Source organism: Rhipicephalus microplus, chromosome X, assembly GCF_043290135.1.
Source record: "Rhipicephalus microplus isolate Deutch F79 chromosome X, USDA_Rmic, whole genome shotgun sequence".
In the NCBI taxonomy this organism is placed as follows: domain Eukaryota; kingdom Metazoa; phylum Arthropoda; class Arachnida; order Ixodida; family Ixodidae; genus Rhipicephalus; species Rhipicephalus microplus.
Window position 1 is genome coordinate 222,526,865 of NC_134710.1, and position 288,358 is coordinate 222,815,222.

A 288,358-nucleotide genomic window follows, 5' to 3' on the forward strand; every position below is an offset into this window, starting at 1 on the left:
GCATATATATATATATATATATATATATATATATATATATATAAATATATATATGCTTTTGTCTCTTGAGGAGACAAAAATAGTACCACGAACTATTTCAAGCGGTCTCGCGCAGAAGAAACCGATCGCCGAAAAGGCCGACCCAAAAGAGTCATCTCTCACAGCTGGATACGAAAAAAGAGGCTAAAAAGCATGCTACAATGACAAACATTACCAACAGGACAGACATTTTGGGATCGCTCTCTTCAAAACAAGATTCTCCCAAAGGTGATCCCTCGTCAACTTTCGATGACCATGCTTCCGCCGCCACAGGAGGCAGCCCATGTCCGAAAGACTCCATCACCAATGTTGCAGTTAAACCAGGGAACCCTATCTCAGTTCCGCTGGAGCTTCAGCACCGTACAACACTAGCTCGTCGTCATGAACACCACTTGGAACGAGGTTGCTGACTGGATTGGTGCGCTTCTCTCGGGCCTTCATCGTCAAATGCATCAATATGCAGGACATTCCGAGAGAAGGACGTGGTTCCGGTCCCCCTGATCCCGAGGCTTTGGACCGAGTCTATACAGCCACCCAGCCCTCGTCGCAGAGCTGTCGAAAGCATTATCCCTCTATGAGACCGACGCAACAGTCGCTGTGCAACAGTGCTTTTTGAAAAATCGAGGGCATGCATACCTTCCCCACGAGACTGGCCGTTGTTGCCAAGGTGTGTGTCACGTGTCATCCACGCGATGACGGCCACACGCAACTGGACGAGCTCAACGAGCACTCCTCGGCTCTCGTGATATGCTAATTGAAACTGGATGACGTGGCTTGGCACTGCCAGTCGTTGACGAATGTGTTGTAGCGGCGTTCTATCACCAGCAGAGGCCGCAACTTCGCGGCTCCAGGAATCAAGCAAAACATGGGGAAGCAAACTATCGAGGACAACCTCACTGCGGGGTAGGTGCCCACAAAAAAATGAACATTGGCCTGCTAGCTGTCGTCGATTTTGCATCGACGAAGGGCATGATTTAAGCTCCTGAAAACGACATGACCGACAAACCGTGACCATATCAAAACGAAGCGCAGAACGAGAATGTGGGGACAACTCGTGGCGTCCGTTGAGGTCCGCCAGTGATAAGCAAGACTGCGCGAGTGAACTTCCGAAAGGCGAAATGCGCAGCGAGCCGCCCTCCGGACTCGCAAGATGTTAAACTTTATGCATCAGTGCCACTTGTTTGTCTATGTGTGATGAACCTTTGGTTACTTATGCTTGTTATGGCGAAAAGCAGTCTTTAAAATTAGAAAAAACGTGAGCAACCCTGGAGATTTACAACTGCTTTGTCTGTGGGCTGCACGCTGACAGGCAGAAGTTCCGCTGGAGCTTCAGCACCATACAACACTAGCTCGTCGTCATGAACGCCACTTGGAATGAGGTCGCTGACTGGATTGGTGCGCTTCTCTCGGGCCTTCATCGTCAAATGCATCAATATGGAGGACATTCCGAGAGAAGAACGTGGTTCCCGTCCCCCTGATCCCGCAGCTTTGGCCGATTCTATACAGCCACCCAGCCCTCGTCGCAGAGCTGTCGAAAGCATTATCCTTCTATGGGACCGACGCAACAGTCGCTGTGCAACAGAGCTTTTTGAAAAATCGAGGGCATGCATACCTTCCCCACGAGACTGGCCGGTGTTGCCAAAATGTGTGTCACCTGTCAGCCACGCGATGACGGCCACGCGCAACTGGACGAGCTCAACGAGCACTCCTCGGCTCTCGTTATACGCTACTTCCAGCTGGATGACGTGGCTTGGCACTGCCAGTCGTTCACGAATGTGTTGTAGCCGCGTTTTATTACCAGCAGAGGCCGCAACTTAAAAGTCCTTTCGCAGTTCCGGAGTGTCGCGAACAGTTTCCGGCCATAAAAGAACACCTTTCTATAAACAAATTCTAGAGCGGAGGAAGGCCCGAGTGACGCCGGCGTATCTTGGCGGTTCGACACCCCTACAGCGCAGTACCCGACTGGCTCCTCCACCCAGCAACTCACGCACGTACGTGAATTGACGAGGACCTGGACCAGGAAGACACGTCCGACGACGCTGCAGTGGAAGGAGCAAGCAAGCAGCAGAAGCTTTCAGAGCTGGACCCTGCTCTCTGGGGTCAAGAAAACTCAAAGATGGAAGAGCGACGTGACGATGCACCCACAAAGGGGTGCGACAGCATCGTTCTCAGAGCTCTATCAGAGCCGGACTTGTTGGCGCCAAAGGAAGTGGATGGACTTGTGCGCATAGTCTTACAGAAAGCCACCCACGACGACGACCTTCTTGAGCCGGCGGCGAAGTTTGCACCCACGTCATCATGATATTCGGCGTCCTGCTGCTCGCACAAGCAGGAGGCGAAGTACCAGCTCTGCTATCTGGATACGACGGCGCACCACTTCCAAGTCATCAAGCACATCATGTGCGCATTGCGCACTTGGAATCTACGCTCGACGATTTGCCTGGAAACAGGCCTGCCTCGGTGACTTCATGCGCCGACGCTGATCGCCACAACGTGAAGACGGCGCTGCTGGCAGACTGGAGTGGTATAAAGACTGGACACCCCTCGACTCAGGCCATAGGGCACGGCGGCACTGCCAGGATGCAACATTACAACCCGTTTGTTTATCTACCGCAGGTGAGCAGGCGTTATGACAAATGTATTCGTTCAAATTACCTATGCCTAATAGTGCTGCCGTGCCCTAGGCAGGTTTGTGCCCTATGGAGTGACATGTGTACCTGTATCAAGGAATTACTGTTGCTTAGTGGCGACATTGAAACAAACCCGGGACCCGATATGAACAAGATCATGAAACAGCTTCAAGTAATTGCAGATGACATAAAAGAAATAAAAGAAGAACGTTTAAAATCTATTGAAGCAAAATTTGAACAAGTAACGTTACTGGAAAACAAGATCACGTCCTGTGTCTCCCAAGTAACCAACCTTCAAAAAACCGTTCAATACTTGGAGTTGAAAATAGACGACTTAGAAAACCGGTCTAGAAGGTCAAACTTACTTGTGTATGGCGTACCGGAGGAGGCAGACGAACACCCCGAAACCCTCGAACAAACCATAAGTGAGCAGATACTTAAGAACATACTAAAGATCAAACCCGTTCCTATAGAAAGAATCCACAGGATAGGAAAACAAAACGCTCAAAAACCTAGACCAGTGATGCTGAAACTCCTCGACTTACGAGACAAAGTAACCATTCTTAGAAACTGCACGAAACTAAAGGGCACCACTTTCTCTGTTGGAGAGGACTTCTCAAATAGAGTAAGATACATCAGAAAAATGCTTTGGCAAATTGCAAAAACCAAAAAAGAAGCCGAGACAAAGTATTTCTGGTCTGTGACAAGTTAAAAGTGAATGAAGATCTGTACCGATGAGATGACGATACAAATGATATTGTGCTCGTAAGCGCTGGCCGTCACACCATTAACCATGAAAAAAATGACGAAGCGGAAGCACCAGGCGAGCCACAACGCCGCAGCCAACGAAAGAAATAACATTTCTTACCATAAACACTCGCAGCATGCTTCCAAAATTAGTACCGCTTGAATCCTTACTTTTTGGAATTGAACCTGACTTCGTAGCTTTGACAGAAACATGGCTGCCAAATGAGATAAAGGATTTTGAGGTAACACCACCCAACTACGTCATCATTCGTAAAGATAGGCAGACACGCGGGGGAGGTGTGGCCATCTTACTTAAAAAAGAGCTTTCCTTTGAAATACTTCCTGAGGTTATCGGAGTCGAGGCAATATTTTGCAAGCTTCTCTTCACTTCTCGCCCAGTATTTGTTGGCTGCGTTTATCGCAGCCCATCTTCAGACAAGGATAGCTTGCAGGCATTGCACACGTATATGCATCGGTATGTTGTCGGAGCCAGGCTAATTTTGCTCGGCAACTTTAACTTACTCGATATAAACTGGCAAACAAGGCAACACAACAGCGCATGCGCGGATGCGCTAATTGACGTCATGTTGACATTTAATCTGTCCCAAATCGTAAAACAGCCTACCCGTATCCAAGGGTGCTGTTCTAATATACTCGACTTGGTGTTCTTAAGCGATCATTTTCCCGCAGATAATTCACAGGTTGAAATTCTTGAGGGCATATCAGACCACGAAGTTATTCAGGGCTCCGTTTCTATAGTTGACATTCCTATATCGTCCAACTCTTTTTCTGCCTATCTTGACTTTAACCATGCCGATGACACCAGTATACTTGATCATCTTTTCCATGAACTTGCTTCATTTGAACTACTTGCGAATGATTCAAACACAAATCTGAAAATACTATGGGCAAGTTTCAAATCAGTCGTAACACATTGCGTTCTTAACTTTGTGCCATCTAGAACAAAGAAAACACGAAAACATAATCCCTGGATAACGCGTAAAATTATTCATTGCAAGCGTAAAGTAAAGCGGCTCAGAAAAACTTTGAAGGCAAAACCTACTCCACAAATTCGGAACAAGTTGAGTCAAGCAATTACTAAGATGAAATCCCAAATAAAAATGTCCAAAGCAAACTATTTTACAAGTACGCTACCAAACTTTTTGAAAACCTCTCCCCAGAAATTCTGGAACTACCTTAATCCCCAAAACCGTATTAGGCCCGCGGCCCCGGAAGAAAGCAAAGATAAAGCAAACTCGCTAAATAACTATTTCCAATCTGTTTTCACGATTGATGATGGAAATGTGCCTGATGTTGACATTTGCAACACCCGACATATTGAACCACTTGTTGTGACAGAGTCCGGAGTGCTTAATTTGTTGTTAAAATTAGATACTAAGAAGGGTGCCGGTCCCGATAACTTGCCAAATGAATTTCCTAGGCGATATGCTGAATGGGTAGCCAAATACTTGTGTATACTTTTCAACAAGTCCCTATCAACCTGTTCCCTCCCCCAAAAGTGGAAAATCGCAAAAGTTGCTGCTGTTCACAAATCTGGTAGCGAAGCTGACCCTTCAAATTTCAGACCCATCTCACTAACCAGCACAACTTGCAAACTACTGGAACACATTATTCTTAAACATCTAACGTTGTACCTTGACCAGAATCGCATCTTATCGCCACAACAACACGGTTTTCGCAAAGGACTATCTACAGTTACCCAACTGGTTGAACTAATTCACGACATCTCCCTGAATGTAGACTGTACAAAACAAACCGATTTAATTCTATTAGATTTCTCAAAGGCGTTTGATTGGGTGCCACACAAAAAACTTATAAAAAAATTAGAAGCAACGATAGGCGCAGGCCCACTTACTGACTGGATCGACAATTATCTGAGTAACCGAACACAGTATGTGGAAGTCAATCGCGAAAGTTCTTCCATAGCCAACGTTACGTCAGGTGTACCGCAGGGCAGTGTTTTGGCCCCCATTTTATTTTTGGTCTTCATTAATGATTTACCTGCTGGCATTGGTGTTAATGTGAGGCTTTTCGCTGATGATTGTATACTTTACCAGGAAATAAACGCCCCAGAAGATCATGTAAAACTGAACAATGCCTTGCAGTTCATATCTAAGTGGTGTGCTCTTTGGCAAATGACCCTGAATGTTAAAAAATCTGCTCTCTTGAGGATAACAAGAAAAAAGCAAGTATCTGAATTTGTTTACGTTATAAATAACTCTCCACTTCCGGTAGTGACTGAACACAAATATCTAGGTTTAACTTTAACGCAAGATTTTAGATGGGATATCCATGTTAGTCATGCCACATCAGCTGCATTAAAACGGCTGTTTTTCCTTCGTAGAAGTCTCGCTTCCGCGCCACCTGAAACGAAACTTCTAGCCTACAAAGCATTCGTCAGACCTGTCTTAGAATATGCAAACGTCGCGTGGTTTCCCTTTACAAACAATCTCATAAATGCCCTAGAACGAATACAACGAAAAGCGATAAGATTTGTCTATAACAAGTACAGAATAACTGACTCACCCACAGAACTTTTAAAAAAAGCAGGTCTCTTAACAATAAAAAACCGCGCTAAACTGGCACGCCAGAAATTCCTATATCAGTTAGTTCGCCAACAGCTAAACATTGACAGTTCAAAGTACATGTCATTTAAAGAAACAAGGCCAACACGACAAAAGCATTCTCAGACACTGAATGAATATCAGTGCCGGACGCACTGTCTGAAATATTCATTTTTTCCACTAGCAATTCGCGAGTGGAATAACTTGCCAATCAGTATAACAAACAGTCAATCATTGAAAACTTTTTCATCTCTGCTTGAATGTTATTTATTGTCTTCAGAACAGACGAACCCTGTTTTTTTCTTGTCCACTGTTTGAAGTGCTCACTTTTCTTTTTTAAGTACTAGTTGGAATTGATGACCTATGCTACTGAATGTATTTTAGTGGTACAGATGTAGTCATCAAATGTATTTCTGTCGGCTTTGTCTCGCTCGTTATTATAATATTTCAGTGAGTACCCTCTGTATAATCTTGCCCTTTCACAATGTATGTGCCCTTCCTGCAATAATCCCTATTGGGATTGACAGTATAGGTAAATAAATAAAAATAAAAAAAATAAAAAAATTTAATGTGTGTCTTCTTCTCCATCATTTTTGACCGAGAATTGGTAAAGTGAAGGAAAATGAGGGCAATAATTGCCTTTGTTGCACTCCCAGAGGGCGTTCGTGACTAAGCATTTGTGAGGGGAGCCTTACGACTCGAAAATGGGGAAAACCAGTCATCAATATGAAGGCGTAGAATTCATTGATGTGAATTTTAATGGTACTTTGTTCTCCCGCAGCACTTTGCGCGTCCGCAATCTCTTTTCTTTTTCCTGGGCGGAGTCCCAGATTCATTCCCTAGTGGTTCGATAGGTCAACCCGAATGGAAAAACGAAGCAGCAGTCGTTGGAAGATTTCAGACCGAAAAAATTCGGAGCCTTTTTTTCATAATCGAAAGCCCATTACAGCAAATGGAGACCTGAGGGACATCGTATACAGGTGTACACAAAAGGCTCCATGAGTCACCATAGTTTCCTCTTGGCTGTGGTACGTTACCGTAATTCAACCGAAACACTCCACCATAGCAGTGCACCCCCTTTTGTAATGCCGTATCATTTCAAGATGCGTGAAAATGGTGATGTTCTGGCAATGTACTGTCTGTGTAGTACGTGAGCTTAATGGTTCCTCATCGATTATGTGCCTGCAAAACACTACTGTGTTTAAGAAACCCTTCCTCTTCCATTGGAAGGATTTCTTCTTGTAGGACACATCCCCGAGGTAACATGTTTACTGCAGGATGTTACTTGGCAATGAACCATATGTTACCTGTTACCTGCAAGTGCGCATGGGTTCACGAGTTAATTGCTAACAAGTCGTAGTACTAAAACAGTTCCTACCAGTGTGGCGGCCTGAGGGGTGAACGACTGCGCCAAAGCTTCACTCCCCCCCGTTTTCTCGGTATGACACACACGCACACCACTCGTGCACACACATAAAAACCCTATAATATATATATATTTCGAAAGGCGAAATTCGCAGCGAGTCGGCCTCCAGGCTTAGAAGAGTGGTTAAGAGGACCGTTCCATTGATCTCTGTTAAACTTTATGCATGAGTGCAACTTAAGATCTATGTGTGATGAACCTGTTTTTATCTATGCTTGTTATGCGAAAAGGCAGTCTTTCAAATTGAAAAAAAAAAAAAAACTGAGTACACCTGGAAAAAGAAAAAAGTGAGTGTACTTGAACTCAGTGTTATATGTGATATAGTATTCTGAATATATATATATATATATATATATATATATATATATATATATATATGCTTTTGTCTCCTGAGAAGGAGACAAAAAATGTACCACGGACTATTTCAAGCGGTCTCGCGCAGAAGAAACCGATCGCCGAACAGGCCGACACAGAAGAGTCATCCCTCACACCTGGAGACTAAAAAAGAGAGGCTAAAAAGCATGCTACGACGAGAAACATTACCAACAGGACGGACATTTCGGGACCGCTCTCTTCAAAACAAGATTCGCCCAAAGGTGATCCCTCGTCAACTTTCGATGACCATGCTGCGCCGCCACAGAAGGAGGCCCATGTCCGAAAGACTATCACTAATGTTACAGGTTAAACCAGAGAACCCTATTTCAGATACTGTATTTAACAAGCTGAAAAGAAGGATAGCAAAGTCTAAATACACCCAGGAAGAAGATATCAAAACCGAAGAAATGAAGACAGCGGTTTCATCTGAAGAAAACACTGCGCCCGCCATAGAAAGTATATTGAAGTGCCACCTGAAAAAAAAAAAGAAACCAATGATCAATATTGCAAGCATTCAGAATTTTAAATTGGCTCCAGGAATCAAGCAAAACATGCGGAAGCAACAGATCGAGGACACCCTCACTGCGGGGTAGGTCCCACAAAAAAATGGACATTGGCCTTCTAGCTGACGTCGGTTTTGCATCGACGAAGGGTCAGATTTAAGCTCCTGAAAACGACATGACCGACAAACCGTGACCAGATCAGAACGAAGCTCAGAACGAGAATGTGGGGACAGACTCGCAGTGTCCGTTGTGGTCAGCCAGTGATAAGCAAGACAGCGTGAGTGAACTTTCGGAAGGCGAAATTCGCAGCGAGTCGCCCTCCGGACTCACAAGATGTTAAACTTTATGCATCAGTGCAACTTGTTTGTCTATGTGCGATGAACGTGTGGTTATTTATGCTTGTGTATGTCAAAAAGCAGTCTTCGAAATTAAAAAAAAAACGTGAGCATACCTTGGAGACTTACAACTGCTTTGTCTGTGGGCTGCAAGCTGACAGGCAGAAGTTGCGCATGAGCTTCAGCAACGTACAACACTAGCTCGTCGTCATGAACGCCACTTGGAACGAGGTCGCTGACTGAATTGGTGCGCTTCTCTCGGGCCTTCATCGTCAAATGCATCAATATGGAGGACATTCTGAGAGAAGAACGCGGTTCCCGTCCCCCTGATCCCGCGGCTTTGGACAGTCTATACAGCCACCCAGCCCTCGTCGCAGATCTGTCGAAAGCATTATCCCTCTACGAGTACGACGCAATGGTCGTTGTGCAACAGTGTTTTTTGAAAAATCAAGGGCATGCATACCTTCCCCACGAGACTGGCCGGTGTTGCCAAGGTGTGTGTCACGTGTCAGCCACGCGATGACGGCCACACACAACTGGACGAGCTCAACGAGCACTCCTCGGCTCTCGTGATATGCTACTTGAAGCTGGATGACGTGGCTTGGCACTGCCAGTCGTTGACGAATGTATTGTAGCCGTGTTCTATTACCAACAGAGGCCGCAACTTGGAAGTCCTGTCGCGGTTCTGGAGCGTCGCCAACAGTTTCCGCCCATAAAGTAATACCTTTCTATAAACAAATTTAATGTGCGTCTTGTTCTGCATCATTTTCGCACGAGAATTGGAGAATAAAGGAAAAGGAGGGCAACAATTGCCTTTGTTGCGCTCCCAGAAGGCGTTCGTGACTAAGCATTATTGAGGCGAGCCTTCCGACTCGAAAGTCGGAAAAACCAGTCATCAATACGATACTTGTTGCAAGAAGTTGTATGGGCTCTGTGCAGTACTACTAGCGCCATCTGTTCTGGTTAACAAGAAATAAAGCAGTAAACAACCACTTCCAAAATGGATGCCACCACATTCTACGGTGATGCCGGTAAGTCCCTTACAAAATTGAATTTTTCTTTAGTATTGATACTCTTAGAAGGTAAGTGTCTGGATTTTTTATGCTGTTTTGTACCTAAGGAACACAGAAAAACCGCAGAATGTGTTAGAAGTATTATTTTGAGATAGAAAATTGATTGTGAAATCTTGCATACACAATTTTGTATGGCGTGCGCCAAGCAGCACAGACCGGCTGCTAGAGTTTCTCGTAGTTGGCAATTTTCTAATAAACATTTGGGTGTTTCGCCATTTCGTACTTGAAAAATCATGCGAGAAATCGAGGGAGGCTTGATTCTGAGAGGGCTGAAAGGCTGCTGTCCCGAATTGCCGATGGCAACACGTTGGACATTGGTCTGTCTGACGACGACGATGAGGAGGGACATACAAATCAGCTGGTGAGTGTAGAAATGCTGTGGCTTCGTTTTTCTATCCCAATTCATTACTTACCTCACTCTACGTTGCTTTGCTTTTGTACTGTGCTGCTTAGTTGGGTTTCAAAAAAAGTATTTGTTTTTGCGGCCAGTAACCCTACAGTAGGTATGAGCTATTCTTTTGTGGATCAGTGGAAAAATGATAGGCGCGCATGAGAGCGCAACCCATTTTTCAGGACAGTAATAGAATAATTGTCTTTTGCAGGCCGGCACCACAGGCAGTGATGCTCATCCGTCCGGATTAGTGAACTGTGATGAACATGCAGAAGCCATCAGTCGACAAAAAAGGAAAGTGGTTTGGACAACTGCGGCATTTGACCGGCCCCCCACAACATTTCATCGGTCCATTGACACTGGTGTCAATCTTGTGAGTGAACCACCTGAGTACTTCCTACGGTACATCACAGACGACATTTTTGAAGAAATCGTGCGTTGTGCAAACATCTACTCACTGCAGACAGGTGGAGCCATCTTGGGAACAATTCCAGAAGAAGTGAAAACGTTTTTCCGGATGCTAATGATAATGGGAACCCTGAAATTTCCACGCATCAGGATGTATTGGAATCCTGCCAAGCAAGTACCGAGCGTGTCGAAAGCCATGAGCGTGAACAGATTTTTCAGGTTGCGGTCAGCGTTGCACGTCACAGAGCCAGATGCGAACCATACTGGTTCGCATCTGGAAGGTACGACCGCTACTTGATGCTGTAAGGAAGAGGTGCTTCCTAGCGACTGAAAAAAACAGCATCGATAAGCAAATGATCCCATGATCCCCTTCACAGGGAAGAGTTGCGGCCAAACAATTTGTTCAGAAAAAACCAAACCCCGAAGGGGTGAAAGTGTTTCTTCGGTGCAGCTCCAGTTGGATAGCACACGACTTTGAGATTTATCAAGGCGAAGGTTCTGGCACATCTGCCGAGCACAAGCATCTTGGGCTTGGTGGCTCTATTGTCATGAGGTTGGTAGAAGGTCTCTTTAAACAAGAGAACTTCAAATTGTATTTTGACAATTATTTTAGATCTATTCAGCTACTCCAGGAGCCAGAAAAATGGGCATTTGGGCCATTGGCACTATGTGCAGCAACAGATTGCAGGGATACCCATTGAAGCCTGACAAAGTGTTAAAAAAGGAAGGACGCGGCAGTATAGATGCGAGGTTCACTCAAGGAGGTGATTTAACAACTGCAAGGTGGCAGGACAATGGCATCGTGAATGTTGCGTCAACGTTCGTGGGTGTTGGGGAGGCAACAACTGTGAGGCGGTGAAGTGAGTGCACAAAGCAGCATGTTGACATACCATGCCCAGAAATTATCACCAAGTACAACAAATCAATAGGCGGAGTCGACAAGATGGATTTCTTGCTGTCCTTGAACCCACTAAAACAACGAACCAGAAAGTTGCCAGTGCGAGTAATTTCTCACTTTACATCATTTGCTCTTGTAAATAGCTGGCAAGAATACCTGACCGACGCGAATGACAACTCCATCCCATGCAGGGAAGTCCTGGACTTTCTAGCTTTTCAGAACAACGTGGGATTGGCGCTAATCATGTCTCTCTAGAATTGTGCCAAGAAATGCGGTCGACCAAGCAACAAAGCCAAGGAGCCACCGAGAAAAGTGCGCAATGCTGAGCTTCGGCCTGTAAATGCCGTACGGTATGATGGCCTACACCACTGGCCAGCACACACAGGCAATAGTTTTACTCAGCGTTGCAAGTTGGAAGGCTGCAGGTCAAGGACGCGAGTCCGGTGCAGGAAATGCAATGTCTTCGTGTGTCTTTCGGCGACGAATGACTGTTTCTATATTGTCCACAACAAGTGAGACAACGTCTTCATCTTAATGGTCTCGTGCAAGGACAGCATGTGCTAATAACATTTTTCTGTATGAAATAAACCAATTAATTGTCTGAGACATGTATGTGCCTCCTGTCATGTGTGCTGACAGGAGGCCCAAAGACATATATATATACATATATATATACATACATATATATATACTTTTGTCTCCTGAGAAGGAGACAAAAAATGTACCACGAAGAACTATTCCAAGCAGTCTCGCGCAGAAGAAACCGATCGCCGAACAGGCCGACACAGAAGAGTCATCTCTCACACCTTGAGACGAAAGAGAGGCTAAAAAGCATGCTACGACAAACATTACCAACAGGACGGACATTTCTGGACCGCTTTGTTCGAAACAAGATTCTCCCTAAGGTGATCCCTCGTCAACTTTCGATGACCATGCTTCCGCCGCCACAGGAGGAGGCCCATGTCCGAAAGACTCCAACACCGATGTTGCAGGTAAACCAGGGAACCCTATCTCAGATACTGTATTTAACAAGCTGAAAAGAAGGACAGCGAAGTCCAGATACACCCACAAAGAAGATATCAAGACCGAAGAAATGAAGACATTGGCTTCATCTGAAGAAAACGCTGCGCCCACCATAGAACGTAAATCGAAGCACCATCTGAAAAAAAGAAACCAATGATCAACATTGCAAACATTCGGAATTATAAATTGGCTCCAGGAAACAAGAAAAACATTAAGAAGCAACAGATCGAGGACAAACACTGCGGGGCAGGTGCCCACAAAATAATGGACATTGGCCTGCTAGCTGACGTCAATTTTGCAACGATGAAGGGTCACATTGAAGCTCCTGCAAACGACATGTCAGACAAACTGCGACCAGATTAGAACGAAGCTTAGAACGTGAATGTGGGAACAAACTCGCAGCGTCCGTTGAGGTCTGCCAGCGATAAAGAAGACTGTGCGAGTGAACTTTCGGAAGGCGAAATGTGCAGCGAGTCATCGAGAATGCAAGGGGATTCAGCGAATAATAGCCCCCGTCCTGACAATCTCTGGAAAAAAAAAAAAAAAAAAAGCCGGAGGTCTTTTCAACGAAGAAACAACGCAAGGGCGGGAAAATTAAGAAGACAAATAGATCGCCGGTAATAGAGTCTGTGCAAATAGAAGACTCTGGCATTGAATCCGGTTGAAGCGAGTTGAGTACTTACTACCAGTTAGTGAAGAAGCCCGTGAAGGACATAAAGAATTCAGTAAAGAAGAAGACGAAGGAAGACACACCAAGGATGTCACCGAAGGCCGTCATACGCAAGTCCAGGCGTCTCACTTCCAGTCATTTTTAGAGGAAGAAAATGACTGCGACAGCGAATCGTCCTTGATGTACGACTCTCCACCACCAGCGAAGCGCACCAAATCTTAGAAGAGCAAGAAGCAGCGCATGAATGCCCATAACATTTAAATAACTTCAGTGTTTAAGTGCATCGACCTGTCTAAGATTTGCACTCGTCTCCCTGTTCAACCGGCCGAGTGGCTGCGAAGCCTAAGTTAGTTATTATTATCCTGTGGCGTCAGTCTATTTTCGGCATAAATAAAGAAACTATACAACTTGGTTGCTAGATGGTACAAGCACTGTCTATAAATTCACAGATGCATTAGAAATCAATGTCCTTCGATGCTATTTACGAGTGAATTGCGCGGTTCTGGTATATTCAAGGAGTCCTTTAGAGAAAGACACAATTTCGCAAAGTAAAACACGTCGACTAGACATTGACTAGACACTGCGCGCCGCTCGCACCGTATGCATCTACCGACTTCCCTTGGTGCTGTAACTCCAGGTTGGAATCAAGCCTACAGGGCAAAATGAAAGTACACCAGGAAAGAAATATGCACACCGGAATTGCTCAGTCACGACTGAAAAATTATTGTAAGTGTTAACAAAATGGGGGTGCACTGCGCATGTCGCAAATAGGTACAATAAGACTAACAACCGAGGAGCCTGTTTACAGTTGAATAATAAAGTTAACCTTCGCCATTGCTGTAACAGAAGAAATTTAATTGATTTGAGCAAGGTGCGGTGTTCTTAATAATATGTCTCCAAGATTTCTCTCGTCTGGTTAGGGGGACTGTGCAAGATTATCATGCCGTCAAAGATGAAACTGCATAACTGAAAATGTGAAGTGCGATGAGATAACACTTCAATTAATTTTGATGCTCTCTGAGGCACGTGTTGATACATAAACCAGTCTGACCGATGTATATTCGGTTAGTAACTCTTGCGAGGAATTTGGTTAGCAACTCTCGCGCAACAATTGAAAGAACAATCAGGATATCTCTCATAGTATACTTTTTTCCGCCCACTATGGATCCCAGCGGCCTTTTGTGCTCTACAGAAGAAATGTTACCAAGCATGTATTGCGGAAAACACAAGCCTCACCTGGTATCGCTTCCCAGCTTCCTCACTCGGCTATCACAGTAAAAAGCAGCCTTCACGCATTGACAAACCTCCCGCTTTTCCACCACGTGGATCTTCAGTCGCTCACAACGCGCACCTCACGTCTCACATGTTCACTATGGTTGGAATAGAGCAGAGAAGCTCGGAGCATATTCAGTCAAGCCCGGGATTTACAGTTCAGTTTCATGCGCCAGAAGAGCTCTCATCATTCGTTGCACAGAAAGACAGTCATTCCCATCTAGAATCTGACCCAACCACACCTATTGCGGTGTTGCCATTGAGAGCACAGCCATCTGAAAGCCCAAACACAGGAGGCTCGGAAGCATCTCTTACAGGTTACCAGGAGCCAGAAGCCTACGTAATGAATGCTGTTGCAGGCGCCTCTGATGTTTCTGCAGTGAAATCTGTCCTACCAACTTCACTGCCTGAAAAGTGTTACAACAGCCCACAGACCACCAGCTGCCGACTGGACACTACATCAATTTGTAAAGAAAACCGGCATGATGTTCAAGAAGCGTTCCCACCTCAGCACGTTCCAGTACAACTGCAGCAACGCCAGCAAAAGCGAGTCCAGGAATTCAAGACACTCCAACAGATACGGCAACAAGGACAACGACGCAAAGCGAGCCTCTTAAAGCAAACTCAAGACGCGAGGCATATACGCATAAGGTATCGGTGCCACAAACGAGTTTTGCACAAGAGATCAAGGCTGTGCCTACAATTACAGCTCCGAAACCACGGAAAACGACGAAAGAGACGAAAAGGCATCATCTGTAGAACGCAGAGACCAAGACACCATGCCGTCAGCCACGACCATCGCACTCTCAAAGTGGAAGCGCACAGTCTGTTCCCACCATGACACACAATTCGACGGCTTCGACATTCGAACCTGAAATGCTACAGAGACTACCAACTTTACCCGTTCCTCACAAGAACTCAACCGATGTCATCTCCAGTGCACATCTCCAAGGTGTAGTTATGCCATCCAGGACTCAACAGCCAGCCTCGTCCACCTGAGTTCTCTTAGATATGGCCGGACTGTGTTTCTCTGCTGTGGATTTCTTGTGCGAGTTAAGGAGCTCCCTTCTGAAATGGAACTACGGTGCATTTTGACATTTTTCGCTTTAACACTCTGCATTTTTGTTGTTTTGTTAAGTGTCTGAGGCGGCTTTTTCCGAAGGAGGGGGAATCGTGACGTAAGAAGGTAGCGACGGTTGGTAGAAGCCGAGAAGGAAGAAGTGACAATGGAATACACATGGCGTATGAGCCAGGCCATGTCTGCCATTCATCGTAGCATCATATATATATATATATATATATATATATATATATATATATATATATATATATATATATATATATATATATATATATATATATATATATATATATATATATGTATATATATATATATATATAAGGAGTATGATCTTGACAGTATAAACAAATTCCTAAATTGTTGTACTAATAGGGGCAGTTTTCAAGCAAAAACATATTTATATTCCCAAACACTCATGAGAGCTGGTAATACCTGCTCGGAAATTGATCAAAATGGCTGCACTTATTCACTTTCTACAAATATTTTGATGGGTAGGCTTCAGCAAGTACTGGGAACACATGCCTGACAAGGTTAATATGCTAGGCTTTCTCTTACAGCATTTGTGCTTTCCTGATGACTTTGAGGAGTCGCATTTAGTACGACTTTACCGATAAAGGCCTTGCTAGCTGACACACAAGCCTGAAGAGACTAGTCAATAGGAAAATGAATTATCGAATTACAAATACTCAAGACAAAGCAAGGCCCTCACTTCTTAAGCAATGTCTACATGCTTGGACTGATAGGCCTACCATAAAAAAATGTGGTCTTAGCAAACCAAGTAGAATGTATAGGAAAGTGAAAAAAAATGAGAATGAGCTTAAGCAAGGATGAATGAAAATACAACTGAAGTATTGTGTTTTTTTTTTTGTGTGGCATACATAAACAACTGATTATGTACAGGGGAGGAACAGCTTGAAGATAGAAATGAAATTTGTCTGCATGTTAATACCACGGTCGGATGCGATGTTCTTGCTATTTGAGCTAACAGGCACCATCAATCCTGTTCTGATGAACAACACAGCGGCTATAGGTAGTAGAGCAGTTTCGCAATAGGGCAAATACCTCGGTAAAACTGCATTTTGGGTAACTGTGCAAGTAAGACAACGGCAACAAGCAGTACAGCTGTACCCAAAGCCTGGCCTAATGCTGAGCATCAGCATAAATGGCAACTACTGCTGTAGGCAATTCAAGGCGGACCTAATGAACCACTCCAGGAGGTGCATGTTCACGACCATAAGAACAAACGCTCATGTCACTTTTACATATATACAATACTGCCACTGAAGCTGTGCATGGATTGACATGGGCAGTGCAAGCTCCGATCTGCACTGCAAGTTGTGAGCCAATGGCCACCAATCTACGCAGCAGTGGTGCCTACGGTAACACTGATCACGGAGTACTCCTTCAATTTAACGATCGCTAAGATGGGGAATGCTAATTATAGCTGAAGTGTAGTGTCAGGATGAGTACAAAGGGAGCAGATGGGCTTCGGTATTAAATAGGTATCTGGTTGGAGAATACCGCTCCAGTACATCCTCCTCACTGAAGAGCAGGTAGAGATATTTTAGTGTTTCAGCCAGGAAGAAGCTCTCCATCATATCACGTGGGCCAGTTTGCTTCGTGTTCAGCACACTCCCGATTGTTGTGTACCCACCACCAGGCACCTGCACAACCAAGGAAAGACAGCTCAAAAGGGCAGGTAAGCTTGTTTTGCCAGCAGACAATCCTTATAGCCATTTACAGTAGAATCTCGATGATACGAATCTCACGGGGTCACGAAAAACATTCGTATTAGCCGAAATTCGTATCATCGAAACAAATAAAACTAGCTAAATTAACAAAGAGTCAGACATGAACTCATCCAGGCACAAGGACATAAAAAGCATTTATTTCTTGATGAAAAAGTCTCTGATGTCCTTCTGTCTTTTTCTTCACCAGGTCACCTAGCAGACTTTGTTCGAAAGCATAAAAACACGTGCACGTGTCGTCGCTGACTTCATCCGCCGCCATAGCGCACCTCAGAACGCCGAGCGCATGCAGCGTTTCAGCCGCCGGTGGTGGTCCTTCGTCGTTGCCCACGTCTATGTCATCGCCATCATCGCTGGAATCGCCAGCCTCGCACGTGGCCTCCTCAACAATATCTTCGACCATGTGCGCACCACAGGTGGCGAGATTGTCATCTTCCGTGCCAAAATCATCAGACGTGCACTCGACGTTGAGCTGTTCCCAGTCCTCAATTGTAGGATCTTCCGGCTCTGGGGGCACCTCTTCTGGACTCCCAAAGAAGCCGCATTTGCCGAAGCCGTTCGCTACGGTAGTCGGAGTTACCCGATCCCATGCCATAGCTATAAAATGGATGGCGTCGAAAAGGATTACCCCCAAATGCAGAGATGTTACTTGACTCATACTTGACTCAAGACAGTCTTGCCGGTCACCATAAATCGTTCCCAAACTTGCAGACGACTTGAAGGTGACTTGGCGCGGTCGAAGTCAGGTCAAGTTTCAAGTCGGCTCCAAGGCTAGCTTGAACTTAGAAGTGTGGCAGCTTGGGCTAGTTGGTATGGCATGACGATAGTTATAGTGCGAGAACAACACGACGACACAGAGACAAGAGGGACACGAAAGACACGAGCGCCCGTGTCTTTCGTGTCCTCGTCTCTGTCGTCGTTTTGTTCTCGCGCTTTAACTATCGCCGGCTAGCTTGAAAGCGACTTCACGCGTTATTCCAACAAGGCCACCTCTCGAACAGACGTCGCGCGGAGGGTGGCCGCTTTTGAGTTTGCTTGCCTCACCGTAAGCGTAGCATTTTCTGAGGCGCACTGCCTGCCGAAAATTCTTGGACCCACTTTACGTGACCGAGGAAATCCGATGGAGTTGTACGCCGAGGAACAATTCCACGCTCGATACAGATTCACGAAGAACTCCGTGCGGCAGCTGCTGGGTATGTTGCCGCTCCGTGAAAGTGGGGACAACCGAGAACAGCCTGTGCCTCAAGTGTTACAGCTACTGATGGCTCTCTGGTTTTACGGTGCTGGCACATTCCAAACAGTCACCGGGAATCTCATCCGCATTCCGTAGTTGACAGTTTGTCGTGCAGTAGGAAAAGTTACGCTACTCATCGCAAAGCACCTGTACGCAATGCTGGTGCGCTTTCCGCAGCCGGCAGCACTTTCTATTGTTATGCGGGACTTTTATGAAGTGGCTGCGTACTCTGGTGTTACAGGCTGTGTCGACTACACACACGTGCGTAATAATAGCTTCGGTTGGGCGCAACGGCCATTTCTGTTTTTTTTTTAAAAACACGACAACAATTTCCACTTCTTTCGGTACAAAACTGACTCGGCGCTGTGTCTGTGCCTCGTCTATCCTTTTGTCCCGTCTAGGGTGCTTTCATGCCCCTATCACGGGTTTTTTTATCTGCTTCACCATCATGCAGCGATACACAACTGCACCCCGCGAGACAGAATTCTGCAGAGGGCAATGTCCTGACCCCCGCTTTTTCTCTTGTTTACCAAGCTCAACAAAAGGATACGAATCACATTTGTTCCCATAACTTTTTTTTTTTCATAACTGTGACCTAGCCCATTACAGGCATGCACACAGGCGAACAGAAAGGCAAATACCGTGAAAATCTCGTCACCTCGTAAGCCAGGTCAGCACAAATACATGGCGAGGCGTTCGATTGAAAAAAAAAAAAAAGAAAGAACTCAACGCGATGCTTGTTTCGCCTCCAAACAAGCAACCGTGAAGAAACGCACCGCATTTGTGTGGCCACTAAAACTAGCAAGCAACGGACGCTTTACAGAAGCAACACTGCGCATCGCTGTGGCGGCAGGCACCACGTGCCCCTCTTTAGCGGTAAAATGGCAAGAATATGCTTGTGGCCCTTCGTTTTTATAGTTATTTTAAAACATATGGTCTTTTTTTGCTGTAATGCATGCCTTACGCGAACAACTTCATTATTACTATCGTCAGCAGGCGAGCAGCGTGTTTCTGCTTTGAAGCTCGTTCTTGACTTGACCAAGCAAGACAGCCTGAGCATCTATGAAACGCGAAGGCTGACTTGGGCGTTTTGAAGTCCGCTGCTTGCTTCACGCGGACTTGCTCAAGTTAAGTTGAAGTCGCGAGCCAAGTAAGATCTCTGCATTCGGGGGTTATTCTCGGGTCACCTTCGTCCTTTCGGTCAATTTTTGCGAGTAGGCGACGCACAAGAAGGCTGTTAAAATGGTGCTTCACATTCTTAATAATCCCAGCGTCAAGGGGTTGCAGGTGCGTCGTCGCGTTTGCGGGTAAAAAGACACTTGCCTCGGGTGGGGGGCGCACTGGTCAAGAAAAAGAAGAATCCTCAGATTCTTACAAGCCATCCTCCTGTCAAGGAGTGACAGAAACTCTTCAAACAACGCCGCCGTCATTCACGCCTTTTTGTTTGCGCGATAGACGCACGGCAAATGACTCTCGCGCTTGAACAACCGGGGCTTTTGGAACTTTCCAATAACTACGGTCAGCTTAAGCTTTTCCGATCCGTCGGCGTTACAGTACAAGAGCCCAGTAATATGCTCGTTGCTTTTTTTGCCTCCTCTGCATGCTTCGCCTTTTAAACAGAGGCTCTTTTCGGGTTCAGGTTAAAAAAGAGACCTGCCTCATCAGCATTAAAAACATCACGAGGCTCACACTCTGCAATAAGTGACGGCAGCATCTCTAACCAGTTGCTGACAACTCGTCAGCTTTTTTCGCTTCGCCGCAGACGCTTTTGTAAACGAGAGCGTGCCTTGTCTTAAAGCCCTGCAGCCACCCACATGAGGCCTGAAATCCGTCGATGTGCAGAGCAAGTGCAAACTCGTCGGCTTGCTCCCGCAAAACTTTGCCATCGATATTTACGCCAGCTGCGGTTACTTCTTTAAACCAAGTCAGGAGAGTCTCTTCAAGTTTCACGTGCTGAGCGGTCTTCGCTTGCTTTGCGTTGATGTTGAACCAAAGCAAGTTTTTCATTATGGTCTCTCGCTGTCCAACAACTGTGCTCAGTGTTGACGTTGCAAGGCCTAGCTCCTTAGCCAACTCCGTCTGCTTTCTCTTAGGATCCTCACCAACCTTCCGAAGGATGTCTAATTTCTCCTTGAAGGAGAGCGCTTTTCACTTGCGCGACATAGCTCGTTGCGACTAGGCGAAATGGCACAAACACAAAGAACGCGGCCCGAAGCACAGCACTGCAGTCACTTGGTCCAACGCCACGCAGAGAAAGAGGAAAAGCACAACAGCAACAAAAGCGTGACCGCTCCAAACTCGTTGTGCCTTGCCCCACGCAGCCCGCCGCGTCGTCGCGTCCACGCCGCCGCACCCAAAAAGAGAGAGAGAAAGGAAACAGTGGCCAGCGCCATCTCTAAACCTAAACTGAAATCAAAGGGCGCAAGCGGTCTCTGAGGTCTCAGATATTGCGCATGCCGCGCGCCGATGTTGCAGACCGCCACGGGCTGCTGGCAGGCACAGTTGGCAAAATGCCAAACCGGCGGTGCAGCGCGCATTCCGGCGCGCGACTAAGTGTTGTTCTATTTCCCGGCCATCAGTGGGGCGGCGTTCATTCGTATCAAACGACGCGGGCAGAAAATAGATTCGTAACAAACGTACTCTAGCGCATTGCAAAGTAATGGGGCTCGGCAGGGACCACAGAAAACTTCGTATCATTAGGAAATTCATATTAGCCATGATCGTATCATCGAGATTCGACTGTATACAACATTAGAGCAACAGATTGCATCTTTGGCAGTAGCTGACCAAGGAATATGAACATTGCTTGATAGCATGTGCCTTGATAGCATGTGCCAAAAAATTTCTTGAAGGTTGTAATGCAACACTTCTTTAGAAAGGTGTGGAATACATTTGGTATTAAAGGAAACCATTGTACAAATAGCCATCCAAATTCTTCCACCAATGATAAACATCGCACATTGTGAATCTGGAGATGATACTGTGTCAGGTCTTTGATGCAGTTTGCAGCACATGAGACAAATGTATTATTTATTTACTTATTTGTTTATCAAGTCTGTTAGGTCCCAAAGACATTACAGATTGCATAAACTCCAACAAATGCACATAAAAGTTGGCCACACTTTCTTTTAGTCCTATGGTTACAATTCCTATGGTTACAATCTACAGCTACTGTTTGAGCTCATTTAAACTGTGGCAGCAGCTAAAGTCATGCAATCTATTGTAATCATCAGACATTTATGCTCTGGTGGGCTGCTCTGGCCCTCTGTGGGTGCTAAGGCATTTAGCATTAGCTGGTACGCTTCCCACATAGGCAGGACAATTTACCTCAATGCCAACTACTATACCGAACAGCCAGAAGCACCAATTAAATGTCTACTAGCATATTCTTATCACTGATTGCTTTCAGCATTAAATGCCTTTCAGAATATTCTTATCAATGACTGCTCACTGCAAAGTCGGACACCGGCAACTGTCATGCTGCAGTTCACTTATGTCGTCAGAGCAGGATGTTTTGAGAACTACAATAAAAGAAAGTCTTAATGGCTCAGGCCACTGCTGTTCTGCATGCGTTTTCCCAAGATCCATATATCAAATGCCCACCTTATGTTCAGAAAAAAAGGGGCTCCCATTAAATGCTTACTAACCTTGCAGTACTTCTCGAACCCTTGGAAGATACGCCAAGCCAAATCCCGATAAGTCTCGTTGCGTGTGAAATAGTACATGTACCAGAGGCTTTCCAATGTCTCTGGTCGAAGAAGGTTATGCGCATCATTGCCCTGAAAACAGAACACAATACTACCTAAACATTTATAACTACTGCTAGAATGAGTGTATGTACAAACATATGCAAAGCTGGAAAAATCCAAAAAAAACATGACTGTACACAAAATGTCAGGAAGAAAAAGATGGAAGCTTGTGATGAAAAAATCTATAAACAGAGGTTGCTTGCTCGAGCCGATGTTTTAACAAGTGAACTTGCCTACCTCAAGGCTAGAACTGGTTTTCTTAGCACTATTGTGTATATGCTTCGCAACCTCCCCTCCATCCGAACAAAGGAGAAGGAGAGGGCTACTGTGGATGCCTGGGTGTCGGAAGTGGGGAGGAGTTAAGACGTTTCGCTGTATTACGGTTGTCAGAAGAAGAACCACTGAATATTGGCAGGTTTGAAATTCCTAGAAAGAGAGCCCAACTCTCATTGGTTTTCGTTAATTACATACTATTTCAAGTGGATTCAAGAGCCCTCTAATGAATGTGTCTGCTGGCTGGAGTGCATTGAACTTGCGTATCAGATATGACTATATTTTCTGTCTCTTGCGGACTGGAAGATTGGCTGAAGCATGTAAGGTATGACATCGTCTAAGTTGTGTCTCACTACTAGTCTAATGCTGTGCTATAGCTTTCGGCAATTTCTTTGCTGTGTCCATGCAATGATCGTTTCATCTAATACAAACAGGCTGTACCGTTTTGCCAATGCACTGTTAGTAACACTATGAACATTCAATTATGTAGATAATGGTTAAACCAGTGCAGGTAGAACTAAATTTTATATGATGGATGTAATCACTTGTGGTACTTTTAACTATCATGTCATTTCGAAGGTGTTCGCATGTCTTGCATCTTGGACGACGATGATAATGATAGGTAGGTTTTAATGGTGCAAGTGTGATGCTTTGTCAAAGAGCACCATGAAAAGGAGATGAAAGAGTGGCTATGATCTGTGACTTCACAGTGGTATGTAAAGTATGTCACATATGAACTATGATGATGTTACGTGGCTGTAAAGAGGCCTAAAATTCTGTGCCCAGAGGCAAGTTAAAGTGGCCCAGAAACACTTTTTCAAGTAACCATGTAAAAAATTCGATGGGAAAGCTGATTGCCTCACAAATTCCACGCCGCAAAAATTTTAAGAATCCGTCCGGTGCAAGTGGAGTTACAAAGATTTCTCGCATGCTGCAATTGCATTCTCTCTCCTTTCCTCCCGACGAAAGCTAAGCAGGGAGGAATGGCAGGTGAAATAGAATATGTCACGCACACCTCGTGACCTTGAGCATTTCTTCTTTTTCGAATGCACGGCTTTTTCAGCGTGATCGCACGCACACGTGCGGACAAGTCGCAGCCTCTTGCGGCGATCCCTGTAACGACTGAACGTGCCATGTTCAAATCAGAAAATAGCCGATAGGTGGGCGTTGCAAGAGTGATTTTTGAGCATCTTCCGTGGTTTATCATGAGTGATTGTATTGGCCCACAAAATGCGCGAAGAATCCTTTTTGCAGCCCAAACCTCTTCCTGTTTTCTCCAGTAACAAATACGCAGGGATTGACGCCAAAGTGTTTTCCAGCCACTCGGTTCTTATGCTCCAGCGCATGCAGCCGTGTAGCTAGTGTAACGGCGGAACGCACCCTGCACAGCAGGTGTCGAACTAAATTTACTACGACGAACCCGACAACAAAAACACAGCGGCAAAATGCGGTGCACAAACGTTGCCGGTGCACAACTTGTCAGCGCGGTTGTGCTTTGCATGAACTCTGAGATGAGGATGTGGCGTAAAAATAGGCCGTATGACCATTATCTAGGAGGCCATGCGCTTTGTTTCTTGCTTTGTTTTCTCTGCCGCTGGGCTTACGCGGCGCTATAAACAGAAAAGCTTTTCTTGCATTCACCAGATGGCACTCTACCGTGAAAGGCATGACATTTTGATTGACGCCTGCGCTCGCACCTGTTTAGCATGGTTGCCTATGTTTCGACATTTTTGCATCGTTAATTTGTAATATAACGGCTTGATTTAACATTGTTTCGATCGTCAGCACGACTGGCTATCACACCAAAATAATATGAACAGATACATTTACCCTTTTATGGATGATGGGACACTTATACTCTGTTTCACCACTTTGGTTCAGCACTACCAAAGCTACGAGGTGTAAGAAAGCCACGCACTTGCGCAGCAAAACATAGTCCGACACATAACAATTAGCGTAAAATTGACCTGGTTGACTCAAATTGGCAGTTGTATGGTGTGTGTTACGTCACATCGATATTTGATATGTTTATGCTTCGCATTTAGTTCACACGCAAGAAATTATTTTTGTCACTTACGGCCGGTAACTGTGTTTACAAATCAACATGGCAGCGCCCATGCAGAAGCGACCTGCCGATTCAGTCCAAACTTAGTACACGCCCACTGCGCTGACAGCAACAAATCAATGGTGAAATCAGTCATCGATTTGTTTCATCTTACTCTGAGGATAAAACATCAGGTACGTTTTGTCGTTATTAGCAAAATATGCTGCTTGCTTAGCCACACCTGCTAAGACTAATGCGCCGAGGCAGTGCTTGGGCTGCGTCTCTAGACCGAGAACAGCTGCATCTCCAATGGACATGCAACATGATACTGCATTTTGTGAGCGTGGGGTCCTCCTTGGATGGGGACAAAGAAAAGAGAGAGAAGAAGCATTGCAGCAAGAGACGCGAAGGAACGCACCGGCAGAGAAGCAGTTATACGAGAGCCAGGAGAAGTGACGGATCGCCAGCATGAGCGTCTACCAATCTTCAGCAGAACAACAAATCCACGCTTCAAGTTCCTGGTGTGACTGCTTGTTTCGCAGTTTTACTGTATCTTCAAGTTAATAAACCAGCCTTATCTGCCACGAGTGTGTATAAAAAATTTGGCGAGCAGTCACCATGAAGACGGTGAGCAGGCGACATGGCGCGGATGAATACATGTGGAGTCGCTAATCACCTTTCTTATTGATTGAAGGGCCCTGTAGACTCCACATTGCTGAAGGGAACTTCTGAAACAGAGTATAAGTCTCACTTTTCGAGTAGTCTTTCTTTTGCTCTAAAATGCTTACATATGAATTAATATTCGAAATTTTCATATGGCACCATCTGCGAGTTTTGTGCAAAGCGCTCCGTGGAGTTTTCTGTCCTTGCCCTAACGTGGAGCTGGAGGCGCTCCCGTTACATTTTGTTGTGTTTTTGTGTTCCTGTCTTGTCAGTGAGTGCCTGTTTATGAAGATATATCAAGGACATATATATTCAACGACTGGTAAGTGAAATATTTCTTCTTGCATTACAGTATTCCTTTGAGAAATGGAATTGCCGACAAAAGTTACCCTACGATAGGAAAAAACCATTGCATGTATGAATCATTTAACACGTGCGTTTTCGCACTCGCAGGGTTAGGCTTACTGAATCACATGCGTGCACTGGTGTGATACCAGTGCCTAATTGGCTGATTTACTTCTCCCATGCAAGAAAACAAAAACGCATGAGCCCAGAGGAAGCTCTAAAACTAGTTTTCAGTTTACCAGACAGTTTCAATGACAGTACAGATGAGTACTATGAAAGTTCTGAAGACGAAGAGTTTGTGCTTGCCACTGATGAAAGCAGCAAGGAGGACGACACTTTCCAGCTGCTATTAGGGCCGAGTACAAGCAAGCGCAAAGCAATCCGACAGAAACACTACGTTGAAAAAAAAAAAAACAACAGAAAAGAAATAGAAGAAGCCTTCTGAAGAGCTTGATGACGGGACTGTTGTAAATTGTTTGAACCTCCTGCACGAATAGCGCGCGCATGGGACGACTGAGAACAAAGAGGAAGAAGAAAACAACAAATCAAACACTCTTTTTTTACCATGGATGCTCAGATTTGTGTTTTTCGTTTGGCGCTTTTAAAGGCCAAAGCGTGGTTTTCTCACATCGATTTTGGTGCCGACGACCCAAGCCTGTCTTTCCTGGTGTGGGTGAGCTGCGCTTCGAGCTAGACCGACATGGAGCGTGCAAAGAACAAGCGGGCCTCGCGGCGATCGATGAACACGATGGTCAAGATCACGCTCCGCAGTCAGCACGACAACCTTACCTTCCACATTGAAGCCATAGGGTGCCATTTATTTGTGGGAAGATGATTGAAGCCTCAAGTCAGAGTCGTCTTATTCAAGCCATCGCAGAAGAGGACAAACATCTGGCCGACGCAGTCGTTTATCCGAGCGTTGAGTGTTAGTGTCCTCGTTGGATCAGACCAGCTTTGGAAGTTTATGTCAAGCATGAGTGAAGTGGGACGAAGAAAATCCTGCCTTACTCGCCATTGTTGCGACTCCGGGTCCCGCGGGTGTCAGTTTGGTAGCGGGCCCCCGTCCAAGGACCCATCGTCGAACAAGTCAGATGAGGCGCTCGTAAAAACGACAATTTATTTACATGGTTAGTAACTGAGAGTTTGAAAGGAGAAGTCAAAAACTGTACATGAGAACTGTTGAACTGTAGAACTTCAGAACATGAAAATACACAAGAGTCTTCCGTTTATATAGCGCCGCGTTGCCAACGCTGGGCGCACTGCGGCTTCAGCCAATACGGCGCTCCATGGTCCAGGTGCTCCACCCACGAAGGAGAGGAAAGACACCACACAATTCATGTGGAGAGGGCACAGTCCACACGATGCCCAAATATGGTCACCAAAGCACTGCACCGACGTTTTCGCACACGTCACCAAGTTTCGTGCACGTCCGATGATTTTGGTTTCCAAGATACTTCTGGCAGCTGGGTGAGGTTCGAAAAACCGGCTGCCAGTACACGTGTCAAACTTGCCTGACTCTTTGGGTAGGACAATGTAACGGTGGGCCAGCATATCTTCAAAATATGCCACCCCATTCAGCCGATCCTATGGAGAAAGGGGGAAGGAGGAGTGGTCGACTAATCCCTCGTCATCGAGGCGGACATAGTGCATTATCCTTTTCTTCACCCCCACATTCCATTCCTGGTTGTTTGCTAGAAGCTGTGGCTTAGCTGCACATATCCCGGGGCTCCGCTTGACCTCGCAAGATGCAGCCTCAACCAATTTGGCTTTAGCTTGCAGCCTCAACTGCAAATACCGTGCTGGTTCCCAGATTTACAGATCTTCGGTGACCTCGAAAATGGTCCAGCTGCCTCCTTGTCTGCCTCAAAAGCCTTGTTCCCAGCAAACACAATGGCCTTTCTTGAGTCGAGCTCCCAATGGCCTCTCTTGGCTCGTGTGTTTTCTCTGCGCGAACAAGTCCCGAACCCCTCGTTCAGGTTTTGCCGAGAGGAAATTAATCCGTCTTGACGGCACACCCTTGCTTGGAATGCGTCGAAATATTTTTCGTCCCGTTCACAAAGGCCGAAAAACTTCAATAATTATGACGGTCGTAACACCATCAACACAAAGATGGGCTGGACTCTCCAGGGCCCCTTATCTGGCGTTGGAAGTGCAAGTAAGAGAGCAAGCACTCAAGTATGTGTTCTGCGAACGGAATTCCAAGAAAATGATGAGGTCGCTTTCCAATCACAAAGATTTCGGCACCTCGAAAACATCGGAATGGCTGACACGCAAACGTCTCAGTGCACCGCAGATGCTAAAGACGAGTTCAACAACACTGCTGTTACTCCAAGAGGACGATATGAAGTTGCATTACCCCTGAAATCTCCGCTTGTCGACATGACCGGCAATCGGGAAGTAGCCATTTCGAGGCTTTACAGAATCGTCCAGCGACTGTCATTAAACGACGAAACCATGAGAGCCTACGATAAGGCTATCAGCCAATACGATGTTGCCGGAAATGGTTGAAGAGGCCACTTCTCACACAAAGCACCTCATTGTTAAAAGACAAACCAGTACCTAAGCGTCCCGCATTCGTGATCTGCAACCGTTCCTGGACAATGATGGGATTTAAAGGATCAAGACCCGCCCTGACAACGTAAAAAAATCAGAAGACATGAGGTGTATGATCCTACTATCAGCTGACCACCGCTGCACATATCTCATCGTCGACCACACGCACTGGCACCTGCTTCACAATGACGTAAACGATACCCTTTCAGCGCTAGAGTGTTTTTGGGTGATTAAGGACCGCCAGTGTGTGAAAAAGGTAATCTCTGGATGCAAAGTGTGCGCTATGTTCAAGTTCCAAACTGCATCGGCTACTACCGCGCCACTGCCGACCGACAGGGTGGACAGATCGCACCCATTTCAAGTTGTGGTTGTTGACTTTGCCGGTCCTGTTTTTGTGAAAGGAACCGGTCCTGTTTTTGAGAAAGGAACCAGTCCTGTGACAGCCTATGTCGTTATTTTTACGTGTGCCGTCGAACGCTTGTGACCTCATGCCATATTACGGCACGAAGGACAACGATCAGTCCTACAAAGTTCGACCTTTGACCAACATGATGAACGAGAAGTTTCTGGCTAACTTCACGCCATCAAGTCATCTTGCCGTAGATGACAGTATGATACTGTTCAAAGGGCGTTTGAGCATCAAACAGTACATGCCCATGAAACCTAAAATCAGGAAGGGCTACAAAGTTTGGTCTCTCGCAAACTCTGAGACTGGCTATCTCATAAGTTCCAGGTCTACGAAGGAAAGAGCGCACACAAGCCAGATGACGTAACCTTGGGTAAACACTTTTTCCTGACCCTGACAGATGGCACCATGCCTGCTGGCTCACAGGTATTTTTAATAATATTTTTAGCTCTACAAAATTACGTCAGGTGCTTCGGGAAAAAGACAACCTTGCTTGTGGTACATTTTGCGTCAACAGAAGGATCTACCTTAAGTAGTCAAAGAAAATAACAAGCTTGAGAGAGGGTCTTACATTTGGAGGAGAAAGGCAGAGGTGGTCACCTATAAATAGAGAGACTCAAAGAATGTCCACCTTATGTCGAACTACCATGACCTAGAAGTCCATGTGCAGCTGCACCGAACACTCCCAAATGGCAAGAAAATGGTCGTTGAGAGCCCCTCTGTTGTGAAAGACTAGAACACCTGGATGGGAAGAGTTGAATTAGATTAGAAGAAAACCCCAAAACCACCGACCGCGGATCAAAACGCTGGTGGAGCCACATATTTGCTTCATGTTGGATGCAGCCGTAGTGAATGCTGAATATATTCAAATGAGTTTCATAGAGCCTATTAGTTATCTGCAGTTCCGCTTGATACTTGGTCGCCAACTGGTTGCGCAAAACAGCTTTTTCTAATCAAGTGTTACAAAGCAAGCTCACCACAACAAAAAGAAAAAAAAAACTGACGTGCCATGAGTGGAGTGCCCGACAAGCTCCGGTTCGCTGTAAATGGCCACCATCGGAAGTTCACCGGTGAATGTCTGCGGTGCCAGTTTAGCTCCACAGAGATGAAAGAAGTTCGCAGTAAATACATCTGCATAATGTGCGACGTGCCCCTTTGTGTAGCGCGTTTTGGCCTATTTCCCTGTCGGCCATCATTTACCTGAAGTAGATGGTGAGACATACCCTGTCCCACTTTCTTTTTTGCGAATGGTGATTTTAATTCCCCATTTGTTTTCTTTCTAATAAAACTTCCTCAGAAAAGCTTGTGTTAAAACATAATATTGCCTACTTCTTTTATTTTGCTGGGTCCTACAAAGGGTTAAAATTTTTTTCTTTTTTCAAGGACCAAGACGGGAGGGTGGGTTCATTACACAAGTAAATATCGTATTAGTCGGCAGTTTATTGATTTTCCAACAAGTTTACATAAGTAATTCGTTAGTCCAATCGGCCTGTAACTTCCTACTGAGGATGGATTTTTGCCCTACTTCAGTATAGGGATGACAATGGCCTCTTTCCAAGAGGAGGGGATGTTGTGGCAATACCAGATGGCATTGTACAAGGAAAGTAAGGTTTACAGTGTTTCCTGGAGTGAGTGCTTTTTTAACATGTCGTATACAATTCGGTCAGAACCTGGAGCAGATTCGTTGCAGCAATTCAGTGCTGCCTGTAGCTATGCTAAGTTGTATGGTTCATTATAGGCCTTATCTTTTGTAGATATTCCGTCTAGCCTTTTTCATTCCAATCTGGTTTTATATCTTTGGAAGGTGTCTGAACTGTGTGCAGAGCTGGATACATATTCGAAATGCACTCCCAGGGAGCCATACCTTGGTCTTCCAGGCTTTCCCCCTGGGCGTTCACTAAGGGTGTGAAATGCGTTCATACACCTTTGATTTTTTCACGCTCTTCCAGGCCTTATCCTCGTCTCTACTATAAGAATTTACACCCAATATGAACCTCCCCCAACTCTCCTTTCCAGCCTATCAGCGCCTACCATCCTTGAAATTCGACCTGCTTAAAACTGACAAGGTTTTCTGCTGTGAGGGAATCGCGCAGAAGGTCCCAGGCCTTATTTGTTTTTCTTCAAGCCTTGCCGCAGTCATCATTCCACCAGGGAACACAATGACTACTTGCAGTGCTAGACTCTGGTGTACATTTAGTGGCTGCATTAATAATAAAAGGAATAAAATACTCGACAGCAGTGTCAATGCTAAAACCAGACAAGACAAATCCACCCACAAGAGCTTAGCGAGGCTGTGGAATCCCAGTTGACTCTGTCAACACTCCACCGTGTAACTTGAGGTGGAAAGTCATATTGATTTTGTGTTTTGAAAAGTACAAGGAAGTGGTCACTCCCATAAGGGTATTTAACCACTTCCCAGTTAAAATCAGGTAAAATGGATGGGGAGATGAGGCTAAGATCGATGGAGGAATATGTGTTGCTTGCAAAGCTAAAAAATGTGGATTCTTTTTTGTTAATCAGGCACGCACCAGTGGAAAAGGTAAAATTCTCAATGACTCCGCTTCACACGTCGATGCGAGAATCGTCTCACAGGCTACTGCAAGTGTTAAAATCACCGAGAACAAGGTAGGGCTCCGGCAACTCATCCGTAAGAGATTTGAATTAATGTTTGTGTAGCTGGTATTGTGGGAGTATGTCTATTGAGCAGATAGTAATGAGTTTGTTTGAAATTATAGCTCAGACGACTATTGACTCTAATGCCGTTAGGAGTAGAATGTGCTGGCACGCTACTTCTATGGAGTATATTTGCAACACCGCCAAATGATGCAAAAGTGCCCTGGCGGTCTTTGCAAAAAAACGACATATTGACGAAGCAAAATTGTGCGTTTTCAATTTAGGTGTGTCTCCTGCCCACACAGCACCTTTGGACAAAATTTTCCTAAGAGCTCTTGTATATCCTCGAGGTTGTGTAGGAGTCCTTTAGCATTCCAATGTAGTATGTTCTCCATCTTGGATATGTGTATGTACTGTGTGTGTCTCTAAAGAGAAACGAGACTTATTTCGGAGAGCATTTGTCAGGCCTTCTGATTGGCGTTGTTTTTTGTTTTTTGTTTTGTTGTTGTTTTTGTTTTTTTAGTGGCTAAGAGGATCTTGGCGCTCCTTCGGCACAGCCTGCATCGGACGGTGGTGAACTTATGCAGGCTTCATCACGATGGACGAAGCGTTCGACCCCACCTGGCTGGAGGTCAATGAAACTTCTTTAGTTGGTGTGCTGCCCTGGCTGCTGCCAAGGTCCACAGGGCCCTTCAGTGGGGCTGTATTTAGGGAGGGCACTGCCTGACCACACGAGGTTGCTCCCCCCATGGGGGCTGATGGAGTTTGCCTCGACACGCTAGGCATTGTCCAAGGCATCGCCGAAAGCCGTAGTGGTGCTGACCCCCAAGACATCACTTGAGCATATTATGTGGTCTCTGCAAAGTATGAGGAAACACACTGCCGCACTTCACGAAAGCTTATGTTCAGTTTGATTCTTGTTACGATTTCTTTCTCTATCTTCCGGGCCACACAGGACCTGGTATGCCCGATGGTCACCTTCACAATCGGCGCAGTGGAATTTGGATATGCATTCTTCATCAGCGGAGTGTCCAGAGGTGGCACATTTGGCGCAGGCAAGCTGGCCTCGGCAACTCTGGGAGCCATGGCCGAACCTCTGGCACTTGAAGCAGCGCGGCAGGTTTGTGCAACGGAGGCGAACAAATGCATCAAGTCACGTCACACGTGAGACATGAACGCCATCTGGCAGTTTTCTTAGAAAACGCGTGGCTCTGAGACGGGTGTGCACGCCCATTTCAGAGGTGATAAAGTGTAGAACGCAAGGCGACGGGTAGGTGCCACCACTGTCTCGTCTTAGCAAAGCGTTGGAAACGCTCGCCTTTTCTTGCAAGCATTGCATGGTCAGCGCAACGTGATAAGCGCTACGGTCCTTAAAATTACTTATGTATGCCTTTTCTAGTAAAAGACGCACATGAAGAATATATACGTGTTGTTATGGTGCCCCAGACATGTGCAATAATTGCTTTTTACTTGACAATTACACAAGCATGAACGCTCAACCTTAAGCAACATTGATGGGCGCTGCGGATGGGGTCGGCCGTTTCAAATACCCGATGCCGTTAAGGGGGGAAGTGGCATTGAAAAAATACTTTTTAATTTGTTGACCTACAGCAATGAAATTTGTCATGCATACTCATAAGTGTCTCGAATAGGGAAATATGCAGTTTCATCGTGATAGCTTCAGTAGTTCTCAAGTTACATAATGCCATACGATCCAATTACATGGTCTGCTCGTGGAAAGCCTAGCGCTGCAACAAAACATGCCAGGAAGCTGCGAATGGTGTTGATCTTTACTCAAAAGAAAGCTACAGGGTATGGCACTCTCAGAATTTTTTAATAAGTTCTTTTTTTTTTTTTAGAGATCATCATGGCTGCCGACACACATTGTCAGAAACAGTGGCACGGACAAATCATCCTCTAGAAAAATAACCGGGCCATAAAACAGAAATTGAAGATTGCTGTACCCACAAGCAGTGTTCAGGGATTCAGGAAAAAAAAAACAGAATCAAAATCGGTCCAATCATTCCCATGCTACTCTTTCCACGAGCAATGCACAATGTTCAAAACACACTTGTGAGAAAAAGCCTGTCGAAGTTTTCGACGTGCTTTTTTCAACGAACTTTTTTGTTTCTCGTTGGATATTGATGAAAATTGGCACAGACACTAAGAATGACCTCACAGTGCTTCCATAAAAATTTTGAAGCGATACCACAAATACTTTACGAGAAACATATTTCTTCATTGAACCATGTGGAGGGACTGAGCATAATGTTAAAAAAGAAACAGTATTGAGAAAGCTGCGTTTAAAGTTTCAACTTTTCTTTACGTCTCTAAGACACCTAAAACATCTGATCTAAGGTTTGTCTTGTGATATTTGACTTCTTTTCATGATTTACTCCTTTTCATGATTTTCAAAGAACAAGTATGGATTTCAAACCAAGTTCTTTGTATGAAGGAGTGGTGTGATACGTATGACAGAAAAGATTGTAATTGAATAAAACCATATACTGATTTAATTGCACATAGTTTTTTGTGCTGAAGTTGTAATTAGCGTAATTAAGTACTTGATTACAAATATTCACTGAACTTTTCTTTATTTGGAGAGAGGTTTATTGCATCAGAAAAATGGATCACACCATGACAGCCTAAGGCTTCTTTCCAAATAACAAAGTTATGGGCAGAAGACTGGTGGCACGGGAATTTCTAGCAGTGTAATTAGTGACACGAAACAGGCATATAAAAATTCTTGCCCCTGATTCATACATGCTGTTTCGCCGCTCTAGCTGTGAAACACATCATCATACAGCCGGTCGCGGGAACTCTAATCTACAGCAATTGATTAACCTCGGAACATTCATAGACGTGCGTGGCGATATCAAGCACGGCTCCAAGCACGTGTGAATCGCATCACAAAAGCTTATTGACAGCACTCCATATGACCGTGGGGTGCGCGGCCGCGTGGACAGTGCAGCCGGCGCGTAATGCACTTGCCGGCGGCGTTCGATGCGCGAAATGTGCAACTACGAAGACAAAAAATCGGCACGCACTGCACTTGGCAATCAAGGGCCTCAAAACGACCTTCAAACATTTGCTTTTTGCTCGCTTGTTGTTAAATGGAGGAGCCAGCTGAGGCGGGAAAGTTAAACACGGAGAAATGCTCTTTCCGATGAGCCCAAGAAGCCGGCTCCCGGCCGAAGCATCGCGAAGCTATAATTTTTTGAAAAACGCCGTTTTCTCGCCATTTCCAGAAAACTTTTTGCTACCTAGGTGGGTGAAACGAATTTTCCGAAGCACTTCTGCGCGGTTTTCAGTGTAGATATTTTGGAATCAGATAGAAAAAGTGCTCCAGAAACTGAGAACTTGATTATCAAAAAATCGATTTTTTTTTTTTTTGCCATTTTTCGCGATCCCAAAGCTGCGTCCCCCCTTAAGAGTGGACAAACAAACAAATGTGCAGACAGAGAGATCAAAATTTTTGCATCGAAGGTCCCCAAGAAAGACTATCGTCTTTAAAAGAGGAACAGTGCACTAACCTTTATCAAGATATCACGAGTACCCTGTGGTTTCATGTTGAAGTGGGCAATCTCAGGTGACAAGAATGTTGGGTTGATTGAATACATGCGTATACAAGTGTCCATAAGTTCTAAAGCCAGTTCCATGTGAGCTTGTGGCATTCCTCCAACAACATGGCCCAGCATGAGTGTCCCAGGGAAATAGCACACCAAGTGGTCCTGCAATTAGCAATACAATTACATCACAGTGGTAGCCAATGCACTCCCTAGTCTTATCTACAAACATGACTCCAATCTTCACCGCAGTTTAGTGCAGCTCTTTTTCGTGCCTTTTCTTACAACCACAGTTTTCCCTTATAGAGGCCCTGCAACATCTTTCTCAGTTCAATCAGAATGACCTTGCTATTCGACCCTGTCCCATGAATTTCCTGCCCCAAAAATTATTAAAATCTGTGAGGTAGAGTTTTGAGGCGCATCGAGCCTTCCCTTTTTTGTGTTCATTGTCATGAGTGCACTGGAGGCTACATTGGGGGATAATGGCAAGGGGGTGATGAGACACCCAAAGGTTGCACCGCTGCACACGGTCTTGCCCTCTCCCGCTTTTATTGCGATAGCAATCATATGAAAAATCTCGACTGGGTTTTGCTGTCACCGTCGCCACCGCCGTCATTCACGTATAAATATATACAGCCGAGCGCACATATAACAGCACCACGGGGGGGAGGTGGCATTGAAAAAAAAAACTTTTTCATTTGTTGACCTACAGCAATGAAATTCGGCATGCATACTCATAAGTGTCTCGAATAGGGAAATATGCAGTTTCATCATGATAGCTTTAGTAGTTCTCAAGTTACATAATGCTACATGATCCAATTACATGGTCTGCTCGTGGAAAGCCTAGCGCTGCAACAAAACATGCCAGGAAGCTGCGAATAGTGTTGATCTTTACTTAAAAGAAAGCTACAGGGTGTGGCACTCTCAGAATTCTTTAATAAGGTCTCTCTATTTTTAGAGATCATCATGGCTGCCGACACACATTGTCAGAAACAGTGGCACGGACAAATCATCGTCTAGAAAAATAACAGGGCCATAAAAGAGAAATTGAAGATTGCTGTACCCACAAGCAGTGTTCAGGGATTCAGAAAAAAAAAAAACAGAATCAAAATCGGTCCAGTCATTCCCATGCTACTCTTTCCACGAGCAATGCACAATGTCCAAAACACACTTGTGAGAAAAAGCCGGTCGAAGTTTTTGACAGGCTTTTCTCAATGAACTTTTTTGTTTCTCGTTGGATATTGATGAAAATTGGCACAGACACTAAGAATGACCTCACGGTACTTCCATAAAAAGTTTGAAGCGATACCACAAATACTTTACGAGAAACACATTATTTCATTGAACCATGTTGAGGGGCTGAGCATAATGTCAAAAAAACGGTATTGAGAAAGCTGCGTTTAAAGTTTCAACTTTTCTTCATTTCTCTAGGACACCTAGGAGACGCGGCGTTTCAGCGTGCGCGTGAGACGCATGACACGTCGGCTCCGTCGGAAATCGACGAATGTTGTGGACTTTTGGCAAATATCTACCAGAAACTGGTTTCAGCGTTTCGGCGAAGCCATCAGGAACCTCTGGATACCTATTTTATCCAGGTAGGCCCATTTCCCGCCAATCTACGACTGGTTGAACATCCCGCGACGCCCGAGCCCGGCTAAGCCTAACGCCGACGAGGCTTACGCCCGGGCTCCCCAGCCATGGCAGCGTCCACGAAGACAGGCTACGACCCCAGCACGGTGCAGTGGGTTGACATCGAGGTGGCAGAAACACGGGAAGACCCCATACCAGGTGAAGACGAAAATCTTCAGATCATGGTTCGCCAACTGCAAGAGAAGCTCACTAAAATGAAGCCCCGAGGCTGGACGGCCGCCGCCCAGCCACAGGCTCGCAAAACAGGATTAACACCCGCAGCTTGCGTTGAGTCCCCGCGGCAGCTGGCGACGTGGAAGCCAACACACACGCCTCGAATCCGGTCGGACGAGTTGGTTATTGAGCTTAAACCCAAAATAACCATGGATCTACACTCTGCGTTCGGCCCAGGCGGGATTGGCACAGCAGTGCAATGCTTCACCGGCAGCACCATGAATGCTGGTATCTCCGTGTGGCCGGTGTGGGACCAAAACATCGTTGTAAGTGTGAAAACGAAAAGCCTGGCCTCGAAGCTCATTGGGGACATCACGCTGACGATCGGAGACCGCCAGGTACCGTTTCAAGGACATTTGAAATCAGGCGGGGAAACCTTCAAGGGTGTCGTCACCGTCGCAGACAATGAAACTTCGGAATCCCTTCGACGTAAGTTCGAGTAGATCGACGGCGAAATTTTGTATGTGCAGAAACTCGGAACATCCAACATTGCAGTGGTGACCTTCAAAGAACGCCGCGTTCCAAGATTCATTCACTACTGCTGTGAAAACGTGCCAGTGCGCTACTACAAGAAAACGATTCCGGCATGTTACCGGTGTGGAACGGTGGGCCACAGACCGGATGCGTGCCCCAATCCGGACAATCAGCGGTGCATTCACTGTGGCGCGAAGGTGGAACTCGCTCTGGAAGGCCCAGCGAAGCACGACTGTCAACCCGAGTGCCTTATATGCGGTGAAAACCATTTCACCGGCTCTGCGCAGTGCGTCGAAAAATTCCGGAAGACATGAAAGTCCGCTCTACCACAGTGGCAACATGGACTAAAAAACAAGCAAGAAGAGCCCTCAGCACCCCTCAGGACTGACGAAAAAGCGAAGCCCATGCACATCAAGCCCAAGCCGATCAAAGCCCCAGCCGGACAGAAGTCGAGGCCGTCTACCTTCGGCGCCGAGGATTTCCCGTCACTGGCAAACCCGCCCAAACAGGTGAGCAATTGGGTAGGGGTCCCCTCTCAGTCTCCCACCACCACCACTGCCTCCCCCTCCAATCTTGAAATTTTAAAACAATTGGAAGCCATGAAAAAACGCATTGAAACTCTGGAACGCGAAAATCGGGCGCTGAAGGCATCGCAGGCTGCTACTCCTCCACCACCGTCGGAACCGGTGGCTATGCACACCTCCGACTGCTCGGACGATGAGCAGGACACTCAGTCAGACGTATCGGGTAACACTAGTGTGTCTAAAACTGTAGTAGGTGCTTCGAACGACATAGAAGGTCGACTAAGCAGACTAGAGGCTAAACTTGAGGAGCAGAGCAAAATTATCCTAGAACAAACCAAGCTTACAGTACAAGACATTATTCCGCAGCAGCTGAACCTATCAGTTCAAGCCGCTATGCAACACCTCAAGCAAAGCGTTTTGCCAATTCTCACAGCCAGTGTACTACAAACCATTCAAAATTGGCTCACACCCCAATTGGACCAACTCAAAACTAGCATTAAGACAACAGAACAACCCCGACGCAAAATTGTTCATCGTAACCTGGCAAATTCTGAATCCGAGAGCAACATAGCCCAGTTGTTAACAAACCAAACTGAGTCCAAACATAGCCCAGTCGTTAACAAACCAAACTGAGTCCCCCACGCCTCTCCAGGCTCCCACACTGGCTGCAGTGGCGAAAATGACACCTCCTCAATAATAAATCCATGATGGCAGGCAGTTCTAAACACAATAATAAAAGCTCCAAACAACAGCAACTCGATAGTTTCCTGTGGAACTGCAGGGGGTTTAAAGATAAGAAAAAGAGGGCCACTCTTAACTTTTTCCTGCAAAATCAACATTTTACCCCTGCAGTTTTGGCGCTACAAGAAACCTGCTTACAGGCGAAATTGCCTGGTTACAACTCATTTCAGCGAAGTGCGTCCACCTGTGTTCTCGTACACAAGGAGTATACCGCTTGTCAGATAGACCTTGATCTGTCAGAGGCCCATGAATACACAATGGTCAATGTCCTTCCCAATAAAAGACGAGATCCTAGCTTGTACATTCTAAATGTATACAGTTCTCCAAAATCTAGGCAATGTGTCTTCAAGGAAATGTTTTATAAAGCGATTAAGGAAGCAGATAAGAACCCACTGGTGATTTTGGGTGACTTTAACGCCCCCAGCTATCATTGGGGTTACACCCGCGAAGTCCCCAAGGAACGGAAATTGCCAGAACTCATATCCACACTTCGTCTATCGCTTCCCACAGATCCAATGAAACCCACTAGAATTGGGAATTCTGTAAACCGAGATACTTGCCCGGATCTATCACTGACTAAGAACATTTCCTACGCAACATGAAAAAACTTAGAAGAAACGCTCGGCAGTGATCACTGTCTCCTCAGAATCACACTCTCCGGCAACACAGGCCGTAGAACATGGAGCCAAGCTAAGCTGACAGGTTGGACAGCCTTCCGCTCACAGGTGATCCCCTCTGTGCCAGGGGCGGGAGGATATACGGGATGGGGAAAACAGCTTCTTGCAGCCAATTCCAAGTGTCTTAAAACTATAAAGACAACGGAAGACACCCCCACCATCGATAAGTACCTGCTCCACCTTTGGGATGCCCGCAGAAGCTTAACTAAACGATGGCGGAAAAACAAATTCAACCGCAAGCTTAATCTTAGAATAGCCGAGTTGAGCAAGCAAGCGGATGAATATGCTGCACAACTGAACGAATCCAATTGGATAGAACGGTGCAATGTTGTAGCTAAAGAAATGAATACAAGGAAAGTGTGGCGCCTTTTTCGAACTCCCGTGGACCCCGCCCAAACCCGAGAAGAAGCGCAAAAGCAGCTCCGTCGAGCCCTGCATAGTTTTCAGGGAACCAACTCCCAGCTGGCTGATGATTTGTGTGCTAGATACCCATGTCGCACCACGGATCCCAACAGGAACGCATATGAATACGCAGGTAGAGAAAACAGTCAGCTCGATGCCCCTTTTGAAATGTGCGATCTGAAAGCACTGAAAAAAATGCGCAGGGGCACTGCCCCGGGCCGAGACCTGATCACGGTAAAACTGTTAGCAAATCTGTCAGACGATTCTTATCGGCATCTATTGCAGTACATTAACGCGATCTGGAATGGCCAACCACTGCCAACTGAATGGAAAACAGCAGTTGTCACATTCATCCCCAAACCAGGCAAGCGAATCAGCACGGACAACCTCAGACCTTTATCATTAACTTCATGTGCCGGCAAATTAATGGAAACAATGGTTAGAGACCGTCTCGCCACGTACCTCGAGAGCAAGGGGCATTTCGCAGATTCGATGTTCGGCTTTAGGCCACACCTGTCTGCGCAAGATATCCTCTTGCAACTAAAACGAGACATTATCCAACCCATTCCTTCGGCGCACAACGACAGAGCAATCCTTGCACTCGACCTTAAAGGCGCATTCGACAACGTTAAACATGAAAGCATCCTGAAGAACTTGAGTAGTGTCCATTGCGGTAAGAAAATATTTGCCTACATCAGAGACTTCCTCTCTGAGAGACTGGCGTTCATTCGCATAGATAACGAGGAACATGGACCATTCAAAATGGGGACGCGGGGAACCCCGCAAGGAGCTGTCCTGTCTCCGCTGCTATTCAACATTGCCATGATGAAGCTCCCGCAAGCATTGGCAGTAGTGGAAGGAATATATCATGCAATATACGCCGATGATATAACAATCTGGACGAATCGGGGCAGTTTAGGAGAAATTGAAGACCGCCTGCAGCAGGCCGCCTCTATTGTGGAGGACTATGTGGCCCAGAGTGGGTTGCAGTGCACTCCAACCAAATCTGAATTCCTGCATATCAGAGAAAACGTTAAAGATAGGACAACCCTGAACTTGATGGTATCAGAATCAACAATACGAGAGGTTTCAGAACTACGAATCCTTGGCCTTCCAATTCACAACAGAACAAAAAACAGCACCACGCTAGACAAGCTAGAAAAAATTGGAGAACAGGTAGGGCACATGATCCACCGAGTGTCAAACAAGCGCGGGGGGGCTACGAGGAAGGGACGCGATTCGGCTCGCCAATGCTTTTGTAACTAGCAGGATTCTATATTCAATACCGCACTTACGAATGACTAAACATGAAGAGAACAGAGTCGATGATATTCTTAGGAAAGTAATTAAGCGTGCACTTGATTTACCCATCAGCACTTCAAATCAAAAACTGTCTGCATTGGGAGTCATTAACTCTATACAAGATCTCCAAGAAGCCCACCTCACAAATCAATATACGCGTCTTACGCAGACGCCCCCCGGGCGCCGCCTACTGGACCGCCTCTTGATCCGGCACGAATGCGAAATCGAAAACGCGGAGCGTATTACTGAACTTTGGAGAACAAAACTCTGGGTGTCCCCGCTTCCCCGCAATATGACCAGGGAGGCGCACCAGGGTAGAAGGCAAGTGCGCGCTGAGGCACTTGAACAACGGCTTGGCTTCCGTAATGGGGTCTATTACGTCGATGTGGCCAGGCCGTCACCTAGGGGATACTACACGGCGGCGGTAATACATCAAGGAACGCAGGTGGACGGCCTCACTTTCAAAGCCACAAACTCAAGTAAGGCGGAGGAGGTGGCCATTGCACTGGCAGTATCCCATGCAAACTCAAGACAAATAGTTACAGACACTCGAAGAGCCTGCAAGGGCTATCTTGCAGGAGAAATCTCTCCATTGGCTAATAGACTTTTAAAATTCAGCATCAGGAACCGCGATCCATACCTAAAACGTCTTCTATGGACTCCGGGACATCAGGGTCTACAGGGTAACGAGGCTGCACATGCAGCGGCCCGCGTGCTTACTTCCCGGGAAACTCCCCGTTCCCCTGATAGACCTGAACGTCCCACACCTTTAACATGACTTCGAGAAATCGAAGAATACTACATTGAGCAATGCCGCTTATATCCCGCACCAGCGAAGGGACTCTCGAAAACGGAGTAGCGCGTCCTGCGGTGCCTACAGACAAATACGCTGCTCTGTCCAGCCATACTCAAATATTACGACAGAAAAATAAGTGGGCAGTGCCAGTACTGAGGGGAAGTGGCCAACACTTACCATATGGTCTGGGTCTGCCACATGAACCCAAAACCCCCATTCCCAACCCCACCAAAGAGGAGTGGGAGACAACCCTACTCAATAGCTCCACACTAGAGGAACAGCGAACTCTAGTCCTGCGGGCTCGGGTGGCGGCCTCAACTAATGACGACCCGGACTAGGGATGTCAACCAGCCCGGTGGGGACAAGGGCTATCTGGCAGCACAGCCAGCATCAATAAAGGTTTTTTCCTCCTCCTAAGACACCTCAAAATTGTGATCGCAGGTTTGTCTTGTGATATTTGACTTCTTTTCATGATTCACTCTTTTTCATGATTTACAAAGAACAAGTATGGATTTCAAACCAAGTTCTTTGTATGAAGGAGGGGTGTGATAGGTATGACAGAAAAAATTGTATTTGAATAAAACCATATACTGAAATTATTACACATTTTTTTTGTGATTAAGTTGTAATTAGTGTAATTAAGTACATGATTACAAATATTCACTGAACTTTTCTTTATTTGGAGAGAGGTTTATTGCATCAGAAAAATGGATCACACCACAACGGCCTATGCATTCTTTCCGAATAACGAAGTTATGGCCAGAAGACTGGTGGCACAGGAATTTCTAGCAGTATAATTAATGACGCGAAACGGCGTATAAAAATTCGTGCCCCTGATTCATACATGCTCTTTCGCCGCTCTAGCTGTGAAACGCATCTACATACAGCAAATCGCGGAAACTCTAATCAACAGAAATTCATTAACCTCGCAACATTCATAGACGTTCGTGGCAATATTAAACATGGCTCCAAGCACGTCTGAATCGCATCACAAAAGCTTATTGACAGCGCTTCATATGACCGTGGGGTGCGCGGCCGCATGGACAGTGCAGCCGATGCGTAATGCACTTGCCGCTCCGGGAGATCGTCTGCTGCTTGTGCGTCGTGAGGACATGGCACTCGAAAATCGCCACTTCGTGACATGTTCACGGCTTGATAATGACTTAAGATATAACTACGGTTAGGTTACGAGCAGTAAGCGGATGCGCGATCAGGTTACTACGGCACTACGAGCGGGCGCGCGGTCTACGAGTGCCGCACGTCATCGGAGTCGTCTTTAGCACTAACTACGCCGACAGCGAGACTGCAGGCAGGAACGACGTGCTAGCGCATTCATGGCGACGTGCTTCTTCGCAAGGAATGTACCACATCACTCGCGAGCTCCTCTGAATCACGTACGGGCATTTTACGCATCGGCAGCGGACAACACGGTCAAGCTCGTCACCCCCCCCCCCCCCCCTCACTGCCAAGGATTGCTCGGAACAGTGGCTAGCAGTTTCGCGCGTCATTCGAAAGTGCGATGCCAAGTGCAGTGCGCGCCGACTTTTTGTCTTCGTAGTTACACATTTCGCGCATCGTCATCTAACGCCACCGGCAAGTGCATTACGCGCCGGCTGCACTGTCCACGCGGCCGCGCACCCCACGGTCATATGAAGCGCTGTCAATAAGCTTTTGTGATGCGATTCAGACGTGCTTGGAGCCGTGCTTGATATCGCCACGAACGTCTATGAATGTTCCCAGGTTAATGAATCGCTGTAGATTAGAAATTCCGCAACCGGCTGTATGATGATGCGTTTCATGGCTAGAGCGACGAAAGAGCATGTATGAATCAGGGGCACGAATTTTTATACGCCGTTTCGCGTCATTAATTATACTGCTAGAAATTTCTGTGACACCAGTCTTCTGCCCATAACTTTGTTATTTGGAAAGAAGGCATAGGCCGTCATGGTGTGATCCATTTTTCCGATGCAATAAACCTCTCTCCAAATAAAGAAAAGTTCAGTGAATATTTGTAATCAAGTACTTAATTACGCTAATTACAACTTCAGTACAAAAAAATATGTGTAATAATTTCAGTATATGGTTTTATTCAATTACAATCTTTCCTGTCATACCTTTCACACCACTCCTTCATACAAAGAACTTGGTTTGAAATCCATACTTATTTTTTGTAAATCATGAAAAGGAGTAAATCATGAAAAGAAGTCAAATATCATAAGACAAACCTGAGATCACAATTTTTTGGTGTCTTAGAGACGTAAAGAAAAGTTGAAACTTTAAACGCAGCTTTCTCAATACTGTTTCTTTTTCAACATTATGCTCAGTCCCTCCACATGGTTTTGAAGAAACAATTTGTTTCTCGTAAAGTATTTGTGGTATCGCTTCAAAGGCTTCATGCTAACAAAAAAAAACTAAAGGCAGAAAGGGATTTTGAGTACTGTAAGCTGAATCATGAGAACACCAAGGGCTTTATGTCTGCTACACATGACCATAAGTGATGAGCTCACAGAGGCCCTTTCAAAATCTGCTACACTGTTTATATGGGGTAATCGTAGAAAGCTTCTGTTTTTTATGGAAGCACTGCGAGGTCATTCTTAGTGTCTGTGCCAATTTTCATCAATATCCAACGAGAAACACAAAATTTCATTGAAGAAAGCCTGTCGAAAACTTCAACAGGCTTTTTCTCACAAGTCTGTTTTGGACATTGTGTATTGCTCGTGGAAAGAGTAGCACGGGAATGACTGGACCAATTTTGATTGATTTTTTTTTTTCCTGAATCCCTGAACACTGCTTGTGGGTACAGCAATCTTCAATTTCTGTTTTATGACCCTGTTATTTTTCTAGACGATGATTTGTCCGTGCCACTGTTTCTGACAATGTGTGTCGACAGCCATGATGGTCTCTTAAAAAAAGAGAGAACTTATTAAAAAATTCTGAGAGTGCCATACCCTGTAGCTTTCTTTTGAGTAAAGATCAACACCATTCGCAGCTTCCTGGCATGTTTTGTTGCAGCGCTAGGTTTTCCATGAGCAGACCATGTAATTGGACCATGTAGCATTATGTAACTTGAGAACTACTAAAGCTATCATGATAAATCTGCATATTTCCCTATTCGAGACACTTATGAGTATGCATGCCAAATTTCATTGCTGTAGGTCAACAAATAAAAAAGTTTTTTTTCAATGCCACCTCCCCCCTTAAAGGGAGTCTACTGTACGCTGTCTTCTAATATGAAACGAAACACATGAGCGCGTGGCCTCCTGCGCTCTGCGGCAGCTGCCTACAGGACCATCATCAAATGACAGCAAAAGAAAAGAGGGTGGCTTTTAGCGTCATCTATTGGCAAATGAAACGAGTTATGGCCGCTGGACAAGCGCTGCAAGATACTGCAGGCAGCTGTTGTAGAGAGCAGGTCACGCAATCACGTGTTCCCTTTTATAAGAATGACAGTGTACTTCTTTCAATGCATTCGTTGCTACTGCTGATTCATACAAGCACAGTGTGTACATGTGATGGCTGCAGCACTTACAAGGGCACAACATGTGGCTTCTGAGACTATCCACTCGTATGCCATTCATGAAATTGATTGATTTGTGGGGTTTAACGTCCCAAAACCACCATATGATTATGAGAGACGCCGTAGTGGAGGGCTCCGGAAATTTCGACCACCTGGGGTTCTTTAACGTGCACCCAAATCTGAGCACACGGGCCTACAATATTTCCGCCTCCATCGGAAATGCAGCCGCCGCAGCCGGGAATCGAACCCGCGACCTGCGGGTCAGCAGCCGAGTACCTTAGCCACTAGACCACCGCGGCGGGGCGCCATTCATGAAAGCAGCTAATACTTGTCTCACCTACTTGCTGCATTGTTAGGCCCACTTGCAGTGTAGTTAGCATATTTCAGAAAAGAGAGTATGTAATTTTTGGCTGTTTTTGACACAAAGTTTCAATGTCCCTGAATAAAGCAGTGCAATAATTTTTCGGATCACATGTTCACAAGAGCCTCGACTACAGATAAGCAATGTTTTTGTTGACGATGTTTAAAAAGTGTTGCAGCACCTCTAAAATCCAAGGTTCACATTTAAGATTAAAACTATCACAGTAAAAAAATTCTTGGGGCAATCGAAAATCTGTGGACACAAAACTAAGTTGATCATCGTTAAAAACCGAAAGGCAGGCATGAACAAGATGAATTTACTGGACGCAAATAATAAAAACCACAACATCTGTCACGAAAGCAAGATTTAATCTAGTTTGGCAAAATTATTCAGAAGCTTCATGCTAACAAAAAAAACTAAACGCAGAAAGGGATTTTGAGTACTGTAAGCTGAATCATGAGAACACCAAGGGCTTTATGTCTGCTACACATGACCATAAGTGATGAGCTCAGAGAGGCCCCTTCAAAATCTGCTACACTGTTTATATGGGGTAATCGTAGAAAGCTTCTGTGCAATTGTTCATACTGCATTTATTTTCATAATGATAGCACGCTGAATTGAGTCACGAAAAATTTTTTTTTCTTCTAGAGTAATTGCACCTCAAACTGGCTATGATGCCGCATTCATTTGAAATTGAAGTGATTTACCACCACGTAAACTTATGGCTAGATACATTTATATGTGTTTTTGCCTATGTTCAACTTTTACTGTGTTATCTTGTTGAAATTTTCTGAAAGCTAATTTCAATCAATCATACCATTTTTGGGTAGAAGGTGCGGCCACGCACAAGCTCTCCAATAAAAAGCAACTTGTTAGGCTCTGAACGCCTAACCAAATACTTCTGAATGCCTTGCACAGCAGCCAAGTAGTCTTCTTTCAACCTGCATGAAATTTAAAAATTCTTCATTACTATTAAAGAAATACATAAATTATACAGTTTTTAACCTGTTGATAATTGTAATTACTGCTAATCACAAATAACAGTTATGGCGAATTCAGAGGGTCGTTTTCGAGTGCTCTAGAGGGCTCTGAAAAGTGGCCGTGCGTTTGGTTGGTACAAGTCGAACACTCAGACTTTGCTCAGATGTTTCATTCAGAGCATCAGCCTTCCACTCAGGATGCTCCCATACGCTCCAACTTCGAAGTGAGAGTACTGGCAAGACCTGGCTGAGAGGATGTGCTACGTGACACTAGCTGCTGTGGTTGTTGAAAGGTTACAGAGCCAGTACCTATTTATTTAGCCTTTACGCTTGCGATAGTTTCAAAGAGAAAAGTTCGAAACATCATATGGGTTTTAGGGACAACGCTTCTTAATGTTGAAGCTTGTCCGTTGGCAGCACTGGCGTACATGGTAGCCATGATGATGACGTTGACAAAGATGATGATGATGACCATCACCACGAACAACGACTGGCTTGTGCAGTACATGACGTCTCGATATGCTCTCCGACGCATTTCGAATGACTGGAAACAACCAACAACCACCAGGGGAACGTGCACAGACCTGTTACTGCCAACTTCAAGCGAGACCCGATACCAAAAAGCAGCAATAATGCAGGCAAAATAAAATTCACAACTCAACACAACATACCATTTATTACCGATAAACCTTGTATATTTCTGTACATCACTTTGTAACTCATTTACATGCAAGAGTGGCCAATGTCTTTATGGTAACGCATAATGATCCCACTGCTTCGCCCACTCATAATGATCCACTTTGTACATATGCAGTGTTCTGTGCTTTTTTCATGCACTTAACAAGGCATAACTGTATGATGTCTTGCAGAAGGACTTGTTGTTGGACTAGTTGGTGCTTGCTAATAATCATGGAGTAGCGAGAAAGCACAAAGCGGACACATGGAAAGACACACCACAGACGCCACTAACAACTTTGATGGAAAATTGATTACACAGAATATATATGCTGCGTCATCAATTTTCCATTAAAGTGGGAGCATAAGCGGCTACTAAATGCACAGGAATTATCACCGCTGTTCTCACACCACCTTGCAACTGAAAGCCTTCAGAGTAAAAGCTTAGACAACAACAATCCCCAAACAAACTTACCATATTTATTCAATTCTAGGCTGTTGGAATTTTTCGAATTTCTTTGTATCAAACTCCAGGTTCTGCTTAGAGTCGAGGATTTTGAAAAACTCAACATTTTTCATTGAAAAAAAAGTAGCGGCACCTGGATGATATTGTAGTCGCTAGCAGCCGACCCAACACCTGCTTAAAGTACACATGCGAGGCCGCCATTTTTATCTTTTTGGCGAGTGCTGAGGTATAGTAGTCGAGGCGAGCTGTTTGTCATATCGAGTCAAACTTTGAGTGGTATGTGTGCGGCGTAGCTCAACGATGCCAACAGGCGCTGTCATTATAGTGCTGCTTTTAAGAGCAAAGTTGTCCTAGCTGCAGAGTCGTCTAATGTTCAAGGCGTGCGGGACTTTGGAGCTGATGAAAAAATGTACGCCGTTCGAGGGGCTGAAGCATGGGACGACATCCCAGGAACTTTGTGTGCTCTTTTAAAAAGTGCGGCATATCTAATGTGCTTGATGGCACCGAGAATTGCGCACTGTTTAAAGACAGCGCCAAAAAAATCAGCGACGAAGACTCTGAATGAGCGCAGCATCGGCAAGCGTGACACTTTTATAGTGCAAATAACTAAAAGCAGCGCAAAAATTTTAAAAAAAGACAAGGAAACACAACAAGACTAGCTGTTTCTCGAGTTATTTGCATCATGAACCAACCACTTTGTTTCATCTTTGTGTTCAATAAATGTTTCCTCTTTGTGAACGTTGTCTTTGCTGTTTCAATCGAGCTACAATAGAGAATTTTTTTTTTTCGTTTTTCCTGGGCCTCAGACTTCAGGGGGCCAGCCTAGATTTGAGTAAATAAGGTGTGCAAACAAGTCTGCAGAGATCTCACTGCATTAAGGTAGATTAAAGATTTGATGGCCCAATTTGCTTATGTTGTGCATGAATCTGTTTGCATGACGGCTTCCCACGCAGGCAGCCAGTGTCATGCACTGCTCCAAGATTGCTTGTGCACTCAGTTGGTACACTGTCTCCCACACATATTGCAAGCTCCGCTCAGATCTGCAGACTCCAAGCCAGAGGACGAGAGCTGCCAATAGAATACGCCATCAGAGTTCGAAATGTGCACAGTACTTCAGGCTACTGATTACTGGTGCAGTTGAACTTCAATATGACAATGTGTACATGAAGCAAAAAACATTGTTATAATATTTAAACCTTATTAAAAAGAGGTATGTAAAATAAAAAATTAGTTATAGTGAAACATTACTCAATTGAAATTCGACCTTTTATGCACAGTACAGTTGCCGAATCATTCCTTTTTACATGATAAGAGTAGGCTTTCGAACGAATAGTTCGAATTCGCTTGGACTCGAGTTTAAATTATTGAAAATTTCGAAGTATAGTCGAGCCCGCTTATAACGAACCTGAGCGTGACGCCGCATCCGTTCACTGTATCCTAAAGTTCGTAGTAAATGAAACACAGCTTTTAAAAAAAGTTGCGAGTGAAAACACAAACTTTTTTTTGCCCCAAAAAGTCTGTGATGCACATGTTTCGAAGATTGATTGATATGTGGGGTTTAACGTCCCAAAACCACCATATGATTATGAGAGACGCCGTAGTGGAGGGCTCCGGAAATTTAGACCGCCTGGGGTTCTTTAACGTGCACCCAAATCTGAGCACACGGGCCTACAACATTTCCGCCTCCATCGGAAATGCAGCCACCGCAGCCGGGATTCGAACCCGCGCCCTGCGGGTCAGCAGCCGAGTACCTTAGCCACTAGACCACCGCGGCGGGGCCACATGTTTCGAAGAACAGAAGCGATAGGGGCGGTCTTGAGTTCCATTTAAAACGGCAGGGTGCTCGTTCACCGAGGCCTGTGGCATAAACTGCATGAGGCACTAGCTCCAGTTTCGTCGTTCTGGCAATCAGATTCCTCCAAATCGCTCGTCACGTACTTCATTCACAATGCCCCAATCCGTGCACAGTTCTGCAGTGTCGGCATCATCATCGGCCGTAATTAAACCATCGCAACAGATGTCCCGCCCGCTCTACCAGGTCGGAATCGATGACACGCGGCCACAAACACCGCCGTAGTTCGGAAGCTGCAGGCTCGGCATCGGGCCCGACGTAGATGAAGTCGGCCTCGCGAAAACAGTTTCACGCGCATGTAGTGACTGCCGCCCACGAAATATTAACCATCTCTACAGCTGAATGCAGGGATTCCCGAAGCGGCAAGTTGGCTGCCAGGTGGCCAACAGCTATGAGCAAGCACTCCGCAACGCAGCACCTAATGCGCTGATTACACTAAAGCCAAGCGGTTACACTTTCGATGTTTTGTTGAGCGGCACGGAAAAGCGTGCTAGTCCTCCCGTCAGCCATCATTACCACACACGCACACGAAGAGCGAGCAAGACGCGCACACGCGACACACATGCCAGAGTGCGTGGAACAGTTCTGGGCCCGTTTCCAGTCAAAAAACGAAACTAATTCAAGCCAGCGTGGCGGAGTGATGGAGACGGGCGAAGAGGTTGTGGTCAAGAGAGGTGAGCAGACTTGCGAGAGAAGGGCAAGGAGTTGCGATAAAGAGAGGGGAGGTTGCGGCGGGAGGGCGACCTTGAAAAGCAAAACGCACGGGAAGGAGGCAGGTTGGGCAGCTTGCTTGAGAGGTCCGCGAAACTCGCACGTAGAAAAATTTGGAAAGAGTGCATGGCCGCCTGAATCGGTGTAGCGTGGCCTTACGAATTTCGATATTTCGTGATTCGTTCCGCGAAAATTAACAGCAGTTTTCGCGCTTCCGCACGCGCGCGGAAGGCATGTTGAGCCGAGTGCGAAGTAAGCGAGAAAAAGTCCTAAAATAGCAAATTATCAGAGTCTGTGGGGTAGCCTACACGTTTGCACTAGACGCAGACGATCAGATACAGTCGGTGGCCAACGATGTTGGCACTCCAGGCCGGCGACGCCTCTGGTCTGGTCACTCCAGGCCGGCGACGCCAACGACAGTACCAGCGATCGAAAACAGGGTAGATGGCCGACCGGTCTTCGAAAGATCGGTGGCAGTGTGAAAACACGAGCCTCGTTTGGCGATGCGAGGTGCTCAGAGTAGCAGGGGGACAAAGGACGGAGGGGTGCGTAACAAAAAGCGGTCAAGGAGAGCGGCAACTAGAGGGGCGCGGAGGCAGGGTCGGTGTTTAACAATAAAAATGTATGGGCACCTCGCCGATGCCTGATCGATGGTCGAAATTGGTTTCCTGGGAAGTTGGCAGACCGCTGACTTGGTTCGCTGTAACCGATCAGCGGCAGAGGCAGGGTCAGCGTTTAACAATAAAAATGTATGGGCACCTCGCCGATGCCTGATCGATGGTCGAAATTGGTTTCCTGGGAAGTCGGCAGACCGCTGACTTGGTTCGCTGTAACCGATCAGCGGCAGAGGCAGGGTCGGCGTTTAACAATAAAAATGTATGGGCACCTCGCCGATGCCTGATCGATGGTCGAAATTGGTTTCCCGGGAAGTCGGCAGACCGCTGACTTGGTTCGCTGTAACCGACCAGCGGCGCTCGGAGACGTTCGTTTTAAGTGCGATTTTGTGCCATTGAACCAATGCATATTTTCACGTCACGCAGATATTGTTCGTTTTAAGTGGGGCCGTTATATGTGGGCTCGACTGTATTCGTGATGAACGAATAGTTGCATACTAATTAACACGTAACCTTATGTAAAGGTGGGTTCACTGCTGCATAGGTGTGCTAAGCTGTGAAAGCACCTATACAAAAAAATTCGCACTGCCGTGAAGCCTCTCTTCAAAGTTTAAGGTGCACTGCAACAATTTTTTGGCATGGTAGAAAAACACTGTCTATCGGTAGTCAAAATTCCGAGAACAGAAGTAAAAAATTACTGCGCAGCACACTGGCCGAAAATTACCAATAAATTTTCAAAGTAAGCTGAAAATTTCTTTTCCTTACCTTGACAAATTGCAGTACAAGCTAAAAAATCCCTCATCCCAGCCCTTGTATCAGTGATTGGCCGATTTGAGCATGGACCGTTGGCCATTACTGGGGCCGTAGTTTGTCCAAGCATATGAATGAGATCGCAGTAAAAAGCCGCATATTTGAAAGAAAACAAGAGAAAACGTGCTCAAAATCATGAGGCACGCGTGACATATTTTCAGCCCCCTTACCATCCCTCCCTGCTTAGCCTCCAGCAATTTTGTCAGTGCGAGAGAAGGGAGAATGCAATCGCAGCGTGCGGCAGGGCTTTGTAACTGCTTACAGCAGACAGATTCTAAGAATACTTGCAGCGGTGAATTCTTGAAGCAATTAGCTCCTTTAGTGAATCCATGTCTACTTGAAAAAGTGTTGCAGGGTCCCTTTAAATAAACATATTACAGTGTAGACCACTTGTGTATATTATATTGTGTAAACATATTACAGTGTAGACCAAACACATTACAGTGTAGACCATTACGTGTAGACTGACAATGCAAATCACGGGAGTTATAAAAATCCGCGCTATAAGCGGGTACCGTGTTATAACCAAAGCATGCTTTTTTCGGCCTTTGCCTATGTCAAAAGGGCAACCCACCTTTCAAAAGCAATTTACTACACTTTTCACTCACAGACACATTCAACACAATCAAAACACCGCACGAAAACAAAGTCCGGCATCAGCGGAACAACGCAGTTATTTTCGTCTGGTGATGCTTGCGAACAATTTCGTCCTCCACAAAGCTTAAGCACTGAAGCGATTTCTCGCTCAAACTGTTTTTCGCGCAGTACGTTTTCACTTTAGCAAGGTATTCTAATGCGTCTTTGAACGGGAAATCTGGTTCTGGCGTCGGGTCGACATCGTCTTCGCCGTCCGACTCGTCGTCCGTTGCAACCTCCGCACTACCACGCACCGCTGCGACAATCGTGTCATCTGTGCTCGCTTCCTCGCAGACAGAAAGCTCCGACTCCCCGGCATCGACAAATTCTTAGAAAGTGTCAGTGGCGGTTACAAAGCTGCTGTCAACGAGGCACGACCCCACGTCGTCAGTGCTGAGGGTCTCATCGGCGAGCAACGTGTCGCTCTACTCATCGTCTTCCAGAGCCTCTTCATTGCGCACGAAGCCTCTTAAAACACTTGCTTATGGTATCGGCCTTTACCTGCCACCATGAAGCGACCACCATGTCAATTGCACCTCTTAAGTTCACTCTAAGAGGCTGCTGCTGCTGCATGCTCAGCAAAACTCTCTCGCAAATGCGCTTTTTGTACAGCGCCTTTACGGTTGCGGTGACACCCTGGTCGAGAGGTTGACTTTTTGCTGAGGTGCTGGCAGGCAAAAACTTTAGGTTGACTGCGGTCAACTTCGGCTTGACGTTGTGGGCCGTGCAGTTGTCGAGGATAAGCACGACCAGCCGCTTCTCTGCCACCATATCCTCATCAAACTTGCAAAGTCAGCTGGTGAACAAATCCTGCGTCATCCACGCCTTTTTATTGGCTTTGTAGGTCACTGGCAGGCACTCTCGCTTTTTAAAGCAACGTGGCCTTGCCGATTTACCTATGACAAAGAGGCCGTGCTTGTCGCTCCCGTCCAAATTGGCGCAAAACAATACAGTTATGCACTCCTTTGAGACCTTGCGGCCGGAGCAGGCTTCGCCTTTCAGCGCAAGCGTGCGGTTGGGCAAAAGGTTACAAAATAAACCAGCTTCATCGGCATTATAAATGTCTCTGTCAGTATAGGTCGACAGCATACTCTCCAAGTTCAAGCGAAGCCAGACTTCGATAGACTCGTCGATAGTGCCGCTTTCTCCGCACACCACTTTGCAGCTGATGCTATGGCGATCTTTGAAACGCTGAATCCACCCGTTGAGTGGATTGAAGTCGTCGTGGCCTAAAAGAGCTCCGAGACACTTGGCCTTTTGTTGGAGCATGGGGCCGCTTACTGGGATGCTCCAAGCCCTAACTTCCAGAACCAACTGAACAGCGCTGCGTCCACGTCTTCGTATTTTGACGTACATATTCTCTTCCATGACAGAGACGACGAATCTTGCTGCAGTTGCTGCTGCAGTTGCTGCCGCAGTTTGTCCTTGTTTTTGTAGATGGTCGACACGGTCGTGTCAGAAACGCCGTATTTCGCCCCCAGTGACTCCTTCTTCAGGCCACTCTCAATGTCCCTTATGACGCATTCCTTCAGCGATAAGGCACCGCGTTTTTTCACACAGCTTGAAGACGCCGCCGACGCCATGGCGACAGGAGCTGTGCAACACACGAGCTCTGGGCTCTCAGACGGCAAGGAGACGGCAAAGCGCACACAGCAAATCCAAAGAGGCAAAAGAAGGAGGTTGAGAAAAAAAGAAAAAGCATGCTACCGCTTCTCACCCCCACTCCGCGCAGCGCGCACCCGGATTGGACGCTGCCACGGTCGCCACGGTGACGAAAACACGCTCCCTCCTTCCAAGGTCTCCCCGACTCCCTCCCTACTGTACCCTTTCTTCTCCTCCGCAATGTTCGACTTTTCGCGGCGGTCTCCACGTGCGCCCTCCCGCTCACACTCCCACTCACGTTCCAGCGCGCCGGGAAACCGTGCCGACCGTGCTCCGTTTGCCGATTTTATGGTCGCGCGCCTAAAAACTCCGCGCTATAACCGGTATTCTCCTTCGCACGCCTACGCAATAAACGGTCGGCCTATACATTGAGTTCTATGGGCGACATATCGGTGGTCAAAAAAACCCACGTTATAACCGGTCCCGCGCAAAAAGCGGTTACGTTATAAGTGATCTGCACTATACTCTTACATCGATTCATCTTTTTTTTTTTCTAAGTTTAAAAGCTTGTTACGCCGGCTTATATGCTCTAAGTATAGTAAACTTGAAATGTAACATTTTACAGGTTATCACTTGCATTCTATCGAAAGTCAAATCCTGCTACTACTAGAAGGTGCTTCGATTTCTTTGAACAAAAAAAGAATAGCATTTGCACAGAGGCCTTATTTTAGTTTTTAAAAAATATTGTACAGGTTAGTTAGGCCATGATAAATATGCCCATTTTTCTATATATGTCATATAGCCTATTCGAATTCGATTCGAAATTATTCGACCAAAATCACCGCCCATTTTGAATTCACTTCGAACCTGAAATTCACTATTGGCACAAGCATAGAAAAGAGCCATAGAAACATTTAACAGTACGGCAGTATGAGAAAAACTATAATGACCAAAACAATTTAGTAGAACCCCTTAAGGGGAGACACGGGTATGGGAGGCCAAAAATTTTTCAAAAAACAGATTTTTTGAAGTATTTTTTTTTCATAATCATTCAGGTCTAAGGAAGCTGTTCCTAAAATATTATAGCCCTGTAATGCGTATTTGTCGAGTTATGGGTCGCAAAGTCAGTTTGATGACCATTTTCGCTTCCGAAACCACCTCAAAAACGGTCGTACGAAACCACCTCAAAAACGGTCGTATTCAACGCCGCAGCGCGCGAGAACCGCACCAAGTAGCGCGGCCATTTTGGTCTCATTTTAAAGACGCATTTTTATATTATCCATTCCTAGTAGAAGAACGTTTTTCGTCTAGCAACAACGCAGCTATCGCGCATAAAGAAAAACTGAATACTCGCACATAATTGGTGAGTTTTTGTCACGAGGGGCAGTTCCCGGTTTCCTATTGGACGCGAAGGGATTCGTCTGCTAGACAGCGGCGTGCAAGTCGCCATTTTGCGTAGAGGCCTAACAACGGCTGTGCATTCGGTGCAATGGCAGGCGGTCATCAGAAGTTCCTGAGTGCTCATGCATTCGGAAAAAGGCGAAAACGGCGTCCGAGAGCCCGCACCTTATCACCAGCGAGACCTTCTGCCGCCGAGAACTCTGAAGAAGCAGGCTGTGCCAGCGCTATCACTGCCGCGGCACCCGCGATCGCGGACGCGATAGCCGCGTTCCAAGATCACACGAGAGCTGTGCGCGTCGACACTCCCCTAGTTTCCAACACTGAAAAAGTGGCCATCGAGTGTCATGTGAGCGATGTTTTGCAAGATCTTTCATCGAAGTCAGCCACAAAACGCAAGCGGTCTTTTTTTCGAAACTCGGATGGAGCCGCAATACCTGGTACGCCGTTCACCGTCGTTAGCTTAGAGTTGGTCAACGAACTTCTTCAGTGTATGAAATGCGGTGTGTGTGGCGGGCCTGGCAGAATCTCCAAGGAAGACCGCGAATATGGCATAGCCGCGAAACTTGTTCTCACATGTGACGAGTGCGGTAAACTGAGGACCGTATGGAGCTCGCCGAGAGCAGGGGGGGACGCAGCGGACCGCCCCTTCGAAATTAACGTGCTCGCGGTTCGCGCGGCAATGAGCACAGGAAACGGGCAAACTGCGCTAAACGATATTTTTTCCGCCCTAAATATTTCACGGAGAGGCCTGCACACCAAGACATACCAGGATTATGTGAAATTGAAAATGAAGCCTGCCGCGCGCATTATTGACGACTGACTGCGCGAACACCGTGAAAACGGTGTGTTCCGAACTCAACTATGAAAATCCTGGAAATGTCGCCGTTGCCTTTGGTAGGACTTGGCTGACCAGGGGCCACTCATCCCATATTTGTGTAAGGACCGTGATTGAACTATTCACTGGTTATGTGCTCGACTTCGTCGTCCTATCGAACTTTTGTTTGGGCTGCCAGCTAGGGCCGAAGCAGGACAACCCAAGGTATGCCGAGTGGCTAGCTGGTCACGCTTGCCAAAAGAATACCTCCAGTAAGCCAGGACAAATGGAGGTGGAAGCAGCACAAATTTTATTTGGCCGCTCATTGGAGAGACATGGGCTCCGCTACACAACCATGTGTGATGGAGACAGCCGGGCCTTCAACAGTCTGCGAGAGGCACAGGTATATGGCTTCGTGCCAATAGAAAAAGAGGACTGTGTCGACCATGTGCATAAGCGCATGGGCACAGCACTTCGAAACCTTCTGCAAAAACAAAGAGCCGAAGGAAAGCCAAGCCTTGGCGGCAAGGGCAAACTGACAGGCGAGCTGATCACAAAGCTCACGTCATATTATGGATGGGCTTTACAAAGCAACCAAGGAAGCATTGAGGCCATGAACAATGCTGTCTGGGCAACCTTTTATCACGTACCATCTACTGATGCAAGCCCTCAGCACTCTCACTGCCCAACTAGTGAAGAGTCATGGTGCAAGTACAACAAGGCTGCTGCCAAGCAGGAGACTCCTCTGAATCATCGCAACAACCTGCCGGAGTATGTGGTTGATGCCTTGCGGCCTATTTACACGCGCCTCTCTGACAAGAAATTGCTGGAGCGTTGTCAGCGAGGCAAAACGCAGAATCCAAACGAGAGCCTGCACTCCGTCATCTGGTCGCTCGTGTCCAAAAACAAACACGCGTCGCTTTTCACCATTGAAGCTGCTGTAGCCGAAGCTGTCGTAAGGTTCAGCGCTGGCAAAGGGAGAGCAGATGCCGCCATATTTGAAGGAGCTGCACCTGCAGCAGAGTGTTGTGGCCGCTGAAATATGCTCAGAAAAGGACAGTCGCTGACTAGCGGCACCGGAGAAGAAGCATGAGCATGCTGAAAACTTCAAGCATGCCATGAAAAGAAAGCGCACCAAGGAGAATGATGATGACTACATTCCTGGTGGCTTCTAACATGGTCAATACAACGATTCACACCTTTTCTTGTTAAATATAAGTGCTCAGCATGTTCCTAAACTTCTTTTCTTGTTTCTCAAAACAACATTTTTCATCACACACTAAGCCATTGACACAATTTCTTTTGATATAGCAGTCGGATTGTGATAATTCTTGCAGCATTTGAAAGCTTATACATTGATTAGTGCAAGAAAACCAAAAAAATGTAATATTTTTATTTACAATAGTGATTTAATTAGCAACAAACTTAAGCAACAGTTTCAGATTTTTAATGAGTATACTTGTTAAGGCCATAACTCTGGTACCAATGAAGATAAAAATAAAATTATGGTTTTGTTGCACTCCCTGGCCTTCATGGAATGCTGTCATATCAAATTTGTAGCAATATTTTATGAGGAAGATGTCAAAAGGCTGGGCAGAATGCAAGTTTATGTAACAGTCAATATTTAAAAATCTAAAAGTGATAGCAAAAAACTAATTGCATATTTGTTTTCAGCTGTGAAAAATACATGTTGTATTAAAATTTCAGCTGGAAATACTGAAAATTAAAAAAAAATGTTTCAGAGCAGTGTCTCCCCTTAAACAATGGCGATGATTTAATGTTATGCCGGCAAAGTCTTTTTCACAGCCGCACGTCAATGCAGCTCAGCGCACTTTTGTCGTAAGTGTTAAAGACACTGTACCTATTTTGTCACCACGGCTAGTCATCTAAACCTCAAGTGTTGCTCCGAATGGTGAGACATTGATGCTACTATGTTGATCCTCATACAGCATAGACTGCTCATAATGTAAGTCGCAGGAGTTGCAAAGACGTGCATTATAACCACAGTAACCTTTTTAAAGGGCCGCAATTGTGCAAAACATGTTGAGCATGCAGCCTCGCGTGTCCCAAAATCTAAGCATGCGATGCGTGGTGCTTACAACTATTCAAATTTCCTAATGTAAAGATGTGAAAATTAGCAACCAAAAACCGCATTGCCAACAAAATAGATACAAGAAGAGGGGGTGTTTAACAAAAGAAGGCAACATTGCAGAAATTTGTTCGCTGACTATTTTTCAGACCACCTTGATTATGGGCATTACACAGAAACTATGTCGAATCACGTCTGAAATTTCATGTGCTGAAAAGCCAATCGTTAGATTTGACGGGCATGCCCGATTTAAAGACATCGCAATCTAATCGCGAACCACCATACGAGCGGTACATGTGCCAACTTTGTTATCATTAACGATATGTATCGCTTCCCTTAGTTGCATGCGACCGCTATCGAAATGCAACCATCATTGATTAAGCTTGGCCTGCCATTTGGTACGCTGGGGGGGGGGAGGGGGGAGTGTGTTTAAGACATGAAGATCGGGCGTCGAAAAGATCGCACTCAAGTACCGATCCAAAAACTAAGTTTGCATTATACTAAGTTTGCATTCATGGCCGGAAGATGAATGACAAAAACCCACCAAGCCTATGTAAGACCGTGTACTGGCAGCAAAGGCGAAATCGTGTAATAAAGCCTCCCTCTGCCCTTTGTTCATTCACTCCGTGTCCCCTCTACCTTCGTAGCTTCCTTGTCACTCGCTGTCCAGCAGTGCACCCAATGAGTCTCCTTCCAGACGCACATTCACTACCGCCTTAGTCACGATTTTCCGGCAACCGCATTATAACCGGTCGTTTACCTTGGGGGACTGCACAATATCAAAAATTGAAGGACCCATAAGCTTCGCTTTCAAGAGTTAAACGCGATAGCAAAACATGGCCTCTAGTGCTCTCTTCAATCGCTAAGTGCATGCTTATAAATCGCTAAGTGCATGCTTATAAATATGTTTTGACATGAATGTCCTGCAGGCACTCATTGCTGAGCAAGACTGTGGAGTGTGGCCGCTTCCCTCTGTTAGAACGGCACTCTGCTGTAGTCCAGACACGTTTTTCACAATGTCTCACAGATGGCAACACACACACACACGCATGCCCGCACGCGGATGGTACATACAGGTTTTTGATCTAAAGGAAGAGTGGCATGGCACCCAATATACACGCCACGCGCTCGCCATCTGGGAGGCCGTAAAGAGTCTCACAATGCCTCGCATGGCAGCACATTGTCTAGTGTTTACTTGATCAACGCCTCTGGAAAGGCACGATCTTTTTTCGTCATGAAAACGTCATTCATCGATGTTTTGGTCTGTCAGTTAAGCTAATGGCATTGTGCATACCAAAGATTGTCTTGTTTTGCTATTTTTTACATAAGTGGGTTCATGAACACAGCTAAACCTTGACATAATGAACCTTAGTACAAAATTCTTGATAATATGTATTTAACTTTTTGTGATTTGATGTCTATACAACTCCACATATTTTTAATCACTATATAAAAAAGTGCATTTACTTGCTGCAATAAAAATACATTGCTACTGCAAGAAAAAATTGAGGCAATAAAGTGGAACTATTCCAGGTGCCAGTGGTGGAATGGCTGTTACACGTTATTTTGTGAACATATTTTGGAAATCCTATGCCATGTGATGGGGAGCAGAATCTTTCTTGAAAAAGCTGGGGATGCAAAGAAAATCTGAATGCAGTTTTCTCTCCCTCTGGAACTGGGGAGACAGAGAGATCATACAAGACTATGGCAAAGAAAGCATGCATGCCTCTCAGGTTGTTATATTGCAACTAGTGTGGTTCTACAGGTCTTCTCGATTTAGCTGCACTTTTTGGATATACCGTAGTTCCCAAAAGTGTAGTGCCAGTGCTGTGCCTCTTCCTCTAATGTTAGTGCTGCACGACACAAGCAGCTTCAATGCAGAGGTCAAATCAAAGATAAAAGTGCAACAATGCCGTATACTGTGCACTACTTGCACGTGACGAGAACTTTAGAGTAGTTAGTGCTGAAGTTCTGATGAACTTGTGCAGAACGTCAAATCGAGTGCAGTAGTGCAAGTGGCACGAGCTGCGCTCGCCACACTGAGCACCAAAGTGCAGCACTCTTGAATCAGCGCAAAAAGTGCAGCCAAATCTTTGCACCGCCTAACCTTTGCGTCAGTGCCACAAGTGGCAAGTCTGAGCAGCTGTAGAGGCAGTAGCACTCAACACAATAAGCTATCACAAGGCTCCTGCGAATAGTAAATTTTAGGTTCAGAGCAATCAGTGATTTGGTAAAATAAAGTCCAATCGAATCCAAATGCCATATAGTATCAGATATTATAAGAAAAAAACGAGCATATTTGTCATAACCCAACTAATCTGCTCAACGCATTAACTGAAACGAGGCATGTGCAAATGTTCTTTTTGGTTCACAGTAAGTGAAAAAAAGTTTGACTTTCAGTAAAATGCAAGTGATAACCTGTAAAATACATTAAGTTTTAAAATTTAGTGTACAGTTGAACCCCTTTATAAGAGACACTGATGTAAGAGACAAATGTCTATAAGAGACAGCAGTCTGCCTACAGTAAAATACGGGTTGATAAGAAAATGCATACGATGCACCCTGCTTCATTCAAAAGACAAGAACTGCTGCCAAGTGCATGCCTCTTATAAAGGGGTTGAACTGTACTTGGAGCATATAAGACGGTATAACAAGCTTTTCAAGTTGAAAAATAAATCAATGTGAAAGTAATATGCACATGTAACCTTGAAGTAAAGCTTTGTGTTTGCTTGAATAGAGGTTTCCACGTCTTAGCACATTCCTTCACTGCAGCACTGCCTTTACAGGAAGTTACATGCGGACTAATGTACGCGGAGATAGCTGCTTTCACGCCTAAACACCATTACATTGCAGTGAAACCACCTTTACAAGAGAATTGCATGGCGGGCTAATATACACTTATTCGTTCCTTTCAAATACTTCAAAATTTTCAATTATTTAAATTTGAATCGAAGGGAATCCAAATATTTGAAGCATTCAAATATTCGCACAAGCCTACCAAAGCTGACTCAGGCTCACTCAAGAAATACACATTGCACAGCTGTTCGAATAGTGAAATTCTCGGTGCAAACGAATTCAAATATAAAGTTTAAGTGTGAATTGAATCAAATAATTCTCAAATACTTTTGCAATACTTCAAAGAAAAATAACAGGAAAAAGGTCTTAAGTGTACTGCAATTTATATTTTTCAAAATTATCCCTTGTCAACAGTAACTAGGTGCTGCTATATTGGGCTCATCGGAAAGAGCGTGTCAGTCTTCAAATTTTGCATTTTAGTGCAAAATTTTACTTCATCTGTAAACAAACGTACAAAAAGCGCAAAATGTGGGCTTTTGTACGCTTGGCTGTATTTGACTTATTGCTCCAGCACACAACACCCCTTGGTCATATCCTCGCTCCAGGAGTGTATTGTCTGCTGCTTGCGCATGGCATGGTCCCGGCTGTTTAAGGGGGGAGGTGGCATTGAAAAAAAACTTTTTTATTTGTTGACCTACAGCAATGAAATTTGGCATGCATACTCATAAGTGTCTCGAATAGGGAAATATGCAGTTTCATCATGATAGCTTCAGTAGTTCTCTAATGCTACACGATCCAATTACATGGTCTGCTCGTGGAAAGTCTAGAGCTGCAACAAAACATGCCAGGAAGCTGTGAATGATGTTGATCTTTACTCAAAAGAAAGCTTCAGGGTATGGCACTATCAAAATTTTTTAATAAGTTATCTTTTTTTTTAGAGGTCATCATGGCTGCCGACACACATTGTCAGAAACAATGGCACGGACAAATCATCCTTTAGAAAAATAACAGGGCCATAAAACAGAAACTTGAGATTGCTGTACCCACAAGCAGAGTTCAGGGATTCAGGAAAAAAAAAAAACAGAATCAAAATCGGTCCAGTCATTCCCGTGCTACTCTTTCCACGAGCAATGCACAATGTCCAAAACACACTTGTGAGAAAAAGCCTGTCGAAGTTTTCGATGGGCTTTTTTCAATGAACTTTTTTGTTTCTCGTTGGATATTGATGAAAATTGGCATAGACACTAAGAATGACCTCACAGTGCTTCCATAAAAATTTTGAAGCGATACCACAAATACTTTATCAGAAACAAATTATTTATTCATTGAACCATGTGGAGGCGCCGAGCATAATGTAAAAAAAAAACAGTATTGAGAAAGCTGCGTTTAAAGTTTTAACTTTTCTTTACATCTCTAAAACACCTAAAAATTGTGATCTCAGGTTTTTCTTGTGATATTTGACTTCTTTTCATGATTTACTCCTTTCATGATTTACAAAGAACAAGTATAAATTTCAAACCAAGTTCTTTGTATGAAGGAGTGGTGTGATAGGTATGACAGAAAAGATTGTAATTGAATAAAACCATATACTGAAATTATTACACATACTTTTTTGTGCTGAAGTTGTAATTAGCATAATTAAGTACTTGATTACAAATATTCACTAAACTTTTCTTTATTTGGAGAGGTTTATTGCATCAGAAAAATGGATCACACCATGACGGCCTATGCCTTCTTTCTAAATAACAAAGTTATGGGCAGAAGACTGGTGGCACGGGAATTTCTAGCAGTATACTTAATGACACGAAACGGACATATAAAAATTCGTGCCCCTGATTCATACAGCCGGTCGCGGAAACTAATCTACAGCAATTCATTAACCTCGGAACATTCATAGACGTTCGTGGCGATATCAAGCGCGGCTCCAAGCTCGTCTGAATCACATCACAAAAGCTTATTGACAGCGCTTCATATGACCGTGAGGTGCGCGGCCGCGTGGACAGTGCAGCCGGCGCGTAATGCACTTGCCGGTGGCGTTCGATGATGCGCGAAATGTGCAGTGCAGCCGGCGCGTAATGCACTTGCCGGTGGCATTCGATGACGATGCGCGAAATGTGCAACTACGAAGACAAAAAATCAGCACGCAAATCAGCACCTGGCATCGCATTTTCGAAGACGATGCGCGAAACTGCTAGCCGCTGTTCCGAGCGATCCTTGGCAGTGAAGGGGGGGGGGGGGGGTGACAAGCTTAACTGTGTTGTCCGCTGCCGATGCGTAAAATGCCCATACGCGATTCAGAGGAGCTAGCGAGTGATGTGGTACATTCCTTGCGAAGAAGCACGTCGCCAAGAGTGCGCTTGCGCGTCGTTCCTGCCCGCAGTCTCGCTGTCAGCGGAGTTAGGCCTAAAGCCGACTCCGATGACGCGCCGCACTCGTAGACCGCCACGCGCCGCTCCTAGTAATCTGATCGTGCATCCGGTGCGGCCACTCGTAGTAATCAGATCGTTCCGCCGCTTACAGCTTCGTTGCTTGCGAAGAAGCACGTCGCCACGAATACACTAGCGCGTCGTTCCTACCCGCAGTCTCGATGTCGGCGGAGTTAGGGCTAAAGACGACTCCGATGACGTGCGGCGCTCGTAGTAACCTGATTGCACATCCGCTTACTGCTCGTAACTAAAGCGTAGTTATATCTTAAGTGATTATCAACCCGTGAACACGTCACGAAGTGGCGATTTTCGAGAGCCATGTCCTCGCGACGCACAAGCAGCAGACGACGATCTCCCGGAGCGAGCATCAGGCCAATGGCGAGGCGAGTTGAGGCAACATGGCGGCCAGGGCCAATCAAGGGCCTCAAAACGACCTTCAAACATTTGCTTTTTGCTCGCTCGTTGTTAAGGGGGGACGCACCCTTTGAAAACCGAAAAATCGCGAAAAAGTCGATTTTTTGAAAACCACATACTCGGGCAGTATGACTCATAAACTGCCTCTACTGTAAATATCAATGTCTAATTCATCGCGAAAGTACGTCACATAAATTTTATAACATGCCGCGGCAGCCGGCAAGCGGCGAGCGAGCGCCAAAAATACCCCAACTTCGCGCGCTCGCCATTTCCCAACCGCTCGGCCGATCGCCGCCATCTTGATGTTGTTTTGCTCGTGAATTCTTGCGCTTTTTTTTTTTCGCCACCCGCGGCAGTGGCGGTGGCGCTTTGAGGCGGGAGTCGCTCACGATTGGGGGGCTCGCGGAAGCTTTCGAATGTCCCGCTGCCTGGATGCGAAGCCGCGATTGGACAAAACGCGCGCCTCTCGAGGGAATGGGGGAACGCGCGGCTCCTATTGGCTGCTGCGCGCGATGACGAAGCTGCTTCTCCGGCATGCGCCGGCTCGTCGTCTGCACCGGCGCTTGCAATGCCGGCGTTCTTTGTGTGCCCCGTTTGCCATCATTCCGATCGGTCGTCACACGTGCTGCTCTATCTTTCACCGTCTTCACGAGACGATCTTCTACCGTCTTCACGAGACGATCTTCTACCGTCTTTACGAGACGATCACTACCGTCCTCACGAGACGATCTTCCGCCGTGTTCACGGGACGCGGATTGTTGCGCTGACGGTCACGATGGGCATTTCGAAGTTCAAGACTCGGCACGCGTTTGGTTCAAGAAAGCGTCAGCTGAAGCTCGTACGCATGGCGAAGCTCACCTGCACGCCCACGCGCGGCGACAGTTGCACCAATGCTTCCGCTTCATCTTTTCAAGAAGATTGCGTCGACGCTTCTAGCGACGAGACTTCTACACCATCGGCACAAGGATCCGTCGTGACGAGTGAGGCTGGTGTTTCGAGCTCAAGTGCGCCTGGTGTGTCGCGCTCGCCAACCGCATTGATTCCGGCCCCGAACAGTGAGACCACGTCGTCGACTGTGCACTTCCAAACACGTTTTCGGACGTGCGAGGAGTTGGCGACGGCAGAGAGAGAACGTGCTGCTGTGCAACGACAGCTTGGCGCTATGCCAGCGACCGAGAGGAAGTTTCAAGCGATGATGCCTGAACCCGAAGCTGCCACCGCTACGACCGAAGGCGAGAGATATTTCCTCGTGCAAGGGGATGCCCTTAGCGACATGCTGTCCAAGACCCCGTGCCCGCGCTGCCTCGCGACCGGGATGAAAGTTCAAGGAGGCACCCAGCTTGGACTTGCCACGAAGCTTGAGCTGGTATGTCCACATTATGGAATAGTTTCAAGTTCGTGGAGCTGCGGAGAAAGACTCTCTGCGTCTGAGAAAGGCTCAGAAACGGATGAATGAGAAGCAGGAAAAGCGGCAAAGAAAAGGAGAGCCTAAGGACACATCTAGCTACTCTGCAGGGTCATTTTAGACCATAATAAATGTTTGAAACTTTCGAAGTCAATTTTCTCAGAATGACTTTTTTGACCAGTGAGGCTGCTTAGTCAGGTGATCTCTCTGGAACTGCTGGTCTGATTTCTATCAGGTTTTTTTTATTATGCACCTTAATAAATTGCCCAGGGCAAGACAAGCCCGCTTTTTCAATTTATTGTGTCTGTTGTAATTTGTAATAATTAACTAAAACTTCATTGATGAGAGCCCAATTGTGAAGACTAAATTCAGTGCTCTGCTAACATTTTTTGGCAAGGAAATTCAAAAAAAGGGCTCTGTCTTGCCCTAAACCACCTATCCAGGAATCATCATAGTGAATTTCACAGTGCTAGCACATTTTTCAAATTCTCCAGACCCTGACTAAGGGACCCATGTGGACTACCCTGATAAATGGCTGTAACTTGGGAACCAGTGAACATAACTGCATGAAACTTTGTGGTTATTCAAATGGCGTTGCTATTAGTGTACCCTGAAAACTTCATTAAGATATCTCAACAAACAAAAAAGTTGCCCTTCGAAGGTAGCCTCCCCCCTTAAAGGGAGTAGCCAGCTGAGGTGGGAAAGTTAAACACGGAGAAATGCTCTTTCCGATGAGCCCAAGAAGCCGGCTCCCGGCCCAAGCATCGCGAAGCTATAATTTGTTGAAAATCGACGTTTTCTCGCCATTTCCAGAAAACTTTTTGCTACCTAGGTGGGTGAAACGAATTTTCCGAAGAACTTCTGCGCAGTTTTCAGTGTAGATATTTTGGAACCAGATAGAAAAAGGGTTCCAGAAACTGAAAACTTTAGTTTCAAAAAATCTATTTTTTTGCCATTTTTCGCGATCCTAAAGCCGCGTCCCCCTTAACTACTTCCTGACATGCTCACACTCGTCCTGTGTGCATGGCTTAACCATCTCTTGGAGTGTAATTGCACTTTAGTTTGGCACCTGCAAACAGAACCTCAATGATCAGATTACAAAAGCACACGGTGCTCATCGTGAACATCGCAGACTCGTGTTTCGGCAACGAGAGGTTCTGTTTATCGGCACTACAGACTGATGAAGACCATCGCAGAATGGCTTTTCGTATTCGCGATTCAGCCTGTGGTACTTTGAAACATCAGCTATCGCGACCATGCACACCAGAAATGAGCTCATCACTGAGCTAATTAGGCTTTGCTCTGCTCATGACGCCATTGCACAACATGAATCCAAACTTTGCGAACAGGACATCATGCTAGCAGACTAGCAAAAGCAGAGAAGCTGCAATGTGCTTCTTCGCAAGCACCAAATCGCATCACCGGTTGGCTCCTCGGAACCACGGATGGGCATTTTACGCATCGATAATGAATCTCCCAGACAAGTTCACCACGCAGCGGTCGCTCAGAACAGTGGTGGAAGCAGCTAGGAGTTTCGCATGTTGGCATCCCAAAACATGTGATCAAGCACACTGCATGTGATTTCCCATCATTATAAACCATTTATTTATTTTCCAAAAGTCATAATCGATGAAGTTTCTGTGCAAATGTAATCGAATGACAAAAACTACAGTAAAACCTCATTTATCCGGACCTCGTTAACTCGAAAATTCGGTTAACTCAGACTCGTGGCGCGGTCCCGGCAAAACTGTGTATATTTCAATGAGGTCAAATTTTCATTATTTCAGTGAGGTTTAGCCACGCACCGGTTATCTCGGACAACTCCGGAGAGGGCTATCGGGACTCCAGAGTCACGCGATCTCCGCGGCTTGGAGGGTCAAGCACCACCTGCCGTAACCGACGGCAGAACCAGAGTTTTGGAGAAACTGAAACCGAGCAAACTGCAGCAGAATATGACGATGATGATAGTGAATGAAGGGGAAGTGGCTAGGCGACGCTAGTCACCACCCGGCGGAAGCACTTGAGCCACCGGCACATCCAGTGTCTACTAACAGCTGCTCGCTACGTCCATGCTACGCCTAATGGTGCACTACTTCGTGTCTTGGTTCTTTGTGTTGTGACTTCACGTGTTGCGGCTGTATTTGTGCGCGTTGTCGCCGCCGTCGCGCTTCATGGTGACTGTCACAGGAGTTAAGCGGCCACAGCAGCCAGCAAATGATCTTGAAAGAAAGGTTATGATATCGAAAGACATGATGAGCCGACGCGACGTCACCGCACCGTGCAGCAGGCCACCGAAGCCCTCGCTGTCCTCGAGGGGTTCTGCGTTTGTTCTCGCGACAGTGAACGTGCGCACCACCACCTGATGGGATTAAATAAGATCGTTCTGTCAGAAATTCCGACGGCGAGGCAGGCAAAAATAATGCACTTTTTTTAAAAAATAAAGGTTTGTCTGTGCCATGTACGTTTTCCTTTTGTTTTCATAATTCGTTTGATGATTTGGAATTCGGTTAACTCGGACATTTTCTCCGGTCCCGTGAGATCTGAGTTAACGAGCTTTTAACTCGCTCAAACTCAGACTCCCAGCCTGATAAGAGTCTGAGTCAAAAAATGAATGATTTTGTCAAACTATGTCTGCTGCTCACCAGTCAATTGTTTTTCCTGTCTGGAGCCACTGCTTCAAGAGGTACTCATAGTAGCTGTCAGCACGAGCCCCCAAGGTCAGTGTAGAATCTGCATTGAAGTGGCCCGTCTCCGCATTGATGAACATGGGTACCAGGCCTTCCTTTTTAGGCAACTGGTGCAACAGCTCAGAGACAGCAAAAGCCTTCTTCTGCAAAATAAATGTTACCACAGTGATGTGTAGTGAACTAATACATACATATTTTACAACACATGTGTTTAGTGTTCTATAAATGCATGACTGGAGGATTCCTGCCATAACCTTGGCCTTTACACATGACAAGTCAAATTTTAACAATGACGTAAAAGTATGGTGTACAGGGAGAGATGTAAATCCATATACAAATGAAAGGTGAAACGAACAAGGAACCAAAGAAAGTGGAGGACATAGGCACAAGCTGTACACTGGGTTAATAAACAAAACAACAAGGATAAATATATAAAGCACAACCAAAATCTTTGGCTCCAGACAGACAAATTTAGGTCATGCACTGACACACAAGGCCTCAGTTCAACGCCTCCTAGAAAAACTATGCCTGAAACGCAGCTCTCTTTTCGATTGAGAGCTTGATGCCAGCACAAAATCTTTGAGGCCATGCCTCCTACCGCGTGTTGCGATCGTCCGGAACACGCGACCGCTCTGTCCCGTGGCATCACCGTACCGCTCTGTCACGTGACACTGTGTCACATTACCGCTCTGTCACGTGACATCACAGCTGCTCGGAGGCAACTGTGAAAGCATTGCTGTGTTCGCAGGGGGCGACCGCCACAGGCGTGCGCCTCCATACTGGAGGGGGAGGGTAAAATCCCAGGGTAGGGCGGCGCGTTAGCGGCTCACGTTCTAGACGTAATTTATCTAGGAGACGCTCAATTAAACCCAGTTGTCAGATTGCACCCGTGTCATCTGCTCCTTATGGTGCCTTGTTTCTTGCACCCTTCATTTTAGTAAGCCATGGTACTATACTGCACATAGTTGAGGGTAACAATTTTGTAATGATATAGTACATGGTGCAGTATGAAGTCTGCAAATGAAAAAAAATGCCTCCCTTATGACACCGCTGAACAAATAATTTGATTGAACGAACCAAAGCAGGGATCTAGACATTGTAACAAGGTTTTTGTCATACATGTCATCTTTTTTTACTAGTCACGTATTGACAATCAAGAACATTGGCAAACATTTAGTTTTGCTACAAAGAGTTCAACTTTTAGTATAATGATTGTTTTCTATAAATAAGCCTCCACCTCTTACTATAACCACAATACAGTCAAGCCCATATATATAACGATACAACTTAGAACGAACTTTTAGGTGTTAGTAAAGCTTGCAGTGCTGATTTCATAACTGCAATTATTTTTCTGATAGCTATAGTAGTTCCAGAGTTACTATAACTTTGATATCAAAAGATAGGGTTTTTTGTGCACATAAAGCTTACTAAAAATTTTCACACAGAATTGCAAAATGGGTCATTCTGCTGCACTTGAGCAGTACAATACAGAAAAGTACCTCAAGTGGAAATTTATTTGCTACATTTAAAGAAACTTAAAAGTACTAAATGCATATATTACATCTCTCTATCAGTGTATCAAGTTGCGTATAAAAAAAATCTGATGTATATTGCAACCTGAAGTAGCTACTTGTATTCTAGAGTGGCTGATTTAGCTCCGTGCAAAATTTCATCAAGATAGGACTATTTTAAGTGTAAAAAAGATTGTGCAAAAGATGAGAGAATTACCTCAAGATGGAAATAGAGAAAAATACGATTGAAAGTTATAAATATGTTTACTCATGATTACACAGTGCGATTTGCACAAAACTTGGCGAGATCATAGAAGGGACACAACTAGAGCACCTAAAATTGTCCTGCTCCATATGTGGATCCTTCTCGCCGCTTGAGAAGGGAGTCATCAAGGCGCGCTTTCTTCGCCACGTTCCGCTGATGAGCCCTTGCCTCAGATATTTCATACACAGACATTCCTTCTTTCGATTCTCCTTTGATGGCGGGATTGGCCCAGGGTGATCAGTTGATCTGGTGGCACTGCACCAAGCTCCTCTAGCACGTGTTCAAAGCTTGAATGTCCTTTATTGAACCACAGCACGGCCATAGCAGCTGCAGTTTCCACTGTTGTCTGGGAAGCAAACTTAGTCTTCGGACACAACAACCAGAATTTGCTGTTCAAAGATTCTGGAGCGTTTTGAATCTTCCCTTGAATACAACGCACCAGCAACCTTTCATCTGTGAGGCACTTGTAAATGGGAAGCACAGCCAATCCTTGAGCCTTGGTCAAGATTGGTGTGTGGTCGAGTGGGGCCTCCCCAAGCACTTCCGCTCGCCTATGCTTGCACGAAGTCGCCCCTTCTGGACAGTATCGGTGGCTGCCTGCTGTGTTGCTCGATGATGACTGGAAATATGACGCCCAGATGGCACGATGCATTTTCAGAATATCACCTCTGTTGTTTGTGATTGCAATATGGTAATAGTTCTGCAGCTTCTGAATTGTGTCATCTGTCAGCTTTTCTACTCCTAAAAGTCGTGTTGGCAGCTTCGAAATGTGGGGACTAGACGCTTGGCCACATGGTTTGTGCACTCCTCCTTGTCCACAACAACTTCACCATATACCTTGGCCTCAGCGCAGTATAAGCGTTGCTGTCCCCATCACTGAGGAACTTGGTGAAGCGCAATGGTGTTGTGTATGAGGATGTCCTGCCCCATATGCGCAGAGCTGCCTCAGTTTCCATGGTATGAGAGGAGCACTCTGTATTTTTTTCGCAGACAGGTGTGTGGAATGCTTGCCACGTTTCTTTTTCATCACCCAAGTCCTAGTGCCGGCTACAGGCAAGCAGTAATTCGATAGCACTTCAAAATCTAGGCACAAACCAGTGTCCACAGACACAGCAGTACCGATGCCATTGTGGCTCTTGTGCCCTCTTTTTTGCCATGTGCCATGATACATGACAGCAACATCAGCCCCATCCACTTTCTCTTTAGTTATCATCCGCGCCTTCGCCAGGTTTTCTTGCACAGCTTCAGTAGCTGCAGCATGAACTTTTTTGCCGATTGCAATAAAAGTCTTATGATGCATAGGTATTGGCAGTTCAACAATAGCACAAAAACGCGACAGCTGGACATTTAAGGACGGGCTGTTCGATATTTCGGACTTTCCAAGCATCAGTCGAGCCGACCCCCATCATTTTTCGCGCCGCCGCGATCTTGCTGGTTTACTTTTTTTCATCCAGTAACCTCAAACCAGTGCTGGTCGTGCGCGTGGCGTCCGCCAGCCTCTGCTAGGATGGCTACCTCGAAGTGCTGGATCGGGGCTATTTCCGCATCAGCGTCGCTGCCGAACAATATTTCTTTCTTCTCTGCTGTGACCGTTGGATGGACAGGACCGAATCGACTGACTGTGCGTGTGCTATGTGTGTTGCCTAGCTACAAGTGCTGATTCAGAATGGATAAGGGATTGCCGATGTCGTCGACCTCGAGAGCTCTGATGAAGCACGGAAAGTATGTCACCATGTTGATGGCGAAAAAAGCTGCCATCATCAAGCTCGTTGACAGTGGCCGATCGCGGGCAGACGTTGCGAAAGAGTTCCATATTTCTAAACAGACTGTTTCGGACTACATCGAAAATAAGCAGAAGATTTTGGAGGCGGCAGAAAAGTCTACTGGATGTCGTCAGAAGAATGTCAGCCAAGGCACTTACCCTAAGCTCGAGGGGGCCCTTCTCGTTTGGCTGAAGCCGACAGTGGCCAGCAAGGTTCCCGTCTCCAGGAGCCTCCTCAAACAGAAAGCTGAGACAATGGCGCTTCAAATGAACATTGAAGGATTTAAGTTCAGTGACGGCTGGCTAAGAAACTTCAAGAAGCGCTTTGATCTCAGTTTTAAAAAACTGTGCGACGAAAGTGCAGCTGTTGACCTCAGCGTTGCTGCGGATTACCACTCTGAAAAGCTGCAGTCCCTTTTACAAGAGTACTCACCAGATGATACTTTCAACTGTGACAAGACCGGGCTTTTTTTTCAAGCTGATGCCAGAAAAGACACTTGCCTTGGCTGGCGACCCTTGCCATGGTGGCAAACACAGTAAGGAGTGAGTTACTGTACTGATCGGTAGCAACATGTAGGGCATAGAAAAACTGCCGATGCTCGTCATCGGCAAGTCGAAAGCTCCAAGGTGCTTCAAAGGCGTAAAGTCTTTGCCTGTTTCGTACGAGGCCAACAAAAAGGCCCGGGCAACTCAGCAGCTTTTTGAAAGCTATGCGAGAAGACTGGACCGCAAATTTGATTTAGAAGGCCGCAAAATTTTGTTGTTTGTCGACAACTGCGCTGCACACGGGCACATTACCAATTTGAAGGCAGTGCGCGTCGAGTTCTTGCCACCGAACACGACAAGTGTCCTACAACTGATAGACCAGGGTGTCATACGCACTCTCAAAGTGAACTATCGATCACGCTTGCTTTTGCGTGCGGTGATGTGCCTCGACAGCGGAAAAGCATACTCAGTCAATTTGCTTGGGGCCCTTAGCATGCTCGCCGATGCGTGGAAGTCGATGACATCGACAACGATGCGCAACTGTTTTCCGCCACGCGGGATTTGTGTTGAATGGCGAGTCGGCCGCCTTGGACGAGGACAGCGTCGTCGACCACGTGTTGGGAAGTGAGCAGCTTATCGACGACCTTCGCACTGCGGGCGTTGATATTCCATCAGATGTCTCGTTTTCCAAGTTTGCGTGTGTGGACAACAATTTGGAACTGTGCGCTGGCCTCACGGATGAGGAAATCATTCGGCAAGTGCTTGCGGAGTCCGAGAGTGACAATGACTTACCTGCAACAGCACAGCCGATGCAAGCCGAGCTGATGCAAGCGATCGCAACCCTTTCGTCAGCGTACAGCGACACGGCAACTCTAGCCGAAATGCGGGCGGACGTGCTCGCACGGAAGCGAAACGTGGTCCAGAAGAGGATCGATCACTTTTTCTGCTCAATCTCAATAGTAACCAATAAAATGAGAATTTTTGGGGCACATTTGCTTTTTCGCACTGCCCAATTTTTCGGACATTTTCGCGGTCCCTTGAGAGTCCGAAAAATCTGTCGCCGACTGTACCTTCACATTGACGGCGAAGCTGTCGCGCGAGCTGCCGCTTCGGTAGCTCCAGTCACCACCGGCATCGGTGGGCTCTCCTTCTGGCAGAACACGCCGCGAACTATGCAGGGCAGAAATCACTGACTCAGGACACTCACTGTTATCATAGTGCAGCTCGAGGAACGAAGAGAGGCCCTTACGTTTACTTGTGGTGTCACGAACGACGAGTCCAGTGGTGTGGCATGTTGGACAAACAGCACGGCTTACCATCGATGTCACAAAATACTCCGCTCACAGAGCCACCAACACTCTTCATTCTCTCGCTCTCGAACTGTTCAATCTTTTTTCCGATGCGCTGATGAACTTGATCGCGGCATCGATTTCGTCAAAGTTCCCGCAAGCCGCCATATCCCCGCTGCCTTGATTAGGCCTAGTGGCCGGCGGCTCGCATTCTTCCACCGCTGTTTTGCGCTTGGGCTTACGTCGACGCCCTCGGTACTTGTTCTTGCTTGCTCGGAAGTCTCGCCTCTTCGAGTTATCCATGATGAACTCGGAAAAACGTAGAAACGCACGGCAAGTGCCGATCGTCGCAAGCGCTCAGCGAGCGAGACCGATCAGATGTAGCCAATGGCGACCTCGGTAGTGTACCATGTGACCAGTAAAGATGCCCGAAGCGGCTGCAGCTTGGCTGTAAACCGATTTGGAAATGACTGTTTTGTGAAATTCCTCACTAAAATATGAAACTAGGGGGACACCTGTACACTAGAAGAAGCCTAGATCTACGTCACCGAACAAACCCCGATGACGGACATCGTGTTGCCGAGTGGCGGATTTTCAAAAATAGCCATCGCATGCATGAATTCGCGACTTCGGGACCTACCTTTGCTAGCGCAGATCAAGCTTTTACCACTTTCTCGTTTGAATTCAGCTATGATAGTTGAATGATCAAACGTGATTTTAGAAACAATCTCTCAAAAGTGAAAATTTTCGCAAAAGACGCGATTTTTCGACCCGCATCTCCTCTCAAAGAGATCGATACCTGCGTGACCTTGGAAATATACACTATTTCAATGGCACAGAATCGCAAATACAACAAACATCTCTGAGTGCCGTCGATATGTTACAGCGAACAGAGTCAGCGCTCCGGCGACTTCTCAAGACGCCACTTTTTACTGCCAATAAGCCATCGGCCAGGGGGACATGAATTCTTATTGTAGACACCGACCCTGCCTCTGCAGGCCTCTAGTTGTTGCTCTCTCTGACTGTCTTGTTACCCACCCCTCCATCCTTTGTCCCCCCGCTGCTCCGAGCAGCCTGCATCGCTAGATGAGGCTGCTCAAACTGCCCTCGATGAAACTGTGTTTTCAAACTGCCCTCGATCTTTGGAAGACCGGCTAGAGTGAACAGACCATCTGCTAACATCGTCGGCTGCCGATCGTACCCGATCGTGTGCATCAGTGTCTTGTCTGAATAGGTGTCGTATTGTTACAGTACACGTGCTTGCGCTACTCAACCAACTTTGATAATCCGCGATTCGTTCCCTGTTTAGGACCTGCTCTTACTCACTTTGCACTCAGCTCAGCATGCCCCTCGCAGACGTGCGAAAGCGTAAAAAGGTTGTTACACCGAACGAATATAGAATAATGAAGTCAGTGAGGCAGAAGCCCGCTGGCGCCACAACGCGATTTTGTGACCTCAGTGCGAGCAGGCAGGCCACTCTCCCAAGATTTCCTACGAGTGATTTGCGCATTTCATGGACCATGGACTTCGCCCATAGGTATCTCGCAGCCCCGCCGTGGTGGTATAGTGGCTACGGTACTCTGCTGCTGACCCCCAGGTCGTGGGATTGAATTCCGGCTGCGGCGGCTGCATTTTCGATGGAGGCAGAAATGTTGTAGGCCCGTGTGCTCAGATTTGGGTGCACGTAAAGAACCCCAGGTGGTCGAAATTTCCGGAACCCTCCACTACGGCGTCTCTCATAATCGTATGGTGGTTTTGGGACGTTAAACTCCACATATCATTCAATCGATCAATAGGTATCTCGCAAATCTGCTCTCCTCCCTTTATCGTAACTCCTTCGTCCGTCTCCACCGTTCCAGGATGCCAGCCGAGCTGGCTCGATATTAAGAAGTTTTTTTACCTAGCTAGAAACGGGTCCAGAGCAGTTCCATGCGTCCTGCTATTTGTGCCACGCGTGCGTGTGTAGCTCACTATTGGTGTTCGTGTGTGGTCAGGACGGCTGACGAAAGGCCTTCTGTGCCTTTTGTTGCCGCTCAACACAACGTCAAAAAGTGCAACCACTTGGCTTGGGCATAATCCGCACGTATAAGACTTCTTATAGTCGTTGCGTTGTGGAGAGCTTGCTCATAGCTGTTGACCGCCCGGCAGCCAACTTGCGGCTTTGAGTGTCCCTGTATTTAGCCGTGCAGATGGTGAAGGCTTCGTAGGCGGAGGTAACGGCTACATGTGTGCAAAACCATTTTCACCAGGCTAACTTCGTCAATGTTGGACCCAGCGCCGAGCCTGAAACTTCAGAACAGGGCCACTCTGGCGGTATTTGTGGCGGCGCATCGTCGACTCAATGGGAGGGTGGGACATCTTCCGGGATGATTTCATTATGACAGATCATGGTGCCGTCGCTGCGGAACTGTGCAGGCCTGAGGGCATTATTAATGAAGTGTGCGGTTAGACCGATTTGGAGAAAGTGGATAATGACGATGAAACTTTGGAGCCAGTGCTCCCAAGCAAACCTGTAATAACTGACTAAATTAATAGCCTCAGGCAGCTCCCATATGCAAAGGGCCTCAAAGAAGAGCACGCTGCTGCGCTAAATAAACTCAACACCACTCTAATCGCTTCTGCTTTTCGAAGCACGTGCATGGCGAACTTTTCTGTAAAAAGAAAAAATTTGCATTTTCACTTGCCACAGCTTTAAAGCTGCGTTTAATTTACTAAAAACTTTGGTATACAGTGAACGGATGCAAAGTCACCCTCAGGTTCATTATAAGCAGATTTATGGATTTACCGTATTTACTCGCATAATAGGCGCACCCCTAGTTTGGTCGCGAAAAATTCGATTTTTTTTAATTCCGCGCATAATAGGCGCACCCGAACTTGGCCGTGATCAGAAACGATTCTACCCCCCAGCGGTACAGTTGGAACGCGGTCCCCGCACCCTGAAGAAAAAAAGAAGGCAAATCGACGAGCAAATAAAAAAAATTCGAAGTGCAACGACCTAACCAACGTGTTTGTCGAAATAAAACTTGAAAAAAAAAAAAAGCGTCCACGAGCGAAAAAAAAAACGGCTGTTCCATCAATTACTGATACCCCCCAAATCGCCGCGCTTTTTGGAGCTCACGTGTACAATGCCGGGGGCTCGATCGCCATCACCACCATCAGAGAAAAAGAAAGAAACGCCATTTTGCAAGCGGTGTGCGTATGTTGTGGTGTGCGTATGTTCCACAGTTTTGTTATAAAGCTCCGACAGCAGAAAGACTTCATTTTGCCCCAGATCGGCAACGCTGATCAGACCCCCCTTTGCTTTGATATGCCGTGGAACACGACAGTGGAGGAGAAATGTGCACGGAGCGTCATCGTCAGAACGTCTGGCGCTGATAAACAATGATGCACCGTAATGCTGGCGGTGACAGCGGATGGGCGTAAGCTACCGCCTTACGTTATTTTTAAACGTAAGACGCTCCCAAAGGCAAAATTCCCTCAAGGCATCTACGTCAAAGTCCAGGAAAAAGGCTGGATGAGCGCGGAACTCATGGTGGATTGGGTGAAAACAGTCTGGGGTCGGCGGCCGGGTGGTCTGTTGTTGCCGTCCATGCTTGTCCTGGACAGTTTTCGTGGGCACCTAGTAGACAGCGTACGAGATGGGCTAAAGGAGCTGCGCACAGATCTGGCAGTGATTCCGGGCGGCCTCACATCGATACTGCAGCCTTTGGACGTGTCCTTGAATAAACCTTTCAAGGACAATGTTCGAAGGCTGTACACCACCTAGATGGCTGGAGGACAACATCAGCTGACTCCAGGTGGTAAGATTAAGAGGCCGCCTGTGGAAATGCTGTGCGCTTGGATCGTGGAAGCGTGGCAGGCGATCTCCGACGAAGTCGTCAGGAAAAGCTTCAAGAAGACGGGTATCTCGAGCGCACTGGATGCGAGTGAGGATGACATGTTGTGGGGTGCGGATGATTCGGACACCGAAAACGAATCCCCGCTCGGCGAGGATGAATGTGTGATCTCCGACTCGGACTCCGAATAAGGAAAAGGAGGAACAGCTACGACTTTTGTGTAAATAAATTTTACGTGTGTGTGTGCAGTTGACGGCTCTCGCTTGTGCATTAAAAGGTACGTAGGTATGTTTGTTTTATGCTGAATTAATTGGTAAACGATAAAGTCGCCTTTTACTTGACAAGTGTGCAGATTTAAAGCGCGAGAACCGAGTTGAAAAAATTTTCGAAAATTTTACCCCGCGTAATTGGCGCACCCCCAACTTCGAGCCGGATTTTCTGAAAAAAAAAGTGCGCCTATTATGCGAGTAAATACGGTATACATGACGTTTGAAGTCCCAAAACCACCACATGATTATGAAAGACGCCCTAGTGGAGGGCTCCGGAAATTTCAACCACCTGGGGATCTTCAACATGCACTGAAATATGAGCCTACAGCATTTTCACCTCTATAAAAAATGCAGTTGCCGCAGCCGGCATTTGATCCCGCGACCTGCAGGTCAGCAGCAGAATACCTTAGCTACTAGACCACCACGAAGGGGCTTCCTTACAAGAGGGCTCAACTAGTAACACAAGTTTTTCCATAAATGTGTGCCGCCTTGTATTTTATTTATATGTTTATAAATACAGAAAATTTTTTATGTGCATATATTGTGTGTGTGTGTGTGTGTGTGTGTGTGTGTGTGTGTGTGTGTGTGTGTGTGTGTGTGTGTGTGTGTGTGTGTGTGTGTGTGTGTGTGTGTGTGTGTGTGTGTGTGTGTGTGTGTGTGTGTGTGTGTGTGTGTGTGTGTGTGTGTGTGTGTGTGTGTGTGTGTGTGTGTGTGTGTGTGTGTGTGTGTGTGTGTGTGTGTGTGTGTGTGTGTGTGTGTGTGTGTGTGTGTGTGTGTGTGTGTGTGTGTGTGTGTGTGTGTGTGTGTGTGTGTGTGTGTGTGTGTGTGTGTGTGTGTGTGTGTGTGTGTGTGTGTGTGTGTGTGTGTGTGTGTGTGTGTGTGTGTGTGTGTGTGTGTGTGTGTGTGTGTGTAGTTATAAACTTCGAGAATAGTGGAATAGTGCAGTATAGGAAACAAAACAATAAAATATTTATTTAATCCTAACAGTTTTGGCTGGTGGACCAGCCTTCTTTGGAGGATGTAAGTGAAATGGTACAAGTTCCCGTAGCAGAGGGTCACCCTCACAGTTTGAAGACCCTCAAAAAAAAAAAAACGAGACAAACGGGCGAACGAGGTAGCAACAGACAACAAGAATCAGAAGAAGGAGAGGAACTAGAAAGGAGCGACAGAGAGCCGCCGGGAACGAGCGGGTAATTCTGGCATTGTTACTGGGTATAGGTAAGACGCGCCGCCAGCGGAGGAGACCAAAAAAACGGAAAAATGTGGAGCATGTTGCCGCTTACTCGCATCCCACACATGGATCGAGTTTAAGTTCACGTGGTTCGGCGGCTGGCCCGCGGCATCGGGCCACACACACACACACACAAGAAGCATACGACCCGGTCCAGCTTTCGGAAAATAATGGCCACGTTGGAAAGCTAATGTGCCCTCTCCCCCTCCCTCCACCTGCCCTCTCATGCAGAAAACTGTATTAACCAGTCATACTGAAAATAAATGAATGGGTATTCTTGTAAAGGATGAACAAACAAAAACGTAAACAAAAAAATATAAAAATTAAATAATACTAAAAAAGTACTCAGAAATGAAAATAAAGTCTAATAATACTAACACACGCCGTTTGGATCACGTAGCATCGAATTCGTTTAGTTTCATGCACTATATTGACCAACTTACGTGTGCGACTTAACGTATGTATAAATAAATTGAGTAATATATATATATATATATATATATATATATATATATATATATATACACAGTCAAACCTCAATATATCGAACACGGATATATCGAATTATTGCCTATATCAAACGGTTCCTATATCACGCGAAAAATCGCATGCATTATTGATTTTTTATTTCGAACAAAGTTTGACATATAATGGATATATCGAACACAGCCACCCCAAACCGCACGCGCTCCATTGACAGGCGGCGAGCTTTCCCGCAACTCTCGAAAGTAGCGGTAGAGCGGCGGGCGTTTACGAATGCTGCACACACCGATGGCGCCGAGAGCGCCACTTTAACGTAGCGGTGTACGCGCGCCGCAGCCTTGCAGTCGTTGCAGTCTATGGTGTCAACGGCACACTGCGCACTTGTTGCCTCCCCCGTAGCATCGGCAGGCATCGGTCGTTGTGCTCGCAGTGTTCGTGCGTTCGGAGTTAGGCCTGTCGCGCGCTATGGTGCGCGACAGGCCTAACTCTGAACGGCGGAGCTCACGGATGTGGAGATTGTCGCCGAAGCTACCGCTGAGCAGCCAAATGAAGACTCTGCCGAGGTGGATCCCGCAAGCGCTGATGGTGCCCCGCTCCCGACATCAGCTGAGGTCGTAGCTGCCTTAGCCCTTGTGCGCCGCCACTGCGGCGCGATTGAAGGCACCGGCCTATCACTTATCACTATCACTTATCACTTTTTTTTTTTACTCCCCCCCCCCCCCCCTTGCTTTCGCCTTCCTGTTCACAGCCGATGCAATGGTCCCCAAGCCACAGGAGTCTCAAGATCTCGCATTGCATTGTACTCGTTTGTGTTTGGCCAGAGAACAGCAGAACGCTGGGAGAAGACAAAAAAAATGCAAGAGCTTGCGAGCTTCAGTAAAAAAAAACTCCTGCCCACTTTTTCTTTCTTTTTTACTAGTCTATTTTTTACTTGTCTGCCTCCCCCTCTCCTTTGTGCCAGGAAGTTCCTCATTTTTTTCCTTTTTTTCTTGGTAGCCTGAATGCACAACCAAGACTGCCATATTTGGGGCGCAGAACCGCCAGCATGTACAGTCAGTGCAGAAGTTCTTAACAGAACAGTATGAGTGAGGCAGTGCATCATAAGCAGATTTTTTAAATTTATTTAGTTTTTTTTTTCGCATAGAGGCAATGTAAAACCAAACGCTCTCATCTTATTCATCATGTGTGAAAAGTCATGCTAACCGAGTTCATCTTAATGAGAGTTTACAGTAGAAGATATGTGCAAATTTGAGTTGAAGTTATTACTATTTTAAAGAACTATGCATAATGAGAACAAATATTATATGGTCCCCTTTGAACCACATGGGTGTAAGGCTCATCCAGTACCTCTAGCTAGGGCAATATGAAGAAACGTACAGCTCATAAAAGAGAAAAATGCAATGCAAAATGGCAGGGAGGTTAACCAGAACATAAATATATGGTTTGCTATCCTGCATTAGGGAAGGGGGATACAGGAAAGTAAGGACAAAAGAAAGGAACAGAGGTAAGCAGAAGCAGAAACAGACCGGAGTGTGGGTTTAAAAAAGTGCAACTTACTTCAAACTGAGAGTCCCTGGACGCACGACTCAGAGTACGAAACTCAAGCTGCAGCGTGGCTACCTCCGAAACACTGCTGTCCGGAGCCCAAACAGGGGCATGCGCCACTCCGGAGGCAAGGTTCACGTCTGAGTAGGGCACCCCCGATGTCGACCGGAACCCAGGTAGCAAACGGTGCCCAAGTTCTAGCTGCACAATATAGCAATGATTCATGTGAAAGGTTTGAAATTAGAGCAACTAGCTCTGCCATGTACATAGCGTCTGGCTTAACGTAAACCACAATATGTGGGTGGAGGAGGATAATGGTACATATAAGGGACTCAAATAAATACAATTTAGAACAGCGGTTCTCAGCCATAGATGTGTCGGGAACCCCTTGTGGACTGGTGAAAGTGATGAGGGGACCCCTTGCAGCAAATGGGAGGGGGAGGTACGTAGATAAATTAACACAACTTTAGCACGAAACAGGTGCCTTTTATTGCTACCAAAAACATCAAAGATGCCACATCACTACATTTTGGACAGTTCATCAATACGTGGCACAGTCACGCTTAAAAAAAATGCGGGTGAGGGTTTCGCCGATCACAGAAATGGCTTTGTGGACCCCCATTTAGGAACCACTGATTTAGAGTGTGAATACCGAAATATATGAATGCAGTTTCAGTTTTCATCCATATATTACTGAATTTTTTTAATATCAGAGAAAAAAAAGCAGGGCACCCACGCGGTGCTGATATGTGTTGAGCTGTGCAAGCCTGGCACAACGGGGGGTGCCGTTTTGGAAACAATAAAAACAGTTCGTTCTGGGCAAAGGCCTCAACATGTTCTCATGTTCTTCGCGGGCCTGATGGGCCTACTGTTCATGGTAGTCACTACCGCCTGGCCATCCGTTAATCTACACATGTAACACAAGAACTGCAGATTGTCTGCGACGACCAGGAATTCGGACTCGCCGTGAAGTTGCGTTTTGTGTGTTCGGCCTGTGGGGAGACTGCGTCGTTGTGGAGCTCGCCGCGCGTACGTAGCGATGAATGCATGAAACCTTTTGCTGTGAACGCTCTGGCCGCGCATGCCATGCAGGCAACGGGGAATGGACAGGCCGCGCTGAATGATGTGTTCTCGTTGATGGGCATCAGCCGTCGGGGTCTTCACATGAAAACGTGGCAACACTACGTGAAGACGAAGTTGGCACCCGCGGCCGATCTAGCTGCACGCAATTGGACGAGCGACTGCGCGCGCTCGGTTCACGAACTTTACGCAGAACTTAATATAGGCCACATGGGAAACATCGCGGTGTCGTTTGATGGGTCATGGATGACTCACAGTCATTCGTCGCATATTGGTCTCGACACCCTCATAGAATTGTTCAGCTGGCTGGTGCTTGACTTCGTTTTCTTGAGCAACTTTTAAGCTGGATGCGAGTTGGCCCCAAAGGAAGGTGACCCTTCTTATGCAGCGTGGAAGGATCATCACCAGTGTCAGAAAGGCAGTGACAAGAAGGCTCGGGAAATGAAGGTTGAGGCTGCCCTCATCCTTCTCAGGAGGTCACTTGATTGGCACAACCTGTGCTACACCACGGTGCTTTGCGACGGGGGACAGCTGCAGTTACCTTGCATTACAAGAAGATAAGGTTTATGGGTATATCCCAGTGGAAAAAGAGGACTGCATTGATCATGTCCAAAGGTCTATGGGCACTGCTTTGCGCAACTTGATTGCAAAACACAAAGGCCCTGGTCTTGAGGAAAAGGGCCGCCTTGGGGGGAAAGGGCCGCTTGACAGGAGACCTGATCTCCAAGCTCCCCAATTATTATGGGTGGGCTCTGAAGACACACAGTGGCGATGTTGATACTATGCACACAGCAGTGATGGCCACTTATCACATCACATCCAATGATGATGTGGCAAACCACACTCTGTGCCCAACCTGGTCCTAATTCCTGGTGCAAACAAAATGCGGCAAAGGCCAAGGGGGAGCCCATTCCCAAACATTGTCGAAAGCTGCCTCCACATGTCTGCCAAGCCTTACTTTCCATTTATGAGCACTCGTCAGGCAGAAAGCTGTTGCAACGATGCCACAGAGGGAAAACCGAAAATAACAACGAATGCCTGCATTCAATGATCTGGGCGCTGGCACCAAAGGAGTGACATGCTCCGCTATTCACGGTGGAGGCAGTTGTGGCAGAAGCAGTGCTCAAAATCAATGCAGGCAATAAAAAGGCATCAGAGGACATTATGAAAGAGCTGAGCCTAAACCCCAGCTGGCAAAGCCGCAGCTGCATGGCTGAAAAGGATCGACGGCGCACGGCAGCATCAGTCAAGAAGCGACAAGCAACGGAGAGAAAACATGCACCAGTCCCTGAAAAAGCGCCACACAGGGACTCATAGTCAAAAGGACTACATGCCCGGTGCATACTGAGCATTTTCAAGTGCAGTTATGTAAATGAACGAGTTTTATTTCCTTTTCTCAGTTTTCTGAAAATGTGCTTTTTGGTGACTTTACTAGTTTGTCGGGTTGATATCTTGCAATCTAGAACAGCTAGAGCAATAATTTTTTCATTAATGTAAAGCCCAATCTGTGTATTACAAAGTGTTGAGAGCACAATTTTCGTTTGCTGCCCATATAAATTTCTTTGCGATAGCCATGACATGACTCCAACTTTTATCATCTGCAGAATCACTAGTTTTTCTTTAATTTGAAATCTGCTTGCAGCATTGCACTTTTTGCTAATTGCACTGTCTAGCTTTGCAATAATATTCACTTTTTGATAAGCACTTTCTTTTCTATTGTCTCCAAAAACAATAGAGTGGCAGCATTGTGTATCTTCTAAATTAATTGAGCTACAATGAAAATTTTTACATATTTGAAATCAGCAGGAGAAACTACATAAGCATGTGTATTTTTATCATGTTTGGTACACAAATACAGAAATTATCACCACACACCATGTCCCCCTTTAAAGGGAGATGCGGATCGAAAAACCGTGATTTTTTTTCGAAAAAGTCGATTTTGTGTTTTCTTGCGTTTTGTATTTCTCCAAGCCTTCTCCTTAATATATTAAAAAATTAAAGCTGAGAATCAGCTAGAAGTTATCGAAAAATACAATTAAAGCACTCGCGGTGGCTCGTGAAAGTGCGAAGTTACCCAATTTTCATGCACGCGGCACTTCGCTCTACGCCATCGCCGGTTCTTGAAATTTTGCGGGCATGTAGGCCTAACCCTCTTCTCCCAGAGCACGCTTTGGCAAAGCGGCATTCATGCTAAAAATACAACAAAAAATCGTTTTCCCACAGTATTCTAGCGTGGCCACTGGGCCTTCGAAGTCGCGTGGTATGATCGGAGCCCTGTCATTGGTTGCGAGCATTCCGCCGTGCAGTCGGATGCGAGCGCTTTCTTCGTTCTCCTGCTTTCGCCAAGACATCGACGAACACAACCGCCAGAGTTATTATTTCCGTGCCATGGATGCCGGCGAGAAACGCTACTTTCGTTCACGGAAGTTCATTACGCGGCACCAGTACGAGGGAAGGCACCCCAAACACAAACAGTGAGCGCCGGCGAGAGGTCCGTCTGCTGCTAGGCCTAGCCGCGGCAGCAGCGACACACCAGATTTGGATTGTTCGAGCTTTATTCCTACCGTCGATGACTTCGTCAGCGCTTCAGAGGGAAAGATAAAGATGTTCGACGACTAAAGCAAGTGTCAGGACGAACGCGGAAGCACATTTATTTGTGACCGATGCGATGCAGAACCTCGTCAGTGGCGTAGTATGCTCCAACTGCGGGCGGTGCGAGCTGTCCATTTGAGTAATGGCAAGTAGACGATAAGGACAGGCATCGCTTTCAGATCTTTAGCGCTGAAATGACGCATGTGCTGCAACTGTTGTTTCGTCCACGTATGCGTCAAGCCGCGTGTATCACTCATGCAGTGGAAGCGAGGAGACGTCCGCCAGCGGCAGTGCACGGGACAACTTCGCTGTGAGCGTGAAGTCAGTGGTCGCACCGCGTGCGATCGGCATCGGACACGAGCAGCTTGTGCGGGTTTCGTGCAATCATTGGTGTTAAAAAACCGGTGCGTCACAAGAACTGCTATTAACAAAAAAAAAAGTGCATACCACCGCCGAAACCTCGAATGAGCCCGAGAGCAACGGCCCGTCGCCGCAGTACCGAAAAAAAAAAAAAAAAAGAATGCTCGTCGGGAGGAGACAGCTTGCAGAGACTGTAAGGGTCTAATATATAGTGCTGGGTTATTCTGAAACTGTCAACTTTTCAAGATAGCTTTGCTGACAATCTCTGTGAATTTCATTCAGATTGGTTGAACAGTATAGTATTAAACATGTTTTTGAACTTTCAAACTGCTTTTTCTCAGTTCCTCATTTTTCAGCGTTTTTAGAGCTTGTGCACTATAATTTGTACGTTTTACATAGTTGGATTGCAATGAAACTTGGCATACTTAAATTTTAGCATTGCCATTTTTTGGGCGTGTTGGTAAAGGGAGCTTGACGACATATTGAGCGCTAAGAGACAGGGACAGGAGAGAGTGGACACCACAATGCGCTATGTACTAGAAATAAATTTTAGCATTGCCATTTTTTGGGCGTGTTGGTAAAGGGAGCTTGACGACATATTGAGCGCTAAGAGACAGGGACAGGAGAGAGTGGACACCACAATGCGCTATGTACTAGAAATAAATTTTAGCATTGCCATTTTTTGGGCGTGTTGGTAAAGGGAGCTTGACGACATATTGAGCGCTAAGAGACAGGGACAGGAGAGAGTGGACACCACAATGCGCTATGTACTAGAAATAAATTTTAGCATTGCCATTTTTTGGGCGTGTTGGTAAAGGGAGCTTGACGACATATTGAGCGCTAAGAGACAGGGACAGGAGAGAGTGGACACCACAATGCGCTATGTACTAGAAATAAATTTTAGCATTGCCATTTTTTGGGCGTGTTGGTAAAGGGAGCTTGACGACATATTGAGCGCTAAGAGACAGGGACAGGAGAGAGTGGACACCACAATGCGCTATGTACTAGAAATAAATTTTAGCATTGCCATTTTTTGGGCGTGTTGGTAAAGGGAGCTTGACGACATATTGAGCGCTAAGAGACAGGGACAGGAGAGAGTGGACACCACAATGCGCTATGTACTAGAAATAAATTTTAGCATTGCCATTTTTTGGGCGTGTTGGTAAAGGGAGCTTGACGACATATTGAGCGCTAAGAGACAGGGACAGGAGAGAGTGGACACCACAATGCGCTATGTACTAGAAATAAATTTTAGCATTGCCATTTTTTGGGCGTGTTGGTAAAGGGAGCTTGACGACATAATGAGCGCTAAGAGACAGGGACAGGAGAGAGTGGACACCACAATGCGCTATGTACTAGAAATAAATTTTAGCATTGCCATTTTTTGGGCGTGTTGGTAAAGGGAGCTTGACGACATATTGAGCGCTAAGAGACAGGGACAGGAGAGAGTGGACACCACAATGCGCTATGTACTAGAAATAAATTTTAGCATTGCCATTTTTTGGGCGTGTTGGTAAAGGGAGCTTGACGACATATTGAGCGCTAAGAGACAGGGACAGGAGAGAGTGGACACCACAATGCGCTATGTACTAGAAATAAATTTTAGCATTGCCATTTTTTGGGCGTGTTGGTAAAGGGAGCTTGACGACATATTGAGCGCTAAGAGACAGGGACAGGAGAGAGTGGACACCACAATGCGCTATGTACTAGAAATAAATTTTAGCATTGCCATTTTTTGGGCGTGTTGGTAAAGGGAGCTTGACGACATATTGAGCGCTAAGAGACAGGGACAGGAGAGAGTGGACACCACAATGCGCTATGTACTAGAAATAAATTTTAGCATTGCCATTTTTTGGGCGTGTTGGTAAAGGGAGCTTGACGACATATTGAGCGCTAAGAGACAGGGACAGGAGAGAGTGGACACCACAATGCGCTATGTACTAGAAATAAATTTTAGCATTGCCATTTTTTGGGCGTGTTGGTAAAGGGAGCTTGACGACATATTGAGCGCTAAGAGACAGGGACAGGAGAGAGTGGACACCACAATGCGCTATGTACTAGAAATAAATTTTAGCATTGCCATTTTTTGGGCGTGTTGGTAAAGGGAGCTTGACGACATATTGAGCGCTAAGCCCAAAAAATGGCAATGCTAAAATTTATTTCTAGTACATAGCGCATTGTGGTGTCCACTCTCTCCTGTCCCTGTCTCTTAGCGCTCAATATGTCGTCAAGCTCCCTTTACCAACACGCCCAAAAAATGGCAATGCTAAAATTTATTTCTAGTACATAGCGCATTGTGGTGTCCACTCTCTCCTGTCCCTGTCTCTTAGCGCTCAATATGTCGTCAAGCTCCCTTTACCAACACGCCCAAAAAATGGCAATGCTAAAATTTATTTCTAGTACATAGCGCATTGTGGTGTCCACTCTCTCCTGTCCCTGTCTCTTAGCGCTCAATATGTCGTCAAGCTCCCTTTACCAACACGCCCAAAAAATGGCAATGCTAAAATTTATTTCTAGTACATAGCGCATTGTGGTGTCCACTCTCTCCTGTCCCTGTCTCTTAGCGCTCAATATGTCGTCAAGCTCCCTTTACCAACACGCCCAAAAAATGGCAATGCTAAAATTTATTTCTAGTACATAGCGCATTGTGGTGTCCACTCTCTCCTGTCCCTGTCTCTTAGCGCTCAATATGTCGTCAAGCTCCCTTTACCAACACGCCCAAAAAATGGCAATGCTAAAATTTATTTCTAGTACATAGCGCATTGTGGTGTCCACTCTCTCCTGTCCCTGTCTCTTAGCGCTCAATATGTCGTCAAGCTCCCTTTACCAACACGCCCAAAAAATGGCAATGCTAAAATTTATTTCTAGTACATAGCGCATTGTGGTGTCCACTCTCTCCTGTCCCTGTCTCTTAGCGCTCAATATGTCGTCAAGCTCCCTTTACCAACACGCCCAAAAAATGGCAATGCTAAAATTTATTTCTAGTACATAGCGCATTGTGGTGTCCACTCTCTCCTGTCCCTGTCTCTTAGCGCTCAATATGTCGTCAAGCTCCCTTTACCAACACGCCCAAAAAATGGCAATGCTAAAATTTATTTCTAGTACATAGCGCATTGTGGTGTCCACTCTCTCCTGTCCCTGTCTCTTAGCGCTCAATATGTCGTCAAGCTCCCTTTACCAACACGCCCAAAAAATGGCAATGCTAAAATTTATTTCTAGTACATAGCGCATTGTGGTGTCCACTCTCTCCTGTCCCTGTCTCTTAGCGCTCAATATGTCGTCAAGCTCCCTTTACCAACACGCCCAAAAAATGGCAATGCTAAAATTTATTTCTAGTACATAGCGCATTGTGGTGTCCACTCTCTCCTGTCCCTGTCTCTTAGCGCTCAATATGTCGTCAAGCTCCCTTTACCAACACGCCCAAAAAATGGCAATGCTAAAATTTATTTCTAGTACATAGCGCATTGTGGTGTCCACTCTCTCCTGTCCCTGTCTCTTAGCGCTCAATATGTCGTCAAGCTCCCTTTACCAACACGCCCAAAAAATGGCAATGCTAAAATTTATTTCTAGTACATAGCGCATTGTGGTGTCCACTCTCTCCTGTCCCTGTCTCTTAGCGCTCAATATGTCGTCAAGCTCCCTTTACCAACACGCCCAAAAAATGGCAATGCTAAAATTTATTTCTAGTACATAGCGCATTGTGGTGTCCACTCTCTCCTGTCCCTGTCTCTTAGCGCTCAATATGTCGTCAAGCTCCCTTTACCAACACGCCCAAAAAATGGCAATGCTAAAATTTATTTCTAGTACATAGCGCATTGTGGTGTCCACTCTCTCCTGTCCCTGTCTCTTAGCGCTCAATATGTCGTCAAGCTCCCTTTACCAACACGCCCAAAAAATGGCAATGCTAAAATTTATTTCTAGTACATAGCGCATTGTGGTGTCCACTCTCTCCTGTCCCTGTCTCTTAGCGCTCAATATGTCGTCAAGCTCCCTTTACCAACACGCCCAAAAAATGGCAATGCTAAAATTTATTTCTAGTACATAGCGCATTGTGGTGTCCACTCTCTCCTGTCCCTGTCTCTTAGCGCTCAATATGTCGTCAAGCTCCCTTTACCAACACGCCCAAAAAATGGCAATGCTAAAATTTATTTCTAGTACATAGCGCATTGTGGTGTCCACTCTCTCCTGTCCCTGTCTCTTAGCGCTCAATATGTCGTCAAGCTCCCTTTACCAACACGCCCAAAAAATGGCAATGCTAAAATTTATTTCTAGTACATAGCGCATTGTGGTGTCCACTCTCTCCTGTCCCTGTCTCTTAGCGCTCAATATGTCGTCAAGCTCCCTTTACCAACACGCCCAAAAAATGGCAATGCTAAAATTTATTTCTAGTACATAGCGCATTGTGGTGTCCACTCTCTCCTGTCCCTGTCTCTTAGCGCTCAATATGTCGTCAAGCTCCCTTTACCAACACGCCCAAAAAATGGCAATGCTAAAATTTATTTCTAGTACATAGCGCATTGTGGTGTCCACTCTCTCCTGTCCCTGTCTCTTAGCGCTCAATATGTCGTCAAGCTCCCTTTACCAACACGCCCAAAAAATGGCAATGCTAAAATTTATTTCTAGTACATAGCGCATTGTGGTGTCCACTCTCTCCTGTCCCTGTCTCTTAGCGCTCAATATGTCGTCAAGCTCCCTTTACCAACACGCCCAAAAAATGGCAATGCTAAAATTTATTTCTAGTACATAGCGCATTGTGGTGTCCACTCTCTCCTGTCCCTGTCTCTTAGCGCTCAATATGTCGTCAAGCTCCCTTTACCAACACGCCCAAAAAATGGCAATGCTAAAATTTATTTCTAGTACATAGCGCATTGTGGTGTCCACTCTCTCCTGTCCCTGTCTCTTAGCGCTCAATATGTCGTCAAGCTCCCTTTACCAACACGCCCAAAAAATGGCAATGCTAAAATTTATTTCTAGTACATAGCGCATTGTGGTGTCCACTCTCTCCTGTCCCTGTCTCTTAGCGCTCAATATGTCGTCAAGCTCCCTTTACCAACACGCCCAAAAAATGGCAATGCTAAAATTTATTTCTAGTACATAGCGCATTGTGGTGTCCACTCTCTCCTGTCCCTGTCTCTTAGCGCTCAATATGTCGTCAAGCTCCCTTTACCAACACGCCCAAAAAATGGCAATGCTAAAATTTATTTCTAGTACATAGCGCATTGTGGTGTCCACTCTCTCCTGTCCCTGTCTCTTAGCGCTCAATATGTCGTCAAGCTCCCTTTACCAACACGCCCAAAAAATGGCAATGCTAAAATTTATTTCTAGTACATAGCGCATTGTGGTGTCCACTCTCTCCTGTCCCTGTCTCTTAGCGCTCAATATGTCGTCAAGCTCCCTTTACCAACACGCCCAAAAAATGGCAATGCTAAAATTTATTTCTAGTACATAGCGCATTGTGGTGTCCACTCTCTCCTGTCCCTGTCTCTTAGCGCTCAATATGTCGTCAAGCTCCCTTTACCAACACGCCCAAAAAATGGCAATGCTAAAATTTATTTCTAGTACATAGCGCATTGTGGTGTCCACTCTCTCCTGTCCCTGTCTCTTAGCGCTCAATATGTCGTCAAGCTCCCTTTACCAACACGCCCAAAAAATGGCAATGCTAAAATTTATTTCTAGTACATAGCGCATTGTGGTGTCCACTCTCTCCTGTCCCTGTCTCTTAGCGCTCAATATGTCGTCAAGCTCCCTTTACCAACACGCCCAAAAAATGGCAATGCTAAAATTTATTTCTAGTACATAGCGCATTGTGGTGTCCACTCTCTCCTGTCCCTGTCTCTTAGCGCTCAATATGTCGTCAAGCTCCCTTTACCAACACGCCCAAAAAATGGCAATGCTAAAATTTATTTCTAGTACATAGCGCATTGTGGTGTCCACTCTCTCCTGTCCCTGTCTCTTAGCGCTCAATATGTCGTCAAGCTCCCTTTACCAACACGCCCAAAAAATGGCAATGCTAAAATTTATTTCTAGTACATAGCGCATTGTGGTGTCCACTCTCTCCTGTCCCTGTCTCTTAGCGCTCAATATGTCGTCAAGCTCCCTTTACCAACACGCCCAAAAAATGGCAATGCTAAAATTTATTTCTAGTACATAGCGCATTGTGGTGTCCACTCTCTCCTGTCCCTGTCTCTTAGCGCTCAATATGTCGTCAAGCTCCCTTTACCAACACGCCCAAAAAATGGCAATGCTAAAATTTATTTCTAGTACATAGCGCATTGTGGTGTCCACTCTCTCCTGTCCCTGTCTCTTAGCGCTCAATATGTCGTCAAGCTCCCTTTACCAACACGCCCAAAAAATGGCAATGCTAAAATTTATTTCTAGTACATAGCGCATTGTGGTGTCCACTCTCTCCTGTCCCTGTCTCTTAGCGCTCAATATGTCGTCAAGCTCCCTTTACCAACACGCCCAAAAAATGGCAATGCTAAAATTTATTTCTAGTACATAGCGCATTGTGGTGTCCACTCTCTCCTGTCCCTGTCTCTTAGCGCTCAATATGTCGTCAAGCTCCCTTTACCAACACGCCCAAAAAATGGCAATGCTAAAATTTATTTCTAGTACATAGCGCATTGTGGTGTCCACTCTCTCCTGTCCCTGTCTCTTAGCGCTCAATATGTCGTCAAGCTCCCTTTACCAACACGCCCAAAAAATGGCAATGCTAAAATTTATTTCTAGTACATAGCGCATTGTGGTGTCCACTCTCTCCTGTCCCTGTCTCTTAGCGCTCAATATGTCGTCAAGCTCCCTTTACCAACACGCCCAAAAAATGGCAATGCTAAAATTTATTTCTAGTACATAGCGCATTGTGGTGTCCACTCTCTCCTGTCCCTGTCTCTTAGCGCTCAATATGTCGTCAAGCTCCCTTTACCAACACGCCCAAAAAATGGCAATGCTAAAATTTATTTCTAGTACATAGCGCATTGTGGTGTCCACTCTCTCCTGTCCCTGTCTCTTAGCGCTCAATATGTCGTCAAGCTCCCTTTACCAACACGCCCAAAAAATGGCAATGCTAAAATTTATTTCTAGTACATAGCGCATTGTGGTGTCCACTCTCTCCTGTCCCTGTCTCTTAGCGCTCAATATGTCGTCAAGCTCCCTTTACCAACACGCCCAAAAAATGGCAATGCTAAAATTTATTTCTAGTACATAGCGCATTGTGGTGTCCACTCTCTCCTGTCCCTGTCTCTTAGCGCTCAATATGTCGTCAAGCTCCCTTTACCAACACGCCCAAAAAATGGCAATGCTAAAATTTATTTCTAGTACATAGCGCATTGTGGTGTCCACTCTCTCCTGTCCCTGTCTCTTAGCGCTCAATATGTCGTCAAGCTCCCTTTACCAACACGCCCAAAAAATGGCAATGCTAAAATTTATTTCTAGTACATAGCGCATTGTGGTGTCCACTCTCTCCTGTCCCTGTCTCTTAGCGCTCAATATGTCGTCAAGCTCCCTTTACCAACACGCCCAAAAAATGGCAATGCTAAAATTTATTTCTAGTACATAGCGCATTGTGGTGTCCACTCTCTCCTGTCCCTGTCTCTTAGCGCTCAATATGTCGTCAAGCTCCCTTTACCAACACGCCCAAAAAATGGCAATGCTAAAATTTATTTCTAGTACATAGCGCATTGTGGTGTCCACTCTCTCCTGTCCCTGTCTCTTAGCGCTCAATATGTCGTCAAGCTCCCTTTACCAACACGCCCAAAAAATGGCAATGCTAAAATTTATTTCTAGTACATAGCGCATTGTGGTGTCCACTCTCTCCTGTCCCTGTCTCTTAGCGCTCAATATGTCGTCAAGCTCCCTTTACCAACACGCCCAAAAAATGGCAATGCTAAAATTTATTTCTAGTACATAGCGCATTGTGGTGTCCACTCTCTCCTGTCCCTGTCTCTTAGCGCTCAATATGTTGGCATACTTAAAGTTTACCATGTCCTGAATTCAAATAAACAACTTTCAGAGGTCTCCAAAGCATATTCACCTGGATAATTTCCGAAGCTTGTTCTTTGAGTATGCTAAAACTCAAATTCGGCATTAGAATTTTCTTCTAGGCCAGCACACAAATGTTACACAATGTTTCTTTGCTTTATTGAATTCTGCAATTCATTAGGAGCAACATTGGCTATTTTATAGAGCTTCCTTGTGCTTACTATTGTTGCCTAAGCTTGCACAAGAATGCATTGTTTTTACAAATGCATGGTCTGCAAAAAATTAAGTGAGCCATTAAAAAAAAGCACATTTGAAAAAAGGAGCTCCAACTCTATAACTGGTGAAAGTTTCATTGAGCTGTCACAAATATCTGAAGAAAGAGTTTTTCGAGGAGCATCTCCCCTTAAGAAGGCTATAGTTAGTGTGTGTGTGCTTGTACGTGAATGTGAGTGCATGTGTACCTGCGCGTAGGCATGTGTGCGGGCGTGTGCGGTTATCGCTGTCGTGTTTTGGTTGCTGAGTAAAATGAACAAAGAACTTCGTCATAAAACTTTCAGCTAATGTATCACGAAACTTGCACACGTTTTATTAAAAACCTAAATCGGCATGCTACCCTTGGCAGCTGTTAGTGCCACACAGAGTCCACTTCAGCCTCTGGTAGTGTACACAGCAAGGTATGGTGGGAAGAACTTTATTGGGTTTCGAAGGTCGACTCTGTGTTAACCCATACCACACCCATCTCAGCACTGTCGAGCCAGTGCCACCAGCCATACTTCGTGCTATTTTATTAAGCCGAGTGTACTTCAACTTGATCAAGTGCTTCAACTTGATCAGACAGTGAAAGCGAGTGCACTACCTAAGCAGTATAGTTTGTGCACCTCGTCTCCGACGCCACTGAAGCAGGACGCCGACAATAATATTTGGCATTTGATGAGCCATCTAAGGCTATCTAAGGCCTTCGCATTAATAAACGGTGTTGTGTCGTAAGTACCGTGGTCAGAAGTACTCGAGACATCCAAAAAAATGAGAAAAACTGGCTTTGCAACGTCAAGCATAGAAAACTAATTGTCATCACGTGAATATAGTGAATGTAAATATGTCACAGCTTTGCCGCAAAGGCGAAGCAATGAACGCGACAGCAACAAATTGGAAGGTCATGCACAGAACGGAAAGCAGATCGAAACGTGCCCAGCATTTCTTCACACAAATGACACATGAAACGTACTCACAGGTACAGATGCACACAGGTACAGATACAGTAAGCGTCTCAGTTGTTACTTCGCTATGTCTCGAGAACGGAGACTGCAATGATTGCAGTGACCTTTGTGGGTCCAGTAACTACAACAGAATCGTTCCAGGTGAAGCCCGAGGGCATTTAAGACCTAGGATCCTCCCCTCCGCGAGATAAGGGCGCACTAAGGAGTGTCTCCCCCTTCCTCTAAGCGGGGCAAAGTACGCATGGGGGATTAGAGCGCGCGCCACTGCGCGATGTGGCGACATGCGCTCCTTGTGCCATTTTGCTGGTAATGCTGAAAACACAATATCCCAGAGATGCCCGTCAGCAGATTGATTGATTGATTGATTGATTTGTGGGGTTTAACATTCCAAAACCACTATATGATTATGAGAGACGTCGTAGAGGAGGGCTCCGGAAATTTCGACCAGCTGGGGTTCTTTAACATGCACCCAAATCTGAGCACACGGGCCTACAACATTTCCGCCTCCATCGGAAATGCAGCCGCCGCAGCCGGGAATCGAACCCGCGACCTGCGGGTCAGCAGCCGAGTACCTTAGCCACTAGACCACCGCGGCGGGGCCCCCGTCAGCAGAGGTTTGAACACTGAAGGACGTGCTCCACGGTCAACGCCTCGTCTCACGATTCAGAGGACCCAAGTTCGATTCCGCGCGACAGAGTCTTTTTCTGTTTTTTTTCTTTCATGCATTTTCATATATATAAATATGTACACATATACGGTGAGTGATGCCGATGCCAATGGCAAAATCCAGCCGAGAGTTTCCATATAATTGCTATCGTAATAAAAACGTGGCTGCATTACAGAAATAGTATTTACAGTGAAATCTCGGTAGAACGAACCCCACATTAACGAACTTTTCAGAATAACGAACTTAAAAAATTTTGCGCCGACTGCTAATAGTTTCAATGCAAAATTATTTCGCTACTACGTACTTCAGAATACCGAACTTTTCAGAATAACGAGCGTTAATTTAGTTTCGCATTATATTAACAGCGCCTCAGTCCTACGAACTCATGTTCTGAAATCCGTCGAGACCACTGGAACGGTACAAAAGCAGACGACAAAGCGAACAGACGCCTTGCTTCTCAGAGGTGTGGCAGTTTAGGCTAGTTGGTATGACATGACGATAGTTATAGCACTCATAACAAAGAGCACTCATGCCCTCCTTGTCTCTTTGTTGTTTTGTTCTGGGGCTATAACTATCGGTTTCTCAGAAGATGCCCGCCAATGCTGAGAGGGAAAAAAAAGACTTTTTTTTTTAAACGCAGGCACAGAGGCGAGGGCAACACGGGAGGGCAAGGTCAGTGAGGCAGAGTGGGAGTCGCGGAGCAGGAATCATAGGCGCGGAAAACCTGAGACAGCGAGGCAGCAGAAAACGAAATGAGAGGATTTTTTTTATCACTTTTTTTTCTTGCGAAAAGGCGATGACAGCCGCGACACTTCGGGTTTTTCTTTTTTTGTCACTTCTACATGTGCTCTAGGACAAGGAGGCCTTGTTTGTCAGTCTTGTTCTCTTTTCGGTGATTACTTATTGCGTCCGCAAAGCAAGTCTGCGTTCGCGCTGTGGTGCTACTACGAACGAGTTCGTCTCTGCTTGCGACGAAGAAGCGGAATCGGTTTTAGCCAAGTGAGGAAGTGGATATTTTTCGGCAACTGGAAGGCAAAAAGCAGGCTGTTGTGACAAAGGAACCGAATCGCACCACAGGAATGTGGATGAGCTGGGGTCCTTTGCGATGCAAAGTTTGTGCAGCACGTGCATTTCCTGGTGTTCACTTATGAATTAGTTTTTTTTTTTTTTTTCGTTAAAAACGAGTTCGAGGACCCACCATTGTAAAGGTGTCATTTTGGTTGGTAAAAAATAAGTATGTATGGTTTATTTTTAGGTTTTTACTGTAACGACCTTTCATAATAACGAACAAATTGCCACTGCCCCCTGAAGTTCGTTATACCGAGATTTCACTGTACAATGATTTCTGTTCACTGGTTATTTTACAACATTTATTTTTTCTTGGTCCAAATAGGCATAGATGAGGCAGCTCAAAAAAGTTTCATCTGAAAACAAGACTGTATGATGAGAAACTGACTCGGTAGCGCATAGGCCACACTATCAGTGTTGTGTTGACAAGCATCCTCCTCTTCATGTGGAGGAAGCTTGTCGCTGCTGAAGTCAAAGCGTTGCCTTTTGCATGCATGCCTGTTGATTCATCATCACCATGTTTTGGAATTGCTGTCTTCATGCGCAATAAATTTGACGTACTGTCAGCGATCGTGTCAGGCACTTCAGATGCACCTGAACCTTTTGGCTGTTATCGCTTCCGAGAAGCCGGCAGTAGACACACCCGTTTTCGCAGAGCTTTCCTGGTTTTTTTGCTGCACAGTCAGATATTTTGGGCAGCCTGGTAAAATGGCAGGAACTACATCTGAAGTTAGTGTACTTTTTTTTTTTTTTTTGGTGCATGGAACAAACGTTTCCCTTGTACTATGTGTGATCTGTGGCAGCGATCTCTTCTTCCAGGAATCGCTTCGCGCACATATGGTCAGTAGACTGCAAGGCTTCGTCAGCTCTCTCAATAGCTCGTTGCTACTTATCCAAGCACTCTCGTTCACGCGGAGCTTTGAAAAGAGACACACACTCTGCACAAGTCCGATAGCCCGACTTGCGATTCAAGACAAAACGCCACTTGCCCATTTTGAACCAGCGACAAGGCCGCTGACGTGCACTCGGAGTCATATGCCGCGTCGAGATATATGTGCCCTAAACCACAAAGCCCGAATCAGCTAAACAAATGCACTGGCAAGGCTCAGAGGCACAGGGCAACGCGTTTCTGAATCGCAAAACTCCCTGCACACGAAGCTTTTAGGAAGATGTTCTTTCGCCCGCAAATATCAGAATGAGAGCCACGTGAATACCTGGCACCTCATAAAGTAGTACCATCTCAACGCACGCGACGAAACTACTCGTAGCTCAAGGTCATCAGCGAACACAATCTGCCCATGCTCTCTCCTTGCGCCAAACAGGGAGTTTCAGCACCTAACTTATTTTTACACCGCGAGACTAATGCTGACAGAGTGTATGAAACCCTGGAATTCACGCTTGGAATTCACGCTTGAAAGTAGAGTTGGAACAAGTGTGCCAGAATAAGTAAGGCAATCTGCAAGTAAAGAGACGAAAGATCAAACTGGCAGCTTAAACAGGATATACGAGAACATGGGGTGCATTATTTCTGGCTCATGATGTGTGGAAAGGTTTCTATACAGGCTGTTCTGCCATTACACTGCATCAGTTTTGTAATCAACACATGCAACGAGCACATTAATATGTACAAAAGGCATTGCTTCATGTTGGCTATGGGCTGCACACAAAATGTATTGACAGTCATTTTGCAATGTGACCCTTCGTTTGTATGACCATATAGGTAGCACTTGGTTTACATAGAACACAAGCACTCAGTGTTATACCCCTATAACACGGGCACACCGTTTAGCTCGTTCGTCCTTATGACAAAAGATGTGGTCCATGTCACACGGCAACCCTTAAGCAAACGAAGGTAAACTGATCATTTCGCAAAGGATGTTCGACAATCTCCCTTTGCAGCAGAACTGGGTACTCTCGTTCCCGGTATCGGCAGGTCAGAAAAAAAATTTGAGCACTGAATTGCCGCAGTGACAACAATAAATACATTTTGGCAATATTAAACATTCTTTTGTTGCAGTACTCATTCATGTGTCTCTTTGGCACGGTGTGAAGGGCATCGTCCATGCGTGCAGTTCCTGTCGCCGCCGTGTTTGCCTGGGCCCGGGAGAGGAATGACTGAGAGCGCTGCATTATTGTCACCTGCTTCGACGGCAGCAGGAATGGGTAATGGGACCAGACCTAATTCATGGGCGACTTGAAATGTGCTCAGGAGGTAAGGAAACAAGAACTTTGGTACACGGGCTACAAAACCAACTAGTCGCCGAGCACAGTGCAATTGTAAACAAACATAGCGTTAAGCACAAGGTGGCCAGCGTAGCTACCAGCATCGCTTCAATTAGCAAATGCGTTTCCATTTGAAATAATTTTTAATGCTTTGTTGCCTTCAGACGTACTTAATGTTGTGTTTTCGTAAAAACCACATAACAAAGATTCACAAAAAGCACCCAGGGATGAAATTGGGACACTTCTGTGAAACTCTAACAGTGCCGGCTGAGCCTTCTCACGGCAGCTATTGCAACCTTGCATTGCCGTGTGACACTGATACAACTCCATCTCCGTCGAACTACCTAGCGGAGTTTTACGGTGAAGGAGTTTAACAGAGTTCGGTGGTGGCCGTGTGACAGGGGTATTAGTCGGCCACTACCTTAACACTTTTGTGACTGCACCTATCCCCATCGATAGTATGTTTTCAATGTTCACAACTTGAAAATTTGCCTTGTTTCAAACGCTTTAGGGTCTTTTGAGCTATCTAACACGTAAAAGAAAAAGTATTTTATCAGTTTCGCTTTCGTGTTTTCCTTTTTTCACTGTACGGTGATTTTGAAGAGCCTTTCTAGCGCGTGAGTGAGTGTGCATAGTTTCAATCATGGCGACGATGTAGCGTGTGACTGCATCAAGAAAACGGCAAATTTCGGGGGATTTTCGTGAATCTGGGCTGAAATATTCAAATGACGATGACAAAAGAGGCTCAGAAGACAACATCGACACTTTCGATGCCAGCGTGGATGACGAGAGTTCGTCAAACCGCCCCGGAACATCAGCGGTCAACCACCGGTGAGTTTAGCTTTGTGCTCGGGCTGAGTAATTGCAGGGGCGCATCAGTACAAGTTGATCACACGTGTTCTGAAGGTTAGTGCTCTGATCTGCAGGATGTGTGCTTCCTTCGGGCAGGACTCCTTGCCGGCGGCAGCACAGAGAGTACAGTTCCCAGCGCGGAGGCAGCCGGGAGTGATCCTTGGAACCACATTACGTAATGCCGCGCGGCACTTGGTGAGCGCTGTCGACTTTTCGTTTTTTACTGTTCAAGTTATTAGAGAGCTAAGCAAAAGCGCAAATAAATATACTTGGACGCATATTTTTCAGAAGCTGACATGCAGCGAGACAGACGGTTCTTGGAGGTCCCACAGTCCACCTTGATGCTCCTACACGAAATGCTCCTCAGGGCTAACGACATTAGCCAAAAAAATGAATAAATAAAAAAAATATCAGGAACTGTAAATTATGCTATGAACAAAGAAAAGTTGAACAGAAAGCAAGTGTTTTTCGTAGAAAATGCTTAGCAAACCTGTGCTTTACCGCATCGCGAAACTGCTTCGCACGGTGACATGAAAGACAATACGTGTAATGTTATGTTATGTGCACAAAAACTTTTGTATTTACAGTGTTTCTATTTAGAGGGTAATTGTGTGTGCTCCTTCGCTAAAAAGTGTACGTTTCCATTTCTTTTTATGCTTAGCCTGTTCAGAGCAGTGTTGATGGTTTTATGAAAATTCTTTGTTCATGTTTACAATGTTTTTCGTTTGATCATTTTTTTCATACTATTGTTAATAAATTTCTTGTTTCGCACTGTTAGCCACAATAGATCTGCACCAACTCGCCCAGTTTTCTATCTAAATTAAATGTGAGAAGATGAGGGTTGCTTTAATGGCACCATCACTTTGATAACAGCCATACCGCAATGAGATGAAATGGACAGGTATTATCCCAGCCTTCCTGCATTACACTGCCTTCTCCTCACCCTTTTATTGGTGGTGTAATGAAGATGCATAAACTGGGTAACATTGCTAAATTCACATTAGTCATTAGTTTATTTACAAACAAAAAGTTGCCATAACTAAGTACCATGAAAGCATGCTAAAGCTTATAACTAGCAGTAATTTATTTCAGAATATTTACCAGGCTTTACATGGAGCACCGAGAAAGGAAGACAATGAAGAAAAAAAGAAAACATAAAGGGTAGAAAATGTGGAAAAAGTATATGTAAATGAAAATCACAAATTACAGGCACAGTAAATTCTAGATACCAAGATGCCTCACCGCCTTGTCAAGGTACAGCTGCTCCTCAGTAAGGGTGTGCATACTCAGCAGTCCACCCAGGACACGAATAGTAGTCTCAAATAGGTTCACATCTCTGTGCTGTGCTAGCTGAAGATTGTGTGCGACCCACTCTCGAGCAGCAGCAAGTTCTGCACAATAAACGGAATGATCAAATGTTGTAAAAATACAACTTCGTACCCAGTACCTTTAACAAATGTTTAGTGCTGTCATAAAATTCCTATTACAAATTACCAATGCTTACCTGCTAGCCATATTTAAAATTGTGCAGATTGCCAACATCACAGAATAAGAAAAAGCTTCCCCACATGAATGTTTGGAATGAAATTTTCAAATATATTCTCCCATTTGCAACTCTTCACTTCAGATTCTAATGAGTCATGGGCCCTTAAGATAGCTGTGACCTATCACTACCAGTCAGTACTTGCTGGAACATCCATTTGTCCTTTTGGTGCCAACTTTGGTGAAGGCAAAAAAAAGCTGATGTAAGGTGCAGCAGCAAGCATTCATGATACAGTGTCAGACATACATGTGCGCATCATGCAGTAGTCAACAAATTTAACAGAGGCTGCTTCATGAGCATCATTGCAGCACTCAAGATAAAAAGCACTAGCTTTGTTTTAGTACTGCTTAAGCCTTTCCCAGAGCACATGAAAAGCCTGTAGTGTACAGGCTTTTCAACAATTTCAACTTGCAACAGGCATTTGCTGAGCTTTAGGAGAAATCAAACAAACCAATAAGACATGAAGAAGCAGTGTACAATGATGTGTCAAGAGGTGTCTCATAATGTAAAGTCTCCAGCAAAACAGTGTTCAGGCACATTTTAGATTCATGAATTACAAAACAGCTCTCGCAATTACGCCAGATTGCAAGAAAAGTACTCAAGGACAAAACTACGTATTAGCCGTTAAAATGGGGCCAGACTTCCTTTGGAAAAAAAATTCACCATTTTGGGATTTTGTATCCACCAAATAAAGAATTTTTTAGATTTCACAAAATATATTGCACTTGGGCACTCACGGTTTTAAAAAAAATTTGTGGTCCTTTATCTTAGGCGCAACAAGAAAAGCACGCATACCCCGACATCATTTCTGAATTTTTCTCAAAACAACATTGTTGAGGTTTGTACACTTTTCTTTTTTCTCAAGAACTGGAGCACGTAAGCAAACAAAAATTTTCACATGTGTTAATTGGTGGCATTTACAAAGTAACTGGTACAAGAATCGGTAGCCTCGCTATTTACCGTAGCGGATGATCACCGTGAGTACACGCTTAGCGAGCCACAGGGCCGCGACTTCGTCACCTAACCGTGTGTAGCGCACCGCTCCGCGCGCACTCGACTAACAAGGCGTTTAGTGCGGAAAAACAGACAGTGTTCGAATAACTCAACTAACAAGGCGTTTAGCGCGGCAAAGCAGACAGTGTTCAAATAACTCAAATAACAAGGCGTTTAGCACGGCACGGCAAAACGGACAGTGTTCGAATTGCAGAAATACTATTGCTTTTGGCGGCACCCCGAACAAGAGTGCAACGTCTGCTCCCGGCACGCGGAGTACAAAGACTCCAGGACGCGGACGTTCACCATAAGGGGGAAACCGCAAGCATGTCGCAGCTGGCAATGGAGAGCTTTGACACTCCTGTCAAAAAAAGGTCCCTCGCGGCTATGCTGCGCACTCTCACGATGGCCACTGGTCCTGGTCGCGAGTTTGGGCACACCTCGTACGTGTAGGCCTAGGGCAAGTGCGGCTTGGTGTGGTGTGACCACTTCAAGCATTAAGCACCACTGTAGGCTTAGCGTACGGTACCGAAGCTAGCACTCAAGTAAACAAACTTCGGGCTTTACGTGGAACGATTCTGCTGTAGTTACCGGGCACGGAAAGGTCGCTGCAATCATTGCAGTCTCCGTTCGCGAAAAGCGTGTGCTTTTCAGACTCAGCGAAGTAACAAATGAGATGCTTATTCGCGTGCATCCGTACCTGTGAGTGCGTTTCATGTGTAATTTCTGCATGAGAAATGGGCGGCACGTTTCCATCTGCTTTCCATTCTGCGCGTGACCTTTCAAATTGTTGCCAACGCATTCATTGCTTCCCCTTTGCGGCAAAACTGCGACTTTTTTTAGTATAAAAAGAAATTTGATAAGTGTCAATTTTCTAACAAAGAAAAAAATTATTTTCGTTGTAAGCTCACAATTTTCTTTCCATTTCAGTGATGCATTAGTAGCTACCTTTTCACAAAATTGCAATGCTCTGCAGATAGCAGACCTTATCAAAAATACATATGTAGAAAAAAATACTAAACCTAGCTGATTCGAAACTACTTTTGAGCTCAAACCCAACCTGTGCCTACCTTCAAAATAGAACTTTCCGAATTTCCACAGCTTTTGTTATCACTGTTGTACAGCCACCCTTTGAACCTTGAAGTCCCACCCCACCTTTAGTAGCAGTAAAGTATGCATACTACAAAGTATCTCAAAAATGGCAATATCAATAAACTATACACAACTACATGTGACTAAAGATTACCGTATTTTCTTGCATACAACCTGCAACCCCAGCTTTAACATTAAAAAAAAAAATTCTATAAGCTTTGCATATAACCTGTACCCCACGTTGATTATAGACAAGAAAATACAGTATCTGAAGCAGATTTCTGATTCAGCAACAATTTTGAGGGAGTTTCTCGTACAGTAGCACCAAGAATACAGAACTGACAAAACTGGTGCAAACAGGATTGCAAAGTGGCTTGACACTGCTACTTTAGCCCATGAGAAACGTAACAAAATGACATGAAAAACAAATGGAGGACGCACTGTAATGACCTCTTGGATCACCTTCATGACAATGATATACACATTTAGGTTTTGGTTAGTTCTACAAGTGAGGCAGCTTGTATACTTGTTTAGTGCAGAATTGGCACAATTCTGCCCTAAAATACAGCTCTGCAGCCAAACAGTGCAAAGGGCTATTCTAAGTTCTATTGGTGCAGCTGCTACACTACTTGTCAACTGTAACTCAGGGTGACAGTGCAAGAAGCCTATGATTAGTAAAAGCAAATGTGAGAAGGGAAGGCTGCTATCCTGAGCAATAAAAAAATCAGGGGCACACCTTCATGAAGGCCCATAAGGTACATGGTGTCCATGCCATCAATAATTGTGAGACCCAGGCCAAACCAGGTGTGCCCTGTGCGTGAAAGAGGTCGCAGATGGTCCTGGCCCCAAGCATATGCCTTATAGCCTTTCCAAGCATGGCGAAATGCATTCACCACAGCCTCCCGGCGCTCACGTAGACCCTGCAGGTTGGCAGAAAAGATAGCATGCATTCATAAAAATGACACATGCTACTCATTCCCCTTCTTTCGTGCATGTTACATGTATCACACAAGTCGCATGAGCTAAGCTTGCAGTTTTCCAGAAGAGTGTTCAAGGGTCTGTACGGTAGAATCTTGGCGATATTGACTCTCAAGGGGAGCAAAAGTATTCGCATCACCCGAAATTTCATATCACAAAAAAAAAAACTTGTAAAAGCCTCTTCAAACCCCGATATGCACACAAAATATTTATTCCCATCCAGATAACGCTTATGCCTCTTTCTGAAACACACAATTAAATTGATAAGAGACTGCGCCGCTGACTGCCACAAACACACGTCAAAGCTTTGCGTGAGGCCATCTGAAAACTATGGTAAATGCCCAAGTCCACTCAACTATAGTCACCAGCAAACTGCAAAAGCACCAAAACATTTCATGGCTGTTACGTCTCTATTGTCTTTAATGTATCACTGCATTAGCCATGTATTTGGAGCTGTGTATTAATGGGAGTTTACTGTTGTGATGACGTTTATTGAAACGGAGAAGTCGCAACGATGTCGCAACGAAAAATGGCCGTACGACAAGTCTGGCAAAGGCGGCCCAGGTTCTCGTGCAATCAGAGCACGGGGTTTTTCCTTCTCTTTGGAAGGCACATACACGTTAGTGCGTATGCTCCACTACAATACCCCCCCCCCCCCGGGTTGAAGAGTAGCCATCCTGGCGACTCAGGGAGTAGGCACAATGAGGGGGTCGTAGTAGGGCTTGAGACGGTCGACGTGTACGGTCTCGCGTCCTCGACGGCGCAAATCTGGCGATTGTGTTAGGGGCTCGATGATGTCATTCACCGGCGAGGTTACGTCAATGACACGGTATGGACCATGGTACCGGGCCAAAAGTTTAGAAGACAGGCCAGGAACGTGCGGAGGCACTTAAAGCCACACGAGAGAGCCAGTACGAAACGTAGGCGCTATGTGATGAGCGTCATCATGTCGGGTTTTTTGTAGACCTTGAGCCTCACTTGTCATAGACCGAGCCAACTGACGGCAGTCTTCAGCGTATCTGGCGACTTCCGAAAGCGGGGAGCACTCTGATGCATCAGGGCGGTACGGGAGTATGGTGTCGAGTGGGTGGGATGGTTCGCGGCCGTACAACAGAAAGAACGGGGAAAAACCGGTAGTCGCTTGCGTCGCGGTGTTGTAAGCGAAGGTAACAAAAGGCAAGACAGCGTCCCAGTTAGTGTGGTCGGAGGAGGTGTACATCCTCAGCATGTCGCCGAGTGTGCGGTTGAACCGTTCAGTGAGACCATTCGTCTGTGGATGGTATGCGGTAGATTTCCGGTGGATGATGTTGCATTCAGCGAGAATAGCTTGGATGACCTCCGACAGGAACACTCGACCCCTATCACTGAGTAATTCCCGTGGAGCCCCATGGCGGAGAATGAAGCTGCACAGAATGAAGAGTGCAACTTCGTGGGCGGTCGCTGCTGGTAGAGCTGCAGCCTCAGCGTAACATGTCAGATGATCGACGCCAACAATAATCCACCGGTTTCCAGAGCGACTATATGGGAGGGGGCCGGCCATAGAGATCAATACCCACGTGGTCGAATGGGCGAGCCGGGCATGGGAGCGGCTTAACATGCCAGTAAGGTGCCGCGGAGGTGTCTTGTTCTGTTGGCAAGTGATGCAAGACTGAACGTATTTCTGCACATTTGCACAAAGCGATACATTCCTCACCAGTAATATCGTTGGCACAGCCTTTCGTAGGTTTTCAGGACACCTGCGTGAGCACTTTGAGGGTCTGCATGAAAATTCATGCAGATGTCAGAGCGCATATGAGCCAGGACAGCAAGGAGCCACTTCCGACCACCAGGCATGTAGTTGCGGCGGTACAGAATGCTGTCTCGCACGGAAAAGTGGGCTGCTTGTCAACGTAGCGCTCTCGTGAAAGGGACAGCAGACGGATCGGTAAGGTAGTCGAGTAACAATGCAAGGTATGGATCTTTACGCTGCTCCGAAAGCATGTCAGTGGTGTCTATTGGTGACAAGGTGGTAAAAAGTGGTGACAGAGAAGCCACATCTGGGGTTAATGGCGATCCCGAAAGTGCATCGGCATCCGCATGCTTGCAACCGGAACGATATACTACACGGATGTCGTATTCTTGCAATCGAAGTGCCCAACATCCCAGGCGTCCAAACGGGTCTTTCAATGTGGACAGCCAACATAGAGCGTGGTGGTCTGTGACCACGTCAAAAGGGCGGCCGTAAAAGTACGGGCGAAACTTCGTCAAGGCCCAGATTATGGCCAAACACTCCTTCTCTGTCACGGAGTAATTCAATTCAGCCTTCTTGAGAGCACGACTTGCATAGGCGACTACGTATTCAGCTTGGGTGCCTTTCCGTTGTGCCAAAACTGCACCAAGACCGATGCCACTTGCATCGGTGTGAATTTCTGTGGCAGCAGCGGGGTCGTAGTGACGAAGAATGGGTGGTGAGGTCAGCAGGCGGCGCAGCTGGCGAAATGCGTCGTCACATGCAGGTGACCATGCAGATATACCTTTGCTGTTGGAAAGCAGACTCATGAGAGGTGCGATGATGGACGCGAAGTTGCGCACGGAGCGACGAAAGTAGGAGCAGAGACCGATGAAACTTCTTAGGGCTTTCAGTGATGTGGGCAACGGGAAGTCAGTGACAGCCCGAAGCTTTTCGGGATCCGGAAGAACACCGTCTCTTGTGATGACATGTCCCAAGATGGTTAGTTTTCATGCTGCGAAGTGGCACTTCTTGGAGTTAAGTTGTAGGCCCGCAGAAGTTAGACACGTCAGAATCTCGTGGAGGCGAACATTATGTGTCGGGAAATCAGACGAAAAGACTACGATGTCGTCCAGGTAACACAAGCAAGTTTTCCACTTATGGGCATGCAAGATGGTATCGATCATGCGCTCTAATGTGGCAGGTGCGTTGCAGAGCCCAAATGGCATCACTTTGAACTCATATAGGCCATCTGGCGTTACAAAGGCTGTTTCAGGGCGATCACATTCAGCCATTGGCGCCTGCCAATACCCAGAACGCAGATCCAAGGATGTAAAGTACTCGGCGCCTTGTAAACAGTCAAGAGCATCGTCTATTCGTGGTAGCGGGTAGACATCTTTCTTCGTAATCTTGTTTAAGCGGTGATAGTCCACGCAAAATCGAACGGTGCCATCTTTTTTCTTTACCAGAACCACAGGTGATGACCAAGCGCTTTGAGAAGGCTGTATCACTCCACGTTTAAGCATGTCATCTACTTGCTCCGTAATGGCGCGGCGCTCTTCGGCGGAAACGCGGTAAGGACGCTGTCGCAGAGGCGAATGTGAGCCGGTGTCAATAGTATGAGTGATAGTCGTGGTGCGGCCCAAAGCAGGTTCCACTACACTGTAAACATCCAAGGACCGCAATGTGTAGACATACAATAGCGAAGATGATGTCTAGAGAGCCCAAACAAGCTTAGAATATAAACCGCATGTCTGTCCGATAAGTTGTAGGCTCTCAAAATGGCGAGCAACACGCCACGCTCTTGGAGTGAACGAACACAGAAGACGCGGTCGGTACAAACCAAACAATACACACATTTATTTAGCTAACTACTTTTGAACGATGATATCGTCTGCAAAATTATTATACATCAATTGCAGTTAACACGCTAGGACATCTCCACACATTACTACCATACACTTCATGACACACAATAACACACCCAAGGCGTCGTCGCTAACGCTTGACTTACCACGAAGGCCCCCCGACGCACAGGCAGCAGTACCACGCGCCGAGGACCCACGCTAGAGACAACCGTTCGCGGCAACCGCCACGCGCCGAAGAGACTAGCTCACATCTCGCCCGCCACTAAGGTTTGCCTTTTGCCAAGTGGTCACTGCTGGCGCTACCACTGTAAAAACCATGATGATGGATGGATGTGGCTGTACCCTTTAGATCGGGTGGCGGCTAACGATACCTAGCCGCAATACTTAGTGAACTAACCACTAGATTTATCTTTTTTTTTCTTCTTTTAAATAGTGAAGTTGAGGATTGGTACTTTGCAGTGAAGAGTTTATTTTCACTCGTGCCTTGACTTTAGCCACCAGTCAGATAACCTCCTTCTAGTTAATTCTACCCGCCTAAAGTCTATTTTGCCATCCCTGTTCCTAAACCCCAATGCTTCGAAGAACTCTGCGCCATCATCCTGAACTACACGGTGAAGCCCTTTACAGAACATTATCAAGTGTTCAGCAGTTTCTTCTTCCTCTCCACACGCACTGCATACCGTGTCTACCCCTTCGTATTTGGCCTGATATGTCTTGGTTCGCAATACTTCCGTCTTGGCCTCAAACAGTAGAGAACTACCCCGAGTATTATCATAGATCCTTTCCTTGGCAATTTCCTGCTTAAAAGTTCGATAGATCTCTAGTGTGGACTTCTTAATGATGCCAATTCTCCACATATCGGTCTCAGCTTCCTTCACCTTTTTAACCGATAATTCTTTTTGGTTTGGCCCCCTGCTGTTTTCCAAGTATTTACCAGTCAATTTTCTGGTTCGCTTCCACCATTTTGTATCGACATTCTTCATGTAATAGTAGCCGAGAACCTTCCTAGCCCAACGCTCCTCCCCCATTTCTATCAATCGCTTCTCAAATTTTATCTTGCTGCTAGTTTCCCTGCCCTCAAATGATGTCCATCCCATATCACCTTGTACTCCTCGATTTGGTGTATTCCCATGAGCTCCTAATGCAAGCCTACCTATTCCACGTTAGCTTAATTTCTAATCTTGCTTGAACTTCTGATCTCATACACAAGACCGTATTGCCGAACGTCAGCCCAGGAACCATGACCCCTTTCCATATTCCTCTCACATCATACTTATTGTAATTCCACAGTGCCCTATTTTTCATCACTGCTGATGATAGTGGTACACAACGCAATCTATCGCCCGGTGGTTGTAACTTGAAATCTGGCGTTTGCGCGAGACACGTGAGCCACGCGGCGCAAACAACTTTACAGGGCGTGTCAGCACCCCCAACCTTAATTCAAACCATGTTCCGAAACCGAAAGAAGGAGGAGGAATAAATGAGGAAGGACAGGGAGGTTAGTAAAAACTAGCTACACAAGCTTTGACGAAAAAAAAAATGACATCACATGTCCATTCATAATGTCCGTGCACCACGACACCACTGCCGGTCGACACAGCTGCACTGTCCGGCTCGACTTCACCTCAGTACCGGTCCCGCAACAGCAACGTTGCCGTCTGCACGACGAACCGTCACTAGGGAGTTTTAGAATAGTGCTCTGCGAGCCCTTGCGGTGTGGTCGCTGCCACTACGCATGCGTCGTAACGCGAGTCGGCATTCGCGGACCGCACGCAAAAAATCCGAAATTGCGTGCGGCGATCGCGGCCCGCATGCGCTGGTGTCACTGCAATCGTGCGTTGCGGCTTACAGCAGGGCAGACGCTATTCTAAAGCTCATATGGCGCCCGGAGCGCTTGCAAACAGCATGCTAAAACTCCCTACTAGCGCCGACACGTCTCCCGGTTGCGACCAGCACTCACGAGGGCGCCGGACTGCAGGCAGTTGCGCAGGTCCCAGGCATCTCCATCGCCCGACCGCATTTCTGGCCAGCGGCGCGAACGATGTGCAGAAGACAGCCAGTCGTGGATTAAATCACTCCCGCTGCGTACATTCCAAAACACTCCACCAAAACAACAGAGCAGGCCTTAGGGAAGGGAGCTTCGGGCTTTTCGCCCACGTGGTACGATGGTCAGTACTGCTAGCTAATACATCCACGGCGGCAGCGACACCCATCAAAATAAAACAAAATCCCTATTTCTAACTCGTGCATCGCAAGAAAAAAAAAAGTGAGGGAAGCAAAGTGCAACACCTCGACGCCACGATCTTTCTGGTTGTGCCACATGCGACAGGCGGCTGCGCAGAGCCTTAGGCCTAATGAGTCGCTTGGCAACGACCGGCATAGGCGTAGAAGAGGCAGCCACGGAAAGACACCCACTCTGTGAGGTGGCCCTATCGCTCACCGCACACAGCAGCTTACCGAGCGATCGGCGTCCACCGCCCCGGACGGTGTTACGACACCCCAGCGTCGAGCCGCAAAGACAGCAACGACGCCCGGCTCCCCGAGCCCAAAAGGGATAGAAACTATTCACAGAAAATCGGACCACCGACGAGGCTTCCGTACTCACTCGCTTTGGGCCTGGCCTACAATCCACGTGCTCTAAGACTTGCTCACCCCAGGCTGCAGACCGCGTGGCTCTCGGTACTAATTTAACAACGTTTTTGAAAACCAACTACAAAAACTTGCGAGCAGAAAAAAACAAAAACTCCAGTGCGGACAAGTTCAACCACGTTACCAAACCAATCTCCTCGCTCTCAAGAAAGCACACCGCCGACGCTAGCAATAAGAAGTCCCCACTGGCCCAGGAACTGCGCCGTGCTCCCGACCGGGTTGCAGAAATTAGGTGCCTTTTCTCATCTTCTAACCACTACCACCACCACCACTGGCCTACTCTTCCCCGGCTCAAACAAAAGCATGTACCGAACCGCAAAATCTGTCGTCATATACTCCAAGAATATCGTCCGCCAAGTTATTATACATCAATTGTAGTTAACACGCTACGACATCTGCACACAATGTTACCATACACTCCATGACAAACACAATAACATACCCAAGGCGGCCCGCGATACCACGCGCCGACGCTACCGTTGTCAGACGCTAGACACAACTGTTCGCGGCAACCGCCACGCGCCGAAGACTCGCTCAGTCATAGCTTCCTATATAACTTTTGTGCCCGCGCGTTGGCGCTAAATACATACGCGCCGTCCGTCCCTCATAGTTCCGGCACTTGCCGCCAGAAGCCGCACCGATCCCATAATAACAGCAGACGACGCGACCCATGCACGCTTGCGTTTATGACGGTCTAGAAACCGTCTGCATTGCATTGGATTATGCGTATACGTTAAGAGGTGCGCACACATAAAATTTTTAACACAAGCACTGTGTGCAGAATGCAATGCGAGCTTTTTTATTTGACTTTGCGCTCAAAGCTTTAGCACTTTTCGAGACAACGGTTTGACACGAAAATCTTTCGCCAAGTCGTGTTTGTCAGTCACACTCGTCGCGAAGTTCACAAAAAGTGGGCGGAGAAACTTCACGAGCACAACCTCCAAAAGTTTTTCATGGTGTCCCGGGGTCGAGCACTTGAGTTTGTCCCGTTTCTGTAGTATTTCCGCGGCGTTGTCAACAGCAGCCTTCAGTGGTTGGTTCATCTTTCTTGCTCTTGCGAGGAAAACTTCCGCGTAATTCTTTAGAGAGTGGAGAACCATTACGAGCTCAGTTGACGAATAGAGGAGTCCACCTCTGTCCTGGTGCCTAATTAAGGCATCCGATGGCGCAGAGGTGTTTGGTTTAGTCACCAGAGTGAAGCATTCATCACAGGAAATGGTTTCATGGACTGTTCTTGCAATATAGCCACCAACCATTGCTAGTGCAGCAACATATGGCGTTGGGAGCAACGTCTTCCCCTGTCGAGACTCTTCGAGGGTCGTGGTTGCCTCAGCTGAAAATGCTTCACCGTCATTCTGCGCTGCTCTTGCCGATCGGTGTAGGAGTGCTGATGAGGAGCAGCTGCTGCTGTCTGCAGTAATCACGTTGCTGCTGCTGTACGTGCAGGCTATGCCAGTCTTCAGTGCTTTCTCAATCTCAGACAAAACTGCCCTCACGTCTGTCTGGTCGTTCGAGCCTGCAGATTTCCTCAACCACCCAAAGAAGGCCTCTATTGGGTCAGAGGACATCTTCCTAGTCGGAACGAAACGGAAGCGTGTAGCCGTGAGAAGGTACCGAATGCACTCCCCGTTTGAGATGGTTGTTATCAGCAAGCCATTGTACGTTTCCTTGGTCAGAAAATTTGTAGTTGGGCTCTGCCACTTGATTTCGGCCAGGTAGTCAAAAAATGATGTTTCAAGCCAACCTAGCCGTTCGTCGTCTTCAGATTCGTACTGATTGCAGTCCGGGTTGTTCTGGTGGACATGCTGGGCGCAGTTGCTTACGTCTATGAGGGTAAACCACTGGTACATGGTGTCCATGAATACGACGGTTGGACCAACGTGGGCAAAGCTTGTGTCACATGTATGACCTGCCTGCTCTTTCAAGAGCTTCAGGGCCGCGGTCACAGGTGGCGAAACGACTCGCACTGCCCTCCTGATATTCATTTTTTCCATGCTAGTTGGATATACGTACTTTCTTGTCAAGAACTGCACTGGCTTGACAATACTGCACTGTTGCATTTTGTAGAGGTCTTTCAGGTACTGGGCGGTTATTTCGCCATCCTTTCCGATATCGCGAGACAGAAACTGTGACCGTACATTTTTAATTAAATGGCACTGATCGAAAGCGAGAAAAAGTTTGCTATCTTGATTTGTCAGATGTGGTATGCAGTGCTTGAGGTTACCCCCACATAGCAGTTGGAACGCCTTCACGTTAATCCGATGGTTGTCGGTAACGATCCGCACGATTCTAAAGCCTATACTCTCAACTTCTTTGAGTATGTTCATCATGATCTGGTGACGGTTTTCACCGGTGCAGTTTCTAGTAAAAAAAAATAGACTACGGGAATCTTATATCTCGTTGACAAGCCACTTAAAATGAAGCAAAGCAGCGAGTTTGCAAGAACTGGCTCTTCTGGCTTGCCCGGTTGCTTCTGCGGCAAGCAGTCGCCGTAGTCTACTTCGCCAAGCTGACAGCTGACAGCCTCTGCTTAATCAAGTCTGTGACGCCTACTTCATTGCATGACGAACCGAGGAAGCGCTCCAGCATGCTTCGACAGGGTAGGCGGAGTAGCCCTGAGCTCCTTATGCGTTCGTATGCCCTCGCTGAGAGGTTACGAAGGACCACTGCGTGGCGGACTGTAACTTCGGACCACGTCGGTTTCACCTTCTGAAAATTTTTGACCTGCTCCAGCAGTATTGAGGCAGCCAACTCATTTTCACTTGCCTGCTCGACAACCTGCAAAAACGCTGGGACATAGCAGTCTTCTTTAAGTTTCTGAAGCTCCCTTTTATATTTTTCAACAGTTCTTTTGAGCCTTTCAACCTGCGCCCTGAGTTCGCGTTCCTTACGCTTCCACTTCCGTCTTTCGATGATTGGCAACGAAATGCGTGAGGCTACTTGCACTGCTCTATTCACCTGCGCCGTTCTCGGGACGAAGCCTTGATCAGTCCTGCTGCTGGAGTTGGGCACTTCTTCAACAAGTAGGGCGTCCAAAGTGCACGACTGGTCATCTCGTAAGTCCGTAAACACATGTGGTGCGCCACCACCGACTGCTCTTTTTTTCCTTGCTGGCTCGGCAGTTAATACAGCCACAGCACGCTTCCTGAGCGCCACATCACTTCCTGAGGGCCGCATCACTGCTTTCGGTTTGTTTGCAAGGTTGCAAATAAGACGGGTACTCGTGGAAGACGCTGGGCACAGAGCCTTTCTTCACGCGTCGCGCACCCTTCTTTAACGTCAGACGGGACGAAGTGTCGACTGCAAACGGTAGAACAGCAAGATTTGCTGTTCGGGGTCCAGTTGTCTCTCGAGATTATCTTAAGCTACTTTTCGCGAAGTTCTTGGTCGCTCGGAATTTCGTGAAAAGATACTCCGGTTTCTTTCCGGCCGCTCCATGCTTTGCAGCGTGGTACGCAGCAGTACGGCACTGTGGAGCGTTCGGGGCGTAGCCAAACTTCTGACCATGCATGGACAGCCGCCTTTTTTTTTTTAGGGTAGTGCTGCAGATAACAAAAATACAGCGTTTAGGCACGATTCCTTGCAGCAAGCGGATTTCTTAACGATCTTTAACAAAGAACTTACCCGAATCGACCAAAAGTTGAGAGAAAGCGCACTTGCTACAGTCACGGCTCTCTCAGCGAGCGCTGCAGTTAACGAAGCTCTTGGAGGAGATGCACCATGCCAGAAAAAACATCAAGGGCAAGCAGAAAACACAATGGGCCAAGCAGAGCTTTACATCGAGCACGGCAAACCAAATTTGTGCGCGACGGGAAAACCGCGGCGTAGCGTTGTGCGCCTGCTGCTGCAGCAAGTGCGGCGCGAGCTATTATGGGATGCGAGCGCCCCTGGCGGAGCGCTGAGGCGCCAAACCAGAGACTCGGGGGACGGCGCTGAGAGACTGACAGCTCAGGCACAAAGTTATAGAGGAGGCTATGGCTCAACTCTCGCCCGCCACCAAGGCTTGCTTCCGCCAGGGGTCACTTCCGGCGCTACGACTACCATCATCCAGAATTATAGGGCTTCACCCTATAGTTCAGGATGATGGCGCAGAGTTTTTCAAAGCACTGGGGTTTAGGGACAGGGAGGGCAAAATAGACTTTAAGTGGGTAGAATTAACAAGAAGGAGGTTATCTGATTGGTGGCTAAAGTCAAGGCACGAATGAAAATTAAACCCTTCACTGCAAAGTACGAGTGCTCAACCTCACTATTTAAAGAGAAAAAAAATAAATCTAGTTTTTGGTTCACTAAGTATTACGGCTTGGTGACGTTAGCCACCGCCCAATCTAAAGGGTACAGCCATATCAATCGATCCATCAATCCATCCTGTAACAAACATGATGATAGTGGTGCTCAACGCGAACACAACAATATCTATCGCCCGGTGTTTGTAACCCAAAATGTGGCTTTTGGGCGAGACACGTGCGCCACGCAACACAAACAACTTTACAGAGGGTGTCAGCACCCCCCCAAAGTGCATTAGTGCCGACACAAGTTCCACCATGAAATGTACGCCATGGAAGCCTAACTTGTAAACAAATGCTATGAGCTAATCAAATAATCCTTGCATTCTCCTTTCAAGAATTGCTTTAAGTGATTTGTGGTACTTCTGATTAGTATGCTAACAGCTTTTATGTGAAGGATCTAAGAAAAAGACACATAAACATAAATTGCACAGAGTCGACTTACAACTATGACCTAATGCCTGATGCGCTACGCATATGCTGTAAAATAAGAAAGAACGCAACTACAGTAGACTCGTGATACTTTAAACTCTGATCATTCGCGCTTTTTAATTCAAACAAAACGCAAATTTTTGGTTGACCCGCTATGCTTTGAATGTATTTAAATGCTGCATAATTCAAACTCTGTCATTCTGTTAATATGTACTTTTTGTGTGTCCATAGCGAAAAATCTCGCCTGCTTTCCTACAGCTATTTCAAAATTTGCATGCTCACATAATCATCACAGTCGAAACATTTCTGACAGCAGCAGAAAACTTTGAGAAAGAACTACACTCTGCTTCAGCAGTTCCGTGCAGCACTGTGGAAGCTGCGATCCTTCTCGGCCAATCAGGAGGGCAAGCACATCTAAAAGCATATTTTCTTGACATGTTGGGTTCAAGCGGCGAGTGCTGCTAGCGATGAGCTTGCACACTGTTGAAATTTCCTTACTTTAATAGAAACTGTGCACGACTCTGTGCAACACACCGAGGTCAAAGTCGTTCAGCAGCTTTTCTTGGTCGTGGTCCCTGTCACTGCAAAACAGCATCTTGGGTGACTGCTACACCAGCAACCCGTGTTGTCTGCTGTGGGATGCTTCCGATCTGCTTGCTTCTAGCACCGCGTTTTTTGCGTTAAATGTATGGATCCGTGTCCTTCCCAGAAATGGTTCCAGCAGTCAACAAAGCATCTAAGTCTGCCTAGTAAGCGTAGCCTAAAACAAAAGAGCGCGTCCTCAAAATGGCACCTGGACAAATGATGTAAGCTATTAAGTATTCGAAAAAAACTAACTAACGTGTAATGTATGTCCTTCGAGATTAGGGAAGTGCCCATCGTTCCGTACTAAGCCTACAGCATCGATTATGTGAGTATGTCACTAAAAAATACTGCCAAATCAGCACGAATACGGTGTTAACGAAGCTCAATCTAAAGCAAATGTAAGCGTCAGTTCGGAGGTTACAAGCTACAGAGCGCACGGCTGCCAGTTAATAGATTCAAAACGGGCAGTGCGGCCATGTTTTTCAGAAACACTGCTGGTTCCTCCGTGGCACTGTGGAGGCTGTGGCTGTGCTGACTACGTATAAAATTTTAGGCAATATCATACCAATAGTTTGTATTTAGAGATGAAAACCTCATTCATACAGAGAACTCATTCAAAAGTACTATAGAGCCACAAAAATTGTTTTACACAAAAAATGGGGCAAAATTTCCAGGCAGATTGCAGTTCCAAAACACAGAAATGCGCTCAAGTAAAAGCCTTCTGACAAGACTGCTTGTAATGAAGATGATGGCACGCAACTGGTTCTCAACAAGGGCACTACATTTTTCTTCACAAAAATCTGCACTAGAAGATCACGTAGCCTTGGCTCTGCAACACAAAACTCAAACGGAGCAGAGCTGCACTCAAGGCATAAAGAGCTTTCTCTTGAAGGCACATATCAAATCGTAATCATAACGTCTGGTGTCATATTGCCTAGAGTCATATATGAAAACTTCTGGTGATTCAGACTTCTTAATAATTCAAACAACATGCAAGGGTCCCTTTGAGTTTGAATTCATGAGAGTCGACTGTATTTATGTTATCCTACAACATGTGTGTTATAAAGAACTTTATAGCAGATGCCAGCACGAAAATGTATTTCTTTGGCAGTAAACAGCACTTCTAATGCACATGTTTTCTACGAACAAGTGGTTATTTTTTGTTCACTGTATATCCCTTTAAGGGTCTGGGTCTACATTAATGTATGCAACTCGTTTTAGCTAGTTGTGTTGACTAGTGGCCAAGGAAGACCATACACTACAACTTGGGATGAATTGAAGCTCTGCCATATAATCAATAAATCTTCGTTTCTTTTTATCTTGCTGCATGTTGCCACAGATGACCACTTTGCTGAAAACACTTTTGATGAGTTAATCGATGTGCCACTTTTCAGGAGCCAAGTCAAAGGTATAATTTTGGTTTGCTCGAAATGAATATGACAAATAACGAATTTCACAGGTTCGGTATTTTGAGCCCTAACTATGTTCTATAGAAGACAACTGACTCCAGAATAAGAAGACCTCTAGTTACACTGAAATTAAGATTGACTACTAAAAAATGCATACATATAATATAAAAGCCTGCTTTGTAGCAATAGAATAATCAACACCTGGGAATAAAGTAGTGTAAATTCGACATATTTAGACAGTTCTACATACTTCATGCCTGAAGGGGATATACAAACAGAATCTGTCATGAAACGTAAGTAAGAAGTTGGCGAGTGTGCATTTTCTGCTTTTGTATGTTTTTTGTAGATCCTGTGCTAAATAGCTGTCAGCTATAGATTACCAATTAGTAGGCTTTTGCATATATTCAAACACTTAATATAAATAATAACATATTGAAATTTGCTTTGATACGAATTTAGTTATAGGAGAGTTTCAAGTATTCAAAATGAAAGTATAGATGTATATTGATCTGCATATAAGTAACGGTGGTTTCACTGCAGTGGAGAGGTGCTATACCATGACTACGCTTTCAAAGATAAAGTTCTCACTGCCACAAAGTCTCGCTTCAAGGTTGATAAACATATTACTATATGATCTAAGTTAAGTATATTGTTACGGGGAAGATTTATTCACCGAGAACTGGTCTTGCTAACGGCTTAGAGAGCGCACAGTCATGCAGGCCAACGGGAGAAGCTCGAGAGTCCAACCCACAACAACAACGTTGTCGTCTTCTTCATTTGGGTGCCAATTCAGCTGTGTCGGGGTGACAGTTCCATACACGTATCATCACCCTGACCCGTAAGGCACCGTCTCGGTGCCTGTTAAATGAGCGAGTCGGCGTTGTAGGGCTTGAGACGAGAAACGTGGACTACTTCCGTTCTGGGTGCAACAGCTGATGAGTTTGTGGTAGCGGCAATCTCGTAGGTCACAGGTGTGACCTGACGAATGACTTCGTAGGGCCCAGCATATCGCGATAGTAGTTTCTCGCAGAGGCCAACACGTCGAGATGGGAGCCACAGGAGAACAAGAGATCCCGCAGAAAAAACAGCATCTCTATGCCGACGGTCATAAAGGAACTTCTGTGCTGTCTGCGACGACGATAACCGAGTGCGCGCTACCGCGCGTGCCGTGACGGCCCGGGTGATCGCATACTCAGCGTACGAAGTGGAGGATGGGTGGTCTGATGAAAGCAGTGTGTCGAAGGGCAGTAAGGGATGACGTCCGAAGAGTAGATAAAAAGGGGAGTAGCCCACTGTTTCATGACGCGACGAGTTATAGGCGAAGGTTACAAACGGAAGAGCTATGTCCCAATCAGTGTAGTCGGTAGATACGTACAAGGCAAGCATGTCTGCCAATGTGCGGTTTAGGCGCTCCGTAAGGCCGTTAGTCTGAAGGTGGTAAGATGTGGTGAAGTTGTGACGGGTAGCACAAGATCGGAGTAGATCATCAACCACACGAGATAGAAAGTAGCGACCACGGTCTGTGAGCAGGTGAGACGGAGCGCCATGCTGGAGAATAATGTGGTACAGCAGGAAGTCGGCAACGTTAGTTGCGCAGCTGGTTGGTAGCGCTCGAGTGATTGCATACCGAGTGGCATAGTCTGTGGCCACTGCAATCCATTCATTTCCAGTTGTAGAAGTAGGAAAGGGACCTAGCAAGTCCAACCCCACTCGATAAAATGGCTCGGCTGGAACTTCAATAGGTTGAAAAAGACCAGCAGGGGGAGTCGTAGGCTTCTTTCAGTGCTGGCAGGGGTCGCATGTTGTGACGTAACGGGGAACAGAGTGGAATTGAGCGAACAGAGCGTCGTGGAATTGTCGCAGAACATCCTTTTGTAGGTGATGCGGTATGACGAGTAAAAGTTCCGCGCCGTCGGGGCGTAAGTTGCGGCAGTACAAAACGTTGTCTTGAAGTAGGTATCTGCTAAGAGAAGGGTCAGCATAACGCGATTGAAGGTGCTCAATGATGATGAGCAGCGATGGATCTCAACGCTGTTCGTCGGCCACGTTCAGAAAGTCAGTGATGGCTAAAACGCAGGCATCGGATTCCAAATCAGTGGAGCTAGGTGGACCAATGGGGTGCCGGGATAAGCAGTCAGCATCGCTGTGCAGCTTTCCAGATTTGTAAACAACCGAGAACGTGTACTCCTGTAATCGAAGTGCCCATCGGCCGAGTCTTTCTGTAGGGTCCTTAAGCGTCGACAGCCAGCAAAGCGCATGATGGTCCGTGATGACTGCGAACGGACGTCCGTATAAGTACGGACGGAATTTCGCAATAGCCCAAACGAGGGCTAAGCATTCCCGCTCAGTGATGGAATAATTTTGTTCCGCTTGCGACAAAAGGCGGCTAGCGTAGGCTATCACACGGTTGGTGCCATTCTGTATCTGAGCGAGTACAGCACCAATGCCATGGCCGCTTGCATCGGTGCGAAGCTCTGTTCGAGCCGCTGGATCAAAATGAGCCAACACAGGTGGTGATGTGAGGGCGGTAATTAGCGACGCGAAGGAATGTTCTTGGTCCCTTCCCCAAGAAAAGGCCACATTCTTTTTGAGGAGATCCGTGAGGGGCCGAGCAATATCCGCGAAGTTGAAGACAAAGCGGCGGAAGTATGAGCAGAGCCCAATAAAACTGCGAACTTCTTGTGTGGAACGCGGAACCGGGAACTCTCGGACTGCACGGACTTCGTCAGGGTCGGGTTGAACACCAGTGGCGTCAACAAGGTGGCCGAGTAGTTTAATCTGCCGGCGTCCAGATGAGCATTTCGACGAATTCAGTTGGAGACTAGCGCAACGAAAAACGTCGAAAATGGCCGAGAGACGAGACAGGTGGCTTTCGAAGGAGGGTGAGAAAACGATTACATCATCCAGATAGCAAAAGCAGGTCGACCATTTGAAATAGCGAAGAAGAGAGTCCATCATACGCTCAAAAGTAGCCGGGGCATTGCACAACCCAAAAGGCATGATCTTGAATTGGTAAAGGCCGTCAGGTGTGATGAATGCTGTCTTCTCGTGGTCGCGATCGTCGACCGAAATTTGCCAGTATCCGTATCGAAGGTCGAGGGACGAGAAATAGTTGGCGCCGTGGAGGCATCATCGATTTGGGGTAAAGAATAAACGTCCTTCTTAGTGATCCGATTCAGGTGGCGATAGTCGACGCAAAAGCGCCAGGTGTTGTCCTTCTTTTTAACTAGACCACAGGGGATGCCCAAGGACTCGATGAAAGACTCTCAAACACTCTTTTTTCTTGAAATCAATCTCTGAGTGGAACTTGTTGCCCCGAAACTCTACTCTTCTTTCCTTTTCACCATAAAATGCGCCTTGTGTTTCCTGGCTTTCACAATACTTGTTTGATTTAACAACTTGTTGTGTGCCTAAGAGTGTGGTGCTTTGCTTATGGATTGTGTTGCAGTGGGTGTACTCAGCCCTCTGGAAACGAGTATAATTTGATGGTGATTTCTATGTTTTTCTTACATTTCGTGTATACCAGTATCAATTTTGTTGTAACTTTGTTGTACCTTTATTTTATCTTCGAACTTGCTGTACCTTTCCTGCTTGGACCTTAAAAGGTTCGCAGTATATGATAAATAAAATAAATAAAAATAAAATAGAAAGCTCAATGATGTCTTTACTCAGACTTTTCTCGACCTCCGTCTGTATAACTTGGCGCTCAGCACCTCCACCAAAAGATGTTACGGGGAAGATTTATTCAACGAGAGCTGGTCTTGCTGACGGCTTAGAGAGCGCACAGTCATGCAGGCCAACGGGAGAAGCTCTAGAGTCCAACCCACAACAACAACGTTGTCGTCTTCTTCGTTTGGGTGCCAATTCAGCTGAGTCGGGGCGACAGTTCCATATCACGTATCAATATTAAACTTTAAAATGTAGCATATTCCACCCATTATCAGTGGCATTCTACAGAAAATCAAATCCTGCTCCTATTCAATGTTGCTTCTACTTCTTTTGAGCCTAAAAAAATGACATTTGCCCATGCCTTGTTTCAATTTATTATATATATATATATATATATATAAGGGAAACAAGTGTATACTTGAGGGCTCATTTTTCGTGTTTTACACAATATAATGAGATCTAACAGAAAATAATGCCAAGGAAGGTATAGGGGAAGTTATTAGGCCAACTGTAATGTAAATGAGAAGAAAGAAAAGTGGGTGAAAAGATAACTTGCCGTGGGCAGGATATATATATATATATATATATATATATATATATATATATATATATATATATATATATATATATATATATATATATACTGTGAAGGTTAGGGTAGTTAGGGTAGAAAAAATGTGCTCATTTTTCTTTATAATATGTCACAAATGCTATTTATATTCAATTCAAAATTATTTGAACCTATAATTTACTATTTGCACAAGCCTACCAATTAGCATGAAGCAATGCACTTCTTAGTTATTTACAAATTTATGTTTAAAAAACTAGTAAAGAGCTAAATATCAGTGCCATGATGCAGTTTAAAGATAACTGCAAGTATTTTATTCATAATGAATGCTGTTACAAAAGAATCATACTGTGCATTAATCATAACAAACTGAAAGCTCAAAAAGACCAAAAGACAATGCCTTTAGCTTTCTCATTATGTTTTGATGGAAACAAAGAAAAAACTGCATATTAAAAACAGTTTCAAGTGAAAGTTTAGGACTGAAATAAATTATTTTGGAAAATGATCTTGATATGCTAGCTAAGAAGTATTTGAGATTCACTTACATCTGCTATTTTGAGAGAATTATTTCAAGTACAGCATTAAAAATCTTTCCATGTAAGCCACGCCCCTCTCTCCCAACAAAAAAAACTGATAATTTCACTTGCACAGTGTCTAAGCCATTCCAGGTTCTCCAAACACACAAAGCCACAGGTATGTGTACCTCACTCTCTTGAGGGCACAGGGTAGGCCCTATACTTCCCATTGACCATGTTGAGGTACCATTTGCTCAGGAAACACAAGTGGTGTCCACATAATGCATATATCATTTTCTTCCAAACTTTATGTAATTTTCACAGAAGTGGAATTGCTAAACTTTCATGAACATTCTCATCCTTGCTAAATATTTTTCACTAGTACCTAAATATTGACTTACTTTGCACATTTGTAAATTTACACTGCGAGAACTCCACAGCGCAAAACTTCAATTCTGCTTTAGGAGTTGTGTACTTCCATAGAGATGATAATAAACAAAATCAGCTCGTTATCTTATAATACATTAGAAATAATGGTACCAAAGAAAGAAAAAACATAGTTTTGAGATAACAGTTTTCTTTTTCCCTTTTTTTTTTGTCTCTTTATATCTATTTGCTTCTTCCATTCTTCTTGACAACTTCTTTCTCTTCCTAGCTCTTTCTAGTAGGAAAACAAATTAAATGTAAACATTTTCACACAGACACAATTCAAGTAACTTATTTAGCAGGCACCACCTTGGTAGTCATGGTCAAAGTCCTTTTCTGATTTTCAGGCCGTCATTTTGCTCGTCTTGCCTCTTTGCTGAGCTGTCCTGCAATTCTGTTCCAAGTATCTTTCATTGTGATAAACCTCTTCATGCAATCTAACCATGCTGAGGCCAGGCTTCCAGCCTGAAAATTTCAAGATGTTCGTCTGTACAATGGTGTCGTTATTGAATGAAGCAACAACATTCAATGTCGCAATCGTCAGACTTTGATGGCCAACAAAGACATTTTTCGAGGTGCATTCCCAGAAACAACATAGCTGAATTGTTCATTTGCATTTGGGGTTCATTCATGGAGGCAATTCATCAGCAGCTCAGGCTAAGATATATATGGTTTTGAATGCCTTGAGGACAACTGCAAGCAAATTTATCTTGTGGGCATTAGGTTCGCCTTCCAAAAACATGCTGGTTCAGCGTTTGGTGCCTCAGTAAGTCGTCCGTATCCATTTATTTTGTGAGACACCTGCCTTGGTTACCTTAAACTTACACTTTCTGAAGACTTTCCTTGCCCTTGGCACCTCAACAGGCACGAAATACACTCGGTGTAATGCAGCTAAGAGCAAAAAGCATTCGAAAAATACACACACTGAAGCACAAACGTGCAAAAAATGTGTACTGTAACTTTGGATTAAAATGGCTATAAGAACAGCTACTATTACATAGTGTTCAGACCATTTCTTATTTATTACTGATACCAGAAATGCGTTTTCATTCTTGTTACAGAAAATATTCTATAAAAATGAACATTAGCTCAAGTGCATAGCACACTTGAGGTGCGTGTTCATTATGAAAAGGCAGCTTTTAGGCCAGAAGTGGGAGTTTCTATGAAAAGGGTGAATGTGCCAAATATGCCCACGAAGTTTCATTTCCCAAATTTAAAAAAATTATATATATTTTTTTTATTTTAGCTTGCCCGATGCCCACAAGCCTTTAACATGTAGATTTTTTACATGCACACAGCAACAGTAGTGCTTATCTGTGATGAACTGCACTTAAGTGTTCTTGGCTTTGACTGTGCATTGCAAGAACCTGGAACATGTCATAGAACACATGATGCAAGAATGTCAGCCATCTACCACACTCTGCTGGAAGAGACGCGAGAAGGCTGTTTCTTGTGTTGCCCCAAGGAAACTGTGCCCAAGGGTGACCTTTATATCCTCCGGGGGCTGAGGAGTTGAGTGTAAGATCTGCGGAGGTGTTGCCTCCTCAGGAGGTCGGCCAGTCTCCGCAACAGGGGCTGCTGGAACAGGAGCTTGGCCCATGCGTGATGCCACAAGTACCAGAGCGGCCACAGCAAGCACCAGCAGCAGTGACCGTTGGAGTCTTGATAGTTGCTTCCATAGCTGCATGTGGTTCCAGCAAATGTGTAAAATTAGGCATAACACTTGGCTCATGGTTTCACATCTGCAAATTAAGTGCCTTTCAAATTGCAACTAATAGGCAATAGCCTGTGTTTGTCATAGAAAAAAATGGTTTTCAAAAAAAAATCAATGACCAAGATTGTAATGTGCCTGGAATAGAATGTACATTCGTATTAGAAGGTGTTTTGTGCTTGCCTCTCTGTAAGGATGCACTTGTAAACATAACATTCATTGGTATATTCGTATTCCAGAATCAGGCCCGTAGCCAGGGAATGGGGGTTACGGTGAAAAAAGTAATGAAAATAGGTGTTTTCTAAAACAATTTCTGGCTACGGGCCTGGCCGGAGTCTACCATGCATAATTATGGATTCTTGTTTGTTTGTTGTAGTTCTTTTTATGTTTGAGTTCCAATGTAGAAAAAACCCACTCCTGGCAAACCCCAATTGGGATGCAGTATGTGAAAATAAATAAATAAACACCAGCACCCGTATAGAATTACTCAACAGCTATAAAAGTGCAGATTCAAAAACGTTTGATGCTAGTCTTACATCAAAGATCAAGCTGATAAAAAAAAGCTTATTTTATATTAAAAATCAAATGCAGCATCAATTTTTCTTTATATCAGCAACTTATACCAAGTGCGACTGACAGCAACTGCACTGATTTATTTTTTTATTTATTAATGCCACAACTCGTGTCGCAGAAATTCCGCTGTCGGCACCGTTGATTGTGAGCAAAAAATCGAGAAAGAAGCAAATAAAATAAAGAATAAAATTTTTGGTCCCATTGAGGATCGAACCCGGGCCGTCCGCATGGCAAGCAGGTGTCCTAACGCAAAGCCATGATGTTACTTGCAACGCCTTCGGAAAAAAACACTACATAAATTCCATGTAGTGGAAGGAGTCCCCTGGAAGGGGCCCAGCAACACTTTTTGAGCATAATCAGAAAATGCTGCCGATCGGTAGTAAGGGCTCCCGACAACATGCGAGTCAAATATTATAGCACAGCACGTGGCCTGGAATTCACAATAAATTATCGAAGTCAGCTAAAAATTGCTTTCTTTTCTCTCGAAAAATCACGCAATAAGTCCAAAAATCCCTCGTAGTAAGCCCATCTATCAGCAATTGGCTGATTTTAACATAGTGCACTAGGTCGTTACAGAGATCGCCGAAGGAGGCCGTCACTTGTCCACGCGTGCGCGCGCTATCGCACTAAAAAAGCCACGTATTCCAAAAAAAAAAAGAAAAAAGTGCTCAAGGTCACAGGGCGCGCGTGACGTTTTTTGTTTGCCCCTACATGCTAAGCTTCCAGCGCTTTTGTCGGGATGAGAGAAGAGAAAATACGATAGCAGCGTGTGACAAATCTTCGTAATTCACTCGTACTGGACCGATTTTAAAAATTTTTGCGGCATTGAATTTGTGAGGCAATACACTTTTCCAGTGAATTGATTCCATGATAATGTGAAAGTAACGTGCAAGAGAGGACGTGAAACGTACATGCTCGCCCCACATGTCATTTAAACATGTTGTGCTCCGCATTACAACATTTTTGTGAGCTTGTGCAGTTTTCACAGTAACGCCGTGTGTTTGCTGTTAGCTACGATTTTGAGCAGCAGTAAAATCGCATAAGCCTTTGGTACTGCCACACAAGTGTATGACATATGTAAAAATGGGTGCGATTGCATGCACATGGTACACGCATCCTGGCATTTGCTCTTCTGGCTCTCCTAAGGTCTACGCACTTCCCTGCCTTGTGTTATAATTTTTAAGGTTTCAACCTGAGGTTCCTTACTGTGATCTAAATGCATGGTTCATGAATATTTACCATCAGAATGTGGTCTCTGCAGCCAGGAGCACTCATGAGCTCATCAGAACAGCACAACAGCTATTGAACTACTGCGGTGGGTTTTTACAAATTTTCACAGACAATCATGTGTCTGTGGTACCAGCACATTAGGAGTACCTAGAGCTTGAAGTCTGCTTCTGCTCAAAAACGTTCCAGGAAGGCCCTCAACCCTGTCGTTCTTGTATGTATAGGGGGGTGTGAATGTGTGCATCTACAAATGATTGCCAAGCAAGAGGGGGCCAGGCCCTTCTTCAAAAGGTTACTGACAGAATTTTGAGGCATCACACAAAGGACATTTACGTTATCATTGGCATGCAGTGTTAGCACTCTCCACATACTGGAGCCGGGAAACAGGCATACAATATATTTTGGTTGGATAATAACGTTTTCATCGGCCGGCATCTGCAATCTAGCCCCATTGAATAATAAAAAATCATGAAGAGTCAACACAGTTTGCTGGTTTTGCGACATTTTGCTAGTTTTGCGACAGTTTGCTGGTTTTGCGAACTCTGCATGCTATTCTGAATACGGTTGAAATCACTGTTGCAGCTATTAGACAATATTTCACTCATTGTTCAAGAGCACCATGTGCAACTGACAGCCAAAGACATAGGAGCTGCTATTACATTACGAGTAGCTATACCCATAGGGTGGTTTCCTAAAATTAACTAGAGGGGACTCTGACGCTGCAATCGTTCAGCAACCATGGCAATGATGGGTAGTGCATGGATTTGCCTAGTCTTCGTACTTGTAGGAGGCGAATAACACTTTTGGCTTCGTTTACTGCTGTGTTTCAATGTTATTTTGAAGGAAAGAACGACCCTTTTGAACTTTGTGACCCGATTTGAAATGGTAAGCCTAAAAGATTAAGGTGGGAAAGCGCAATCAAGACAGAACAGCTCCAAGCCACACGAGCACACAGGGAGCCAGAAGTGCGAATATTAGACAAATCTGTGTACTACCCACCATTCCCATGCCCGCTGAAGCGCCGTGCATTGCAGCTCCCACAGACCAGCGCCAAAGTTCCCTCTAGTGTATATTTAGGAAACTCCATGGCTATACCCACATGGCTTAGATATATGTCAGAACAAGTCACTATAAAAATGTCACTATAAAAATGCCACTGTTTTTTTAAGGTAGTGGTATTAAAAAAATTGTCAATAAATTCTGAGGCACCACAATACTCTTTCTAGGGTTATTGCCCCAGTGATTTTATTCAGAGCAGAATATGTAAGTTTTTAAAATTATTTTCAGTACTCCTTTAAAGATGTCCCCTCTCACTTCCCAAGCATGGTTATTTATTTGTGGGTTGTACAGAATGATTGTCACTGACAGTTTTAGCATGGGTCAAGGTATGCGTCTCTCTAATCATACGGTGGTTTTGGATGTTAAATCCCACATATCATGGGTCAAAGTACCAACATCAAAAAATCCTTGTTTTAATCATGCAAGCAATTACAACATCAGTGTTCATCAAGGATCAACACGTAGTGGCGATCACTAGGATTCTTTGTGGTGGAAATGAAAACATCAAACATTGACTTGTGACTGGTTAAAAGTAACACTAGAAGCATTCACAGCATTACATTAAAAACAGGGATATTATTCGGTTTACTTTTTTCTACCACATTTTTTACTTGACTACCCAACAAGTGTGGTATAGTAACAAAAAGACCACTAAATCTAAAAACATGGCAGAGGCGCTGACTGCTGTTTCTGCCTCAGGTTTTTGATCACAGGGTTGCTAGGTATGGCTACTTTTTTAGGCTGGTGGCTACAGAAAAAAAACGTCTTAGCCATTTGGCTGCTTGTTCCCTCTATTTGAACAAAAAAATCTTGCGACATTGCAGCCACTGGTGCTCGAGTATGTGGTGTCAAAACATGGCAACCGAAGCGGGTTCCTGCTCACAAAAGTAAATTTGGCTTTTGCCTTAAACCAAAACAAAAATTTCTCAGTGGCTTAGCTTGGCTATGCCAAGATATAAATAGCGTGAGTCAAGTCCAACCGGCACTTTCACCAAGTTTTACCGTATAGTCAGTCAATCAGCAAGCCTCGACGTCATCGACGACGTTTTGTTGCTGCTGCTGAGATGGTCAGGCACATTGCTCAGCCTCCTAGCAATGCCACTTTGCTAGATGTTCGTCCCTTAGCTCGGTGTCTCCACAGCATGTTTAGCCTTCTTCTGTATGATCTTCCTACACTCAATCACTGATTGCCAGGCAACTACTTGAAGATCAGATGAGTTAAGCTTCTCCTGTCTTCTGTGTCGCTAAGCAGCAATTTCGCTATCCTTCTCTATGGCTATACCATACTGGCAAAGACCCTGCTATATGTGCTTAATGTCGCAGCAAATGCAACCAAAGAAGAAGAGAGCAGCGTGGCTTATGGTGCATGAGCCACAGTATAATCAGAATGCATATGCCGCGGCTTTGTCGTCAGTCCTCTGGAATTTGCAGACAGAAGAGACGCGTGCGGCGACTGAAACTCTGCCGCGCCAGCTCTGCTTAGTGCGACGTCATTGCTCCTTGCTCGTGCGTAGCACAGATCTTCAGGAGACGCACGAAACTGCTCCAACTCGGGCAGCGTAGCTCACTCTACAAGATTTTTGGACACATGGCCGAAACTCTCAGAGAAAAACTGCTGCGTGGGGCCTGATTTTACAAGTCACCTACTGCTGAACGTGACCTTAAACTACAAATGGAAATGAACCGGACAATTGAAAGCACTCTGTGTTTAAGCACTCTTCACTAATTGATTTTAGAAATTGAACATCCGCCTGTCTGAGTTATCTCTTATCTTAGTTATGAACTGCCCCCCCACCCACCTTCATGCAGACATATTAACTGCCCAAATTTTGTCAAAACGTGACAAACTTAGAAAGCAGCTAAAAATTATGGTTCAATCACAGCTGCATTCTGGATTGTTGCCGAAAGACTAGTACTTGTGGCCCTTCAAAAACAAAAAAATTGTCACACAATACGCGTCATCTTGCACAAAGTGCTTTAATCTTATGCTTTAGAGTGATTCCACGAGAGATCGACACGGGTCCAAAAGTTGATAGTTTAGATTTCATTGAGTATATTATATTTCGTGCACCTCTCACGAGGTAGCCCGAAAGTCATCTTCGTTTTATGATTAACGGCATAAATTATGAGAAAAAAACATCAAACTTCACCAACACGGAGGCACCAATTTTGTCACCTGTCATTTTCGAAAATTGCAGATGCTATAAAAAGAAAAATATTTTCGTTTAAAGGAAGATATTTTTTACCTGAAATGCATGTCTAATGAAGAATGAATTCATGCAGTTTCAAGTTTGTAGACCTTAAGAAAATAGCTTTTAAAAATGTCTAATTTTGTGACAGTTTACTTGCGCAAATGCAAACAGAGCGAATGCAAAACTGAAGTATAGTACGTTAAAATGAATTTCACAATGTTCTTGTCGATAAAATTACAGGAGGCGTAATCTTTGTCTCTACTTTGAACTATACGATCTAAAGCATTACCTCCGAGATGCGGCGCACAGCAATTCATGTTTTTGGACAGTTTTTTGTGCATTTGTGAGCGTCTTTTGGTGCCAGTCGACGCATAAAACTGCACGGACTACATCGATACCAAGTATTTCACTGTGGGTGAGCTTTTTGACCTTTTTTCGAGACTCTTCTGGTTGCCCATCTGCTCAGCTGAGTACGCTAAGCTGAGGCTACGACGGAGCGGCCCCCGGCCCTTCTCGGAAGGGTGTTCCAGCACTCTACGCACGGAATGTCTTTGCAAGTCTCTGTCGATGGGTAGGATATCACTCCCGATGATCTTCAATATTCTGGATGGTCTGTGGCTACCACTAAACGTAAACTTCGTGGGACGCATACCCCCAGGACCGAGACGCAAGGAAGCGTCTCTATGCACGGCGACGTGTGGCTGCCTCAGCGCTCCCAAGCTGCGGTGAAGTGTCTTACCACTGCTTCTAGACTTCCTCACCTTCCAATAGATCACCATCGAGTCATCGTGAGACCTAGAAATGGCCTGGACATGAGAACTGTGAGTCAAATTAAGTTCGCGAAGTCACTCGCAGTGGCTGCAGCGCTCAGTGAGGAAGAAGTCACGGAAGACGTGGTATGCCCAAATATGATGCAGAACATTGCAGTTATAAGCACTCCGGTGGAGAGGAACGCCAGACCCTCTTCCAAGATAACAGCCATTACTCTAGGTACCGCCAGTTTTGATGTTAGTGCCTACCGAGCTGCCCCAGATAACACCTGCAAAGAAATCATCAGGGGTGTTGACGCGGACATCGGTCAAGAACAACTTTATTCACTTATTGTACACCCAAGGAACCCGACTGCACTCCAAGTGAAAAGAATCAAGAATTCCACCACGGTGATCATCCTCTTTGACGGACTAAAAGTCCCAAATTACGTCATATGTGGAAATAGTTTGGTTCGCTGCACCCTGTATCCTTGACAAACGGATGTCTGTTATGCCTGTGGAAAGCTAGGTCATCGAGCCGACGTTTGTCCCCATCCAAAAGAGGTGGTCTGTAGAGGGTGTGGTATGTCATCTCCTTCGGAGGATCACGTCTGCACCCCAGAATGCAAGTTGTGTGGGGTCCACATCTCACAACAGACAAGACTTGTAAGCATCGTTTTCAAGTGCCCTACATAGTCCGTCGACGAAGACGAGAGCGACGGATGCAATATACAATGGAATTTGCGGAACAAGACACCGACAACATGAACTTCACATATGTTGGAGGAGACTTCTCATCGCTACCAGACGCTGCAGGCGGCCGCGCTACGACTGAACGCCCGAGCAGCAGCTGGCGCCCACCTGACGTAAGCCAACAGCTACAACCACCGCGAGGGCGATCCCGTTCCAGAGGCAGAGCAAGGGGCCGTTCGAGATCCAGAAGACATTCTAGATCCAAGGGCCGTTCTAGCTCACGGGTGCCTACCATCCGCATTGGTGTGCAGCAAGGAAATCAGCACCAGACCTGGGCATCCAAGATCAAGGGCTCCCAAACACAGGTAAAGGGGGGTACCAATCCAGAGCAACACAGATATATACGCGCAGATGCAAAGAGAAAATGCTAATCTCAGGGCCATTGTCGAGCAACTCAGGGCTTTTACAATCTGCCGAGGCTACTCCGGCCCAAAGTAATACCGAAGGTCAGGATCGTGCATAAGGTAGCAACCCGTAGCGTCTCTCAGGAGAGAGCTTTCGAGGGTCCCAACAATGGCGGGACACCTTAACAATTTCGTAATTTAACAGTGGAACTGCTGGGGCTTCCAATCAAAGAAGGCAGCTCTCCAGCAGTATATTGAATCCCAGCCAATTAGACCACATGTTATTATGCTGCAGGAGACGCTTACGGAAACAATGAGCCTGCCAGGCTACACCCATCACATCACGAAACCTTTGGATGGCCGCGGTATCTGCACGTTTGTGTCCAAGAAGTACACTTACATTGAGCACAATTTGCACATGGCAAATAGCAAGATTGAACACTCTCTTTTAGAAATTATACCAAGCAGCAACCTTAAAAATAGCATTTTCATACTCCACATATATAGCTCTCCAAAAGGCAGGCCCCATCGCTTCACCTCATTGTTATCAAAAGCCGTTACGATCGCTAGGAAAGTGGACGCACCCATAGTTATAGCGGGAGATTTCAACGCACCCCATCAAGCTTGGGGCTACCCTCGCACCACTGCCAAGGGAGCCGAGCTCTGGCAAGCGGTATTGGATCTGAATCTTACTTTGGTCACTGACCCCACGTTTTCTACCCGCACTGGAAATTCTTGCTCTAGGGATACTACCCCAGACCTCACCTTTGTCGCAACCACGGGGGAGGTATCATGGTTAAATTTGGGAGAAAACTTGGGGAGCGACCATTGTATTCTGAGTACGACATTACAAATTCAGGCAAAGCCCCCTAAAGCTTTCAAATTCACAGATTGGGACCTCTTCCGTAAGATCAGAGCGGAGAGCGCAGAGGAGATTAATGACTCACCGAATTTCGACAAGTGGCTGTCTCAGCTGGTCGAAGACGTCAAGTCGGCCACCAAAACGATAGAGATTGACCTTCCGGTCAATAAAATGGATAGCAGGCTTGCTCATCTTCTCGAGGCTAAGAGCGCTCTCCTTGCCAGGTGGAAAGCACACCGTATGAATTGAAGACTGCGAAAACGCATCGCAAGTCTTAACCAGAAAATAACGACTCACTGTCAGACGCTGGAAAAACAGCATTGGGACGAGATTTGCAACACGGTGGATGGTCAGATGAAAGTTGGGGGAAAATAGAAGCTCCTCAAACACCTGTTGCAGGAGACCAAGTCTAAATCCAACCAGACGCGCTTGGTAGACCGAATACTGCACTCAGAAAAGAAGGTTAAATCGGACACGGAAATAACGGAGTGTCTGGCACAGAGATACCTCCCTTTGGACACAACCCGGCCTCCTTCTGGCTACGCGCAATACACGGGATCATCAGCCTTCGAATTGGACAAGCCCTTCCAGGAAGCAGAGGTCCGGACCATCTTAAACAATCTCAATGGGAACTCCAACCCAGGCCCGGATGGCATTACAAACAAGACACTACGCAATTTAGACGATGACTCTGTCGCCTATCTCCCCAAAGAAATCAATCCTGTTTGGGAGACGGGGACTTTCCCTGAGCACTGGAAAAGGGCGTCGGTTATTCTCATACCTAAACCTGGCCGGAGTACCAGTTTTAGCAACTTACGTCCCATTTCACTGTCGTCCTGTATAGGCAAGGTCGCCGAGCATGTCGTCAACGATCGAATATCAAAACAAATAGAGAAGACTAACCTGTTCCCATACAACATGGTAGGTTTTAGACCACACCTATCTACTCAGGACCTCATGAAAATGCTGAGGCATCACATAATTGATCAGGAGACGAAAGACGTTAGAGCTATTCTCGGTTAGAGCTATTCTCGGTTTGGATCTTGAAAAGGCCTCTGACAATGTCTCGCACTCCCACATACTTGCCTCCATCTCTTCTCTGAACTTAGGAGCCAACTTTCACAATTTCACCAGCTCGTTCCTCAGGAATAGAAAAGCCACTTTACAGCTTGGGGATCTCAAGTCTGAGCCCTACGATCTCGGTTCCTTCGGCACCCTGCAGGGCTCAGTCGTCTCCCCACTGCTGTTTAACATTGCAATGTGCGGCTTTGCTGCCAAGCTCTCAAACCAAGAAGGCATCAAGTTCGCCATCTTCGCGGACGACATCACCATATGGAGTGTCGGTGGCTCGGAGGGCTCTGTGGAGAGCTCTCTTCAAGAGGCCGTCAACTGTGTTGAAGTCTACATGAATGAAATGGGCCTCAAGCTCTCGCCAGCAAAGTCCGAAGTTCTCTTATATCGACCCACGAGACGGGGACCCAAAACCAAAAACTGGCAACCACTGGCCGACATCGACATTACGCTGCACACGGCATCGGGGCAGCTTATTCCAAGGGTGGACTTCATACGCGTTCTGGGCATGATTATCGAAGCTAATGGACAGAACGGCCGCACGATCGACCGTCTGACTTCCAAGGCGGAAGGGGTCATCCGACTAATCTCACGCATTTCGGTGACACTCTCTTTCGGTGATGAAGTAGTTCTTCTCGGCAGGGGACAAAAGTCGGCTGGCGTAGGCGATGATGCAGTCACGTCCATGCTGACGCTGAGCTAAAACAGCACCAATTCCATGGCAACTCGCGTCAGTACAAACTTCTGTCGGTGCAGTCTGATCGAAGTGGGCTAATATTGGCGTAGTCGTGAGGGCTGCAATGAGCGCCGAAAATACAGCACGTTGAGGTGAATTCCAAGTAAATGGGACGTCTTTTTTAAGAAGCTCGATGAGAGGCCGCGCAATATTGGCAAAATTCCGGATGAAGCGGCGGAAATAGGAGCACAAACCAAGGAAGCTCCGGACATCCTTAGCAGAAGAAGGTACGGAAAATTGAGTCACTGCACGGATTTTGTCCGGGTCGGGCTATACCCCAGATGCATTAACGAGGTGACTAAGCACAGTTATTTCGCGACGGCAGAAACGGCATTTCGAGGAGTTCAGCTGGAGACCAGCGTTGCGGAATACTTGGAGAATACTGGACAGTCGCTCAAGATGGCTCGCAAACGTCAGTGAAAAAGCAGTTATATCATCTAAATAGCACAAGCAAGTAGACCATTTGAAGCAAGTAGACCATTTTAAAGGTGGTCGGCGCATTGCAAAGCCCTAACGGCATTACTTTAAATTGATATCAATCTGCCAACAACCAGACCAAAGGTCAATGGACGAGAAAAACTTTGCGCCATGAAGGCAGTCAAGGGCGTCATCTATTCTTGGTAAGGAGTAAACATCCTTTTTAGTGACTTTGTTGAGATGTGTATAATCAACGCAAAACCACCATGTATTGCCCTTCTTGACAAGCACGACCGGGGATGCCCACGGACTAGATGATTGTTCGACGACGCCTTTGGCGAGCATTTTCTCGACCTCTTTCTAGATGACAAAGCGTTCGGTAGTGGAGACACGGTAAGGGCGGCGATGTATTGGGTTGGCACCGCTGGTGTTGATGTGATGGGTCACAACTCATGTCTGGCCTAAAGGGCGGTTGTCTAGATCGAATATGTCCGCATAGGATGTCAAGAGACGGTGGAGGTCTTGTGCTTCGGAGGGCGAAAGATCTAGCGCTATCATTCTGGCAATGTCAATGCTTGAAAGATTAGGCGCAGTGAGCAAGTTGACGTGAGGAGTAGGTTGCTCAGTTGACAGCTCATAGATATCACACTCTATCAACAACGACATGACGCCTAGGTTAATACCAGCAGGCAGCACGTGCGCGGAGAAACCAAAGTTCAAAAGAGACAAATAGGTCTGGTTGTGGCGTACTCTCACGACGGTGTGCGGGACAGCAATGGAATGCTTTAGCACAATGTCGGTAATGGCTGAAATGACATATTCACCATCGCGCACAGGCGGTTCACACACAAGCTGCACGTAAGTCGCGGCTTGTGGCGGAAGATGCAGGAACTCGGTGGCACAAAGGCGACTTTGAGCATCACGGCAACAGCGGCGTCAAAAGGCTGTTCCAACTGAAGAAGGCCCGTCGAGCAGTCGATAAGAGTGGAGTGTGCAGAAAGAAAGTCGAGACAGAGAATCACGTCATGTGGGCACTGCTCAAGAACGGTGAACAATACGACGGTCTGACGGCCAGCAATACACACGTGAGAGGTGCACATGCCGAGAACGGTAGATGTGCTCCCATTGGCAAGCATTACTGCACACTTAAGAGGAGGCGTGATCACTTTTCGCAGTTTCATACAGAGAGCAGCACTCATGACTGAAATTTGTGCGCCAGTGTCTATGAGGGCTGTAAGAGTTACGTCATCCACCAAAAGGTCCAAAATACTGCGGTGTGTAGGAATCTTCAACAGAGGATTTGCAGACTGGGTCGTTAATGCAGCGTCACCTCCGGGAGCTGCATCGTCTAGTTTCCCGAGGTTGAGGGACCAGGTCATGCAGGGGACCTGGATCGAGGAATCATCGGCGAGAGAGATCGGCGGCCTTGGGGTAATGGTGACCAGCTGAACCTTCGGCCCTGAACGTTAGTAACAGTAGGCTGGGGATCGTACCGAGTAGAAAACGGACGAGAGTTGTCTTCAAAGCGGCACCATGCCCCAGTATTCCCGGATTAATTGGACGTCCAACGATTGCAACAGCAGTGTGCAATGTGTCCGGTGCGAGAGCAGTGAAAGCAGATCGGTCGATCATCCGACGTCTTCCATTCAGCAGGGTTCCGGTAGCGGGAAGGGTAGCGTGAAGGGTACACCGGGATCTGGTTAACCAAAGCCGAACTCTCGGTAGTGCGAACAGTGCAAATAGGTGCGATGCCGGGATTTGCTGTTTCTTGGTGAACGACGGCTTGGATGAGGGAAACCGTGGATGCGTTATCTTGAGGGCCGTTGGAAGCGATGGCTGCAGGAGCCATTGCTTCGAGTTTGCGGCAAACGATCCGGGTGACATTTTCGGATGATTTAGCTTGCGTGAACCTGGGGCAGTCTTCGCAGGTCGAAGTGGTTGCAGTATTAGGCAGACAAGCAAACTGGTAGGTTATGCAACGGTTCTTGGTGTGCTCGAAGCGCTGACATTCCTTCACCACCGTGTCGACGGTGGCGCAAACTTCAACGATCAACAGGTTGAAGGCGTCGTCGGCAATTCCTTTTAATATGTGGGCGATTTTGTCAGTTTCGCTCATGTTCACGTCCACCTTTCGACAGAGGCCCAATACGTCCTGTATATAAGATACATACGATTCCGTCGATGTCTGCACGCGACCTTCCAAGTCTTTCCTCGCGGCCTGCTGTCGCCCAAATGTCGCCTGCTGAACAACTCGACAAGCTTCATTTTGCAGATGTCCCTGCTGGTCAACTTCGGCTCATGCGTCTCATACCAAGTGAGTGCCGTATCCTCCAAGTAAAATAGAACGTTGACCAGCATCAAAGTGGGGTCCCGCTTATAGCATTCGCTCACGCGCTTGTAAAATGCGACCCAATCTTCGACATTCACCTTGTCCTTGCCTGTGCCCGAGAAGGTTCCGGGGTCTCATGGAGGCAGGAGAATCAGAGGAGGCTGCTGCTGCTGCTCTTGTGGGTAGGCCTGTCAAGCCATTGCAGGAAAATGAAGGTGGCGACCACTACGAAGTTTTGTGTTGGTTTGCCAGGAGAGCCAGGTAAACCTACCCAGCACCTCCACCAATAATCTTACAAGTAAACGTATATTTGCGGATATTTACGATGTTTAGATGTGATGGCAATAGCTGACACACTAGCGGACAGGGACCAGTCTCTATCCACTTCGTAGTCTTATCGTCCAAGCAGAGACCCTCTACCGCTTTATGCCCCAATCCCACTACTGCCTTGTGGCACTACCAATATAATCAATAATCAATATAATCAACATTTACCGTAAGATTACATCTGTTGTGGCACCCACACTTCCTCTTAATCAAAATTAAATTGTAGATAACTCTCTTAGTTTACAAAAGGAAAGTATGCAGAAAATTTAGGTAACACCAATCGGTTCCCTAAAACATGTACCCCCAGCCTTAAGAACCAAACTATCTTTCCCATAATATGCTGCATGACTTCATGCAAAAAGAAGCGACATAGGAAAAGAGCAAAGACAAAGAAAAAAAGTGACAATATGGTCAGACTAGTATGTGGCACTTTATCAGCAAAGGTGCCTAAAATTTTTACTATGCTTGCACACTGTAAACAAGCCTAGCTGAACATGTTGCTTTGTGGCGATCGTGCCTTCAAGGTGTAGAACAGCCGCATAGCGTAAAAACAGTCAAAATTTCATCCTTCCTTTCAAGAAAGCCAAACTTCCAGTGAGAGTGAAAAACACACATGCTAATGCCCTAAGCAACAGGCACTGCATAGAACATAATTGATCATGCTCCAATACGAGTGCCCAATGCCACCACTGGAAATGCACTATGAAGGGAAATAAAGAGGCTGAAATGAAAACAGCCGAAGCTCATCTTGTGATATAATGTCCTTCCTCAGCAGTGACACACATGGTATGGCAGAGAAGGTACGCCGCTTACAGATTTGCAAATGCCTCTCTACTGACAATGGTGGCTTTTGTTTTATCATGGCATAGTAATCAGACAGTTCATCGCCCTTTAACTCCTCTAGTAAGAAAACAATTTTAAATAGTATTTTGGTTAAATGTTTCCTACATGGTGCTTTTACAGCTTCCAGTGTAAAACAAAAATTGGAAATACAGCCTTGCAAGGTTCATTTATGAAATGTTATGAGCATACTCTTATGTAGGCCCACTAACAACTTTATCAAAGCAAGAAAGTTTTAAGTGGCATACTAAGAATAACAGGGTACAACATGATAAATTGTGAGTAATTAAAAAAATTAGACATACCATAACCAAACAACGGTCTTGAAAGTGATATCTCGGATGGTGATTTTGTCACAGATGCTTCTCGCAAGAGTACTATTACTTGTGTTTATTTAATTCCTAGTTCTAGCTTAGCAGACTCCCTTACACTAGGCTTAGTGCCTATTTGCTCTTACAACTAGATAATACTAACTTCAGTGAACCTGAACGTTAGATAAACCAAACATTACTTCGAGCTGACTTGAAAATTGCCTTGACGGAAGCCTACTGTCTATTCATATAAGCGAAGTAAAAATATATTTTGAAGATTGTATGAAATATTTCGTTCATTTACAAGCATGGAAGTGAAACTTCTCCTAGACAGAAGGCTTACGTAACAACATAGTAATGTTAAATACAACCAATGTAAGCCTTGAACCACTCATTCATGACCACCAATATAGGTGCATCAGCTCTGGTTGAATATGTTTAGACAGGTATTTAATGTTGTTGTGTTTGAAACAACCAAGCATGCATAGTTTTTTTTTTTTTTTTGTAGCAAAACTGAACAACTTTTTTTCTGGTTCCACTGCTCAGTATTAAACTGAGCTCACAAGTAACGTAGTAAACCAGTCACAAAAGCAATCAATGGAGCAAGCAGCGGCCCATTTCTAGCAGTGTGCTCGTGAGAACCATAATTATTGGTATCCGTAAATAATCAGAATATAAACAAAACTACCATACAACCATAATACTTATTGCCAGTGCATAAAAACAACAACAAAAAACAAGTACGCTTTCTAGAACGACACCGCACGGTTATCTTACCGAAACACCATAAACTACCCACACACACACACACACACACAACACACACACACACGAACTCGATCGTTATCGCACAGCACATTGGCCCGAAGACCAAGCAACTACAAAATCTCCCTAATCATATTTCTGCTTCGCAGCCGCACTGTTATCTCATTGAACGTCGCGAGACCCTTAAAAGTAACAAAAAATTTCTTCCCACAAAAGACTCAATAATTTGATAGAGGACATATATTTGATGTTAATGGAAGAAAAAAAAAAGGGGGGGGGGGGGGAGGCGAGCTTATTGCAGCATCTCAGAGCAAAGTTACTGTGTCTATTCATCGGTCAAATTTGTTTCACGTGGCACGACAGCTTCTGCAATGACGTGAAATGGATAACACAACAGGCGCGGTGCACAATCGTCGATCAGTTAGACCATCTTTCTACTAACAAGTTCGGATGGTGTGTTTCGTAAAGCGCTCCACTTCTTATCGCTCAGATAAAGAAAAAAAATTCCCACGGCAAAATGAAGACTTCACGCGAACAGAATGCAATACTGCGGGAATCATAAGGAGTACGCGTGAAAACAAAGTCATAAGAAAATGATGCACCACAAAACATTGTACGCACCCTCCACAGACTTTTCCTCTGACCCATCCTCCAAGTAAAGCTCTCAGCCCATGACGGCGGGGCACCCGCCAAGTTAATCAGTCCACTTTCAGCGTCACTCGGACGCATGATTCGTTCGGTGGACGTCAGGACGCCGCTCATCGTAGACAGCGATTTTTATGCTGCGACGTTGACGTGCCAGAAGATAACGAAACAGTTTTAAAGCAGACAACTGATCGACACTGCGGCACCTCAGAGGTCTGCCACGTCTGCGGCAGCACAGCAGATACGGCGTCCACGTTGGAGTTGCCACCTAGACCTCGAGAAATACACGCTAATCTGCGCATAGCGCATTTTGTTTGCAAGTCCCAGGATGAGGAACCATGAAGCACACCGAAGTGGCTGATGTATTTTAGAACGACAAACAAGACAAGCCACTGAAGAACTACAGTTACAGTGGCTAGAATAGGGAAGCGTGATGAATGCGCCGGCTAGCGCGTAACGCCTTGAGAGGAAACCGCCAGATGGCGCTGGCACACGCTTGCACGCTTGTTGAAAGAAAATGGGAAACTTTTCTAAGCTGTAGAAGGGATGCATCCATTCTGATCAATGAAAAGATTAGAAGGAAAGGAGCTCAGTGGCTGGCAGAAGTACATAAAGAAGATAGAAAGGCAGCTGCGAAATTTTGGAACCATCTAAACTCCCTAAGAAATGAGACGAGCCTAGAGCAGAGGTTTATAACTACAGCCCAAGGTGCTAGGCTAGAAGGGGACGAAGCTATTGAATATATAAGAACAAGGGCGACAGAAAAATTTCAACAAAGAAGTGCTTTATGCACCACAATAGACAAGGACGAACCAAGTGGTGCAATGGCTCCATTTTCACAACGTGAGTGGGAAAGGGCTGAGAAAAGGGTTCCGAGTAGTACATCAACAGGTCCAGATGGCATTCCAATTATGGTGATAAAGACATTAGGTCCGAAGTCTAAGCAGGCTTTGAGAGAGGCAGTGAGCAAACTAATAATCGATGGTGAAGTTCTCGATGGATGGAAACTTAGCAGGATGAGCATGATCAATAAAGGAAAGGGGGACAATAAAGCTGACATAAACAACTACCGTCCCATAACAGTTACATCAGTGGTCTACAGGCTGGCGATGCAGATTATAAAGGAAAGACTGCAGGCATGGATAGAGGATGAGGGGGTGCTGGGAGAACTGAAGAATGGGTTTCGGAAACACAGGAGGCTGGAAGACAACCTGTTCTCACTGACGCAGTGCATAGAAATAGCAGAAAAAGAACACAGGCCCCTATGGCTAGTGTTTTTGGATATCAAGGGAGCGTACGATATCGTGCTTCAAGAGGAATTGTGGGGAATACTGGACGCACTAGGCGTGGAACATGTAGTCACTAATCTTTTAAAGGATATCTATAAAGGTAACAAGGTAGTTATAAAGTGGGAAAAACAGGTATACAAGCCTGCAGAGGTAAAACGGGGGCTTAGGCAGGGGTGTCCCCTGTCACCCTTATTATTCATGATGTACCTACAAGGATTAGAGGCCAAATTAGAGGGAAGTGGACTGGGCTTCAACCTATCTTTAGTCAAACAAGGAAAACTCATTGATCAGGCACTACCAGCATTAATGTACGCAGATGATATAGTGCTAATGGCTAACAACAAGGAAGATTTGCAGAGATTGATGGACATCTGCGGTAATGAGGGAGATAGGTTAGGCTTCAGATTCAGTAAGGAAAAATCAGCAGTCATGATTTTCAATGATAACGAAGGTAGTGAGCTTAGAATACAGGAGGTCACGCTTGAGATAACAGATAAATACAAATATCTGGGCGTATGGATAAGCAATGGGACGGAGTACCTGAGGGAACACGAAATATACGTGACGACTAAAGGTAACAGGAATGCAACAGTGATGAAAAATAGGGCACTGTGGAATTACAATAGGTATGATGTTGTGAGAGGAATATGGAAAGGGTTCATGGTTCCTGGTCTGACGTTCGGCAATGTGGTCTTGTGCATATGAGATCAGAAGTTCAAGCAAGATTAGAAATTAAGCAACGTGGAATAGGTAGGCTTGCTTTAGGAGCTCACGGGAATACACCAAATAAGGGAGTACAAGGTGATATGGGAGGGACATCATTTGAGGGCAGGGAAGCTAGCAGCAAGATAAAGTTTGAGAAGCGATTGAGAGAAATGGGGGAGGAGCGTCGGGCTAGGAAGGTTTTCAGCTACTTGTACATGAAGAATGTCGATACAAAATGGAGGAAGCGAACCAGGAAATTGACTGGTAAATACTTAGAAAACAGCAGTTGGCCAAACCAAAAAGAACTATCGGTTAAGAAGAAAGTGAAGGAAACGGAGGCTGACATGTGAAGAATGGGCATGATTAAGAAGTCCGCACTAGAGATCTATCGAACTTTTAAGCAGGAAATTGCCAAGGAAAGGATCTATGATAATACTCGGGGTAGTTATCTACTGTTTGAGGCCAGGACGAGAGTACTGCGAACCAAGACATATCGGGCCAAATACGAAGGGGTAGACACGGTATGCAGTGCGTGTGGAGAGGAAGAAGAAACTGCCGAACACTTGATAATGTTCTGTAAAGGGCTTCACCCTGTAGTTCAGGATGATGGCGCTGAGTTTTTCGAAGCACTGGGGTTTAGGGACCGGGAGGGCAAAATAGACTTTAAGCGGGTAGACTTAACTAGAAGGAGGTTATCTGATTGGTGGCTAAAGTCAAGGCACGAGTGAAAATTAAACCCTTCACTACAAAGTAGGAATCCTTAAACTCACTTTTTAAAGAAAAAAATAAATCTAGTTTTTGGTTCATTAAGTATTACGGTTTGGTGACGCTAGCCACCGCCCAATCTAAAGGATACAGCCATATCCATCCACGTCACCTAAGGCGGCGCTGCGCAGAGACGGCAATCAACCACGCGCGGGGGCAACGTGAAACATTTAAAATATATTTTCTTGCTCGTGGATGGCCTCAAGTGGCGACCGAGAAAATATGTTAATTAGCTTCTGAAAAACAGGATGCCTACGCGGCTGCACGACTGAACTGAAATATCGTCAGGTCGACAGGATGCCGAAAGTGAGCGCGTAATGGTACTGAAACATTTTATCGATGAGAAGTGGTAGAAGAGTGGAACGATGAGCTCAGTTGTGAGCCATTGCTTGCAACACTTTTCACGGCGAACCACCATTTTCTCAAGCACTAATGTGTGAATAATTGATTGATATGTGGGGTTTAACGTCCCAAAACCACCATATAATTATGAGAGACGCCGTAGTGGAGGGCTCCAGAAATTCCGACCAGCTGGGTTTTTTAAACTTGCACCAAATTCTGAAACCTGTAAATGAAGCTTCATCACTCAAAGCGTCATAATCACGAGGCGAGAACCACGAGCGGTGTCTGAATGAAATCCTTCAATTTCTGCACACAGGTGATAGAACACATTTCCGAGTAGTGACTCACTATCTGTTTACAACAATGCATTCTTAATAATTTGTTGCACGTCCTTTTTTTTATCCTAAAGAAAAAAGTTTATTAGTTCACATGCGCCCCACAGAACATTGGGCTGCAAGCCTAGGTTATGTGCCTGAGCTTCAGGCATCTTTCTCTTTTCACGGGAAGATGCTCGCTTTTTGTGGAGTACCTTTGTGTAAAAACGCAAATGGGTTAGCAGAAAAAACTTGTTTACTTGATTGGTGAAGCTCGGACCATGTTGTGTGCAGCCCAGTGTTACATTTTTTTTTTTTTTAAGCAGGAAACAAGCTCTTCCAAGCTGTCACTGTGAAGCTCGTTGTAGCTAAAGCACTTTGAAAAAGTGATTTCAGAGGCGTCTACAAATGCGAAGAGCTTCTCCGAAAGGTCTGCCCATGGGCGTCCGCATGAGGGGGCAAAGCGGGCTGGCCACTTGGGAGGGGGCGCTAAATCTGTTCTATCTAGATGAGTGGCGTAAAATCTGCCTCATACACTGATTTAATATAAAGGAGACACCTTGCAATAAACATTCGCCCCCCCCCCCCCCCTTTCCTGAACGGCAAGCACGCCCATGGGTGTACCCCTTTCAATGCGGACAGTTTCGCCCATCTAAGTGTGCTCGAAGTGCCGGGAGATGTACCTCTCACTGAAGTGCAGCTCGCACACAGCCGAGTTATCTTGAAGCAGCTTGTCAGCGCGCGGGATCGCTCTACGCCACTGCGCTAACAGAGCTTCGTCCTTTGGAACGCCGAACAACGCATGCGTCTTTTTAGCTGGCTAATAGCCTGTAGTGAACCAACACCACCTAGATTTTTTAAGGCCCCTCCACGAATTCTCCTTTGACGCGTGACGTCACCACACTACGACGGCGGGAGCAACCGGTGCGGTAGCGCTATCTGACGGCAGCGGCTGCCGTTCCTGCTCGAGCGGCAGCCAGCCGCCGTTCATGCTGATTACTGTGAGCCATGGTTTCGTAGACAAAATGAAAAATACTTAATTTAACCCAACTTCTTGAGAAAACTTTTATTTCACGATTGTCAATACATCCAAAATGCTGTCAGAATGCAACTTTAGGCAAGAAAAGCACTACGTAAACATGTTTTCTAGCTTGCTCACAAAACTGTACAGGTGGCTAGATGGATACAACAGTCCACCTTTGTTACGAAAGCTGGTTGGACGAGTGAGCTGAAAATCTTCTCCTTGAACTGCCATCGTGAGTAGTGTTATGCAAACTTCGCAGTTTGTTTAAATGACACACTTTCGCGCAATATAGCCAGCAAGATCAGCCTGGAATCACTTCTAGCAATATGCTGGTTGTGGTCAATAGGTGCTTGCACAAAACTAGGCTCATTCACAGTGCTTGCACTGCCAACTGAATCGTCTTGTGGCAGTGTGTCAGTAGCAGCATTGATCTCCAGCAATGAAGCTAGCTCGCCTTGGTCACAATTCCCCTGGCTAATTGTTTTCACGAGACCATAGAATGACAGACAAGTAATGGTTAGCAAAAACTGAGTTGGCGTGGGGTGGTCGTTGGTGCCGGATGACTGACGTATAGTACCAAATAAATTTTCTAATGGGTCTTGGCTGGTCTTTGATGTCATTATGTATTTGAATGCTACTTTCCCTGTCAAAAAAGAAAGCACTTCTAGCACACTGCTTATAGTCACACGCAGTCCAGTCACGTAGATTATATGCACGTAGTCCTGTAGCACATACTTCGGCTGAAAATGAAGGTCACACACGGCAGATGTGTCGTCCAGGGCTTTGTCCGCTCGATGCAAATTTCTTTCCCATTGCTTCTTCAGGGCTGCATCCTTCGGAACGCCGAACAAAGACGGCTTCTTGCTGCCCTTCACGTGGACGTAACCTGTACGACAGCCTGGCGCAAAACAGTGGTTTTGCCACCGCGGAAGCATTTTAACCTCGTTTGAGGGTCACTGCTTGTCAGGCCACATTACTGTTCACCGAAGAACCCAGGGGATTGAGGATGCAAAGCACGACGAGTTTTCAAAGTAATAAAACTCGCACACACCGACCGCCACTCCAAACAGGCAGCAACTGCCCTAGCGCCAACGCTAGCTACATTTAATGCGGCGGTAGCGCCGCGCCGCGGAGGCGCGCCGAAGCCCGTTTGTGTGACATTGGCGCCGTCACCGCAATGCATGGCGCCGGCCGGCGAGTGAGCCCACTACCCTATTCTAGCTCACTTTACCACTGTAGAACTACAGTGTACTAGAAGAGGGCAGTGGGCTTACTCCCCGGCGGAGGGTATGCGGTGGGGTGGCTCCACAAACGTCGCCAGTGTGTGTTTCTCTCTTCGCCCGGGCGGCGGCGCTGGCATCGCCATCAATAGAACTTTGGGGGAGCGTGACGGCTGAAAGTGCTGGCCAGCTCTTGCGCAGCAGCAGTTGTCGAGCGACGTGCTATTGCTGTGGCTATTGTAGCGCCAAGTTTTTGCCGTCGGCTGTGAGCCGTACGCACCACTCAAGAAATCGGTATGTTCTTTAGTGCCTAAGCCATGCCGCGATATCGGCAAAACCACTGCTACGCGCCTGGGTGCCAAACAGGCTATGTGTTCGTGAAGGGTGGGCCGAAGCTGTCGTTGTTTGGCGTCCCGAAGGATGAGAACAGGCGTAAACAATGGGAGAAGAACCTGCGCAGAGCGGACAAGCCCCTGGAAGACACCAGCGCAGTGTGCGAGCTCCACTTCGAGCCGCGTTATGTGCTCAGAGACTATGTGCATATTATTGAGGGAAAAGAAGTGCGGATACCTCGCGGGAGACCCATTCTCCGCGCTGATGCTGTGCCGACGCTTCTACCCAATCTGCCAGCTTACCTTAGTAAAAAGCCGACACAAGAGAGGACCGCTCGTAAGAGGAAACGATCGGAATCTTCAGACGGGCAATTGAAGCCCGCATTCTGTCCTTCCGACAATGCGGTGTCTGGGCCGTTTGCACACACCGACGACGTTGTTGATGCAGGCTGTGAAGAATGTCCACAAGCGTCTACATCTCCACCATCTGCCAATGTGAATCAGTTCAACCTAGAAGTGCCTTCACCATACTGGAGTAAGCACAGTTTCCCTGGCCATGCCGGTGTTGTATACTGCACGGCCGCGTTGACCACTAATGCCGAAGTGCTCTCCGAGCAGGTGGTAATGTTTTCAGAGTCGCAATGTGCCGCATACTGCAAAGTGCTTGCTAGAGGCGTTTTGATAAAGGAAGGGCCGGTGCATACAAAAACGGAGGCCGAGGACGAGTTGCGAAAGACTGACCGGATGCAGCTATGTGCGGGTGCAATGAGGCTCGAGGACTATGATGAAGCTCTCTTCACAACTAAGCTTAGGGACCACGTGTTGACGCGCCAAGGACTGTACTTCAGCAGGAAGTGCCTAGGCCAGGTGCCTAAAGAAGGTAATTATCACTCTTTATTTTTGAACAATGACACATCACGCTGTTAGCGTAGAAGAGGCTGTGCATTACAATGCTTTCGTGTCTTTTTCAGGAACGCCATGCGTCTCCTGTCGGTACCTAAGGCGAGCTTTGTTGACACGCCGAAGCCGAGTGCAGCGTAGGAACACAAAGGCACGCCTCAACATTGCCCAGAAACTTAAAACAGCAGTAAGAAGAAATAAGCGCCTTTCCACCCGTCTCTCTGATACAAGGGAGAGCCTTGCGAAACTGCAACAGCAAGCTGCAGCAAAAAATGCAGATGTTCTCCAGGAACAGATTGGGAGCCTACCTACCCATCAGCAAGAAGCTGTTAAACACTGCTTTGCAGCAGCTAAAGTGAAACCTAATGGTCTTCGATACAGCAAGAGCTGGCTTCTCGACTGCATCATAATGAAGATGAAGGGTCCCCGCTTGTACGAACACTTGCGTAAAAACAAAATTCTTGCCCTGCCAAGCAAATCAACTCTGAAACGTTATGTATCTGTTTACCGTACACTTTTTGGCTTCAATGAGAAAATCCTGAAGAAATTGAATAGTGAAACAGCGGAGCTCGACGTCAGCAAGAGGCACGGGGGATTGCTCATCGATGAGCTGAAACTTTCTGAGAGCTTGTCTGTTAGGAGCAGTGGTACAATTGAAGGCTTTGTAGACTTGGGCCCATTTACCACACAAAAGGACAAAAGCACTCCATCTGACCATGGTATGGTGGTACTTTTTGTTCCATTCCAAGGAAAATGGAGTCAGGTCATAGGGGCTTCGCAACGAATGGCAACATGAAAGCAGATATTCTCGCCAAGGTTGTTGTAGAGGCCACAATACTAGCAGAAAAAAGTGGGCTCTTTGTCGATTTCATAACAACTGATGGGGCAAGCTGGAATCGAAAGATGTGGAGGATGATGGGAATACATGCAACTGCTAGTTCGATTAAGTGCAAGGTCCAGCGCCCTTCTGACCCAAAGCGGCACTTGTTCTTCAACTCAGACTTTCCTCATCTAATCAAATGCCTCCGGAACTCCCTGTTGAAGAGCGGCTTCAACACCCCAGCTGGCCATGTAAGTTTCTGCATGTGTAACATGTATCGCCTCTTTTAATTACTGCATATTTTGCCTAGTTTTTCAGTGTCGAGCTATTCGTTTAACAGTACAATGCAATATGATTTGTTCATTCCTCTCGAAAATTCGTTTTGCAGTAGGGACCATTTGCCTAAAGGGCAGTTACTTTTCCTGTTGCTTGTCGATCATTGGAGGGTTTACATTGTGCGTGGGGCTTTATTTATTTGGGGAAAATTAACCTGGAGGGTATCAACGAACATTTTGCAGGCTCATTTACATTTTTGCTGCAACTAGTGCGCATCGCAACAAATGTCTGGTTTTGTCTTGGAATCATATTCCAGGTCAGCATTCGGCCGGTGAGGGAAGCCTACAAGATTGATGCCAATAATGTGACCCTCAAGGCTATGCCCGGAATCACCAAGTGCTATCTCAATCCAAATGGCTTTGAAAAAATGAGAGTGAGCATCGCGTTTCAACTGTTCGGTGCGAGAGTCCTCCAGGCTTTCCACCTCTACAGGAATGAGCTGGACAAGATATTTGGAACCATCAATGCCACCCAGGAATTCTTCAGGTAACTGTACCGCTATTTAATTCAATTCACTTCGTTATTTTAGACATAAATACACAATGTGAATTATGTCCTCGAGCTTAGGCAAAAGATGACCCGTATGTCTCCTGACGAGGCCTTCACCCCAGACAACACCGTGCCCCAGACTAACCAATCTCCCTGCCAGCCAGCTTATAGAATGTTTTTAGTAAACATTCCTTAAAGTGCAAATGAAGGAGTTTGCAGTTTTTTGCCCGACTGCATGACGGTGGCTGTAATCCGAGAGGCCATGTCAACAAGAATTCAAGCAATATTGTTTTATTCTATTTTTTCAGCAAGGTGAGCCAGTTGATATCAGTGATGACATCACGGTATGCTGCTGAAGCTCTCCGGCCAGGCTCCTTGAAAGAAGAAACCCTGAAGGACTTCCTGTCGTACCTTGATCAGTGGGAAAGGCATGCCAAAGGAACTGGTGGATTTTTAAGTGACTCCACAGCAGCCGACTTGCGTGTCACCATTTCAAGCACTCTCGAGTTGCTTGCCTACTTAACATCCAAGGTTGGATACAAGTACCTAATGACATCAAGGACCAGCCAGGACCCACTCGAGAATTTCTTCGGAATTGTAAGACAAGCCTCTGGCAATAACGATCACCCGACTCCAACACAGTACCTAATCACTGTGAATTGCCTCTCATTTTATGGTCTGGTTAGGTCTGTTAGCAATGGAAACTGCGAGGAGGGTACCCTGGCCTCCTTGCTGGAAGTTGACTCGCTCAAATAATCAACTGATAGAGAGGAGTGCAGTCAAACTGCTGCTGCCACTGCAGCTGAAGAGAAAACAAAAAAAATCATGGTACACCAGCATAATGCTGGCCTGCAGGCTTCAAGTGACCATAACCAGCACGTGGTCAGAAGCGACTCCAGGCTCATTTACCATATTTCGGGCTATGTTGCACGAAAATGCATTGTCAATGCTAAAACAAAATGCCAAGATTGCGTCAAGCTGCTCACCGTGACCTCACCTGTTGAAAGTTTTCAGCTTGCTCGGCTAACAAACTATTGTGACCGAGGAGGCCTCCTCCATCCCTCTAGTCAGCTGTACGGCTTTGTGAAAAAGCTCGAAGATATCTTCACAGATTGTTTCTGCCAGAGCGAGCTGCACTCTGACAGCATTATGGACATGCTGGCAGTTGTTCAGCACAGACTTTCCATCGAAATTGGTTGCAGTGTGCATGCAGCTACTCCCACAGCGAAAGTAATTAGTTTTTACGTTGTCACACGTCTTCATTTTTATGTGAAAGGACTGAACAGTGACCAAGGAGGAAAGCGGCAGAGGGCCAAGCAGCTGAAGCTGAGCCGTTGCACATGAAGTGAATAAAGTGTGTAAATCAGTGGTTGAATATTGTGCTTCAGTTTTGAAAATAAGAGCTTCATGTCCGGAACAGAAGCTTGTACATAGGCCTCACAGATGTGTAACTGCGTAATTATAGTTATTAAAAACCCCGAGAAAACTACTGTGCCATGTGCAACAACCGAATTAGAACAAAAGATATTTCAGCTACAATTTCATTTCATCATAGCAAAGGCACAAACTCAGCCAGCACGCCTGCATGTTAAAGCTCGGCTAGGAAGCGAGCGAGGTGTTATATCGGGGAAAATACGATGTGGCCTGCACAAATGTAGTGCTTGTCAAAATGTGCAAAGAGCTCAAGCTCCCCCGCCCCCAAGAAAAAAAAAAAGCATTAACTGCGTCGCACTAGAAAGGAGCAAGCATATCTGCATAAGCTGCCATCGGACTGACTTTCGGCAAATCTATCGCAAAAAAAAGGAAATAATGGCGAACCGAGAGCAACATACGCTCTCAGTACAGTCAAAGGGAAGTTGATACAAGCAAGTTTATTATAAATATCGAAGAAACGCGCGTCGCAACTCGTACGAGCGGCCAGCGGCGAGCAGCTTCTGCAGGCGAAGCTTCCATCGAAGATGCCTGTGGCGCCACCTCTCCTATGCGACACCAACTGCGTCAGAGGAGCGGCGGAGTAAGCCCACTGCCCTCTTCTAGTACACTGTAGACTTGTAGTAGAACTTAGCATTTTGGATTGACTTGGCTAAAAAATAAAAAAAAAAACATTTGTTATCGCAAGTAAAATTATCAAAATAAAACTTAAAAACCTCGTATTTTATGCTATATTTTATTCATTTGCAATAGTTATTAAAAGTAAAAACAAAATTGCACAAATACTTTTGTTATGATTAAATTATTGTGAAAATGGCTTGCAGTCGTTTGGTAGCCAAATTGATATCGTGACATATCCAAATCGCGCTGTACGGAGGCAATGGAAAATTTTAAAAACCTGCAGATTCTACCACTTTCCAACCAGTGCAGTACTGTTCAAATTGATGGCGTGACCTGGTTTCGCCGAAGTTATTTTCGTCTGAATTATGTGCAATTTCCGCGCGAACAGCTAAATGCTGCGCATTAGATAGGCAGGGAATATCTACCAGTATTTGATTTGACATTTGTAACAGCTGCTCAGGTAGCGCTCCAAAAATTCGATCCCGGAGAAAATGGCTTTGAATAATCAGGACGATGCTTTAAAGGAATGGGACGAGCAAAAGAACATCTTCTTAAAAGCCGCGGAGCATGTTCAAGCCCACGTCGGAAACCTGGCTAATGATCAACTGCTCTACCTTTATGCCAGGTACAAACAGGTGCGTGCCAGGGATTTTGCGTTATCAGTTCAAAATAGCAATAATAATTGTTGATGGTATACTGTGTTAACACTTCACACAAGCGCCAATATATATGTTAAACTTACGTGACGTAATGTCAGGCGACCTGACGCCTTACATAATTTTTCGTAATGTCGTGTTGAGCATACACCAACAACCATACTATTGCTCCATCAGGCACTGTACTGTCAAATGAACTATACTGAGCAGTGGTGTTGACTTTTTTTTCGGAAAGTCGGGCCGGGACGCTTCCAAAAAGTTACCAATTTTAGCCAAAAGTCGCTAAACGATGACGCATGGTGAATTTTTTCGCGAGTCTTAAGTGTTTACTTGTTAAAGCACGTGAAGAGATTTTTTTATTTAAACACTATGTTAAATCAATATCTGGTGCGGTGAATAAAATCGGACAGTGGTGCTCCCTCCTGGCTAATCGACTGTAAACATGTGAGCAGTTGTAGTCCACCTGTCTGCGGCGAACCGTGAGTCGTTCAATAGAGCCGCTTTGCCCACCTCAAAATAAAATGAGTGCTGGAAACAGCCACAAGCAGCTTGATCCTGTATGCTTCGGCCTCATTTATAGAAGCTTGTTCTGAGCATCCCACTGTTCCCACATTTTTTTAATGTTCTATGTCTATTTTAGATTGCTCTATCTCAAATTTTGAAAGTCCCCCCAAATGTCGCTAGAGCTCCAAATAGACAAAATTGTCGTTAGCATGACTGCTAAGACGCTAAATTCAGCGACTTTCTCGCTAAGTTAACACCACTAATACTGAGACACCTGTGCTTGTTTGCAGGCAGCTATGCAGCACAAGACTGAAATTCAGCCTTGTTAAAAAAGAATGGTATTGTACCAAAGGCAGCACATTGAATTTTCTGATCTCTAGGCCCGATGAACTCTCGAAGAGTGAATTTTGAACCAAGCAAATTGTTAAAATTGGAGAACACATGTTTCCATTTCACCCAACAGTAAATTTTAAATTATAAAAAGTAAGAAAACAAGACCCTGCTAGGTCCTCTATGTTTTATTCTACCTACAGAATATATCATTAAGGCACAATATAGTGGCAGTGTGCACATTTAGGAATCCATGTGGTTGAGTAGGATAACGAGCCCTACTACTATGGCATCTCTTGCAGTTTGTAAGTTCCTTTGAGTTGTTGATATAATTCTGACAAGACATTGCATGTTGCCTGTAAAAGTTTCTTTAAATGATTCAATCCTGTGAAGTTAAATTGAATGCTAGGTCTTTTGCTGGATGTCATGGATTGCTCCTGGATTGATTTTCCTCTTTTTACAGCTTGCTTCAAGGTGAAAGAAACCCACAGGAAGTCACTCTGGGCAAAGAAACTTCATTTATTGAATGTAACTCTCTGGATCATGTGCTATGAACATTTGCATCACCTTTTTATGTACTCTTCTTTGTATTTGAACACCTTGAATATATTACATAAGTTTCTTTTCTACTATTTAGGTTCAACAATACAGTCTGAATTCCATATCTGGGCTTTATTTTTTAATGATCCATTTCATATTTCATTCGTCTTACTCTTGATTATTGATTTGGATGCTCTAAAGTGCATGAATTTGCTTGCCAAGTGTAAACTGACATCTGGCTACAAAATGGACCCTTCATGAAGCCCTTGAGGCAGTGGACAGTGAAAATTCCTTCACCATGCCTGTGCAGATCATTCTCAAAGCAAAAATTAGATGCATTATAATGTCCTAATGATGTGTAGTTGTTAATTACGGAAACCTTAGCACATGTATATGCAAAATAAAAAATGGCAAAGGAGGGCATGTCGAGGCGTCGATCGCTGGCTTGAAAGGATACACGTTGAGTGCACAGCCTTTGAGTTCTGTAAGAGAATATGAAAGAGGAAGAAGTTGCTAGACTCTCAGACCAAGATTTCCTTTTTCAACAAAGTTAGAACAAAGTATCCATAAAACTTCCAGTAAGGTCTGATCAAAAAATCACATTTTATTTCATAGCACAGGTATTTCTGCTGGTAAGTTTTGAAGAAAGTTTGAAAATAAATGTGCCAATTAAAGAAGAGGGGAGGGGGGGGGGGGCATAGTAGGGTAATCTGGCTACATCAATGAAAAGCCCTGGACATACCTTTGCCATGACTAGATTGCTACTTGCACAATCTTGCTAATGTCTTTCAGATGACTAAGTGCATTTTTTGCTAGCCAAAGTACAACAGCTGGTTGCAATCACCATGTGCGCAGTTGTTTTGAGCTAATGGCAGTAATGGAAGGAGATCCCTTTGTTGTCTTAAAAGAAACGATCTGAATAGTGTTATTAATTTTAATTTTAAAGAAGAGGACATACGTCTTTTTGCTGCGCAGTGTCGGTGTTTGACAGTGCCTTCTTACCAGCTGCACTCTTTGGTGTAATAGATTTCTCTTTTATGTAGGTCCTAGACGGCCCATGCAGGCTACCAAGGCCAGCTTTCTACGACTTTAAGGGCCGCCAGAAATGGTAATTAGCTGTGATGATGCGAGAAAGTCTTGATTATTTTATAAGAATATTGGGTAATATTTAACAATTATATATGTCTGTACTGTACCAGTGCTGTGATTTTGCTTCAACAGATAAGCTTCAAGCGCTTGTTAAAGGACATTTTTGCAGTATATATAATGACATCTCAGTGTTCAATCATTTTTGCACATTCTATAGAAAGCGTTATTATAAATAATCATCTAGAGCGAGTGTTAAAAAGCTTCATAAACTTAATTAGGCTGCCAGAATATGGATTGCTTTATGGAAAGTCTTCTATATTTATTTAAAAATAATTTTTCATCACGAATAAAATTTTATAGTGACACTTGTGTATACAATGGTTAGTAACGATAGGTTCGCCAGAATGGTGCAGTTCATCATTTGTTTTTATTTATCATCATAGTACTTGCTGTTAATGTAGTCTTTGTCGTAACAGTGAATAACCACAAATACCTTGTAAAAAGTTGTGTTCTATGCTGCAGGGGAGTGAACTTGGCAGAATTGTTTTTATTACAGAATAGTTCATAAATACCTGCTTACAGTACCTGCCATTCTAAAAATCTCATTGCAAACTAGCTGGCTAGTGAATCACCTTGGCATGCACTTGTGGCTGTTCTTTTGGCCTTTCCTGTAAGCGCCGTCTTCCTCATTATGTTTATTCATCACCATAGTTCTGACATTTTCACACTCGAGTGCTCAACAGAATAAAGAGATTTTTCTATTAACAGGGATGCCTGGAATCGGTTAGGTGAAATGACAGCTACCACAGCAAGGGATGAATACGTGGCTTTTGTCTCTCGTCTCTTCCCCGATTGGAGGCCTGAGGTATCGTTACATTTTCCATGCTAAGCCTTCTGCATGGGACTAAACACCCCAGAATCTGTTTTTCACTATAATGTTAATCTTTTTAACATAACTATATTTTTCATTGTGGTCTGTCAGTTGCTTCTATATATACTAAATTCAATATAAAGTTGTTGTAGCTCCATCAGGCTATTTATTGAGATAAACTGATGTCTAGTTTATAACCATTTAGAATTCGAGCTTCTTTACCTGGATAGCTCCCCATACCCTGTCTTTCGTTTCTTTTGTGTTAAAATGCTTCGCTTCCCATTTTCCAGGTTTCAGGCTAGGGATTAGTGAGGATAATGTGCATGGTGCTGATCATAAACTACGGTATTTGTTGTCTTGATAAAGAGAAGTCCACTTGTTGAAATATTGGTTCCAGTAGTATTCTCTATTTAAGATATGAGGCCTAGTGGAAAAAGTGAATTTTTGTCAAAATGTATTTTTTTGTTTTTGAATATGTTACGTGCACAAATTATTGGCCGTAATTTTGCTGCGTAAAGCATCCATCTGTGTCATTTCTTTCAAAGCAAAAATATTAGACCACCCAGTCCCCATGAAACTGAAACTGAAAGTGCCAGTTATGCATGTAGCATAAAGTTACCTTGATATGTAGCATTTTTTTGGTTGTTTAGCAATCATATAAAGTGAAAATATGTGATAGTGCTCTGAAATCAATCACAATATATCATTTTTAATGAAAAGTCATCAACTTCTTACTAGCTGAACACATAAAGTGGTACATGTGTTGTTCATGCTCAAGGACACGTATGTGAGCCTGTAAACCATCAAATTTGCTTTGTTTGATGATGTATGTCATTTAAATAATAGAAACAGCAGCACATTTGATACTTTTAACGAAATTGGGACCGAGTCTAGCCCCTACACAGGAAAAACACGGCTGACAATTGATCAGCATTGCAGCACGAAATCGTCCTGTTGTGGCACTGATGCTGCAAAACAAGCTACAAAAGAAAATTTAGAGTCGCCACTCGTGAAAAGGCACACAGTAGTAAGGTTAACTATGAAACTGGCAACAAATATTGAGAATTTTAGCCCCCCTCATCATTTTGTGTAAGCACTGCACCTGTTTCTAATCTTCCTTGTTGATTTTCTTGCAAATTTCTGGTATTCTTCCTTATGGGAACAGTTGTAACTCTTTTGTTAATAAACACTTTTCATTAAAACTTGGCACACTTTTTTATCTCTTCAGCAGACGTGCAATGAACCTCAATAAGCAAAATTGTGCTACAAGATTTAATTATGGCTGTATTTTATATGAAGGTGGCCCTAGTGCTAGTGCATACTTTCTTGGTTATTTAGTTATTATGTTTTAAGTATTTATCAGGTTTCATTTCTTTTGCACAGGCCAAAGCTTTGTTCATGTCCCTGCAAAAAATAAACTTTTTTTCAATGAGTGCAGCTTCAGTTATGAGTGTTTGTGCAAGGCATACTTTTAATTACTTTTAAAGTGTGAAAAGTAACAAACAATAGGATTTGCAAAAGGGTTTCTTGAAGGGCTAGTTGGTACATGATACTGAAGAGAACAGCGCAAAAAATGGGATGGAGAAAGATTGAACACACGACGCAAGCGCTTGTGTTGTGTGTTCAATCTTTTTCCGTCCCATTTTTTGCGCTGTTCCCCTCAATAAGATTCGCTTTGTAATGCTCACATTTGCCTAAAAAGATGTGATTTATATTGCAGGCTAATAATCTCTTATTGCTTTTTAAAAAAATTTTAGTCACTTGACCTCATACCTTAAAGGAGCAGTGACATAAAATTTATTACTCATGTCAAGATTTTTGAATCAATGAGAGCTGTTGAATCCCTAGTAGCGATTCATGAGCTATAATGCAACTGAGGAATCAATAACTATCACTGTTATTAATTTATATGACTGGTATCTAACATGATTCATAATGGCCAGCAATCTGGCCATTTTTAGCGCTGGGAGCACTTCCTCACCGCCACCTCCAGATCATGCCACAGCTGGCCACTTCTCCACTGAAAAGAATGACGTCAGGCTCAGCTGCTCCACAAACATTTTATCTGCTAGGCGCATGCCTTGTCACTTGCATTGCTGTTGTCACCATACAAGGTGTCGACTACGGTTGAATACGTCAGCTTGAAATAGCCTCGATTCATGATGTTGTGAATCATTTTTGCTTCAATCGACCCTTTGCAGAACAGTGATTCCAAAATTGGCGCCGTTACAAGCAGCAATGAGCATCCATGCTTTGGCCATGCTCGCTCGTGTGTCTCAATTGGTGTGTTTTGGCATGCACAGCATTCAGGTATATGTGAAGGGGTCAATGGAATATCGGTATAGGGAATGCACACCAGCAGAAAAATAGAATACATTCCCTGCTTGCCAGGTTTTGCATCTTGAGATAGCTCCACCTATCCGGCCTCTCACGGTTTGGCGGCAGTTACCCGGTACTCTTACGCGAACGCAAAGAAGTTTATGAATGAACTAAAATTCACTAATAATGATACCTGCGTGTTACTTGTTAGCGATGATATCTATATATAAGCTACTCCACTTTAATAGATTCTAATCGTGTTGGTGTGTAACATACGTGTAATGAAAAGGCACGAGCAGACGTTGAATCATAATCTTCTTTTTCGCCAATCTTTTATGGGTGGTTTGCATCTTGGTAATTTCACGAAATCATTCAAAGTGGTGGGAAGAAGATGAGGCATGACGAGTGAATACATTTCTAGGCTTTGGTGCCAGTGGGCGCCACGATAAGAACACTCGAATCACTACTAGCGCATCGTCACTGAGGATGGTATGCGTGGAATGTGTCACACCGAATACGTAACGCTAGTTGTATGTCGCAGGGGCGCTCCATTTTTCATGAAGCTCTGGTACACTATTTGCAGTCAAAATAAAATAACTTCCACATAACGGAGGCAATTCAAATTAGGCTAAGAGGACCTACGCACACTGAGCAATCAAATGAAGGGCACATCTCGATTCTGAAGTTTGATGTCAGTGCTCCTTTAATAATTTTTTATAGAATACCTACCCCGTATTTTAAAGCTCAGCTCTGAGCCTAGGTGTGAGTGGATGCTTTCCTATACTTTCTCAGAATTTGCTTTTATTCTTTAGTCTGATATTTAGACCTGTCTTGATTAATTGATTGATTGATTTGTGGGGTTTAACGTCCCAAAACCACCATATGATTATGAGAGACACCGCAGTGGAGGGCTCCGGAAATTTTGACCACCTGGGGTTCTTTAACGTGCACCCAAATTTGAGCACACGGGCCTACAACATTTCCGCCTCCATCGGAAATGCAGCCGGGATTCGAACCCGTGACCTGCAGGTCAGCAGCCGAGTATCTTAGCCACTAGACCACCGCGGCGGGGCTTTAGACCTGTCTTGGTCAGTGCGCATAAGCTGGGTAGCAATCGAGGAATTAGTTAAGAATATTGCATGCAATCATGGATGTACAGGGTACCCCAGCTATCGTAAGCCAGAGTATAAAGATATGCCATAGCACACTATGAGAATGTGACCAAGCGCATGTTGCCTGGAGGACATCAAACTGTTTTTTGTCTTCTTATTAATTGCCTAGTTAGGCATGTTTAGTTAGGTATTTGCTGCAGCAGCAAAGCTGGGTGAAAAATTCTAATGATACAGTTGTAGATCAGTTTGTGAAACATCCTTAATATCTACTATGTATTAGTGTTTTTCTGCTTATTACAGGTGCCCGCAAAATATAAAAATATATCATATGACATACTCAGTTGCACCTCTGTGCGCTGTGATTACAAATGATATGCTTTCTTTACGGCAGTTTAGACAATTCCAAGCAGGTTCAGCGGTTATCGCTTGTGTTACTACTAGCAAAACATGCATCATCGCACATTCCTGTTGAGGCAGCACGCTACGCCAAATTTTATGGTCATTTTCATGCAGAACATTAGGGAGCGATGCAATATGGTGCACAAGCATGCATGTAATGTGATATTAATTTGTACTTTGCAGGCATCTGTAGTAAGCAGAAAAACACCTATACTTAAACGGGCCTTGTGGCACTTTTAGGGGCGAAGCTCCTTAGGGCGTGGGCTGTGCGTCCCCTGTAGCCTGTATGTAGCCACCTCTAGTTCAGTTCTTGCAGTGTTCACTAGATGGCGGTACCGTCCCCTGTATGTAGCCACCTCTAGTTTAGTTCTTGCAGTGTTCACTAGATGGCGGTACCATCTCCTGTATGTAGCCACCTCTCATTTAGTTCTTGTAGTGTTTACTAGATGGTTGTACTTGTAGCTGATGATGAAAAGATGCAAGATGTTATAAACTAGAAAGCGGTACTTGTAGTTGATGAAAGACACGAGATCTTATAAAATAGGAATGATGTCACATATGGCGCATGTCATTGGTTGAAGGCAATCGTTCGATTTAGTGCGGCGACGTACGCTAGGGGGAGCGATGTAATAAAATCGAGTGGGCAAAATGTACAGAGGATTCATGGTTTACTAGGTTTACCTCCGGAGCTTCGCCCACTCATCATCATTCACTTCGTGGATATGGCGGAATTTTTTTTTTCTTCTGCATTCTGCAGCACTGGAGTTTGTACACCAAATTCTGAGACGAACGCAAAAATAATGATTGAAATTAGTACATGGTAACAGAAGTTATTAGCTTTCAAACTTCAAAACACCAGAACAACTTTTTCTTTCGCTATTCACTCACCCTGGGGTGTAAAATGCCATTTTCATTCACCGCGCACCTTTTGAAGGGATGTACCGTACGACTCTCCTCGTGGCCCCGCCGCAGTGGTCTAGTGGCTAAGGTACTCAGTTGCTGAACCTAAGGTCATGGTATTCAATCCCGGCAGCAGCGGCTGCAATTTCGATGGAGGTGAAAATGCTGTATGCCTGTGTGCTCAGATTCGAGTGCAAGCTAAAGAACCACAGCTGGTCGAAAATTCCGGAGTCCTCTACTACGGCATCTCTCATAATCATATGGTGGCTTTGGAACATTAAACACCACATATCAATCAATCGACTCGTCTCATGGTGGCTATTGTACAATGCTCCTAGCATCTTTTTGGAATTGTTTTAACATTTATATATTTAAAAACAAATATTGTTGTATCTGAGAAAGTATAGAGAGTTCTTTTGTAATTTGTATTTCACAATAGTGTGACCTATCGGGACCATAAGATTATCACGCGTAAGTTGTTGCATTGTACCAATCAAAACACACAGCCTATGTCATCACTCCCCCGTGGTGAACCGTTTATTCTGAACACCAAAATAGCTGCTGTGTGTTGCTCTAGTCTGAAAACAGTGTGGTTTCTCTGTAGAAATAAAATTACAACAGCTTTGTTTTTGGCATTGTCACTGGTGGGACGATATTGGTGCATTCTATGGTTCGAGTACAAGCAATGAAAATAACACTCAATTTGAATCGCAGGGCCCCAAATAGAAAACTAGAAAATGTCTAATTAATTTTAAATATTTTTCTAACTGATCTACAAGTTTTTCAGTGAAATTTTTCACCCAGCTTTGTCACTTCAAAAACGAGGTAATTAAACATTCTTAATTAAGCAATTAATAAGAACACATACAATTGTGTGATGTACTTTAGGCCAGTGGTTCTCAAATGGGGGTTCGCGAAACCATTTCTATGATCCGTGATCATTTCTATGATCCATTTCTATGATCCGTTTTTTTTCAGCGTGATTGTTCCAGGTATTGATAAACTGACCAAAATGATGTGATAGGGCACATTTGTTTGATGTTTTTGGTAGCAATAAAAGGCACATGTTTCACGCTCCAGTTGTGTTAATTTACCTACATACCCTCCCTCTCCTCCGCTGCAAGGGGTCCCCCATCACTTCCACCAGTCCACAAGTGGTCCCTGACACATCCATGGCTGGAAATCGCTGCTCTAGGCAATAGTCAGCAACCTCCATTTGTTCACATCGTCATAGAGTGCGTCGGCATGTTTTTAAACTCTGGCTAAAGACAGCTGGAGCACCCTATATAATGGGCTTTAGTCACATTGAACAATAGGTATAGCATTGTATCTGGTTGAACCCTTTTTTCTTAATAGGAGTATATTTGCTAGAGTACTTCACCAGTTGCACAAGAATGCTTGTTTTTTTTCTTTGTACACAGGAAAAAAAGAGTAGCACAAAGTCAATGCTAGGAGCTGTGGTGAGCCGGCCTTGTTGGGTAAGGGCGGGTATTTTTACCCAATTTGCTTTATTTATTTATTTTTTCATATCAGTACACATTCACTTATATTTATTTTCTTCAGAAGAGATAAGCCTTGCTCTTGAATTCCTGTATCCTGCAAGTGTGCATCTGTCTAAACCCCTATCACTTATGCTGTAAAGTGATATATGCATTAGTCTGGTTTAGCATTCATTATCTCATTTGCCCCTGCTTTCGATTACTTAGCACTTGCAGTATATGAACAATAAAATTAGATCTGTGTGATAAAAAAATTTTGGGTGTGAAGCAAATTTTATTACTAAAATGTGAGTGCAAACCAAGTTGAATATTTTTCAAAAATTTTTCTAATATTTCTAGAATAATTTTTGTGTAATTTGAAGTGAAATTGCCAAAAAGAATATTGGAGTGCATTACTAAGCATGTTTATATAAGATGTGTGTAAAGTGTTGTCAACAACACTTTGCATGTGAAAGGCACAGATGCTATTTCCTCAGCCTCTTCTCCTCTTTCAACTTCTGTGGAAGCCCAACTGATGTGGTGGACAAGGGTGTGCTCTCTTTAAGTCCACAGTTCTGAATCTGCCTTGTAGATGTCAGTATATATAAGAACATATGAAAATTTGGATGCTAAAAACATTCGGCACCTAATTTTTCGAACATCCTGAGTATGATGCGGTGAAGCATACTGCAAAATTGGAAGGGCCACTGCCAATTGGATGTTGACTGTATTTGCCCTCGGGAAGTTCGAATGGTAAAATTTCAATGCAAATTGAATCGAATGGCAGACAGTATAAGAAAGATAGTTGAGATTTCAAATATTCGCTCGCCCGTAATTTAAAGTGTCAGACATTCGCAGCATTGCCAAAAGATCAGATCAGGGTGTCCCAGTTTACTCGCAGCACGATTTTAAATAAGCTGCTAGCGTTACTCGAAAAAGAACTAATGCATATAGTTTGTAGTACAGTGGACCGAAAATTCTGTGAATGTGTCTGCCAAGCAGGCACCATCTGCCACCTCACAAGGGGTGATGGATACAAGTCGTGCTCCTCCGGTGCCTCAGATGCCGAAGAAGAGGCACAGCTCTTTGGAGCACGCCAGAAAAGAGAAACTCTGCATTACAGGGCCCCCAAAAGGCCCTGTAACCTTAACTGGCAGTCTTTGTACATACAGCGCCAAAGTACTTGCAAATGGAGACACAAATATTGCAGTAGAATGTCAGAGGAATACTGAGTAACCTCGACGATATATAAGAACTTCTATTTACACAAACATACACCAAAAGTGCTGTGTGTGCAAGAAACACACTTAAAATCGAAACACGTCAACTTCCTGGGCAATTACATTATTTTTCTAAAAGACCGGGATTATGCTGCCCGGTCATCCGGTGGTGTTGCTGTTATCGTAAATCAAGGGACAGCATGTACACATTTACCACTTCATACATCCCTCGAGGTGGTGGCTGTCCTAGCCATTATCATGATCAAAATAAATTGATCACAATCTGCTTTATTTACATACCTCTACGCTACCAACTGAATAAACACAAATTCCAGTCATTAATAGATGAATTTCCAGAACCACATCTTCTCTTTGAAGACTTCAACGCACATAGCAATCTATAGGGTGACTCCCGCTGCTATGCACAAGGTCGCCTGACTGAACAATTCCTGTGTTCTCCTGGCGCATGCCTCCTTAATCACAAAGAGCCCACATGCTATAGCCTCGCTAATAGTACCTACTCATCGATGGACCTCAGCATTGTCTCTCCATCGCTCTTACCTTTACTCATATGGAAAGTCGTAAACAATCCTCATGGAAGTGACCACTTTCTTTTAGTTTTTGAGTACACCAACATCTCATGTCTTGCACATGTTTCCAAGTAAAAAAGCTGATTGGGGACAGTTTTATAACATATCTGGGCGAATCATAGATGAAAGTGTACAGTACTTCACAGCTTTTCTGACTGATGCTGCAACCAAGTGTATCCTGCAAACACCTGGACTGTCCTGCAAGCGACGTGTCCCATGGTGGAAAACTGAGTGTCGTAGTGCAGGCAAACAGCAAAACAAAGCATGGTAGCAAGATTCTCACGAACAGCCGAGAATCTTGACAGCTTTAAGAAAATAAAGTCTCAAGGCAGGAGAACGCGCAGACAGGCCAGAAGAAAAAGTTGGCAGAAGTTTTTATCAGGCATCAATTCATATACACAGGAGGCAATGACTGGCAGTTTGGCCGCTTGTCGTTGTCGTGTTTTTCTTTACGCTGCGTTTATGTAATTTCGCGGCTTAAGTATGTCCTTAAGTTTATAAGGTAGCAGAACGACAAATATATTCACACCCCCTGGTAAACACATATGGCGGCAGCTTAGAAGATCAAGAGAACTTCCTAGGCACTCACTTCGAACAGGTGTCCAGTTCCTCCAACTGTCCTGACAATTTCCAACGCCACAAAACAAGAACTGAAAAATAAATACTGGAGCGGAAATCTTCAAGACACAAGGCATACATTGAAGCTTTGTCTTTGGCTGAGTTACCAGCATTGTTAAATTGTTGTAATAAGTCTGCCCCAGGCTCTGACTGTATAGTGTATGAAATGTTGAAACATCTTCCTTCTGAAACTCAAAAAGCCCTCCTTTTCTTGTTTAATGCAGTTTGGCTTTTTGGTCAGATTCCTTCTGCCTGGAAAGAAACAATCATCATCTCAACTCACAAAACAGCGCAAAGATCCGTCCTCAGTTTTAAACTACAGGCCTATAGCCTTAACAAGCTGTCCCTCTAAGCTCCATAACTTAATGTTAAAGGCACGTATGCAAGACGAGCGAAGGACACAGGACAAGCGCTCGTCTTATGCACGTGCTTTCAGCGCTTACATAAGTTATGGATTAGTACCAACTACCCCAAACCCAGTGCTCTCTAAGCTCTTTGAAAAAATGATAAACAGGCGACTGATGCACTTCCTTAAAAGAAACTATCTACCGGACCCATACTAGTGTGTGTTTAGAAACGGTAAATCAACCACCGACCACCTCATATGAATAGGCGTGCAAATACATTCGAACCTCGATATAACGAACACGGATATTACGAAATATTGGTTATAACAAAGTAAATGAAGAATGTTCTTGCAATAGCTGTAGTTAGGAATATACCTTTATTATGAATTTTTAGATATAACGAAGTTATTCCCGAGTATGATGCAACTTTGTTGTGATGAGGTTTAAGTGTACATGACACCTTCACTTATAAGCAATTCTCTATTTCTGTATTCCTCGATATGGAAAAAAGCGTACGACACAACATGACCCTTTGGAATACTAAGAGACCTGTCACATCTAGGTGTACGTCGAAGAATGTTCAATATAATAGAGAGTTACCTGTCAGATCGTACATTCCGTGTGCGAGTAGGTAATGTTTTGTCTCAAATGTATGCCCAGAAAACTGGAGTACCTCAAGTAGAGGTGCTGAGTTTTTCACTTTTCAGTATCAAAATGAACTCCTTGCGACTCTGCATCCCACATAGTTTGTTTTATTCCACGTATGTGGATGATGTGCAGGTTGGCTATAAGTTCTGTAATCCTGCCATGTGTGAGTGGCAAGCTCAGCTTAGCTTGAACAAGCTCTCGAAATGGACTGACAAAAATGGGCTAAAACTTAAGCCACAAAAAAGCACGTGCATCTCATTCTCAAGAAAGCAAGGTTTTCATCCCAATCCTAACTTTGGCGTACATGGCCAACGTCTGTCTGTGAAAACGGAGCACAAGTTTCTAGGCCTCATTCTTGACATGAAACTTACGTTGATATGTATAGTTCTTTATTTCACTAAAATATATAAAGAACAAGTGCATAAAGACTTTGAATATCTTAAAATACTGTCACACACTTCCTAGGGTAGCGATGAGAAGTGTTTAATCAGTCTCTATAAAAGCCTCATACGCACACGTCCAGATTATGTTGCTATAACCGATCAATCTTAGACACCATCAGCCTTAAAGATGCCCGACCCTGTTCACCATCTTGGCATTCGTCTTTCTACGGGTGCTTTTTGAACTAGCCCCATTGAAAGCCTGTACGTAGAATCAAATGAATGGTCGCTCCATCTGCAGAGACGTTACATGTCTTTTACATACTATCTTAAGGTTAACGCAGACAAAGAACATCCCACTCACCCTGCAATTAATGAATTATCCAATTATACCTTGTTCAACAATTGGCCTTCGCAGACTCACTCCGTGTGAGGAGCCTCGCTGAGGTAACAGGTGTTCTCCTTCTAGAACACCGTTTGATGGCTGCCGCAGCATATCCGCCGCCATGGCAGTGGCAGGTTATTGACTGCGATGTATCTTTCGTGGAAGTTGCTAAACACGCACTTACTGCACACACCCGCACTCACTTTCTCGAACTTCAACATGATACACTTGCCTAGAATTCTTTACAAATGCGTCAAAGTCTCTTGCTGGTGTATCCTATGCAGCTGTTGGGCCATCCTTTTTAAATTCCTATATGCTGAACTGGAATGCAAAGCTCATGTGATATTTCTGGCTGTCAAGCATATCAAGGAATTACAACTACAACGTGTGGTTATATACACAGATTTGCTAAGCGTTGTAACAGCTTTGCAAACACTCAAAAAACATAAAATCCTGTTGTTGCGTCGCTTTACTCTGTTTTATGCAAAAGCTACACTCTCAAACGACATGTTGTGTGCTGGTTGCCTGGGCACCGCGACATCACTGTAAACGTGGCGGCGAACCAGCTAGCTGCACCTGTGCATCACGACGCTGCCACCAATAAAATCCATGGCTGTCTCTGCACTTGACAAGAAGCCTGACAGGAGTTCAGGTCATGTTAGCAGCGCCTATGGGATGGGCAAACGAAATACAAATTGCAAATTATCAAACCGAGACTTGCTGATTGGCCGGCAGTATCCAGATTACGCTACACTCAAGTAACACTTACCAGACTACGGATAAAACACACACACTTTACCCATTCATACCCTTTGTCTGGCGGTGACAAACCCATCTGTGAGAGATGTGGAGATCCACTTACGGTCCTCCACATCCTCGTGCAGTGCAACGAGCTAGTTGCTGTAAGAAAAAAGCAATTTTATTGCCCTACAGACAGCAGCTTCCACTACATCCTGTCATGCTCATCGGCAGGATGTTTTAAAAAAATGCTCACGTTTTAAGAAAATGTACATAATTTTCACCCCATTTTCCGAGGTGATCCGTAGCTCAGCCTCTGTTCCAAGGTCACGGCTGCTGTGGCTACATCCTTACCATGGTTTTCTTCGCTATTCACTCTCACTGAACATATTTCAGGTCGCTGTCATGATTTTAGTACTTCTATGTTTTTACCCACGTTAACGCGAGGAGTTTTAAGGCCCCCAGACAGCCACGTACCATATCATTGTTAACATCTCTTATCTTCTGAAGTGGTGCCCTCTATCCATCAATCGTCCCTTGCGCCATAAAGCACCACACATCATCATCATGATCATCAAACGCACATTGAGAGACCTGCTTGATGGTAGGCAATAAGTTTAGCAGACAAAGCTTTGGCACAATGGTGAACACTGGTGTCTCTGAGAAACTATGTAAGTACCGCACTCGTGCAATTACAAGCTTAGCTGGTCGTGAATTGGCTGCATCTGCCATTGCCACCTCAGTGAAATAGAATACAAAGTTGCAGAAGGTGGGTCTTCTAAAGGAACTCTGTCGACTAATTATACGATGAAGCTCTTACTGGAGGTGACTCATCTGATTCACATCCAAGTGGAGCCCTTTGAAATAAAGAAAAAACTGCAGTCATTCTGTACACCCACAGCATAGAATTACACACATTTTGAGAAAGGTTGCCTGGTGTGTCAACATCGGAGTTGATTTTTGTAGCCCCTCTATTATTGAGAAATCTGCGTGAAATGACTGCCCAAGTATCTAATTCTCAGCCGAGTGCCATATGTAACACCAAAGTAAATTTTTTCTAAAGTGTGCAAATAACTACATAGATAAAATTTTCCTATCTGGTCGAAAATGGTATAATAAACAAACAGGCCAATTCATAAATGAAATACTGGAATGAGTGAAAGTACATAGTACATATGTATAACTTGTACAACATAAACCATGCAAGAGAACGATGACTTTCCACTGACTGTAGCAGATGTGCTTGGGCTTCCAATGCGCACAGCATGCAATATAACTGCAAAATACACTGGTTACAGCTAGTTTGAGATTATAAATATTAATCTTAAAGTAGGTCTCAAAGTTGTGATGAAGAATATAGTATCTTATAAATTCAAACGAAGTTTCAGTGCCTTTCGAGCAAGAACCCATGACAGATTTATTCTACCTTTTTTTTGTCTACTTCTCTCTTCCTCTGCTACATTATTTTTCTAGAGTGTGCTGTGTAAATTGTTAGAACAGAATGTGTGCATTTTTATGCATTCACTTTTTGGCATCTTCTGCAGGAACCTAGTGTAGACCCCGAGAATAAGGATGCATTTGACTGGACAAAGGAAGGATGCCTGGAGAGGCTTGCAGAGTGCCTAAACACATTGTCAGTCCATGAGCGCGATGAACAGGTGAAAGACAATGTACAAATACATGTTTCACAGATGATGTAGGTATTTTACTGTATATTTACTCAAATGTAACAATTTTTTTCTCTTTTTTGGGGGGCATTTTTGCTACCTGAAGTTGACCCTCATGTTACAATCGAATACTAAAATTCAAGTTGTATAAAAAGTGCTGTGTGGCACACAATTCTTTAATTTTCATTTTATTTTTTTTTTCTTCCAGGAAAGTCTCCTCTCGCGTTACAATTGTGGTTGCGTTACAGTTGAGTAAATATGGTTTGTGTGCTAGCAGCAATGGAAGAAACAGAATACTGTAAGCATAATACTTTAATTAAGCTCTACACTTTGTGATAGCAAGGTTAATGTGGCATACACTTAATTAGTGTGGGATATGATGCTTGTATGCTTTTCATCAACTGTTTGGCGATCACCATAATTTGAAATATGGACAGGAACAAACATCTGTTACACGTATGTAAATATATAGAACTGTAATTTGTCACTACTGTGCAACCAGCTTCCAAACATGAAACGCCAGTCCAAAGTGCATATTTCAGTTTCAATTAGGCAATCTTACAAATTCAGACGAACCTAGAAATGTAACAATACATTTGATCAGTTTTGTAATTGTTAGCAATTGCATTTATACTAATAGTACACTTCATCAAAGTTTGCAGTGCATGATGAAGCCCATAGACATAGAATATATATTGTAATATTTACTAACTGTACATGCAGACAAACTTTATCTACTGAGAAATTTAGCATTCCTGAAATTCAGAATGGATTAATACTTCAAAGCAGCAGCTGAAATACATTTTTAGTAGTCCATTGGCAGAACCAGAAATGCCTGCTTTTTGTAATATGGCAGTCAATAAACAAGTGGCCTTCAGCGTATATAATTGCTACCAGCCACTGCCTACCACAGTCCAGCCTATAAGTAGAACAGCAGCCATCCTTCTGAAAATAATTTTTATATGTGGTTCACTGTTGTAACTTGGGCATGAAATAAGCTTTTTTAAAACTGCTGTAGCAGCTTTCCATTCCCCTGCCTATGATGCAGTTTCACAAGGAAAATCGAAACAAGTGTGAATGAAAGTTCAATAACTAGCACATTAGGACACCAGGTTGGCTTATTTTGTTTTGTTTATGCTTTTACAGTTGTAGCATTAGTGTTCGCAATAACAGGAAATATGACATACGTATACAGTGGACTTCTGTTAAACAAAACTCAGTAAACGGAGAAGCCGCATAAACAAAACTATCCAGGCACGTTTGGTTGCTCTCCTATATATTTAATGATAAAGAGTTTCGGGTAATCGCAACATTCTTGTTTGCTTATCGTCGGTTAAATGGAACTAAAACGAGCAAAATTCATGAACGGCAGAAGGGGCCAGGACAGTCTAGCAACCATGAAACAAATGCCAAAGTTAGCCTAGCCTAGCTAAGCCAATCCAGCGATTGCACATGTCCGCGCATGCTATAGTGAACTAGAATATGATCTAGTGGCGCGATCGGCTGGGCTCCAGCATCGGCTTTCACGCGGATGCCGCCAGATGGCGCCGCAGCTACTTTTCATGCCAGCTTTGGCTGCATTGTCGGGCCATCGCGGGCTCCTCAAAGCTGCAGCTGTGGTTACTGAGATTGCGCGTTTGCTCCCTGGTTCAAGCAGACGTAATATTACCAGGTTAGTACGTGAACAACCATAACAGAGCATTGGCATCGGCAATAAAAACGACAACGCTTTAGGAGCGCCCCGGTAACCGCTTCGGCAACTTGGGGCAAAACAGTGACAATCTGTTCTCCGCTTCAACATGTTACAAGTTACATGTTTGTTGGTGCAGGATATCTCACGAGATACAGACTCCATCACGGTCTTTGTGCAGCAGAGTGTAATGGCACGTGTGCAGTAGAGTAGCTTGTTAGAACTGAAAATGCAATGATCCGGCCTGCAAGAGACGCTTATCAGCTCCGCTCTCGTATGCGGCCCACAAGAGCGCATTACGCATCCAGCAAGAACACTGGTTGAGAAGCGTGTGCACGAACTTGGGGAATAAAAAAGTGCGTCTCGTGCACAGTAATACCTCCCTGTGGCCAGCGTCGCTGGCTCTTTCTTCTATATCATTCGGGATAGAAATATTCTGAATATTTGTGAATGACAAGAAAGCGTCAGCATTATGCTTCCTGTTTATGGTATTGGCCTTAACGCGTACGTCTAAACGTGCGCATGGGATAAAAGTTACACGGAATAACACGATACTATATGTACCACAAAACACAAAACAAAATAAAAGCAGCATACTTACTTTTTCATGTTTTGTTGAGCTGAAATTATTCCTTAAGATAGCCCGTATCCATGCCTTCCGCGGCCTGGGTTTGTTCGAAATTCAAATACAGTTGAACCTGCTTATAACGAACCTCTATATAACGAAATTCTCGATATAAAGAAGTTTTTCTATTCCCTGTTGTTGCTTCGTAGAAACACATGTATGTACGACCTTTATGTAACAAAGTAACAGTGGGAGACAACCTTGATATAACGAATTTTCCCCACAGACAATTTAGGAATTTCGCACCGCATTTTGGCACAAGCGTGCTTCTTCTGTGGCTGCTCCACCGCCAACGAAACGCGAAGCGGCGGTGGCGTGGACTGCGCACCAGGCGAAAGCGAGCGCTCGTTATTTCGCGCGGGTGAGCGTGAGGCGGGCAGGCGGGCCTGCACACCACGAGCCGCCGTTCTCGCCACTGTTCATGCCCCCCCCCCCTCCAAACCAAGAATAAAACAAAAAAAAAAAATCTACTTTTGCGCGTTGGCAGTGCCACACTTTTATTAGTTAGCGTCACACATGTGGGGCCGCCCTGAATATGGAGGGTGCTTTACTGAATACTAGTTTTCCACCGCATCCCCGCAGGGGCGCCTGCGCAAGTAGGCGTTTGGTGTGTAGCGACACCACGGACCCGAGCTAACGGGGGAGTTTCTACTCCCTCCCACGCCTAGCCGTGCGTGGCTTTGCCGTGTCCGGGGAAAAGGGGATCCTGGGGGTTGAGCCGACGCTGGGTGATTGGACCTTTAAGGCCCCCCGGCAGAGGCAACACACCCCTTTGGCCCCGGCTTCACGTAGACGGCACCCCTGGGCTGACCCACCCAGGGGAAATCGGCAGTCGCCTTTTCCTATCTCTCTCTCCCTACATCTTCGTCTTTTGTTCTCACTTTACATCTTTCCTGTCTTCTCCTCACTTCATTTTACTTCCAATTTTTCCTGGCGGCAAGGGTTAACCTAGTGTAAATATCCAACCTTGGGTAGATATATTAGGTTATAGCGGCCATGTACAGCTGGCGCCTGCGCCTCCTTCGCGTCTCGCAGCGTCCCCTTGTTGGGCTCGGTGGTGGGTGGCTGGCATGGCCGCCGAAAAAGATATCAAATTTATGGAAACCCCTAGCCCTGTCACAACTAATCGCCCCTCTAAGAGGTGGCGCACCGATGTAATTCTTGAATTTCTCCCGAACAAAAAAGACAACTTCCCAAAATACCACATTATCCATTGTGAAAATACAGAAAAGAAAGCTAGAAACATTTCACCTTTCCTTGTATCGAAATGCCTTATAGAAACGCTGGGCGCAGGCTACAAGGCCACAAAGACCGCCAGTGGTGACCTGTTACTTGAAGTAAAAGACAACGCACAGTACCAGAGACTACATAAACTCACAGCATTTGGGGATCAGCCTATCACAATCACACCACATCGAACCATGAACACAGTGAAGGGTGTTGTATCAGATGGAGACCTGATGGACCTCTCTGATGATGAACTTCTAACAGGCTGGAAAGAGGAAAATGTCATTCAGGTGCAGCGTATCAAAATAAGAAGAGAAAATAAGGAAATCCCAACGAAGCACATCATACTCACTTTCGCATCTAGCACCCTCCCAACTGAAATAGCAACAGGATATCTTAAACTGCCAGTTAGACCATACATACCCAACCCGAGGCGCTGCTTTAAGTGTCAGAGGTTCGGGCACGGCTCCCAGAGCTGCCGAGGACAGATTACCTGCGCAAAATGCGGCACCAAAGGTCATACCGCTGACGATGACTGTCAGCTACAAGTGCACTGTGCAAACTGTGAGGGTGACCATCCTGCATATTCCAGGTCATGCGTGGCCTGGAAAATGGAAAAAGAAATTATTAGTACAAAGTTTAAATTGAACATAAGCTTCCGTGAAGCACGGCAGCGCATTTCCCTGCATTTTTCTGGGAACACATCGTACGCCGAAGTGGCGCGAGGGGGGTCAGCACCACTTCGTTTTTCGGCAATGCCTTGGACCACGCCCAGCGTGCCGAGGCAAACGCCACAAGCCCCCATGGGGGGAGCAGCCTCGGCTGCCCCACCCTCCTTGAATACAGCCCTACCGAAGGCGCCTGTGAACCTTGGCAGCAGCCAGGGCACCACACAAACTAAAGAGGTCCCCTCGACCTCCAGCCCGGTGGGGTTTAAGGCTCCGTCTGTCACGACGAAGCCTACAACGAAAACATTATCTGTCGCCTCTCCTGAGGCGATGGACACATCAACTGCACCGGCGCAGACTGCGCCAAAAGAGCGGCGGGGTTCCCTCGACCGCTCTAAAAAAGACAAAACGGTAATTACAGGGCCTTCTAAAGGCTCTGTAAGATAAGTCACTTCTCTCTTTAGACACCAGCCACACTCATTTCGTACACACAGCACTTCTTCACTCCCATAATGGAGACACAAATTATACAATGGAACGTCAGAGGACTACTTCGAAACCTCGACGATGTCCAAGAACTTCTAAACAAACATTCTCCAAAAGTGCTGTGTGTACAGGAAACACACTTAAAATCCAAGAATACAAATTTTTTGCGTCAATATGTTGTCTTTCGAAAGGACAGAGATGATGCTGTGGCATCATCTGGTGGTGTAGCCATTATTGTTAATCGAGGAGTAGCATGTAGCCATCTACCACTACTAACATCCCTAGAGGCAGTGGCTGTTCAAGCAGTTCTATTGAATAAGCTCGTCACCATCTGCTCTCTATACATACCGCCGCAACACCGCCTGGAAAAACATGATTTTCACTCTTTAATAGCCGAGTTACCAGAACCTTATCTGGTTCTAGGGGACCTGAATGCGCACAGCGGTTTATGGGGTGACTGTCGATGTGATGCACGAGGTCGTCTCATCGAACAGTTCCTCTTTTCATCAGGTGCTTGTCTGTTGAATAGAAAACAGGCAACATATTATAACCTTGCAAACAATACTTACTCCTCCATAGACCTCAGTATCGCATCTCCTTCACTTGTACCATTACTTCAGTGGAAAGTCATAAATAATCCATACGGAAGTGACCATTTCTCTTTAGTTTTGAGTACACCAATAACATATGAATATCCTCCACATGTTCCCAAATGGCTTATACACAAAGCCGACTGGGAACAGTTTCATAACAATGCTCAGTTATGTTGGACTGACATATGTGGACTAAGCATAGATGAAGCTGTGCAGTACTTCACAGCTCTCCTTATTAACGCAGCAGCCAAATGCATCCCACAAACATCTGGACAGCCCGGCAAGCGACACGTCCCATGGTGGAACACAGAGTGTCGTAATGCGCCAAAGGAACAGAACAGGGCATGGAGGTTGCTGCGCAACTCGCCGACAGCGGAAAACCTTGAGAGCTTTAAGAAAATAAAGTCTCAAGGCAGGAGAACGCGTCGGCAGGCCAGAAGAGAAAGCTGGCAGAAGTTTTTGTCAGGAATCAATTCATACACACAGGAGGCTAAAGTCTGGAACATGGTTGGTAGGATAGCAGGAAAACAAGTACAGTGCAGTCCACTTATAACGATATCGAGAAAACCTAAAAATATGATCGTTATAACCGGTGATCGTTATATCTGGACTGCCGCCAAAAAATCGTCTGCCGGACGTACCTTTTGTAGCTCCAGGCTTCATTTCGCTATTTTCACCAATTAATAAATATTGTAGATAGTAGGATGTCAAAAACAAGACTTTATTTCTTACTCCGAAGAACGCATCATGGGTTCGCTGAGGACTGACCGACGGCGGGGTGGGAGCAGTGGGAGGAAGAAAGCACAGCCAGAGGTACACAGCCGGAATGCCAACGAGGCCCCGCCCCGATGCCGCCGCGCCGCTTTGCTTTTCGCGTTTTTTATTTTCTTTCTCTTTCCTGCTTTCGTTCGGCAAGCTACGAGTAGCTTGCCGGCTTGCCGTTGTAGAAGGCGGGGAGCCGCGGAGCGCGGCGCTTTGCTTTTCGCATTTTTTTTTAAATTCTCTCAGCCTCTTCGCGGTCGACGCGCGGCGAGGCGCAAAACGTGACACAGCTCGCGCCATCTGTAGCGCGTCGCGCCAACTCGCGATGCTCTCCTCGGCTTTTTGAACGGCCGGGACGCGCTGCCGGCGCTTTTCGTCTTCTCTCGGCATAGTTCGTTTCAGAGGAACTTATCAATCTAAATGTTCCGATTATTCTGAATGAAACATGCCGTCCACGGCAAACTTTTCATCGTTGTATCCGATATGCGGTGGATAACATATCGTTATATATGGTTTTTTTCCCCATAGCCCCAATGCATAAAATGAGACTGTTAAGTCGACCCATCGTTATAACCGATATATCGTTATATGTGGTATCGTTATAAGTGGACTGCACTGTACACACACTTCCACTCGTAAACACTCAGGGTGATACCTTGGAAGATCAGGCAAACTTCCTCGGTTCACACTTTGAACGGGTATCCAGCTCATCCCACTATACTGACACTTTCCAAAAATACAGAACAAGAATAGAAAAGCAGAAACTCGAACACAAATGCACTAGATACGAGGCATATAACCAAGATTTCAGTTTAGCTGAGCTCCGAACATCTCTAAACTCCTGCAGCACTTCTGCCCCAGGTTCTGACCGTGTGGTGTATGAAATGTTAAAAAACCTACCAGCCGAAACACGAAAAACCTTACTTTGTTTATACAATGCTATCTGGTTTTCTGGCACTATCCCTACCTCCTGGAAAGAGGCTATTATTATTCCCATTTTGAAAGAGGGCAAGGACCCTTCTTTAGCTTCAAGCTATAGACCTATTGCACTTACAAGCTGCTTGTGCAAAGTCTTCGAAAAAATGATAAACTGTCGACTTGTACATATCCTTGAAACAAACAATTTGCTCGACCCATTTCAGTGCGGGTTTCGAGAAAGTAGATCCACCACAGACCACCTTGTTCGTATCGAGGCACAGATCAGAGACGCCTTTGTTCATAAACAATATTTTCTTTCTGTGTTCCTCGATATCGAAAAGGCATATGATACAACATGGCGTTTCGGAATTCTAAGAGACCTGTCCCACCTTGGTGTGCGCGGAAGAATGTTTCATATAATCGAAAGTTACCTGTCAAACCGGACATTTCGTGTCCGTCTAGGCAGTGTGCTCTCCCAAACATTTGTCCAGGAAACAGGCGTGCCACAAGGTGGTGTGCTTAGTTGCACACTTTTTATCATCAAAATGAATTCTTTGCACTTGTCCATTCCCCGCATGATGTTCTATTGTACATATGTCGACGACGTTCAGCTTGGCTTCAAGTCATGCAACTTGGCCATGTGTGAGCGGCAGGTTCAGATGGTTTTAAATAAGGTCTCCAAATGGGCAGATGAAAACGGATTTCGACTTAACCCACAAAAAAGCACGTGTATCTTGTTCTCTCGAAAGAGAGGCATGCACTCGGAACCTGACATTCGGCTGAACGGGCAACATCTGTCCGTCAAAGCCGAGCATAAATTCTTAGGCTTAATCTTGGACAACAAGTTGACCTTCGTACCGCACTTCAAGTATTTAAAAACAAAATGTTTAAAAGCCATGAATGTTATAAAAGTGTTGTCACGTACTACGTGGGGTAGTGATAGGCAATGCCTCATGAACCTCTATAGAAGCCTTATTCGTACCCGCTTAGATTATGGGGCCGTTGTCTATCAGTCTGCTACTCAAAGTGCCTTGAAGATGCTGGACCCCGTGCACCATTTGGGCATCCACCTTTCTACGGGTGCTTTTCGCACCAGCCCCGTAGAAAGCCTTTACGTTGAGTCAAATGAGTGGTCGCTTCATCTGCAAAGAACCTACATGTCCTTTGTTTACTTCCTTAAGGTGAAAGCAGACAAGGAGCACCCCTCATACTCTACAATTAATGATTTGTCGAGCTCAACTCTGTTTCAAAACAGGCCTTCGATGAGGCAGCCCTTCTCAGTTCGCTTGAAGTGTCTAGCTGAAGAAACTGAAGTGTCACTTGAACACAGTTTAATGGCTCCTGTAGCATACCCGCCACCGTGGCAGTGGCAGACTATAGACTGCGATGTGTCTTTCCTAGAGGTTACAAAACATGCACCTATTGCCCATATCCGAACATACTTTCTGGAACTTCAACACAAATACACATGTCCTGAGTTCTTCACAGATGCCTCCAAGACTAACTCCTCTGTGTCCTACGCTGCTGTCGGCCCATCCTTTTCGGATGCTGGCCCTCTGCATCCACGCACAAGTATCTTCACAGCGGAAGCTTACGCGATACTGGCGGCAGCTAAACACATCAAACAATTACAAATACAAAAAGCAGTAATTTATACAGACTCCCTCAGTGTGGTAACGGCTCTGCACAGTCTTAAAAAACAAAAAAACCCAGTCCTTGTCTCACTTTACTCCTTTTTGTGCACACTCTACACGCACAAACAACATGTTGTAGTGTGCTGGGTGCCAGGGCACCATGAGATCCAAGGCAACGTGAGGGCGGATCAGCTCGCTGCATCCGTCCATGAGAGCACCGCCATTACATCCATATCAGTCCCGGCCCTTGATCTTAAGCCGTCTCTCAAACTAAACCTCAGGGACTACTGGCAGAGCAAGTGGGATACACACACACAAAACAAACTACACGTTATCAAGCCACACCTTGGCCATTGGCCACCAGTATCAAAATCACGTCTAACAGAGGTAACACTAACAAGACTCAGGATAGGGCACACATACACGACACACACACATCTTTTATCCGGTGGTGATCCACCATTGTGTGATAAATGTGGTGAGGCTTTAACAGTTCTTCACGTTTTAATCCAATGTAAACAGTTAGAAACTCTAAGAAAACAACACTTCCCATTACCCTACCGACAACATATACCTTTACACTCTGCAATGTTTGTCGGTAGGGAACCACTTTTCACCCATAAATCATTGTTAGCTTTTTTAAGAGATGTTAATTTTTACCATGTAATATACCCAGGCATTGCGTAGCGTGACCTCTCAAGAGAGGTCGCTGCTGCTGTGATTACATTTAAAAGCACTTGCCTCGCAGCCCTTGGACACAAGGGCACTGATGAGGCAAGTGTGCTAGTGCCAAATATTTTTACATGTTTTTATTATCAAAACCTTTGTCACCCTTTTTAATATGCATATCACGCCACTGTCATGTCTTTAATACTTATGTTTTTACCCGCATTATCGCGAGGAATTTTAAGGCCCCTATACAGCCACGCAACATATCATTGTCCACATCTCTATACTCATTGAAATGGCGCTCTTTGGCCATCAATTGGCCCTTGCGCCATAAAACACCACACATCATTAGTTTTCCACCGCATCCGTGTCTGTGCCGATCTGTGTCGTTCGCTTTTCGGCGACGTCGTGTGCGCGTGCATAGTTTCACTGCGTGCGTGTCGTGCGGCCCCTGTGGACGTTCAGCTTTGCTGTTGTTTTTTATTGCCAATTATATTGACAGTCTTGGCTGTTATTTATTTTTTTTTTTGCTGTGGTCGTCGCCATTCACTGTATATGGTACGTATCTATTCTATGAAAGCTTAAAAAAAAAACACCCGTGCTCAGCGTTTAGCTCCTCACGATGCGCCAACGTGCGCTTATCTCCCATGTGTACTTTGTGCCGCGGAGGGGGGGGGGGTTAAAAGCTGCTTCCGTGCGCTTTTCTTTCGATTGGGAGAACCGCACGCCTTCAACTTTGGCCAAAACGGTTGTGTTTAGTTGCCGGGTGCACAAAGATCAAGAACACTTTGCTCGCTGGACAGGCGCCATTTGCAAAAAGAGTGAGCTTTTGAAACACAGCGAAGTAACAACTGGGGCACGTGTTAGTTCGCTCTCATATCTGTACTTGTGAATACATCGTGCATCATTTTTTTTTTTGTTTAAACACCCCACTCTCGTCCTGTGTATGTTGTTTTCGTGCGTCATTTGTGCGTGAGCAGCATGCTGCACGTTTCGATGTGCTTGCGCAGTGTTACATTCCAAGTTGTTGCTATTGCATTCATTGCTTTGCCCTTGTGGCGAAACTCATTTTTATTAATTTCGGACAACCGTGTCCTCACCACCAAGGGGATGTCAGATTAGGCGCTGATGGAAATTCTGCGAGACCTCGGTGACAACAGACCTTTAAAGGTCGACTCGTCACGCACTTCCCATCTAGTGCCACGGCGCGAGTTCATAGGCTGGTAGCTTTCGGGATCAGCGGATTAGTCTGGCAACACTACGGTGCATTAAATGCAATGCAATGAACACGATAGGGAATATAATTGTAATGTTCTAGAAGTAAGGCTGGCAGCCAACTCTTTTGGACCCGATATCGCGGAACTCCTACAAAACGCTGGTGTGAGCAAATGTGGCCGCTCCAGAGAGAAGTGCTCGTTTCACACAGTCCCTTCGCATTGAAACCGCACAGATACTCGCCGAGATAGCAAGTGTGGCAGCGATCACAACCGCCCTTGAAGTCCAAGTTCATTATTGCTACTCGAGGGATCCCCCCACCCCCTGCCCGGAATGTTTCACGTTCGTTCAAGACGGGTGCTTTACTTTCTGTTTGAGCATTCGACGGCAGTTCTAACGCGCGAGAGATGTTATCTTATGCTCTTTGCAAGCGATAGGGATGGGCAGACTCATTTGATCTCTGCTTCAATGCTCGCGCGATTTTACCCGCCCCGAGAGTTACGATGCAATGCGCGGGGGCATGTTATCAATTTGGACTTGTTACAGAACATGGCGGCGACGTCAAAAACCTGCCGAGTGTCCATATGATTGCTGTCGCAATAATAACACAGTTTTTACTGTAAAATAAGTTTTTGGGGTTTATTTTCAAAATTTTTGTACAGAACCTGCATATAATGAAGTCCTTTTTATAACGAATTTTTTCAGGAATTTATAAATTTCGTTATACCCAGGTTTAACTGTACATACACTCACGGCCCAGATTCGCGGTTTCCACAGAAATGTGGACACAACATTTCCTTGGCACCGCAGCTGCTCGCAATCTGGTCACTCACCAGCGAACATACAATCACAAGCAGCACACATCAGAACTTCGAAGAGCCCAACGGCACACTGAGAACAATGCAACATTCGTTGTTTCTCATCGAAGCGCTGTAATGCTGCATGGACTGCCACGCCGATGTGAAAGCGCCGCCGAATGCTGGCGTTGGTTGCGTTGTGTGCCACCATAGCGCACAACGCAACCAGTGTTGTCAGCTCGTAGACATATGCAGTAGAGCTTCCAGGCATTGACAAAGTTTCTTCAGGATGTGGTGGCTCAACGCGCCAAACTCGCACACATACTCACGCACACGCACTGATTACTTCCACGCTAGAGAAGACTATGCCGGCGCGCGCTTGCCTCGCGCACATGACATGAAAAGGCGCGCCGCGAGAAATCCTACCGGCCGTCTGTGTTGTTTTGGACCACCGAACAGCAGCTGCGGCCTGCTGGTCGCGCCACTAGATCATATTCTAGTTCACTATAGCACACGCCTAGCAGCAATCGACGTCTTGTCGTGAACGTGAGGACAGCTTTGAGGAACCTATAGCTGAAGTTCAAGATGGGGACCTGTGCTCAAGTAGTGATGAGATGGTGTGTGATCCCTAGCTCATTTCAGTGGCTGACAGTGCAGCAAGAGATGCTGTCATCCTGTTTCAGCGCTACTTTGAACACGTTGGTGGCACAGAGCTCCTGCCCAGACTTTGAGCAATGCACTCCTACTATGTGAGAAAGTGCTTGCAAGTTGTTACGTATCACCTCCTTTTTTCTGAGTCAGCAATATTGGAAACATTTCTCTTTCTAATCAACTATAGTAGTGTTATACTTCAAAATCTTTTTTTTTTTTTTCAGTCAGCGACAGCTATTGCTTTTGAAATAAAGTCATATTTCATTCATTTTGTAAGCTTTGCTTAAATGAAACTTCTGATAAATTGAACAATGTTTTTTGTCCCTTCAAGTTTCGTTTAAGAGGAGTCCACTGTCTTTTTCTTGTAATGCTTAATTACTTTTCTCGGACTATTACTGAAAACTGAAATCACTTGGATCTAGTAACTATGACAGTACTAATTTCCTAATCAGTATTTTCTTTGCACTGTGAAACATAAAGTATATACTATTGCCAACAAACAGAGAAGCTAGGAAGCCTGTGCTATTGTTTTATAAACACCAGTCAAGTTATATTTAATGGTTTTCATAATATTCTTCATGGAAAAATGGTACTGCACAACAATGCTAGATATAGACACTTTGGACTAAAAGTGGCTGGAGAGTTTATTTTATATGTATGAATTTTCGTCTAGCCAGACAGATCTCTGTCCAATATGTTTAGCCACCTACAGATGTCTTCGTGGAGCGAATGGGCTGTACCTGAAAATTTTGCGAGATATTTGTTTATAAGTTCAATGCTCGACATATTCTTAGTACAAGCTATCCGAGGTTAGAATGTTCCACTGTATAACTATAGATATTACATTTGTGAAGAAGAAAACGCATCGTTTGCAAGAAACATAGCCACTGCTTGGGTACTGGGTTTTGGGCTTCTCTCGCTTGCCTCGTGCTGATCTTCGCCGGCATCTGCTTGACCGTTGCTCTGTCCCTATCGTGTTTTCATCGAAGGGCCACTGTTGCAGCACACGCCAATAAACCCCTTTTTACATTATATAACTGAACATGTTACCTGATACTTTTACTGAAGCAATGTGGTGGCAAAGTTATTTTGCTAAATGCAACTCCCTTTAGCTATAAAGCTTTTTTGCCATGCAGGAAACCAGCACTGACATATAATCATAGCTTGCGTAGTGAATATAGCTTTCATGAGAGGATTTTTTTATTAGGGCACTTTTGAAATTCTGTGCGTACTGTGCATGTACAGTGAGTGAGCTGCCTATTTATGTATATAATGTATTAAGCGAGGGATGTCAGTAAATTCATAATTTAGGGGTCACTTGCAGGGTATGTGTATGCTACACTGGGCATGTGATCGTGGCCATTTGGAGATTGTCGAGTTGCTTTTGGACAAAGGTGCTGATCCTGAAGCCAAGGTTAGTTGCTTGTCCTTCTCTTTTTCATCTTACATTTGCAGATATTTTAGTGAATGAGCTGAACTTGTTAAATAAACCCTTTTCATAATTGTAAAGTTAGATTTTTTGCAATGCATTGAGCCCAACTATTGGAAGCTAGTCATTTCTGTAAATGGGGTACTAAAGCACAGTTTGCTTGTGCTATGACACAGAAAATGTAGATTCAGCTCTCTTGATATAACAATGCATAATAGGTGAGCCCAAGCTCGTGAAAGTAGGACCTTGTCTTCACTTGAAGTGCGACAGGTGCCGTTATTTGCTGGGCGTATATGCAGCACAGGGAAGCCCGCTTCTGGATTTCGAAAAGGGTTCATTGTATCGTAGTTAACACTGTATATAGCAGGAAGTATTGACCAATACAGTGCTCATAGATTTTTTTTTCATGCATATTTAAATCATAGTATATGTACCTAAACCACGCCATAACCCCAAGAATTTAGTCTCGTATAGTACTGTACGAATGAGTACAGAAGTATATGAACATTATAGATTTTAACCTCACTGTAATAAGCACAGATATAAAAAAGTACTGAGAGTACTAAAATGTTCTTTGCTTGTATTGGTGTGCAGTGAATATATGCTAGAATGTAACATTTAATTAGTGAATTCTTTTTGATTGATATGTGGGGTTTAACGTCCCAGAACCACCATATGATTATGAGAGACGCCGTAGTGGAGGGCTTCGAAAATTTTGACCACCTGGGGTTCTTTAACGTGCACCCAAATCTGAGCACACGGGCCTACAACATTTCCGCCTCCATCGGAAATGCAGCCGCCGCAGCAGGGATTCGATCCCGCGACCTGCGGGTCAGCAGCTGAGTACCTTTGCCACTAGACCGCTGCTGCGGGGCTAGTGAATTCTTTTTTTTTTATAACAAGTGAGCACAGATTAGCAAACAAAGCACAGCTTTTGTTTCTTGTTGTCGGAAACATTGCTGTAACTGCATTCTGCTGAAAAAAGAAAAAACTATGAATACTGTGGGAGAGAACATTTCTTAGATGGTACCTTTGAAGTTAGCCAACTAAAATTTTCTAACAGAAGCAGTTAAAATTGTATTAATGGCAATCTACTCCATGTACTTGTTTATGAAATTTTGAATTTTCCAGCATCAACTTTCATAGTTTGTCTACTCAAAGCATATTTGTAGAAACACAGGCTGAAAAAACCCAGTTTATTTGTTTTTGTTTTTCATTTCTAATGATGACCTGTGTATTAACTTAAGGCAATCATGGTACTGGTGGCTGTTCAAATGCTATGAAGGTAACAAAAAGGTTTTTTTTTTTTTGGTTGGCTTAGGTGGCTATATCACCCAGAGTAAGTGTGCAAAGAGATGCCAATGCATTAGCACTAGGAACATGACTCTTCCCTTCAGCAGTGTTTTTCTTTATTGCACTTTAGAGGCAAGCTTCAAGGTGCAGTGTTGCCCCACCGCGGTGGTCTTGTGGCTAAGGTATTCGGCTGCTGACCCGCAGGTAGCGGGTTCGAATACCGGCTGCGGTGGCTGCATTTCCGATGGAGGCGGAAATGGTGTAGGCCCGTGTGCTCAGATTTGGGTGCACGTTAAAGAACCCCAGGTGGTCGAAATTTCCGGAGCCCTCCACTACGGCGTCTCTCATAATCATATGGTGGTTTTGGGACGTTAAACCCCATATATCAATCAATCAATCAAGGTGCAGTGTTACTCCAATCTTGCATGTGACGACTATTTCCTTATGTCCATCTGGGAGTCGCATCCCCATCAGCACCGTGATAGACATACTTGTACTGGAGCTACTTTCCAACACAAAGTGCTTCATCTCCCTCCAAGAATTCAGCTGCACACGAGGACATGTTACCACAATCAGTTACCACGTGATTACTTCCAGTCACCTTCTCCTCTGAGCACTTACTCACTGTGACCGTTGTCCCACAGTCTTGCTATAAGCTGGACATGCTGGAAAGGCTGCTTGCTCATTTTTTCGGATTTCGCAGGAATTAAAAAAATGTCCGAATTACCCAAATGACAAAGTATCAAAAAAACAATAAACAAGTGGCTGTTACACCAGTGCACTTTAATTTCCTAAATAAATACACAAATGTATTATTTTGCATAAGAGCAGTCTAAAATCCATAATTCTCATCATTCGGGGCATCGGTCGCATTGTGACTACGACTCTAGGCCCCATGTAATATGCCATAACGTGTTCTTAACCCATCCCTTATTACGTGCCGCCAAGAGGAACACCACCACGTGCACATGATAATTTTTTTTCACCGCAAAAATGTCTGGCAACTAATTCTTTATTCATCACAGTGTAGCAAGAGGGATTTATGCTAGCATGCAGACAATGGCTGAAGCTCTTCACCCTCAGCAGCTTCCACTAGGTCTGAGTTTTATGGCGTTGTGTGCTCATAGCCCCAAGTTGAAACAAAGCTACTGAGTGCCACATCCACTGTGGACAAAACTGTGGCCACTAACAACACAATAGCGTTTACGCAGTTCTGAAGGTACATACACGGCCTACGTGCAGAGTGAAAATGAAACTGATGGGAATTGCAACTGCTGCTGAGGAAACCTGGTTTGCGGTGCAGTTCTGAATGCACGCAGCAGAAACGAAACTAATATGCTGGTTGCAGCTTTAACCCCAGTCGCTATCGGCGTACACATAGTTTGCATACTGTAAGTAAAAATGAAAACGAAACTAGTTTGTTGCAGCTACGATAACCTTGTTCACCAACAATGCAATTGTGGTAAGATTGTGGGTGGCGACCACGTCTTTGTGAAGGCCCAAAACCGTTTCGGTTGCTTGCGAATGCGGATTTTACTTCATTGTGTCACACATTTGCAGCACTCTAAGATCAATCGAAATAACAAGGTTGCTGTCGAATGTAACTGAATCAGTGACAGTCTGCCATTATGATAGACTGTCAGTGACTGACATGGCTTGTGGAGACCAAGGAAGTCATGATAGAAAAATAAAGTTTTTTTTTACTGTATTACTGAGATCTACAGCTATTTTTTCCTTATTTAAAACATATCTTAAGGTTGTCATGTCTTGTAAAATTAGTATTTCATCCACAGTTTAGTTCTGTGCAGTGAGTACAAGTTGAATCTGACATGTTTTTTTGGTCGCTTACTTAGTTTCATGTAGTTATGTCTCATGATTAAAACAGCTAGAGATGTTATTACTCCAACATAAAGGCCAAACTGTGCTGAGAGCAGAATTTTCATTTTCTGTTCATAGATTTTTAAATTTGAATTTGCTTTTTTCTTTGTAGTAGTCATTGTAAATACATTTAATTTTTATCAATTCCAGAGTGACTAGGTAGTTGTGACTTTATTTGAAAACTGTTAGCAGTGTTGCACCTATTACATATGACAGTATCTAGCTATTTAATCATATTCACTTTGTGTTGCATACACTCTTTCCTACTGTCTCTGGAAACAACAGAAAGGAAACTATGTGTATCTCATAAACTAGTTGCCTTCAAGAAAAATTATTGCATTTTTGCAATTAGCATGGCAGATCAAACAAGTCTATTTAGCTTCATCAGGTTTGGATATAAAATACAGCAAAACAACTGCACAAGCCATATTTCTCCTTATATATGCTTGCCAGGACCAGAGAACATGTCCCAATTATCTGAAATATCTTTCTGGCATAAAGATGAGGCATCGTCCATTTCATGAGGTTTATCCATGTGCAGAAAACTTGTGTAAATATACCTTTTGACCCTGGCAAATCGGTGCACTAGTGTGCCGAATCTTTACAACATGGTAAATATACATGTAGACTTTTAATGTTGGAATTTATGTTATCGTTCTCTATAAAAACTCTCTTTCTGGTGTTTTGGTAAATTCAGGGTCTTAGATGCATATATGCTGTAACTATGCACTGTTACAAGTTAATTTCATTGATTTAGCCTCTTTATTTTTACTCATTCTCAGGATGAAGAAGGCCAGACACCGTTGCATTATGGTAAGTAGACCTGCAGCAGGAATGCCACAATTGCATGTTTTTCAGTAAAAGTGTCTATAGTTATTATGCTCAAGGCCAATGCTAGTTCTTTTTTCTATGTACATGAAAAACATAAAAGCCATCTAATCAGGCAACTAGTGAATAAATTTAAGTGAAATCTAGTGTATATGAAGGAACTAAATATTTCCCATTTCTGCGGTCAAACTATTACTTGTGCAAATTGTAACGAAAATTACAGGAAGGTGCCACATTTTAAGCATGTATGCACTGCAATACTGAGCGGTTGCTGCTGTTCTTGCTCCTGCATTTTTTTTTAATTTGAGGGCAACGACAAAGGCCCTATGGCTTTTTACAGAAACACGCAATTTGTATTAGAATGCCCAGAAGAACTGAAATTGAGTAATATGTTCTGTGCAATGATCTGTCCTTGATGCATTAGTGTAACACCCTACACAGACTACTTCTTTCTCACAAAGTTTATTCTAATAATTTTGAAATGCAATTTTCATTACAACTGCTTAATGATATAAAATTATTAATAAAGTATATTAAAACATTTCTTGCTATGAACCTTTACTTTTTTTTGCTTAATGTTAAGGGTTTTATCAGGTTATATGGTTAAACTTTGTTATAATAGAGTCAATAAATTTGGACTTTTGCTTTATATCAAAACTGTTGAATCGAAATTCAATCTTTTATATATGCAAACTATAGTCTATAGTCTAAGACTTCATTTTTATGTTAAAAGTGTTACCTGATAATTCACTAGATATGGTAGCATGAACAAATCACATTTTAATGACGTAAAAAAAAAGTCGAATTCGAGATCTGGCGATCATGACTTGATCACTTGATGCTGCCCTGACAAAGTTTTTTTTCACTGTGGCCATACATGCTGTGGCAATATGGGACAAGCGAAACTATCACACATTCATCCACCATTGTTTGTCATTGGAACCTCGTGTGTAGCTTAAGGTGATGTGATGCCAACTCTATCAGCTTCACCTAACCGAATAACTAGCGCTTCGCTCGCAGTGATTCTACCGCATTTGCGCCAAACTACACCCAAGTGCCCTTGCTGTTACATCCTGCTACATTTCCTCAAAATATGGCGATTCTGCACCCAACCTGCGCCAAAGGGTGTACGCTGACTTTCAGAAACAAAACTAACTAGTTCAAGTTCTCCCATCGAAAGTGACATTGCGTGCACATGTGTACAACGAAATTTGAGCCAAGCCAGCCAAACTATGCTTTATGTCGTTGTTATAATACTGTGAACGACCTGATTCTTTGGACTTGCTAGAGACTGCAAGATTGTCCAAAAATACAAGGCCGAAAAAGATGAAATTCATGCTTTCTTATTCTGCTAAAGTTGTCAAATCGTTGTCAAATCACCGGAATTGGCCCTTAACCTCCCAGTACATTTGCTAGGTATTTTGGTGCATGCCCATGCTCTCATGAATGCCTTCCAATTTAACTACACACAAACTCCCAATGCAGATTTGAGTCTAGTGATGAGCCCTGGTGATACCAACAAACTATGAGCAGAATTAATTATGGCTGTCCTGTGTGTAATGACGTGAAACACAAAGGCTGTGACACAAGAGAGCACGACTCGTGTAGCTTTCCCCGATGCAGGCGTGCACATAAATGATGTGTTACTATACGAAAATCTGCACCGACAGGCAGAATTTGCTGCCGCGTGATGCCGATCGTTCCTTGTGTGCAGCACATCGCGAACTAAGCTGACGTCGTCAATGCCAGGGCATTGCTGTACCATACGCACGTGTTTTTCATGACTGTATTGTTAATGTCCACTTCGTTCCTGACCACACTCATGTGCAGCGATGGCCAGTTTCTTTAGTTCGTGAGGCAATGAGTCTCTGCGGCATACTTGGCAGTCTTGCACAGAGTCCGCAGGAACGGTGGCATGGCACGTTTGGGTTGTCACCTACTAAAAGTATGCAGTTTGCTCACAACTGCACTAGGCCACATGCTCTACTGAGCACTTCGCTCAAAGTGCTTGTCATAAAGGGTTTTCAGTGATTAAGCCACACTGGTGCATTCGCCACTTGGTGCTATCACACCTGCGCGCATTTCAGGTGCTTACCCGTGAAGGCACCACCACGCCGCGATAGTGGCCCCTTCGGATTTTTGGTCTGTTTCATCCCACACTACCTAAGCATTGCAGGCCAGCTGACTTTGAGACATTGCTATAACAGCAAACACATTATCCTGCGAAAGCGCTGATTCAAGCTTACGAAATAGTAGATGTAGGTGAGGCGGGGGGCTGTAATTGATGCTGTTTCATACATGTGGACAGGAAGTTCAAAAATTGAACACTGAAGCTTTTTGCTGTCTGAAATTTTAGATGTTATTACACATTAGCTTGTGACAGTGCCATGAAAGCATCTGAATTTTTATGCATGTCTGAAAAATTGTGGTGGCTGAAAAACAGTATTTGTGAATATTTAAATGGCCAGCATGTGTGTTGTTAGTTGAACACTGACGTGGCTTTAAGACGTTACCAAGACACTTGCTGCAGCGACCAAACACAACTCAGCTAACTTTAGAATTCTTAAGTGATCGTGTAGCAAATGTAACACATAGTACTTTTGTCCTTGGAACCTTTCAGGGCATTCCTTCCTCTTGGACTGATACAGCAACTGTCCCATATTCAAAAATGTTCAGACTCTGAAACGGCTAAGCAGTTTTCATGCAAAAGATTTAAAATACCCTGAACAGTTTCTTATGGTCATGGGCAGTATTTTAAAAAGCATGTGGTAGACGAGCTCAACAAGCCAGATGCATTTTCTTATATTGAAGAAACACCTTTTCTTGACAGAGGTGCAATCATAAGGTTTCTGTGATTTTTAATTGTACAAGTATAGACAAACTCATCTGTAATGATCATGTGATCTTCAGTCATTTTATAATGAAGATATATGGTTTTATATTTCACCATTGCCTTTTCCTGCTAAAGACTGTCACGTTAGCCGCGGGTGTTATCTACAATTTTATATTCGTCTATATTTGTGTTATGCCTGAATAACGTGCTGCACATTGTGCTTTTATTGGTCATCTGTCAGGAATGCAGTACGTTTTTTAAATATGCTTCTAGCAATACCTGCTTCGAAAGCCAGTTTTACTGCTCCAAAAGCTGCTTCAAAGCAGCCTACGGGACTAGCATCACTGTTAGATGGTTCAGTGTACAAAAATGGGGGAAAAAATACAAAAATTATTTTTGCAAGTTTTGTAAATTATGCTAGAAGTTGGATCATAAATTTTCTCATTCTGATTCATAAGATGGTCACATGTATCCTATCCAATTCTGTAGATAAAAAACAATGTTCTAAATTGTTATATTTAGCATGAATGATTAAGAAAGCTATTAGTTTATTTTTTAGAAACTGTTAGTATTAGCTAATATTCAAAAGATTGCGTTTGTACTCTATTCAAGCACATCTCATGTTTTTATTTCTCTGGCTCTACTGCAAAAGTACAGAGCTACCGTATTTACCTTTTTTGGCAGAAGAACGATGCAAAGTTGGGTAGTGCGAGAATCACGAGCGGAAAACTTTACATGAAAACGTACAGAATGAAAAAGAAAACGAAGTAGCCGCAAATCTGGATTCTCACACCAGTGACTAACAGCAAGCTTTGAGAAGTACTGATAAAAACTTACCTCAACAATAAAAGCACATGTTCAACACAAGGCAAGATTTATTTGAGACACAAAAAGTGCAAGCAAATAGTCGAGAATTAGAATACCATACGCAAGGCTTGTGGGTGTTGCGGGCGTAGCGGAAGCATTCGTCACTCAACAGAAGCCCTCAAAATGTAAGCATAGGACAGCAGTATTAGGCTGATGGCTATTTAACAGAATAGTCTGCAGTTTCCTTCTGAAGTAATAAAGTTTACCATCAATCCCAGTTTTAAGCACACGGCAGGCCCAACACGTCTTGGTGGCTTTTATTTAGCTGCTGTCACGAGTAGCGAACAGAAAACTCGTAAACTCCAAAGGGCCTACCAGCCACCCTGTTGCCGTTGTTTAGTGCATTATCTATCACTTTCAACTTGAAAGCAGCGGTGTAGCTTCAGTATCGCCCCATAATGCGACAAGATTACCGACACAACATACAAAACACGCCGTAACGCGCACTTGCCACTTTGGCTTGAATTGGATTGAATCTCTGTGCAGCAATAGTATGCTTGATGCTTAAGAGATGGTGCCAGATGACACAAGCTATTATCGTCAGTGGCTGGAATGAGCAGACGACATTATTGCAGCAGTTTTCGGGGGTGTGATATTTACTTCAGGAAAAAAAAGAAATCATATTTTTGTTGGGTGATGTGGGGGGTGCGAGAATTATGCGAGTGCGAAGATTACGCGAGTAAATACGGTATGTGGATGACTTGGTCAGGACAGTATGTTATAGTGAACATTTTCACCGTATTGTGAACATTTTTGATGCAAAGGGATTCTTTTACAGCATCCTCATGCGGACATTTGCAAGTAGCTGAACTGCTGCTCAAACGAGGTGCCGAAAGAGACACTAAAGATATGGATGGGCAGACTCCTGCTGAAGTGGCCCTCAACCCTGAGCTAGAGGCCCTTCTCTCACCCTCCTGACCATCTTCTCCTGAACAGAAGCCTCCAACACATGTTGATGTAGCTACATAGGACTTCTCCACCTGACCTCGTGCTGCTAACATGTCTGTATAGGTTGTTAGCAGTGTTGGAGAAAATAATTTTAGGGTGTACTGCAAAAATATACTGAATGATTAATAAAGCAGCACATACAAGACACTGTTTCTTAATAAACACCGAAAAGCTCTAATTTTAGGTGCATTCTTTTCTACTTTTACAACATTGCTGATGCTGTATTTACTCGCAAAATGAACGCACTTCTCGAAAAATCGAAACAAAGTTGGGGGTGCATGTATTATGCAGGGCAAACATTTATTAAAACATTTTCCAGATGAGCGAAAAATGTCGTAATGCAAAAAAAGTTAGGTCGCTTAGCTTTTCGCAATTGACGTACGCGAACACTGTTTGGAAACAGCTTCTTTGTTGCACTTTTCTCATCCTCGGTGGTTGATGGCGCTATGTTTTGCAAGCTGTCCCCGCGTCGCCCGCACACGCCATAAAAGCGTTTCGCGGCTACCTTTTCTGGCAATCGTTTAGCCGCGACAGTGTTATCTGCTGTGATCTCGAGGGGCATTCAGAAGTGCGCGCTATGATGCCATTTCCAGCTTCGTGGCAACCTCGCACGACGACCGCGACAACACAGTTGACATTGTATCAAGTAACCGGGTGATTCCACGAGAGATCGACACGGGTCCAAAAGTTGATAGTTTAGATTTCATTGAGTATTTTATATTTCGTGCACCTCTCACCAGGTAGCCCAAAAGTCAACTTCGTTTTATGATTAACGGCATAACTTACGAGAAAAAAAAATATCAAACTTCACCAACACGGAGGCACCAATTTCGTCACCTGTCATTTTCGAAAATTGCAGATGCTATAAAAAGACAAATATTATTGTTTCAAGGAAGATATTTTTTACCTGAAATGCATGTCTAATGAAGAATGAATTCATACGGTTTCAAGTTTGTAGACCTTAAGAAAATATCTTTTAAAAATGTCTAATATTGCGACAGCTTAAAATAAGTTACGTATTCCCCATTTTTTTTTCTCCGAAAGTAATGCAAGCAGCGGTTTCAAACTTGACACGTATTAAGGATATAGTGTGTTCATTAGGTACATAAATTATTGCTACCGTAGGGCAAATGTAAACTTTTATATATTGCCTCAAAGTTCTCATACTGACAAAAGTGTACTCCACCGAAATTTGAATAACAAAAAACCCCATCTTCGATTTTTCTTAAAATCCCGTAAATAGACAACCGAAGGCCATCATACAGTAATATAGAAAAACATGTTGCATTATTTTGTTTTTAGCGACAATATTCGTGGTACAAATCAGACCTTTTCGAGAATGCGCTGATAAGTTGAGAAATCTAGAAATTGGAACGGAAGAGCGGCAACAAGCTTCAAGCGCGAGTAAACGTGACCGCATTTGGTGAAGAAAGGCTGTTTTAGCTGATAGGAGTAACTATTTTGAACACGGTATTCTACAGTATCTGAATTCACTCTTATACGTAGAGCACTGAGACTTCTAATATGTGGTGCCTCTCTATTACTGACACACAGATGGAGCTGCTGTGACAGCCATGTGTTTGCAACACGTTGGGTAAGAGAATTGAATGTTGAATGAGTTCATAAACGATTAATAACAAATTCTTATCATTTGGGGCACGAAGACCGCCGCATTAGACTGAAGAACACGCTTTAGGGCAAGTTGTCATTCGTCCTCTGCTCTACAGATGAATTGTTGTGCGCCGCATCTCGGAGGCAATGCTTTAGATCATATGGTTCAAAGTAGGGACAAAGATTACGCCTCCCGTAATTTTATCAACAAAAACATTGTGAAATTCATTTTAACGTACTATACTTCAGTTTTGCATTCGCACTGTAGATACTTGTGCACAAGTAGAGAGGTGCACGAAATATAATATACTCAGTTAAATCTAAAATATCAACTTTTGGACCCGTGTCAATCTCTCGTGGAATCGCCCAACCAACCTTGCAGCAAGCTACCACCAAAACATCTAAACAAACGGTCAATAACAAGATTAACAACAATACGGCCGCCTGCTGGCTGTCCACATAAGAAGTTACCGTAGAAAAGGTAACCTATATCTAGCGTTCCTTGAAGTACACGTGGATAGCAACTGCAACCAAAGCGAGAATCGGCAGGGGGGGGGGGGGGCTGCTACAATGTTGCGGAAAGAGTCACAATCTTTTCTGGGTGACAAGCAATCTTTTTCTGGTTTTCCGGAAACCTGCGACGTGATGGCGACAAATGGCCCTTGGCGACCGCTATGGCGACAGCAAATCCAGTCGTCGTCGCTCGAGAATAGCATGCATGTAGTTGGGCCTTAAGTTTGTTACTTGCAGAAGGCGACCGTCGGTTGGCGCGGGTAGTTTCGTTACCTTTGCTTGCTATGTGCTTATCAGCTGCGATGTCTCTATACTCGCACCATTCATGAACCCCACTGTGGCGCATAGACACTTAAAGAAGATTGTGGACTTGCCACGTGCAGATGGTTGCCACGTGCAGATGGAAAGAAAAAAAATAAGGCGCGCGGCAGCTGGCGAAGGGGAGGCGGAAGCGAGCCGAGGGGGTTGACATAATAATAAATAGGCTCTGCCTCTAGTGCCGGCATATTATCCTAGAAAAAAATTTGCCGGCAGCTTTTCTTATTGGTTGCTCATCACTATGTGACTTATGTGCTGGCAGAATAGCGGCTGCACGTGTACTGCCGGGAGCTAGCATAGTATAGCGGAAAAAAAAGCACCCAGCATTTTCTTTTCTCTCTTTTTATATGCACGCAACCACGTCAGGGTGTCTGCCGGCGCATTTCTCATAAGCCTGTCGTGCCTAACCTAACCCACTCACGTGAAGTGCTGTTACCAACTACTCGTGTGAACAGCCGACGGCAGCTACACGTGTAAACAGTCCATGGCGGCGGGCCACGCGCCTCTAGCGGATGACGTCACTTGTCGTCCTCTTATAGGAGAGAACTGTTGGCATCTGGTCGACTGATATACTCAGCTGGCAGCTGGCAAAATAGACATTACTTAATAAAAAACAGAAGAGATCCAATGGGCAAGGAGGGGCCATGTGTCGGTTAGCGGGACTGCAGCAAATGAATGTAGGCTCTAGGTGCGTTTATTACAAGGGGGAAAAAATGCAAATTTTGACCACTGAAGGTTGGGGGTGCGTTTATTATGCGAATGCACTATTACGCAAATAAACACAATATTACTCAATATTGCAAGCATAAGGTCATGAATGCAGAATGTGTTTACATTAAGTTACCTTCACAAAAAATCACTGTCAAAAATCGAGTCGTGCACAAAGTGCTGTTTTTGAATGAATGCTACTTTCGCTAGCCCCACCGCGGTGGTCTAGTGGCTAAGGTACTCGGATGCTGACCCACAGGTCGCGGGATCAAATCCCGGCTGCGGCGGCTGCATTTCCGATGGAGGCGGAGATGTTGTAGGCCCGTGTTCTCAGATTTGGGCGCACGTTAAAGAACCCCAGGTGGTCGAAATTTTCGGAGCCCTCCACTACGGCGTCTCTCATAATCATATGGTGGTTTTGGGACATTAAACCCCACAAACGAAAGCTACTTTCACTAAATAGCATGCGTACTATGCGGCCTATTGCTTTGCGTCGCCGTGAATGGGCAAGCGCGTCTTGGCAGGGTTGGCAGTTTCGGCGGCTTTTTTGGTGAGGGCGTTGACACTCCACCCATCAAAGCCGATGACACTTAGTGTGTTAATGTGGTTGCAGAAGGATTTGTGCATGTCCATGTGCTTTTTCATGCTTTCTTTGTGTGCGATCGTGTGTGGGTGGTAGCTTGCCTCATATTCCCTGTGCTCGAGTACAATTTTTCGGTACCAGCATGTGTGGCAGATGGTTTTTTAGTGGTGTGAAGTTGTGAACCTGTTGTATGCTGCTGAGCAGCTCGAATGTGAAAAAAAAAAATGCTACATTGAAGCACAACGTATTTCCGTGTGATCTACAGTGTCAAAAAGCGCATCGGGATGCGTATTATTCGTAACGGCGCACTCGTGCTGCCGCCTCCAGATGACAGCATCAAATTACCATGCCAAGCATTCCCTTCACAGGCGCGCGCAACGAAAGAAGAAAACGAGCATCAAGCAACGCCCAGGGTGCGCCCTTATCCTCAACACATGCGACAGCCAACCAGCACAGATGAGGAGAAATCGAGACATCGAAGCGGGGCCTCTTTTGAAGGCGACCATATTCGCAGATGAACCAGCGAGACGAATCCTTTTCCTCTGGCTGCCGCTCTGGTATGTGCTACGCGCAGTACAATTAATTGGAATGTTCACGAAACCGGGAAGGATCCAGACTAGAAGTGTTGGAAGGTAGGACGGGCACTGAACGTCAGCCAAGAAGTTGTGATATTTGAGTGGTCTGAGTGAGTTGTGTAGCGCAGTCAGTCAACATTGAAGAATCGAGTTATGACACCGCTGGAGTACTTTGTTGAAGAGTGTCGACGGGACGACAACCAGCACTGGAGTTCGTTTCAGTGTTTCCTTGAAGTCAATTTTCGAGATACGTTCAAAGAATTGTGGAGTACATGCATGTGGTGAACATTTGGAGCCGCTAAGTGTTCTTGCACAGTTTATGATGGGTGAGATTACATTTGTGGGGTGGTAAGTTTGTTCAAGTTGTTTTAAATACAGTCAACTCTCATTAATTCAAACGTGAAGGGACCTTAGATTTTTGTCTGAATTATCAGAAGCTCTCAGATAGATGACTCTGGGTAAGGTGACACCATACATTATGATTAGGCATCGATTTTATCACAATTAAAAATGTTTTACGTGTTTTTAAACCCTAACTGCACGCAATGAACATAAAGTAGAAAAGTAAGGTCCACAAGGTTATTGGCCATTTACTACTGACCAGACCTTTTAAAAAAAATCGTGAATTGCCAACTGCTTCTTTGCTATAGGTATGTGACTTCAGCACAAAGCTCTCTTTATACCAGTTGAAAAGCATCGCGGTTTACCATGCGTGTGCTTAGTTTCAAACATTTGTTTACTAGCAAAGCCTTTTTCCTTGAAGGCCTCAAATGCTTGATTTTCATTTTTAGTCTATTGGGATTATTAAATATTAGTGGAAATTTTTAAATATTAGTGGGAAAGCAACAGATATTTTTTGGTATGAAATTGCAAAAAGTATGAATTAACCGAATGATGGAGTTTGAATTAAGAGGCTTTTAAATACATTGAAAGAATACAGGGCCAACCAAAAAATTGAACCTTGTTTGAATTAAAACCCAGAGTATGAATTATCAGAGTTTGAAATATTGCGAGTCTACTATACTTTGTAAGTGATTTTGTGAGTTGTAATTGGTACCTACCGAGTGTGCAATTTGTGTGATGCCTTTACTGTGAATACATATTTTGTTTGTGCCATAAACTCTTGGTTTTTAACTCGGTCTTTGGACCACAACTGGTGTTGTTTGTGCACTAAAAGAACCAATATTTAAATCATGCGTGATTTTGCGGTGCGTTTCGGTGTGCTGATACATCAGCTCGTGGAATCTGCCTGGCGATTGCCTCCCCAAAAACGGAATCAGTGACGCTTTTCATTTCAAGTAAGTCAAAAGCATTCATGGAGAGTATTGAGGCCTATACTTGACAAAAGATTGGCCCTCCTAGGGCAAACTGTTTACAAATCTGGTGTAATAGATACTCCTAATAACGATTCAGAATTGAACCTGTGATGTGCAACTACGAAATGTGTTATTTGCAACCTTCTGTTGCACGTAGCAATGCATGTGAAAGCGTTTTTCCTGTGAGGAGTGGTGGCACCAGAGCAGGCACGAAGTGAACTAGTCCTGTCCCACTGCTTCGGCGGCACACAACAAGCTGCACCTTGTTTTTTATCCAGCGGCCGTGGTACTAAAGAAGCAGTGCCTCTGTTTATGTACTAAAAACACCCAAGTATTTCTAACATTATCACCATGTCAACATCCTTACAGTCATGGTACGTTAAATGGTTCAACCTAAGCAGATCAATATAGGATTGGAATTTTGTTAAGACCTGCAATCAATTTAACACTTCTTAATTTGAAGCTATATCTGTCACCTTAAGATGAAGTTGTTTAGAAGCTCATTATTTTTTTACTGTTGCAAGGAAATTTTGTAGTTGGCTAGTTACCAGAAGAACTTTCATGTCACAAAAAATAAAGAGAAGCATTTTTTTCCTTCTTCAATGAACAGCCCTGCATGTTGCAGTTGTGAATGTTTCCAAGGGTAGTAATTTTGGCATATATTTGTAATCCAGCCTCATGCTGTAGACTCACTTTTATTGTTGCTTCAAGCTGACAAGAGCATCGGCAACAATAGACAAGGGCACCTAAATAAAATTGCAACCAAGTTTGAGGCCACTTGATCCTTCTCTCGAGCACTGGGAGGCCCTGTTGACCAGCTTACACCCAGTCACTCAGACAAGGGTTGTCGAGTGGGCCACACAGGTCACCATCAACTTTAGGCTGATGGCCATCGAACACTGAATTGTCCGCAGTTACCTTCCGATGAAATCAAGGTTTACCATCCATCCATTACTCCACATAAAGATATGCACACTAAAATGTACATATACATGTATTCTTAAATACTGCCCTCTTTAAACTAGTATTTGGTGATTGCACAGATTCATCCTCTGCAGCATAACACTTGCTGTGTAGTAAAACCCTAATAATAAGTGGTTCACACGACCAAACGCACAAAAAAATGCCGGAGACTATAACAGGAACATTGGGTTAAAAACGTGATATAATGCTGCTAAACAATAAAATGGGTGCATTGCATGCAGTTCTACTTAACAAAAACTTCATCAGTTTTTCCTAAGAAAAGTTTTTAAATGAAAGCGGGCATTTTTGTCGCGCATCTTTACAGAATCGGACCCTTTCTGAGCACTTGTATGGCTCTGTGGCAGTTCACATTGACAAACTCACTGATGTATCTTCTCGGTGCATACTTCGCAATTAAGCCTCTGCAAATTGTTAATTTTAGGTTCTAAGTGAATTCAAAGCAAATAGTGATTTGGTCAAATAGTTTCCAAAAGAGTTCTACATATAGCATATTACAATGAAAAATGAGCATATTTTTCATGATTCAACTAAGGTGTACAATAATATATATATATATATATATACACACACGCACGCACACACAGGGTGTCCCACGTAACTTTAGCCAGAGTTTAAAAATAAGCCAGATGACGTAATTATGATAAAGGTGGATAAAAAATTTCAATGAGAAAGTTGTAGATCGGTTTGCAAAACAATAAATAGTTTTGAACTTTATATCTGTTAAGTATTTGTGTTTTTCTGCTAATTGAAAGTCTACAAAATAAAAAAAATACCACGTGACAAACCTGCTTGCGCGTCAGTGCACACGATAATTCTAGTGCTCCCTAACGTTCCGCCGACGAACGACAAGCTTCCCTCGCACCGGTTCATGCCAGCGATAAGCAGTCAAGGCGGTTATCGTTTTTGTGGCTGATAGCAAAGCATGTTCATCGTAAATCCACCAGCATCGTTGCGGCCCTGCCGATACAGCACAATGGGGCAAATGCTATGGTCCTTCTTACGCAGAACCTTAAGGGGCACTAGAATCATCGTGCGCACTGATGCGCGAGCGGTTTGTCACGTGGTATTTTCGGTTCCTGCCCACGGCAAGTTATCTTTTCACTCATTTTTCTTTTTTCACATTTACCTTACAATTCAGTCTAATAACCTCCCCTATACTTTCCTTGGCGTTATTGTCTGTTAGATTTCATTAATATTGTTTAAAAATGTGAAAAGCGAGCCCTTAAGTATGCACCTATTTCCCTGATATATATTATATATATATATATTGTGCTCGTTCTATATCAAGTGCACGCTGTCAATTTTCGACCATCTCCGATCATGCTGAAAAAAATCGTGCAGGTGCATATAAGAAGCAGTTGATGAGGTGTGCTTTCTCGTAAAAAAATGTTTGCTGCCTAGAGGACACTTCAAACTTTTGGCACAAAAGTAAACCTGTGTCATGCTAAATAATTTATATGATATTACTGGTTTCAGCAATTACTGCCAAACAATTTTTTCCTTGAACTCGAGATGCTACGCTTTCATGACTTAGTTCATTCATTTTTTTTAACTTTTGTTATTTTGCATTTTGGCAGAAAGTTGCAATATACTGCATCTTTAGTGTTTTTTGTAAAAAGCACATTTTTTTCGCGAGTAATGTGTTCATATTTTCTGTTGTATAGCTCCCTATGTTATATGATTAAACTACTTTGAGAATGAGTAGTAAAGTCCAAATGTTGCCAAAATATTGTGACAAAGTTGGGGAAAATGGCATTTTGATTCACATTGTGGCTTAATTTTCACAATGTTGTGGTCAAATTAAAAATATAGCTTATATATTGTTACATAGTATGGTTTGTCAGTAAAACGTGCAGAAAGTTTCAAAAGATTAAATTTTGTTTTAAGGGAGTAAAAAATTTTGCATCTGAACAACCACAACGTAGAACGAAGCATGCCATTTCATTTTCATTTTATTTATTAGTACCCTCAAGGCCAAAGGCATTACAGAGGGGAGTGAGCAAAAAATATATATAAGTAAAAGCTAACAAGAAAAGCAGCAAACAATAAGTAAAATAAAAGTTCTTCAGCTCCTATTTACACAGTGGTAGCTAATGTTGTTTTGAACAGTTGGTGGCCTTCATTAGTGGCAATGCTTCCGGGAAGACGATTCCAATCCTGTGATGTGCGTGGAATACAACTATGATAATAGTGCTCAGTATTACAGAAAATGATTCCATCTTTGTGGGAATGATCAATGCGAAAGAAGTGATAGGATGGTTTAGCGATTAGTTCATTCTGGAGATGGCTGTTACGGAAGTAAATTTTTTGAAAAAGGCAGAGTTAAGAAAAATGACGGCGTGCAGCAAGTGGCGGCAGACTGAGAGTTAACTTCATGAAGGAGATACTACTAGCAGTTCGGCTGTAGTTATGAAGAATGAATAGAGCATAGTATATTGAGCAAGTTCAAGTGAATCGATTAGCTTAGCAGTACACAGATCCCATACAGCAGGAGCGTACTCAAGTTTGGAACCGATCAAGGTTTTGTAAAGAATCAGCTTCAGTGATGCGGGAGCAGAAGAGAAATTGTGTCATAGGTATCCGAGCATTTGGTTAGCGCTGTTTATTATATGATTTATATGAAGAGACCTAGTTAAGACTGCTGTTATGTGTACTCCAAGGTAGCGGTAAGACGTTACTGACTCAAGAATGCTGTTGTTAAGCTGGTATGCAAGTGGGTTAGACGCAGTACGGGATACACGTAAGACTTTGCATCTATTGTTATTTAGTGTCATTAGCCAGTCGTTACGCCAGTCAGAAATAGCCTTCAAATCAGTTTGCAAGGTGGTTACATACTGGACGTTAGTAATTTCACGAACCACAACACAGTCATCAGCAAACAAATAAATGTTAGAAGTAACGTGCTGAGGTAAGTTACTGATGTAGATTAAATAAAAGAAGGGGTCATAAGACCAACCCTTGGGGCACTCCTATATCCACTGAGCTACTGCGGGAAGTATGATCATTACAAGTTACAAACTGAGATCGGTTGTAGAAAAAATGTTCCAGCCATGTTAGCATTTTCGAACTAAGGTTAAGTTGCGCTAGTTTTGAGAGAAGCAGTTTGTGGCAAACCTTGTCAAATGCCTTTGAAAAATCTAAGAAAATACAGTCGGCGAATGAGCGGCAGTCCAGAATTAGATGAAGCTTATGAGTAAATGCAATTAGCTGTGTTTCACCAGAGAGTGTGTTTCAGAAGCCGTGCTGTGCATACAATAAATGAAAAATTTCAGAGTAAAGCACGTGCTCCAGAATATTGCACGGGATACTGGTTAGTGATATTCAGAAGAGTTGTATGGAGAAGTGCTGTTACCTGATTTATGGATTGGAAACACCTTCCCGATTCTCTAGTTGTGAGGAATTTCACCTGTAACAATGGACTGTTGAAAAATCAGTAACAAAAACAGAGGTGAGTATTTCTTTGTACCTTTAAGAAATATTGCATTAATAAGGTCGACACCCAGACTTGCAAAAACCTTCAAGGACTGTATTATTTTTTCAATACCATCGCTGTCAATGACGATGTCATCTATGGGTAAATAGTTGTGAAGGGGTGTATAAGGTATTGACGAACTGCTGTACAGGACAAAGTTGCTGCAAAATACATTGTTAAGGATTGTTGGCCATTCAGGCGCAACGATAGGTACTCCACTAGAATCGGTCAGTGTTACCGATGTTTTTGACGCAGGATTAGTAACACGCCAGAATTTTTGGGGGTTATCACAGAGCATCGATGGCAGTGTGGTCTGCATGAAGTAACTTTAAGCTTGTTTCAGTCCCGCAACATAAGTTTTGCTAGCTTCTTTGTACGTTGTCCAACAGTCTTCTGAAGGGGTTAGTTTAGCCGTACGATATATTCCTTTCTTTCGGTTGGTTAATTTGTGCAAGTAACCATTATACCAAGGTGTGTCAGCATTGGAGATGATGTCACGATTTGGTACCCATTTTTTAATTAGTTCATAGACGTTTGTTTTAAACATGTTCCAGTTGGTATTTACGCTTCGGTCTGAAAAATCATTCGTGAAATCATCTACGAACTTGGCTAGCTTGCTGCTTATTACCTCAACGTTAGCATTGCTGTAATTGTGCATGGTTTTTGTAGTGTGACTATTTTTAACTTTGGTAGCTTTAATTTCAAACACTAGTAATAAGTGGTCACTTAGACCGGGCAAATAAGATATGGATGTCACTTGGTCTGTACACGTAGTTAAAGTGAGGTCTAAGGTATTCGCACTAAGATTCAGTGACCTAATGGGTTTAGTGAGGATTTGAATAAAAGAAAAAGTATAACAAGGACCTAAAAAGTCGCTACTCTGTGATGAAAAGGGGCTTAACACAGGCACTTTCGATGACCATTTAGCAAAATTGAAGTCACCTAGAAAAAATATTGGTGCAGTGGGGTGCCGTGTTATTATTACGTTAAGGGCATCATGAAGCTCGAAGACAGAGGTGGAAGAGTAGGAAGGGGGGCGGGAACAGACACCAAAAATAAATTTTTTGTCTCCTAGTTCTATGCAAGCCCACGTGGATTCAAAATCGGTTTGAATGTAAATGGGGTAAGAGGAAATGAATTTAGCTATCGCAAGTAATACGCCACCATCAATAGGATTGGTGCGATCACATCAATAAAACATGAAATGCGATGACTTATCTAATAATTCGCTAGAATGAACATTGGGATTTAACCAAGTCTCTGTTAGGGCGATGACGTCTGCCTCATATGTGTCGATAACAGAGTTAAGATCTTCACATTTGTTTATAGTACTTCGAACGTTAGCCAAAATAACAGACACACTTGATTTGGAAGACTGTACATCACGTCCTCTCACGTAGCCCTATCGGTCGCGGTCTCCGCGCTGTTAGGAAGCCTTTCAGGTGGGCTACGCGAGTTATTTTCTCAACGCTATCTGTTTTATATTGCCTCGCCTTCAGTCCATAGCATGTCAGCGCGAAGCTCTAGTGAGCTTCTTTGGCAGCGAGTAATGCATGTCACACAGCTTCTTGTTACTTGTTTTAGTAATAATGCTGTATGGAACGTCAAAAAGGGGTAATAGTGCTAGCTTTATGAAACGATATCTTCCTCCTTAGACCATTAAAGAGAAGGTTATATTCAACCGCTTCTCATTCGCAAGGGGCAGAATCGCAATGCAGTAGATGACCTGCAAGACTGCATTGGGGCATTGTGTTTGGCTTATGCTAATTAATACACATTGTCCTAATAATATATAATGGCATAATTATAGTATAGTTTACCTAAGCTGTTTTTATCATGTTACTGGTATAGGCCGATGCGTGATTGCTTACAGCTAGTGTGCACGATGAAATGATGTATTAGGTGTACACATTGAAGGTGATTTCTATTCATGCCTATAAATAACACTTAATTCGCCATTTCCAGTTGTCATATAAACTTTTCCCACATCTTTTTTCTTAATGGTTTTATAGGCTGTTAAAATGTTAAAAGCTTGTCTTTATTATCAAATGTGCTTTTAATTAAAACATTTCCAGCACCTTCAGACCATTCAGAAAGACGGGATGAAACTGTTGAAATTCTTGCGGAAATCGTGACTGAAGTGTTATTTATGGGCACGATATCAAATAATCCTGTAATGTGTACACCTAGGAAACATCATTTCATTACGCACACCAGCGGGATATGATCATACATTGGTCCATAGCTGAAACATCATAAAAAGACTAAGTAAACCACACCTAAGTTATATCATTATTATTATTATCATGACTTTGTGCATTAATTATCAGAACCGGAACAGAATGCCCCAATACTGTCTTGCAGGCCGTCGACTGCATGATAATTGTGCCCCTTGGGACTGAGAACTGGTTGAAATAACCTTTCTTCTAATGGTCCAAACAAAATATCATTTTATAAAACGAGTACTATTGTGCCTTTTTGATGTCCCATCCAGCAATATTACTAAAACAAGTGACAAGAAATTGTATGACATGCATTACTCGCTGCCAAAAAGCCTTGATAGAACCTTGAACTGACGTGCTAAGCAGTGAAGGCAAAGCAATGGCAAGCTTCGTACTACCATGTGGTTTTTCAGGTAGAAATTTTTTTTCTCCCTTAAAACAAGGTCTGTGAAACTTTTTGAATGCCTTAATGACAAGCCATACTATGTAACAATATATAATCCATATTTTTACTTGGACAGCACATTGTGAAACTAAAGTCGGAGTGCGAGTCAAAATGCTATTTTTCTGGCAATGTTGACGCTTCATTTATTCTCAAAGAATTTTAATCATATAGTAAATATAGGGAGCTATACAATAGATATTGTGAATACATTACTTGAGAAAAAATTTGTGCTTTTTATAAAAAAACACTAAACATGCAGCATATTGCAATTTTTTGCCAAGGTGAAAAATAAAAAAGTTTACACAAAAATGAATGAACTATAATAGCCATGGAAGTGTAGCAGGTTGAGATTAAAGAAAAAAATAATTTCGTTGTAATTGCCCCAACCATTAATAATATATAAATTATTTAGCATGACACAGTTTTACTTCGGTGCCTGTAAGCAACACAAATTTTTTTTTAACAAATATAATGCCTAATTAACTATATCTCACATTCACGTATACCTGCACAATATTTTTCAGCATGAGCGGAGATGGACGGAAATTGATGGGGTACACTTGATATGGAATGACATATATATATATATATATATATATATATATATATATATATATATATATATATATATATATATATATATATATGTGGAAACAACTTGGAGTAGAAGCAGTACTTGGCTTTTGGTAGAATAAAAGTAATAACTTTTCAAATACGTCAAGCCTTACAATCTACTATACCTAGAGCATATAAGCAAGTGTAACAAGCTTTTTAACTTAAAAAATGATGAATTGATGTGAGGGTAATATGTTTATTCTAACTTAAAGTAGGGAGCGCTGATTAATTTTGCGGGAGCGCTTATTTCTCCTGAATAGGCGTTTTCACGGCTTTGCACACGTCTAATGCGGTGAAACCACATTAACAAAATGTTACATGCAGATCTATTCGTGCATTTCGAATACTGTACTTCAAAATTTCCAATAACTTAAATTAAAATTGAAGCAAATTTGAATACTGTAACATTTGTTCAAATATTCAAAGCGTTCGAATATTCGCATAAGTCTATTCACGATATATCACGCAGAAATGTTGCAAGAACTATCTGCAAGAAGAAGATTCTAATAGATCAGTGCCTGTAGACTCATTGCTGGGACCGAATTTCAGGAACATAAAACATAGGAAAACATACAAGAAAGATATGTCTCGATAGGGTTCTACAGTAGTATAGCCTCCGACTTACTGTAATGCAGCTTCTGTGGTCAAAGTACTTATTTCATTCTGAATATTCAAATTTTTTTTTTATTGTTGTCCAGCCACATAGTATGTACACACTTCACGTGCGAATTCTCAGTGCTGGACACAGCAACCAGGAAACAATATTTTCTTACTGCCTTAAATTATCTTTTATTCGCATGCACGTGTAAAAGACAACAATGAAGTGCAGCCCTCAGACACTCGCTTTTCATTGCGCAAACTTCTTACAAGGCTTCAAAACTTGCTGTTGGCATCTATCAGTTTCTATGGTTCATTTGGCTTGGGAAAATAAGAACAGAACTCATCAACATTACCTAGGTAGGCGTTTGGGTAACATATTCCATGTGCACCGAGTGTTGTAATTGTCTTCTTATTACAAATCTAGGGGCTATGTTGGAACACAAATTTGAAGCCAGTGAGAACGCAAAAAATTTGTACAAAATGCTATGGTTAGCACCATTTTCAAGAATTACAGTCATCAAAATTTGTAATGAAATGCACTGCTATTCAAGTAATCTTTCATTGGCAATAGTAGACCCAAAGTTGATGCAAGCAAATTTTGACTCTGACTGTATTTTTTTAACATGCACAGATACACAGAGAAAAAAAAATGTCACGTGTATGTCATCTGCCATTCACGAGTGCCTGTTCGTTTGCCCAAGAATGTAGCCTCTGAACAAAGTTAGCATTCGGCTGAAAAGACTTTGAACATTACACTGATGTCTGATCTTGTGAGCAATGCTTTCTAAGTTTTTGAGTGCAGTGACACCAGCGGTGCACTATTTCCCTCATTTCTGGCCTTCCTCTCTAGGTCATGACACAGGATAAGTCCTATCCACAATTTTGCCATGAAAGTCTTGCCCACCATTCTTTGCCTTCATCTTATCTGTTATAGTTACTAGAGTTCAGGAAAAACTTAGTATTTCTGCAACCCATATGGGAGCACAACTCAGCATCGTTGAGGGGAGGAGAAAGAGCAACTAAAATAGCACAAAAAAGTGGCCAACTTCTTGAGATGTCAGTGCTCATACCATAGTGCATCAGTTCTGGGTACCTCTTTCCCCATTGGATAAACCAGTGGGTGCACTGGGGCACTGGGAATCAAACTCAGTGTCTCCCACATTGAAGGCAGACATTCTAATGACTGCTGTGGCCTTTATAATTTACTTTAGCATTGTCATTGTGACCTCACCCGTTTCTCAAAACTGATCCTTATGCTCACCTCACCAGGTTAGGGTGAGGGCAGATGAAAGTGAGAGCGCTTATGTCTTAATGACATGCAACACGCTAAGTAAAATGCGCAGATGTCTGTTTACAGATCACAACGTGTCCACAGTTTCTTGCGTTTTTTTTTCTTGTTCCACAGTTACATAAATCTTCCAAGTGGGCACCAAAAATGGCTTCATGTAGTCTAAATACATCTGCCAATATCATTTATTTCATTCCGATTGGATAATAGTTCGAAGTGTACCTTTTTTCAGTTAGCTATGTTATCTAGCTGCTCTTGCAACTAGTAAAAGAGTCTGTGCTGATGATTTACATACTTTTAAGTTGCTTGCTACTATGAAACTACATAAAATTCCATGAGTGAACTAAGAACACATGCACGCATGCTGTGCAAGGCTTTAAGTCAAACGCTGCAGTTGACATGGCCAAAAGGTGTTCATTAAAGAACACAAGATATCTGGTTCAAATTGGGCTCAATATAAGCCACAAAAAAAGGCCTATGAAGTCTACGTCTCTGCAGTGAATCGACTTTAGAAAAAACTGACACCAGGTTGCAACATTGATGCTTCACATTTGGTATAAAAATTAGCAGGCAAAGCAGTCACACAATAACGAACAAAATATAATGAGCAGTGAGCCTAGACTGCTTTCGGGGACCTGTTGAAGCGAACATTTGCAAATACAAGTGGCCATTCTGCTACCGAAAAGTAGAGTAGGTTGAAGCGATAATTATATGTTTGTGGAAAGTGTTTCTCGGGGTGGTGACTTGGTTTTCCTTAACCTTTTTCTCTAACTGGACATACCCACCCCGTCGCCCTCCTCATATTATCAAGCCATCCTTGAAGCTCTCCCTCTTATTGAGCACTATTGAGCACATTGTCACCTCTTGACCAGGGGCGTAGCCAAGTGGTGGCACACCGGGTATGTGCTCCCCCCCCTCCAATTTATTTTCACCATAATGTAAGAGAGTGATTAAGGGGGTGCCCCTCCCCAAATCAAAATGATACCCCCCCCCTCCCCCCTCCAAAAAAATTTCTGGGAACCCGCCTGCTCTTGAGTGAAGAAGGCACTAGGCTTCACATGAGTTGCTATGGGGAGTCAATAAAGTGCAATGAACTTATTTTTATTGAGGGGTAGTGCTGGCACATACATAAGATGAAGTGTCGAGTGTATTACTGGATTTCAAGGGCTTCTAAACTGTATATGATGTGTGGGGGCGACGTCATCTGTAGGCAGACATCGCATCGTGTCTGTGTGTAAGTATGTATGCACGTCTGTGCATGTGTGCATATATATGTATATATATGCACACATGCACAGACGTTCAGACTGTGCATGTGCAGGCAAGAAAACTATGCTTTGTGGGGAATTTATCATGCATGAGCGTGGGGTTTCCGATTACAAATATGACAGAGCTGCCTCATTAAATTGTTTTTTGAAGTTTTCTTGGCTGTCGCGAGAATAGACACTCCCCATCTAGTTCACTCACAGCAACCTTGGCCTTTTTTTTTTTATTGTGTTTCGGACATCACCTACAGTCTACATCGGCCATACGACACTGATGCCATCCCATGAAGCCACCATAACACATATCTCCTGAAATACTGGATAAAACATGAGCAGATTTGAAATAGAGAAAGATTATTTATTGGAAGGCACAGAGGTCGGCCTGAGATGTTTTCTGGTGCAGCTCTCCCACTTGGGCGTCTCATACTCAGAGCTAGTTAGGGACATTAAAAAGGTGCTAACGAGTAATATGAAGGGTAGCTGGAATTAACCAGGGTACTCAAGAATGCGTGAAGTTTTGGTTCAGAGTGGAAAGATGACTTATTAAAGGAGACGTTTGTTAAGCAAAGACCAAATATCTCTAACTTAATTTCTCTCGCCCAAGACTCCGTGCTGAAGTGATGTCACGAATCTCGCAGCTCTCAGCGAATTAGAAGGCACCATAATATGTCCTCACGAGTGCAGCCGCTGCACGACCGCAGCTTTTGTGATTAATACGATGGATGTGGTTGCAGACTTTGAAACTCTCAGCGAAGATCTTACCATGGAAGCAAGATTGCATTTCAGCAAGTCTAAAATGATCTCCATGCCCTTGTGGCAGCTCTTCCTGCATACATTGTGTGGCAGCAACCTGTGGAAAGTGAAGCCCCATTTTCTTCCACTGCAAACGAGGAGTCTACTTGCCAAATACTGTTTATGTACACGCTTATTTCATTTTGTGTTTTTATTAATGCTGATTTCCTTTGGGAGAAATGGAGGAGAGTCTTCATGCGGTGAGGAGAAGTGAGGCAATGCAGTGAGAGCAGGGCCACTAAATTCGTCCATGGAATTCGGCACGCATCTGAAGAGCAGGTGGTAGGGTGCCAGTGAGGAGAAATGGGCAATGTTATCAAAACCATCGAAGCCCCATTGTTCTTTGTAAGACAGCTGCTGAACACGTCTCAAATCCGACGGAGAATTACTGCGAAGCTTGCTTGTATAAACGACATCCAACATCAGTGGGGTCAAACTAGTACATCTGGCTGCCGCCATTACTAGCATGCTCACTGGCAGAAGCAAAATAAAAAAATGAGTGAAGAAGCTGTCACGATAAATAGCTCCTGACGAATTACGACCAGACTGCATTTGCGATCACTATGAGAAAGTTGAAGGGGCATTGGTAGTAATATTTTTCAGTTTTTTGCTTTTTTTATCACTAGCTAAAGCTCAGTTCATAGTAAGAATGCCATGAATGTGAAAGCAACGAGGTGATATTCCATTATAGTTCTATTTCCTCTATATATTTAGTGTTATTGTGCATGAAAGTTACCACTGGAGACATGGACACTGCCATAGTACTGACGTGTCCCGTGAAGCTACCTTGCTTCACAGAGCCATGTTCAAACAACGGGAAGCCTGAGTATGTTTTTTTTTCTCAGTTTGACTCTTCAATCATTCTTGTTTTACCAGCAGTTCATGGGCACTAGCATTCAGAAAAATACCTTGGAAAGTGTGGCCAATGTTTTCAGTGGCATGGGGCTCCAATGCTGTGTGTGCAATTTATGCACCTAGCATGCAGAGGAGAAGGGTGCAATTTTATATTAAAGGTCTCACCTAAGGGATAACAAGTATCATGGTACGTCGCTCATAAAGCTTAGAAAAGAGCAATGAAGTGAAGTCCGACGCACATTCATGCAGCAGGAACTTCCAAGAAGGTGACTTCGTCTGCCAACTAGGAGTACCAATGCTAATCTGGTGAGCAACAGTGAGCTCACGCGTAACATTTTCCCCTTCCAGTGAAGATGTCAACACTTCTAAAACTTTAAAAAGAAATTACTTCGGAAAGATCACATAGTCAACCTACACACAGTGATTGGGGAACACATTGTTGGGAATGTATCAATATGCAAAGAAAGGAGGGGGAATGCACTTTGCTAGAAAATTGCAATCTGTGAAACAGCTTCTAGTTTAAAAAGAAAATGAGAAAGCTTGGAGGAAAGCCTATAATTAATTGTCTTATTTTATTTAATCGTCAATTCATCCTAGCATCTGTCCACAAAAGCTTGAAGTATGCTTGGAGGCTGACATGTCTGATAAGTTTGTAAAAACCTTATCAATTGCAACCCCCAAGCAACAAAACCGTGGGCCGTCCTTTTCCTTTCCGACTTTTACTACAGTTATTAAGTGTGGAAGAACCAAGGTGCTGAACCAGAAGGAAACAAACATTTCAAGGGACAAGTTCATCGGCAAAGCTTGTAGGAGGTTTAGAGGGTTCATCCTGCACTTCCCTGAAATGATTATGTTTTGTATGTCTATATATATGCGCACCCATATGAACACACTCAGTAACATAGATAATGTCAGACCCCCCAAAAAAAGATTCTGGCCATTTCTCAGGACTACAAATAAAGTTATTCCATCCAAACATGCCCCAGTGTAGCTTCATCATTTAAATTGTGCACATGTGGAATTAGGCTTACACCGACCTTTTTCATCTGATAGTTTTTCGTAGGATTGGATAGGATCAAGGAATGAGGCAGAGGGCGAAAGGCATCCAAAAGTCGTGGCGTTAAAATGTGCTCCTGCATGGGCTTCAGAATAGAATGCCAGCCTTTACCTCCTCCAGAACTACTTTACGACGGAAGATGGTAGAGCCAGACAAAAACAAACAATGCTCTTTATGCAAAGCACCTACAATTAGAATATCAGAAGTCACAGGCTTCTAGAATATTGTATTTTGTTTGTTGAAAGAAAAGCGCACGCTTTAACTATTGAAAGGAGTTTGTAGCCCCACAGGTTGTACCAAGGGAGGTGGTGAGGGAGGGGAAGCTTTTGAAAATCCTTGAGTGCGATAGCACGCGTCCACTGGTCTTGCACATGTGGGTGTGCTAACCCCCTCCCCCTCAATTCCAGAGCCCCTGTTTAATAATTGGGGAAGGAGGGTGTTTCTACTAAATCAACTCTTTTGGTGTCTTGCTTTTCACTGCTGAACTCAATCAGTCTTTCTCGAATTTACATTTAGGCCATTCTGTTGGTATGCATCATGCCATGATGACACCAGTACCATACAGTAAACATAAAAAGCCAAGTTCAAGATGAAGCAAGCACCTTCATTGCCATTAGTGCCTGTAGGAGGAAGTATAATTTAGAACCACAGCCATAACTGGGAAGGCAGTACATTGGAACATTTAAATGTGGGTGCCTGCTCTAAAAAATTCATAGACCGTAAGCAAGAGACAATCACTGCTATTCACAGAAGCTGTTACTTCAACTGTGCTCTTCAGGGTCGGTACTCTCTACCAGAGGCATAGGCAGAAATTTTTTCGAGGGGTAGATGCAGGGGGGCACCTCCTAGATCAACTCTTTCGTTACCATGCCTATTCAAATAGATCACCGGTGATCGACACTTTGAACCATCAATTTCAGCATGTTGAGTGACTGAAACAACTTTATTGTTGATCTGGCATAAAAGGGGAAGAGGTAGGGGAATTAAAGAAAGACTCTAGCGTGCTCGGACGTCCCGGAACAGCAACCTACTCGCGTCGAACCCGTGGGGGCGCCGCTTTCAGCCGCTGGAGTTCCAGGATGCCAAGCGCGTGTTGAATTTCTTTCCGATGCACTCAGCACTTTCCAGTAGTTAGTTTAGCCACTTTCAGAATTTATTTGAATTTGCCCATTTTGGCAACATAATGATTCTTGACAGACCTTTGCGCAAACCAATGTGTGTGTTGTTGAGAAAATGCACATGGTTGGTGAACTACACAAAGTATGTGCCCCTCGTGCTTATGCTACAGCAACATCAAAGTTCTGCAATCAAAAGAACCTTTGCAAGTCTAATATCAAATTAAGGTGCCAACTTCGCAATCTGACTGTTGAGCGGTAATTATTGCCAGAAAGTTATGCAGGCTATTGCTGTTGCTATAGGAGTGAGGAAAAATACATTCTACAAAATATATTTCAGAAAGTCCGCCGCATGTTCAAAGTTTTGAGGTGGCCTTCTCAGCCAGTTCCCAGCAGCTTTGGTTTTGCTTGTATCATTATATCAGACACAGGGTTACATATAGTGCCGCTAGTCGCTCCTATGGTGTCATCATCACGCGCCCATGGGTGCGTACATGCGCTGCAAAAAAACACACACAGTTCTAAACTCTCTTGCAACAGCACCTGAAGTGAATGAGGACGAGCTTAGATTCCGAGGATGACAGCACCTCAGCTTCAAATTTTATGACGATGATGTTGTGCCATGAAATTGAAGCATTCGTCACACTGCATGAAAAAGAATTAAGTTATTTAGGCCAATCTTGTTTATTGCCATGAGTGTGACAACGCTACCTCGGTGCACCTCGTATTCTGCGCATGTTGTGATGTAGGCTGCCAGTACCTATATATATATATACTTTTCACCCCGTTTTTTCCAATAAACAACAGTTGTGAGTCAGCGCCGTCTTTTCTTTCTCTTTTGCTCCTTCCCGGTCCTGTATTTTTTCTGGTGTTCCACTGTAAGTAAGTTCACGATGAATCCTAACCAACTGGCCCAACTTACCGTCTTATCCACAACCATTCATGGGTTTGTTTCGTTTAGGCCTCATATTGTCTCCTCTGCTGTAAGGGCGTAGCTGCTGGCCTTTGTGCACAATCTTATAGGTACTCTGGTTACATGCGAGGTCTCCACGTCGCTGGGGGGCGGTGTGCTGGCGCAGGCTGCAGAGCTTCCCCTCGTGAGAAGGCGATTGGAGCACATCTTGGCCCTGACTATGGAGCAGCGCAAAAAGTTTTAGAACTGTACACTATATTGTTCCTTTATTTATTACGATGTGCAAAAATGCAAAGAATTATGCTTGGATACATATATTTAAATGCCAACCTATACGGAGTGATGTGCCGCATGGAAAGAGGTGACGCTGGACGAAATAGCAAAGTTCATTGCAGATCTGATTTATAGAGGGATTATTCACATCACAGGCATTCATCTATAGTGGAGTACCTGCCGGTTGTTATCACCAAAAAATAAAGTTACTGAGAAAAATGTAGGAGTTCACTTGTGTCTCACAAAAAACCAAGCAATGCTTTACCGCATGGCACAAGCAACGAAGCAGCACCTTGGTTCCAATTTTTTTTGTATATGTGAATAGAAACATTTTGTACTAAATTTTTATTTCTAATACCGTTCGTGGGTCATTAGCTTCAAAATGCATATTCTGAATTTTCTTTGTTTTGAATATTTTTGCATATATAGTGTTTTTAATTGGACTGCTCATCAGCTGGAAACCAAACATTTCACACTTTTCACATTTTTATTCATTCCATATAATTTTTTTGCCTGAAAACATATTTTTTGGAAAGAGCATTTCATTGTGGAAAATTTGGTACACTGCAATGTTGCTGGAGTACTTTTCAAACCGGCAAAAGCTATTTTCTCGAGACATATGCAAAATAGCCATTTTCACGTGGTAACGAAGGAGTTAAGAGGGGGGGATGGCAGGCAAATGGTAATTTTGCGCTATGTATGCCATGGTAAAAAAAATTTCAGGGGGCGGGGGCACGGGCCTGGTGTGCCACCCCCAGGATACACTACTGCTCTCCACCGCTCTAACAGTGTGGACTGCCCATATGTTGGTCATAAGTTTGCATCCTCGTGGCACAATGAGAATATTTTACAGTAAAGCTGTGTGTGGCTAGAAGTTCATACATTTTCCAGTCAGTGGTCAAGTGACTAATTTGCTCAGGCTCTCCAAGTGATGGCAGTCATACTCACTGAACCAAATATCTGACTTGTACTACCCCTGAAAAAAAAAAAAAAAAAAAAGGCCTCCCAGCAGTGCAAATGTGTTTAGAAGAGAAGCAGGCTTTGAAGGGATAAGTCTAACCTTAATGTTTGTAAGCTGGCTTTTTCAGTTTTCTTGCAGTGAAGCCTACTGAATAAGAAAAAAAGTAGGTGCCAGCAGGTGGCTAACGCCAGTGAAAATTGTGCACGATATGCCTGGTGCATGCAGCTAATAAAACAAAACAATACATGCTGTGAAGGGCAGAAAGCAGTCTAGTTGGTGGGCTTGGCAAGCAAGCGTACTTATGTGTGCCTCAGTGGAAATGTTGCCATTGATGTGTCGCGGTAGTCTCTGCACAGTACATTGACAAGCATGTTCACAACCTGGCCTATGATACCAAACTCTTCTCCACCATGTCATGTGCTAAACGGCTTTGCTGGCCATCCACCTTCGTAGCGTAGAATGTAGCACTTTTTCTTCATAATTTTCTCACAAAGGATTTTGTAATCGCAGAAACAGCAGCGACTGACATAAAACAAATAGAGGGAATGAGTTCACAAAAGTTATGCACGTAAAAAAATATATGCACAGTTTTTAGAAACCACAAAGCCACTTGATTAGGATTCAAGCACTCTAATAATTCATTCCTGTATGTTATGTTTATAGCCTTTAGAATGTCTCTAGAAATTTATGGCTTTTAGAAATAGATTTGAGTTTTCTAAATCAGACCCTTTCTTTTTGAAGCAGGTACTGTACTTTCAACATGTTGGCATCACTAGGCAATTTTGAATTTTGCCATCAAATCCAATTTCTCCCCAATAAAACATTTTGTGAAAACACAGTCACGAATCGGAAGACTTGAAGAAATAACTGCTCAAATCTTCAAATTAGGATCTTGATGAAGGTCATATTTTAGCTAGACTTTGTTACAACAATTATTCAGGGAAGTGCACTATGGCTAGAAGTTCTAGCTACCCTACCGTGACTGGTGCATTTCAATTATGTTCTTTTAGCATTGTGGTATAGAAAACTAATAAAAGTGTTCAAAATGATTGGGTAAACCACTAGACACAAATCAACCACTGGCCTTCACTGCAACAGCAGTATCAAAATCATTTTTGATGCAGTGAGCATCAAATGTTACGCATTCACTTTTGATACAATTAACACTTTTTCACATCTATATGTTTTGGTTACAGTGCCAACTTAGCACAGCTTCTGACTGAATGCAGTATAGAAAAATATGTTCTCCTGCCTTTATTTTTTATAGTCAGTCAATAAATTTTTTGAGGTGAAATGATTAAGCAAACTGTTCCTTACATCACTGAACTTTTTTAATAATTTGTGTATACGGTACAATTTTCGCTGAAGAATAAAAAAAAAAAAGCAGAATGCACACCGATGGGGAAAAAGGCACAAGCCGACATACAAAAACTGGCAGCCTTATGAATTTTTATTTTAAGCTAGCAATGCAACTCATCTGTATCAAATATATTATAAAAAGAATAGGCACGCCTTCAAATTGCCTAAGAGTATTCTTATGCTAACTGTAACCCGACTCAATGTGCAGCCGTCAGATAACACCCGAAATCATGTGACATGTTATGTCACGCTTCTCTTTATATAGCACTAACCCAACTGCAATAAAGTTGTTGTTAACCCGACGGAAGGCCTTGCTACACTAACTAATGTGGCTCTTCATCAAGGATGCTGCAAAATTGCATGAGGCAAAGACAGCTACCTCACATGAGAATTCAACAAGTAACTTGTACAACACTTTCATCTGCTGAATCAGTGACTAGTTGCTCCACTTCTGTGCACAAGATGAGTATGGTGTTTTGTTTTTTTTATAGTAACGCTGTTGAACAGTAATGAATATGATAGTTGCAAAGCAACAAATGCTTTGCATGCTGTCACGGCTGTCAGGATAAGTGGCCACTGATGCATGTGACTATGCCTACGATTAAAAAATAAGCCTATCGAGCTATGGTGCTATTATGGCTTTCCTTGTGTAAAATGATCCCCTCTGATTGCCAAAAACATGTGAGGCTTCAAGTTCCTATCATATGAGTAGAGCTCTTTTGTCTAGACAAAATAGCAGACAGGGCAATTCTGACACTATCAACCATATTTATATTAAACACTTATTTAGATATGGTCATTCATCAATGTAGTAGCTAACACGACTGTTATAAGACCACGTGGTGTTGTAGTATCTTTAAATAAGCATGTGCAAAGATTCAAAGCTTTCAATATTTGATGGTCTTAATTGCTGTAGTCATAGTTTGAGAGTTTGGAATTGAAAGCTTAGTGTGTGGTTGTCTGCGGCCAAATAGTACTTAATTAGAATTATGTTAGTGTGCACAGTAACAAAAAAGATACTGTAAGGTTCCCTCATGTGTGTTCATAATCTATCCCTACAGGTAACTGTACTGAGCCTATACTCAGAGGTGCCAGTTTTGAGGATAATGCTCAGAATAGCACGTTTTTCCTTTTCACAATATCGACACGAGCATGTAGTGGGTCTCTGGCTGTTGCGTGGCTAGTGTCATCATTACTTGTGCGTGTCGAAGGATTTGGTCAGCAGAAAAGACGACGACGAACTCGCGCTGCTCGATCGAAGCTGTTCCACTGTTTGCTACTCTGTAACTTGCACTGATTTTATTACCGTGACAAACTGGTGGACGTGCTGGGTACAATCCCAATTCGCTCGTTTTAACTCCAGCCGCTTCAAGCTTCTGCCACCATTTTAACAATTCCGGAGGAAAACCTGGCACTTCACCTCAGCCGCCGCTTGCTAGGACTTCCGGAGGTTTTCCGACGGACACAATTTTGTCCGGTCTCAAGTGGCAATCGTGTCTTGTCTATTTAGATGACATCGTCGTTTTTTCATCGAATTTCGAGCAGCACCTTCAGCGCCTTCGTGCAGTACTTGTCGCGCTACGGAAAGCTGGCCTGTCGCTAAAGCCCGAAAAATGCCACTTCACCTACGAGAAGCTCAAGTTTCTCGGCCATGTCGTCAACAGTGACGGAATTTGCCCAGATCCCGTGAAAACACTGGCTGTCGCTGCCTTCCCAACTCCGAAAAATAAACACGACGTACGCCGTTTTCTGGGCCTTTGTGCGTACTATCATCGCTTTGTTCCGAACTTTTCCAAAATAGAAGAACCCTTAAACCAACTCACGAAAAACAACGTTGCTTTTGTGTGAGCCCCAGAACAACACGAAGTTTTTTGCGAGATACGATGACGCTTCGAGACTCCTCCAATCTTGGGTCATTACGACGAAAATGCCGACACTGAAGTGCATACAGATGCAAGTAATGTCAGCCTCAGAGCTGTCCTTGTGCAATGGCAGGAAGGTATCAAGCAAGTGATCGCCTACGCTAGTCGTACGTTATCATCGGCTGAAATGGACTATTCCACCACAGAAAAGGAATGCCTAGCTGTCGTGTGGGCCATAGCCAAGTTCCGGCCGTATTTGTACGGGCGACCATTCAAAGTAGTCACCGACGACCATTTCTTGTGCTGGCTTGCAGGCCTCAAAGACCCCTCAGGCCGCTTAGCTAGATGGAGTCTCCACTTTCCGAAATTTGACGTTACTGTGGTTTACAAGTCAGGACGCAAGCAAACCGATGCTGACTGCCTATCACATGCCCCAGTCAAGTCGATTCCTCCTGACCAAACTGACGACGAAAGTTTCCTCATGGCCGTCATAGCCTCCGACTTGGCTCAAAAACAAAGTGATGACACAGAACTTCGCCCGATCATCAACTACCTCGAGGACAAGCTTGAACAGCCACCACGAACATTCAGGCGCACAATTTCATCATTTTTCCTTCGTGACAACGTCTTGTACAAGCGGATCTTTGATCCCAACCTGTGATGCGAGACGACATCCTTAAGGCGTGCCATGACGAACCATCTTCCGGACATTTAGGGTTCACGCGTACTCTGGCACGTATCCGCCACACGTACTACTGGCCCAAACTGTCCCGTACGGTCAAGCCCTACGTGAAAATCTGCCGAGACTGCCAGCGTTGCAAAACTCCGCCCATGAAACTTGCTGGTCTTTTACACCCTGTGGAGCCACCCTGAGAACCATTTCAACAAGTTGGCATGGACTTGCTAGGTCCATTTCCGAAATCTTCAGCGGGGAATCGCTGGATAGTAGTTGCGACTGACTATTTAACCCGTTATTGTGAAACACAAGCACTCCAGCACGGTACGGCAAGCGATGTCGCGGATTTCTTCATTCAAGCTGTCGTCCTCTGCCATGGTGCACCGGCCGTGGCTCTAACAGACAGAGGCACGGCCTTCATTGCCCAACTACTGGAAGAAGTGATGACACTCAGCGGCACCGTACATCGCCGAACGACAGCTTACGATCCACAAGCTAACGGATTAACAGAACGGCTCAATAAGACCATCACAGATATGATTTCCACGTATGTCGACGTAGACCATAGGAACTGGGACAGTGTCCTCCCTTTCGTAACTTTCGCATATATAACACCGCCGTGCAAGAAACTACAGGATTGACACCTTTCCGCCTGCTTAATGGCCGCGAAGTTACTACGATCTTAGACGCCATGCTATTACCTGACGCATTCACGATCACCACCGAAAATGCTGACCAGTATGCGCAGCGCGCCAAAGAAGCTCGACAACTAGCTCGCTTGCGCATTCGTTCTCAGCAACAACACAATTCTCATAGGTACAACCTTTGGCACAGAGAAGTCACCTACCACCCCAGAGAAAAAGTATGGCTCTGGAGTCCCGTACGCCAACGCAGCCACTCTGAGAAGCTCTTGCGTCGTTATTTCGGCCCTTACCGGGTTTTTCAGCGCGTCAGCGATGTAAACTACAAAGTTATCGCAGAGCCCAGCGCGCAGCCCTCCCGTCGTGGTGCCCAGCGGGACATCGTCCACGTGGCTAGGATGAAGCTGTATTACTCACGCTGAAGACTTGCTCTTGCCTTCATACACTTGAAAGCATCGGGTCGATGCTTTTCGAGAGGGGGAGTAATGACACGAGCATGTAGTGGGTTTCTGGCTGTTGCGTGGCTAGTGTCATCATTACTTGTGCGTGTCGAAGGATTTGGTTGGCAGAAAAAATGACGGCGAACTCGCGCTGCTCGATCGAAGCTGTTCTGCTGTTTGCTACACTGTTACTTGCACTGATTTTATTACCGTGACAATATCATCTTGTTACCAAATGTACAGCTACCAACTTAAAGCTGTTTCATCTTTTTGCTGCTTGCCAATTGTTATGCAATTATAGTTACACAATTAGAGGGAGGAGCAGGAAGAATAAACTTTATTATAAAAAACCAGGAGGTTTAGCTGGCCGGGCCTAGGCCTCCCATGAGGGGACATCAAGTGCTTGCTTCGACGCCACTTCACGGGCCTGTCGGTCGCCCAGGTTTGGTCGTCAAAAGTGGGGCTCCGCAGAAGCCTTATGGAGCACAATTATAACATCTGTTTTTTTTTTTCTGTAAATATTATGACGGAACATATCTTACAACACATATATTCTGAATTGTTCTATGAATACAACATATTTATCTAAATTTTGTTTTTTGACATATCAGCCACCATGTTGATCATGAACACATGATCCACATTTCATTGTGTAGCACACTCTTAAGATGCTGCCGTTCAAAAAGCACTGATGACACACAAGACGATTATGCGTTCATAGACATTGATGAAGAGTTGAGTAGTGAGAATGAAATAATATAAGTATGTGAATTTTTACTGGATTTTTGCTTGCCATCTCCTTTTTTGCACCCTTGGTTATGATTGTTTTAGAGCTTGCTTTTTGAGCTCTCATATCAAGTTTTGAATTCACATTATAGTCATAATACTATTTTTTTTTTCTTTTTAGAGATGCAAACTCCCCCTTTGTATTATATTCTGTGTAGGTACGGTAACTTGGGCAACCTATTCTTAAGAGAAGTTCACTGTGTTTGTACTGCAGGTGGTGTTTCTTTTTTTTTCTTATGAAAAATCAAGTGTTATATTCAATTTAAATAAAATGTTGATGTAATACACACATTCAATTGAAAAAATTACACTATTCAAACACACCCACAATTCAGGCATAGAAACTGCAACTTAAGCTTTTGGTGACATGCGTTGAACTGTACATGCATTTGAATGACATTTCAGGCTCCATCTTCACACACATCTACTAAGAATGGATGTTTTGTATTTATTACTCACAGCAAACAGCACAGGGCACAAAGTGCAAGGATAAGAGAGTGAGACACTATGCATGCACTAACAATAAGTGTATCTGGATAGCTAACAGAAATCAGAAATGTACATATTCACAAAGAAGTTCTATAATTTTTTTCAGCCATGCTGTAGCACCCTGACAGCACTGAGCACTGCCCTGCATGTCCTATAGCACAGATTCGCTCTAACCTCAGTGGTGTTGCTGAAACTGGCATGAGTGCTGAAAGGGGCAGTAATGGATTGTTTCTGAGCACTCGTTTGCCCATTGGAAAGCACATTTACTTTCACAGCAGCATCACAAGGCATGTGATTTAAAACACAGCAATGAAATCTGCTGGTATGTACATGCAATATTATATTGCTGCACTTGAGCTTCTTGCCTTGGAAACTGGTGCACACATTAGGCAACTTCCAAGTGCACTTAGTGTGGCTGGCCATCAATTACTGCCTCGTCCCATGGGCCATGGATACTCCTGCATAGAAAACAGCACCAGCTATGTCCATGCCCAAAGGCAACAAGGTCTACTGCATACAATCCCAGGTGTGCCACTAAAGAAATTATTACTGATTCCAAAACTATAGTGCCTTCTCTCTAAACTTTATTTGATAAGCTGCATGTTTCCCAAAACTACTTTTCTTTTTCTTTAACATTCTGCACAGCAATAAGCAGTTCCTAAATAATATTTTGCTCAACTTGCAACTTTATTTAAAGGTCAGTGCACTGTGCCCTCCTCTATGAAACATAACACTGCATAACTTTTCCTCCATGCTCCTATGACAAGTGTGTTATCAACAGTTTTTTGTAGGCTGAATTAAGCTACGCAATTATTTTAGGTTCACTTAAATTCAGCAGGCAAATGTGGCAAAAATGTGACCAAACAAGGTTTACAAAAGAAGGAAAGTCTTACTGTCTGTACTGGTGGCAGTAAACAAAGTGCCCTGGTAAAACCAGGCCTACAGCCAGTAAAGCTAACGCCAGTGCTGCAGCCAAGGGAGGACTCAGCTGCCAGCAGCTCGACAACGCCAGTATTCCATGAATTAGTGTCAATGCCACCTGCAGCTTAGGCGAGCGGTCCTGCAGTTAGAAAGTACAAGGGCAACCCAACAAAATCAAATGTCAATCACTTTTCTTTTTTCATGCTTTTTTGCAGTCATGAATATGACACGAGAGAATTCTTTTATCTCTGCTACACAGTCTAGAGTGCAAAAATGAGCACACTGTTTATCAGTTGTTTTATACAGCTGTAATTATTGTCTTGCAGTCTAAGTTTACTGCAAAAAAAAAAAAGTAGTTACCTGTTATCCTTTTACAATAATGTCATAAACTGCTGTGCTTTGAGCACAAGCTGTCCACAAATGTTTCTTAGTAAGCCAACTGAGTTTTCTCAGCAAATTCACCATGCCGATAGAGCTAAATGATTCCCTCTCAAACCATGCAGGCAATTAACTTTTAGAAACAGGATAGTATTTATAACTGAGAATGAATAGAACGTGACTTTATTTTTCACATTTAAGCTTGTCCATTAGCACAAATCATCCTGGATATTCTAAAATAAAAAAATGTACCAACCACTGCTGAAGAAAGAGCAGCGGCCAAAACAATCTACGTGAAATCCAGATGAGTAACAGTAACATGTACAAAGATTATCAAAGGGGCGCTATGACATGGTAACCCAACAATTTGTGGTTTTCAGCAAAAAATAAAAGTAGAGGGTTTATCATGATTATACAGATATGAAAAGCAGTCCGTAAGAAAACATTTCAGAGAAAACATGCCCTAGAAGTCCCCACTCTAAACCCTGCCCACCACCAGCGACTATCATTTTGCCATGGCGTGTGAGATGAATGTGCAGCAAGGAGTGACGCCGTAGTTTCCTACCAAAGTTTAAGCAGCTGAAAATCACTCTATCAGTGATGGAAGTAACTTTTTACTTTTTGGAGCAGACTTTAGACCAAGAAAAGTGCTGCTTTAGAGCAGCCATAAGTGTTTTCGGAGCAAAAAAAAAAAAATGCTTGTTTAGAGCAGCTATTGGTGTTTTAGGAGTAAATATTAAATTTGCCATACATTAATTGGAGTTTAGAGCATTGTCGAAGCATCTCTTAAATATGAGTAATTCCTATGAAAAACATTTAATACACAACAATCAATGTAAATTTCATGTAGCAAACAATGGCAGTTTGTCAATAATGTGCTGCAAAATAAGCTACAAATTAAAGTACACATATTTGCGGCAGAAATCAATTGAGACTGAAAAAGCTGAGCACCACATTTTTAGAAGTCACCACAGTCCTATATAACTATTGCCAAACAAGCAGTAACTGTAATCAGTGTGAGATAAAAGCAATCCTGCTCATTTCCACATTTCACCACACTAGCCTGCATGTCTAGTTGAGAAAAGAAAATGGCCAAATGAGCTATATGCTTAAAGAGACACTAAAGGCAATTACTGCAATCAGTGTGAGATAAAAGCAATCCTGCTCATTTCCACATTTCACCACACTAGCCTGCATGTCTAGTTGAGAAAAGAAAATGGCCAAATGAGCTATATGCTTAAAGAGACACTAAAGGCAAATACCACTTTATGTCAGAGTTTCTGAAAGCTCAATGTATGACAATGTCTAAAACAGCAATAATATCAACAGCAGTGCCTTAATTATCAAGAAACTAGGTAAGCTAAATATATGATACGACGTACACCATGAGTGGGACATTCGCAAAATGATGCCAATGACTTGAGTGACTGCCTACAATTAATCGCTAGTACTCAAACTAGCTGCAATAAAAAAATAACCTTCCCTGCATCAAGAGATGTAATAAAATGGTACTTGTCTGTTTGTTTGATTTATAGAAAAAAGAACTCCCTGATGTTACGATGGGAAATGGCGCAAGTAATTCAAAACATTGTGAAACCCTTAAACTTCGCCTTTGAGAGCTGAATGCGATAGCGATATTTTGTTCCTAGTGCGTATTTTAAAACCTTAGTGTATGAAATCTTTTTGAACTTCCTTTGAACCCACTATGTCGCCTAAGGGTGCAGTAATGTGTATGCCTTTTGTAGTGGGTGACTGGCTTTAAACTATGAAGTCATTATGATAATCCCATGTTCTGACGCCCAATGACAATGTAAGCTTGTATTACGCATTATTACAGCAATATTTCATGTTGCATTGTGAAGCATGTATACAGCACGCGTGTGTTTGTAAAGCATAAAAGTTACTTTCACTGCATTTTCAAGCAGTTCAGTTTTTGGCTGGTTAGGCTGGATGGATGGTGCCATCTTGCGGGCCCAGTTGAATCAAGCAAACAGAATCATGACCTCCAAGAATGCAGAAGATTGTTCAATGAATGCTGTTGTTACTATGCCTCCTACTACTTTTGCTCTGCTGCTACTGGTGTCGGCGGTCGTATAGTAAAGGCAACGTTTGGCACGGTAACAGTGACATCTAAAAGACTACTTTCAAGTGCAAGTGATTTTACATGCCCTAACGCGATGCGGACCATTAAAATGCGATTTCATCTCAAAATAACCATTTCTTTGGCACAAAACTAGCACTACGAGGTTTCTGAACTGCTAGTTCGTCAATCAACACGACTTAGTATTTACCTTTAAAGTCCCTTTAATATGCCAGTTCTTTTCGCACAAATGCGATCAAAGCCGATAATTCTGCACATTGGGATGATAGTACAGAAATAATTATAGTTTTTTTAATACTTATACGAGCCGGTCAAACAGTAAAAGTTTGTCCTCCTCCTTCTCTAGGTGCCATTTCGGAGCAGGTTTAGAGCGATTACTGACAAAAATTACTGTTTGGAGCAGCATGGAGCAGCACTTCCATCAGTGCTCTACTTCAGTGCCAAACTGAAAAAGCCTAAAATATCTCTATTTTGCGTGCAGCTGACCACGGAACAATATTGCTCGGTGAAATGCAGGCGCTCGCACAGCTAGCTGCTTGTTATGTTGCAGCTTGTGTGCATGCCAGGTCTGCTTGACTCTCATGCTGCTCACATGTTTATCAAAATATTTCATTATACTTTAAGTTTTGACCAAATGCGCAAAAATTTTGTCAGCTTGTTAAGCATGCACAAGGATAACTATACCCACATGTAATATTGCGTGTAATGGCTTCTTTAAACAGGCACTTTTAGCACCTATGTTTTCTGGTGAGCTATGTAAATCAGATAAAGAAGCACACCAAAAATACTAAACTAGGTAACTTAAAAGTAATTGAACAGAAATTTTTTACTGGGGAATTGTCATATAACGTGCAGCATTCATATCCCACGTTTTGCACCATTATTATTATGTGCCCATCAGGAAAGATGGCTAGATGTGCATTATCGTTTCAAAGATCACAGCACTTGGATACCACACTGTCTGCGGCATGGGCATGAAGTCCCTAGATTTTTCCGTTTTCCTCAAGTAATAACAGCCGCCTTCTCTCTTGGCCCTAACTCACGCGCACCAAGCGTCTACCGCCATTTCCTTCTCAACTTGGAAGATTTACAAAGCCATGATATGCGAGTACATCTGTCCATATGCCAATGCGACGGGCTTTTCTCCTCCCGTCAGCCCCCCGTCGTTAGTAAGCGGGAGAGACATTTCGCCAGGTACTCAAAAAATGTCAGGAAGAACATGGCTACTAAAAATTACTGTTAGCCAATAAGATTCGTTGATGGTGCTTCAATGCTTATCAGTACTTAACAAAGAAGAGCGAAAAATCTAGGGACTCTGCATGGGCACACTGACATAGTTGGCTGACTATGAAGATGGTGCAATATTGAACAAACAGCACTTCACCAATGAAAGACAGACCGAACAGGCTCACAAAAGCACTAACTTCGGAATGAAGAAAAGTGTAAATTTAAGGGCTCATTTTCTTTATTAGACACAATATTAATGAGAACTAACAGACAATAATGCCAGGGAAAGTATAGGCGATGCTATTACAAGTACATAATTGTAATGCAAATTTGAAGAAAGAAAAGTGGACGAAAAGCTGACGCTCCCATGTTTAAACAAACATATATGCCCTATAATGTGGATGGAGGGATGACTGCCACCATAGCTCAGTGGTAGAGCATCGGACACGTTAATCGCACGTCGCAGGTTCCAATCTTGTTGGTGGCAAGTTATCTTATCGTCCACTTCTTTCTTTCTTCACATTTACATTATAATTACTTCTGATAACATAGCCTGTACTTTTTCTGGTATTATTGTCTGTTAGTTCTAATTAACTTGGGAATGGGAACATTTCACGCTTTGTGCTCTTTATCACTCAGCAGAGATCAGAGTCCTCAAATGGCACACCTGTTGAGGTAGTCAATAACACAAAGGGTCTGTCCCAAGGTTCCTCGAATTTATTTTATAAACAATTTATTCACTATCAGTTTACAATAATTTCAGACCTCTTCAAAGTATTCTAGCCCTGGTTCAATGCACCATTACAATTACTTCTATATTAACATGTCGCCAACACTTCACTCAATCATAAAGGCGCCCTGGGAAGTTGTCAATAGGAACCTCTTTCAGCGAGGTAGCTGCAAATGCTGCTACAGTCGTCAGCATCCTGTGCCCTGTTCCTTTCAGCATACTTTTGATCCTTGGGAACAAAAAGAAGGCCAATCATGCCAGATCGAGGCTGTGTGTTGCTACACCGGCATGTTACACTGCAAATGCCGTCGAAAGATGAGGGTCTTGCGTCTGGAGAGAGTGAACAAAAAGTTTACTTGATGTTTTGCGCAAGAAAATCGGTGAATAGTGTTCTGGAGAAGCTGCGTGGCTAGCAACTCAGAAATAATGAGAGCAGTGTGGCTCCTCTTTCATGTCTCTCATCAGAACCTCTGGCACCATTTTCACGCAGACTTTCTGCATTTGAAGATCTGTCGTCAAAACACGATGAAAAATTGTTATGAGTGCTTGACACTCTTCTGTGATCGTACAAACACTTAATCGTTGGTCCTTGTGCAAAACTTGACGCACTTTTTGCACTAGTTGGCTGTTAGTGATTTCGATGGGCATCTCAAGCAGTCATCGTCATTGATAGACGTTGACCTTTCCGAAACCTCTTGTGTTACATGAAAGTTTGGCTTTGTCTCATAGCATCGTTGCAGTAGGCTTTCTGAAGCATTTCGTGTCTTCCCGCCCCATTTTTACCCCAGTTACACACAAAACTGGATTTTGTAATGCTGCTCCAAAAACTGGTTCAATCGTTGTCTTCACGAAGGTGCAGTAGGTACCTCTGTGCAAACCGTAACCAACAACCGCCCCCAAGCAAATGAAACCGGACTTGTTTTGAAGCTTATATGCCCCACTAACTTCTCTACTCGAAGAGCCACCCTGCCAGACGGCACTGCCAACTAGACAAAAACTTCCAGAAACTTTGGGACAGACCCTTCATAATCCTCAAGTAAATGGCACTACAGGTTTTCACTGATGTAAAAGAAAGCATTACATGAAAGATGACAAAAATCTCGGTTAAACCAACCTCACCAATCCCCACTTTGCATTAAAATAGGTTGCACGTAAGGGTGTCCAAAGAGTGAATTTCAGAATAGAATCAAATATGAATCGAATAGTGATGACCCGAAATCGGATACAAATATGAAACTTCTCAAATAGTTCTCGAATAGTAAAGCACAAATTTCCAAAACAGATCAACACACTTTGAAGAAGAAACATTACGAATACTTTCAACCAACGAAAATTACCAAACTGCGGTGAGCTCATATTCAGTAGTGCCTAAAGCCTTCGATGTATTTTGCAACTTTGGGCTCAACTAACGCAGGGACTACAACATCCAAGGACAACATTCAAGGTAGTCATTTGTCACCAGTTTTTAAATAAAATTGACACAGAAGAATTAAACAATCTTCAACTGAACATTACACAGACAACTAAATACATAATGATATACACAAACCATAAATCGACAATGTGCCTCAGTACCAAAGGTAGGTAAACACTAGTGTTGGTTACTGTATCGGCAAGAATATTTTGATATAACTAAAATGCTTGTATATGTCATTATTCATGTAAACATGTACAAAAATTGAATTTATGAAGATGAATGCAGGAACTGACTGGTGCACGCACATGCAGCAAAGCAAGAACTTATGAGAAAAAATAATATGAGAAAATGATACACAAGCACTTATTTTGAATGAAAATGGGAAAACAAAATTAATTTAAGTATGCAACCTACATAGTGCTCCAATCTATCATCAACAAGTTCACTTCGGTGACACTGGAGTTATAAGATTGCACCATAAACCCATAAAAGTTTGGGCTGTAGGAGTCATTCAATGACTAAAATAAAAAAAAATTACCCTTCGCTGTTCCAGCATTTCATTCCTTTGGTGTAACCCCGTCAATGCTGGTCACTCGTAAAATGTAGGAAAAGTATTTGGCATTTTAAAAATATTGTATCCAATTCAAGTACTACATTGAATTGAATGTAACTCATTCACTATTCGAAATTTTCAAATATTTGTACACCCTTAGTTTAAAAAAATGAATAGAAAGACTAAGGAAAAAAAAAAACGTGATACTTGGCAAGGCCCGTGGAACCTTAGGGTACAGATGCCCATAGAATTCAGTAATAAGGTTACTAGTTGGGCCTGTTGGTGTGCCACTGGTATGTGTAACAATGTGCATGATGAAAGACATTGACAAGTGTAACGCATATGGAAACACACAAACAGCAAAACTGAGCCATGTGTTTCTGCTACTCCTATTTGCACCTTTTATGTGCAGTGTTACATGTCCTCTAGAGTACTTCGCATTAAAGCAATAAGCCCAGGATTTCATCACCTGAAGACGAGCCAAAGATCTGCCACTGCAGTATTGCTTCAACTAATAAAGGAGCCGCTACATTATAAAAATTCTGTTCCTTCAGACAAAAGCAAGTAGAAGAGGCTTTTTAAGTTCATTTCAATTCGCTGTGGTCACGAAGTGTTGTTCTCGTTTTTTATATATTTATTTTTATTCTTTTTTGTGATTACCACAGTTGTGCCATTTAGGAAAATGAACAATGGCCTCATTAAGGCTCGCCATGCACAGCAATGCTGACATTTAGAGCTGTTACGACACAAGAAATTCGAACTTTTTTTAATAAAACCTCCCCAAACTAATAAACCTTCAAAGACTATGGTTGTTCCATCTAGACACTTGCAAGATATTACCTTTGCGCAAGCAATCAGATGTATCTAAAGACCTTTGAGAGCATCTTTACAGGGCTTACCTGCACCCAGGAGGCCAACAAAGGAGCCAGCAGAAAAAGGGCAACTGCCAGGGACGAGAGGGCAAGCACAGGGCCACTACCAGTGAGCCGTGAGGCAAGGCACACCGCACCAAAGAGGGCACCATTTAGCGATATAGCAGCCCATGGTCCACTGTACCAAGAAAACAACAGTTTTAATAAAGTGTGCAACTAAGTGAAAAAGCACAATTTCAATATAATTCATCACAAACATCAACATTTCAAGCAGTATCAGTATCTGCACCAGAGCATTTAGTTTTGCACCACTTCACTAGCACTAGCTCCTGCCATGTAGAGGCATTTCATGGCAGTTATGAATGGTGTGGTCAATGATTTAGATGCTTACAGCCAAATGACTTGCAAAAGAGAGCTTGTTGTTTGCATTATACAAGCATCATTACAACAGCCTCTTATCCTTTTCTGTTCTTCCTATGAAATAAAGTCACTCCACGTTCCTCAGCTGCCCCAATTCAAATGCTTCTTCCTGTTCCTGTCAATAAAAAGGCATTACCATGCCTGGCAGAATCCTATCTACGAACTCACCATGCCGCTTCCATCGTGCTTGCTTGGGTGCTTCAGTTGTAAGTGTTGATGAATCAAGAGACAAGAGCAGAGCATCAACACTTACAACCTTCAGTTGTAAGTGTTGATGCTCTGTTCTTGTCTCTCAATTCCTCGCTCAGGCATAACAAACTAAACATAGGATCTGATAAGCAGGCATTGTTTTTTTGTTTCTTTTATTAGGGCAGCCAAAGTGATTTAGGCACACTTTTCTGTTTGCCCCTTCATCTACCAACTTGCTCATATTTAAATTTGATGCCTTGATGCTAGTCAGTTTCTACGAATTTGAACATGTCCCATGCTACATCACTCTCAGTTAGACAATGTTTTTTAAAGTACATACTATGATCTTGCCATACTGCCACAGAAGTCTTTTTTAAAATTTTTAAACAATTCTTAGCTCTACCAAAAAGTATTAGTGGCTTGTATGGTAAAAGTTGAGTTCTCGATAGAACTTTTTTGCCCAACGTTGGAAGGATATTATAAATATGGTGAAGATGTGAGATGGAACTTAAGCTTGTAATATGTTACACTGACAAGAGCACGCTGTGTACTGCGAAACTTTCAATGCCGTGTGAGCATGTTACAGGCAGTGGTGTAACAACTCTTTGACGAGTGGGGGGACAAGCTCACCTAATTCAGTCCCGGAATATATATATATATATATATATATATATATTGTGAGCATTATTTATGCGTCCCATCTTTTCATCTGTACATACTCATCATCACCAGTCAAGTTTAGGTTGTGGGGCACATACTCGAGTCAATAAAGGAGAGTCTTGAGTGTACTCGACGCCATCTTACAAGTGGTGGAGAGTACTGCCCGGTTCCTGCGTCCTCGGACACTCCAGCGTCTTCTAGAACACATCCTTGGAGCTCCATTCAGGCCGCCGCTTAAACGACCTGGGTCCGGTAGTGTCGCAAGCTGCCCAGCCTAGCGTGCCAGCTTCACACCGCTCCCACCGCCAAGAAACCCTTCTCACCTGGTCACCAGCCCTCAAAAGGATCCTCCACTGTTCGCAGGGCTTCCGGGTGAAGACGTTGAAGACTGGCTCGAGGAGTATGACCGCGTGAGTGTTATCAACAACTGGGATGAGCCTGCAAAACTCACCCACGTTGCATTCTACTTGAGCGGCGTCGCAAAAACGTGGTTTTTCAACCACGCCACAGATTTTCCGACATGGCCCGCCTTTACACGTCTGCTCCGACAGATTTTTGTCAACCCGTCAGAGCGCTCGGATATCGCCAAAAAGAGGCTTGGTGCACGTGTTCGACGCCCTGGCGAGCCTTAGACTTCTTACATCGAAGATGTTCTCGCGCTTTGCCGCCGCATCGACAACTATATGGCGGAAAACGACCATGTGCGCCACCTGCTAAAAGGAATTGCGACTGTCGCTTTTAATGCGCTTGTGGTGCGAAATCCCCAAACTGTAGCCGATGTTGTCGCTACCTGTCAGCGCCTTGAGGAGCTTCAGACCACTCGGGTACAACCTGATATGTCTGATCTGAGCTCAAGTCATGATACAACAGAGCTGCGTGCATTGATTCGCTCTATCATCCGTGAGGAACTGCATGCACAGGCTTCACCTCGATATCCAAACGACGCCACCCGCTACTAGTTTACGCGACGTCGTGAGAGAGAAACTGGCCTTGTTGACTGGTACACCAGTTCCGAATTCACATCCCATGCCCACTCCAAGTTATGCTCACGTTGCTACAACGACACCTACGCCCCACCAAAGCCTGGCCTCGATGACTGTCACACCTGTCCCTAGCTTATATCCTGTGGCCATGCCAACGTATGCTCAGGTTGCTGCTAGGACACCTGCACCCCAGCAAAGTCCAATGCAGCTACTAGCGCCCGAAGAGCATGGTTCGCTCAACTCACTCGCACCACGACCATCTTCCCAGCCTTACAATGCCTGGCACAGTCCGCGGCCGACTTGCTTATATTGCGGCATTCGTGGTCATATTTCAAGGTTTTGCCGACGCCGTCAGCAAGACGAATGACGAAGCTACGATAACCTTGAGTGGGACGACTTTTACGCCACTGAACCACCCTATCGCCGGCTGCATCCGAACAGCACACGTCGGTCGCTGTCTCCGCAGAACTTTGTCCCAGTTGGCAGTTCCCGGTTCTCACGTCGTCGCTCACCTTCACCGATGCGGCGTTCCTCTTCTCCTCTTCGACCTTCTAATTCAATTCTCGACCGCCAAGTGGAAAACTGAACAGTGCAGCTTCGGGAGGGAAAGCTGCATCTTTCGAACTGCGTCAAACTCCTCCGGACCGCCCATCGAATGTTTTATTGGTATATGTTGAAGGTATACAGACAGAGGCACTGGTGGACACAGGCGCATCACTTTCCCTAATTCGTGCAGACTTTTGTGCCTGCTTGAAAAAAGTTAGGACGCCCTACGATGGTCCTCCCCTTCGTTGCGCAGATGGAGTCCCTATTCAGCCTTCAAGTGTTTGCACAGTCCGCGTTTTCATAGATGGCATTCTTCACCACATTCAGTTTCTTGTACTTCCTTTGTGCACTCACTCAGTAATTTTAGGATGGGACTTCCTTTCTTCGGCATCAGCTTTCATATTGTGTCATCAGCGAGTCGTTCAAATGTCAGCTACTGAGAGTTCATCCGATGTCGATCCATACAGCTTTCGTTTCGTTGCTGCCAATGATTGTTTCATTTTGCCAGGAGATGAACAACTTCTAACGATCGCTTCGCATACTATAGTTAACGGTGACGTGCTCATAGCTCCATCAGTTCGCTCCAAACCTGCGGGGCTTACCATAGCACCCGGCCTTGTGCGGTTCAACGACGGTAAAGCATTGGTCACCGCCTTGAACCCAACTTCTTCGCCAGTGATGCTGCCCGAGGGCACTGCTGTGAGCTGCTTCGCTGACAGTGAGCCCTTTTCGCTGGTTCCCCTTCACGCAGAATCACCGCCGTTGTCTGCTACAACTGATATCAAGGCTACCACTGTTACCTTAAATGACACCATAAGTCCTCACCTCACTGCCGAGCAAAAGAGAGACCTCTTAGACCTTCTCCAAAAGTACAGCCTTTCGTTTGATGTATATTGCAAAGTTCTGGGCCGCACCTCCGTTGCAGAGCACAGCATCGAAACCGAAGGCAGCACCACTGTACGCCACCACCCATACCGTCTGTCTTCGGCGGAACGGCAAATCATTGAGGAAAACGTCGCCGACATGCTCAAACGGGATATTATTCGATCTTCATCCAGCTCCTGGTCGTCTCCTGAGGTGTTGGTTCGGAAAAAGAACGGCTCTGTCCGCTTTTGTGTTGATTACAGAGCGCTCAACAAGATCACAAAAAAAGACGTATAGCCGTTGCCACGTATAGATGATGCCCTGGACTCCCTACAAGGCGCAGAATAATTCTCCAGCCTCGACCTCCGATCCGGGTATTGGCAAATACCTATGCGCGAAGCAGACAAAGAGAAAACAGCGTTTGCGACGCCTGACGGGCTTTACGAATTTAACGTCATGCCTTTTGGCTTATGCAACGCTCCAGCAACATTCGAGCGCATGATAGATACTGTCTTACGTGGTCTCAAATCGAAAACCCGTTTATGTTATTTAGACGACATCGTCATTTATTCTTCTACTTTTCCTCAGCACCTTAAGCGTTTGGACGAAGTTCTAACGTGCATTTCGAACGCTGGCCTACAACTCAATACAAAAAAGTGCCACTTCGCCAGCAGAAGCATCAAAGTATTGGGTCACCTTGTCAGCAAAGACGGCGTTCGACCCGACCCCGACAAGGTTACTTCCGTAATTAGTTTTCCACGTCCTCGCAATCAAAAACCATTGCGAAGTTTCGTGGGCCTGGCGTATTACTTCCGCCGCTTCATCCGTCACTTTGCTGCCATTGTGAGGCCGTTACACAAGCTTCTGACGTCAGGAACGGATTTCACGTGAACTGACGAGTGCGAGTGTGCTTTCCAAGCCCTTAAGCGTGCTTTGAAATTAGACCCCGTCCTCCGTCACTTCGATGAGAGTGCACCCACTTTCTTGCACACAGATGCCAGCGGCCACGGAATCGGTGCTGTCCTCCTCCAGCGCGACACTTCATGTGAGAGAGTAGTTGCGTATGCCAGCCGTGCACTAACACCTGCGGAGCAGAACTACTCGATAACAGAGCAGGAATGTCTCGCTGTCGTTTGGGCCATTCAGAAATTTCGACCTTATCTGCATCCAGAAATTTCGACCTTATCTGTATGGGCGCCACTTCACTGTGGTTACCGACCACCAAGGCCCAATGCTGGTTGTCCTCGCTGAAGAATTTGTCAGGCCGCCTTGGTCGCTAAATACTGCGTTTGCAAGAGTACACTTTTGACGTTGTGTACAGGTCCGGCAAACAGCATCAGGATGCTGACGCTCTCTCTCGCTGCCCTCTGTTACTTTCATCTCCAACCACGCATTCTCAATGCCCCTCAGGTGATCAAGCGCCTTCCTCTTCACTCACGTTATCACCCCTGGCAGTTGCTGGGTCACTATCTTTAAACAGCAGTGCCCAGTTTGTCGCGTACCAACGTGACGACCCCTACTGTAACCGCATCACCGAATACTTGAATGGCTCGCCTTCTCCACCTAATGCCAGACTACGTCGTCAGCTACGGCTGTTCAAGCTAGAGAACAATGTCCTGCAGCACTATACTTACAATGCGGATGGGCATCGGTGGGTGCCAGTACTTCCCCGTTCGCTGCGAAAACAAGTTCTCGAAGCATTGCACGACGACCCATCAGCTGGACACTTAGGATTTCAAAAGACCTACAACCGCGTTAGGAGCCGTTTCTTCTGGCCTGGTCTTTCTACCTTTGTGGCTAATTATGTCGCTTCTTGCGCACTTTGTCAACGCCGGAAACGACCAACTTCAGCTCCTGCCGGCTTATTACAGCCCATTCCATGTCCCGACACACCTTTTGTCTTTGTCGGAATAGACTTCGTCAGGCCACTTCCCGTAACGCCAGCGGGCTACCGCTGGATCGTCAAAGCCGTTGACCACCTCACACGATACGCGGAGACCGCTCCTCTACGCACTAGCTCTGCCTCAGACGTTGCCGCCTTCTTTTTAGAAGCCATTGTGTTGCGTCATGGTACACCTCGAGCATTGTTGAGTGACCGAGGCAAGGCCTTCTTGTCAACAATTCTCGACGAAATCCTAAAAACTTGGGGCACAGTTCATAAGACCACATCTGCTTACCACCCGCAGACAAATGGACTGACAGAGCGGTTCCACTGGACTCTAATCGACATGATATCCATGTACATCGGACCGAACCACGATAATTGGGACAAAATCTTGCCGTTCGTAACATTTGCACACAACACCGCTGTTCAACGAACTACCGGGTATTCACCTTTCTTCCTCGTCTATGGTCGTGCACCGACATTCACCATTGACGCCTCTTTCTTCAATGTAATGACAAAAACGTCGACGACTACGCCAGAACATTTAGTCTCCAGGCTCGCTGAGGCACGGCAACGTGCTCAACTCAACACGAAGGCCAGTAAACAAGACCACAAGCAACGCTATGACAACTTTCGTCGAGACGTCACCTTCCGTCCTGGAGATGAAATACTACTTTGGACGCCTGTTCGCACGCCTGGATTGTGTGAAAAGTTTCAGTCACGCTTTCTAGGACCTTACGTTGTTTGTGAACGAACATCTCCTGTCAATTACCTTGTCACTCCCGTCGAGGGTTCCTCGGACCGTCGTTACCGTGCCTCCGAGATAATCCACGTTTCACGTCTTAAACCCTTTGTTCGCCGTACCTTTTCCACTTAAGTCTCGGCCGGGCCGGCCGCTCAAGTGCGCGGGGAAAATAAGTGTGAGCATTATTTATGCGTCCCATCTTTTCATCTGTACATACTCATCATCACCAGTCAAGTTTAGGTTGTGGGGCACATACTCGAGTCAATAAAGAAGAGTCTTGAGTGTACTCGACGCCATCTTACAATATATATATATATATATATATATATATTGTCAGAGTTCATTAGACTTCATCTTCCTGATCTGTCAATAACCATCATCAGTCTTCGCTTGGTCCCTCTTCATCATCGGCACCATCTTGCTGTTGCTTGAATAAAGCGTCAGCTGATTCGTGGTATTTCAAGTGGTGGAAGGTGCTTCCTGATCTCTTCGACCTCTCTCCATCCAAAGCCAGCTCCTGGAGCTCCGTTCGGGACGTCATTTACGCCAGCAGAGCACCATGGTGCAAGAGCAAGCCCAACTGAACCACCTGCCGGCCCAACCACCCGCCTCCAACCCCAGCCCGGTCAACAACCGGGCTGGGGTTGAATTTGAATAGCATATATCTTGTCAATACCAATAAGCATAGGCACTTGTGCGATATGGTTATGACTGTATAAAAAAAACTTAAAGCAAGACACAGTTTTCTACTACAATGTATGGGGTATGCGCACAAACATACAAACGGACAGTGCTGGGATACATACTAACATTGTCACGTCTATATATGATGATGGGAGATATACACGGAGGATTCGTGGGTTGTGCGATCATCTCCGAGCAAGCGTCTCTTACATCACATCACTTTGTGGATATGGTGGGGATCTTTTATGCGTCACCTCACAACTCTCTGCATAAATACAATTAGTTTATCTTTGCCGAGAAAGAGAGAGGAATAAGCAGCGCTGCACGTGTGCGCTTCTTTAAGTCTACTTAGTGCAAGAAACCATGGACTTTAACTATCTTCCTGGTTCGTGGGATCAATTTTCAGGGGAAGATTATAAGCTGAGCTTCCCACTGCTTGATTTCCCTGTTTTATTGGTCACCACTTAGAAAGCTACTACCACCATTACAAGGTACCATAAGCAAAACTGCTCATTGATTTGATTGATCGAAGACTGAAGCGCAAACTTTTTTTCTCCTCTTTCAGTACGGAAAAACCAAACATTATGAAGAATTCATCACACTCATAGGCTCACAGCAGCTTCGACGGAGCAGCAGTGATGCTATTCCTTTACTACAGAAGAAATTTACTTTCGTGAAGCAGCAAGGGCTTTCATTAGTCTATAAAAACTTTGCTCATTCTCATCTGTACCTGCATCAGGCAACCAGGCACAGCAGAATAAAAGCATGAGCCAGTGATGTAATCTTATAGGGCCCTGTTCAGGGCTAGCCTGCTGTGCAATGATACAGCACAAGGCGCAAAAGCGTTGTACTGATGTAAGCATCGCAAAGAGTCTACTAGAAATATTGTTACGAGTAACTTGTTTAATGATCTATTTACAGCGCACAAAACTCGACAAGCAAGATGGCGCCAGACCAGCATCCAACGAAAACTCACTTCGTCCTCCTCTTTCATGCAGCCGTGTTTAGCGGCTGTTTTGTATCATAACCCCTGGCAGTAGAAGCACCGTCCCGGTGCTAAATTTACGCAGATGATGTCGAAGGGGGGTAATAGGGCTTTAGCCGAGCCATGTGAACGGTGTCGCTCGGAGCTGACGATGACTTTGTTGGATCGGTCGGAACAATCTCGTACGTGACGTCTGTCGCTTGGCAACGATCCGGAATGGTCCAGTGTAGGGCGACAACAGTTTTTCAGACAGTCCCACACGCCGAGTAGGTGACCAGAGGAGCACGAGAAAACCCGGAGAAAAGTGCACGTCCCTATGGTGAGAAGTGTAGAGCTGTTGTTGCCGCGTCTGTGAAGCCTGTAGACGGTTACGGGCGACTTGGCGCGCGTGGTCGGCGCGGGCAATGGCTTCCCCAGCATATTCAGTGGCCGCAAGTAGTAAAGTGTCTAAAGGTAGAGTTGGGTCCCGGCCTTATAGTAGATAGAAGGGCGAATATCCGGCAGTGTTGTGACGAGATGAATTGTAGGCGAACGTCACATATGGCAAATGAATGTCCCAATCATGATGGTCTGGCACAACGTATTTGGCAAGCATATCAGTTAGGGTCCTGTTAAGGCGCTCCGTGAGGCCATTTGACTGGGGATGGTACGAAGTAGTAAATTTGTGCTTGGTATGGCAAGACCTCAGGATTTCATGAACGACAGCTGATAAGAACGTGTGGCCACGGTCGGTGAGAAGTTGACAGGGAGCACCGTGCACTAATATTATGTCGTACAGCAGTAAGTCCGCAACGTCGATAGCGCAGCTGGTCGGGAGTGCTCGTGTGATTGCGTACCGCGTCCCGTAGTCCGTGGCAACAGCAATCCATTTATTTCCGGCTGTGGAGAGTGGAAAAGGGCCCAACAGGTTGAGACCAACCTGAAAGAAAGGCTCGTTGGGAACGTCGATCGGCTGAAGGTAGCCGGCTGGGAGGGCTCACGGCGTTTTGCGATGCTGACAGGGCTCACGAGCGGCGACATAGCGTTGAACAGAGCGGGCAAGTCCAGGCCACAAAAACCGACGTCGTACCCGATCGTATGTGCGAGAAACGCCCAAATGGCCCGTTATGGGAGCGTCATAAAGTTGATACAGGACAGTGGAACGCAGGTGCGCTGGGATGACAAGTCTGATCCGAAGGAATCAAGGTTGCGGCGATATAGAATCCCGTCTTTCACCAAAAACATTTGTAGGGACAGGTCGCGAGGCGTTGACTCCAGTTTGTCAATGATGGCTCGTAAAGAAGCATCCCGACGTTGCTCTTCGCCAATGTTTAACAGCCACGACATGGAAAAAACGTCCGTGATAGCATCAGTATCGGTTGCTTCGTCAACAGGGTAGCGGGATAAACAATCCGCATCCTGATGTAATCGCCCTGTTTTGTACATTACAGAGAACGTGTACTCTTGAAGGCGTAGAGCCCAACGAGCGAGACGTCCTGTGGGGTCCTTCAGGGAGGCTAACCAGCAGAGCGCGTGATGGTACGTGACAACACGGAATGAGCGCCTGTACAGGTATGGGCGAAACTTGGCGACTGCCCATACAAGGGCGAGGCACTCGTGCTCTGTGATGGAATAGTTGTGCACGGCAGGAGATAGCAGTCGACTTGCGTAGGCTATAACACGGTCGTGTCCGCGTTGTTGCTGCAATAGCACAGCTCCTATGCCGTGTCCACTGGCGTCCGTGTGAACCTCGGTTGGGGCTAATGGATCAAAGTGAGCCAAGATTGGTGGCGTTGTAAGCAGTGTCGTAAGTTGCGAAAACGATGACGCTTGGTCATGGCCCCAGGTAAACGAGGCGTCCTTCTTCAAGAGGTCCGTGAGCGGGCGTGCAATGGTCGCAAAGTCCTTAACAAAGCGTCTGAAATATGAGCACAACCCCACAAAACTGCGGACATCCTTTGTGGTCTTTGGAACGGGAAAGTTTGTGACTGCGCGAATTTTCTCTGGGTCTGGACGCACGCCTTGGGCATCAACAAGGTGACCGAGCACGGAAATTTGACGATGAGCGAAGCGGCACTTGGAGGCGTGAAGCTGGAGTCCGGCTCGACGAGTTTTGACCCTTTTAAAGTACATGTATATATCCTTCAGTTTTTGGCAATTTTCTCAATTTAAAGCAATAACGACATGAATGTGATTAACAGGATAATTTTCCATTATAGTGCTATTTCCTGCAGTGCTGCAGTCTACATGCAGTAACATTACGATCACACCATACCACTTTTCTTCACAGAACCTTACTCTAAAGACGGACAGCCGGCGGCCCGAGCATGTTCTTTTTATTTCTTTGTGTTTCTCCTTTAAGGTGGCGGTCCCAATCCAGCTGCACCCGCTTCGCATTTTAGTCATAGTTTGCTGACGCACTATGCTTACTGCACTCACCGTATTGATGTGAATTTTATTGAATTATAAAGCCTACATTCTCCGCTTTCTAATGAGATCTAGTAGTTCAGCCTAGACTGAAGTGGTATTTCATAGCGATCGAAACAGTGCAAGCAAAAACCGATGTTGTTGCTGTACATGCCTCCGTCGTACTGGCAGTGTGGCAAAACTGTTCAACATAACCAAATGAAATTTGCGGAGCCTCTTCATGAAGCATTATGCAAGGTTTCTGTGAAGAGATATAGCCGGTAAATCAATTAGAAAATGATGCAGGCTCCAATCAAAATGGGCAAAACAATGCAAGTTTATGAGTGAATAGCTTTTTTTCTTTTTTTGTGTAAAACAATATTGAATGCGTTTCCCGACAACAATGTACTTAATGTCTATGCAAAGTTGTTTTGCATTCAGATGAATAGCTCATGAATTATTATTACTTGAATTCAGCAATTTATGGCTCCACTTATTCCTGCTTTACCGACAAGGGGAAAGAACTATCCAAGCTGAAACTCTGAAATTTTCAATAGTCAAACCGCGAGCCTTTCTCTGGGTTTCTATGAAAAGAAAATTCTCATAAGTTGATTAAAAAAATTTGTAGGACAGCAGTGAATTGAGCTCATTTTTAGGTTCATGCAAATTTACATTTATTTTTCTTTTATAGCTAATTCACAATAATTATCGCACATTAGCAGGACTATGTCATGTCTTGTAATTACCTGCGCTCACAAACTTTAAGAAGCAGTGCTTGAAACGAAATATTTTCAAGAAATAATAAATCTTGCAAACATTTTTTTGGTGGTGGCTCCATCTCTGAAAAAAAAAACCACCCATCAAGTTGTCTCGCGTCAGTTCCAACGTTTGTCAAAAGTGGCGCCGCTAAACATGACTATGCCGCCGAAACATGTATGGGTTATTTCTCCAGACTTCAGTGTTTAGCACAGTATCTAAATCTAGTCGCTGCGTCTCCAATTCACAATGTAACCTCAAAGTATGCCACCATACACAAGGGGCTGCTGGAAAAAAAAAAGAAAGAGAGAAAGCGACAGAAAGAAAGAAGGCCACAAAGCTGTGACATTCCTGACCAGGAGGTTAGGCTATTGTGCCGAGGATTCCAGGACCAACTTGGTTGCTCTCCTTCATAGACAGGGGACTGTAGAAGCGTTTTTGCAGTACACAAAGAGCTTGACTTTGCTTTTTCCTATTTTTAAGGCCCATAGGACACTACCTAGAAGTCTACTTTCTCTGTCTCTGTGTTTGGCAGTTTGTGTTCGACTATTTCACCGGTTGAACAATAGTATAACAATGGTCCTTTTTCTAGAGACTAACCTGCATGTGCGAAGGGGTGGTGACTTGACGCACATCATTTTTTGGGGGGGGGGGTCACAAGGCCAAACAAACGTTGCGCAGTATGACGACAGGTGCAAATTGAGAGGTACCTGGCATCGTTTGCAAATCATACTGAAAAATACCAAGCTCACGAAATTTTTTTACCGGTGCACGGCGGATAACTTCGGAGGCCACTGACCCCCAGTTTTGATTTCTGTGATCTCAATGGAGGGGCTGTTCAGACTTATAAAAGGCCCATTGACAAGTTTGTGGATAGTTTGCGAGCGAGTTCGCGGAAAACAAACTTACTCGCATATGTTCAGTATCTATTTTGTAAGCCGTGAGTTGATGAGCCATATTTCCCTGACTGCAACGAAAAGTGCGGATGACTGCATGATATCTAGCGTTCCCAGGCATGCGCAGCAAAACAAATGTCACGTGTCCTGACACCTACTGAAGTTTGGAAACATGGTTTTCGGTACGTTGTCTTCTTGATAAAAGATGTGTTTGTTAGCGTAAGAATTACACTCCCATAACGGTGACACATGTGTTCCGAATGATCATTGTGTCCTAGAAAATCATTGATGTGACGCCATTTGCTTGTTGTAGTGGGCGGTGACTAACAGAAATAGAGCTTGGAGGGCGTGAAATAGACACGACCTTTAGCAAAGCTAAACTTCAGCCGAAATAATCTGTTTGTTCGTGCAGATCATGCTATATCTTATTTTCTAGGCACCCGACCTTCCCTGGCCAAAACATTACTTAGCTCATTTACTCTCTCAGTATCACCAGTATCGGTATCGGCCGCCTTAGACCCCTAGACGATAAGACGTTTGCAGAAAACCTACACGTACAGAAGCGTGTCCCTCCGATGAACCTTTTCATCGAGCACTCACTAGGTGCAGCCATAAATGTGTGAGCCGCCTATTCCCCCCATGACCCCCAAATGAAAAATGCGATACCTGGACCGGTTTTACAGCTTCCACTCGCTAAGCCAAGGGTCCCAATTAGCGAGCATGCTGTCGAGACACTCAAGATGGTAAAAGCACAAATAGGGTGGGGTTGGGTGGGGGCAATCAAAGTTAGAAAAAAAAAGATGGCTGTGCGTGAGCTTCCGTGATGGTCATCCCATATGTCAGTGCTACGAGTACTCACATCTGTAAGCACTGATAAAGCAACCGTTTCGTGTGATTGCGTCGTATACCACACCACTTTGCTGTGGTTCTGAACCTGGAATCAAAAGATCTGCAGTACCATGTCCGCGAGCTGATCAGATTCTGACAGGTGCGCTGTCGCATTCGCAGAAACCCGGAAAATGTGCAGGTCGTGTGCGGTGCCAATATAACTCCCGAGGTCCCTTGTGCATTTGTCTGAATTACCTTTTGGATGGAATACAATATCATTAGATTCGTTGTTCAAGGTTCAAAGGGTGCAATTTGCATCTGTCTTACACATTAGCTGTGGTGCGAGGGGAACACGTTTTATACCTGAAAGAATTGATTTATATGTTTCACTAAAGCTGGGCAGTGCATTCGTGTATAGAAGTTGATTCACAAATGAATGGTCTTCTACTCTTTTTTTTTTTCTTTTTAACAAGAGAGAGAAGGAGTCTGTTCAAAACCCTAACTATTCTCTCCAGCAATCCTTGCAGTAGCCTGGCTCAGCAAAACACAGCATTTACAGAAGAGAGAGAGGCTTCTCTTCTCTGGGCAGTTGCACGGGGATACAATTCTCTGGGTCTTGCTTCCTTTGTTTTTTAGGCAGGGGAAAGGGGAGGAGAGTGTCACGCACATTTGAAACGTTTCAAAGGAGAATATGGAAGCAGCAGCACCCCTGAAAAGAATGAATTAGTTACAGAAGAAACAAACTCTTCGCCATCGCATGCTACGATGGCTGAGAGCGCATTTTCATCTCTTTTTTCCAAACGTGACTTAGTGGTGTCATATGGCGGCTCCAGAAGACACTACTCACAAGGTGGCGACAGTAGAACCACCATCTTAAATCACCCTCATTTCAAAACCAGTTCATGTGTACTGGGGTCTATGAAGAAACAACAAGAGCTTGGAAAGCGTGAGGAATGTTTTTGTTGGTGCTGTGCGCCACAATTAGACCACCGTACATGGAGAAGAGCAGGTCATAATTTCACATTTACGCTTTTATGTCAAGGATAATGAACATATCACAACGTATGGCTTATAAAGCTAGCTTAGTCGGGGCAATGAGCCGAAGTCCCGCGCACATGTTGGCAGCAAGCACTTAGCAGCCAGACTAGGAACGCCAATGTTAATTTTTTGGGTAGTGATAATGAGTTAACACGTGACACCCCCCTCTACAAGTGAAGACGCCCACTCCCAAAGTCTTCTCCGAAATTTCTTCAGGGACATCATTCCTCATAGTCAACCCCATCCTACGCGCACTTAACGGGAAAAATGTGGGAAAAGTGTACCGATGCACAGGCGAAAATGGGGGGTGATGCCATTTATGAAAAATAGTAATCTGTGAGCGAGTTTTTGATTTGAAAAAAGGTGAGAAAGAAACCTCGCAAGAAAGCCAATACTTAGCCTTTTTTCTGATTTTGTTGTTTCATCACGACCTCTGCCCATGAAAGCTCGCCTTAAACTTGCAGGCTTAAGTGTCTGGTGAGTTGGTAAAAAGCTTCTCGATTGCAACTATTCAGCAATAGGACCGTGAGCAGTGCTGCCTTTTTCTGATATTCAATACTAACTGAGTTGGTTTGCCCCGACCAGAAGAAAACTAACATTTAAAGCGATAATTTCAGTTGCGAAGCCAAAAGGTCTGGGAGGTTCAACTTCCAACTACCCTGATATTATTACATTTTGTATATGTATATAGGTGCGCTCACATACAAACACCTGTCAGATCACATATAAAGGGAATTCACCCCAGAAAAAAGTTTTTGTCTACGACCCTGGATAGATACGCTCATGGTTAAAATCATGCTTATAAACAGGCTGGCCTTTTTATCTTCTTGCTTTTCATGGGCTCAGACATCAGCAAAGAGAAAGGGAGAGAACGAGAGGCATTCCGAAGTGGTGGCGCAGAGACATGCACATGCAAGGTTGGTTGGTTGACCCTGGCGCAACCCGAGCGGTTCTTTGAAACGAGTGGTGTTTTGCTATATGCATTGTTTTTTATAGCCTCAAAATGTTTAGCAATATAAGGCTACAGAATATAGCGCCAACTTTCACCTCCTCGAGAAAAATTTCAAGGTAGAGCATGTCCTGAACCAGACGAAAAAAAGGCAGTGTTGCTTATGCGGACAAAGCACCGAAAAACTGAATGTCAGAAGCCACATGCTTCCAAATGACTGTGTTTCGTTTGTTCAAAGAAAGAAGCACCATTTAACTAGCCAAAGGAGTCCCTGGCCTCACGGATGATGCCAGAGAAGAAGCTGCTGAGGAAGGGTGTGTAGAAGCAGTGTGAGGGCATGCCCACACTGGTTTTTAACCAGTAGGGGCTACCTTTCTATGGGGCACAGGACACTAGCGCCCCATATGGGTCTGCAGGAAGTCATCGAACAGGGTGTCTACCGAGTCAGCACTTCAAAATTTCCTGAGATTTCCAGATTTTCCTTGAGTATATTTTTATGAAAATTTTCTGAGTGACACATGACTTTCTGCCACGTCAATAAAAGAAGGCACCGTGGCACCCAATGCTGTAACTGTCCAGTAAGCAGGTGTAACACTTTTTGCATTGATTTTTTTAAGTTGTCCAATAGGTCAAATTACTGCAATGCAGATTTTGAATGTACTAAATGTGTAAAGTCGAGAAAAATCTACATAAAAAAATCAAGAACAGTATTTTGGTGTCAGCATCATTTATAACTGAAAACTGTATCATAGGTGGAGCTCAAAGAATTCAGCCCGGTGGCGCCAGCGAAAGTTTGCATCCTTATATATCTCCGGCCGACATTGCCGTGGTTGTTCAGCGATATATCGTATGATGTTTCGATTTCATACGAAGAGATGTCAAAAGGTATCACAACAACTAGTGCCGGGGAGGGACACCGCCGCGTGGCCAAGCACCTTGGTTGTCATGCGATGACCACCGTGCGTGACCACACTACGACGGCTGCCGCGCCAGCGCCTCTTGCGAATGACGTCATGTGAATACTTTCTATAGTAATTCAGAATGTAGTATTTCTTAAAACACAGGTCAACGCATAGCACTTTCTCACAGTCTACACAACTAAAATGTGTCTGTTCTCTTGGAGCAACGAGTCGCGTTGGCACACACAAGACACCTCTGTGTGCCACTGCCTTGGGCAGAGTAAGCTCGATAATCAAGAAGAGGGGGAGCACCTCGTGAGTGCCGATGATAAACAAGCTAAAAGCTGCCCCAATAAAGATGAAAATCGACTTCCGCTGCCCCTGTAAAGAAGTACCGATAAAGATAAAAACCAAGTGTCGCACACCTAACCGTTACAATCACGCGGGGAAACTGAAACCACGACAGTGTGTTTCCTATCAGCGCTACAGCCGACCGCGCGACGCGCTGGTGCTAGAAATCAGTTCGGCTTATTTCCGCAAGAAGATGGCACGATTCCAAACGCCTCTTGTAAGTCCTAGGAGGTGGCAGCACCTCCTAGTAAGCATGCATGATTATGTAGCAAAATTTCAAACTGAGGGTCGAAAACGTTCCCATGGGACAGACCTCATGGGACAAAAAACTGCTGCCTTACGTGTACGGTGAAAACCCTCTAAGACTTAAAAAAAAAATACACTTGGACCTCTTGAAATGGTACCATATACTGCGGAATATACATAGACAGTTTTTCCAAAAAAATGTCACGAAAAAATTGGCAGATCTCACGCACAGTGGGAATCGATGATATGCGAAGCACGAATGACAAATGTTGATATGTAACTTTAAAATCAGCACAATGTTACAAGGTGGATGTAAATGATGCCGTACATGACTTTCGTGTCATGATTATTATGTTTGGATGTGTCGTTTACCTTCGTCCTCTATTCACGTCACGTGATACCAAATTTAGTATATGGGGAGCTAGCGAAATGGCCGTGAGCACGCAATGAGCGTGGTATGTTGTCATGTTCTTACATGACACACGTGTCAAGATTATCATGTTTGCACAAGTCATAAGTCATCATCCATTGATGTCACGTAACACCAAATTTGGTATATATGGAGCTAGCAAAACGTTTGCGAGTGCATCATGAAGGGCCCAATATACTCCAATGTAGCGTTGACGCGCACGCACGCTGGGCACAGCGACGCTATACTTTAGCAAAACGCGAGCACTCTATAGTCTGATGCCAGGTGTGACCAGCGTCCGTTGGCGCGGCCCGACGGCAACCGGCGTGAAATGCGACATGCTGCATTTCGCGTGGATGCGTGACCCAGATGAAACTGCGTCTCCCTCTTTTCGTGATGGGAGGACGCCATGCGTAAAACGTGCATGCGTCAAAGCAACGCAGCACGGTGTGCGCCTGCGAGTATATGGCAGGACGGGCACCTGGCGTGGCAACACCAGCGTGACGCGACGAAATGAACCCCGGCGAGCACGCGCACCGCATCACGTCCAAATGTATTGGCACCTTGACTGTAGCATGTAGTCGTGTTCTCACATGACACGCATCTCACGATTATCATGTTTGCATTAGTCACATACCTTCGTCATTCGTTGGCATCACGTAATACCAAATTTTCATATGTGAAGCTAGCGAAACGGCCGCAAGCGCATCATCAGTGTGGCATGTAGTCATGTTGTTACATCACACGCATGTCGTGATTATCAAGTTTGGATGTGTCATTTACCTATGTCGTCCGTTCGAGTCATGTAATACCGAGTTCGGTACATGTGAAGCTAGCGAAACGGCTGCAAGCACATTATGAGCGTAGCATGTAGTCATGTTGTTACAGGGCACGCATCTCATGTTTATTATATTTGCACCAGTGCCATACCTTCGTCATCCATTCACGTCCCGTAATACTAAATTTGGTATAAGTGAAGCTAGCGAAACGGCCGCCAGCGCATCATGAGCGTGGCATGTAGTCATGTTGTTGCATGACATGCATCTCATGATTATCATGTTTACATCAGTCACATACTTTCGTTATCCCTCAACGTACTGCAATATCAAATTTGGTATATGTGACGCTAGCAAAAAGGGCGCGAGCGCATCATGAATGCGGCATGTAGTCATGTTGTTACATGACACGCATGTCATGATTTTCATGTTAGTGTCTTTCGCTTGTGTTTACCATTTAATCATGCCATACCATACCAGTTTTGCAACATGCCATGTGAACGAAACCACCCCAAGAGCCGTAGGACCATAAAATGTAAATCATGACATTTATGACATGCCATGATTTTCATGTTATGAGTAGTCAAATATGTTCTTCATACAGTCATGTTATGCCATACCAAGCTTGGTATCGATACCATTATCGAAACAGCCATGAGAGCTAACAGTCGTAGGCGGCGAGATAGATAGACAGATAGATAGATAGATAGATAGATAGATAGATAGATAGATAGATAGATAGATAGATAAGATAGATAGATAGATTGATAGATTGACAGATAGATAGATAGATAGATAGATAGATAGATAGATAGATAGATAGATAGATAGATAGATAGATAGATACGCCGAAGTTCGCTACGAAATGCTTCGCATTTAAAAAATGCCAGGCCTGCACGGAAGGCGCAGCACAGTCACAGCGAAAGCTAGAACAGCGGCCTTTCAGAGCCTTTCAAAACCCTCATTGGGTAACTACTACAAGCACACTTGCTTGATACCCACTAGGGCATTAATAATAAAATTTTTTGGATAGTAGGCTGGAATTCACTATGCTATTTTTCATCATTCTTCTGAGAAGCGTGGTATCCGCTAAACACTTGCAAGGAATTTTGTGCCAATTGTTTATGCAGTGACTGACGACCATCAGGAATTATGGCTGAAGTAGGTATGCGCTACAGTAAATAGGGGAACAAGAACAAGCTTTTGTAATAGGTTGGAGCATTGGATGACCTACTTGTTACACTATTCGCATGGTGCGACCACTGGTTGCTCTTTTGCTGTTTGAAAATGCTTTATAAGTCATATTAACGCGATTGCTTTCCTGACATCAAGCTTGCCCAAGGCAAGTTTGTCAACAAGTCGCAAGCACCGGTGTGGCTCAGTGGTAGAATACTGGGTTGGCACCCAGCAGACCCGGGTTCAAGCCCCACTGTGTCAATGGTGCTAAGCTTTTTTTCTAACAGAGACCGTCGCATGCTTTTTGGACATCAGCATCAACATCGCCTTTTCGTTCTCTGCTGACCCTATTTTAGGGGGCGAAGCTCCTTTTGGTGTTGCTTGTGTGTCCCCCATTGTCGTTGTGCATAACTTGTGCCACTGGTAAGCGTAACCCGCATACCAGTGGCAGATACTCGCCCTTGGGCATATATCCACATGTTACGAAAAACGTAGCACAGCGTCGTTATCACACTCTCGGTGTTAAAAAAGCGCTGACAGAAGAAATGTGGTACACACTCTTGCTTAGTCCTTGGATTGCCCGCTGGATGGCGGTGCATGTATATGATGACTATATAATAAAAAGAATCAAGATGGCGGTACTTTAAGTGTTCACTAGATGGACGAACGGACAGACAGACACACAGACAGACAGACATACAAACTGATGGACGAACGGACAGATGGACGCACAAACGAGCACACATACGAATGGACTGATGCACGGACGGACTCACGAACGGGTGCACATACGGACGAACAAACGCACGGACGGAAGCATGGACGCATTGACAAACGCTTCGCCCCACTCATCATCATTCGTTCCGTGGATATGCTGTGATTTTTTTCTGTTCTTGTTCATTCAGTGTTCCTAGTGACTGGTGACCTTGTCCTGCGCCCAGCTATAAATACAAGGACACGGCGCCAGTTCACTGCCGCATTTAAAAAAAAGTTAATGAATTCGTGGATGCGAATGGCAACATGGCGACACAGCGGGAGTTTGGAGTGCCCAAGAAAAGCGTCAGGTACTGACGCTATCAGAAATCCAAACTGTCAGTATGTAATGCACGGAAGACGCCATTACGCAGTCGCTTAGCTTTGCACCAGGAACTCGAGGACAAAGTGGCTTATTTTGCTCGTGAGTACCGTGTCAGGTCCTCACCAGTGAGTGCGGAGCTCGTACAATAGCCGTCGAGCTCCCCCATGAAGTCGTCGTCCACAACAGTCTGTAAACGTGAGGCAAAAGAGGTGAAGCTTTTGTCGACCAGAAGCGAGCATTCGCGCTTCATCGTTATGCTTTCCTGATGACCGACGGCAGAGTCAACCCCGTTCATCATCTCAAGTGGAAGACACTGCCGAAGGAGGCCTTCCTGCGGATGTTGTCGTCTGCGTGAATGAGAAGGGGTATATGGGAGAGGCCCTGATGCGGGAGTGCATCTGCACAGTATGGAACCGGTGGCTTGGAGCCCTCCAGCAGCACCGGAACATGCTCGTGTTGGATGCATTTCACAGGCATTTGATGGCATAAGTGAAGGAGACACTTCGCGACGGGAGGACCAATCTTGTCGTCATTCAGGGAGGGATGACGTCAACACTGCAACCGCTGGACGTCGTCCTTAACAAGCCTTTTGAAGACCGTGTGCATGCGTTGTACACTGAATAGATGGCTGGGGACAACCCACGGACCCCGACAGGGGTTGCACAGGCCTCCTCTCACGACAGTTTGTGCTTGGGTCTCAGAGGCATGGAGGTCTCTGCCTGAAGAAAAGGTGGTGCACACATTTAAAAAGTGCTGCATCAGCACCACTCTCGATGACACCAAGGACAACATGCTGTGGGAGGTGGCTAGCGAAAGGCAGTCGTCCTCAGAGGAGAGCTCCGGCAGTTCGGTGGACTGAACTGTGAAGTTCTTCTTTTGCTGGTCAAAGTAAGGGAGTGGACCTATATTAGGCCTCAACCTATATTCTGTATTATACGGTAAGCAAATATTTATTTCACACACAAAAAAAGTTAGTAAAAATTAAATGTGCAGCAAATAAAAGTTTTTGAAAATAGGAACAACACCATTAAAATGAGAGAAAGCAATATTCAAATAAGAATAAAAAAAGGTGCAACATGAGTAACCTTTTTTGAACATGGACTTTTTATCATATAATTATGACCTCATCAACTTAAGATTCGAACATTGGCACAAGTGATATTCTGTCTCAGCAGCTCAATATTCAACTGTCCTGGTACAAGTCAACCACAATACTGTGTCACTCACTGCCTTAGTCAATTTCTGTTTGTAAGAGAGGAACCTACTTCTCATTGTCGGCCAAAACTTTGTTTTTTTAGTTCTAGCTCTTTTAGACGAGCGGCGGCATGCTTCTTTTCACGCTCCTTTCGTAATGTGACGGCCCTATCTGTTCTAGTCCTCTCCAACTCTTCTTTCCAATGCGTGTCCACCCCGCAGATCATTTGAAACATCCTCTTGATTAGTTGCACACGGGCAACTTCTCCAGCTGATGACACGGCGTCGAAGACGATTCATTGGGCAACCAGAAATTGTTCTGCAGCAGCGTACAAAACAGGGCGAGTTGGTTAAACTTCATGATGTAAAAAACCAGCGCAGAAAACGGCACACAAACGAAAGAGGAAACAAGACACTGTGAAAGCGAAGCATCCGACTGAGACTGACTGCTCCCCACCACTGCATGCTTTTATAGCCTCGCGCCCGGATTCCAGACAGTTCTGGGGCCTTCACGTGCGTGCAGCACAGTGGAGGCTACCGACGCTTCCAGACTGGTACTTTCCGCTGAAGGTGGCGTCGCAAGCCGCGGCATCATTCCTTCTCTCTCGATCCATCTCAGTCTTTATAGGCGATGCCGGCGGCTGTTTGCAGGTGGTATGAAGATTGGCGTGCCGCCGCTCAATGTCTGACGTGTTGTCGTGCTGTCTTTAATGGTTGTTTTTTCGTTGTGCACACTTTGAAAGGGAACCCGCTGGCGGTGCGGCTGCCTTTTGTTGTTCGAAGGCAGTGCATGTGCTTTATAGAGCACTCGTTTTGTGACAGACTGTAACAACTTAAAGCAGATTTTAGCGGCGCTCCAGCGGCTTTCGTTTACAAGGCACATAGTTAGAGCCAGCATTACCGCGCGACTTTCGTTTCCGCCTTGAAGTTTCAGCAGATTTTTCCTGAAAGAAGCCCAAATTTCCCGAGTTTTACAAGATTTTCCAGACTAACCAAAATCCCTTAGATTGCCTGGTTTTCTCGGTTAGTGGACACCCTGCTGAGTGCATATCGGGTAGACTTGGCTCGGCACCCCCTCCTAATTGGCGCCCGGAACACTTGTACCCCGATGCCCCCCCCCTCTCTCACCTTTGTTACGCCACTGTTCGAAGGACTACAACTTCAAAGTAGGGGTGTGTAAGCATTTGAAGTTTCGAATATTTTTCTAATAGTGTTTTCAATTCCATTCAATTCGCACTCGAATTTTCCCATTCAAACTTCCCAAGGACAAATATTGTGTTTACTCGCATAATAGGCACACTTTTTTTTTTTTCAAAAATCCGGCTCGAAGTTAGGGGTGCGCCAATCACGCAGGGTAAAATTTTCGAAAATTTGTTGAACTCTGTTCTCGCACTTTAAATCTGCACATTTGTCAAGTAAAAGGTGACATTATGGTTTACTAATCATTCAGCATAAGACAAACATGCCTACGTACCTTTTAATTAACAAGCGAGAGCCGTCAACTACACACACACACACATAAATTTATTTACCCAAATGTGGTAGGTGTTCCTCCTTTGCCCTATTCGGATTAGGAGCCAGAGTCAGAGAGCACACATTCATCCTCACCGAGCGATTATTCATTTTCGGTGTCCGAATCATCCGCACCCCACAACATGTCATCCTGACCCGCATACAGTGCATTCAAGATAACCGTATTCTTGAAGCTTTTCCTGACAACTTCATCAGAGATCGCCTGCCATGCTTCCACGATCCAAGCACAAAGAATTTCCACAGGCAGCCTCTTAATCTCACCACCTGGAGTCAGCTAATGTTGTCCTCCAGCCATCCAGGTGGTGTATAGCCTTCGAACATTGTCCTTGAAAGGCTTATTCAAGGACACGTCCAAAGGCTCCAATATCGATGTGAGGCTGCCCGGAATCACAGCCAGATCTGTGCACGGCTCCTTTAACTCATCTCGTACGCGGTCTACCAGGTGCCCACAAAAACTGTTCACGACAAGCATCGACAGGAACAACGAACCACCTGGCCGCCGACCACCGACTGTTTTCACCCAATCCACCATGAGTTTCGCGCTCATGCAGCCTTTTTCCTCGACTCTGACGTAGATTCCTTGAAAGAAATTCGCCCTTGGGAGCGTCTTACATTTAAAAATAACGTAAGACGGTAGCTTGCACTCATTCGCTGTCACCGCCAGCATTACGGTGCATCGTTGTTTATCAGCGCCAGAGGTTCTGACGATGATGCTCCGTGCACTTTTCTTCTCCACTGTCGTGTTCCGCGGCATATAAAAGCAAAGGGGGATCAGATCAGCGTTGCCGATTTGGGACAAAATGAAGTCTTTCTGCTGTCGAAGCTTTATAACTAAAGGGTGGAAGTCTACGACTTTGTCCTCATATGCTGCGGGCAAGCGCTGGCACAAGGTGGTCCACCTTCCCAGTGCGAGGCCATGGCGCCTCATGAAACGAGTTGTCCATCTGGAGCTGGCTTTGAACTCTTTTGCTTCGATGCACTGCGCTGGAGCTATTCTGCGCGCCTCAGTCTGCACAATATCTAATGACACAGCACAGCCGCCTTGTCGTAGCTCCTGTATATGCCGGACCAGTTGCTCTTCGACATTCGGATACCTTGCGGTCTTGGCACCGCGGAAAGCCCGTCGTGTCTTTTTCGTCGCCTTAAGTTTTTCTTCTTGATCCCTCCAGTACCGAATACTACACCGAAATGCCTACTTGCAGCCCGGTTGCCGTGCTCCAGCGAGTACTGCACTGCCTTCAGTTTAAATCCAGCCGTGTAGCTTGTGTACTTCCCCATGGTGGAACAATAGTTGAATACACAACCACAACATATGCACACCGCTTGCAAAATGGCGTTTCTTTCCTTTTCTCTGATGGTGGTGATGACGATCGAGCCCCCGGCGTTGTACACGTGACCTCTAAGGAGTGCGGCGATTTGGGGGGTATCAGTAATTGAAGGAACAGCAATTTTTTTTTTTTTTTTTGCTCAAGAACGCTGTTTTTTTCAAGTTTTATTTGGACAAACACGTTGGTTAAGTCCTTGCACTTCAAATGTTTTTTATTTGCTCGTCCATTTTTCTTTTTTTTTTTTCTTCAGGGTACGGCGACCACGTTCCAACTGTACCGCTGGGGGGTAGAATCGTTTCTGATCACCGCCAAGTTCGAGGTGCGCCTATTATGAGTGGAATTTAAAAAATCGAATTTTCGGCGACCAAACTAGGGGTACGCCTATTATGCGAGTGCACCGATTATGCGAGTAAATACGGTACAGTCAATGCCCGATCGAAAGTGAGCCTTTCAGATTTTTTATAAGCCTCACCTTATTACTCTCGTAGTGCTGCAAAGCTGTCTTTCAGGCTCCACTAGAGTCAAAATTTCAAAGACAAATGCGGTCATAATCCATCAAAAGCGGCACCTTCAGATTATCAAATGCTTCACCTTATCACTCTCATATTGTGACAAAGCTGCCTTTCACGCTCCACTACAGTTGTAATGTATTGCCCGCCCACCTGCATGTTTGCTTGTGTGCCCGCCCACCCGTCTGTCTGTAGGCTTGTCCTTTTTACTAGTCAGCAACTTCAACGTTGACATTATGGACCTCAGGACCTAGCTCTATCATCAGCATTCACTATGTGGATTGGCTGCCAATTAAAAAAAATTATCCTCCTCGGGTTAACAAGAGTTGCACAGGGCACTTTTTTTTTTCTGCAATTTCACTTCGATGTATTAAAGGAATATGTAGAAGTATTCCAGAAATATATAAAAAATATTAGATTCGATTTGCCTTCAATATTCAAATTTGCTTTGCACTTCCAATTTCGCTGTCAGCACAGCTCTACTTCAAAGTCCAAAAGTCTACCATGTGCTTTCTCTCCAGACTGCCAATAACATCACCTGAATGAAATCGCCCCCTGCCTCCATCATTCAAAACAGCCATGTTGAATTTGTAACACAACTCATGGCACTGAGAATAAATAAATAAATAGTATGCAGAACCTACTTCATATTCAAATACGTACTGAAGTTTAAAGCTTCGACATCTGGTTTGGTCTGAGGTTGGCTCTTTAGTTGGTTTTTTAGACAAATTTATAGCTAAAGATGCAAAGGCCATCAACTTATAAATGAAACTGGTTTATGATAAGCTCTGCAATGTCATAAAATGCATCCCTTTTTTTCAAAAATAATCATCAACATGTTCAGAATAACATAAATAAAACTCTATCTTCTGAAGCCCAAAGCGATGTCACATCAGAATGACACTTTGAAGCCTTAGAACACTATAACTGGCATGTGGATTGGTGTAGCAGGGTACTTGGGCAATGCAGGCACAGGCACTAGTCAACATGACTCATGAGGTGCTCAGGAAACGCTGCATTTATAAAACCCAGTGCTGGCCCTTTCTTGAGAAAATAGTGCCGAAGGCAACAATGTGATAGCTACATTAGCTACATTGCCCTTGAGAAAGAACAAAGCCAATGACTATCTTGCAACAAGGGTTGCAACTTCGATATGGCAGAGAAATATTTGTCATGATCTGGTTTCTACAAAATTCTTCGTTTTTTACCTTTGACTTCTGAAGGTTCACTTAGGAAGGGGGGGGGGGGGGGGGGGCTTGTAAACATAGCTGATTGACAGACACACCGCAGCATACACTACCCATCATTGGCATAGCCGGTGTGGAGGGTTCAAAATCCCTGACCCACGAAAATTTTCAACTTTGCATGCACATAATATACACATGCACAAGCATACATATAACTTAGTTGGACCTTCATGTATGAATAAAATGTTTGGCTATGCCTTTGCTGTGCATGTTTCAGCTCAGCATAGCAATTTAGTTCAGAAAAGCCTTCACCCCACACAGCATACACAAAAACAAGCACAAGCTTTGCAAGAAAGAAACGTACGATGTAATATACACTCAAGTTTTATTGTTTACTTGCAAAGAAGTAAAGGACCAACTGTATGAATGTACTTCAACTACACTGGCACCCAAGAAGAGTTGCAACGAACTGCTGTTAGCTGATGGGGTCCCAAGCCTGCCCTGTAACACGGGCAAATGTGAAATTGATTTTGCAAAAACTAGTAGCCAAAACAGTATTTACAAAGTGATTGCTTTCTGTGTCAAATGCCACCACGAAGTGTTTGTGCCAGTTTGACCACTGGCAGCATGTTGCAACTCATATTGGGCACAACTGTACACACAACACATGTGCATGCCCATGTACATAAAAGGAGTGTAAAGTAACAGACGAAAAATCATATATAATACAAAAAAACTCACTCATCAGAAGCTGGTTCTTGTGCTTCTGTTGTGCAAACTCCTTGCATCCTGCGAAAAAAAAAAATAGGTATCCACATTTCCTATGGTAGCTTGTAAATGCACAAAAGTTAAAGCACTACTTCATTGAACTGGTGATGAAAACACACAATGATGAGTCAACTTTTTGTAAAAATGACTAGCTTTTCATCATCATCATCAGCCTGACTACGTCCACTGCAGGACAAAGGCCTCTCCCATGTTCCGCCAGTTAACCCGGTCCTGTGCTTGCTGCTGCCAATTGATACCCGCAAACTTCTTAATCTCATCTGCCCACCTAACCTTCTGTCTCCCCCAACCCGCTTACCCGCTTGCCTTCTCTGGGAATCCAGTTAGTTACCCTTAATGACCAGCGGTTATCCTGTCTATGCGCTACATGCCCGACTCATGTCCATTTCTTCTTCTTTATTTCAGCTATGATATCCTTAACTAGCTTTTTTAGGAACTGATAAAGCTACACGAACAATTGTTGGCAAATAAACACAAAACCTAGCATATATGCTTACCAGATTATTTTTCTGCATTCAGTTGTGTTGTGGCATGTTTTTTGCACCACATTGATATGGTTTCTTTAAAATGTTCTATGTTTGCAATTCTAACCCCTATCTAAAACAACACCAACCAGAAGCGTTAAGAGTAATCTAAGGGCAAACAACATAGCTTTCATATGAGAGAACAGAAAAATTGTGAAATGTGTACAAAAAAAATTTTGAAAAAGAAAAGCCTAAGAAATCAACATAACTACAAGCTCATAAATGATCTATTTTGCTGATGCATGTTACAAAGTAATACTACTACATGTCTCGTGTTTCAATAGCCATGCCTGGTATATTCTGACACACACTATAACATGTGGACCAGGCACATACAGTCAAACACGGTTATGCAGAACCCACATATATCGAATTTCCGGGTATATCAAACTCGTAAGTTATCCCCTTGAAATTCCTTTGTAGAAGTATAGAAATTCGCACGATTATATACAACAGTATTTTTACCCACCTACGAGCTGGAAGGTGCACTTTGGCACTCGTCCCCTCCTCTTCGCGATCTCCGCGTGCGAGTTGGAAGGTGCGCTTTGGCACACGCAGCGCCCGGCAACGTCTGTGTGGCACCACGCCTCCGCCGAAACCCGAAACGCTCAAAAAAAGGTAAGGGCGAGAGGGCTCAGACTGCACATTCTCCAACTTGAGAAATCACTTTTTTTCGTTTTTCTTTCTCTCTCTCATATTTTCTCTGCATACCTGTCGGCTCGGACAGCAGGCACGAAGGAGCCACTGTCCTCCTCCTTTCGCTTTTCCTTTTTATTTTTTTGTTGCTGTTTTGCGAGTTTTGATCAGCCAACCACAGCTCGCGCCTTTTGCTGTTGCCCTCGCAAGTTGGCATCGCCTCACGAGCGCTTTGTTGCTTCCGCTGTCGCGCCGCCTACGTACCACCGCATGTGCAGCATTTCTCTTTAGCGTGCGTGGTGTGCACAGCCGCTGCGCTTGAATTGTCGACTTCTCATGTAGCTCTGGCCAGCATCAAGAAGCGCGAGACCCTTGACTTTGCGATAAAGTTGAAGGCTATTCAGCGTATTGAGGCGGGCGAGAAATGTTCGACCGTCGCGGATGACTTTGGGATACCACAGAGCACTCCGAGTACTTTGTTGAAAAACAAGGCAGATATCAAGGCAAAGGCGGCGAAGCAGCAAACGTTGGGAGCCTGTCATATGCACGCTTCTGCCCATGGGAATGTAGAAAAGGCACTCTATGGCTAGTTTTTAGAAGTGCGCGTGAAGAACATTCTGGTGGATGGCCCGATGCTGATCACCAAGGCCAAATGGTTTGCTGCTGCACTCGGTGAAACAACTTCGCTGACAATAGCAGGTGGCTTCACTGATTTAAGCAGCGCTACAACATCGTTGGCAAAACCAATTATGGCAAAAGCGAAGCTGTCAGCAGCCAAGACACCCAGCAGTAGATGACAAAAAAGTGGCCGGTAATCTTCGCCAAGTTTTCTCCCGCGGAGATCTTCAATGCCTGGCGAAACGTGAAGACGGGCTCAGTGCTCAAGTGCTTCCGAGAGGCAGGCTTTGAGACGGCGAAGACGTCGACAATGAGCACATAGACGACGCGTTTCACGAGTTTTCGTCCCGCTTCCCGGCAGCAGTTCCACACGAAGTGTCTGCAGACGACTTCGTGGAAGGGGACTGCAATGTCCAGGCTGACAGCTCATGTGACGAGGAGGATCGTACGGATGAGGCGTTGGCTACACGCGCGTACTCTGCCGCTAAAGTGGCGGCAGCGTTCGGCATCATTCGCTGTTGTATCGGCCACATGGAGAGAACCGGGCTGTCGCACCTGGACAGCCTTTATAAGATCGAGACTAGCATCTTCAACACTTCAAAAACGAAGAAGCAGGTTAAGCTTAGTGATTTTTTTCACGAAAATAAATCATTCCGTTGTGGCGTGCATGCGGAATTAGTTGTCATTCTTGAATGCGCCTATTGCAGGTGATGATCCGCTACAGGTATGCTCTCGGGGCCTCAATTTTTTTGTATCGAATTTTTTCATATATCGAACTAATTCGCGATCCCTTTCAAGTTCGATATATCCGTGTTCGACTGTATACAGTAGACTCTCAGTAAATTGAAATCTGTTGAATGAAGCTGCTGCTTAAATGAAACAATTGCCTCTGGGTATAATTGGTTCCATTTTTGCATGCTGCACCCTTGATGATCTCTCAGTAAATATAACTCCCGTTAATTGGAACACATTTTTTTAGCCACTTGAGGTCAGGTACCGTTTAATGAAAGTCTACTGTAATAACAATTGTTTGGATTTAACTTCCCAGAACCACAATATAATTATGAGATGCCGTAGCAAAGGGCTCTGGAAAATTTTTGACCACCTGGGGTTCTTTAATGTGTGCCTACATCTATGTACATAAGCTTCAAGTATTTTCCCCTCCACTAAAAATGTGGCCACTGCCACTGGGATTCAACCTCATTACAGTCGAACTCTGCTACAATGAATCTGACGGGGCGCGGAAAAATTTTTGTTGAAGTAAAATTTCGTTCCAGTGAAATCGAAAAATATAGCCGATCTGAGCTAGCAAAACAAAAGAATGTTTATTCTCAAAATTCAAAAAATGTCCGCTGCTTCTTATTCTTTCCCAGCAGCGTCACGATGTGATTGTCACCCATCTATGGCGAGGCCATGATGAAAAGCGCGCTGAAACAACGCCTAAAACCGCTTTAGTGAACGAACCAAATAGTTGCATTAACATGTTAACACCAGCAGCTGTCCGCCGTCAAAAGTATCAGACAACGCCGAGATGGAGACAGGGTATCGTGAAGCCGCAACTTTTGCATTATTCTACGCCATTCTTCTTATCCATCACTTACAGCTATCTGATTTTGTTGATAATGCGGACGAACAAGCGCTCTGATTAGTTACCACACTGGCCAAGCTCGAACATAATGATAAGCATCGGAATTGGAAAAGGCATCGTTCCGCGGTCGCACCCAGAAGCTGCGTGAAGGAAACCTTAACCTGAGTGACTGAGCTTCAGCTTCGGATCATCCGCGGCTCAAAAGCAAGCTAGTGGCAAAAGCCGGGCAGTCTCATTGCCATCGTAATTGAGCAATGGTGGCGCCCATGCTTGCTGAACAGCGGTGGTATAGCGGCGGTTTTTGGTGGTATCAACACGTGTTTTAGACATCGTTGACACATTTTCAGGCTCTGAAAATGCATCGAAATGTTAAAGGTTGGGTGTACTGCATAGCAATAAGTATTTGAGCCTGAAATTGCATCCTAAAATTTTGTTGAAGTGGGACGATCGCAGAAAAAGTGTTCGTTGAGGCGACAAAATTTATGCATTGACTCCTATGGGCTGCTGACGGGGAATCATGAATTTTTCGTAGTAGCGGCGTTTGTTGTAGCAAAGTTCAACTGTACCTTCAGGTCAGCAGTTGATCAAGAAGACAGACAGCACCTCAGGGTCAATGCAATGCGTATATTTCTGTTTGATGAAAACGTCTGAAGCTACAGCAGTGCACACTTTTTCCCTGCACTGATGCCCTGAACCATACTCCTGCTCACAAGGTACAAAAAATTGTGCAGTGTTGAAGAATAAAATATTTCAAGACTTACACGCAGTCCAAACAGGTCATTAATTGTGTGGAAAAATGAAAAGACCGCAACACATAGTGATAAAATTATTTATGCTGATCACAACTAAAATAAAATTACGATTTTAAATTGTCACAGAAAGCTACAAGAAATAGAAATGTGTGACAGAGGCATTCAAAGTACTGAAGGTAGTCAGCCATCATTCAGTGCTACAATACTTACAGCATAGAACTTCATTCTTCATATTTACATAGGTAAGCATATATGCTCTATGCTATATATTTTAAATGGCAAAAAATGTTCACATTAAGAAGCACTGCTGCCTTTTGGGTGAGTGGAGCAGTAGACCTGGAATGAGACTTGGGATGAGTCGTGGCATTCGTCATTGCATATCAGGGTACTTGGGTGATCTTGCTTAGTGAACAGTGAGTGATTTTATTAAGTAAATTTAGTAGGTATGCAAAGCTGTGGAATCTTTATATACAATAGAGAGGGAAGATTAAAAAATTCATCCTAAGAATTTTCCACAGCATTTTCCCTACTAATATGGGATGATTAAATATTCTCACTCATACGTTTCCCATTATACTACAACAAAAAAAAAGAGAGCAACAGACGGGATACCAGAAAAAAATGGGATACCAGAAAAATTGGTTGTCAGTCTCTTTAATATTTCAGTAACTTCACAATGCTATAACAAACTTTTCATTAAAATCAGTATGGTACAAACAAAATGATTATTAAATCCCTTTCAATATAGAGACACACATCCACATATAAAAATTCTTTCAGTAAAATAATGGCCATACAGATGCACTAAAGCTGTACATGCCCACAAACTAAAAGTAAGAAGCAGTACAACTATAGCCATAGTTGTTTTGAAGCCATTGTAGAAAGAACTGAATGTTGATTAAGCTAATGCTAAGGAGAGCACATGCAAAAGCCTACGCCCTCACGTTTGATTCACTTTTAATTAAATACATTTCATCAACTTTAATTCATTTTAAATTACTAGTATTCGATTCACAGTAAATTCACAATAGGTACAGCTCTAATTAACCTTTCACCAGAGCTTAACCTTATGAACTTAAAGGTCACTTCCAATCAATTGGCATACACTTTCTCCATCAATTAACTTTTACTGAAATTTCATTCACCTTCAGGTAACTTTCTCACCTTGAAAAAGTGGGCATGTGCCACACAAGACTTCTGGCACCATTTGTGTTGTCAGTACTGGGTGGCTGATTTTTTTTTTACACGAGCCATACAAGGCTGACATCTCAATAACTACAAGATGTGCTTTGATGACAGAGATGCAATGCCTATGCCCTCAATATCTATAAAGCACTATTAAAAGCCAACGGGACCAACCTTGAACCAGGAGTATAGTCATAGCAGGCCACATGTAACAGCAATGCGCCAGCAGCCATAGCATACACAGTGTCTGTGCTTATGGTTTCAGTCAACGTGCCCATTATGGGTGCCAAAGATGACCCAAATGCCACAAATATAGCTGCTCTGCGAAGGTCTTCCACCACTGCAGCACAGAAGCAGTTCTTTGAAACAAGATCACAACAGGTTTGAAAATATGCATGCGCACACCAACACTGCCAATGGGTACCAAATGCCCAAAAATAAAATAGGGCACACACCCTTTGTGTACAATGTACATCTGATTAAACAATGTGCAAAGATAGAACAACTGCTCTTTGCTCAGCCTGTAATGAAATTAAAAAAAAGAAAAGGTAATGTCTAGAGGTGGTCAAAGCAGCTAAGTGCGTCAAGTTTACAAAAAAAAAGAAAAAAGAAACAGAGAAGTCTTCTATAAACATGGATCAGTGCACATGCTTAATAGCCATGCCAACACACCCTAAATAAGCTTGTCTAGAAGTATTGATCATGTCGAAGATCGGCTACTATTTATGCTTTTGTGTACTTCTTAATGTGCTAATTAAGAATGATTATTCAGTTAACTTTCTGAGCATTTATTTCTTGATGACATTTATGTAATATTTCAATCAAGCTCAAGGCTGTCTATAAAATCAGCTGACTTAGGCTATTCAAGAATGCAAAGCCAGAAAAACACTTATATTCCATAGAAAATATTAAAAGCTATTTGGTTGCTCAAAACCACTGCTCAGAATTTCGGCATGTATTCTATATAGAGATACTGAGAGCTGAGATTCTGATGCTTTATGGATACAGAAGAAAAATCTGCACCATGTGCAACAGGATATGTTGGTGGCGCTTATTTATAAAGCATGCATTCAAGTGATGGCAGCCACTATTTTTTGGCAATTATTATATACAGTTGACAATGGCAGGGTGAATTAATATACCATATTTTCCCGCGTATAACCCGTACCAAGAACCCAAAAATTTCAGTGGCAAAGTGGAGGTGCAGATAATATGCGGGGTTTTTTCTATAGCGCTGCTTCACAGCAATTCATGTTGTGCTGTGAAGCCCCTTAACAGTGTAGCGAAGGCTACGGAGGTGGTTTTCGCAAATTCGTGTTGCTCCGCAAGTAGCACAGCAGCTTGCGGCCGATTTTGGTTTCGCATGCTTGCATCGTTGAAGCGTTTAGAAAAACATTTGGCGAGACAATTCGATTGTTCAGTGTAAAATCTCACTGTCACACCACAAGTATATTTTTTGGATGTTCGCGGCCGCTCAGTGACCCTCCACATGTCCCTACGTCACGGACGCCATGTTTACTTTTGGAAAGAGCTTGCTGAAAAGGTGGTGCTGTCTAAGAAAGTTCCATAATAAATAAAGTAAGTTTCATAATGAATAAAGCAGTATTTATTTCAGCAAGGCAAATGAGATGTTATAGTGGCTATAGAGATATTATCAATAAATTAATGTACTACTTTTTGACGCGGTAGCAGGCATGCATTTTGGTTATGTTGTTTCCGGGGTGCTGTTACAGTGTACTAGAAGGGGTAGTGCTGTCAAGTTGTCGCCGAGTGTGAGCGCTCTTTACCTCGCTGATACCGCTAGTTCTCCACATCTCGACCCGTTCGCCAAGCCTAAGTCGATCTGTTCTGTCACCATGAGTAGCGTACGGCGGCAGGCCTTCACGGCACAGCAAAAGCTTAAGATCATTGCCGTCGCCGAGGAATTTGGAAATCGCGAAGCGGGAAGACGGCACAATGTGGACGAGTCCTGCGTGCGACTGTGGAGAAAGAAGAAAGAGAGCCTACAAGCCGCGCACCGCGACCGTAGGTCATTTCGTGGCCCCAATACCAGTGTCTACCCTGAGCTGGAGGCGGAGCTAGTAAAGTTCATCGAAGATGTGAGAAGCAGGGGTCATGCCGTATGGGCCGAGATAGCCCAAGTGGAAGCGTGGCGACTTTCGAGGGAGCTAGGCCTACCTCACGAGTTCCGTGCGAGCCGCGGATGGCTGCACCACTTTATGAAGCGGCAAGGGCTCTCAATCAGACGGTGGACTACAATATGTCAACGCTTGCCGGCTTCTTATGAGGCGAAGCTGCTCAAGTACCAGAGATATGTAATTGGCCTGCAAAAGCAGCACAATTACATTTTCTCGCAAATTGGCAATGTGGATGAAACTCCTGTTTATTTTGAAATGCCGTTGGACACAACGATTGAGAAGATGGGCAGCAGTTCGGTGAGTGTGCTGACTGGCGGGAACACGAAACTGCGCATCACAGTCTTGCTTTGTGCCCTCGCCGACGGCATGCAACTGCGACCATACGTCATCTTGAAAAGGAAAACTCTACCAAAGGTTCATTTGCCTGCCGGTGTGGTGGTGCGCGCACACGAGAACGCGTCGATGAACAGTGACTTGTTCGTAGACTGGACAAAGACGGTATGGGAGAAGAGGCCGGATGCGATGCTCGCAAAGAGGTCTATGCTCGTTCTTGACTCGTTCCACAGCCACACAACTGAGGAAGTGAAGGACCGCCTTTCACGCAACGACACCGACTTAGTTGTTATACCCGGTGGAATGACGTCAATGTTGCAGCCTCTAGATGTGTCGCTTAACAAGCCCTTCAAAGCGCATGTCAAGCGCTATTACACCGAGTGGATGGCCGAAGGCTGCTACGACTTGACGCCGACAGGACGAGTCCGAAGGCCTGATATTGCCCTATTCTGCAAGTGCATTGTCGAGGCATGGAAAGCCATTCCTGGTGAGATGGTGCGAAAAAGTTTCAAGAAATGCTGCATCACAAATAACATGGATGGAACGAAGATGACCTTGTGCATAATAGTGAGGACTGCGGCTCAAGTGATAGCTCTAGCGAGAGCAGCGACAGTGAGTGAATTGTGACTGGCCTTGCATACAGCGTATTCTGCTTGCTAAATAAAGCTTTTTCTGTCTACATATGTGCTATGTTGCTTGAGCAGTAGCTTTTGTACAGACTTTCCTGTATATCAAATGTGCGAAAATACGCAAGGATTTTTTTTTTCTTTCTCAGTGAGCTGAAAGTGGGGGTGCGGATTATATGCAGGGGCGGGTTATACGCACAAAAATACGGTATTTAAACAAGCAATGCACAAAAATTTAAACCGACAAGTTCATCAGACTCTGTTCTTTTTTCTAAATAAATTTTAATTGACACTGAACACAAAAGAAAATTTGCTAATCTATACAAATCAATACTGCGGTCACAAATCTGATATAGACATTGGTCATTGTACAACAAATACTAAATGTTTTCGTATATGCTATAAAAGCATAAAGTAAACGTAGCATGTTATTTCAACTTTCCTTCAGGAGCCTTCTCATGGTCACAAAAAAAGGCCTATAAAAAAGAGTAGAATTTTACAGGACAGGCAAAGGCAACGTAAAACTTTCAAAGTTAATGCACCAGCCAATTATTTCTTAATTTTAATCATCACATTTAGATTAGATACTTACTATTGGAGTTTCACACCATAACTATCTCAACAATTCAATTGGTTGCACCTTCAAAGTGCTTTGGTTGGTTTATGCATTGATATGCTTCCGAGATAAATATATTTAAGAACAAAAAAAAAAAAAATCAGCTAATGCACTGAGCACAAGTAGCACAGAAAGTTGAAAAACTTGACTGAACGACAGCGAATGAATAATTATTATAACACAAGGAGAGAAGTGAAACCTAATGGCTCATTTTTCATCATTAGACACAACATTATTGAGAACTAACAAATAATATAGCCAATAAAAGAGGGGATGTCAGTAGTAGTAATTGTAATGTAAAAGTGAAAAAAGAAAAAATGGAACAAAAGATGACTTACCACTGGCAGGGACCAAACCTGCGACCTTGGCTACAGCAGCAGTCATCTATGCGTCCACTTTATGGGGCATAAACTACGGGAGTGCTAGTCAGCGCTGCCTTTGGCGTCATGTCGAACATGATCTTATTACAAGCTGGCAGGCCGACCAATAATCCCTGGCATACTACATGAAGGCACCAGGGCTGCCAGAACAAGATGCCAACAGGCAGAAAAAACAGTGTTCCATACTTGATGTCATGGCTATTAGCGGTGCTGACTAACACTTCCAGGATAAAGTGCACATACCTATATACTCCCTGAAGTGGACAGGGAGATGACAGCCGCTGCAGCTCAGTTGGTAAAGCCTCAGACGCATTATTCAGAGGCTGCAGGTTGGATCTCTGCCAGAGACAACATAGGCAAATTATGTATCCGTCCACTTCGCTTTATTCACATTTACATTACAATTACTACTACTAACATCTCCTATAATTTCCTTGGCATTATTGTTAGTTAATTCTTATTAATACTCAATATAATACTAGTAACTATTGCTTTTTTTTCCCTCTAAATGCTCATGCTTCATATATGAGAACGAATACCACAAATACATGTTTTATATTCAGTAATAGAGGTTGATTATTCAAATACAAGTGCATACTGCATGCAAAAAACTAACATCAGAGGAAAAGCTTTTGTTACTTTCATCAATTTTCCTTTTCTGCGCAAATGCATAGAGCAAGTATATTGGCCAGCCAAGTAAGGCGAGCCCAACAAAAAGGTCTGAGGGATGCAGCAGGCCTCCCTGCAGGTGGCTGAACAGCACAGCAAACAGGACTGTTCTGCATGAAAACAATCCTCCATAAGAACCACACAATGCTGTGAAAAGGGCTGCCTTTACACACTGCTGACATGGCAAATAAGTCTGCTTGACTGCTAGACATTGCTGCCATAATGCTGGATATAAGCATACAGTGATAAATCAGCTAGTGCTCGACAGCAGAAATACAAGAGAGACAAGCCACTCGTGCTTCAAGCCCTCCCTTCCCCCCTCTCTCCAATGAACACTGGATTGTCAGGGCATTAAATATGAATTGGAACATGTGCCAGAAGCTTATAGCTCTCCCGGATAGGTATGAATGTATTTAAAATCCTGCTTTACAGAAGCACACATACCCTATAAACGAATATCATGGATGCTTTTCTACATAGAACAACAATTCAATAATATTGCAGTTATTATGCTACTAGACACTTGCATTATGCAGCAAACTTTTGGCTTTGTTTCCTTAACACAGCATAGTAATGTACGGTATTCTGTATTCCATCATGTTTCCCTGTTCAATCTTGTTCTGCTATACATTGTGCAAGTGCTCTGGCTGGATAATGTTGCATTATCATGATTTATAATTTAAACATGTTTAGTATTTTCGTTTATAGCACACACTTACATGATAAACCTGGGAAGAGTTGCATCCTCAAGCTTATTTTGCTCAATTATCCAACAAGGGGTACTGAATTAGTGCTGAGAAGTCTACTCTCAAGTCAAAATGTTGACCAAAAGATGCGTATCCTTGGAAGATGCGTTTGTCATACATAAGTTTTTCTTTTATTTTAACCATATGCAAGCAACAGGCCAACTGTTCGCTCTGCCTTCCTTTCCAAATAGTGCTCAATCGGGGTATACCTTTGTGCTGAATATTCCAACTCCAGAATGCGAAATTTACCTCGTATGGTAGCTTAGCAAGAGAGGTGTTGCAGTGCTAAGCTCACGGACATCGGTTTGATTTTTAGCCATGGTAACAGGGTTACGATGGTGTGAAATGCAACACTTGTGTACTTTCATTTAGAAGAACTTGAAAAAAAAAAATCTCAGGAGGTCAAAAGTGATGTGAAGAACCCTGCTATGGTGTGCTTGTGGTTTTATCATGTAAAATGCTAGAGTTAAATATTAGTACAAAGCTTGCAGCATCTGTTCACAAGTCTGGGAACACAAGCAAGCCTTGTAAAGAAATCTAAGAGAACAAAGTTGCCTTAGGATATGGTTATTTTCAAGTTTGTAATATAAATGTATGCTGTAAGTATACATTATAAAACCATGACACAATTCTGATTAATTTTTCACAGATGGTGTGCCCACTGAGAAGTTTGAAGCCAAAGCAAAGGGCCACTATGTCCATATGGGTATAGAAAGCTGAGATCTCAGAAGCCTCTCATGTAATAATTAGTATGTTATTTTGCAACATAGACCCATCAACATGGCTCAACATTATAGATGGAATTATATGATGCACCATATGTATTTTGGCTATGAAGGGGAGCAACGAAAGAAGTCTCTACGGTATATGTATCATTGCCTGCTATGAGTAAAAAAAAAAAGAAAGAACCTAATAACTATTTTATATGAATAAAATAAAAAAGAGAACTATTCTATTGTACAAGTAATATTGCAATGTCAAAGCTTGCCATAGCAAGACCACATTGTGCCCTTCATACAGAAGCACAAGTTATTAGTATGTAATGTTTTATCATTGTGACAAAAAGACGTGGGAACAATAACACAAGTACACCCTGCTTTCTACTTTAAAAGATTACCTCGCTTGTCTTGTGACAGAACATGCCCCTTTCATGATAACCAATCCTTTGACGTTACACACAATGAGGTTTGGAAGGTGGCTACACATCAACAACAAAACCACCAAAAATAAACAGAATAATGCAACACAAACTTAGGCATTAGGAATTTATAACTACCATAATAAAGATGCCTACCGGCAAATTTGCTGCACCACGCCAGTGACACCATAGAGTGCTTCCGTAAAGGTGAAATGGACCAGGTTTACTGCAACAGATGCAATGTTGCACACAAGATGCACTGGTAAGGCTGTTCTAAAATGAATTTAGTAATAGCTAGTTATTAGTTGAATGTGCATGAGATATGCTATCAATACTTCATACAAAAATAATTAGTGTTTCACAATATTATGAAATGAAAGCAAAATACTAATTCACGAAAGCTGTTATTCACTACTACTGCTGCAGGTTGGTTTTGCATGAAGCCATGAGGTCGCAACAGTGAAATGCAAAGTTTTGAAAGCACATCCCCGCTCATTTCATAAAGCCAAATTTGCATGAGGCAGAAGCAATAAATGACAATAACAAGGTACTGCATGTCAGTATTAATCCTCAGGTTCAACAGAAAGGATTCAACACATCACAGTAACATTGCATGACAGTGTGTCTATAATCTGTATTTCTATCGGTTATTCCACATGGCTATGACGGATTGTGCAAACAGTAATCATGTGCAGGGTCAAATGAATTTATTTGTGTGTCGCACTTTTGTACAGGTTCCGCACAAAGAATAGGTATCTAAGCCAGGATCAAACTAGCGAACATGTGAGCCAAACATCTGTTACGCAGGCTAACAGATAATATTTACACTGGACACCGCCAAATGGCACCAGTTTTCGGTTAGGCTGATCTGCAGTGTCCAGAAACACTTCAGGCACTGTTCTTTATTGGATGGGGTAGCATGTAGATAGGTGAGGCAAGTTAACTCGATTTCCCTGAAGAATGGGCAGATTAACCACTTTGGGCAATGAATTGGATGGTATTCAATAAAAGTAATTGTGCATGGACTTGCCAACCAAATGGCTTGAATACACTATGTGTACAAGTGAATAATGCTGTAAGCAGCACTTTTTTGTCTTCATTGAAATAAAAGTGATTTCGTCATCTTCACACAGCAATATTAAAAACCTAACACAGTTATTTACACTGGACACCGCCAAATGGCACCAGTTTTCGGTTAGGCTGATCTGCAGTGTCCAGAAACACTTCAGGCACTGTTCTTTATTGGATGGGGTAGCATGTAGATAGGTGAGGCAAGTTAACTCGATTTCCCTGAAGAATGGGCAGATTAACCACTTTGGGCAATGAATCGGATGGTATTCAATAAAAGTAATTGTGCATGGACTTGCCAACCCAATGGCTTGAATACACTATGTGTACAAGTGAATAATGCTGTAAGCAGCACTTTTTTGTCTTCATTGAAATAAAAGTGATTTCGTCATCTTTAACAGCAATATTAAAAATCTAACACAGTTATCTGTAACAGGAATATGGAACAAGACAAGACTTTTCACAAGTTAAAATACCAGGTCAAGGTTCACATAGCGTCTCAAGGTTCTCATAGTGAGACAAACAATGAAACATATAATGAGAACTCTCGAGAGGAGAATGTGCCTTACAAGCCATGCTGTCTGTTGCTACATGCTGTACGTTCCTTAAAAAATCCCTGACACAAAAATTTTGCATCCAGTTCTTTTTTTTGCAGCAGGTAGCTATTGACTGACTTATCATGGCTGGAGAGCATGTTTTCTGGAGCGTGCAACGGAATGAATTATTTGAAGGCTATTTAATAGTGGTAATTTAAATCGGTTTCAAAGAGAGCAGCGTGAGGTGGGACCCAGAGCGGTTTTCATGTAAACATAGCTCATTACGTGAACTCACAACACCACATGCATACAAGTACCCAATTGGCAACTTTCTTTCATGAAGGCTTCCTGGGTGCTACTATAATCCCCTCTGAGGCATTGTAAATGTGCGTGACCCCCCCCCCCCCTAAAATGCACTGCCGAGGCAAGAACATCAGCCTTTGTACTCCCAGGCAAGTCCAAGCTGTCTTTCCATTGGGAAGGTCTGCTAGGAGAAAGCATTCACCAGGACTGTGGCAGCCAACACAAACTTGTGCCGCAGGGGATGGCTGTTTGTTTACATGAAAGCCAAAGACACGTTTCGTATGCAGCGGCACGACACGCACATTACAGTTAATCTAAATTATGTACTAGGCTATATTATCTGTTGATACTTCGTTGATGATGCCTGTGTATCCACACAAATCTATCATACAAGTTATCTTGCCTTCTAAATATACTAATTCCACTTGTGTCTGTACTTCTTTAAGAGTGCGGGTGATTATCTCAGCAAGGTCTAGTAGGCTCCAGGAGTCCTTTCAGCAGTATGGGAGTACTCTTAAAGGAGCCCTGCAACAATTTTTGAACAAGGTCAGAAAACGCTGCCTATCGGTAGTAGAGGCTCCCGACAACACGCGAGCCAAATATTATAGCGCAGCCCATGGCCTGGAATTCACAATAAATTATCAAAGCCAGCTAAAAGTTGCTTTCTCTTCTCTCGACAAGTCACCCAATATGCCCAAAAATCACACATGAACGACCCATCTATCAGCCATTGGCTGATTTAAACATGGCGCGCTCGCTCGTTACAGAGATCGCCGCGGGAGGCCGCTACTTTTCCACATGTGCCCGCACGATCACACTGAAAAAGCCGCGCATTCGAAGAAAAAGAAAAAAGTGCTCAGGGTCACGAGGCGTGCGTTATGTTTTTCTGTGGCCCAGCCATCCCTCCCTGCTTAGCTTCCAGAGCTTTCATCGAGACGAGAGAAGAGAGAATGCAATCGCAGCATGCGACAAACCTTTGTAACTCCACTCACACTGGACGGATTTTTAAAATTTTTGCGGCATTGAATTCGTGAGGCAATAAGCTCTTCCAGTCAATTCATTCTATGGTTACTTGAAACCTGCCGCGGTTGTCTAGTGACTAAGGTACTCGGCTGCTGACCCGCAGGTCGCGAAATCGAATTTTGGCTGCGGTGGCTGCATTACTGATGGAGGCGGAAATGGTGTAGGCCCGTGTGCTGTGGTGTGGTGTAGGCCGTGCATGGTAAAAAACTCCAGGTGGTCAAAATTTCCGGAGCCCTCCACTACGGCGTCTCTCATAATCATATCGTGGTCTTGGGACGTTAAACCCTACATATCAATCAAATCAATGGTTACTTGAAAAAGTGTTTCAGGGCCCCTTAAATGTTTTGCATGAGTACCAAGATGTTATTTTTTAGAATTGTAGTCCCTGTAACGTATTTAGGGGTCAAAGGCTCATTACTGACATTTATGATACCTAAGTTGAGTAAAATAATTAAGAAGTTACATATTCTTGTAATGAGAAAATTTAACCCCTTTATTATAGGAAACTATGAGCTTATAACATGACAAATATAATGTATCAGAATAAAGTAACAAATTGTAAAAAAAACTGGGGGACCCTTAAGCTTCCCCTTTAAGAGTTCAACGCGATAGCGAAATCAGGCTCCTAGTGCGCCCTTCAACCGCAAAGTGCATACTTATTAATATGTTTTGTGACACACAAACAGACACACACACACGTGCACGCACACGAATGGTACAAACAGGTTTCTGATCTAAAGCAAGAGTCGCATGACCTCCAAGATACACGCCGCGCGCTTGCCATTTAGGAGGCCATAAAGAGTCTCACAATGCCTCCCAGATGGCAGCACATTATCTAGCGTTTTCTGTGACACGTGCTCTCTAACCCTATCACGTTAACATAAAGCTTTTAGATGAAAACAGCTTTTGCTCGAGGCTGTATCCATCCCTCGGCAACCATCCGGTGCCCCACTGTGCATGTGCCAACTCTCACCCTCTCCTTGCGTGAGCGCAAGGAGGTGGTAGGAGGTCGGGTGGTAGATGTGGCAGAGTGCTGCTTTTGCGTTGTTTATTTTCTCCCGTTTATCTCTCAGTCACAGCTGTGTGCTCGTATATAATGCTGCATGCGCTCGCTCCGTTGCACTCTCCTAGCAGCACTGGGTGTTCACTTTGCGGCACACACACGGTAATACACACAAATGCGAGGCAGGATGTCATAAACGGTACACAATTCTACACACAAATGAAACATACATGGAAACATACAAACGGGAACAACAAATGGAAATACAAGTGAACATCAATGCTGCTTTACATCCCTACATGGCTCTCTTTAGAGGGAGATCTTTAACAGTGCCAGAAAGTGAGCAATGACTTAATTAAAATGTTCTGCTAGCATCCTTCAAGCATATCTATTTTGCACTGTCAGTACAACTGCATTTGGCAGTAAAACAAACCAAATTGTACTAAATCTCACCCCTCACCGTTTTTACGCAGCTGGCCCAGAAATGACTGGTCCACATAATTGTCCGGAACACTCTGGTCGTCATATAGCACTTTCTTCCAACTTTGTTCTGGTGCTTCCATCCTCATTGCTGGAATAAAAAATGAACACACTGATTATTCAAAACAAAAATGTTATTACTTTCACAGGATATTCCTATGATGTAAAATAAATAACCTAAAAAAATGTTTTCCCCCAGATTCCATAAACAAAACACTGCAAGGTCGCAAACTTTCTTCTACTGAACCACGTCTAGTTGTTTCAGGCACTTCCACTGGAATAGCTCACCTTAAAGGGGCCCTGCAACACTTTTTGAACATGTTCAGAAAACTCTGCCGATCGGTAGTAGAGGCTCCCAACAAAATGCGAGCCAAATGTTATAGCACAGCACGCAGCCTAGAATTCACAATATATTATCAAAGTCAGCTAAAAATTGCTTTCTCTTCTCTCGACAAATGACAGAATGTGCCCAAAAATCACACGTAGCAAGCCCATCTATCAGCCATTGGCGGATTTGAACATGGTGCGCCCGGTCGTTACAGAGATCGCCGCGGGAGGCCGCTACTTGTCCACACGTGCAAGCACGATCACACAGAAAAAGTAGCGCAATCGAAGAAAAAAAAAAGTGCTCAAGGTCACGAGCCGTGGGTGACGTATTTTCCATGCCCCTGCCATCCCTTCCTGCTTAGCTTCCAGCGCTTTCGTCAGAATGAGAGACGAGGGAACACAGTGGCAGCATGAAACAAATATTTGTAACTCCAGCCACACTTTACAGATTCTTGAAATTTTTGAGGCGTTGAATTCATAAGGCAGTAAGTTCTTCCAGTGAATTCATTCTATGGTTACTCGAAAAAGTGTTTCAGGGCCCCTTTTATGCTGGGCAAGCCACCAAGCAGCTTTCAAGCATTCTTTCCCATTTTCTTAGTCCTAACAACCTGAAAATATATAAATAAGTGTTACCCACCTAACATTCATAGTAACTTGAGCATAACCAGGAGCACTTGCCTCAGATTATGTTCAAACGCGAAGCTCGTCCTGATATTTACGTTGAGGAGGTCCATGCGGCCCTGCATGACCTCAACAGCCGTTCGGCGGCTGGCCTAGACCTCGTCACGAACAAGGCGCTCAAGAATCTCGACGATGGCTCGATTGAGAACCTAGCAAAATACTTCAACAAGTGCTGGAGAGAGGGCGCACTGCCGAAGCAGTGGAAGACAGCCAAGACCATTCTCATTCCCAAGCCGGGGAAGCCACCTGATATGGACAGCCTCTGGCCCATCTCACTCACATCCCGCATGGGTAAGGTGCTGGAGCACGTCCTTCTCAACAGGTGGCAAGACTACCTGGAAACAGTAACAGTAATCCGGCAACAGTAATCGGTTTCAGACAGCACTTGAGCACTCAGGACGCGATGCTGCAGCTCAAATACCAAATCATCGAAGGTGGCGGCAGCGCCCGCGATAACAAGGCAATCCTGAGGCTCGACCTGCAGAGCGCCTTCGACAAGGTGAAACACTCTGCGATCCTGTCTTAAGTCTCCAGACTCAACATGGGGGAAAGATCTTACAACTATATTAAGAAATCCATCACAGACAGGACTGCCTAGCTGCGAGCAGGCAACCTACAGACGCAAGAGAAGCAGCTTGGGAGCACTGGCACACCGCAGGGGTCAGTAATCTCGACAATGCTGTTTAACCTGGTAATGATCGGAGTGGCAGAGAAGCTCGTGGATATCTAACACGTCAGGCACACCACCTTTGCGGATGATATCACGCTATGGGTGACTGGTGGCAACGACGCCCACATCGAGGGCGCGCTACAAGTCGCTGTTGACGCGATAGAAGACCAGCTGGAAGGCACCAGACTAAAATGTTCGCCGAGCAAATCGGAGCTGCTAGTACTTTCACCGGCCAACAACGGCTGAGGCAAGACCAGACAACGCGAATACGAAAAAATCCGAATCGTTACCAAATCCGGTAACGTGATCTCCAAAGTTGGAAGTTGGTAAAATCAGGATTCTTGGCATGTTCATCGAGAAACAAAAAAAATAGCGACACCATCGCCCGTCTCACGGCCAAGGCGGCCAATGCGATGCGACTCTTTAAACGAGTCGCGTCCTGGGAGGCAGGCATGAGAGAGGGGAGCCTGATCAAGCTTATAAAATCCTTCATCATCAGTCACGTCGTGTATGTTGCAGCCTACCACAGATGGCTGCAACACGAACGCAACAAAATCAATGCCATCATCAGAAGAACGAACAAGACGGCGCTGGGCCTGTTAGAGTCCACGAGCACGACCTACCTCTTACAACTCGGGATACACAACACACTCGAGGAAATAGCCGAAGCGCAACGAACCACTCAAATGGAGCAGTTGTTCACGACCAAAGCCGGTAGGAAGATACTGGAGGATCTGGGAATAGGATGCGTGAGCGAAGCAGAGATGAAGCTCACCGACCCCGAAGAGGTCCGACGCCAGATTAGAACCGACCCCACTCCGAATAACATGAATCCTGAGTACAAGGGAAGAAGAGTGGCAAGGGCCAGGCTATCATTGACCTGCACGCCAACCTGCACGCGAGGTACCTGGACACGGCGCAATACCAACAGAACACATTCGCGGCAGTGGTCATCGAGGCGTCGATCAGCGCAACAAGGACGGCAGCGAGCGCGAAAAATTCCAGAGCGGAAAAAGCAGAGGAGGGCCATACCCCTGGCCATCGCCGACACAGCCTGCCACACGGTGCTGAGTGACTCTAGACAGGAGGTGCAAAACTTTGCCAAAAGCCAAATCTGTAGAGAGGCCGAGCGTATATTTTGTGCGGCCAAACTTCAAGACAGAAAAATAAGAATTAAGTGGTTCCCAGCGCACACGGGCATCGCGTAACGGAATGACAACCACAACGAGACAACACACGCAGCGGCGCGAGTGCTAACTAACTGCGCCCCGGCGACAGAACGTCCAACGTGGTTCGAAGCCAAGGACCGCATGACCGACTACGACATCACGCAAGCCTACCACATGGCTCGCAGGCATTTCCCATTTCCGCACCCACGGCTGGGTCGAGCGGAGGCACTACTGCTTAGACAGTTCCAGACCGGATCACTACCAAGCCCGGCACTGATGCACCGCATGTACCCCGAGACATACCCGACCGACAAGTGCAAGGCCTGCCGCAGGGAGACGGCAGATCACACGCACATCTTGCGGGACTGCATCAAACACACAGTAAAAGCAAGATCAAGAACAATCCTGTCGCAGCTTGAGGCGGCCGCGAAGAGCTACGACCAGAAAGAACAGCTCTGGGCCGTTCAGCAGTTCCTCGGGGCGCTCGAAAGGCAAGGACACAGCGAGCAGGCAACGGCGAGCGGAGACCCGCGCCGAGTAACGGCAACACCGAGGATGACGTAGGCCCTTGTCGGGATGCGCGAGCGCCCAACTGCAGGCACAAATAAAGTTTCTCCAATACAATCAAACTATATCTAGGTAAGAAGTCGGCAAGTATGACAGAAACTCGTCTGGCCAGTATGACCTGAAAGTTCTGTGCCATGTTGGAGCCGAAATGTCAAAGTATACTCGTTTTAAAATCATTTGGTTGGTGCCCGTATCCCTTCAATTAGTATATACTTAGGTATACAAAATAGCCCGAGTGATAAAATGCTCCATATCTACCAAACACTGTGCCACTTAGTGTACACAATGGTGACAGAGCAAAAGTATATGATGATATAACAGTGTTCAGGGACATAAGGCAACATTTCAAAACGTATCACATCTCCGCCTACAGTGTCAGATAAGAGCAATAGTGTAGCCACTTTTGGATACCGAGACATTTTTGGTATGTGATGCTGAATCGTTTCTAATTGCAGTGCCCCAAAGAGTTTCATTTCTGTAACCACCTATTTTAATATTGCCTTCATGCATTTAATATCTTTTAGAAGATATTAAATATGTAATTTATACTGACAATGTTACAACTTAGGCAGCACACAGTGCTGTCCAGGTTTACACACAGTGCCAGCAGATGCATAAAGCCCTTGATTTTCTTCACAAATTCACAAAAGTAGCTAAACTCAAGATATCAAAAGGGAAGACCTGCTATGTGAGATAGTGAATAAAGTCTGCATGCACAAGTAAAGCTCAGGTCATCAGTACCAAGATTGACAATCCTCCAGGTTGTCAATCCTGCAATATGAAATCCACTGCACTGTTCAGGCTTGAAAAATCTTGTCATTATAATTTAAATGTACGTAATATGCAATATTGCATCAAGGTGTGGTGAATTTCATAGAGAGGTAACTTACCAAGTTGCACTCACTCGTACATAAGTATTTAATGACACACACATACAGATGTCAAAGAATTTGTAAGGATGAATGGTGCATGTTTCAGACCAGTTCCACACATTGAAAGTGCTTCAGTGAGCAAGACTCAGAATTTTAAACAGGAATGCTATAAGGGCATCCAAAAGCGATTTCATACAACCTCGATTTCTAAAGTACTTTAAAAGATCCATTTCATTATTATTAAGAAGTGCAACAGACATTATAAAAAAAAAAAAAACAGCAGACTCGTATCAGTAGCAGCCCTTTATTCCTAGCTACGTCATGATTCTTCCCAGGCTACGACAAAGAAGGATCTGCTATTGTGGAGCTACAACTTGACCTCCATGAATGAAACAATACACTTAGGCAAAGCTAAGAACTACTTAAAGCACCAGAGACATATGCCTGGTAACTGAATTTTAGGAAGCCCGACTCTCCTTTGCCATTATAGAATATCTTCACATTTCAGCTATTCAAAGCTATTACATGGTTGGCTCTTAAAATAAATAAATCTCTGCCAGATCAGACTAGGTGTATCACCACCAGAGACACTTTGGCTGTAATTTTTTTTCGTATTATTGATTTTCGCTCTTTCAACCCCCTATTTCCCGACCCCAGTATAGGATCATTACCAGATACTACCTTCTGGTTAATCTACCTGCCTTCCTCTTCTTTCTCTTTCTTGGTGTGCACATGCCAAAATGTTCATAGTTTTCAAAGAACCAAATGTAAAAAACAATATAAGTGCAGTGTACATAGTTCAAGTTTCACCACTACAGGCTGTCAGCTTTTTGTTTCATTTATAACAGAAACTACACAAAGTTGAGCCACCACCAATACTTTGACTAATGTTTGATTGCTAGTGTTGTCCACACATAAATTGACATAAATTTATCTGCTCAGTGCAGTCTCCAAGATGCCTCAAATTAGTGAGGATGTACAAATACTTAAATGGCATTCTCAAGCGATCATAAACATTCAATGGATGCAAGGATGCAAAAAGAATTAGCAATCAAATCTAGCCATCAGAAATTCCCTATTTATGCAAGTGAAGGTCCCCTTGCTTACCTTCTTTCACTTCCTACTATATCTTTCAGCTCCAAAACCGAATGGGCCTTTTCCATGTAGGCAGTCTGTGCATGCGCGCCGACCATGAGATGGTACGCCCTATGATTTTTGGTGACCAAAACGTGATGACACGTGCGGACCAAGAGACATTTGGTGCCACAAACATGCAATTGTTTGCCCCATAGAGAAGCGTAAACGCAGGCCTCCGAGAAGGCCTACCAGCTTTCAGAGGACAACTTCGAAGTTCTAGAGCCACCAGTTTTTATTTCAGTGAGGTCTACTTGGGTTGCTGTTCGGACTAGAAAAAAGCCCATTGCCATAATGTCCTTCATAGCTCTTTTCATCTTCATAACCTTTTCTGGAGTACACAAAGTGCTTAAGCATCACTTGGCCCTGTGTTTGTACACATGAAGACACCAAAAGCGGCTACAGGTGTCCTTTTGTAGTACATACAGCAATTGTTTACTATATGTTAGTACTTAAGTACTAACAATGGTACACAATACTATTCCCATTACAGATAAAGTTTGCGCTAACTAAACGTAATTTGATTGATTTGTGGGGTTTAACGTCCCAAAACCACCATATGATTATGAGAGACGCCGTAGTGGAGGGCTCCAGAAATTTTGACCACCTGGGGTTCTTTAACGTGCACCCAAATCTGAGCACACGGGCCTACGACATTTCCGCCTCCATCGAAAAAATGCAGCCGGGATTTGAACCCGCGACCTGCGGGTCAGCAGCCGAGTACCTTAGCCACTAGACCACCGCGGCGGGGCCACTAACTAAACGTAAGAGTTATAAATGGACACACCACTAATACAATTCATAAAGATAATAAGCCTGCTTTTCTTCACACTGTGACCCTCTTAAGCCAAATTATTGCTTTTTTTTTAACATTACAGCTTATATTTTACACACTTGCACTTTTTTCAGCTCATATCTTACACGCCAGCAGAAACTAGTACTAGTGATGGCTGAAGAATAAAGCGACACAAATATTTCCTCCACGCTGTTTTTCTAATACTCGGTACTCGATAAAATTGCCCATGGAGTTTTTTACAAAATTTCACCAAAGTTTAATATCTCACATTACTTCTATTTCATTAGCAACTGCGTTGCAAAGATCCTGGGTCAATATAACTACGGGCTGACGCTCCAGTGATTCTTGTGGACGCAAAACAGTATCGACAGCATGCGCATAACATGCATGCATACAAGAAACGACACGGACAGACGGATTCTCAGTCAGTCCACGTCATCTTTGTAATTATCGGTGCCCTTTTTTGTCTTTTTTATGCGCTGCAATTCTGGTCTGAAACATGCACTAACCATCATAACTACTTGTTTGACATCGAGTGAGGAACGTGTATGAGAAAAATCAAGGGTAATTTGCGTACCACTGAAGATGGTGTGGCGTTCACAATTCCACCATTTCTGCCAGCGACTCAAAGCCAAATCATCGAACCAATTAGTCGTAAAGCTAACCCACAGAACATGGTCTAAATTGTCAAACTACAACCAAAAACTACAACACAGAAAGCGGTGCATGGTTCCCAAAGACCCACGGAGGAAGGAAAACCCTCCGTGCCAAAGACCCTTTAAAAACTGATGACGATGGTGATGGAGTTGATGCATTCCTGTGGTTTGTTTAGTGAGTCTTTTAACTACTTTCAACGAACATTTGCCCCATATGATTTGCCCTTTCACGACCAATAACTTTCGTTTGTATTTTCTCTCTCTCTCTCATGCCTTGATTGCACAGTTTAAATGGCGCAGAAAAAAATCGCATATTGAATCACGGGTGAATCCATATCTTACTCAATCATGGGACTCAAGTGATGCCTTCGATCATCGAGTTTCATACACATTATTATATAAAACTCCATGACATAGAGGAAGGAAAACTTGCTCCATGAGTGATGCTGTTCTTACATAAGCTCTCCCACAAAGTCCTCTTTTTTTTTTTATATTCACTGATCTTACTAAAACTTTGAACATGTGTTCTCATTGGTACCGTCGGTACCGTGGTGATATGTGCCAAATTATACAAGCATAAGTCATTTAGTTTTTTAAAAACATGTTTTAAAATTGGTGGCTGATTTTAAAATCACATTTTTAAATGAGGACCACCCTGTGTATGTGACGTAAAAGACAACATTTTTTCAAAAGCCCCGCCTTTCCCAGCAGACCGATGCAGCGCGCGCTTTCTGCTACGAGGCGCGACCACAGAACAGTGAACGGAAACTGTACCTTTGTTGGGCTGTTGTATCAAAACAACATGGCAGAGACTGCTGCACCGCGCGGCGCACAAGCCACCCCACACAGAAACGGATGCTGCGCCGCACGGAACTGACGTGTTGCGTTTGCCGGTTAGGCGCTTTATTTGAATAGTCGGGAGTGTCTAGCGGTACGTCTAGACATAACAATAAAAACCGTTAAAATTGTGTCCAAACGAAAAAGTGAACAAAAATGCTATTTAGGTTTAGCGTGACAACAATACAAAACCAGCTTGTTTGTCATCTCAAACCGATCGGCAGCTGTGGCGTAGATCAATAAAGAAAGAAAAAAGGCAACTGTGTCGTAGTTGGTTAAAGCAACACATGAACTGGTGAGGTCGGTGGTTCAAGTCCCATTGCAGTTATCGATACTTTCTCTTTTTTTTTTGTTCACGCATGTATTGTTTTAACATTTGCGCCTCCTCATCAGCCCAACTTGCTGCTGGTGGTGGTCCCGTCCACAGGCCCTTTAATATTGGATCTTTGATGACGCTTGCAGGATTGACTATATTTATTATGATAAAGTGTTTTGCGAATTAGTGCTCTTAATCGGCGAGACGCAAAAAGCCACAAAAACTCGAATGCAGCTGGCTGCATTGGTTTCTTCAGCACAGGTGTTAGGAATGTTGATTTCCACGGTTTATCAAAGTCTTGATGACAGAAAGGTGCACTGCAACGTAGTCTTGGGCAACTTTTTTTATGTCGCTCAGTGTACCATCACCGGACGAGGTAACCGGCAGGCCGCTTTCTTTAAAAATACTGACGTGTCACTGCAATGTTCTCGGCGATCAGCACTTCATAAACAATGTCCAAGGGCAAGTGCCGACGGCGTTAGCCCATCTAACTACTTGTCTGCGTTGCTCAAAAACACGCGCGGCCTGTGACAGCACGGGAGCATTCACGTAGCACCGGATGAGAACAGCCGTCCGTGTTCGCACTTGACAAAACAGACGGCAATGCAGTAGCTCTGGCCTTCAAAGATCACAGGCTTCGCAAGAACATTACAATAAAGTTGTTTCCATCCATCGTATGAACACTTCGCCGACGCACTGGGGTTTCATGCATGTGCGTCCGGTCAGTCACACGTGAACCGTGCGACAGCATTTATTTTATCGTCGACCTTGTCCTTCGCGACAAGCAAAACTCGGCAGCAAGAACACTTTCTCCTTTGACAACACCACGCTTGGCATAGCAATCTAGAAAATGCAGTACGTCCAACGACTGTAATCCGCACATCATACTGAGAAACTTTATGGCGCACACACTCAGATGAAGCTGCGGCGCGGTGGATGGCCGCGCTAGCTCCAACCACCAGGTTCAACTAAGCATCCAGCAATCACATGAAGCAGCGACGACACCCCAGTCCTCCTTGGGAGTGGCCTAGGCCATGGCCACGATTTCATCCGAGTTTTCACCATCAACACATCGCAGGCGGCTACTATCTTGCAGTGTTCACCTTTCGCAGCCGCAACGCCCATGGCGCCCCCTGTATTCAAAATACTTGTAATATGTATTTAAATAACAAACCTGAGCTAATTGACACGTTAAACATTTTTTTAGTAAAAGTTTTGTAGGTTTAACGCAATACGCACGAATAATTTACACATTTAACTAGCTTTAGGTAATAACTTTTTAAGTGACGTCACTTTTGTGCGGTGCAGAAGCCACTCGTCACCCCCGGAAAGTCGGGTGACGAGCCACTTCTGTGTGGGGATGGCTTCTGCGCCGCGCAGAAGACGCTGCCAAATAACATGCAAACTAGTAGCGGCAGCGTACTGAACTGCAATATCGCGAGGCGAGATAGCGCTGGTAGTGCTATCATCATCAATAAACAGACGCAATTTTTTTTTGTTGCAAGAGGGGGCTCGCAAGTGGTTGGCGCTGCTCGGTGCCTCTGGTTAGAGTGCCTCGATGCGCACGCCCCCGCTTAGAGTGGTGTCAGCCTTTGTAAGGGCAGGTGCCGCCTCCTCGGCCTTAGTTAGTCAAAATGGAGGCATGGCCGCCATTTTGACTCCACTCAGTCACTTCTGCGTGTTCGCTGCGCCCAAATAATTGTGCTGGCGTTCGCTTTTCTCCGGTTTAATGCGCTCGCTACCGTCACCGTAGCGGGTATTGCGTGCCGCAGTGCACTAATCATTGCAAAAACTCTGGAAGCTGTATCGTTTCCTAAGAGACCCGAAATGAAGGCCTTTTCAACAGTGAAAATCAAACATGACAAGTGGCATCCGACAAACAGACCATCCATTTACAGCGTAAGTTTCCAGCCGGTATTCCGCATGCATAATTTGTACCGGCACCAATTTCGTGTAAGCAACAGACACGCTGACGGCTGTATGCTTGATTTTCTTATGCATGAATCGCGTATTTCACTTCGTAAACATTGCTTGCTGCTCTTGGTTGGTACTGTATCTGCCCTTCATTCTTGGTTTCACTATGTGCGATGAGAACTTTATTATTAAATATACATTACACGTGTTTCTTTGCAGATGATATCCTTGTTTTTTTTCGTAATATTCATTTGTGGGAATAAAGCTTTGCGCAGCGGTGGTGTCGTACCCACTGAAGTTTAAAGAGTGTGTGTACGTTCCGGAATCACCATATGATCACGAGAGACGCGGTATACATTGGAGGACTTCGGAAATTTTGAACAGGTGTTTTTATGTAACTTGCACCTAAGTTTAAGAACTCCAGCATTTCATCTCCATCGAAGTGGGGCCACTGCGGCCGGAATTTGATTACCGACCGTTCGAGCGCCCAAACCATTACAAAGCCACACAGGTTCTTTCTTTCTACGATCTTTTCCTCGGTTTAGGTACGCCTTCTATGCTGGTGTGATGACCCTTGTAAGAATGTGTGCAGTTCAAATTTTTTTCATTGTTCCTGTACTTCAAGTTTTCTTTTCGTCCTGTCTCGAATCATTACGCAATTGATGTTGTTTTTTTAATCATTTACGACCACTGCGAAGCAACTAGTGACAGTACTCAGTGAATTCTACCATGGAGCGTATAATTTGAATTGCTTCTGGCAGCGCTGCATTAATGCACAAAAATAAATTATTTCTACACTGGATGATAATAGGGGAAACGGCAGGCGTGTACACACGCACACACACACACACACACCGTCAGTATTTAAACTCTTTCAGTACGCATTATTATTTAAGTAAATAATTTATTTATTAATACTGTGAGCTATCAGGGATCATACGCAAGTGCTTATGCAAACTGTACTCGCGAAGCGTCCATACAAAGAAGATGCATAAAGACAAGACGGGGCAGTGCTGTGTAGAATGAACACGCTATGTCGCAAAAAAAACAAAAAAAAACAAGTCAAGTTGTGCGATGAGAAGATCGTGGAGAAATAGTTAATGCAATAAGAAAGGCGTCCGCTTCAGTGGTACCGTGGGCACGGTGCTCGGTTGCTGACGCGAGGCTCACGCTTTCGATCTAGGCCACGGCGGTCTCATTTCGAATAACGTAAAACACCACAGGACACCCATGTACTGTGTCAGTGCAGGCAAAAAAAAAAACTGATTGTCAAAATTGCTGCAGTCCTGCAATCAGGCGTCATTTTAGAACGTAAAAGCCTCAGATAATAATTAACACTAACAAAGAAAGCATATAAACGACACCACCGGTATTGATTTAGAATCCCCTCTGTGGTAACCGGCGTAGGGATTTGTTTTCAACATAAAAGAGTCAGCGTCTGCCTCTAGCGCATAAATCATGCGCAAGCCGTCAGCTTACATGAAATATGCGCTCCCTGCATGCATTCAGGCAAAATTGACTCTAAAAGATGTCCAAGCTTCAATAAGAAGAAAAGCTCGCTAGCTTGCACATGTTTCCGGGTGTATCAGGGCACCACACCAGCGTTGCTTAGCGGGCTTCGCATACGGTCGAGTTGTGGTGGGGAGGCGCAATGGCGGCGGTCGTAGCAGACGACGCGGCTGTCCTCACCCTCAGCGGAGCGCGCGGGCATCAAGGCACCCTACCTCTGGTATTTTTTTTTTTGCGTTGCTAAATCGCGCTTCGCGTCTTTAATTATCGCCAGGTAACCTAACTGGCCTCGACTGACAAAAACAACGTCAATCAAGTAAGGTTTGTATCGTTTATTGCGAGTGTCCAAGCCGGTACAACCAATGTATACGGTTGGGTCCGAACAAGGCAAGTCACTCATACATATCGAAAGGTTTCAACCCATGTGTAAATACTCTTGAAAGCTAACAAGCATATGCATATAACTTAACATCAAGATCGCTGAATGCACGTCTCTCTCATTGTGTGGCGGCGTTCGAGTTTAATAGCGTGGCTTCAAGACAAGGGTTCGATTCTGCCGTCATATGCGGCGCTTGCCCTGTAGTGTTGATCTTGAAGTGAAGTGAATGCATGATATGGGATTGGGGAGGAAACTTGCACATTGCCGATAGATAGCTCGAAAAGTGAGAGCAATGTAGTTTTGCTAAATTTGTTAAATAAGCAATTGCGGATGCGTGCAGTTCTGAATTTTTCTCGCTCTGCAATGCTACATTAAGTACTTCAAAATTGTACAATGTCGCGTCGTGTCTACGGGGTAGGCACTAGTTATAACTCTCAGCCGTAAGCCCCTATCAAAGGTAATATGTATTAAGGTGATGGGCCTAAAAAATATTTCAGACTTGCTGTATTTCTTGTTAAACTTACACACTTACTACAGCTAGAATTTCTCGTCGCAGGTAATGACCGGTTCGCTGAGTATGCAGCGAACATGTATGCTTAAGGAACTGTTGTGAGGTGTGTGCTTACAGATCGAAAAGGCCCAATTCTAGAAAAGTAAGCTTTAGGCATGTATTGTACAATTTTCTTGTTTGTACATCTTTGTTGGTGCTCTTAAAGTACACTATCTGCTCAGCACTGAGCACAATTTTGCATAGACATATCGATAGAACTCGAGCACTCTCTTGTAAGCAAACACTCCTGAAATCAATTGGTGGTACATGATGTGAATCTGTCCAAATACTGGATCAATAAAGGTCACATTTATTACACATTTGTTATTGTGTTTACTTTTTCAGTATACTTGTGCTTGAAAGCTTAAGTTGTTTTCTTCCTGCTACTTTTAGAGGTTAGGACTTGAACTACGTACTATCTTGCAGTGTGGCTGTGGATAAGTCAAGATCATGTATGTTTCAACTACCTGTGCTACTTCCTACATTTTTTCATAGCGGTTGCACAGAATTTCACTTCGTAGTGGTAGACACTGTAGCTGTGACAACTTAATTTAAACAGAAGCTCATCTAAAGTACCATCATCACATTTCACTTATAAGACAGATGATAGCTCATGGTGTCAGATCATCAATTAAAGAATGACCATGTTTCAACTTTGCTTAAGCTTTACTACGCCATTATCCACAGTCATATTACCTACTGCATCACGTCATGGGCAAACACCTATACATCTCATATCCTCCCACTTCAACGTCTCCAAAACCAAGCCACTCGCATCCTAAGATTCAGTACTCTATTCACCAGCGTGCCCCCGCTTCTTCAGCAACATAGTGTACTAACAGTGTGTAATTTATTCAAACATACTCTGAGGATTCTTGTAATTAAGTGTTTTAACGCTTCAATAACAGTCAATGTCTTGCGAAAATTTCAATTGGTAAACGCTAGTCCCACCAGGTTCGCCTCTAACAATTTTTTACTACCACATACACGCACTAACTACGGCAAACACACTACTATATTTGCTGCCGTACATTTTTGGAAATCAATACCACTATGCACTAAACAATTGTCATTCAATACTTTTAAGTAGATTTGAAATGTCTGGTGTATCATTAATTGAAGTCCCTTTTGTTCAATATTCTACCGCCATCTTTTTCATAGCCATGTATAATTACTGAAGCTGTTTTATTACAATTTCAGCTGGAATTACAATACAAGTTTGCCTTGTCTTTATTTCTATCATAATAACTTGCCACTTTTTAGTTGCCATTTTTTTATAGTTATCAACATGTATATTTTTCACAGGGGCCTTGAGCCTTTAAGCCTTGTGCTATGGGACCTCCTTCTGTATATACTAACCCAAATTTGCTTACGTATTTTGCAACACATAAACATTTTTGACCGACTGACCTACATAGCCATAACACAGCAGACAAATTGACAGGACAGACGGAATGGCTTACCCTATGGAATTTTAATTTTAAAATATCGCCAGCAAAAAGCATTTCAATGGAAGAATTATGAACGTGCTAGAAATTTAAGTCATCGCGCAGTGGAAAGTACACCCAGCCCTCGAAAAGTTGAGGTGGGTTCGACTTTGATTTCAACTCTGATGACAGACAGTACTGTGGTGTAACTGTGCTTGCAGATGACCGAACAGACCAGATTTTGCTTGTTTTAGGCTAAGTGAAAGCAAAAACATCCAGCACTACGAACTGTATTTGCGATTTTTTTTAATTCAAAGTAAATATGAAGTCTCCATGGGAGCAGGTTTGCTCTCGCAATTCATGGATTCATTTTACATTTTCAAATCTTAGCAAAGGTTATGTTGCACAACAGTTTCTTGTCAATCAGAATGAGAAATTATGTGTACTAAACGCCTTCAGAAAAAGTCCACAAAAGCGGATGCTGTCGTTATTGCAGTACTTGTCCACACTGAGCCGAGCAGCAGTACGCGGCAGCATCTCAGCTCCGGTCATTGATCCACATTGCTTTAGGGGCCAGCCTAGAAGTAGCAGAGGATAAAACAAAATGGTTTTAAATTTTGAGTTCAGCAACCTGCTGTCTAGCGACATTTATAGTTCTTTTTTAGGACAGTTGCATGCAAAGAAGTCTGCACATTTAAGTGTGTCAAAATCACAGAGCAAGTCACAGAGATGGCATGGCATCGAGTACAAAACTGACAGCTGTACAAGTGGTTAAATCAAAGACTGAACGCAAGGAATGGAAGCAGAGAGAGGTTTGTATTGTCAAAAAATTATGTGACGTAATCCCTTATTTAGTCTACTAGACTACTCTACCATTCAAGCTGAATACACATGAATCACAATAGTGAATAGGAGCGATACTCTAATAGCGAGATGAAAGACTGCCAAGTAGTTTCTAACTTTGTGTGGCTGGTTGCTGCAGCTACACGTTTAACAAAGCGAGAGTGAATTGGACGACAACAAAGAAAGAAGCACCAGCCATCCTAAAGGAACCTAGAAGCTTCCACGAAAGACGGCGGTGCAGTATCTGTATTGGGGATCCCACTTGCTGATGTGTAAAACAGTAAATGCTGTCAAGCTTTGAGAAGAAACTGAAGCTCTAAAATTGACACAAGCAGGATTGATCACAGTGCCATTCATACTAATTAAAAATGTTCAATCTCTATCATAACTGCTGTCATTTTGGTGGTCATGACGGCATCCAGTGGACATACATGAAGCTAACCAAGCAGTTCACATGATCTGGCATAAACAAAGAAACAACAAGATAATCATATCATGAGTGCCAGATTAATAAAGTAAAGTTTAGGCAGCTGACTCAACATATGATATCACAACACTTTTCTGCACCGTGGGAGGTCACTCACATGGACTTAGAAGAACTTGATAAAAAAAATCTAAAGGTTATGGCTTGTAAATGGTTGGTGGCAGCAAATGCAGAAAAGGCCATACCAACAATCTGATTTCCTTTCTAAACTAAAAGATTAACAAAAAGTCAGTATTAATGAGACAGTGAACCAGATTCCCAATAAACGGGCAAACCAACAGCGAATCGCGCTCAGGTTTACTGCTCCATGTCATTCAGCTGTTAATGGGCTAGTGAAGCCAGCTAATTAAGACATAATGTAATACTTAAGCATGTGTCCAGACTTCCCAGAAGGATGGAAGAGTTGCCTTTAAATGATGTAGCTCATCGTGCACAGCCCTAAAAAGCATCTCTTGGGTGCACACTTCTTATGCATTTTTACATATTGCAGTCTCAATGAAGGTATTGCAGGAGTGGGGGAAAAAAACAAGAACAAAAATAAACATTCATGAAGGGATTTTTGACTGCACCTGCAAAGCAACATATTTACCAGCCAACGTGGCTGTGAGTTGAAATGATGATCAGCCTGACAGAAGAGAGAACTAAAGAGGGTGAAGCTAAGTACAGAAAGAGAGTGAAAAGGAACTTCGACAAAAAACAGAATACAGCTGCACCAAGAATTGTGGTTCGGGACTTGGTGCTAGCGATGAAAGAATTGCTAAACTCAGCAGCGAGTCACAGAGGGCCATTCTCTTTTGTCAAAATGGCAAGCCAGCCAGGACATTTAAAGATTCGTTGGCCTCAATAACTCCTTCGAATTGGCCTCAACAGCCAACATTCTGAAGGAGTACGACACCACTTTTCAAAAGTGAGCTTACCCTGCCATGCGAATTTTATGGATACAAAGATCACTCTGAGCAAGTAAGAAGCAAATAAAATTGTGATAAAATATATTATTTCTTATATTAAAGTCAGGTTTGCCGTGGCACATCAGGCAATTCCAGGGACTTCACGCTGCAATCTGGCTAGTTGTGATGACATCAGGTACCACAACGGTCACCAAATCTATCAAAATGACTGCTTGTGGGTTGGCAATGGAGCCACAGTGCATAGCAGTCGAGCGAGTTTCACGATTTCTCGCACAAGCACATGACGAGGAGCTCATATTGAGTTACGATGTCAGGGCACTGTAGATATGGAAACTAGCTTTTAAAATGATACTGTTATTACTTTTGCGGAGTGCACTCGCACTTTGCAGTACATTTTCTAGATCCTTGAAGGTTGGGCCTTTAATTTCACGTAAGAAAGTAAAAAAAAAATTTGCAGTTAGTACCCCTTCATCATCCGGGGAGGTTAGAAAACAAGTGCTGCGGAAGTGAAGCAAGCTTAAGCAGTTGCCAAAGACAAATGATTTCTTGCATAGGCAACTAGGAGGACTGAGGTATTAAATAGAGAAGTTAGAAATGATGACAAGAAGAGAATGTGTCTCTGTATTATGTGCAGTCTTTTTACATACCACCTGTTAGCAACTTGTACGATAGGCCAAGGTTAGTCTGCATTGAAAGAAAAATGTGAACTAACTTTTGCAAGATCACCAAAATTTCTGTATGTTTTTTTAACAATGCATAACAAATATGTGTCAATAGCATATCATTGTGCCATTTTGTTAGTTACACCTTTGAGTATAATTATGGTAATAATGTTAGCATGATCTGTACAAATCAAACATTACCTGTCAACCTGAGGTGTAATGATGTTTTCTTTTTTTTTATGGAGCCAAAACTAGCAGTGTTCCAAAGGGCCCAAGGAATTTCTCAGCAACGTGCAGCAAGCAGATTACAAACTGTTCATAAACTGATCATTCACAGCCCTGCAGCTAGTGTAGCATTTCCTGTCACGTGCACTCGGCACACAATCATAATTTATTTGCCTTGCGCGAACATGCATTCTCTGTGAAAGGGAATGCCAAAGAGGGTGCATTTTTAACACTACGCGCAACTTAGCTGCAGCTGGTTATTCTCTTCATTCACAGGACATTTCTCAATTAATTACGCGTAAAGAATGCAAGCTCAAATCGCTAACGGTTCCGGATTGCAGTTTTGATGTACACACTGCAGTTTTTCCCCCATACTAACTGCAGCGATTTGCAACATGATGCTTACACTGGGCACGCGATCGTAAAGCTTTCCACATGCCTTCCCCAAAATACATAACAGCTCTGCGGTGAAGCCTCAAGTAACGCGTGCGTACTTTTTTAATTATTTTATAGCTTTCGACAAACACTTAAAGCTGTGGGTTGCAGTTTAATTTTCTTTTTGTTGTGCTTTAGTTTATTCCACTGAAGTTTATGCGCACTAAATGCACTGTGCAACAGCAGCAATAGTCGTGCTCGCGGTGGGTAGCGTAGTAACCGAAGCTGTGCCTGCCCGAGCATCGTTCGCGAACTTGAGCGCACCGACGGTCTCGTAAGCAAGCATCTTATGGCTCTGTTCGGAACTGCAAAAAAGAACTTACTGAGACCAGCATCTCGACGTCTTCTTAATCTTTACTGGATACGACGGTCCACTTCTTGGTGTCTCCTGCAGTCGTTGAAAGCGGACCATCACTTCCGGCGGCAGTGAAGTGGAGCTTCGGTAGAGGCACGCTCACAGCGTTTTTCGGCACACTTGAAGTTTCCGCGCGTCCCTCCGAATGTTCGGAAGGCGTTTTTCTCGCAGTGCATTGTGGGTGGGTCTATCCACTCGCCTTTGTGAACTCGCGTCCCGGGCTCCCGGCCGCGCCTTGAAAGGAGGCGTAATAGTATTTCATTTCGCCGCGGGGAAGCGCGCAAGTCGCCAGCGTGATCGGTCGAGAGCGCCCGCCAGCCGCTAGCGCGGCAATTTTAGTCGCTCTCTCGTGTGCTCGCAAGTCGCAACGTCTGCGCTTTGGACTTATTCGTAATCAATACGTGCAATGTGAGCATGCCACAGTAATGAGTAAACATCAAAGACACTGCTTTGCACCTGGATGCAATGGGGGATATGTTTCGGCCTGCAAACAAGGGAAGAAAGTGTCTCTCTTCTCTGCTCCCTTTGACGATGAACGGCGCAAGGCCTGGGAGCGTGCGATTCCTCGCGCTGACAAACCGCTGGAGAAGAGCTGCGTTGTGTGCGAGGCTCATTTCGACGAAAGATTCATCGTCCGTAGCTACAAGCATGTTATTAACGGTGAGCTTGCGGAAATCCCCCGTGATCGTCCTACTCTGACAGCCGACGCGATCCCCACGATATTTCCGAATGTGCCGGCTTACCTCTCGAAGTTGCCTGCAAAACGAGAGACGGTGTCGTCTAATGGAGGTGCGACGTCCAAGCGAAGAATGCTTGACTCCATTCACGAGGAACTACCTAGTGCTGAAACGAACGTTCCATCAAGTTCGAACTGCAATGGCGTGTGCAATATCTTAGAGGACATGGTGCAAGATGACCTTCCAAGTAAATACTGGGTGAAACACCTCATCCCGAACGACACGAGTGTTGTAGCATTCTCGGTGTGTGCGTCAAGATGTGGAACTCTCTGCTTTGAAAAGCTGCTTTTGTGTTCAGGTAATGCCTCGACTTTCCTTTGCACGGCTTATGTACATGGTGTTCTTGTGAAAACAGTGCATTTCAATAGTATTAGTGATGTTAAGGGCCTCCTGTTTGAAATGAATGGCATGCGTCGTTGCGAGGGGTTCGATATAGGAACAAGAATGCAAAGCGGGCAAATAAAAACCAAACACAGGCTCCATGGAGGAAAATTGCATAGCCTGAAGTGTTGTGGGACAGCCCAAAATAGAAGCCGATGCTTGCACTGCAAGTACCTTCGTAAGCTTTTGACAAATCAGGCGTACTATAAGGGCACAAAAGCGAGACAGGAAAGAGCTAACCTCACACAAAACCTGACGCGAAAAAATGCGCAGCTGCGACGGGAAAAGCACAGCATAGCAAAGTTGAGCGACACTTTAGAAAAGATGAAACAGCACAATGAAGCTATGAGCAAATCTAGCTTTGAAGAAAAGTTGCAAAGCCTACCAAAAAAGCAGAAAGTGCAAGTACGCGAATGCTTTGAAGCGTCGAAGAGGCGAAAGACAAATGAGATGAAAGTTCAGCAAGAGTGGATTCTTGAGTGCATTGTGATGCACATGAAGAGCACGCTTCTTTACGAGCACATTCGTAAGCATAAGATTATGGTTGTGCCGAGCCCTTCATGCCTGCGTACTTATGTCCATAAATATAAAAGCATTTTAGGCTTTAACGAAGAAGTGCTCACTGCTATTGCAGAGAAAGCATATACTATTGATTCGCATCACCGGCACGGTGGCATACTTGTTGATGAAATGAAATTGTCCGAAAGCTTGTCTGTAAGCAGCACAGGGAAAGTTTATGGTTTCGTTGACCTTGGAAAGTACATCCCACCTGCAGGACAAGAAAGTGCTCAATGTGACCATGGGCTTGTGATTTTGTTTCAGCCATTCACATGCAAATGGCAACAAATTCTTGGTGCATTTGGTGCGCGAAGCAATGTAAAGGCAGACGTTCTGGCCAAAATCATCGTTGATACTGTGATCTGTGCCGAGAAATCAGGGCTCTTTGTCGATTTTGTAACATGTGACGGGGCTGTGTGGAACCGCAGCATGTGGAAGATTTTCGGTGTAAGTGGGAAGCTCGAAAAAAAACAGTGTGCAAAGTAAAGCACCCAGTGGATTCGAGCCGGTATCTGCATTTTTCATCGGATTTCCCACACATTGTTAAATGTGTCCGTAACGCAGTCTGTTCCAAAGGGCTTTTGACACCAGATGGTAGAGTTAACAACGAGTATGTAAATGGGGCCTTCAAATGCAACTCTGCAAGTTCAGTGACACTCAGGGCAATGCCGCACGTCACCATGGCTGTTTGCCAGCCTAATGGCTTTGAGGAAATGCGGTTCAACTTGGCATTAACCTTCTTCAATGATGAAGTTTTAATGGGCCTGTATGTCTACAACAGCCAAGTGGAACACTGCTATGGCACTGGTTCTACCAAGGCTACTTCCGCATTTGTAGCTATGATGAAAGACCTCATCGATGCCATGACATCAAGATACCCCAAGCGAGGTTTAACACCTGACAGTAAAGAAGTAGCAAGCATCAAATGCTTTTTTGAGTTTTTGGCAACTTGGGAAAAAGCTGTACCTAAGGAGGGTGGGTTCCTGAGTGAATCAACTGCCGAAGGACTCCGCGTCACTCTAACCAGCACCATTTCCATCCTGCAATATGCGACGAAAGCCTTGGGCTATAAATACTTGATGACGTCTCGCCTCTGCCAGGACGCGCTCGAAAATCTTTTTGGTATTCTGAGGCAAATGTCTGGCTCTAATGATCACCCTACGCCAACACAGTTTTTGATCTCTGTGAATTGCCTCAGTTTCTACAGTTTGGCAAAGTCTCCCTGCGGTGGAAACGTGCCTTCTGGAGTTCTGAACAGCCTTCTATGTTCAGGCATCCACAATAATTCAATAAAACTGCAGAGTAAGCTGGATGAGCTGCTAGATGTGGAGCGCCTCAATGAACTTCATGACATGATTGCTGCTTGTGAAGCCCTCCCTGACCACACTGATCTCACTGGACGTAAAAGTGACTCCCGGGTCACTTATTACGTCAGTAACTATGTGGCCCGGAAGATGGTGAAAAATACGAAGTGCAACGAATGTAGCAAATTGTTGATTCACTCTGGGAATTCCAGCTTGCTTCCGGCAGAACCATGCCTCACACGTTATATAGACAGAGGTGGCCTTCTGTATCCGTCCGAGTCCTTAAAAGACCTGGTCAAAGCGATGGAAGATGCATTCACTTATTGCTTCAGTTTCAACAAGTTGAAAAGTGTCAGCATAACAGACCTTATCTCTTGCCTGTCGGTGAAGAGGTTAAATACGGTTGGCTGTGAACGCCACAAACTGGAAATGACAAATCACGTAATTAAATTCTTTACACTAACGAGAATGCGTTTTCTCGTTGCTGGAAGAAATGCGTCCAACGAAAAAAAGAAGAGAGAAAAAAATGAAGTTCTTGAAGTTGAGACGTATGACTTAGCTATCATAATATTAACACAGCAAACAAGGTTTTATTTTATGTTATTGTGTACTACTCACACTGTGTTGTTTCTTGTGATTTTACTATTGTCTTGTTTACATTGTTACAA

At 44.4% G+C, this 288,358-nt stretch overlaps 3 protein-coding genes and 1 pseudogene across 3 annotated transcripts; 2 read left to right on the forward strand and 2 right to left on the reverse strand.

Moving 5' to 3' along the window:
• Positions 1-15,753: 15,753 nt before the first annotated feature.
• Positions 15,754-138,448, reverse strand: alpha-Man-Ib (alpha-Mannosidase class I b). The gene is made up of 10 exons (XM_037435677.2): positions 138,001-138,448; positions 122,600-122,794; positions 102,760-102,943; positions 99,638-99,786; positions 80,372-80,560; positions 67,638-67,825; positions 46,122-46,245; positions 34,615-34,812; positions 22,083-22,214; positions 15,754-17,117 (listed from the first exon to the last, which is right to left on the reverse strand). The coding sequence occupies exons 1-10, from the start codon at positions 138,139-138,141 to the stop codon at positions 16,911-16,913; spliced, it is 1,707 nt and encodes a 568-aa protein (XP_037291574.1). The 5' UTR covers positions 138,142-138,448; the 3' UTR covers positions 15,754-16,910.
• Positions 138,449-148,823: 10,375 nt separating this feature from the next.
• anox (acyl-CoA-binding domain-containing protein anorexia) lies at positions 148,824-187,592 on the forward strand. The gene is made up of 8 exons (XM_075878690.1): positions 148,824-149,247; positions 151,686-151,750; positions 152,500-152,596; positions 158,754-158,810; positions 165,281-165,394; positions 178,663-178,752; positions 182,721-182,751; positions 187,245-187,592. The coding sequence occupies exons 1-8, from the start codon at positions 149,104-149,106 to the stop codon at positions 187,382-187,384; spliced, it is 738 nt and encodes a 245-aa protein (XP_075734805.1). The 5' UTR covers positions 148,824-149,103; the 3' UTR covers positions 187,385-187,592.
• Positions 187,593-216,087: 28,495 nt separating this feature from the next.
• Positions 216,088-274,082, reverse strand: PIG-C (phosphatidylinositol glycan anchor biosynthesis class C). The gene is made up of 9 exons (XM_037427778.2): positions 273,788-274,082; positions 266,975-267,085; positions 262,738-262,807; positions 260,668-260,807; positions 256,110-256,275; positions 250,588-250,635; positions 224,375-224,525; positions 217,042-217,208; positions 216,088-216,606 (listed from the first exon to the last, which is right to left on the reverse strand). Exons 2-9 carry the CDS (start codon positions 267,081-267,083, stop codon positions 216,555-216,557), a joined length of 903 nt encoding a protein of 300 aa, XP_037283675.1. The 5' UTR covers positions 267,084-267,085; positions 273,788-274,082; the 3' UTR covers positions 216,088-216,554.
• LOC119176847 (uncharacterized) lies at positions 268,406-270,884 on the forward strand (annotated as a pseudogene).
• Positions 274,083-288,358: the final 14,276 nt, after the last annotated feature.

Coding starts and splice junctions, on each gene's coding strand:
- PIG-C (XM_037427778.2), bottom strand. CDS start 267,083: ATGAGGATGGAAGCACCAGAACAAAGTTGGAAGAAAGTGCTATATGAC. Junction 260,808..262,737: donor GTGGTGCAGCAAATTTGCCG/GTAGGCATCTTT, acceptor GTTTTCATGCAG/AACAGTCCTGTTTGCTGTGC. Junction 224,526..250,587: donor CAAGAACCAGCTTCTGATGA/GTGAGTTTTTTT, acceptor TTCTTGGTACAG/TGGACCATGGGCTGCTATAT.
- alpha-Man-Ib (XM_037435677.2), bottom strand. CDS start 138,141: ATGAGCGGCGTCCTGACGTCCACCGAACGAATCATGCGTCCGAGTGAC. Junction 34,813..46,121: donor GCACCTTCTACCCAAAAATG/GTATGATTGATT, acceptor TGCTAATTGCAG/GACCACTTGGTGTGCTATTT. Junction 17,118..22,082: donor GGTTCGAGAAGTACTGCAAG/GTTAGTAAGCAT, acceptor TTGGTTGTGCAG/GTGCCTGGTGGTGGGTACAC.
- anox (XM_075878690.1), top strand. CDS start 149,104: ATGGCTTTGAATAATCAGGACGATGCTTTAAAGGAATGGGACGAGCAA. Junction 158,811..165,280: donor TGGTGAGCCGGCCTTGTTGG/GTAAGGGCGGGT, acceptor CATCTTCTGCAG/GAACCTAGTGTAGACCCCGA. Junction 178,753..182,720: donor GTGCTGATCCTGAAGCCAAG/GTTAGTTGCTTG, acceptor ACTCATTCTCAG/GATGAAGAAGGCCAGACACC.